This window comes from Podarcis muralis, chromosome 12, assembly GCF_964188315.1.
Source record: "Podarcis muralis chromosome 12, rPodMur119.hap1.1, whole genome shotgun sequence".
Taxonomy (NCBI): domain Eukaryota; kingdom Metazoa; phylum Chordata; class Lepidosauria; order Squamata; family Lacertidae; genus Podarcis; species Podarcis muralis.
Genome location: NC_135666.1, coordinates 57,865,564 through 58,153,921, shown reverse-complemented (window position 1 = coordinate 58,153,921; position 288,358 = coordinate 57,865,564). Strand labels below are relative to the sequence as shown.

General features: G+C 43.1%; 4 protein-coding genes across 9 annotated transcripts; 3 read left to right on the top strand and 1 right to left on the bottom strand.

The window, feature by feature from the left end:
- Positions 1 to 39,051: 39,051 nt before the first annotated feature.
- Positions 39,052 to 149,338, top strand: VPS41 (VPS41 subunit of HOPS complex). Its single transcript, XM_028750077.2, has 29 exons — positions 39,052 to 39,131; positions 47,027 to 47,065; positions 64,695 to 64,802; positions 71,030 to 71,107; positions 80,951 to 81,025; positions 84,243 to 84,305; positions 85,372 to 85,437; positions 99,458 to 99,577; positions 103,089 to 103,235; positions 104,665 to 104,731; positions 109,236 to 109,333; positions 114,361 to 114,490; positions 115,033 to 115,148; positions 117,131 to 117,187; positions 119,313 to 119,374; positions 119,906 to 119,987; positions 122,305 to 122,397; positions 123,949 to 124,076; positions 125,612 to 125,756; positions 127,428 to 127,469; positions 127,592 to 127,642; positions 129,618 to 129,755; positions 131,229 to 131,283; positions 132,841 to 132,981; positions 134,305 to 134,441; positions 141,623 to 141,722; positions 142,875 to 142,919; positions 144,700 to 144,779; positions 148,944 to 149,338. Exons 1-29 carry the CDS (start codon positions 39,111 to 39,113, stop codon positions 149,022 to 149,024), a joined length of 2,565 nt encoding a protein of 854 aa, XP_028605910.1. The 5' UTR covers positions 39,052 to 39,110; the 3' UTR covers positions 149,025 to 149,338.
- Positions 149,339 to 162,526: 13,188 nt separating this feature from the next.
- On the top strand, positions 162,527 to 250,082 carry LOC114606997 (amphiphysin). Of its 4 annotated transcripts, none has more exons than XM_028749680.2 (23): positions 162,527 to 162,831; positions 202,958 to 203,038; positions 206,069 to 206,123; positions 211,408 to 211,502; positions 218,402 to 218,497; positions 220,783 to 220,890; positions 220,995 to 221,018; positions 222,175 to 222,260; positions 223,094 to 223,169; positions 223,697 to 223,779; positions 226,335 to 226,476; positions 228,978 to 229,106; positions 229,953 to 230,060; positions 232,548 to 232,571; positions 234,265 to 234,288; positions 236,822 to 236,854; positions 238,951 to 239,001; positions 239,763 to 239,894; positions 244,495 to 244,551; positions 244,958 to 245,125; positions 246,318 to 246,566; positions 247,840 to 247,941; positions 248,616 to 250,082. In XM_028749680.2, exons 1-23 carry the CDS (start codon positions 162,760 to 162,762, stop codon positions 248,721 to 248,723), a joined length of 2,103 nt encoding a protein of 700 aa, XP_028605513.2. In that variant the 5' UTR covers positions 162,527 to 162,759; the 3' UTR covers positions 248,724 to 250,082. The 4 variants fall into 4 exon arrangements, with proteins under 4 accessions (XP_028605513.2, XP_028605515.2, XP_028605514.2 ...); XM_028749681.2 differs by having other exon boundaries at positions 162,530 to 162,831; positions 244,958 to 245,107; XM_028749682.2 differs by lacking the exon at positions 220,995 to 221,018 and having other exon boundaries at positions 162,529 to 162,831.
- LOC144324957 (uncharacterized) lies at positions 234,300 to 236,812 on the top strand. The gene has a single exon (XM_077916523.1). The coding sequence runs from the start codon at positions 234,569 to 234,571 to the stop codon at positions 236,318 to 236,320; it is 1,752 nt and encodes a 583-aa protein (XP_077772649.1). The 5' UTR covers positions 234,300 to 234,568; the 3' UTR covers positions 236,321 to 236,812.
- Positions 250,083 to 251,303: 1,221 nt separating the features above from the next.
- STARD3NL (STARD3 N-terminal like) lies at positions 251,304 to 273,549 on the bottom strand. 3 transcript variants are annotated; one of them, XM_028749684.2, is made up of 9 exons: positions 273,350 to 273,549; positions 267,509 to 267,805; positions 263,719 to 263,796; positions 262,776 to 262,853; positions 260,466 to 260,519; positions 260,244 to 260,361; positions 259,248 to 259,346; positions 252,109 to 252,184; positions 251,304 to 251,433 (listed from the first exon to the last, which is right to left on the bottom strand). In XM_028749684.2, the coding sequence occupies exons 2-8, from the start codon at positions 267,731 to 267,733 to the stop codon at positions 252,132 to 252,134; spliced, it is 705 nt and encodes a 234-aa protein (XP_028605517.1). In that variant the 5' UTR covers positions 267,734 to 267,805; positions 273,350 to 273,549; the 3' UTR covers positions 251,304 to 251,433; positions 252,109 to 252,131. The 3 variants fall into 3 exon arrangements, with proteins under 3 accessions (XP_028605517.1, XP_077772651.1, XP_077772650.1); XM_077916525.1 differs by lacking the exon at positions 273,350 to 273,549 and adding an exon at positions 268,442 to 268,577; XM_077916524.1 differs by lacking the exon at positions 273,350 to 273,549 and adding an exon at positions 268,403 to 268,426.
- Positions 273,550 to 288,358: the final 14,809 nt, after the last annotated feature.

The window sequence follows — 288,358 nt, the reverse complement described above, 5'->3', positions numbered from 1 at the left end:
GGGCCAAAATAAAAACCCCTGGAAGTTCAGTGTTTAAACATGATTACTTGGAATTGCTGATCATTGGTTACAGTTGCAAATTTGCATGCTCCAATATGCCAAGACTGTCATGGTCTGCGATTCTGCAGCGGTGCAACACTCTGCTACCTCAACACTCTGCTACCCTAAACTGTCTTTTATATAACCAACTTTTATTTTGTTCTGTGTATATCACAATGCTTTTTGTTGCGATGGCCGACGGCTGATGCAAATAAAGTTTCATTCATTCATTCATTCATTCACTCTGCTACCTCCTTCCCAACTTATTCTGCGGCATGTGAATACCAGAACCGTTTGACCGAATACTTCCATTCCACATTACAACCCAGAAATAAAATCCGTAGATATTCAAATGTGGAGGTGCTATAGGATTGCATCTGTTGGGTCTGCACAGAACATGCATGCAATTCCTCCCCTGTACAGTACAGATCTCATGGAGAGGGGCTATGCACATACAGATTATATGCTCACAGGGTCCATGCAGATGACCAAATCAACTCGTGATGGTAGGGAGGGGGCAACTGGACATTAGCCCCTTGCTGCTACCCATCATGCTTAATAGCTATGAATTTCATGGCATGAATTTCATGGCAAACCAGAGGGAATTTTAAAAATCACATTTCTTAAAATATCAAGACAAGCATCTCTGTATGTTTTAAACCACACACTCATTTTTTTTCTACAGAAAAATGATCATGACCTTTTGTCTTCTTTAGTGGGAATTTTTATTTTCATCCATTTGATATTCAGCAAATCAAAAAGGTTTTTTTTATAGTCTTGTTACAGCTACAGATCATTATAAGATAAGAAGCTCAACCATGTCTCTTCCATGTATAGTACACAGGAATAGTAGCCCTGGCTGGTATTTAGCTTATCATGAGAGAATCGAAGAACCACAGAAAAGGCACTTGAATGTAAATGTGTTGCCGGAAGATAAACATCTGCACTACTGAAAGACTGCAGCATGGCCAACAATTTAAAGGTCATATAACATTGTATGCTTTTTCCTCTAAGAGTTAAAATGATTATAATGTTTGAAACTGTGCTTTAAAAAACAGCCTGACCTCATAATTGGCTTCAATTATCACCAGTTATGCTGAATGCAAAATTAAAAGCCAGGCAGAATAAAAATAAACAAGTGTTCCTAAGACCAATTAGTGAGAAGCACGCTTGCAGAGGGCTACTGTCAGTTGTTGTAATGAGAGTAAAACTATTTACATAAGAAAGCAAATTAGGTTTAAGGAAGGAAATATATCCTCCTGTAAAACAAAAAGGCCCACATACTTTAGCTGGAATCTAGGACAAGGTCCAAAGAATTGCATGGAATAAATTAACTAGATAAAAAAATATATATTCTACTGCAAATATTTATATTGCAAAATATCGCTGCAACATTCCTGCATCTTCTTACAATAATAATTTTGGAGCGGGTGGGCGCTATGCTTAATAATGTAAAATAGTATGTTCCTCTAGAGATGCTTCATTTTCAAAGTACAAAGGTATTCATAAATATTAAAAGAGGTTTTTAGACATGACGCTTCTTACACTGGTATTTCCTGCACTCAAAACCTGTATTCAACATGTCCTTGTCCACAAAGATCCCACTAACTTTGGATTCAATGAATTCAAGTTACAAGAAGAGAGATTCTGGCCAAACAGCAGGAATAACTTTCTGACAGTGACATGGGCTTAGTCAGTATTTTTGTTAGGGGTGGCAGGCCTTTCGTTGGGGGGGGGGGCAGAACCTCAGTTTGCTATGTATTTTTATTGAATTTTTTTTTGGGGGGGGGGGAGCTGGCGCACCTTGCCCCTCCAGCCACACCCATAGACAGTGAAAGCTCTTCCACAGCAGAGAAGACTCCCACAAGGGGGGGGGGGGTTGGACTCTACAATTCTATGATTCTATGGCAGGGGTCGGCAAACTTTTTCAGCAGGGGGCCGGTCCACTGTCCCCCAGACCTTGTGGGGGGCCAGACTATATTTTGAAGAGAGAAAAAATGAACAAATTCCTATGCCCCACAAATAACCCAGAGATGCATTTTAAATAAAAGGGCACATTCTACTCATGTAAAAACATGCTGATTCCCGGACCGTCCGTGGGCCGGATTGAGAAGGCGATTGGGCCGGATCCGGCCCACGGGCCTTAGTTTGCCTACCCATGTTAACAACCAGGGTTTATCACAGTACCTCAGTGAGGTTCAGGACTAGCCTTTTCATTAGGCAGGGTGGAAAGGCTGTTTCAGGCAGGAGTCTTGGCCACAGGGGCAATGTTAGCGGACGGAAGGCTAAACCCTGGGGGTTTTTGTGTGAAGCCTTCCTGCCCCTCGCCTTTTTAAAAAACAGTATTTCTTTATTTGCTTTCATGGTAACTGAGTGTCCTGCAAAAGTGACCAGCTGCTCCTTGGGGGGGGGGGGGAGTTTATATTGTAAATGGCAGGGGAGTGGGTTGTTTCTGCTTGATATTCCTGGGTGAGTCTGGGCGATCTGGGGTGAGACCTTTTATAAGCCTCCCCCAAATTTCACCTGGCCCCAAATCTTGCAATGACCAGAAAATGAGGTGCTTATGTATCTAATTCCTGCAATCCTTCCATCTTTCAAAGAAAGAGCAGAAGGGTCTCAGGATTCTTTCATATTGTGCACACATGTTTTCCCCAGTGGTGGAGGAACCCTCTCTGGCACCCGGGGTGGGGCAGCCCGTATGGACTGCGCATGCGCAGCATCCTGTATGGAGTGCGCATGCGCAAGAGCCCATATGGTTGCTGTGCAAGAGGCAGCCTGTACAGACACCCATACGGACGGTGCGTGAGAGCAGCGGCCCATATGGATGCCGTGCAAGCGGCACCCATATGGACTGCGCGCGCTCTCAGCCGCTCTACAGCTGGGGGGAGACAGGGGCCATCTTGTCACACACACACACCCCAGAGTGGCACCCGGGGTGACCCGCCCCCTCCACCCCCCACTTTGTGCGCCCATGGTTTTCCCAATGCATTACTTGTATACAAGGAACATGGATATCAACATGGCGGCCTGTGGAACTCCATCTCAACCATGATTTTATAGGCCTATCTGCAAATAATGGCGTACATTGAGAGAATAAGTGAACCATGCCGTACAATACGTCTCACCACTGTGTTAAATTGGATTAAAATAAGAGTGCAAATTTTAATAAACTTTTTTTGGGGGGAGGGAGAGTATTAGAAATGCTAGGTTTGGTCTCTGAGAGAGCTCTTTTAGTTTTCGAGTTGTATTCCACGAGGTACTGCTTTTTCTATCATCTTTGTGCTTTGATGCTAAAAGCCCAAACTATGGGCCTTTCCCTTCGAAACCAAACATAATGATATTGGCTCTCTCAGGCCATTGGCACAGTGTGTATTGGGGTCTGTGACTCTTTATTCTGCTTGGTGTGAACAATATAAGCTAAACATCATATATTTATAGGAAATGCAATCTGTTATTAATTACCAGTTTCTTCTCAGTATATATCTTTTCTTCAAAGTTACTTTAAGTCGCAGATAAGTGAGGATCTTATCATAAAACACCTATTGTACATCAATACAGAACTACTTATGGCAATATCAACCTCAAATTATAGCAATATGCTGCTACAAATTTGGTTAGTGTTATCATCTGGTTAGTATTCTGCTATAAATTTCGTTAGTGTTACTCTTCTGGGTAGAATGCTGAACTATTGTAAAAGAGGCGTTTGAGATTAGGAAATAAAGCTGATATAAACCAAAAGGATGCCACTGATATATGCCAAATAAGCATAAATGGTTTCTTTGAAAATGTATATGTAGTTATGTAAATAACTACACAAAATGGGAATATTTACAAGCTGTTGCTTGCTTGATAGGGATCGCTCTACCTAATTAATGTCACCCTTTTCTTTCACCAGCTCATTTCATCTCTTCTGTTCTATTGTGTTTGCGAAACCCGGCAAACGTAGAAATGTACAGCTCGACTTGGGCCCTGAGGCCTGAGGATCACGATGGTAGGCTGGCTTTGGTTTCCCGAGGGAGCGCAGAGCCAGAAGGGTGATTGGACACAGTGACCTGTCTGCATGAGATGAGACAAAAACAGGAGGGCTGTACTACTGATGAACTAACCTGTCACTCACAAACTCAGGTCTTGGGGGAAGATGGAGGGGGAGGGGAAAGAAGTTCGAGCCAAGACTGGGACTGAGCAAAACAAAAAGACAGCATAATGGTTAGAGTAATTAGATGACGCAGTGGGCAACAATAAGAGAAAGGTACAGGAGGAAAATCACATCCTTTCTGAAAAGGTTTTTTTTTTTAAAAAAAAGAAACAATAAAGAGATAGTGGGTACTTTGAGGCAGAGGATGTTAGCAAGGTTGCTGCATCTGTCAAGGATCAGAGTTTGATTCCAAACACTCTGGATATGAATCAAAATCACAATGAGCAATGAGCTTCTAAATCTTGACATGCCGGGCAGGGAGGTTGTTCTATCAGAGTACTTGGCTGCTTAATTGCTTGCTTGGGGGGGGGGGGGAGGAAATAATCCAGAGGGAAGTTGCACTTGCAATTTTGCACACACACCCCTCCAGTTTGCCCTGTTGCTAGAAGCTGTCGTTCACATTGTAGCTGTCACGGTTACCTATTGGCACTCACCAGTGGGACCCAATTTGGAAAGTGATGCTTAGAGGCAGCTAAGTATCAGGATGAAAAGATCAGGAAATGCCTGTAATTAACTGAGGGAGCAGTCAGAGTTGATTATCCTTTTAACATTAGGCCTGCCACTTGTTCGAGTTTCTGTTTCAAACAATACAACTATTTAGGGTTTATGTTACGCGTCTACAGGCAATTTTATTTTTATGGAGTTCTGACAGTCCTACTTGTGTCTGTTCACACCTTGCAACGTGGTAGTTCTTCAAATGGCTGTTCATTAAATAGTAACCTAATTATTGTGCTCCCGGAAATATCGATCAGTAATGCACAGCTTTAAAGATAACACTATTTTTTAAAAGAAAAGTTTCTTAATCACAGTAGCATGTGCAAATTTTCTGAATGAACTTTTTTTTCTGCACAGATTTTCAGTATGTGAAAGAAGCAGGTTGTAAAAATAGATATGAAATGTGTCAGTTTCCCTGCTGATTTTTAGTAGTTAAACACGTGCCTATTTAATTTTGGGACATATCTTAGAAAATGAGCCATATTACTCAACTGTCGTTTACTGCTGACACTGCCCAAGTAATTATATTTTCCTATGAAATAAGCATTTTCATTAATTTGACAAAATAGGGAGGCTGCCTGTTATGTCTTTAAACACTACATAAGACCTGTGGGGAAACAATCCGAGTAATAAAAATGTTAGCTTTATTTACTGTTTATCTTTCATCACCATATGGGGTGGTACCATCGGCTCAGTCCAATTCAGCATAGGTTCATTAAAATCACTGGACTTTAGTTAGTCATGACGACTAACTTAAGTCTACTGATTTCAGCTATTTGACTTTGAATACGATTTAGTCTGATTCCATTCACTTATTCTTTTTTGAAGGAAAGACTAAAGTGCTACAAGGATACTTTTTTGCACATTTGAACAGCATGCGTTCTATGTTTCACAACATACACATGTGCATTGTGCACAGGTATAAATGGAAAAATAGTCTGAACTGGTATCTCACTTGCTACATATTAGGTTGCAGGCAAAGTAATAAGATGAGTCGCCGTTTTACATTTCGCCCAGGATTCACACCTGCTTTAAAATGTCATTGTTTTCTTTAAAGTGTTTGTTTTAATAGCTGAAATACACATATTTTTTCAAAGTAATTCAGTTAACTTTTTATTCATTAAAGCAAAAATATTGGAGTATCTAATGTTTTCTCAGCTATTTATAAGTGTTTAAAGCACACACATGTAACACAGCTATTGTGCTAAGGAGGGAGTTATATTAAAGATGACCTTACAAACACCACCAGTGTTTGACAAATTTCCCCTCACACTTTTTAGTAAAAGTTGCATATGTAACCAACAATGATGCAGCTGTTTTAATACTTACTGAATGTGCATATTCCTTGCTGAGAGCATTTTTGCAGATGACGTTAAAAATTTTAATATTTCCACATATTTTTATACTACCTAAGTTTGGGAATGGTTTCGATAAATATGTGTGTGTATTTTCACACACATATATTTACAGCAATGCAAAGCTGAGGTAAACATGATACTGCATATCTGACCTTTTCCATCTCAAATGCATTACTGAAGATGCTGATATTAATAAACCATGTGCTCTGTGAGACTTCTACATTTCACTGTAACTTAAGTTAAAAACACACACTGAAAGATGCCTATTTGCTTTCAGCTTCATATCTCTATTTAGGAAGCACAAATACAGAAGCATCACTTTTAGCAGACTAATCGCATTGCCTTCGAAAGATATTAAACACAAACTTTTAAGGATTCATAAATGCCTTTTCTCTTTCACTGACACACAGGTCAGTAGCTAATGAGCAGGTGTTGAGTACTTAAAATTTTGTTGGCAAATGTAAAGAACACCCCTAGCCCCTTTCCCTTCCGCTACTCCTATATTAAACTGTCCTCTCCCCCTCTCTATCAGGTCTCTCTTATCACTTTAGGTTATAATTTGGAGCCAGATGAAAAGACAATGATTCTCCTTTTTTATCCTCTGGTAAGTCAACATCAAGCTCGCAACACCAAGTACGCAAAATAATGATAACACAGACTATGCAGACTTCTCAGAAAATCACAAAACCAAATGAAACGTCAAGAGAAGGACTCACACTGACCCATTTGGAAGACAAAGACGGCAAAACGGAAAAGCTCTAAAAAGCCGCTTGTGAGGCCTCTGAGAGATGTCCTTCTGGCATTTCATCACAGCAGCCCCAGACCAGTTTCACCTCCCTGGATACAGCGAAGGGAGAACTAAAGAGAGCTGTTTATTAGAGCTGTTGTGCTGGGTTGCATTAGGAAACACGAGCAGACCACCTGGACCTTTCAGATTGTGGCAGTGTGTTTAATTTGCAAGCTGCCCCTCTGCAGCAGCAGCAGCAGCAGCAGCAGAAGCAAGGGCTCCTATATTTACCAGGCTGGATATCACACATTATCTGGGTTAGAAGGAAAGGAAAAGAAACACCCACATGCTACACAGTCAAAGAAGACAGTCGATCCACAAAGAACAGAGAAAACAGAAACCACAACTCCCTATGTAAACATTACAAGCACTTTTTTACACTTCACTTCTTCCTGCTTGCACATATTTGAGCCCCAAACACAAAGATAGATAGATGAAGCCGGGGCTAAAAATTCCAAATTGGATTCCTCAAAAGCAGAGTGTCATTTTTTAACCTGTTCTACCCCTGGCCAGATTAATGTGGCCTTTTGTTGCCTTCCCTCACTGCCTCATCCCCCCCTTACTTTCTGCTCCGCACTTGCTGGTCGCTGAAGCTACAGACAGAAAGATGGTACTGTAAATATGAAATATGTGAATCATATGGTTAGAGTCTTGTGGGGTGGGGGAATAAAAGGGGAGTTGAGAAATGGCTGACTCCATACCTGACCAATTACAGCTTGCATGGTCCCTGTGTCCTGCTGAGCTGCAAGATCGCAATCCATCATATGTACTCTTTGAAAAAGAGAATGGGGGTTTCTGGCATGCATCTGTCAATCAACTTCTGCACTCCCAACCATCACCAAATGCAACGGGGGGAGAGAAAAAAAGTCAAGCTGCTCCACCAAATAGGATGAAACAGTCATGTGACCTTCAGCACTCTCTCTCTCCTACATTCATATACTTCCATATAACGTATGAATTTTCTGCAGATATGAAATGACATTGACAAATACTCGATACCAAATAAATAAAGCGAAACAAACAGCTATTCATCCAAGGCAAAACACTTGCTGAAAATGCAGCCCCAACACAGAATAATCCTAACAAGTTTGTGGCTTTATTTAGAAAACCAAAACTTTCCTACGAAAGGGCTAGGATTTACATATGCCTGGTCAGAGAGAGGTAACCCTTTGCTTCCTGTTGCTCTCCTTTTTTCTGCACTGTCCTAGTTTGATTCCTGGTTCTCTTCTGTTAAGTTTCTTTGGTAATCAGAATACTCCCATTGCGCTCTTCTGAGTATGCACACACCTGTAATTACGAAAGCATGAGAAATAAATTTAGGGAAGTTGGGAATTTGTAGCGGACAGAAAGATTTTAAACTTTAAGTGTTAACTGAAAGTTTCACATGTGCATTGCATTACACCTACCAGTGGCAAGCATTTCCTGTCTGAACTGCGATGAGCACTCCAAGGATAAAATATTCAAACTATGTAAATCCTACTTGCGGCATGCTTTCCATTTTGAAGGCTCGTGGAGTTTTGGTTCATTCGCTGCTCCACTGAACTGACATAAACTGTTGTTACTTATGATGGCAAACATTACCATTTCCCCCTCCTCCTTAATGGAAGCAGTTTGTTTCATATTCTGTCCCCTTTTCAAGCTAAGACTTCCACAAATACACAATATTATTTTTCTTGTCAAAATGCACCACACATCTGTCTCCAAAACCGAAGTGTCACAATGAGCAACATTTCAGGGTATTGATTGCTGATAAATTATTGCCTGTGATTGCTGACGGGTGACATTAATGCAGCCCAGTGGTATTTTAAGCACATGAGGATGAATACAATAAACTGGTAATACGGCTGTTCAGCTAATGAACAGTACATCAGTTAATGCTTCAGACAGCAGATCACAATTGCTAATTGACACAAGTTGTTTCCCCTGGCCATATGAACATGATCAATGGAGGAAAATCAGCAAAAAGCACTGGAGGGAAATACTTCATGATCTGGACATGTCAGGGAATGAGTTGTTGTTATGAAAACAACAGAAAACGTAAGGTATATTAGAATTAAATAACAGGAGATTAGCCGATATCAAGGAAACTATACGATGGACTCCAATTGGTTCTTCTAGGGCTGTAGCTCAAGCAGAGAAATCCACTAGTAGTGGAAGAGGAACAGGGCATTTTGTTATAGAATTATAGAATCCTAGCATTGGAAGGGATCCGGGGTCATCTAGCCCAACCCGCTGCAATCCCAGCTCAACTAAAGCATCCATGAAAGATGGCCGCCCAACCTCTGCTTAGATACCTCCAAGGAAGGACAGTCCGCCACCTCTCGTGGGAGTCTGTCCACTGCCAAACAGCTCTCACTGTCAGAAAGCTTTTCCGAACGTTTAGTCGGAATCTCCTTTCTTGTAATTTGAAGCCATAGGTTCAATTCCTACCCTCCAGAGAAGGAGAAAACAAGCTTCCTCTATCTTCCATGTGACAGTCCTTTGGATACTTGAGGATGGCTATCACATCTCCTCTCAATCTCCTCTTTTCCAGGCTAAACATGAATGAAGCAACCCGGCTCCTTCACGCGCTCCTTGTAAGGCTTTGTTGTTGTTCTGGAGTTTTGGACAACCCACGAAAACAGATTGGAGGGACCTGCAAAGGAGAACCGGAATTAGATGAATGACCTCTCCTCCTCCTCTGTTACCATATTCCTTCCACTGGAACAAAAGCTTCTCCAAGGCCACTCACTGGATGCAGCCGAAGGGACTAGCACTCAGCAGGGCTTGGGACCTGTGTTTCTTAAGTGACAACTATCCCATGCCACATGGCAAACTGCTGCTGATCACAATTAATATAAGAGAGGCACACAGTAGCTTTTGTGCTATTTTGCTTAACACATTTCTTGCCCTGCCAATTGTAATAGACACTTGTTGAATGACATGGAAGTACAGTGGTGCCTCGGGGTAAGAACTTAATTCATTCTGGAGGTCCGTTCTTAACCTGAGGTACCACTGTAGCTAATGGGGCCTCCTGCTGCTGCCACACCACCGCCATGCGATTTCTGTACTCATCCTGAAGCAAAGTTCTTAATCCAAGGTACTATTTCTGGGTTAGCGGAGTCCGTAACCTGAAGTGTATGTAACCTGAAACGTATGTAACCTGAGGTACCACTGTACTGTGGATTTATTCTATTGTTTGCTGGTGATCAATGGTTGATCAAAATTCACTTTCTACTGAGAGACCTCTGAAACAAAGTCTGCTTCATGGTGTTGTGGTAGCAAAATGTGGTCACTTAGGGATGCTTCTGTGCAGCAACTTCCTGTTGTGGCTGTAATGTTTGAAAAGCGATGGTCGCCTGGATCATTTATGTCACGTGGAAAATAGCGTTACATGTGCTATGTGAAGCCATTCATTCCTACGTGGAAATATTTCTTGACGGCCATCCGCATGATTGCCTTCATGACTGAAGCAACAGAAGTGACTGAGTCAAAAAGCTGTGATGCAGAGATATGACCAATCCTCAAGTATGATCTGAATCCATTTTTTTCAGAAGCTGTGGAAGATCTTACTGGGGCTTGCTCTCATTACCATTATGTCCCATTATTTTTTCCAGAAAAATCTATAGTGACATAAATTAGCCCCACTATGTCAGATGTGTGACAAAGATTAATTGCCATGGTTAATACAATATTAGACATGTTTTGGTCGAATCATTTCATTATTTTAAGTTTTCTTTAATTTTGATGCTCACAGGTTCTTTATGTGTGGGTTAAACTTGCTCTGCAAGATAACTGTAGGATAGAAATCATAATAAATTTCAACTATCAAGCCTTTGTTGTGAAAATGTCCTTAGTTTCCTATTCACTTTAATAGATTGTTGAATAAATGAATAGATTATTAAAATGAGAGGGGAATTCGTTTTTTTAAAAAAAACCATGTAAACATTTTTGGATGCAATTTATGTTTTTCTTCTTCTTCTTCCGTGTGTCTTAATATATTGATATCAATATAATGAAAAGGAACCAGTCAGCCTTTAGACAAACAGATGGAGCTGTTGTCGAGTTTCCTTGAGCGTCTCTCAGCTCCCACTGAAGTGCTTACTTATAACTTCTTACAGAACCAGCCGGTGTACTCCTTGGTGAATCAAAACAGATGTGCTCTTGCTTCTTACAGCAACAGTACACTAGGGGGACTATTTTTCCTCTTTCTGAAGAGATGGAAATACAATGATGTCAGAACAAGCCATACTATCCTCAGAATGTCAGCCCTTTCCTCAGTGATGTTAGTAGGTTAAATGCATCTGGCAAGAGCTTTGCATTTTTAAAAGATAACGATATTTTGCTGCAAAATTAAACTGTGTGTGCCAAATCCTACACATTTGCTTCTGATATTCATCTTCTTTTTAAATAATTTTTAGAACTAGCTGGAACAATTTTATGCCAGAGACCAAAGATTTATACCTAGTAAATAAGGAACCAATAACTCAGTTTGCAATATAAATCCCCATTAGACTTACTCTTAATTCATTCTTGGATTTTCTTGGAGATATCATTTTTTTAAAAAGTAGAGGCTCCATGCCTTGGCTTTTGAAAAACAGGGGATCCACAGTTCTTAGCTAATTGGGAACCACTGCTCTAGACAATTTTCGCAGCCTCATCTGATTCAGATGGTCTGGAGAATTAGAACTGGGTATCATCTCCATATTGTTGAAGTGTGTATACTAGTGACCTCAGTAGAATCATAACTTCATAAACAACAGCAATACACAGCCTTGAACTTTCCGTACTGAACTGAAATCTGGTCAGTTGGCAGGGCTGGTTGTAGATGAGGAGCAATGCTACCTTATTAACTCTGGGTGACAAGAACTATTGGCCCACCCAAATGGTATCATTCAGCGTGATACCAGAAGTACCAGAAAGCTGCATTGGGGCTCAGCAATTCGAGAAGTCCATCCTTTCCAAAAGTTGTTAAATTAAGAGGATATTTCCATATTTTATTTATCTGGATGCTGTTGAAAGCAAAGTTAATAGGATGCAGATAATCAGGACAGCTACCTCCGTGAGACAAAAATGCAGAGAACTAATTTAATCCTATTACACAGAACATGTGATCTGCCACCTTCATAGCACAACTGCACTTATGCAAGTGGCTTTGTTGGGATATCTTTAGGTTTTAATTACTCTGTCAATTACAATTAGCAGTATTAATGTGGCAGTGAAATGCTACAAATTGCTTGTGGCTTTCCGTTTCTGCCCATTCGCCTTGATTGGTCTTGAGGGCTCTCTTGCCTTGGCCCTAGTGGTGAAAATGGTACATCAGCTGAAACAGAGTGACAGAAAGAAAAAGAAAAACAGAAATAGCATTGCAGTAGACAACTGCAGCCTCATTACCATCCCTTTTCAATTGGAATGCCTCTTTTGGCCAGCAACCATTATGCAATGCCACCCATAATATTGTCGATATTGATAATGGAGGCATGCAAGATAGGGAGAAGCAATAATGTTGGAGGCTGCACTATTTATTAACCCCTTTTGATACCTAACAAGGGTCCCCAAGGAACTACAGTAAAATCACATCACACTTAAAATAAGAGAGCATTAAAAGCTGGTGTCAAACATTTAAAACAGTCACGAGAGGGGGCAGGTTTCACCCTCAATGTAGTATTGTGCCCAAGTGCACCAGGCTGACCTGGGCCAAATGAAAAGATACCCCCCCCCCCGTTAAGTTGTGGGTGAACATATCAGACGACACAGCGATTCTTCAAACAGCTCTTGTATATTCACAGGCCAGAACAGAACTGAACTGAAGGGCTCAGCCAGCCTGTTCAGCCAGCCTCCAGTACAACGTAACTGTAACAACTTTCTGTAACTATCCAATCACTGAACGTCACTTTTGATCCCTTATTTGCATATGTGGACCTGAACTATCTACAGTATCCCCCTGCTGGCCCAGGGTGAGAACTTCAGTACATAACACCCCCCCCCCACACACACACCTCACCCAATTCTTTCTTTCTTTCTTTTATTTTAAATTAATTCACGTTATGTGTTAATTGTCATACACATTCAACATTGTACATAACATATAATATATTATTTCTACAAATTCCACACATCCAACCCTATGGCCACCTCCCCTTTTACCCAAATACCCATGTGGCTTCCTTCACCCACATGCCTGATATCCAACTTGTTACTTAAAAACCCCTCTAATATTGTGTTCATTTTTGTTCATTACAATGATCATTCATCTATTAAAAACATAGCTTCTTAACTTAATGGGTTCAATCCATACTTATCCAGAGATTTCTAACAGAATGATTTTGTACAATATATACTTCAACACATTTCCATTCCTTTCTTAATTTTTGTTTTGATTGCATTCTGATTGACGCTGTCATCTTGGCTAGTTCAATATATTCGCAAAATTTAGTTTGCCACTCTAACATTGAGGGAATCTCCTCACTCTTCCAATTTTTGGCCACCAGTATTCTGGCGGCTGCTGTGGCATACAAAAGCCCCTCTAACCTTATGCTTAGGAATGTCGCCCAATTCTATGTACAGAAATTTGACCAGACCGGAAGTTGACTCATTATTTTCAGCAGAACAGCATCCTCTGCAATTCCTGAGGAGGCAGGTTATATTAGGGGGGTTGGTGCAGCAATGAAACTGCTAGCACATTTGTAAAGCTAAGCAGGGAGCGGTACGGTTTCAAACTGGATGGGGGACCATGTGCTGAGATTTCTGCATTGCAGGGGGTTGAACTAGATGACCCTCGGGTTCTCTTCCAACTTTATGATTCTGTTTCTCTAATACCACTTTCTTACCCCTCTGCCTGGCACTCGATTGTTGCCTATTCAATATGTGCATGGGCAATGCCTGGCCTGGCCTGGCTGCTTTTTCTGCCTGCTCACTCGGTCAGGGGCCTTTCCAAAAAGTGCTGCCTTTGACACACAACCACCAAAACACTGTTGCTGTGTTTGTGTGCCTGCATGTTTTTCTGTGAGGAGGGAGAGAAACAATGTTTGTGTCGTGGGGAGGAAGTGAACAATTACATACTGATTGAGCATTACCAAAGCATCTGTGTCAGATTTACGTATAAGCTAAACAAGCTATAGCTTAGGGCCCCACTCTCTTGGGTGCCCCAAAAAATTGAAAGGAAAAAAACTGGATGTACATTTCCAAAATATAAGGTAAAAAACAAATAAAATAAAACCTACATACAGCAAGTGTTTTGTGTTGTGTACGCTCCTATGATGTAAGTAATGGGCCTGGCCTGCTAGCCTGCTCTTTAAAATATCACTGGTTTGCTCCTTTCTATATATAGGGTGCCTACATTCTGCATGTGCAAATGGTTTTAGATACCTATTAGGTCCATAAATTACCATATAGCATATATTCAACACAAAAAACAGTGACAGTTTGTTGTTGACAAAGGACAGCTGGACATATAAAGGGCCCCATTACCTTCAGTAGTTTAGGGCTTCATCAAACCTAAATCCAGCCCTGATCCAACCTACAGAGGGGTGAAAAGCCACGATGAAGTGTGGACACTTTGAGGCATAGCCTCCATCTGCACTATACATTTAAAACAGTATCATAACACTTTAAAAAGTCCAAAGAATCTTGGGAAGTATAGTTTGTAAAGGGTGCTGAGAATTGTTACCCTCACAGAGCGTTTTAACAACCATTCCATCTTCCCAGGGAACTCAGAGAGTTGTAGCTCTTCTAAGGAAATTGCGGTCTCTTAGCAACCTTAACAAAGTACTCTTCTCATGATTTTGAGAGAGATAATGCTGTTTTAAATATATAGTGCAGATGGGACCTAAATTGCAGGTGAAAGCAGCATGTGAGACTACATAGCATGTTTAATTTTTACATGGCACCGAAGTTAAGCCCAGCTGATTTCCATGTTTTAGGGCAGTGTTTCCCAACCGGTGTTCCGTGGCACACTAGTGTGCCGCGAGACGTTGCCTGGTGTGCCGTGGGAGGGAGGCGGGCGAGTCGGGCGGCGAGAGGCAGGGCGGCGGCGGCGAGGAGAGGCCGCCCAGCGTGGGGCTCTCACCGTCTGCCTGCCTGGCTGCCTGCCTGCGTGGCGCTGACGTCACGGGGCTGTAACGTGCCCCACATAGGCACACGCGGGGCGGCGAGCGAGCGAGCTCCCACATCCCATCGCCACTCGCTTCGGCCGGCCTACTGGGCTGTCGCAGGCGGAAGGCCTGCGCATGCGCGAGGTTTTCGCGCCTTCGGGATTCCCTTCACGCCTTCCTCCTCCCGGGTCCTTGAGAGCGCGGGAAGCGGCAGCGCGAGACCGGCGTTGAGCCTGGTAGGTATTGCGCTTGCCAAGGCAGTCATTTGGGAAATGAAAACTTGCAAAGCAAGCAACCAGTTCAATCTGAAGTACGTGTATGCTTAATATCCTGTATCTGAAACCTGTTCTGCCCCCTCCCCCACACTTGGTGCCATTTTCATCTACACATGCAGCAGAGTAAGTTGACCCAGAATAGTACCAATTCAGATGGCAGATGGGAGAATGACAGTGCTGAATGCTTTCCCATGTAGAACAGTCCCTGCAAATAAAAACCCAGCATATTTGGAAGAGGGCCTAACCATTACCCTCTATGCTGTTACTATTTATTTTTATTTATTTTTTACATAAGTAAAAGTTTATATATAGTCAATATAGGCACAGAGTTAATTTTTTAAACATTTTCTAATGGTGGTGTGCCTCGAGATTTTTTTCATGAAACAAGTGTGCCTTTGCCCAAAAAAGGTTGGGAAACACTGTTTTAGGGCATCAGCGAATTCGTAAGCACCTTAAGTCTTTTCTCTAACACAAGGGTTTCTTTTGAAGCCTAGACAATAGAGAGAGATGAGAAAAACATAACTGAAATGTGCACAATATTGCAGGAAATATGTGGCCGCTCCATGACTGCTTTCTTGTGTCATTTGCCTGGACCATAAGACCTGGTTTGATGGCCACCATATTGGGTGGCTTTAAAAGAGGAGTAGACGCGGGTGGTGCTGTGGGTTAAACCACAGAGCCTAGGACTTGCTGATCAGAAGGTCGGAGGTTCGAATCCTGCAACGGGGTGAGCTCCCGTTGCTCAGCCGCTGCTCCTGCCCACCTAGCAGTTCGAAAGCACGTCAAAGTGCAAGTAGATAAATAGGTACCACTCCAGCGGGAAGGTAAACGGCATTTCCATGCGCTGCTCTGGTTCACCAGAAGCGGCTTAGTCCTGCTGGCCACATGACCCGGAAGCTGTACACCGGCTCCCTCGGCCAATAAAGCGAGATGAGCGCCGCAACCCCAGAGTCGGTCACGACTGGACCTACTGGTCAGGGGTCCCTTTACCTTTACCTAGACAGATTCATGGAGGGAAAGGCTTCCAATGGCTGCTACCTCTACCGTCAGATGCAGTACTCCTCTGAACACCAGAGCGCTACTTGCCGGCTTCTGATAGGCATCTAGTTGGCCACTTTGAGAACAGGATGCTGAGCCAGATGAGTCACTGGCCTGATCCAGCAGGATCTTCTTATATTCTTACGCTATTTCTTCCCAATAAGCAGGATAATACATGGCAGCATCCCAGCAGCTCTTGGTCAGTCAATCATACCATTTGCTGGTTCTGTTGAGACATTTTTGCAATCACGGCTTCCATCCTGCCTTAGCAACTGTGGCTGTCTGGAAGGGAGAAATGAGAGAGATGTGCAGGAGTGTGAACTGATATTTGCTTGCTTCCTTGCTTTGGTCCACATTGAGTTGGTCCGAGCCTTTTTCTGACTAAGTTTGAGAAAACACACACACACACACACAAAGATGAGGCATCAGCAAAATGTTGCTGCTCCCCCCACACCTTTAAGGGTTAATTAGTAGATTAACAGCAGGTATTGTGATGTGGGAAAGGACTGTGTGCTTTTGAACCATTTGAACAGTCTACAAATTATGTTTGTATCTTTTTTATAGCACTTTTTCAGGCAAAAAAAGGCAGTTTACATTGAAAAAGGCATGCAAACATCAAAATATGCAACTTTATCAATGGCAAAACCCACTTATCCTCATTTTACTGTTGTTATATAGTTTTGCTACCATTTCCTCTCTTCTGTGAAATTGATACTGTGTATCACAGGACTTTCTATTTGATTATCCAATCTCATTCAGAGAGAGTCAGATCACAAACATCCAAAGGGCAGATATGTGTGAGAGTTCCTCAATCAAATCTGACAGAAATTAATTTGAGGCTAACATCTTCCTCTGAGATGTTTTTCCTCGTCTGCTTGTGAACAAAACAGCCGCCGTTCTTGCTTGAATATACTTTGGTATTTTAGGGAACAGAATTTTCCCTTGTGGAACAGTGAATAGGATCCATTCCATTCTCATTCCCATCTTTTCTTATTCTTAATTTTTGTGTTTTCAATTTTAAGCCAGCATGCAGGACCTTGTGCTGTATTTCCTCCTTGTGCTGCACTTAGTTTTTAGGGACTGGATAAATACTAAAATTTCTTTTATAAATAATCATGTCTGCACAACACATTTTAAAAAGGCAGGGAGAGGTTGTTTGTTCACAACATGTGGCAATGCCCTGCTTATGAACTTCCCACAGCATCTGTCTAGCAAGTGAGGGAGACAGAATGCTGGACTCGATGGCCCTTGGTCTGATCCATTCAGGCAGTTTGATGTTCTTAGGCAAGATTTTTGCATCTGAGAATGCACATTTCAGAGAGTTGGAAGGGATCCTGAGGGTCATCTAGTCCAACCCCCTGCTATGCAGGAATCTCAACTAAAGCATCCATGACAAATGGCCATTCAAATTCTGCTTTAAAACCTCAAATGAAGGAGACTTCAAATGAAGGAATAGATTTCCCAAGGGAGTCCATTCCACGTCAAACAGCTCTTACTGTCGGAAAGTTTCCCCCAATGTTTAGTTAGAATCTCCTTTCTTCTAACTTGGATCCATTTGTTTGAGTCCTACCCTCAAGAGCAGGAGAAAACAAGCTTGCTCCATCTCCCATGTGACAACTCTTAAGATATCTGAAGTTGGTTATCATATAATAATAATAATAATAATAATAATAATAATAATAATAATAATTTATTATTTATACCCCGCCCATCTGGCTGGGCTTCCCCAGCCACTCTGGGCGGCTTCCCAAAAAATATTAAAATACTAAAATACATCAAACATTAAAAGCTTCCCGAAACAGGGCTGCCTTCAGATGTCTTCTGAAAGCCTGGTAGTTGTTGTTCTCTTTGACATCTGGTGGGAGGGTGCTCCACAAGGGAACAGCCTCCTCTTTTCCAGGCCAAGCCATCTCCTTCAACCATTTCTCATAAGGCTTGGTTTCCAGACCCTTGATCTTCTTGGTCTGCCCTCTGCCCATGTTCCAGCTTATCAATAACTTTCTTAAATACAGTGGTGCCTCGCAAGACGAAAAGAATCCGTTCCGCGATTCTCTTCGTCTAGCGGTTTTTTCGTCTTGCGAAGCAACCCTATTAGTGGCTTAGCGGATTAGCGCTATTAGCGGTTTAGCGGCTTAGCGGCTATTAAAGGCTTAGCGGCTGAGCTGCTAAAAGGCTATTAGCGGCTTAGCGGCTTAGAAAAAAGGGGGGAAAGCGGGGAAAAAATTGCAAGACTAGCAAGACGTTTCGTCTTGCGAAGCAAGCCCATAGGGAAATTTGTCTTGCGAAGCAACTCAAAAACGGAAAACCCTTTCGTCTAGCGGGTTTTCCATCTTGCGAGGCATTCGTCTTGCGGGGCACCACTGTAATGGCACCCAGAACTAGATGCAGTATAGTGTGGTACTATTACTCCCCTTATAATTTCCTTGCTAGAAAGTTCCATTCAACTCAGAAGAATTATTTCTGGGTTGAGATGCTTAGGGCTGATGTGTTAAGGTCACCCCACTACAGAATACTTGCAGTCATATGGTTTTGAATGGCTCTTCATGAAGCAAACTGGCCAAACTGTGCTCTGTTTAGCAGTTTTATTTAAACAGGTAGCATAGTTTATTGAATTTGTGAATCACTTCCCACACGGTCAATTTGCAAGAATCAAATACAATGATATAGAAAACAAAACACACAAACATATGAAAAACATACCCTGTGAAATCTTTGATCCGTTTTTAAATTATTTCAGATGCATCCCATTTTTCCAGGTAGTGAGAAACAAATGAGCAGGCAGCTGAATTCAAAACTGACACATGAAACTTCATTCACAGATGCTAATGGTTGGATAACAAGGAAGGGAGAGAGATGGAGGAGAAAAACGCAGATGTTGTTCTAGAGCCAGTATACGTAATCAGTGTTGACATCACTGCTACTTCCAGTTACCTGACTGACAGGTTGTTAATGATTGGCTTTCCAGCATGACAGCCAGTAAACTCTGCTTTCTATGAAGTAAGGCCTGCTCTTCAGGAAAAAATTATCAATGAAAAGTGTTGGATGTGTCACTCAAGTATTCAGCTACTTTAAAAAGCAACCACGTATTTTTTAAAAGCACGCAAGGCTGAAATGTATATTACAAGCTAGTTGTTGTCTTAGAAACATTGTTTATCATTTATGCTCATGGCACATCAGGATCTGAAATTTGTGAGTTTATCTTTTTAGGCTGAACAGGAGCAGTTCTTCCACAACCCCACATAAGGAGAGGGAAGAAAAAATACTGTGCGCACACACATGCATTTGTGCATGGTTCACATCCACCCATATCTGCATGCACAGATGTTTTGAATTTGCACCCGATCTGGTGTGCCTGTCAAGATAGCAAATGACCTATCCATTAAGCCACTTACAGGTGTCCCCCATAAGTTGCCTTTGAGCCCTATCCTGCTATTTGACCTGTAGTCATATCTGACTCTTTGTGAAATACACATTAGTCACCCTTTGTATTTTTAGATTGCTCTCTGTCCTCTTGTTTGTGTGTCAGGGACTTGTACTAGGACAAAGTTTTCCTAAACTTTTCATGTTGGTGACACACTTTTTAGATGTGCATCATTTCACAACACAGTAATTCAGTTTTAGTAGCAAACCAGAGGTTAAACTAACCCCTTTCCAGCCCCGAGAGGAGCGTTCGCACAACACACCTACACAGTGCAGGGTGTGGCTTGGTTTCACCTGGGTCTGCCTAAACGCAGGAATAGGGTGCACAACATTGATCTCTGCAATTGGCAGCCTATATGAAACTTCTAGATTGGTCACAACTGGGTCACAGACCTTGGATGCTGGACTTCTGCCTTCCAGCAACTGAATTCAAGGATCCCAAGTTGGAGACAAATTCCTGCTCTGGATTCAGCTGCAGCCAGCCACCGTCACAGCTAGGGGTGCAAGGATCTGTCAGTTTTGGTTATCCCAGTTGGAACTTTCCCCCTTTTAAATTCAGTTCTCCACATTTTGCAATTTCGGTTTTATTTTATTTTTTTAATCCTCATGAAAATTCACCAGTATTTTTGTGTGAATTTTTCCTAAGAAACACATGTCCTCCCATCAGATGTCAAGGGGATAAAGAATTGCACAGCTTTTAGAAAACATCTGAAGGCAGCCCTTCAGGGAAGTTTTTAATGTCTGACATTTTATTATTTTTTATATTTTGCTGGAAGCCACCCAGAGTAGCTGGGGAAACCCAACCAGATGGGTGGGGTATAAACAATAAAATTATTATTATTTATTTTCATGTTCATTTGTACACATACTTCCCCCTAATATATGCATTTTTGTAAACACAGTTTGGTTGGAGAACTGGACTGAAAAATTTGGATGAGTGTAAGTTTCAAAGGATAGCTATGTTTCAGTTTGCATATCATTTTAGTGCAACAGCCCCCAAAAGTGCTGTGCAAAGGGAACAACAGACCATAAATCTGCCACTGGCTTAATGCAGTGGGAAGTTTTTTGGAGGGAGAGAAGAACCGTTAGCATAGTCAGTCTGCTTGTGAGGAGAGATCACGGGGTATATTTTTGTGATACCTATTTATTTACAAATACAGAACTTGTCTTTGAAGCAGAATCAGTTTCTTAAAAAGCAGACAACAAACTGCAAGATTCAAATTTGTGTCTCATTTGCTAGCTCCATTTGTCTTATGCAAAGCGCTTAGGGTTTTTTATTCAATTAAGTGGTATATGAATCTTTTAAAATAACAAAGAAATAAACACATTCCAGACTGTTTCTCTGCTGCTACATACATTTCACTGGCAGAAGAGTGGTCTCATCCTCTATCCAGCCCATCTTTATGTAGCTATTAACTACCACTGAGCTCATTTAAGCTAATATCTTCTAAATATCAGTGCCTGCTAACATCTTAATGATCAGCTGGACCAAAGATTAGAGTGGTCATCTCTTCACTTGATGGCAGTAACGACACTTAATAATGAGTAAATTCTAGTTTGCATGTGCTCAGACATACCACTGTTCCAGGATTCAATAATGTAAAGGAAAGGAATATATGATTATATGGAAATATCTAAAGTCACAGACCAGCAACTGCATGAATTTCCTTGCACTATTGAATGGACACACAGCTGTCAGAGAAGTCAGTTCACATTTATTTAGCTTTTTTAAAAAATAAAAATAAAATACAGAACCCATACTGGCAATTCTACATCCTTCTGTACACTAATCAAAATGGCATTTCTATAACACACACATGCACAACTGCAAACATTATGCAACTTTATCTCTATATCAGCTGTTTCAGTGCCCTGTGGTGAAAAGGAATATTTGCCTGGAGGGGGAGAAATATACAGAAGATGTCTAAAGCCAAGATGTAAATCTCTCCAAAATATTTGCCTAACTACTCCAAAAGAAGCATTGTTACTTTTTCAGCTGATTGGACAATAGCACTTATTCAGAACTAAAAGCATCCTGGTTTTGAATGCTTTTTGTAGCTGTGGCTATTATTTTCTTACCTATTTTTGCAAAGCGTTTTGGCTTTGCCTAGTTTACAGGGATTCAGAATTCTGTGCCGTTTCAAGGCCTACCATATTTTTCGCTCTATAAGACGCACCAGACCACAAGACGCACCTAGTTTTTGGAGGAGGAAAACAAGAAAAAAAATATTCTGAATCTCAGAAGCCAGAACAGCAAGAGGGATCGCTGCACAGTGAAAGCAGCAATCCCTCTTGCTGTTCTGGCTTCTGTGATAGCTGCGCAGCCTGCATTTACTCCATAAGACGCACACACATTTCCCCTTACTTTTTACGAGCGAAAAAGTGAGTCTTATAGAGCAAAAAATACGGTACTTTGCTAGATTTCAAAACGGAATGCAGGTTACATTTCCCTGCTGGGCTGAGGACTAAGAGTAGGATCACCTTCAGACTGTCAGTATTGTGTGGGAGGAATTAATTTACATGCTGAAAATGTAGGTTTGAGCAATTAAAGCACCCTTGTCACACACAAAAAGAATCCACTAAAAAAAAACACACCAAACATTTTGCAGTTAGGAAAGGGACAGAGAAAAACATTACAAATTGCAGGGAATAATGGGAAGGTGAATAACCACCACGCAAGCAAATAAAGATGAATGACTATTGTCAAATAACCTCTCCATAAACAATTTAGTACAAATGCTCAATAAATATCAGACATCATCTAAAATCAGTGTAAGCTTTGTGCAAGCAGATCAGGGTGATGCTCAATAAACAAGTTTTCTGGAGGAGCTCAAGTGATCTGCTTAGAAAGTGTGCACCAAGAGGTGAGAACGGGGAGCTTTTATTTGAATGAAGCTGCTGAAAGAGGGGAAAATCAGAGTTTTTGGAGCATGCTACAAAGAAACCACCTTGGGGCAGGGGGCTGATCCATCCTGTTGCTTTCATAATAATAATAATAATTTATTATTTGTACCCCGCCCATCTGGCTGGGTTTCCCCAGCCACTCTGGGCGGCTTCCATAGAAACCAAAAATACACTAAAATATCACAGATTAAAAACGTCCCTGAACAGGGCTGCCTTAAGATGTCTTCTGAATGTCAGGTAGTTATTTATCGCTTTGACATCTGATGGGAGGGCGTTCCACAGGGCGGGCGCCACTACCGAGAAGGCCCTCTGCCTGGTTCCCTGTAGCTTTGCTTCTCACAATGAGGGAACCGCCAGAAGGCCCTCGGCGCTGGACCTCAGCGTCTGGGCAGAACGACGGGGGTGGAGACGCTCCTTCAGGTATACTGGACCGAGGCCGTTTGGGGCTTTAAAGGTCAACACCAGCACTTTGAATTGTGCTCGGAAACGTACTGGGAGCAACTGTTTCTGCTTGCTAAGATGTCTGCCTAATCTCTGCATTAAGAACAGGAAGCTGGTGGTCCCCCAGAAGCTGTGGGGCTCCAGCTTCCATCAGCCTAGCCAGCTGACAGGAGCAAGCCAGCAGTAAATCACACAGTGCACATTGAAGTTAACTCTTTATTAGCAAGAACAGGATCTGCACAGACTTGGTGGAGGCCTAATGAGCAGAGGAACTCATCCTCATAAGGGAGCTGGTCCTGGAGGAAGAACTGTGAGGGGAGAGACACCATCAGGCAAGGCCTCTTTCCCCCTGCCTTACTCTACCCTCTAGTCTCTGCTTCTCAATGTGTATTGTATTGTTTTATGTACTGTGGCTTGCCGTTGTTTTATTGATTATATTTTAGATATTCTTTACTGTAACTGTTGAGTGGATTTCTGTTTAACTTTTATATATTGATATTATTATTTTATACTATTCTAATGATTGTTGAATGCTACTTTTTTGATGTAGGTTGCCTATTTTAAAGGTATGTTTTATTATCACACTTTTGTATTGCATTAGATAAGATGTGCATTTTTTGTTTCTTCAGCTTGTAAACCGCCTTGAGTATTGTAAGATAGAAAGACGGTATACAAATTTAAAATGATGATGATCCCGGGTAGGTCTTGTCCCCATGGATCAGTTGCCGAGACTAAAGGTCCCCACCTTCCCACAGCCCTCTATGTCCCCTCCTCTCCAGGGTTCCACCCCCTCCCCAGACAATCAGAGACTATGCCTGTGTGTCTGTCTTTGCTCCTTTTCATGCTTCTTCTGGTTCTGGGAGACCTGGAGGGAGGGGAGCTGGTCACAGGAGGAGCGGGAGACTCCCTGGCTTCTTCAGCAATGTGCCTCTTCTCGCCTCTTGGCCTCCCTCTTTTCCTGCTTCAGCTTCTCCCTCTGATTATGGGCTTCTCTCTGCCACAAGCCCTCCCAACTCACTAAGCCCTGTGACCTCTTCAGCTTCCAACGCCTCCTCTTCCCAGTCTTCTCCCTTTGACCACTCATTGTCATCTGAAATATACACCGAGTTGAGTGTGGATTTCATGCTCTTTATTCAGCTCATAGTAGTGAGGAATGAAGGTTCCCCCAAAATATCTGCTTTATATACGATATTTACACAATGGGTCGCACGTGATTGGCTAATTCTGGGATTCTCCTGTAGGCCAATCAGGTTGCAGATTCACTTCCACCTGGAGCTGGATTGGGTGGCTCCTGCGGACCAATCATACTGCTGCATTGTTCTAGGACCAATCAGACTGCTGCATTCTGAATCCTATTGTTCTAGGACCAATCAGACTGCTGCATTTTGGGTCCTATTGTTCTAGGACCAATCAGACTGCTGTTTTTTGGCTCCTATTCAACTCAGTACATAACATCATCCCACCACCAATCCCCGGGCTGTGAGTCTTCTTCCTTGGGGGGGGGGGGTCTCCCAGTTGGTGCCTCCCAACATTCCTCTGCGTCCAGCCAGTCCATGACACCAGCAGAGCCAACCATCAAGTATGACAGAACGGTGTCTGGAGGGACACAGGCTCCTCACCCCTGCTCTGCACCATCAGCTCCTGCATATTTGCAAGCAAGCAGATATTATAAAACACTACAAGTTTCTATCTCAATTTCCCTGAAACATCCAACTGCAGGTGGAAATGGAGAGCATGAAAGATATTTTAAATGATTTAAAAGCAAGACTATGAATAAACCCTTGGTTGTCACCCTTCATTTGAATGTGATAACTTGATGAAATCTCCTTTGCTTTGAGATACCTAGAATTATGAAACCAATTAACAGCAAGATCACTAATTGTTGGCAAAGACTGTTAATCTAGTTAAACGTAGTCAATACTTCACAGCTGAAAGACTGGCTTGTGAATATGGCGAAGAAAATATTTTTAGATGTACTGTAAGATATGAAAAGGTCGTTCAGTGGCTTTTCCACGTATATAAAAGAAATGATTGAATATGGCTATGATTTCAGTCAGCCTGGGCAATCATGTGGAATGTGATACTTCAGGAAAGTGGTTGCTTATTGTCCTTAACTGCTTAAATTTGGTTAAAAGCCAAGGAAACCATTTCTACTTGCAAAACACATGTGCTATCATGCTTTAAAAGCAAATAAACTGATGCAGTGCTCCAAATGCCTCGTGCACACCAGAATCCCAAACAAGTTCACTAGCTTCCTGCAGATCTATATTAATGCTTCAGGGAGAAAAGCTGCAGGTGCTAGTTCTTATTCTCCTGCCTGTGCCGCTTTTGGTTTTCTTATATACTTCTATCAGCTGGAGACTTCCTGCACTTGACCTTGACCTTGGGAAGTAGTTCACATGGTGCTTTGCTCAGAAGTAAGTTTCTAACAGAACATGTAGAGGGTTGTGCCAAAGCACATGTGGTCCCTAAAATGAGCCCAGGTCTGGCAGGCCAGGGGAACTGATGTCCTCCTTAATAATAAACCAAGGGTTAGATCCAAGAGGGAGTGGAAAGGCACCTTTGGACCCGGCTCCATATTCTATGTCAAGCGTAAGTGCCTAACTATTTACAGGTGGAAAAAGCTTCCTTCAGTCACCCTATGTTTGCCAGAATGCTGTCAGATTATAGAGGATATAAAATGCCTGAGCAGTATGAGCAGAAGGGACTAAGTACAATTAAGGCACAAGTATAGGACAATTCAACAAAGAAAGCAAATACGAAATCTAAGTGGGACTTGAGAGGCATCGTTAGAAATACTGTCTCCAGTTCCATGATGAGTGAATGGCACAGAGAGCGGCACAGTTGCACAGGGAGATAGTTATTCCAAAATGGGTCTCGGTTTAGCTGTTACAAGGTTTTAAAATTACTGGAGCAATTCCATGAAAATAGTGATTATGCAAGAATTCCACACACATAGACCTTTCTTCTCTTTCTTATGAGCTTTTTGTGTTGCACTGTCCAGGCAAACATAATCATATTCGCAGTCACAGAACTGCCAAAAAGGGCACCTGAAAGATCTGAAATTAGTGCGTTCACATTCAGGTAGATACAGTGTTGTCATCTGTGTACAGGGAACCTAGGAGGATGCCTTGTGCAGTCAGACCATTGGCCTCCCTACCTCAGTGTTGTCTACACTGTCTGGTAGCTTAATCAATGGCTGGTCTGTGCCTTTAAGTAAAAAGGGAGTGCATTTCCATGGTCCCTGGGAGAGCATCTAAGGGGCAGCAGGACGGAGGGAGCAGACTTCCTGCTTTGCCTGCAGAGACAGAAGTCTGCAGAGACCATCCAACTTCACTAGCCTCCCCATTGTGGACATGGAACTTTCCACCTCCCTTGCTTCTCCAGAGGAGATAATGCCAAAAAGCGGGGGGCGGGAGGGGAGGCAAATTTGGATCTGCTGGATCCCAAGTCCTCCCATTCCCTCAACACATTCCTAGAATGAATCATAGAATCATAGAGTTGGAAGAGACCACAAGGGCCATCGAGTCCAACCCCCTGCCAAGCATGGTGACGGAGTTTATTTTTTTATTCTGAAAGAATAAACTGCTCCACAACCTTGGATCTCTCTCTCTCGTGTGCTTGTAAGATTGACCTGTTTACTGACTCTCAGTAAACTGAATTATCCTGTTATCAATTTCTGTGGTTGCACAGCGCCAGCCAACAATATGAATATTATTAGATATTATAAATATATTTATTTGGGAATTTCATGACTAAAAGAATTGTGAGGGGGGCTGCAGTGTCACCTTTCTAAACGAGCTGGACAGAAACCCCACTTTTCTCGTCAGTACAGAAGTTTCCTACATGCCTCCTCTTTCTCTCCTATCAAGATAGGTGACAGACAATCCTAAGGAAGTGATCATGATTTGCAATTTATTAGGAAGGCTTGCTTTTAGCTTGGTAATCAAGTACAAGAGATGTTTTGTGGGATGAGGTTGTTTTTTCTCACAGCATCAGCGATTTCAAATCGTGTTCATCATTTTGTATTGGCCGGAGCGCAAGAAATAATAAAACATCAAAGGCTCTGTTTTGATGAACAGTTTCCAGCTGGTTGGAGGAGAGGCTGGCGGGACAGAATGACCAACAGGGGAGCGGAGATGGACTGCTCAGGAAGAGCCCTGAGGGGGCCGGGTTGCAACATGTTATAGCAGGCAAAGGCCGTTGCGGAAGCCAATGGAAGTTTTGCCTCCCTGTGGCTGAAATCTTCTGCATACAAGCCACTTTGCTTTTCCAGGTAGGGCACAGGAGGGGAGTCACTCACATCTCTTAATGTTGGGACTGGCAGGGGGTGGGGGCAGCAGGCAGAAATGCAATCTTAAAAGTACAAATTTCTCACACGGTAGATAAATCTAGCTTTTCTGTATGATAAATTCCGTGCGAATCTTTTCAGTTCCGTTCGCACATTTCCAAAACTAAATCAACCCAGCCCATAATACAGCAGCAGCAGTGTGCCTCCCTGTCCCATTCCCATGAATGAGATGTAAGGTCTAAGTGCATTCCTAGAGTCCTCTGGGCATATACCTAATGCAGTGGTACCTCAGGTTAAGAACTTAATTCATTCTGGAATTCCGTTCTTAACCTGAAACTGTTCTTAACCTGAGGTACCACTTTAGCTAATGGGGCCTCCCACTGCCACCGCACGATTTCTGTTCTCATCCTGAAGCAAAGTTCTTAACCCGAGGTACTATTTTTGGGTTAGTGGAGTCTGTAACCTGAAGTGTCTGTAACCTGAAGTGTATGTAACCCGAGGTACCCCTGTATAAGGCATACCCTTCCATCCCTGCCCCCAAAAGACTGCGTCGTTGGCTACATGCCCTGGGAATCTTTTAAAAAAGATATTTATTAGAATTTTAAAAAATAAAAATAGTTAAAAAACAATTCCATCTTTCCATCACTTATCTTTCATTTGCTTGTTTCCCGGACCTCCTCACACCTCCCTTTTTGTATTCCAATTCAATTTGTTGGTTCAGCAAATCCTTTCCCTCTTTGTTTATCCTAGTCTTTAATCTTAAAATATTGTAACATTAAATTTTTGCCTGTTAATAATCCATTTTTTCATATTCCTTATAGCGTTATAGCTAAAAACCACATAACTTTTCATCCAACATCACTCTAACATTCATTAATTTTACAATATTTCTGTAGATAGTCTTTAAATTTCTTCCAATCTTCTTCCACCGACTCTTCTCCCTGGTCTCGGATTCTGTCGGTCATTTCTGCCAGTTCCATGTAGTCCATCACCTTCAAATGCCATTCTTCCAAGGTGGGTAGGTCTTGTGTCTTCCAATACTTTGCAATCAGTATCCTTGCTGCTGTTGTGGCATACATAAAGAAAGTTCTATCCTTCTTTGGCACCAATTGGCCCACGATGCCCAGGAGAAAGGCCTCTGGTTTCTTCAAGAAGGTATATTTAAATACCTTTTTCAGTTCATTATATATCGTCTCCCAGAAAGCCTTAATCCTTGGGCACGTCCACCAAAGGTGAAAGAATGTACCTTCAGTTTCTTTACATTTCCAACATTTGTTATCGGGCAGATGATAGATTTTTGCAAGCTTGACTGGAGTCATGTACCACCTGTATATCATTTTCATAATATTCTCTCTTAAGGCATTACATGCCGTAAACTTCATACCTGTGGTCCATAACTGTTCCCAGTCAGCAAACATAATATTGTGTCCAACATCTTGTGCCCACTTAATCATAGCAGATTTCACCGTTTCATCCTGAGTATTCCATTTCAACATGCCCTGGGAATCTATGCTCACAGGAACAATGCAAACTTCCCATTCCACCCACAAAGGGGGTGGAATAGGAAGTCCATGGTTTCCACAGCCCCAATGCATGTTGAAGAGAGGCCTGCCACATTTGCAGCAGGCCAGATTTATTCGCCCATTTCAGTTTTGATCTCAACTTGATTGCTCGATTCCTTGGAACCGCTAGTGTGTGCCAGAGGTGATTTCTATATGCCCCCAGTTTGGATTCCCTCTTCCTTCACCTATAGGTAAACACCTATCTATTCCGGGAGTGCAGTGTGCATCTCTGTAAAGTGAGCCGCAGACGATTGTTGCTCCTACTACAGTAAACATGTGAAAGATTTAATGTAAGATTTGGCATACCCTGCCTTCTTCATAAAACTACAAAGGGCAATTTAACAGCAGGTGAAAAGGAGTATTGGGAGAGTATAGAGAGGGAACATGGGAGCCCTTGAGGAAGTAATAACCCAGAGGTTTAAAAAATATTGATCAGGGGGAAAACATCTTAATCAAAAAGTATGTCTTTTAGCAAAGGAACAAAAGGGGTGGGTGGAGGAAAAGAAAATGAAGTGTGTTATGAAGACGCACGTTTAATTTGTTGTGATGTTCCCTGAATATTGAGTTGAACTTTCTTCAGTCCCGTTGCAATCTCCAGTCAATCATATGGAAAGGCTTAGGAAGAAGGCAGAATTGCTCCATTTATTATAGAAGAAAAATATATTAATCAGTGTAATTTTAACGCCATTTAATCAACAGAACTATGTTTTTCTACACCATGTACAGTAGCGTTTTCTTAGGAGGCACAACCTGGTGTATTTACTATGACTTCCTTCTGACTGCATTTACTTCTAATGAGACATGATTCCCACCTGATCTTTTTCATCTATCTTCAGAGACAAAAAGATAAAACAAGTAGCCTGTTTCTGTCAGAATCTGCGCTTTGGTGTTAAGAAAACATGCTATAGTTTTAGTTCTCCCTCTTCTAAGTTTTTTGCCTTGATCTTATAAAACATTACAAATAATCAGACAAAGCAGGCCTGCATATAATTTATTACAGTTTCATACATTCAGATGCATTTTCTACTTTATAAGGTTTCAAATATCATTTTAATGCTAGCAGCAAATTCTGAACAGATTTTAGTACAGCTTGATGTAGTAAGTGAGCTGTTACTTTCTGAAGTAGCTCCTTTTTTTCCATTACCAAGGATGGATTGGTCCAGCTAAAGGTAACAAAATCCTCATAATAGTCCATTGGTAATAGACTAAACTGCTAATTGATACTAATGGCCTGCTTTGCTCATTCGTTTCTCTCTCCTGGACAAGCCACAATATGTAAACCATAAGACAAATATTGGCTACATCTCATGGGTAGATGGAATGACCAGATATCATGACCAGATATCATGAGAACAGAAGCCCACATTGAGACAACAAAGTATGGTCACATCTGCACTATACATTTAAACAGTGATGGCTTCCCTCAAAGAATTCTGGGAATTGTGGTTTGTTAAGGGTGTTGGGGACTGTTAGGAGACCCCTGTTTCTTTCACAGAGCTACAATTCGTAGAGTTCCCGTGGAAGAAGGTTGGTTGTTTAACCACTCCGGCACCAAACTTAGTATCTTCTAGGAACGAGGCAAACTTTATTTACCCGTGCCTTTTGATCTTAAGTGTCATAATTCGGCTCTCTTCAGATGGAATCTAAAGTTCAATTCCAACCCATGCTGATATGTGACAATATCATGGCTGTGGCCCAGGACTGATCATTCCAGAGTCCAATGAGTGCAAATATTTTGATAGCTTCTAATCCACCCTAACAAAATATGGAGGAAGATTTAATTGGAGGAGACCCTAAGTCTGCTAAGAGGAGGAAGCTGTGATCAGACTTCCAGAGTCCCTACATTTCTGGCCCTAACTACTAAAATGCACCAAGTAGCTAAATGCCTCCATCTCTGGACATCTGCAGCATTACCCCTGAGAATGGTGGTAAAATGAAGAATAATAACAGTACAGTACCTAAAATTCCTGAGTCACAATCTTCATCCTTGTGAAGGGTAGTATATCTTAAAAGAGGCAGGATGTCTGCTTGCTGTTTAAATATTTAAAAGTGAGGGGTACTCTTTTGTCATAGAATGAGAGTTGCAAGCAACTGTTATTTAAAATACGGGTATAAAAAAAATGGTGTGTGTGTGTGCTTGTGTGTGTCCCATTGGATGAGCAAAGAACAGTTAACTAATAAATGTTATTCCCAGATGGTCTACAAACAATGAAGTAACCAAAAAGAACCATATTAATTTCTATTCCATTTTCAAGCAAGGGAAGGAAATCAATATTTGCTTAATGGAAAAAAGGCAAGACCGGAGGCAGGGCAACAGGGAAGGAAGAAAAGAAAGAAAAATTGTGGTTGAAACCCTGACCCTTCAAAATCTGTAGTGTTAGGTTTTGCTCTTGCAGCCTTGCACAACTCAGGTAAGAGTGCCCCAGTGTCTCAACACCCTTAAATGGAAATAAAACTGAACAAAATTGTGTTTCGAAGTCATAAGGCTGTAATTTATGTCAAATGCTTCTTGGCCTTAATTCTGTAAGAAGTGAAGTAAAAAATCAAGTTTGCAGAAGCAGCAAATAAGAAGATAGCGCTGTTTCAGAATTGTATCACTTTGGAGTACAGTAGGTGGATAGTATAACTGCATGCCCTTCCATATAAAGTACTGTAATTCCCAAAAGACAGAGAAAACTAGGGAGAAGTGTTCTAGTTAGTATTGATTGTGAAAGGGGATTTATTTGTTGGGGATGCATTTAAGCAAGTGCCTGGGTGGCATTGACTAAGTTAAATACTACTTTTTGTCTATTTCTTCTTGTTTCTACTTTTTCCTAACACCTCAACAACACACAATCTAAATAGTGTAGAGGGTAACTGATAAAGCAGGGAAATATAAGCATTTTCACAAAGACACAGAGTTCCATCAGAAGAAAGAAACGCCAAAATGCTTGATCTTTTTGTTGAGTTTCCAGTTGAAACCGTTTTGCATCCCACAAACAGGACTAGAAACTTAAAGCCGCAAATTTCTTCGTTTGCCTACTTCGTTACAAACTAGCAGTCAAATAGTTACTATAGCCTTAGATATTTAGGCCATGTACACATAAAACTTTTATTACTCACAAAATACCTTCTTGGTCTAAAGAATGAGAAGAATGGAAACAAAATTGCTTTTACAGCTGCAGCTTCCTTTTATTTCAAAGACCCAACTATAGTCACATACCTCTCCTATATGAAGACAGTGGCCACCTCATTAACATTTTCATGTCCAGACCATATGCGTCTGGAATTAGGCATAATCTTTTTTAAACAAAACAAAAAAACCACATTGACGCACAACTATCCAGATTTCTGTCTTCAAATTCTTGGAGGTGAATATTTGACTCGGCAATCTCTGTTTACCTTTCATTAGTTTTGCTTCCAAGGGAGAAGACAGAAAAGCTGAACCTCATTCCTCAAAATCAGAAGATTTGGGGTCTTTATAACTCACAAAGTTATATATTTGCTTATTTGCATGCAGGCATTTTATGCTTACTTTCTGACCTCTAAAACCTTAACTTAGTCATTCCCCAAGATCAAAGAGAAAATTCATTAGAAATCCCTCCAGTTATTCTACTGGTAGACAGCAAAGGCTTAAACTGCCTGTGTATCACCTCAGGCACCACTGAAAGGCACTAACCTGCACACAAGGGATTTGGATGGGACTCTGACGTTGCTTCATAATCAAGGATTGTCCTGGGGTGACCTTCAGCAACGTGGTTTAGGGTCAGTTCCTGAGGGGGAGCATGCACTGGGAAGAGGAGGGGGCAAGATGGATAGAAAGCCATTTGCACAAGGAGAAAAGCAGTTGAAGATGTAGCGAAGCAGCTGTCTTATGGGAGTATTTTCTTTTTCTTCTTTGGCTAAGCCAGCTGCACTGGCTCCTGGTGGAGTACAGGGTCAGGGTTAAGGTGCTGGTTTTAACCTTTAAAGCCCTATACGGCCTAGGACCCTCGTACTTACGGGACCACCACTCCTGGTATGTCCCACGGAGGACCTTATGGTCTTCAAACAAAAACATCTTGGAGGTCCCGGGCCACAGGGACGTTAGGCTGGCCTCAACCAGAGCCAGAGCTTTTCCGGCTGTGGCCCCAACCTAGTGGACTGCTCTGTTATAGCTATAGCTATCTATAAGTATATGGCTGGGGGTGCAACTGAAAGGAAAGCAGTAGCATGCAAGAATAGGATTCTGAATGCCCCATCACCACTCATACGCCACCACCCCCAAGCCATTTCCCCCAGCCATTTAATTCCCAATGGGGATTGCTTCTGGTTTTGGAGTCCAGCTGTCACAAAAGCAGCTTGAGAGAGGCGGTTTCTGGAGGAAAAGCGTGGATGGAGAACCTGTTTAGCACCCCTTCCCTTTTATAAGAAGAAACAGGATGTGCTCGGGAGTTCCAGGCCTAATGAGCATAGCTTCTTCGGTAGGCCTTGCCCCTATGGGGCCGTTGCAGATCCCTACATTTCCACAGCTCCCTAAGTCTCTTTCTCTCGGTTTTCCCAAAGCAATCTGAGACTACTCTGGCATGCCTGCATTTGCTTCTCCCACTTCATGCCTCTCCTGGTCCTTGGAGATGGAGGTGGGGGTAGCTTGTTACAGCAGGAGGAGTAGACCTCCATGCTTCTCCACCTGCCTGACCTATCTCTGCCTCTTGGCCTCCTTCCTCTCCTTTTCAGCTTCTGATTCTGGTTCTGGACATCTCTCCGCCACAGATTCTCCCCACTCACTAAACCCTGTTGCCTCCTCCTCCCAGTCATCTTCCTTTTCTTCCTCTGACCACTCACTGTTATCCCACCAGCAATCCCTGGGCTCTGAGCCTTCTCCCCTGGGGGGTTCTCCAGTTGGTGCCCCCCCAATTCCTCTGCATCCAGCCAGTCCATGACATTTATCAAAGTAATATGTTAAAGGGCATATTCTATATAAAGTTTTAGTGCATATTCCCATTATGCCCTCCCAGAGTGTAGATTAATTTGCTGTGTTAGAGGTGGGAATATGTCTGTGCTGCATAGCTAAGCATATGCAAGGCCTATAAAATATGGGAATGACTTGGATCTGCAAATATTTTAAAATGCAAAGAACAACTCTAGGTTTTCATTTATATGTATCTCCCTAAACATGGTCCTTGCTTCTATTTACAGACATCTAAACAGAAACAAGAGTTTTCATCTGGAAGTAGACTTTGACAACCTCCATCAATCATTTCTCTATGCCAAAACACAAATTCTTTAGTAGGTGGAAGGCTAAGTACTTCTCCTTACATATATGTCAGAAGGAGAAATCAAACGTTTCTCAGAGTAAAATACAAATGAGTTTTGACTGTGATCTATTTAACATGAATAGCAACATCATCAAAGCTTGCTGTAGTGGGATCAGACAGGAAAAAGTGAAAACGAAATACATGTTAATATACAGGTGGCATATGAGCAGAGAAAATCACCAGATTCAGAATCCTTAAACATGGAAACAGGTGGCAGTAAGCAAAATTAATATCTATTTCTATGATGTTTAAAGGTGAAGGTAAAGGTACCCCTGCCCGTACGGGCCAGTCTTGACAGACTCTAGGGTTGTGCGCCCATCTCACTCTATAGGCCGGGGGCCAGCGCTGTCCGCAGACACTTCCGGGTCACGTGGCCAGCGTGACATCGCTGCTCTGGCGAGCCAGAGCCGCACACGGAAACGCCGTTTACCTTCCCGCCAGTAAGCGGTCCCTATTTATCTACTTGCACCCGGGGGTGCTTTCGAACTGCTAGGTTGGCAGGCGCTGGGACCGAACGACGGGAGCGCACCCCGCCGCGGGGATTCAAACCGCCGACCTTTCGATCGGCAAGTCCTAGGCGCTGAGGCTTTAACCCACAGCGCCACCCGCATCCCGTTCTGTGATGTTTACTTATACCTAAATCACTACAATGCCTACGAAAGTTGGCACCTTTTTCAGTCTAGCATGAAAGCTCTTGTGTCTTTAGCATCTGCCTGCCTGGTAGAAATCAAGCAGGTAAATTCTTACCCACCGTTGCAATGCCATTGCAATCAACACCTTTTGATTTTTTTTACTGCTTCTTGTGCACTTATTAAAAGCACAGAAACTCAGGCAGGAAAAAAGGACACATTTAGTGTGGCAGCACCTGCCCTTTGGAACTCCCTGCCTCTTGAGATGAAGCAAGAGTCTTCACTGCACTCTTCTTGGTGCCCACTAAAAACATCCTTGTTTTGACAAGCCGAGCCAGATGCTTAGAAATTTGAGGCAATGTTAATCTGTTTTAGTATTTTTATGTTTGCGTGTTTTAAAGCAGGGCTTGGTTTTCTTGTTTTATCTTTTTGTAAACCACTTTGAGGGTTTTTTAAACTCAAGCGGTGCATAAATGCTATGAAATGAATAAATGAACACCTTCCCATCAGATGTCAAGGAAATAAACAACTATCTGACTTTTAGAAGACATCTGAAGGCAACCTTGTATTGGGAATTTTTTAATGTCTAATGTTTTACAAATTTTTATATGCTGTAAGCTTCTCAGAGTGGCTGGGAAAACCCAGCCAGTTGGGCGGGGTATAAATAATAATAATAATAATAATAATAATAATAATAATAATTGCATGTGCCACTCTTGCACAGAACATTCCTGTTTGCATGAAAAGATGAAGCGGGTAGGGCTATGTCCTCCTTGAATACAGGAGGTGTCCCACTTTAAAAAAAGGTATTCAGAGGCTGCACTGTTTTTCCACACAAACACACAACTGCAAAGAGGTGACATGCTGCCTCTCTAATTAAGCTATATTCTGTGCACCAAAGCTACTGTTAACACCTTCTGTTACGTGGGGAAGGAGCGCAGGTGAACCAGTGTGAAATATTACTTTTTATTTCCTTTTTCCGGTTATTTATTTGCTTGTTTTAGCCCCATGGAACACCAGTATCACTGGGTCCTGTCCCCAGATAACAGAAGGGACCAGCAGATCTCAAAGTAATAATTTTTCAACAAACCTTTTTGATTTACGGTAATTGCTGCTGCAGCTTGAGGTGTGGAAGAGACTCTACCACAAGATGGGCATATAATTTCCTGGAAAGCAAGACCACCAGTTTGAAAAAGGCCATAATGAAGGACTGTCCTGCTTCAAAAGGAGGCATTAATCCATATTATGCAGGGCTTAGTTCCAAAGGGCTTAATAACACAAAAGTAAAAGCAATACTTACCCAATAATTCAATTACATATTTTTTCCGTTCTTTATTTATTAACTGGCAGAATAAGGCTGTGGTTCTAGGAACTCAGCGAGCAAGACCAATATCTGAGTAAACACACATTATTCTTGCTCTTACGGCTGTTTTTATTATTAATAATATTAGCTTGATGTTTTGTTTTTGTTTACTGTAATTTAAAATTTTAGAATGAGAGAGAGAGAGAACTGGGCTGCACAGGCAGTCCCTCTTTTATCTGGATTTTTAATAGAAACTTTACCTGCAAATCCTACATACAGTGAGATTAAGATCTAATTGGGCACTTATTAATGACAAGTACAAGTACCACAAAGTGTGGTATATCACATTCATGGAGAAGCTAACCCCCAAATTAAGTTACTTTTACAGACAACTTTGTTTCAGCTTGGAGCTCTTTTAGGAGTTATATTAATAAGGAAGAATCCTCATACGATGTAAGCATTTGGAATACATATTTATCTTGTTTGTCCTCCACTTGTATATTTTGTGTATGTGTGAAATATTTTTTATTGGTTTTACAAACACAAAACGTAAATAAACAAAGCAATACTTACACAACTAAATAAAGAGATTCTCCAAATCTTGGGACTCCCCCCCCCCCCCATGGAGTCTCAATTTAAACATCTACAACTGCATATTCATCTGTACTCCAGATTTTATATCAAACCATATTGCCCATTATAATTTTTACACTACAAATGAATCAAAATCCTGCTCTTGTTTCCATCTGCTTACAGTGGTCACTTTGTTGTTGTTTAGTCGTGTCCGACTCTTCGTGACCCCCTGGACCAGAGCACGCCTCCCGCAGTTTGGTCAAACTCATGCTGGTAGCTTTGAGAAACCATCTCGTCCTCTGTCGTCCCCTTCTCCTTGTGCCCTCCATCTTTCCCAACATCAGGGTCTTTTCCAGGGAGTCTTCTCTTCTCAAGAGGTGGCCAAAGTATTGGAGCCTCGGCTTCAGGATCTGTCCTTCCAGTGAGCACTCAGGGCTGATTTCCTTCAGAATGGAGAGGTTTGATCTTCTTGCAGTCCATGGGACTCTCAAGAGTCTCCTCTAACACCGTAATTCAAAAGCATCCATTCTTCGGCGACCAGCCTTCTTTATGGTCCAGCTCTTACTTCCATACATCACTGCTGGGAAAACCATAGCTTTAACTATACGGACCTTTGTCGGCAAGGTGATGTCTGTGCTTTTTAAGATGCTGTCTAGGTTTGTCATTGCTTTTCTCCCAAGAAGCAGGCGTCTTTTAATTTCGTGACTGCTGTCACCATCTGCAGTGATCACAGAGCCCTAGAAATTAAAATCTCTCACTGCCTCCATTTCTTCCCCTTCTATTTGCCAGGAGGTGATGGGACCAGTGGCCATGATCTTCGTTTTTTTGATGTTGAGCTTCAGACCATATTTTACGCTCTCCAGTTTCACCCTCATTAAAAGTTTCTTTAATTCCTCCTCACTTTCTGCCATCAAGGTTGTGTCACCTGCATATCTGAGGTTGTTGATATTTCTCCCGGCAATCTTAATTCCGGCTAGGGATTCATCCAGCCCAGCCTTTTGCATGATGAATTCTGAATATAAGATAAATAAGCAAGGAGACAATATACAGCCTTGTCGTACTCCTTTCCCAATTTTGAACCACTCAGTTGTTCCATATCCAGTTCTAACTGTAGCTTCTTGTCCCACATAGAGATTTATCAGGAGACAGATGAGGTGATCAGGCACTCCCATTTCTTTAAGAACTTGCCATAGTTTGCTGTGGTCGACACAGTCAAAGGCTTTTGCATTTAAGTGGTCACTTAAATAACTTCTAAAGGATGTTTTTCTCCCACTTATAACAGGGTTTTGCTGAAGGGCTATAAGGGAGGATGCACTTTTGTGTGGATTGCTAACCAAAGGATAATTTTATTTGGAGGGGGTGGGGTCATGCGTGTGTGATCGCAAAGAGTTTATTTGTTCTATTGTTCATATTGTTGCACTCAACCCACCTTTGCAGTTAACTGCTGCAGACTCAAAAATGACAAATACCTGTACTGCTGGACACCTTTTTATTTCTGCCCCTAGAGATCATCCTTGAAAATAAATCAAAATATATCCATAAAGTGCAACCTTAAACCCTATTGAATCCAGCGGCGACGCCTCTTGGGCAGCCCGGGATAGCTCAGCGCGCAGAGCACGGGACTTAAAACTCAGGGCCGTGGGTTCGAATCCCGCTCGGGCAAAAAAGGAGTGTTTCTTTAAGCGACAGCAGCAGCCAGAATGTTAATAGCAAAATAATGGAAAAATGAGTTAACACCAGCAAAAGATGAATGGCAAGTGAAGCTGTGCGAGTACCTTGAACTTGCTAAAATGATGGAATTAATAAGAATTAATAAATAATAAGATAATTAATTATTAATAATAATAAATAATAACAAATAAGATAATAAATAAGAATTAATTATCACTCAGGTGATAAGATTCAAAAAGAATGGGATTGCTTTAATAATTATCTAACAAAATATGGTTCCAACAACAACCCTTGGCTGTGCCTAGACTAACTTCTAGAAGGGAATTTAGCTTTTCAACAATGGTATACAGATAAGTTGAATGCCAAAGAAATATGGAAACCGCAAAGAGACAGAGGGAAGTCTAATAACATAGAAGGGACTTAAACCAGTTTAGGAGAATAGTAAGAATGTGACGGTAAAGAAGAGAGAAAGATAGAATATGAAGGTAACGTCACTCTAGGAATTTCGGTATGGAGTATATAAATTGTGGTTTGTAATCCTTAAAATAATTTTGTATATTTGATTAATAATTTGTGTGCTTCCCCCCTTTCAAATCTTTTTATTTTTAGTTCTTTTTAAATTCATATTTTATGTTTTGTTTTCTTTTTTGTTAATGTGAGTGTAAAGATTTTCTTTTTCTGTAAATTTTAAAGCGCAAGGCGGCCGGCAGAGACGGCAGAGACTACATCTCCCAGCGTGCCTTTCGCTCCCGGGCGCTCTCACGTGACCGTCGCCGGCGCCATGGCGGAAGCGGAGCCGCAGGTAGAGAGCTTTGCCCTGCAGGGGCCGAGAGGAGGGAAGCTGAGGGCCTCGGGGGCCGAGAGGGGATTGGGGGCTGGCCGTGAGGGGCTTGGGGGGGGGGGGCTCCGCCTCCGCTTCCCCCAGCTGGGGGCCTGGAGGGATGGAGCCCCTTTGCACGCAGCTCTTCATTTTAAAGGAACCCCCGAAGCCACAAATAACTGGAACAAGGGGGAGCAGACTGGGGGCACCCCAAGGCAGCCTGAGTCATGCAGAGTTAGAGGGAGGGGTGCTTGAGGGAGCAGGAAGGGGGGGAATTCAGGAAAGTGCCCCCCCATGATGTTGGGGGGCTGGGAGCAGCAGCTTGGACTGGGGGGGGAATTCCTTAGGGGTCCTATTGCTCTTGTCAGTACAGTGGTACCTCGGGTTACATACGCTTCAGGTTACATACGCTTCAGGTTACAGACTCCACTAACCCAGAAATAATTTGATTATTTGATTGATTATTATTATTATTATTATTATTATTATTAAATAGTGCTTCAGGTTAAGAACTTTGCTTCAGGATGAGAACACAAATCGTGCTCCAGCGGCGCGGCGGCAGCAGGAGGCCCCATTAGCTAAAGTGGTGCTTCAGGTTAAGAACAGTTTCAGGTTAAGAACGGACCTCCGGAACGAATTAAGTACTTAACCTGAGGTACCACTGTACAGTCATACCTCAGCTCACAGCCGCTTCAGGTTCCGTTTTTTCGGGCTATGCACACACCGAAACCTGGAAATAGCAGAACGGGTTACTTCTGGGTTTTGGCTGTCGCGCATGCGCAGAAGCGCTAAATCGCGCTTTGTGCATGCGCAGAAGCACCGAATCGCAACCCGTGTGTGCGCAGACGCGCTGCTGTGGGTTGTGAACGTGCCTCCTGCACAGATCACGTTCGCAACCCGAAATCAGTGGGAATGACTTCCAAATAAATTGGAATAAGCAGGGCTTTTTTTCTAAAGGAAATGTTTTTAGGGGTTCTCTCATTTTCCTACTCACATTGAAATATTGCCCCTCAATGAGACCAAACTTAGCTTCACAACATGTTTAAGGGGTATGCGTCTCCCCTGAAAAAAAGCACTGGGAATAAGATTGTGCAACACATGTGCTTAGTATCAGGGAAACAGATGGCTACATACAAAAATGTCACTTTGTTTGGTTTGTCTTTATTAACAAAATTTATATGTTTCCTGATTGCAAATAGCATGTCTAAGCAGTTAACAAAGTTTATATTAATATATTCATTTCCCTGGCAACTGTGATGTTTTAAAAACCTTTGGAATCTTTATTTTCCAAATATTAAAGTATACATAACAGCTAGCATTTTATTTACAGTTTTAATTTAATATTAATAATATATGATTAGGACTTGGACTACAGTCATATGAACATTTTGCTATGAGTAAACCCCAAAAAGCACAGTATGACTTAAAATGGTAAAGGACCCCTGACAGTTAAGTCCAGTCATGAACAACTCTGGGGTTGCAGCGCTCATTTCGCTTTACTGGCCAAGGGAGCCAACGTTTGTCCGCTGACAGTTTTTCCGGGCCATGTGGCCAGCATCACTAAGCCGTTTCTGGCAACACACGGAAACGCCATTTACCTTCCCGCCAGAGTGGTACCTATTTATCTACTTGCACTTTGACGTGCTTTCAAACTGCTAGGTGGGCAGGAGCTGGGACTGTACAACGGGAGCTCACCCCATCACGGGGATTTGAACCGCCGATCTTCCGATCAGCAAGCCCAAGGCTCAGTGGCTTAGACCAGTGTTTCCCAACCGGTGTTCCGCGGCACACTACTGTGCCGTGAGACATCGGGTGGTGTGCCGTGGGAGGGAGGCGGGCGAGAGGCGGCGGCGGCGAGGATCCGGCGGGGGTGGGGGGAGCGGGGGCCGTCGTGCGCAACCGAACTCACTTGGCGCGCTGCCGGCTTGTCCTCCTTCAACCCGGGTCGGGCCAGGCCTGCTCACGTCCCCGGATCCCCTAGCAGCAGCCGCACGCTCTCCAAAAGCGCAACGCTGCGCGCAACCGCTCGGCCAGCTGGTGCTCTGCGACTCCGCCCTTTCCCCTCCCAGCGCCGGAGGGTTCGCGCGACCGCAGCTGTTCCCTTTCGCAGCGCGCGGGAAACAATTCCAGGCCGATTGCCTTGTGCCGAAAAGCACCGCCTCTCCTTCCAGCTCAGGCCCGGGCCGCCGGCTCCCCGAATGACGTCACGGGGGCGGGGCTTTAATGGTGGTGTGCCGCGAGATTTTTTTCCGGTAAACAGGTGTGCCGTTGCCCAAAAACGTTTGGGAAACACTGGCTTAGACCACAGCGCCACCCTTACAGTATGACTTACGTTTGAGTAAATTGACTTCCACTGTTAGTCTTTAAAAGCTATAATGTGCACATTGGTTTCTGAAGCCATCTTTAAACAGTATATATCGTTCACAATGTGATTTGCAACCGATCCACACTGCGGTATAGGAAACAGTTAACTTGTTTAGTAGAGGTTCTCTATAGCATCACTAAGATTTATAAACCTTTGATCTGATTTCAGAAAGGCATTTTAAAGAAATTGCCTTGACAAGGTAAAATGGGAGGGCAAGTAAATTTCAAATGAGCAGCTACACTTCCTAGTTATACTAGTCCTAAATTCCTTGGTTAAATTTCCACTTTAGCCTTGAAACTCATTAGTTGACCTGGAGACAATCTTGTCAATTAATCCAGAGTTATATTTAAGCCTGGTAGTCACAGCCAAGAAGGATGCAGGCAGGTGAGTGAGTGGTCTGGTAGGCGAGTGCTCCATCCGTCCTCTGCAGCCAGCACAGAAATGCATCAAAATGCTCCAGGAGGACTGGAGCTTGCCATTCCTCTTCTGCCAGCCCACAGCAGGCTAGTAAATGTATTTGAAAGCTAGGAACTTTTGTGGACTCACTACTTTTACACATCAGATAGCTAAACAATGGAATTTGCTGTCATAAGACTTTTTGATGGCTACCCACTTAGATGGCTCCAGAAGGGGATTAGACAAATTCATGGACAATCAGGCTGTCAATATCTGCTAGTCACTACGCCACATATTATTTCCAGGATTAGAGGGAGCATGTATGTCAGCAACTGTTGCTGGGGAACAATAGAGCAAGGACTTATTGTCCTACCTTAAAACATGTATTCATGTTTCACTGTAAGCTACTACGTATGAAAGTTCTATTTCAGGGTGAAAAAGCAGGCTGTAAATGATTTTATAAGGAAACAAAAATTTGCTTATGTGCTGTTCTATCCTTAATAATGGGAATTAGAATATTAGCCTGCAGATTTACAGTTAAATTATTTTTTAAAAGATTCATGTAGATGATCATCTCTCATTTCATTTGATGAACATGCTTGCATGTGTGTGCACACATGTTTACAAGTAACAGGTATGGTACTGCTTCCGCAAGTGCTTGAGTGCTTGGCTTTAAGAGACAGCACCTAAATCTTGGTGGTTTCATTTTTTATTTTGCTTAAAAAGCAGATGTTTAATTTATATAACTATATGAAACCTGATGTGTGTAACCATATTGTTTGCTTTTTAAAATGCTGTCCTGCATATTTAATTGCTTGCAAGAACAACAATGGTGTGAGGAGGTTTATATCTACAGGAGTTCTTCTCTGGAGAATTGTTCTGTCTCTAGAGAATTCAGGTCCATCTAGATTCTTTTTTTGGTAGTCAGGAAAGAGAATCAATATATGCTAACGCTGACGGACTCTGTTTTTAGGCCAGTTTTTCAAAATCCCAGTAGGAAAGGTTTAAGGTAGGATTTTTGGAATCTGGGAGCTGGATGTAATATTGAGACAGAGTGACAGGTGTCACAGTTGACTGCTGCTTGCTGTCTGCCATGGTTCACAAGAGGATCAAAGGCAGAGCAGTGGGAGGAAAAGAAGTTTATCTTTGACTGGGAGAGGAATATTATACTGGAAGACAGACAAAGCAAGACGCTGGGCCATTTGGGGGGGAAAACCCCTCTGGATTATTTCTTTTGTTTTGTTCATTTGTTAATAATGTGACTTACTAGATTTATATGCGTACACACACAAATGTTTCAGGAAACTATATTATTGCTAGTTCTCAGTAGTATTTTACATTTGTAAATATCAGTCCCTGGAGCTGGCTTTCTGCAAAGCATGGGTTGCAAATCGGGATCCAGCCTCATGAATACATGACCACTCCCTTTCCAGAGTGATTTCTCATCTCTCCTTTGTTTCTTTCCTGGTGCTTAACCATGACATTATGATCACTTCTGAATAGATACAAACCATCATGGTTGCAAGGGACTTTGTTTTGCATAGGTACCTATCAATGGCTAGGAAATGTGTTATGAAGATCTGTAAACCATGGTGTTCAAGTAGCCAGCACTGCCTCTGAACCTAGTTCCAGTGTCAAAATTCGAGATAACTAGGTCCCCCTTGCCTCAGTCAGTACCAGTCTCTATATGTATGTTTTCTGGTGAGAAAACATACTACTTCTGTCTTCTCATATCAGCAGGCGCTTTTCATTTTCAGGTCACTCCTGGAATGACCTTACTCGCAAAAACAGTATGTCAGTCAAAAGACAAATAACAATTATCCCACCAAATAATCAAAATAATCAAAATGCCAACAAGAGAGAAGGAAGCCACACACACACTGAAAGAAACAACTTCACATATATTCTGATGGAGTCTGAACTGGTGGTTATTAACTAGGAAAGGGATCTTGAGATTGTGATGGATAGGGAGTAAGATAAATTCCTGGGGCTGGTCAAGATGGCTGCATTACTTCCAGTATCAGAGGTAGGATGACTAAATGCCGGTTGCTGTGTGTCAGGGGCTGGCTGGACGACGAGGAGTGGTGGGTGGGAGGCTCCAGCTGGAGAACCACCTAGGGATGCTCAGAAGAGGAGTGGTGGCAGGACCCAGAAGACAGGTCTGAGGAGGGGGTGGGCAGAATGGTTGGATGCTGAACAAGCAGCAGGCTTGAGTGAGAGAGAGGAAGAGGCAGAAAGCCCTGTAGACGTAGGACAGGCAGCTGAGAAGGAGGAGGTGGGGACGGAGGCTGCAACAGATTCATGGGAGTCTGCCAGTCCTACTGTATTCAGCTCCCATCCTCCCTTGTCTCCAAGGGCACAAGAGGGCTTTGCATATAGCACAGCAGGGAGCCCCACTCTGACAAAGTTTAAGACTGTTAGGAAAACAGTCTTAGGAGGCAGTCAGCTCTGGCAACTGCTTCACTGGGGCCAGTCTCGTCTTAGGTTTCTCTGTTTGTATTCTGTTTCCTTGGACAAAGAATAATCTTTACAGCTCATTGGAGTCTCCATGCTGTCATCCAGCTGAACCAGCCCTGACACGGGGGTCATGAGCTGAGTACTCTTTTTCCCCTGCTGTCTTGGGATTCCTATAGGCATGTCAAAGTCCGCTATGGAAGCAGAACGTTGGACAGTGGGGGCTTTGGGTCTAACCCGGCTGGGCTTGCCTTAGGTGTCTAGGAACTAGAAGTGCTTTCCAGCCCTATGCAGACCAGATGCTAGGACTTAAAAGAGTTTCAGAATAATTTTGCAATATTGGAAGTGTTACTGTATCACCACCATGTATCTGGCCGGTCTGAATTTTATAGAGCTCATAGTGGTAGAGCAGTCTTGATTTCAAAAAGTTGTTCTAACAAGAATCTATTTTGTGATGTTACTGCCCAAAATTCACCCTGTGGTGTAAACTCAGACAGGGGATTTTGCCATTTTGGGTCTCTCCCACCCCTTCTCCAGCAGCCACCCTCTTACAGTTATTCATCTTATTGTCAAAATGTTGCCTCATAAGGTTTGAACTGCCTTCTCTCTTGTATAGTCTTTCTTTCCATCATGCAGTTGTTAAAATGCTTACGTTCACTGTCAGCATATTAGTTGTAACCTTTTATTGCTATTGATAACTGTAAATGCGTTAAGTAAATCTTCATTTTGCTGACCTCTGTGGAGGCATGGCATCAGCAGAATTTACCACTGGACAGGTGAGAGATTAGCAAGAATAGACTCAATTTCTTGTGTGTGTGTTTGTGTGTATGCGGCAGAAAGATTCATTGCCTTGTGAAGAAGAGATTTTTAAGTCATACGTTCTCTGACGGCTTGAGAAATGTAACAACAAGAATAATGTTGGTTTTTAACATACGTGCCACCGAGAGTTCTTGAGTGAATTTAAATTGAGCAATCCTTTAAAGGGAATCCAGTGTAATCAAAATTCTCATGTAAAGAGAAACGGCTATCTCATGTGAGCCACAAAAGTGAAGAGAGGTCTTCAGAAATAGAAGTGTGTGGGATTAACAATCTACCCAACAATAATGGCATATATATGTTTGTTTGTGTGTGTGTGTGTTGCTGAACATCTCTGACATCCATGAAATTGTTACGCAAAAGGTTGGCCGTAATAAATACGTTAACAATTTCTCAAGGAAGAGCCCCAAATGCACTTGTAAGAGAGAATGTTTCACTGTTTGGTCCCTTGTTACATAAGTTTAGCTTGTTTATTTCTTAATATGGAGCAGCCTTGAGTGCCCTGTGGGATAAAAATAATACATTGACTTCACCACTGAAGAACATAAGAAGAACTTGCAGAATCAGGCCAATGGCCCACTGAGTCCAGCATCTTGTTCTTACAATGGCCAAGCAGATGTGAAACCTTTAAGGAGGTCCTGAGCACAAGAACAACTCTTCCCTTCTGTGGTTTCCAGCAGTTGGTAGTCAGGAGCCTTGCAGCCTCCAGTGCCTAACCATCATGGTTAGGAGAAGAAGAACCAGTTGGTTTGTCTAATACAAATTCAGTGAAGCGAGATACAGTGATACCTCTGGTTAAGAACTTCATTCGTTCCGGAGGTCCGTTCTTAATCTGAAACTGTTCTTAACCCGAGGTACCACTTTAGCTAATGGGGCCTCCTGCCGCCGCCGCCGCACAATATCTGTTCTCATCCTGAAGCAAAGTTCTTAGCCCGAGGTACTATTTCTGGGTTAGCGGAGTCTGTAATTTGAAGCATCTGTAACCTGAAGAGCCTGTAACCCGAGGTACCACTGTATTAGGCTAACGGACTAATAGTCCAAAACAGCATAATTCAGGTCCTCATAAAAGAAATGGAAAGCCTGTATCATCTTTGCTGATCAATCACTTGCCACTTAAGGGATTGTGAGATGGGACACGTACAGTGAAGAGACACCCCAACAGTGAACCATGAGGAGCCCTACCTGGGTGTAGGAGACACATGCTATGAGTGTATTTTTGTGTGACCAACACAGAGAAACCACAAAGTATACATTAGATAAACAAGAACAAGCCTGCGTGTAAAGTTCTGATGAAACATTTGTTTTTAAAGGATGCGCTATATCTGTGGGACTCCAGATTTAAATCTTACTATCACCTGGTGTACGAGATGAAGGGCTAGACTCAAGCAAATGTTCCATTTGTTATTAATCTCCACAGCGGCAGAAACAACTGTTTGTTCTGTGCTGGTGGTCGTGGGGTGCCTTCTTCATTCCTAGAAACAACTGAATAAGTATAGTGCTAATTGTGTGTGTTGTCTGCTTTAGGTATCTCACAACAACGTGACAATTATCTGCTATCAGTGTGTGATTTCACATAACATATCCTGGTACAAAGGATGCAGAAATCAACATCGCCGCTGATCTGGAATATAATCAGATTCTTTTAGAATATAACCAGAATCTTCTAAATCTTTGCTAGTTATTTGTCTTTTAACTTCCAGAAGCAAAAAAGACCATGGGGGAATACAGTACAGCCACAAATCCTATACCCATGTACTTCTGAACAAATCTTTGCATGTCTATTGCATATTATGTCTGCATTTGTAACCTCTTCCTTCCTTCCTTCCCTTTTTTGTATTGTCTTCAGGAGCCCAGGTGCAATGAAGAATCTACAGATGAGTCTGAGGTAAGGTTTCCTTCAAAAAGAATTCATACCTGAGCACTGCCAGGTGATGTTCCAGTTGTATTAAATGTCAGTCCTTTGTCAATAAGCAAGGAAAACACGCTCTTCTCCCCCACCTCCTCCAGCTTCTTTGATTCATTTCAAATTTGGAGGCTGCTTATTTACAGAGAAGTTATGGCAGGTGATTTTTAGGCTTCGATTACAATTAGGGGACTGTGTTGCTACTGAAAACACAAAATGGATGATATTTAAAAATAAATATGGATAGTCACACAGCTCTGGTAAAATAATGACTCTTGACAAAATAAATCTTGTTGAAAGTTGAAAGCTGAATGCTGCCAGTTTTGCTCCGTGTCAATCTCGTTTTCATTTACTCAAACAATGTTTGTATATTACATATTTTTTTAAAAGGAACTGATATTTAATGGTGCTCTGAACCAAGCTTAGATTTATGTCTGCTATCATTGCTTTGCAAAATAACATTGCAAGGCACGAGTAGCCATGTTATTTCTGTGCATGTTTATTCTAAAAAAAACTATTTTTTTTTAGGGGAGAAAGATGTAAAGACTGTCCAAAGGGCAAGGAAAAGATGTGACAAAATGCCTTAGGATCCTGGATAGAATGGATTAAAAAATGGCCAGGATCCTAAGGAACAATATGTAATTCTGCATAACTAAAGGAATTTGCGGCTGGATTTTATGGGTGGTAGTTGCTATACTTTGTTGTCGTTTAGTCGTTTAGTCGTGTCCGACTCTTCATGACCCCCTGGACCAGAGCACGCCAGGCACTCCTGTCTTCCACTGCCTCCCGCAGTTTGGTCAAACTCATGTTGGTAGCTTCAAGAACACTGTCCAACCATCTCATCCTCTGTCGTCCCCTTCTCCTTGTGCCCTCCATCTTGCCCAACATCAGGGTCTTTTCCAGGGAGTCTTCTCTTCTCATGTGGTGGCCAAAGTATTGGAGCCTCAGCTTCACGATCTGTCCTTCCAATGAGCACTCAGGGCTGATTTCCTTCAGAATGGATAGGTTTGATCTTCTTGCAGTCCATGGGACTCTCAAGAGTCTCCTCCAGCACCATAATTCAAAAGCATCAATTCTTCGGCGATCAGCCTTCTTTATGGTCCAGCTTTCACTTCCATACATCACTACTGGGAAAACCATAGCTTTTACTATACTATACTGCATAGCAAACCTTTTCAAAGAGGCATAATTTGCAAAAACTCTTTGTCGTAATGACAAGTAAAAAAAGCTGTTGGAGGTGCCCAGAGTAGCTCTGTCCCAGGGGTGGGGGACTTTTTTGGCTCTCTAAAGAAGTTGAAAAAGCAATAATTCTTCAGACCAATTCTAACAACAATAAGATTATTATTGATTTTTTGTGTAAAAAAGTGGAGCTGCGAGGGCAGCTGGTAGCCCAAACGGATGATTCTTGCATTGTAAATATCAACCTTTGCCAAAGGCTTTATGTCCTGCTCTGTGTAATGCCACATAATATTATATTCTGCATTGCTAATTCTGATGGTCCAGTTTTCGTTTCAGAATGGAGAGAATGAGAAACACAAAATAGGTGTATAATAGCAATATTTTTATGGTAGGATGCCTGCAAGCCTCTGAGTTATATGGAAATTTAATTTGGCAAAATGGAAGGAAAAGCAAAACTTGGGGGGGGGGTGTTATTAGGTTTATTGCATGCAAGGTTTGTTGCATGCCCTCTCTTAAGAACTTCTGCCTTGCAGGGGGTTGGACTAGATGACCCTCGGGATCCTTTCCAACTCTTTTGTTTGTTGTTTAGTCGTTTAGTCGTGTCCGACTCTTCGTGACCCCCTGGACCAGAGCACGCCAGGCACTCCTGTCTTCCACTGCCTCCCGCAGTTTGGTCAGACTCATGTTTGTAGCTTCGAGAACACTGTCCAACCATCTCATCCTCTGTCGTCCCCTTCTCCTTGCGCTCTCCATCTTTCCCAACATCAGGGTCTTTTCCAGGGAGTCTTCTCTTCTCATGAGGTGGCCAAAGTATTGGAGCCTCAGCTTCAGGATCTGTCCTTCCAGTGAGCACTCAGGGCTGATTTCCTTCAGAATGGATGATTCTAAGTATATTCTCTCTGGTCTAAACTTCTCTGTGTGCCCATTCAAGCTTGCTCCCTTTTTCTCTGTAACTTCTCACACTGTTAATTCCAGCATCTTAAAGCAGCCAAGGGTTTGAGTGGCCCCCTCCCAAAAATCCAGTTCTTTCTTAAAGTCTTTGGCTTAACAAGGACAAAATCTTAGCATGAGTTAATTGTATTTGCTTAAAGCGATCCCTTGTTACCCTCGCCTTTTCCTTTCCATCCTTTTGTTGTATTCTGAATGTCAGTAACTTACATGTTACTGGAGTAAGAAGTTACAGGTCCCAGCGCTTTTGTCTTCTTGCCCCCCCCCCTCTCTTTAGCACTGCATTGGAGCAAATGTCAACCTGGAGAAAACCTGACTGACTCCGGTGTAAACAGCAGGGTTTCCCCTGGAAATTTTTAGGGACCATCTGCACAAACTTCTTGATGGTTTGTGCCCCGTCTCAAAGTAACAAAAGATTACAGCTTGAGCAGATCCTGACTAAAATGTTATGTGAGACGTTTTATTACTAAGTTCATGTAGCGTTTAACTGTGGGATTTATATCTATCAGTCTGACAGACAATCATGCATGTTTACTCAAAAGTAAATCCTACTGTGCTCAGTTGTTCTTATCTTTATTTAAGCGGGCATAGAATTGCAATTCTAGAGCTATTTACTGTATAAGTGTCTGTCGTTTTCCAGGTGTTTAAACTAGTACATATAAAATATTTCACTTTAAGTTTGCATATTTATCACATTACTCCATGTGTCAAGCAAACATTTTAGTTGAGGTGATTTTTTTTCTAAATATTTCGTGTAATTGTACCAGATCATTTTTTGTAAGTGCTTGTCAGTTTACTATCTTACGTATGATTTGAGCAGTATGAACTCTTTCTTATGAAGTAGATGGACTACTCCTTATTCCTCCTTGATATGCTGAGCAAAAAAGTAATCTCAAATAGTATTTTAATTCTCAGGAGGAAAAACTGCTTTAGCTTGAAAAGTATATTTCCTGCAATCTTGGAGCACTAAAATCTTTTCTTTAACTTTGTATAAGGTGCTGAAATTGCATGTATGATGTACATTAATTTTATTTTTTCCTTTCCATTTCTCTTTCACCCTACCAATGATAAAGAGAATGATCAAAAGTGTTACTTTTGAGCAGGTTTCTGTTTCAGTGATTACTCCTAGATGCAATTTAGTTTTGTTTGCTTATTTGATGCTTTTGTGCATAATCTGGAGTTACACATTAAGGCAGATGAGGTTATTTGGGGTGGGAATATAGCAGGATAAACTGCTCATAAAGTAGAGAATAAAGTTTGAATACATTTGTGGCAGGGGGTCATGTAATAATAATAATAATATAATAATAAATTTTATTTATACCCCGCCCTCCCCGGCCAGAACCGGGCTCAGGGCGGCTTCCACCAGTAAAATGACAATAAAAACATAAGGGGGGGGGGGAACCAATTTAAAATACAAGTTAAAATACAGCCTCATTTTAAAAGTAGCCCATAGATCAAAACCATAAGGGGAGGGAAACATAAGGGTCAGACTGAGTCCAAACCAAAGGCCAGGCGGAACAGCTCTGTCTTGCAGGCCCTGCGGAAAGATGTCAAGTCCCGCAGGGCCCTAGTCTCTTGTGACAGAGCGTTCCACCAAGTCGGGGCCAGTACTGAAAAGGTCCTGGCCCTAGTTGAGACCAATCTAACCACCTTGTGACTTGGGACCTCCAAAGTGTTGTCATTTGTTGACTTTAAGGTCCTCCGTAGGGCATACCAGGAGAGGCGGTCCCGTAGGTACGTGGGTCCTAGGCCGTAAAGGAAGGACGAAGTAGAACACAAGGATTCTGCTAGAAATGCCGAAGAGCTGCTTTAGGCATGGTCAAGACCTTGGACGTACTCAGTGAATTTTTGATGCTTCCCGTTAAACCACATCCCTCTTCCATATCAAATAACTTTTGAAAATCTCTGTCTCAAAAGTGGCTTTCTATGTGGCACGGAAATTTCCTACTGGATAAATGTTTGCCAGATGTCCCATTGGACGCGCATGGAATTAATTGTGCAACAAACTACAAAAATAAACAAATCCCTTCTTGTTACTACTGCACACCAACATAACCGTGTTTAGGTGAGTTCAATTAAATATTCCGATAATGAATCATCAGCAGCATAGCTTTAATCAGCATTACCTTGGGGACTTTTCTGTTTTTACCTAAGGATTGTGTTATACAGGAACTTTCAAGAACTTACAAGAAGAAGCAGTAAGATAAGATAAGAAAAGAAGAAATGTATTAACATTGGACTTAGCCCCATAGGTTATACACCATACATATAAACTGTATATGTTGCACATACTGGACTAGACCTTTACGATAGGAAATAACCAGTAAAATTTTCACAGTTATTATCATTCAGCCTGTTGCGCTTTGTGTATTGTGACAACTGTATTTGCGTTTCAAAGTATTGAACTTGTTTTAATCAGCATTAAAGCATCATCACGGTAACCGGAGAGTCAGGGAACCAGAACTAAGGCTCAGGAAATGGCTGTGCAAACTGATGCATCTTTGATAGCTGTTGGAAGCATCCCCAGTTGGTGCCTGCCTGATCCCATTGGCGAGAGCATTCCACATGGGAGGTGCCACAGCAGAGAAGGCCCTTCTCAACGCTCCACCAGAGGAACTTCTGCAGGTTGTGGTGTGGACCAGAGGACGATGTATATGAGAGGAGACAACCCCTCAAATAACCTGGTCCTGAGCTGTTCAAGGTTTTAAAGCCCAAACTAACACCTTAAGCTTGGCTTGGTAGCTAATCACTTGGTTCTGGACAAGCATCTCAGCGCAGAAGATTTCACAATCACTGTGCTGTTATTGGCGCACAAATTATCCCTGCCCTGCAATGGAAAATTTCTCTTGATGAGCCTTAACGAGATATGAGAATTTAAAAATTGTTTAAAAGGGGCAAAAAAATTAATGAGACTATAGAAATAATCCATCATTTTGAGCCTATAGGATGAGTTTTAAATAATATATTGGCGCTTAAATGGAATCTTTTGCTGCATCAATTTTAAAAAACAAATTTCTGGTGATGTGTAACAAAGATAATTGTATACGTCATATTAGGATTGACTTGTAAACCAAGTGGATGACTCTCAGGATTTTCTAGTATCTCCTTTTCTTGGGTGAAAATTAGATGGCTAATTTAATGAGCTATTAATATTAACTAGAAGTTCCAATTCTCTTATTTGAGAATATCTAAAGTATAAAAATGCTGCAGTGCATACGACATGAATGAAACTCAGTTTGAAATATTACTATATCAACAGAATTGTAATGTCCTCACAATATTAATTCATTGATGTGGACAGAGCAGTGCTGGAAGTTTTCTTTCCTGCTTTGACCTTACATTTTAGCCTGAACTTAACACGGCCTACTATTTCTGGAGAAGGAAAAAAGATTCCGAGCTGTGCTGCGTATTCATGCACTACAGCTCTTTGCACCCAGCTGTCAATCTGTGGGTCAGATACTTGCCAAATGAGGAGTGGCCAGAGACAAAACGCCTTGGAAAGAGGGCGCCCACAAGGGACATCAGTGAACAGAAAGCAACAAAGTGTGATGTAATAAAGAGCAGTGGGATTTTGCTCAGGTTGGGGAACGTTTTAAAGAGACAGAACTTTGTCGGAGTGCTCTTTCATGGATCTTTATGAAGTTGACAACGTCTCTTGTACAGAGCTTGCATGTTCTGACATCAAGGAACATTTCTGAACAATGGCTCAGGTTTGAGGGAAGAATATGGTACCTTGAAGGTTTGTGGAGCTTGGTGAGAAACCAAGTGGTCCTTTTGAAGGGTGACAATTACTGAGTTTTGAGAGGAGTTGGCCGACTTTATCTTGAGAAAAGGAAGAGTTGCTTTGCCTCTCCCATTGTGTGCACCAGGCTGTGGATTTCATAGTCTCTTTGCTTCTCACTGTACTGTCCTGTTGTCCAGGTGAGGTATGAGTGGAGAAAGCCCTTTTGGCAAATACTCATTCCCTGTTTAGTTGGTACAGTGCACAGTCACAGGTAAGTGGTAATTTTTTGCAAGGGTAGTGAGGGACATCTTAAAAGCAGATTGATAAGAGGGATGTGAAATTCATTTTGCTTTTGATGGGCCAAAAGCATTGTGTTAATTAGCCAATCAGATATTTAACACATAGTTTGTTAAAGCAGTAATAGATCAGAGAGAATGATGCTAATTCTAAAAAAAAGGCCATCTTCTAGAAGTCCCCAGAGTCAGTTCCTCTCAGAAGCTTTCATCACACTATGTTAAACCCCACAGAGGCTCTTCCTTCTTCTCTTCTGACCCTGGTTTAAGACGAGTCTTCTGGGTTATTACATCAGTTTTCTGTGATGTCTGAACTGTGAAATTGTGGTTTAACCGTTGTTTACAAGCGGTTTGGAAGCCATGGGATTCAAGAAGTTCCTTCTTTAGTTGGGTGTGGAAGAAGAAAGTGTGCATGTGTATATGTGTGCTTGCTGCTTACTCCTATGGCAACAAATTTCCATTTGTGGCAACATGACAGCTGAAACACGCCTCTATATGCTGGGCTATGTGTTCCTTATTAGAGACATAGGAATATCACATAGCCAGGAGGCCAACTGACAGGGGAGAAGGAAGAAGCTTTTTGGAGTGTGTTGAAGCATGGGAGATGTCTCCTCTCAGAGCAGGATGCAAGCATTTGTACCCCTATTCCTGAACTGCTGGGGAGCAAAGAGCTCTCCCTTCTGCCATTGCTGTCAGACGTCAACTTGAAGCAGGAAAACGATATTATTCTGCCCATATTCAAGGTCATCCATGACTTCATAGTACTGTTGGCTATGCAAACCGATTTATTTGGACCTCTTGGCTGGCTTAGATTGTGACTGGACTTTTGGACATGCCATTGCAAGCCTTCAGAAAACGTGTTGAGCAGATTGTCAAGCCTCTATATGAACGCCGCATGAAGTTTCTTGCAGCTGCAAGACATTGACATCTTGTTATGATAGGGGAAAATCATACTTCAGAACAATCTTCCTTGCACATAGTCACATGCAATGGTAGCTCACATTAATGGGTTTTCTGAAGTAGTGTTTAAGTATCAATATGCTTTTCCTATAGCTTGTGAAAGCAGTGGGCCATAGCTCAGTGGTAGAGCGCATGCTTTGTGTGCAAAAGGTCTTTGGTTCACCATCTTCAGATAGGGCTGGGAAAGGCTGCCTGCCTGAAACCTTGGAGAGCTGCTGCCATCGGTGCAGACAATACTGGGCCAGATGGACCATTATTCTGACTCTATATAAGGCAACTTACTACGCTGAAGAAACCTTTTTTCCCTATCACAGTGGCTCAGGTGGCCTATAGGTTACTTCATATAACCTCTTGTCATGAAGGAAATGCATAGAAATTGAATTGGGTCATACGGGATTAACAAACAGCTTTCGCCAGTCTGAGCAAACACATTCAACTTTAAACGCCTCATACCACATGCACAGAGAGAATTGTTGCTGCTGTTTTGGGTTCATGTTGCAAACCACTTTGCGCATAATCGTTTGCAGGACAGCAGCATCTAAATTAAAATCTAATCTATTCGCTGTTGTGCAACCTTCTCAGAAGCTGTTGCCTAGGATTTGCCAGCGTAGACTTCCAATGGTGGCGTTGGGGCGAGTCAGGACAGCGCTGGGTTGTGGGTGGATTGTTCTGTACGGGATCTTGTGACACATTGCAGAATTCAGCAGAGCCTTTGCTTCTCATAACCTAACTCATCTTCATTGCTGGCAGACTTCTAAAAGTGAAACTGAAGTTGGCATTTCACGCTGATAGCATGACTGTAATTTAGTGGCAACTCGGAAGAGCAGAAAATGTTGTTTGCTTTCTTTTCACCTGTATATTGCATTCTGTGCTCTCAATACAACTATTTTAATATATATTCAGTGGTAGTAGCCATATCATCATAATTCTTTGCCCTACTGTGTGGTACGTTTCCTCAAGAAGGCGAAAAGCTTAAATAAATCCTCTGTAGAAAAGGAATAAAAAGAGGGAGAGGGAGATTGCTGAGAGAAAGCCAAACGTCATAATCCATCTTGACCAATTCAAGAATCATAAGCTTTCAGTGATTAGGCTTGTGGGAATCAAACTCCAGTAATGAAATGAAAGGTGTAATTCCAGGGGAGGTGGTGAGAGCAGGGCTGGTGCATTTAAATATCAAATCACTGCCAAAATAGAAAATAACTTAGTTCTTCCATTGGCTGGTTTAGCTTTACGTGGTCTCTACATGGGCTGCCAGTATGAATGGGGTTAATGGGCATTATTAGACATTTCATTTCTATACTGCTTTATATTTTTAAGAAACAAGCCTCAAAGCGGTTTAAAGGTAAAGGAACCCCTGACCATTAGGTCCAGTCGTGACCGACTCTGGGGTTGCGGTGCTCATCTCGCTTTATTGGCTGAGGGAGCCGGCGTACAACTTCCGGGCCATGTGGCCAGCATGACTAAGCCGCTTCTGACGAACCAGAGCAGTGCACGGAAATGCTGTTTACCTTCCCACCAGAGTGGTACCTAGTTATCTACTTGCACTTTGACGTGCTTTCGAACTGCTAGGTTGGCAGGAGCAGGGACCAAGCAACGGGAGCTCACCCCATCGCAGGGATTCAAACCACTGACATTCTGATCAGCAAGTCCTAGGCTCTGTGGTTTAACCCACAGCGCCACCCGTGTCCCAAAACCACCCTTGTCCCAAAGCGGTTTATAACACATTAAAACATCAAACAAAATAATCCTGAATAAAACATTAATGAAGAAAGTCAAAGTATACATTCAAAGCAATGTCATTAACTGGAAACTAAAATATTATCTTAAAGATTTCAAAATAAAACATTACAAAGAAGGTCAACCACAGAATGCACATTTAACCCAGCAAAGTTAACAATTTTATATCTTTCTATCTATATATATATCTTAAACATTTCAAGAGAAAGCTTTGCTAAGGGAAGTCAAATATAAAATGCACATTTAAAACAGCATAATTAGCGAGAGAATAAAATATTGTCATGAGCATGGAACATAAACGCTGCCAATGATGGTTCATAGTGAGCGGCAGCTCAGAATCCATGACATGGGTTGGCCAAGATGCTCTCTGGCCTCTCCTGCAGCCTCAGCTTTTGTAGCTGGAGTCAGTCCGCCAGGGCCTCGCTCTCCCAGGCCAGGTGGAAAAGGGCCTGCAAGGCTTAGAACAGGTCTTCCAGGATTCACAGCCAAGATGGGCAGCTTAATCAGCTGACGTTTTATTCACAGGTGCATATTTGTCTCCCTATTGATGGGTGCAGTTGAGATCTTCGAGGTTTCTGCTACTTTCTCCGTGGTCCATTTTGTACTACCAGGCAAAAGCCACAGGCACTGCAGCTGACAGCAATAATTCAGAATTAGTGTTAATAAGCCTTTTAAATCTGAATCTTCCGTGTTACCAATGGGATCAAACATGCTCATTTCTGAAGCCCTGTTGTAATACGGAGCTGTCTCTGCTGAAAGCCCGTGTGGCACAGTGGCTCGAATGTTGGTCTTCGACTGGAAACCAAGGCTCAAATTCCTGACCACAAAGCCCAGAGGATAGATAATCTGGTGCCATTTCCTACCTCTCAGTCTAACTTGCCCCACAGCCTTTCTGTGGGGATGAAAACGGGGAGCTGATGGGAGTTGTAGTCCCAAGCATTTGGAGGGCACCAAGTTGGGGAGGGCCAAGATAGACCAACCTGTAGTTTGATTACAAGAAGAGAAGCCTGCCATTGATTTGCTCAAAGGAGTTTGGTCTTAATGGACGATACAGCCCTAAGCAGTTTTCTGATCTCATTACTTAATTGCATTAGTGTTATGTGTGGAGCTTTTAGCAGAAACTGTCCACAGAAAACTGAGGTTCTTGCTGGGTAATAACTTGGCTGTTCCTGTGCTTTCAGACGCAAAGTGAGAAGGTAAATAGTGAACATCTGGAAAATGATTTTGAATTGATTACTATGTCAAATTGGCAATTAGTTATGCAATAGCTGAGTTTCATGCTTGTTTTCTTTAAAATCCCAACTATAGTCTGAACCTCACATTCTCTGTCAGTGCGATTTAAAGTTTTCTTTCAAGTTCTGAACTGCACACCTGCACATAGAAACACCGTTTATGTATAGGCCATAATCCAACAGTACGTTAATTTCAGTAAGCTCATTTATTTTATTGCTCATATTTCTTGACCAGGATTGAATTCTGTATTGGACTGTAGTTGTAGTTTCTTGGATCCAAAGAAAAGGCAACTTAAAAAGGGTGTGTGTGTGTGATTTTGAGAAGCATTTTGTTATACATTGTGGGTGGAACATGTTTGCTGTTTAACGTGAAAAATATCTCTTGATTATGTTGGAAGCTGTAGGGAGTGAAATAAGTCTGTGGTCCTGGTATTATGTGTGTATAAAATGTTAATCTTTTGACTTGGTAAAATACGACACCAATAGCTGAGGGATAGATCCAACTACTTCATACATCTTAAAATTGAGTGTATTTTCTCTGCAACAGAATTGTGAGGGGAAAACAAACAGAAATGTCAAAACAGTGCAAGCGACAGTGATATTATTATTTTTCCAAATGACTTGAGAATCCTTTAGGATAGTATACAGGACTTTGCCTTTAATTAAAAGTGCCATATACTTAGTAAAAATCCATGTTAGTTGAGAAATTGATTTTTTTATATTTTTTTTAAAGAAGAAAGCTGTGAGTTTTCCTGTATGGAGTAAATGTCACTCTGTTCATATCTTAAGCTTTGCTGCAAGTCAAGACTTGTACTGTTCAACCAGGTTGTCATAGAAACGCAGCTAACTGTCATCTCAACTCAGGCTGATGATGGTTTTATTTGTAGGTTTGCAGGATTATTAAAATTTAACAAAAATTATTGATTTGCTTTTTATTTACGCTGCCGCGTGTTTACCTTTAGAAGTTCATGCTGCATAAAAGCTTCTCCTAAGAGAGAGAGATGGGGATATATATATATATATATATATATATATATATATGTTAAACTGATTCATCAATTGCTGTTGATGCTTTCCGTCTCTTTATTTAGAAGGTGATATATAGTCTGCAGAAATGGAGTAATCTTGTATTTTACAAATAGTTTTTCATTTTGTTTGTTTACAGCAAAGAAAAAGCCTCTCAAATTCACCTTTAGCTTGACTTTTATTTAACATAAGAGATACCTGTCAGAAAATCATGAAGTGGGTACATCAGTGTGCGCAATATTTGAAGTTTCTCGCTTTATTCATGTTTTTTCTTGAAGCTTGGCAGAATGCTTCAGTGAGCTGAGTTTTTGAAAGTATATGTTTTTTGTATATGCATGCACAGGAGGAATTACTTAGTTTTCACTCATAAATAAGACAGGCAAAACTTATTTACAGTAACTTTATCTAATGGTCCGTGGATGAATGCTTTTATGCAAAATACTTGAGGGACTAGAATTAACTTTTCACTTTGGTTGCACATTTGATGTCCAGACTTCAGCAACATGTTGGATCTTATTATAATGACTTTGATGCCTAGAATTCACTTTTAACTCTGCATGTTTATGCCCAGAGTGTGCAGATCATTTGTACATTGCAAGTGTCTTATTCATAATAAAAATGTACGTAAATGCAATTATGTGCTAATTGTCACATAACGTAGAAGCTGCAGACTGCGCTAACTTTTTTTGATTTTAACTGTTTTGCATCTGTCAAGAATGAAGAAGCACAGGTAATTTGTCTGATTATGCCCTGCACTCTAATTTGACATTGAGTCTGTCTGACTGGTAACAACTTTGTTCAGTGTTGGATTTACTGAATAAAAATTGCATCTTGTTGGACATCTTGACACATTGTTTTCGACAACTGTGTCGTTGATTGTTGACATCCCTCTATTAATCCCTTTTTAAAAAAATTCTGTCTTCAGAACTTAACACCAAAGTCCCTGGCTGTTGTAGGTGAAGAAGAAAGTTGAAATTTAGGCCTTTCTACTGTAGCTTGTCCTTTGTGGTTTTGTGAGGATACTATTTCAATAGCTTAGTGAAATTGTGAGCTACCTCACTGGTTTGTAGACCAGCGTATGGCGGCACTTAAATCCTGCAAATGTGGTCATATTAAGAAGGTATCTGCTTCTTAGTTGCCTCCCAATATAAGGAATTGATATTATATAACCCTCAACCACTATTGTGGAAGGATTCCTGAGTTTTTTTAAAATTTTAGATATGAAAGAAAAACAGTGTTATGAACATACAGTAATTATTCAATGAAAGGGCTACTTCACACATTGGGTTGGATTCAAAGAAGCTGGCAGGAGGAAATCTAAAAGTGCAACATGGGAAGGGGGCAAAAAGGTGTTTAAAACATACTGGATTGCCGGCAGGTCTCTTGAGTGTGCATTCAGTGGCAAAGCTGGGTTGATTTCTGTGTAGGGGAACCCTGTGTAGGGTTCTTGCTCTTCTAGCAGAAAATTGAAATTTATTCAAGTACAGTGGTGCCTCGCAAGACGAAATTAATTCGTTCCGCAAGTTTTGTCGTCTTGCGAGTTTTTCGTCTTGCGAAGCACGGTTTCCCATAGGAATGCATTGAAAATCAATCAATGCGTTCCTATGGAAACCGCCTTCAGACCAGGTCCGGGGACAGTCTGTCCCCCGACCTCTTCTGAAGGCTGGGGGGGGGGGATAAGGGCTTTTCTTCCCACCCCCAGCATTTTAAAAAACCCCGGGACAGCGGGGGACTTCTCCGCTGTCCGGGGCGATTTTAAAATGCTGGCGGGCGGCAGCGAAGGCTTCGCTGCCGCCCGCCAGCATTTTAAAAAACCCCGGGAGGAAACCCTTCTCCCACCCCAAGTCTTCAGGACAGCCTTCCGAAGGCTGGCGGCGGGAGGAGGTCTCTCCGCCCCGCCGCCAGCCTTCGGAGGAGGTCCGAGGACAGTGGGGAAGACGCGCTGCGCTTCCCCGCTGTCCTGGAGATTTCCCTATGGGCTTTCGTCTTGCGAAGGAAGCCCATAGGGAAATTCGTTTTGCGAAGCGCCTCCAAAACGGAAAACCCTTTCGTCTAGCGGGGCACCACTGTACAGTGTTTAGTGGCATACTCTGTGTGTGCTTATATACACACAAAATGAAAAACCTTGTCCAAATGTAAACTGCATCACAGTTCTATCACATAGATTTCAGATTCAAACAGAGGTTGGATCCTCCACAGAGTATTTACCCCTTTTAAAGGCATTGAAGTGATTGGTTGCTGGTTTGTGAACCATAGGATAGTATTTCTCAGTTGTGGGAGTTCAGGAAGATATAGAAAAAGTTGGAATAAAGAGAGAGGGTTGCTGGTGGAGGGGAGGGGCGGTTAAACAAATTCTAAGTAAATGGGTATTTTTGTCATCACTTGGCAAATCGAAGCTCCCCTGATGCTACTCCACTGAATCTACTTCCAAAGCACAGCATGAAGTCTCTGAGATTACGCCATCCTTCTCCAACTTGGTTCCCTCTCTATGGTCTCAGTCCTGTCTTCCCTGAACATTGGCCATGCAGTCTAGGACTAATGGAAGTTAGAGTGCAAGACATACAGAGGGCACCAGATGCATTAGATCAGGGGTCAGCAGACTTTTCCAGCAGGGGGCCGGTTCACTGTCCCTTGTGGGGGGCCAGACTATATTTTGGGGGAAAGAATGAACGAATTCCTATGCCCTACAAATAACCCAGAGAGGCATTTTAAATACAGTGGTGCCCCGCAAGACGAATGCCTCGCAAGACGGAAAACCCGCTAGACGAAAGGGTTTTCCGTTTTTGAGTTGCTTTGCAAGACGAATTTCCCTATGGGCTTGCTTCGTAAGACGAAACGTCTTGCTAGTCTTGTGATTCCCCCCCCCCCGCTTCCCCCCCTTTTTCTAAGCCGCTAAGCCGCTAATAGCCTTTTAGCAGCTAAGCCGCTAAGCCTTTAATAAGCCTTTCTAAGCCGCTAAACCGCTAATAGCGCTAATCCGCTAAGCCGCTAATAGGGTTGCTTCGCAAGACGAAAAAACCACTAGACGAAGAGACTCGCGGAACGGATTCTTTTCGTCTTGCGAGGCACCACTGTAAAAGGACACATTCTACTTATGTAAAAGCACTCTGATTCCTGGACCGTCCATGGGCTGGATTTAGAAGGTGATTGGGCTGGATTCGGCCCCCGGGCCTTAGTTTACCTACCCATGCATTAAATCTACCCACTTCAGGGGGATCATTGGTGACTACAATGATGGCTGACCATCAAGCCAATCAAAATATGTGGATCCCTGGTCAAACAACTGATCAATCAGCAAAACAACTAGAGTTGGGCATGTATAAATGCACCCAACAGGACTTACAAGCTCTAAACCTGCCCATAATGATTTTCAAGACATTTTTTGGGGGGAGGGTGTTCATAGTGGTGTGAGCTTTGGGAGTCTTACGAAGCTCAAATATCCATGGGGCTGGCTGATATAAGCCTATACTTGAAGGATGGATGTGTTCAGAAGTTACCTACCTCAGAGGTAAGACACGTGGAAGTTTTGTTCTTAGAGTCATTCTTGAATTGCTTGGCTTTCTGACTAGTTCAACATTGGGATTTTATTGGTGGGTTAGTTGTCTTTCCTTAATCTTGAGTATTTCCACTTCTAGGAAGCCGATGCAGCCTAGGAAAACCTACATTCAAATCTTTCATTTACACCAGGGATGCCAACATTTTATGGCTCCGGAGGGCAGCATGCAAATAAGGCACACTCCCCCTTCCTTATAGACAAACACAGCCACAAGCACACCCCAGTCTCAATCACAGATACGTAGAGCCTTCTGCTCACTCACTCTCACGCAGCATTCAAAGTTTGCCAGGTGGGAGGAGAAATTTTGCACCTGGCTATTGGCCACTTGCGGCCAAGTGAAGATGCCTGGGCGGCAGGTTGGCGCCTGACGTCTCCACCACCTGGAGGTGCGTGCCTGAGGATCCTTTCATCTTGACTGTTTTCACACACGAGCAACACATCCTGAAGAATTCTGTCTGTTATATTTTGTCTGCACAATCAGAATGAATTTCAGGAACCAAGAAGTTGTAATGAATAATACGACTTTCGAGCCGTCTGGACCAAAAATGGCAACTAGGCATTCCGTTTTGGCGACTGTATCCCTGGTTTAAGGAGCCATTTGGCGTCTAGCTTATATATCTGAGTTTCTAACACTGTTCTCACGTGTACACACATGTACACACTCCCTCACCCCCAGTTTGGTGCAAGGTGATAGGGAGTTTTAAACCTCTCCTCCTGGTCTCATAGCACCTCCTTGCTCCCTAAAGGTAAAGGGACCCCTAACCATTAGGTCCAGTCGTGACCGACTCTGGGGTTGCGGCGCTCATCTCGCTTTATTGGCCAAGGGAGCCAGTGTACAGCTTCCTGGTCATGTGGCCAGCATGACTAAGCCACTTCTGACAAACCAGAGCAGCGCACGGAAACGCCGTTTACCTTCCTGCCAGAGTGGTACCTATTTATCTACTTGCACTTTGACGTGCTTTCGAACTGCTAGGTTGGCAGGAGCAGGGACTGAGCAACAGGAGCTCACCTCATTGCGGGGATTCGAACCGCCGACCTTCTGATTGGCAAGCCCTAGGCTCTGTAGCTTAGACCACAGCGCCACCCGCGTCCCCCCTTGCTCCCTACTACCCAGCTAATGGGCACTTGTGGGAACAACTGAGGAATGTGCACATCCATGGGCTCTTCGCATTGCCAGCTAGGTGGGTGAGGGAAAGCATGGGAAAGAATATTGACAGCTGCATTGTGCACCTGCCCTTGCTTCCCAAATGACAGACAATCCGCTGTTTGGTGGGTCGCAGGAATGCAGTTGTCAGCACAGGACACCGAGTGCAGGTGTGTGGTTGAACATCCTTTGAGGAACCCGCAAAGCTACCTGCACATTGTCCACGTGTGGTTAACACCATCAGTTAGCCAATGGCGGATACAAAGAATAGGCTCAAGTGACTGAAATAGTGTTTTGATTCTGCCCAAGATTTCAAGGTCAGAAACCCTCTTTCCTCTAGTGGTCTACTCTAACTGGGAATGTTGTGAGGCTTCCACTCTGTGGCTGGCTTTTCATGTCATTAAGTAATATGTAATTCCTACTTTTTTATATCTGTAATTCCTGTAAGCCTAAGTAGATGTAACGGCAATCATTGCACATTCTCCCCCTCTCTTCTCCAGCCTTCCTCTTCTTCTAGATTGCAAGCCCCTTGTGGTGGAGAGCCATCCTTTCATTCTTTGTAAAAGCACTATGCACACGGAAAAATAATGTGTTGGGAATACTCTTTTAAAGAAACTGTTGCTTCCTTTGGCAAGAGGGAGTGGGTAGGATACAAATGGAAAGAAACGACACTGAAAAATGTATGTTTCCTAAGCTTCAGAAACATCCTTTTTGATGTTGTCTAAAACCCATAGGGTTTCCATTTCGAGGTGCACAACAGATTGTTTCGACTCTGTTTTTATATTATTTATTTGCAATAATTTCTATACCACCAATATTTTTAAAATATCATGGTGTAAAAATCAACAATGAAAAGACATATAACATATACAGAATGTGTCATAAATCAGTGGATTAGATTGGTGCATCAACATAGCTGGATCACTCCACAGAGAAAACCTGGGTAAAAAGTTCTAGGTGGGCACCTAAGTGCCAAACAGGAGCTGCCTGCCTAATGTTCAGGATTTAGAGTAAAACTGCAAGTGACTTTTTTCGTCTGAGAGGTTCCTTGGAGTCTAGAGTGTGTGTTCTCCCCACCACCACCCAAAATAGGGTGGATATTTTTTATTTTTAGTCAACTTGTTTTTAACTTCTGACTTTTCATTGATAATTGTAATGTACACTATATGTTCTGGTCCGTGTAAGCCTCTTGGAAGTTTCAATAGTTAAAAAGTATACAAATTTTCAAAATAAGTAAATATGTGATGTACTTTGTGTAGTAATTAGAACATTGGGCTTTCTTTTATTTTGTCAAGTACACTTCTGGATTCTCCCCTCCTGGTTTTAAGAAATTATTAAGCATTTCCTGAGCTAGTATTGACTAACATGTTGAGGAAAAGAAAAAATGCTATCAGAATTCAGGTGCCAGGAATTTCAAAGTTGGAAGTTGGTACAGTGGTGCCTCGCAAGACGAAAATAATCCGTTCTGCGAGTCTCTTCGTCTAGCGGTTTTTTCGTCTTGCGAAGCAACCCTATTAGCGGATTAGTGCTATTAGCGGTTTAGCGGCTTAGCGGGAAAATCGTCTTGCGAAGCAACTCAAAAACGGAAAACCCTTTCGTCTAGCGGGTTTTTCGTCTTGTGAGGCATTCGTCTTGCGGGGCGCCACTGTATTTTGGCTTCCATTTCTTAGTGATTGTTAGAAAGAGTTTATGGGGGACCATCTATGGCTGTTGCTATGCAGTATTTTTATTTTGGGGTGGGAAGAGTAGGAGTGTGTAAACCTGAGGAAAACTAGTATCCCTCTTTTCTCTTAAAATTTATTAATCCAGGAAGACGACAGTGAAGAGGAGCCCAAGCTGAAGTATGAAAGGCTTTCTAATGGCGTTACAGAAATTCTTCAAAAGGACGTCGCCAGTTGCATGATGGTTCATGAGAAGGTAAGAGTTTGTTTGTTTTTAATGCACACACATATGTAATATTTTAAAAATGTAAATTTGTGCTGTCTTCACCAAAACAGTTGAGATTTGGGTATAGATGATACCAGAAGCTCTAAATTGTGGTAACAAACACTGTAGAGATGCTTCCAGTTGCTGAGAATTTGTTTCCCGGCAAGCATGAGGGTATAGGCAATTATTTGCTTAGCGATTCACTAAGTGAGTTCTGACTACTGTGAGCTCTTTGCACGCTGCCCAATTTGTCCCTGGAGTAGTTCTGTGTTAGCTGCCACTTCTGAAGAAGTGGAGGACAGGGGAGGTGGTTTTGATTTAAATTCTTTACTTGGCAAATCTCCTGCAGCCACCTATTATCCAATCACTTTTTTGACGTTTTTGTCAAGTGCTTGGTGAATAAACATGACCTCCACTCAGCCCCGTGCTGGGATAAATTATTTGCATTTACTGTTTTTCTTCAAGTCACCCACCACTCACCCATGCTTGAAAACCTTACATTATATTCCTGGGGTCAAGTGCACCCCAGTTAAGTTAGAGGTAATAGAAGGGGGAAGAGAGATGTAATGTAAGGAATCTAAGCGAAGGGTTGGTTTTTTTATATATGTACAAGGTTGTGACTATATATTAGTGTTAAGAGGCATCTGAAATTAGATTTCCATATCCTTGGACACGGGTGGCGCTGTGGTCTAAACCACAGAGCCTAGGGCTTGCCGATCGGAAGGTCGGTGGTTCGAATCCCCGCGAGGGGGTGAGCTCCCGTTGCTCGGTCCCTGCTCCTGCCAACCTAATAATAATAATAATAATAATAATAATAATAATAATAAATTTTATTTATATCCCACCCTCCCCAGCCGAAGCCGGGCTCAGGGCGGCTAAAATAGTGCAACATTCTAAAAACATTATAAAAATTAATTAAAATCAAAATTGATGACAACCATACTAAAGTTCTGTAGAGATTGCCAGAGGAGGGAGTGAGGCTGCGCCCTGACCAAAGGCCTGGTGGAACAGCTCTGTCTTGCAGGCCCTGCGGAAAGATGTCAAGTCCTGCAGGGCCCTTGTCTCTTGTGACAGAGCGTTCCACCAAGTTGGAGCCACAGCCGAAAAAGCCCTGGCTCTAGTTGAGGCCAGCCTAACCTCTCTGTGGCCTGGGACCTTCAAGATGTTTTTATTTGAAGACCGTAAGTTTCTCTGTGGGGCATACCAGGAGAGGCGGTCCCGTAGGTACGAGGGTCCTAGGCCATATAGGGCTTTGAAGGTTAAAACCAGCACCTTAAACCTGATCCTGTACTCCACCGGGAGCCAGTGCAGCTGGTATAGCACCGGATGAATGTGATCTCGCAGCGAAGACCCCATAATGAGTCTCGCCGCGGCATTCTGCACCCGCTGGAGTTTCTGGGTCAGTCTCAAGGGCAGCCCCACGTAGAGCGAGTTACAATAATCCAGTCTGGAGGTGACCGTCGCGTGGATCACAGTGGCTAGGTCAGGGCGAGAGAGGTAAGGAGCCAACTGCTTAGCTTGGCGGAGATGAAAAAATGCCGCCTTTGTTATAGCTGCAATCTGCGCCTCCAATAGTTTGAAAGCACACCAGTGCAAGTAGATAAACAGGTACCGCTCCGGCAGGAAGGTAAACGGCGCTTCCGTGCACTGCTCTGGTTCGCCAGAAGGGCTTAGTCATGCTGGCCACATGACCCGGAAGCCAGTAAAGCGAGATGAGTGCTGCAACCCCAGAGTCGTCCGCGATTGGACCTAAGGGTCAGGGGTCCCTTTACCTTTTACCTTGGACATGCAATGTTGACTTACGTCACATACCCCCTAAGTTGGTACAATGGTAATCTTCCGGGGTTTACCTCTGCAAATAACCGATGATTGGTCTACTTACCTGGACAGGATAAGTTTAGTTGAACAGTTTGATTTACACTTAGGGATATACGTTTTTCTCTTGTCTATAGTATCGTACATCTCCTTGTTCAATTTGGGCAAGCCTCAAATTCCTTTAAGGCACCCGCCTTACCTTGAGATTAGAATTATACACCCTTGGCTAATACATGTTGATCCTTCCTATATTAAGGTTTTGAATATGTTACATAAAACAGCGGTCTTGTGTAATTCTACGATTCTATGTGTGAAAAGATCTAAAGCCTACTGAGCTTTGACTAGTTCCCTTTCTGCTTGTAATAAGAAATAAACTGTTTTTCATCCCTTCACACAATAATGACATAAAGGGATACGATCCAAAAGCCCACATCTCTTTCTCCACCCCTTCCCACTTCTGTTTCCTTCCTTTTTTAAAAAGGGAAAAAATACCGGGGGTTGGACTAGATGACCCTTCGTGGTCCCTTCCCATTCTGATTTTATGTTATTTTGCAGAGATTCCTTGTTGCACAAACACAGCATGCCCCGGGTCATAAAAGGTTCCCCGTACCAGGAAATGCCCAGTGCTTAATGAGATTATGGATCACCAAAGGTTCAGCCAAACTGATCTTTGAAAGTTTCTGTGATCTGACAGCTGACAATTTTCATCTGGAACTATGACGCTTCCTTTAAAAAGAAAAAAAGAAGTAGTAAATTTATTGGGCAACACTATAAGTATTTTCTATATTTGGAGCTGTCCAAGCTCTACCCTAATTATAGTGTCACAGAGAACAACACAACAGCAGAGTTGTTTTAAGTAACTGAGCACTTTTGGTTTTCTAGCAAACTACACTATTTATGAGTAGGATCAATAATGTTAGAAGCTGAAGTCTAGGTGTCTTTTAGGAATTGGTCTCTTACAATGCTGAGGCTAAAAACTGAGGGTGGTGTGTGTGTGTATCCCTTAAAAAAAAGAAAGAAATCAAACCCTATGAAAGATAAATAAAACCGTAGCCTGTATGATAGATGTACGTTTTGATTAGAACAATTTGGCTTTGTTTGGAGTACCGAAGAGTGGCATATATTCAGACTAATTTCCCTCCAGAATTATTATTTTTTTCCTTGCAATGCTAAAACATATTTTCACTGGACTCGCTGTCTGCATCCGATGACTAATCGTCATGGCACCTGGTGCATTCAAGCAGCCCTGTGCAGTGGAATAGTCATACCTAGTTATGTCTGCACACCTGATGTTTTATTAACTAGTATTGATTTTTTTACCCGGGGGACTTTTTTCTTCCTGTAAAAAGGCAACCTTGCAGGAGTGAAAGGCATTGCAGGGGATGAATTTCTAATGAACCCCTTCTCTCCTCTCTCTCTCTCTCTCTCTCCCCCTCTCTTTTTTGACTTCTCTTTAATGTGGCTTCATATTTTAAGTGCCTGAACTGAAATTTCATTTTAAGCAATTCCATTTTGATAAATCCTCTTGAACCTTGACTTTCTGTAAGGTTATTTTAAAAAAAAAAAAAAGATTGTGCTGCTTGACTGACACACTTAGTAGTGCCTGTAAATTTGAGCATTTCATTATAGGCTGCAATGAAGCATGCTCACATGCAATGAAATACAGAGAATTTAGGAGTCTGACCACTTGAGTAATGCTAAAGAAAAGGTGCCGGGGGGGGGGGGGGAGAGATGCATCCTCATCTATATAAAGGAGCACCAAACATTTTGTTGGTTAATTTGTTTTTAGTCCTCAGAATTCGGTAGCATAAACTAGATCTCTGTTTAGAATCTAAATATATAAATAATAACCCTGCCTGGGTTTTTGTTATATTATGAAATAGCAAGTAGAGCACTTATTTTGTGGGGTTTTTTTTGGGGGGGGGGGGTATTCTATGTGCTCATGCAGCACATGTGCTCTATGCACACTGCACACACTTAATGCTGGTTTCCGACCTGTTTTTATGGCTGAAAGGTTTGACCGCAGGACGAGAGCAGGCTGGGTCATTTGCATTGCCATCTTCTTTGTAGATTAAACTGGGACTGACCTGTCAGAGAGAGAGAGAGAGAGAGAGAGAGAGAGAGAGAGAGACCGACCCACCTTTTCAAGGAATGCATGCCATGATTCTGTGCTAACTTGCTCATATGTGCAATTGGTCCCTTACCTCTCCCGCCCTGATCTCACCACTTTGCTTCATGCGACGGTCACCTCCAGGCTTGATTATTGTAACTCACTCTACGTGGGGCTGCCCTTGAAACAGACCCAGAAACTCCAGTGGGTGCAGAATGTCTTACGGAGTCTTCGCCACTGGATCACATTCACCCGGTGCTATACCAGCTGCACTGGCTCCTGGTGGAGTACAGGATCAGGTTTAAGGTGCTGCTTTTAACCTTTCCAGCCCTATATGGCCTAGGACCCTCGTACCTATGGGACCGCCTCTCCTGGTATGCCCCATGGAGGACCTTATGGTCTACAAATAATAACACCTTGGAGATCCCGGGCCTCAGAGAGATTAGGCTGGCCTCAACCATGGCCAGGGCCTTTTCAGCCTTGGCCCAGGCCTGGTGGAACACTCTGCCACAAGAGTTCAGGGCCCTGCAGGATTTGACATCTTTCTGCAGGGCTTGCAAGATGGAGTTGTTCCACCTGCAAGATGGAGTTGTTCCGCCAGGCCTTTGGCCATGGCTCACCCTGACTCCCCTTTTCTTTTTGTATAAGAACTAATATGAAAAAGGCCTCCCAGCATTCTCACAGGCCCATATAAAATCAGCGTAAACAGCTGGGCCGATGAGCACTTGCTGTTCCCAACCCTAACCCTGTGGAAAGCCATCTAATTAGACTTTAATTTGATTTTGACCTGTTTTTAGGAGGTAATTTAATTATTGCTTGATTTTATACTAATGCTATATATTTGATGTTAGCCACCCTGAGCCCGACTTCGGCCGGGGAGGGTGGGATATAAATAAAAGTTTTTATTATTACTATTATTATTATTATTATTATTCTATCTCCCCATGTGGTTAAGAACTGGATGCAGGAAAAATAGTTGAGATAACCTCAGTGCTAGTTGGGACTTTTGGGGTGGTTTAAAATGGTGGGGCAGTTTTAAAAGCAAGCAATTCCGTTTATACGTTGTTGTTTTTTTAAGTGACTTGTTTTTGTGCCACAAAGCTTTATATGTACTAACCCCGTGCTTTGGACAGGTGGTGGCAGTGCCACAGAAAACCCCCACTTCATTCTCCCTCCTCCAGTGTCCCGGCTTCTTCACTCCACTATTCCCTTTCTTCTTTCACTCCCACTTCTCAGGTGCAAAGTTACCTCCTCTTCTGAACTTTCTTGTGACATGTTGTCTTGGGTATCCACCCCTCCTCTGTAGGTTAGCAGCAGTACCACTTTTACACGCTTAATAAATACAACCCCGGTAGTTAAGAAAGCCCAACAGGGACTCCATCTCCTCAGAGTATTGCGAAAGAACGATGTCAACCAACATTTGATGATCTCCTTCTACTGGTCCACAATAGAAAGTATCCTTTCACACTGCATCACGGTGTGGTACGCTGGTTTGACATCAACTGATGGGAAGTGCCTACAGAGGGTGGTGAATACAGCACAAGGTATTATGGGCTGTCCTGTGAATCCGCCGGATGAAATAGCGGAAGAACGTTGCCTCAGGAGAGTGAGGAAAATTCTCAGGGATGATTCACACCCTGGCCGGCACTTTCTTGATCTCCTGCCCTTGGGCAGAAGATACAGAAGCAGGATTAGTCGCACCAACAGGGTAAAGAACAGCTTCTATCCATGGGCTCTTAGGCTGCTGAATGAAAAGATAACAACAGGGCAACTGACTTCCGGTTTTGGTGGGTGTGCGTCAGTAAACGAGGGGAATTAAGACTAAGAGAGCTGAGTGAGGGGTTCTCGTGCAATCTCACTGTATACAAGCTGTACAAGTGACAATAAAGTATTTCAATTTCTATTTCAATTAACACGCACCAGCTTGATGCTTCCGTCATGATGAAGGTGCAACAAAGAGGCAGAAGTCAGGAACTGGCTTTAAAAATATCTGTGGTGGCCTTATTCATGGAATATTTTGTTTCAACTCCTCGGTCTAGCTAAGCCGATACGGAAAGTGATAGTTCATCAAACGCTATCATTTTATTCTTCAGCATATGTCAGGATGAGCCCCTGTCTTCACACTGCCTTTGTGATTTGCCACAATAGACTAGGAGGCAGCAGGAGGAGACTGCCGGCCAACATTTGTCATCAGTAGATGACTTTTGACAGCTAGCATGCACCAGCACAATAATGTACGTAAATCATGGAAAGTCTTAATTTTCACTGAGTATCTTCTTTTTCCTCTCTTCAGTTTTTGGCGCTTGGAACGCATTATGGCAAAGTTTATTTACTCGATGTCCAGGGGAATATCACCCAGAAGTTTGACATTGTAAGTACAACTACTTCTTTGCAGCCTCGTGCTATATTTGGAACAACCCACCACATCCAGAATTTTGTTGATCTCCTCTGAGCCCCTTTTTTGACAAGTGTACTACTGCCAGCTGTGTGACCTGGACTGAAGTAGCACAACACAACAGGCTTCAGATTCACTGGCGCATACAAGGAGAGTCTCCTGCACGGCAAAATGGCAGCCATTGAAAAACGAATAGCAGCCAGCAGTTCCCCCAACCGTCTCAACTAGTTCATGTGTTACCAAAGCATTGTGGTCAGTGCTCTTGGCTTGGTCCCACATTGTCTTTGGAATATGGCTATTTTCAGGGCCACACTTGGTGCCGTAGCCCCGGTCACAATTAACACAACTCATCTGCATGCCTTGGGTCCTTGTGGCATCTATAGGCACGGAGCAGTTCGTTAGCTTCCCTATTGTTGATAGTTAGTATGTGTCCTATCATATTGAGATGCCAAAAGTAATTGAAAATTGATTGATTGCCTTGCTACTTCAGTTTATCTACTGCAAATATATAAAGCTAATATTTTATGTGAATGTCCTGAAGCTTGGTCTCTTAAGGGATTGTATTGATTGAAGGAGAAGAGGAAGATTTTTTCCCCTCTCCATGTGATTTCCTGGAATCTTAAGAGAACAAACACAATGCAGAATTTATGTAAAGTCATATTCTGGGGCATAAAATATACCTCTTGTAGGCCGTATGCAGTTGCTGCTCAAGAAAAATATTTATAGTATTTGTCTTAAATTGTCACATGTTCCGGTAGGCTTTCTTTTCTTTTTTTCAAAGACCATTGTCAGCACTTAGCAAAGTGTCCATCACAAGGTGTCAACATGCTTGCAAAACATAATGCGTGTTCTGATGCTGACATAGCAGTCTTTTATGAGAAAGGTGAAAGGTTACTTTTTAATTTTTTTAAAAAACCTAATTATACAATTGTTCCCCCAAACCCACTGCTAGGAGCAACTTTTTGAAGGGTTGTTGTTGTGTGTGTATGTATAGACAGACAGGCAGACAGACAGACAGACAGACAGACAGACAGATGCTATGGGCCACCCTGCTGTGCTGGCTGCCCTTGGATCTGGTGCCTGTTAACCTGGGAGTAAGCTCTGTAGAACTCAGTGGGACTTCCTTCTGAGTAGACAGGGGTGGGATTATGCTAGAACTGGTGTGTCCAACAGCCTTGATAAGAAAAAGGGGTTGGAAGAAGAAAGGAGACCTTTCCAGCTGCCTTGTAAAAGCAAGAGGGTTGGGTTGCTTGTGGTAAGGAACAAATCCTGTGTTCTTTTGGTTTTGGGGTGAAAACAAAGAAAAGGAGACACTCCTTTTCCGCTGCCCTGGTGGGGTAAAAATGGGAATGAGGGGAGAGGGAAACAGAAGAAGCAGTTGGCGAGTGGGGAATGGGGCACACAGGGCATGTGCCTGGACTCCCCTCAAACATGGCGTCAGCACCACTATGTGCCCTCAGGTGCCTCTGGAGTTCTAGATCAATCTGTAGGTGACGGAAAATGAGGTATCTATTGCCATCTTAGTTCCGAGTAGCTCATGACCATTGCCCAAATATAACTGTTTATCCAACTTTTGTTTCAAGCCCTCTTTGAAAGGTGAAAGTAGTGGGAGATACGGAAGGGCAAAAGGCTATTTTTGTTCAACAAAAGAGCTCCCATTCTCCCAAGCTTCAGCCTGAAATACAGTGGGGAGGCAACTTAACTTAAACGGAGGGCGGGTCTTCTGAAAACGTTGCAGAATCCCTAACGACTCCTGACCGCACGCTGATTATTTTGATATGTTTCTCTCCCGCCCGCCTTCCCTCTCACAAACATGGCTGCATCTTCGTCGGTGACACCTGCTTAAGATTAACCGATATGTGTTCTTGGATCCTGAGCATTTGACATACTGGTGTTCTCTTGTATTAGGGTTCAGTGCTTTGAGTGAGATGAAATGTGTCAAATGAGTTGAAAATTATGACTTAAAGGCAATGGAGAAGAAAAGCCTTGCTAACTCCACTGACAAAGGAAGGTGCGGAAGCGATTTACAGCATATTAATTCCAAATGCCTCTTCATCTTTTCTTAAGATGGTCTACAATTTATTAATATAATTATTGCCGCGACTGACATCCTTGTAGATTAAAGCGTTGTAGATGTGAGAGCTGTACAAACACATTTAGCTAAGTAACAAATCAAAAAAATGCTTTCAGAAGGGGCGGGTAGAGAGAATTCATGCCCTGTTGCCTGGTGTTTTTAATAAATACATATTTAGAGCAAGTACAGTAACAAGAAATGGCTTGTGCCAACAAAAGTGTTGCACTTCCCTTGGAGAGGAGAAAATGCAGACTGCTTTATAAGCAGGGTTGGTTTTTTAATATTTAATGGTTTAGTGGTGATGCATGAGTGTGGAAAACAAATTTAAATATATAATGTTTTGAAGCGTTCTTTGGGTGGAAGGAAATTGAAATCTTTTCAGCATGTTGTTCTTCTAAGGCCTTTCTCAAATGGGGGAATTAAGAAAATAGCATGAAATATTTAAGAACCACCCCCTTGCTGTGGAATTTTTTAACATGTGTTTGCACACTCCTTCAAGGCCTATTTTTAAATATTTGATGGCTTTGAGAATTCGAAATTTTTTTGTTTAATCAGAATGGCAGAAAAAGTTAAAAGTAGTCAGGTTGCCTCTTTGCAACCTTGAAAACCCAGAGGTTTTTGTAGCACTTAGAGCCATATTAAAGTTTCAGTGTTTAAGAACATCGAAAGACCCCTGCAGGATCACACCAAAGGTCCGCTTAAGCCCAGCATGCTGTGTCTCAAAGTGGGCAGCTTGGTGCTTCTGTGAGCAAGACGGAAAAGCTGCGGCCCTGCCAGAAAGCATCTCCTGCCAGAAGTGTCCTGTCTCTAGCTGTGGAGGTTTCATTTTTGGGTCATGGCAGACATAGCCTCCACAAATTTTTCCAATCCCATTCTGGGAAGGAGGACCATCGCTGGCCGGTAGAGTGTCTGCTTCAGCACAGGAGGTTCCAGGGTCAATCTCTGGTATCTTCAGGTAGGCCTGGGAGTGTCCTCCTCTTGAAGCCTTGGAGACCCTCTCCCAGTGAGCATAGGCAGTGCTAAGCTAGATGGCTCCCCTCACTAGAAGGCAACTTCTGGTACACTGCCTTGGTTTGTCTACAGGTAAGCGGGTGGCGCTGTGGTGTAAACCACTGAGCCTTGGGCTTGCCGATCGGAAGGTCGGCGTTTCGAATCCCTGTGACAGGGTGAGCTCCCGTTGCTCAGTCCCTGCTCCTGCCAACCTAGCAGTTCGAAAGCACGTCAAAGTGCAAGTAGATAAATAGGTACAGCTCCGGCAGAAAGGTAAACGGGGTTTCCGTGTGCTGCACTGGTTTACCAGAAGTGGCTTAGTCATGCTGGCCACATGACCCGGAAGCTGTACGCCGGCTCCCTTGGCCAGTAAAGCGAGATGAGCGCCGCAACCCCAGAGTCATTCACGATTGGACTTAACTGTCAGGGGTCCTTTACCTTTTTAAGGATTTCATGCTACAGGAACTATTGAGGTTGATCTGAGGCTTCTTATTACCTTGATGGGATTATCCACAAAGCGTGTCATGCTTCGAAAGTCCTTTTAAACCACCCCTCCACCCACTGCCACACTTTGCCCTGCTTCAACCCATATTCAGTCTCTCCTTTCTCACAATTTCCTCTTCCTCAATCCCATGCACATTTGATGGGTGACGCATTTTGTAAACAGCCCTGATACCGTTTTACATCTGACAGGGAAGCAAGCCTTATAATGACTCTGTTGGTGTTATTACGGTGGATGATAAAGAATCCAGTTAATTGCTTTCAGAAAAATAATGCTTTGCTCCCCCCCACATAGCAAGGAAGTTTACTTCTATTGATTTAAGATGGAGAAATATTTTACTTCGGGTTGCACTTTCATATGCGTTAGTCTTTATCACTTCACATGTTTTGACAGGCCGTGTAAATGTTTCTGTTTATTACTCTAACGGTATCATTTCAGTTGTCTTTGTCAGTAGCACAGAAGACAAAGCAGCGAAACGCCAACTAGACCTCAGAATTGAATGTTTACGTGCTTTTGAAAATAATCTGCCAGGGTACTCTGCTTATTAACTCTGTGGGTGCAATTCAAGAAACGTTAGTTGCATTGAAGTCTCGTTGAAATCAATAGGACAAATCCCCTCGCTTTGAAACGGGTTGTTCACATTCGCAGATGCGAAGTACAGTGGCACCGCAACTCACGTAGATTTTGCTTGCGCAATCGCAGCTTTATGCAGATTGCCAGGGAAGAAGGAGTGAGTGAAGACCTGCCTCAGAAACAGCGGAGGAATAAAAGATATGCATCAGGAACGGCGGGAGGAGGGGGAGGGATGTGGTGGCGGCAGCAGCAATCTTCGGAGGCCTGATCCACCGCAGCTGTGCATCCTGCCGCTTGAGGCAGTCGCCTCACCTTGCCGAATGGGTGGGCCGGCCTTGTCTGGTGACACCAGCAAGATCTTGCAGGGCAGTCCATCATGTTGTGATAAGCAAACTGGTTGCTGAACCCCTGAACTACTTGCCTGAAGTCACCTGCTTGCTTTGGCATATTACCTTTGGTATGTTCCCTGTTGTAGGAGCTCAGCAGAGTTAAAAGACTACGCTGTGCCAAACTCTTTAAGAGACAGGAAGCTTATTAGATAGATGTGCGTTTGCTAAATCCCAACAACCTTTTAAAAGTATTGGGGGATTTGGAAAGGATTGGCTCCTAAGAAGCTAGCACACTGCTGATTCCCTTGGCTTTCCCCCTTTCCCCTAAGCTTCATTTTCTGCTTGCGCCCACCATTTTTCCTGTGAGAAAGAGACAGGGAAGTGGGCAGTTGTTTAAAAGTTGCAAGTTCTCAAACCTTATGAGGAGTAAAGATAAAAGTATATCCATTTTAATTCCAAGTTTTTATAATTCATCCTCGAACAGTCAACTGCTCTCTAACATACGATACCCTAAGGAATCTCTGTTTGGTGATCCAATATATCTTTGCCTTCAAGATCTCTTCATCTAAACAAAGAGGGCCATAGGAAACATAATGTTTTGAGGGGTCTCGCAGCTGTCAATAACTCAGCAGTGTCCTTTTGCTTTGCCTATTAGCTCTTTAGGTTTCCCATTGGCAAAGCATTATTTTGGGAGTAGCTGGTATGGTGCCCCTCAGATGTTGTTGGGCTCCAACTCCCATCATACCCAGAAAGTCAGGTTTGATGAGAGTTGTAGTCCACAATATTTGAGAAGCACCATGTTGCCCAACATGGGATTTTGCCATTGGCTGTACGTAGGAGTTGGCACTCCCAGGAATGGGAATGGGAAAGAGCTCTTTTGTCTTGGCCTACATTTTTTGATGTTTCTGGAGAGATGGTGAGGGCCACTCTGCAGCAACTCCCAGTCCACTCAGAAATGTCTTATGATACACCCAAGTGCTCCGAGAACAAAAGAAACAGCAGATTGTAATGTTTTTTGTTACTGTGCTGCTGGCCTATACAGGGGGAAATAGCTTTGAATTCAGATTTGGAGCTTTTCAGAATTGGTGGCAAAAATAATAAGGCATGTGGGTGACTCCAGTTCCATTCAAGATCTCATAAATCACTTGAGGGAAAGGTTAGAGAGAGAAAAGGCTTGTGTGCTCATATGCCAAACACAACCACTTAGAATTATTCAGAGTTCTTTCATTAATAGAATGCTGTTTACATTGAGATGTTTTTCTTGTACGAAAGTCAAAAGCAATGAAATTAAAATAGGACAGCACATGTTAAATAAGGTGACATTAATGGTGGACTTGCAGCCCTTTGTTGCTATTTAAAAAGAAAGCCAGACATGAATTTTTAAGAATAAAAAATGACATGTCAGGGAAATAACATGGTGAACAAAGCACACGAGTATGACAATCCTTTATTCCCAATGGGTGTTAAGATATTGTTGATAATGAACTTTGTACAGCTAACAGCTTTACCTCTACCAGGAAGTTGAACCTTATTCGTTTTAAAAGCCATGACAGGGTATATGATTGCTCATTATTGCATTCCTGATAGAATGCTAAATAATTCAAAGAAAATTTGTGGTGGCAATTCCTTTTTTAAAAAAAAAGGAAAGAAAAAGACATCAAATGTAGAAATAGTCTGTGTATGATTTTCTTGCTCTACCATCTAAGAACTGGCCTTTAATTACAGCCCTGGGGACGGCATGTCCCTCATTGCACTGAAAAGTATAAGTGGGCTTGGAAGCTTCTGCGTGGTCCCATTCCAACTTTAAGAAATAAAGAAATGAAGACTAGAGCTATCTTATGCATCAGAAATTAAAACGAAGCAGCTGGTGCAAAATTTCTACTGCATATAAAAATGACACCTGTTGATTGAACCTTAAAACTTCATCTGCCTGATGAGGTCTATAAATGTGCCAAATTTCAAACAAACCCAATTTTACTAGAGCAAGCTAAAAAGTGTTGCAAACGGGCACTTTGCCTCTTTTTACTCCCAATTTTTACATAAACATCTCCTATTACTCATTTATTGCATTTATCCCACATTTTCTCCAAGGAGCTCAAGGTTTGGTTCTCCTCTTTATCATTTAATCTCCACAACAACCCTGTCAGGTAGGTAAGACTGAGAGGCTCTGAATGACCCAAGGTCTCAAAGCATCTTCATGACCCAGTGGGGATTTAAACCCTGGTCTCTCAGGTCCTGACATTTTTAAGGACTAGACTATACTGACTCTTTATCCCCCCCCCCCAATGGTTGAAATCTAGTGATGTACTTTATTCAGACTTCTTTAAAGAAGGCATACTTTCTGAACAGTTGTTACAGTTTATTTACAGTCATCATACCCCATGGTTTATCAGTAGTGGCGCCCTCCCTGTGGAATGCCCTCCTGTGAAATGTCAAGGAAATAAACAACTATCTGGCTTTTAGAAGACACCTGAAGGCAGCCCTGTTTAGGGAAGTTTTTTACGTTTGGTGTTATATTGTGCTTTTAATTCTGCTGGGAGCCGCCCAGAGTGGCTGGGGAAACCCAGCCAGCAGATTGGTGGAGTATTATTATTATTATTATTATTATTATTATTATTATTATTATTATTATTATTATTATTATTATTATTTAATGTGACATCCAATCTATTGCAGATTAAACATGCCGGTCCCCGTCCCCCCCCCCCCCCGGGCCGGTGATATATCCAAAGTCATGGACTGTGCCCCCATGGTAGATGAATGATCAAAGCTGTTGACTTTCCGATCATCACATTGATCACTTTGTTTTGAGGAAAACCTTTGGGATCAATTACTGTTTTTAGATACATTTGCATATATGATAAAATGTTGTGCATAGGCTGTGATGGGATTATCTGAGATTTTTTTCTAGTGGGTAAGTCAGCAGGTCCCTCCTGTAATGAAATGTGGTTTGCCATAATTGCAATTGAGCACCAGTCTGCTTTTCACACCCCTAATCTGTGTGCTGCATGCTTGTTAACCATGGCTAAAAGGCATGAAGTCACACAGTCAACTTTTTAAAACGTTTTTAGAATTCTAGCTCACAAATATTGCCTCTCTCCCAGAAATGGAGTCAAATCCAGCCCTAATGTTTGTTATTCATTCTGCCTCCCATCCACGGGGATGCAGCATTTGTGAAAGAATCAATTATCCATTTGTTAGTCAGAGGAGCTTTACAAATTATACATTAGCAGATTGATTTCTCAGGTTCACCGTTGAGGGACTGACACTATGAGGTGGGATGATGATGAGCATCTAGGGAAAAGAAGTTGCCACACAGTTAAAAGAGGCTCTTTGAATGGCCATGAATTTATTCCTAATTGAAGAGCTGACATAATCCATACTAAGTGTATTTATTTCAAGCATTTTACATTAGGTAATTGATTATCACACAGGCTGTATTTTGCAAGTGGAAGCTTTTCTTCAAATTTAGGGTTTTGTAGAAAGCTTTTCTTATCAGATACTTACTGGCCTCCTCCCCTGCCAAACGCACAGACCATTTCTCCTGAACTTTCCCCCTCCTATTAAAGTTACATTTTTGTTCTAATAGTGTCAGCCTGACGATATTGATTTCTTTTGAACAGTCAAACTTATATTGTCCAGAATCCCAAACAGGTCTCCCTCAGAAATAAAACTGCAGCTAATGGGAATTCAGTGAGGGACGTTTATTCCTCACTGACACAACTTTCAAGACTTTCTTCATGAAAACCTGATTTTTGTCCTCAAGTTAATCATCTAACTCCTAAAGTTCTTTAGAGAGGGAACTTGCTCAGCTAATTTCCAGTCTTATTGTTCATTGCTTTTATACTTTGTCCTTGCTATAATGTAATATTCACATTGCTGCAGCGCAAAATCTGAATCCTTTGAACACTACTGTGAGTAATCTCACTTTGGGACCTGCCTTCTCATGTAAGTGGGAGCTGCTTTGGCTAGAGTGACGTTCAGCCATCCACAAATCTGCTCATGTGAGCAGTTGTAATGGAGGCACAAACTGGCAAGATTTCCCCAACCATTTTCTGAATTCAAATGAGCTCCTGATTAATTGTTAGACCTGACTCACTGCGATGCAATGATGGCGGTAATTGCTGTTCACTTGCCAGGAACAGCTAGACATCTCTGCAGGGCAGCAAGGTGTAATGGGAGAGTCATAACCCTTCGCAGCTCTTCAGTGTAGTGATGGCTGCCACCAGCAGAAAATATTCCATATTATCAATCTCCCTTGGAATTTAGGCTATAGTCTGTGACATATTAGCACCATAAAGACTTTGGGCAGGCTTGCAAATAACTACTCTTCTGGTCACCAGCTTCTTTGTGACTAGGCATAGCAAGCTTATGGAAGTCTGTTCTTCCCACTCCAGTTTATGTCACAGGTTAGTAACCTGTTTGATGAGTAGACCTGTTTGCACACCTGACTTCTGGGACACTGCTCTCCTTGCTTTCTTGGGCTGTTTGAAAATTGGCATTCCATGGAATCCTTAGAAGCATATCAGGGATACTTCTGTGAGAAAACAAGAAATGGCAGACAAACTTGCCCACTACTGCCAATTTTCTATTGTAACGTGCAGTGCCAAAGGCATTCTAGGTGAAATAATAATAATAATAATAATAATAATAATAATAATAATAATAATTGATGTGTTTGCCACGGTTGGCTCCATCGGGTGAAACAGTTGGATCTAAATTGTCTTGAGTAGATAATCTATTATAATATGCCCCAGAATTCTTTGTAATGTGCAGTGGACAAATGAATAGGAATGATGTACCCAAAACTACTGAGATTATTTCGCGATATTTAGCGAAGATTTTAAAAGTCAAATTTAAAACTACTTAATTTTACTTAATGGTGGCTACCGAGTCTGTTATATGTTTTATGTGTTTGAAATATGTCTGGATTACCAATGTTTTATGGATGTTTTCTCTCTCTCGCTCTTTTATGATTTTATTGTCTAAATTATGCCAATAGGGAAAACATTCTGGGAGGATAGTAAGTCTGAACACTACTGCCAAACAGCAGCAATACTAGTTATCTGTTGCAGCCTGCCCAGGAGCTGCACCCACCCACCTTGTTCTTCCTTTTGTTAGCAGTCCCAGGCAGGCAGCAAAACCAGGTTTTGCTTCTGATGAGCCACTACATATGACTAGTGGGCAGCATTTAATTTGGTGGGTTGTTGGTACTGCACACCTGGTTTTTGTATTGGGTGTGAGATGGAAGAAACTTGCTTCTTCTGCATTGTGCATTCTAAAATGTTCTCTCTCTCTCTCTCTCTCTCTCTCTCTCTCTCTTTCTCTCTCTCTCTCCAAACTTTTAACAGAGTCCAGTTAAGATAAATCAAATTAGCCTGGATGAAAGTGGAGAGCACATGGGTGTTTGCTCTGAAGATGGCAAGGTATGGCTTTTCCACATTTAGCATGAATCGGTGATGTGCCACTTTCCAAGTCCTCAGGAGATCTCTGTACGGCAAAATCCTATAACAACAGCACCTGGATCTTGTGTTTTAGTACCTGACTCACTTACAAAAAACCCCTCATAATTAAAGTCAAATATATTTGGCCCAAATGTGCCTAAGGAAAAGTAATTACAAGAAATGTCAATAATGTTACTGGTATTAAACTGATTAACAGCCGTGGCACAGGGACTTGTCACTGTAATCATTACTACTGTGCCAGTTATACTTCACTGACTAGTCTGATGTTCCTGCAAGACAGTAGCTTAATGCTTCTCTGCTATAAATCCACAAAATTGGATTTTTGTGGGCAAGATTTCTTTGGGCTGGTGGTTTTGGTTCTGGTTGTTTTTTTAAAAAGCACCTTATGATTGTTTCCTCAGAAATCTTTTGATAAGCAGTCATAGTTTATCAGAGGAATATAGTGCCTTGCAGTTGCTCCTTTAAACAAATGTGAAATCAATACACATAATACATGTACAGTTTCCTTAAAAATGTGGCACCTTCTTCCTCGACTGGAGACATACATCATTTTGTGTACCGCACAGCTAACAATTAGCATTGTTTTCCTGGAATGTTAAGAGCTGTGACATTTTAGTGATTTTGATGATAGATTTCCCCACTTATTAGAATGTCTTTGTTCATTTGTTTGCTTTTAAGACCATGGCAGTCTTTGCTAATATTGGTTGTGATAATAAAATTCCAAATCGTAACCTATTCAGGATGCTTTTTCTGGGAATAATGCTGCTAGCAGCCACAGTGTATTAACGCCATTTCCCAAGATCCATCTCACTTAACTGGATAGAACACTATTTGTTACTAATCACATTCTTAGGCAGGATTTTTAGGAACAGTAAACTAAAATAAATACTGAAGTATATATATATTTCTTCCCACAGGAGCAAAGAGTAGTAAACTCGTTTAATCTGTGCTTTTAGTGAGCGAATAAATGCCATAAATAAGTTTACGGTTCCCAGTGTGTTGTCCTCCGAAGAAATCTTGATGTTACAATAATTGGCACAATAATTGAGATACTATTGCTGGTAAAAGAGGTGGTAGAATTTTATAACCAGTGCGAGAGGCTCTTAAGAGTAATGCAATTGTCTTGGCAAGATAAGACAGAAGCCAATAATTGTGTACGATAATCAAAAGTGATGTGCTTATATATTCAAGAAGTAAAGTTTTGGTGTGATTTGATGTATTTAAATTACAAAAAAATATTTATTTTTTTTGCAGTTGAGACTGGCTGTGCATTTGCACACTGAAGACTCAACACATGCTTAGAAGGACAGGCAGCATACATTTTAGTTCTCCAAGTTTATTCATTTAGTTTTGGTAGTTATAGCTCACCTTTCCAACCACACTGAGACACTCAAGTTGACTAGCAGCTGTGTATTATTATGAACAATCAGACAAGGAGCTAAGAACAAAAGGTATGAAAGAACACAGGAGATTTAGGAGCCAGCCATACCACAAGCCTGCAGAAATAAAAGTGTTTTGGTGTAGCATCCAAAGGCCATAGCTGAAAGGGTCAGGCTGAACTCAGCAGGAGGTTTCACAGCCTGGACTCCCCTGGAGCCTTGCCTGTTGTGCCTCTCATGGTGGCAGGACATGGAGCAAAATGACCCCAAAGTCCAGAAGACCTGAGTGAACAGGCAGGCACTTGTGGGAGGAGATAATTTGGCACCAAGCTGCTGGCAGTGTTAAAGGTAACGTGCTTGGAAATAAATGGAAAGCCAGTGCAGATGGAATAGCAGTGGAATAATATACTCCACAGGGACCCAGGTGGCGCTGTGGGTTAAACCACAGAGCCTAGGACTTGCCGATCAGAAGGTTGGCGGTTCAAATCCCCGCGACGGGGTGAGCTCCCGTTGCTCGGTCCCTGCTCCTGCCAACCTAGCAGTTCGAAAGCACGTCAAAGTGCAAGTAGATAAATAGGTACCACTCTGGCGGGAGGGTAAATGGCGTTTCTGTGTGCTGCTCTGGTTCACCAGAAGCAGCTTAGTCATGCTGGCCACATGACCCGGAAGCTGTACGCCGGCTCCCTCGGCCAGTAAAGCGAGATGAGCGCTGCAACCCCAGAGTTGATCACGACTGGACCTAACGGTCAGGGGTCCCTTTACCTTTTAATATACTCCACAAAATTGCCTATAGTGTAGTTGCAGCATTTTGGACCAACTGAGGTTTCAGAACTTGGATATGATTGTGGGTATTTTTGCACAAAGACCCACGAGTCTTTCTGCGCTGTATTATTGCTGCTATGCATACAGGAACATATGAATGCCTTTTCACATTTTCCAGTTTCCACACTGTTCTAAACCCTTTGGCAGAATGGTAGGGTGTTTGTTTCCCTCCTTTTATTCTTTCAGCCATCCTGTGAAATAGATTAGGCTAAGGGATAGTGATTTGCCCAAGACTGAGCGCCCTTGGATTGAGATGGGATTGCAACTGCCCCGCCAATCCTAATTCAACCTTTTATCCTGCTGAATTAGTAACTGGGAAAACAGGAGGTGTTGCAAAAAGTGGTAGTTTCTTTTACAGCACATTTCGTGCTATGCATTTGGGGGCCTGTCATTCAGATATTCACCACTGTATTATCTCAACATTTAAAAGCTTTGCTTGGCAGTTATTAGGGACAAATATATGATATGATGATATGACTGAAATGTAACTGGGAGTATTCCACAAGGTAAATCTGTTAGCATTTAGTACCCTTGAAGGTGCATTTTAAAACATAATGAAAATATGTATAATGGTAGAAAAGCAGAGCCTCTGAGATAATAGAAGGTTTCCATTTATGTTCTGTTTATTGTAGAAATGGAAATTATTTTCTGTTTTAGTCAGGTGGTTATCAATTCAATAAAAGTGTTTGGCATAAAGCACGGAGAGTCCTTTGTCCTTCTGGTGGTTCTAGCAGCTTAATTGCGTAGAAGCACTTTCGTGTTTCCATTAAATACTTTAATGGAATCAAGGAAAGCTTGGGATAATTTTAAACTATTACAGTGTGCTGCAAATGTATTTGTTTTTGTTTTGGGTTTTTTAAAAAAAAACAAACTATGATGTATTTGCTGTTGCCATTTTCACTCACCTTTTGACTTCTGAAGTGGGATAAATCATAGACAATTTAATATGGTTTTAAAAGCATATCCTTTAATTTCAGGTGCAGGTGTTTGGATTGTACACAGGGGAAGAATTCCACGAAACATTTGATTGCCCTATTAAAGTAAGAGCTTAGTTAAGTCTTAACAAATGTACTATTGTTGCATTCAGCAAATTGCCATGACCATTTCTTTTCTCCAAAAAAAGAAAAAGAACATGAATATATCATAGATTTCATTCAAAAGTTTTGGTATGGACAGAGATGGTGTTCCTTCATGATTCCTCTGCAAAGCAGAGGAATTTGTCCTCTTTGTGCTTGCTTTTTAGGTCCATGGGCACATTTGGAATTTAGAGTGAGTGCTGTGGGTGACATCCTCCTTTGCTCACCTATCCCCACCGCCCCCCAGATCAACCTGCCCCACAGAAAAGTAGAAGGGCAGAGCACAAATGCACACAAATGTGGGTCCAAGGGATGTGGGTCAAACTCAAAACCAACAGAATAATCTGCGCCTTGAAAAGGTGCATCAAAGGCAGTTCTTCACCCGCAGGCACCCTGCTGGCGACTCCTGCTGCAAGGGCTTTCCTCGCCAGTTACTTCTTCTTCCCGCCCCAAAATAATGTGGAATGTTTCAGAAACATGCTCGGTTGACAAGCCAGAGAAAGCAACAATGAGAAGCAGATCACAAGCCAACAATATGTGATAGTTCTGCAAAAGCAAACTAGCTGATGGGTGTAGAATTTGTTTTAAGATAGTATGTGGGGTTATAGTAAGTAGGATCATGGACTCTGTACCAGAATAATTGTAGGGTCTTTTCTGTGGTGGCTACTTGCTTGTGGGGCGTTCTCCCCAGGGTGGCTCACCTGGCACCTTCATTACATATCTTTGGGCGCCGGCCAAAAATGTTTTTCTATAACCAGGCCTTCGATTTATTAAACAATCTATGTTAAAATGTGCGTTGGGGAATATTGTTTTTCTTTGTATGTTATGATATATATCTTTGTTTTTTTAGATTGTAAACTGCCCTGTGATCCTTGGATGAAGGGCAGTATAGAAATTTAATGAATTTTAATAATAATAATAATAATAATAATAATAATAATAATAATAATACCTAAATAATTCTACAGCTCATAAAACCACACAAGAACAATATCAATAATAACGCATAGTTTTCCTTCTTTATGTTCAGATTGTCGCTGTTCACCCTCAATTTGTGAGATCACACTGCAAGCAGTTTGTAACTGGAGGGAACAAAGTAAGTTTCTCATTTCATAATACTGTGTCAGTTCTCAACAGGCAAAGTTAAAGTTCCAAAGGAACATGTGCACGTATTTCCCTGGGGTTTGTCCCCCACCCCCAATCAGGTAATTCAGGGGTGCTTTCAAAGGAAAATTATGGGGAGATAAAACACAGGTACCAGCATCTATTTCCCCTCTTGGCAAAACTACTACTGTTTGCCTAACTGCCAAACATGGAAGAGTCGGAAGCAGAGTCGACGCAAGAGGTGGCCTTGCACACTTCTCTGATCTATTCTTTTCTCACTTTTACGGTTTTGCTGTTCCTCATGCTGCTCCCCCATCTCTCTGCCTTGCTCTAAGAAAGGGAATGGGATCTGCCTCAGAGCACCACAGTCTGGGAGAGGTGGCATGGAAGGATGTCCACCCTGCTCTGCCAATTTCTGAAGCATTTGACCCAAGCTCATAGGGGACGCGGGTGGCGCTGTGGGTAAAAGCCTCAGCGCCTAGGGCTTGCCGATCGAAAGGTCGGCGGTTCGAATCCCCGCGGCGCTCCCGTTACTCGGTCCCAGCGCCTGCCAACCTAGCAGTTCGAAAGCACCCCCGGGTGCAAGTAGATAAATAGGGACCACTTTCTAGCGGGAAGGTAAACGGCGTTTCCGTGTGCGGCTCTGGCTCGCCAGAGCAGCGATGTCACGCTGGCCACGTGACCCGGAAGTGTCTCCGGACAGCGCTGGCCCTCGGCCTCTTGAGTGAGATGGGCGCACAACCCTAGAGTCTGGCAAGACTGGCCCGTACGGGCAGGGGTACCTTTACCTTTACCTTTTACATAGTTTGTTTTGCTCCAGACAAACCGGGAACTGCAAAGTTAGTTCCTAGTTTACACGAGCCATGCGCATGGGGTTGGACCTAACACAGAGCCATAGGATGGCTTAGCTCTGATAGCATAGTGGCAGCCGGAATGGGAGAGGTTTAGTGGCTGTGAGTCTACACCTTTGTTTATTTGCTCTAAGTCATGGTTTGGATGAGTGTTATGTGTTATGTGTCATTTAAACAGGTTTTTGTATTTTCCAAAACCTGAGAATAGCATGTACTTTTGGAAATGTGTTATTTGAATTGATTTTTAACAGAATTCACATTAAAGAATGCAGGCTTTTTTAGTTTTCCAAAAGCTGGTGTCATTTTCCCATCAAAAGTTCCCAAATTTTAAAAATCCCTCCGAATTAAGGAAGCATAGCCCTAAATATTTAAGGCGATAATAGGGCTGTGATCTATTTTCTCAGAATGAAGCCCCCCAGAATTGACTGAGGCTTGTTTTCTGGAGGTTGTGTTGCTTAGGATGGCATCCCATGATTTATTAAAAATTAACTGAACTTAAAACTTTAATTTGTGCTATAACACTATGAGTGCAAATATATTGTTGGGCTGCAGAAAATTGTGACCATGATTACTTTTTACTGGTCCTTGGCCTTTTAAATGTATAAACGGCATAATGGGTTCAGAGTTCATTGAACAGGGTGTGTGAGATTTAACGCCATAAGAAGATTTTAGAAAAGTCTGATCAGTAACAAGATGTATACAGTTTTCCTGTAATTACGCGATGCGTTATTTCTGGGTTTCAGAAATAATGGTTAGTTCACTTATTAGAGGAATGCTACACTAAAAAAAGTACAAGAGTGTGCCTTGTGAAAGCATGGTGAAAGTGTTTTGAGTGTTGCTGATGTGATCGAGAGGGCTTGGACTTGGAACCAAGCAGCCTTTAGCTCTTAGCCTTTGACTCTCAGACCAACAGGGTTGTCTCAATGATAAATTGAGATAAGCCTACCTGTGCTAACCTGAGCTTCATGGAAAGAAGGGTGGGACCAAAAAATGACAAACAATTCTCATCCTTGCCACTGTATGGTTTTAACATTCTACTATTTTGCTGCAAGCTAGTATCCGCTTTCATTGTCTGGTTAGAGCTTGCTGTGATGTTTCAGTGATACTCTGCCACACTGTACGCAAAGCACTTTTGAGCACTCGAAAGTGCCAGTCAAATTATTAGTTTTGTTAGTGTGTCAGCTGCAGTGTGCAGGTGTGGCTCGCAAATGTTCCCCACACTCCTCCCAGGGCTGGAAAAGGGTTAGTTTAACCTCCGGTTTGCTAGTAAAACTGAATTACTGTGTCGCGAAATGATGCACGTCTAAAAAGTGTGTCACCAACATGAAAAGTTCGGACAGCTCTGTGTTACAGTATTCAACTGAAACAGGAATATTGTTAATCATCAGATGTTGAACTCAAGGCTTGCTCTTTGACCAAAACGACTGTTTCCTGATATTGGTTGCTTTTGTGGCACCGAACAATATATGCTCTTGAAAGGCTCTTGAAAGGTGTAGCAGAAACAGTGATCTTCTTTGACCGATGGGTATGTTACTAACTAACAGAACCCTTCTTGCCCATTTCACACTGCAATTAAGTTCAGCAAGTTTTGAATGGAGCACTTGGCAGATGATGACAACCCTGCAATAATAATACATTGTAAATAACAGGGCATCCCCAGCCCAGGAGGGCGGTGGAGCTTCGAGGCAAGAAGAAAAGACAAATAGTGCTATTGTAGGCCATAACCTTCTCCCTTTAAAAGAGGGTCTAATCTTAAAAAATAACAGGGTGAAAGCTTGCTAAATGAAGGTGGGAAAGCTGAAATAAAGGTGTTCTTTGGTTAACCCTCAAAGAGCTACCACATTTTTCAACCTGCGAGCTTAAATGAATCCGGAACTTAGAGAGTGCAAACGCACCAATATTATCTAGAGGTTTAAAAATTCCAGAAGAAAATGAAAGGCTATATAACTTTCCAGATAAACTGTTGATCACTACCCATACTTCTAAATAGTTTAAACTTACGGGGTTAAACCCAAATATAGTGTCATAAAGAATTACAGAACAAAGGTGAAGTCAGAATAATATTATGTCAAGCTTAAACAAAATGAAAAAATGGGGAAAAATTGGAGGCATAATAGTTGAAATGTATAATATGAAATAAGATTTGAAAGAAGGTGAGGTATTGCTGAATAAAATTCTGTAAAAGGGAACACAGAAAAGGGAGATGCGAGGGAGTCTGGAAAGAGGATTATGAGAACAATATCTAAGAAACTGGCTTTTTCTTTTTTATGTCTTTTTTATGTCTTTTTTCTTTTTCTTTTTATGATGGGCGTTTTACTGTGTTCTTCTGTTTTTTGAATGGTGTTTTTTCTTTTTTCTTATTCTGTTTTGTGAAGTTTGTTTCATTGTTTGAAACTTTAATAAATATCTTTTTAAAAAAAATAGTGTCATAAAGAAATATTGGTAAAACTTGACAGAAGAAAATGATTAGTGAAGATGATACATCTATGGGTTGTTGCTAGGAAAATGAAATTTTGTTGATGACTTTGCATTGTCATTTTTCAATTAATATACTACTCATTGCCCGTGTTAATTATAATGCTGAAGATAATACATTAATTGGAGAGGTGTTCTGTTGATAATTGGAGTCGATGTCTCTCATCCCTTCACTGGTTTGGAATCTTTGTTTTTGAAGAACATGCCATGTATTTGCTGCTGATCTTGATCTCTCAAGTTGTGGAGGCTGAAATAAGTAATTGCCAGAGTGTGGTGGTCCTTGGCATTTTCTGACTAAATATTGGAATTTATAAAGGGGCAAGAAAGAGCTGAAGTTCTTTCTGATCCAACTCAACCAGATAGATAGACTCCCCCTCAGTGGCTGAAATTCCTGCATTTTTAATGCATCACAAGACTCACATCTATATTTATCGGCCTCTTTGGCCAAAAGAAGTAGAAATCTTGGGTAGCAAGTAAGCTGGGTCAAGACAAAAATATTCTGACAATTCAGCTGCTGCAATTTCAAGTATAATGATAGAATTTGTATGTTTGCTGTAAAATCTGCCAAGTACTGTCTTGGATTATTATTTTTTTAATTGCCTTGATTTTTAGTGTCAGCAAATCCAGCTTATCTTTGCTTTGTGAGTAAGTAGGTGACCTTTACCTCTGAACTCCACAATATGTGCTTCATAATAACTGGTTGGATCACTCTGACAAATTATTAAATTGTCAGGATGCTGTTTGCAGCACAGTCCATTTTTAGAAACAGGGTAGTCAGCTGTTTGGCGTTGCGTTGGTAGATGAAGAGTACCAGACAAGAAAGGCAGATTGCTTTGTAAGCTGTAAAATGTCAGTCAGTAAATACTGAGAGGTCCCATTTAAGTGAAGTAAGAGTAAATACCAAGGCAATCTCTGTCCAGGTATTGGTCGATTTGCCTTAAACCGTTGTACGCCTTTATTGCCTCAGTAGCTTCTAGCTTGAAATTGCTGTCTAAAATGGGTGACCATTAGAATGTTTACATGACTCAATATCCGTGTATATTTACAACACAAAAGCCAGTGGTGCAAAAAAACCCTTGTTGCCCCACCAATATAAAAACTGAGCCTAGCGAGTGGTGCCAAAGCCGAACAGGAAACTGGTATGTCCTCCTTCCATACGCCCTGCTGCGTCTTATACCTCGTTTGCTCCCTCCCTCTTGGTACCTCTGTCTTATAATTTGAACCAGAGACCAGAGCATCTTTCCTTGCCAGGAGCTCTGGACGATATGAAGTGGGTGGGATAATAGGCATTGAGAATTAGATCCCTCCTCTCAATAGTACACCTGTCTCTCCCTCCAAGCAGGATCCTAACATTTTTGCAAGAAGAGAATGATGTGATAGGTCAGGGAAGGCTAGAGCAAGGGCGGGGGTCCTTAATTAACCATAGCTCCCCATTGCATTTGAACTGGAAAACGATGCTTATGCTTCCTATCCTGATTTGCTTGGGAACCATTAACGATAATTTCCTGATTCAGCTGTAACAGGGAGCTGTGCTTCAATGCAGCTTCCTGGCTTGTCTCTCCGTTCTCACCAAAAGATGCTCGTGATCTACTTCAGTTTATTTACCGTATTTTTCGCTCTATAGCACGCACCCGACCATAACACGCACGTAGTTTTTAGAGGAGGAAAATCCGTAGGCATGCCACCCGTAGGCATTTCCTCCATAACACGCACAGACATTTCCCCTTACTTTCTAGGAGGAAAAAAGTGAGTGTTATGGTGCAAAAAATACGGTAATAGGGACTTGATAGCTTAAATGCAGCCATTTGGTATGTACCTATTTGCCACCTTGGAATGAACTGTGCTTTTAAAGCGTTTTCTAAAATGTAACAATTCTGCTAATTTTAGTTCCGAGAGAGGGAAACGATCAATTTAAATTTCATCCCGTTGATGTTGTTTCCAAAATTGAACTTCTAATTTAGATGACTGAAGGATTCCTCTAAGCACTCTGGAGACAGGGATTACATGTAATTAGCACTAGTGTTAATTGTTTGACAAGCTCCATTAGATTGAAACACTACCCGCACTCTGATTCACCGCTGCTCTGTACAAAAGAGACTGTCAGCCTGATCCTCAACATAATGCTGGTGTTCAGCTGTCCAAGTCTCTCTGAATGTAACTGAAATTTGCTTTGCAATCTCTGCCTTTCAGTGGTCATTCTTGGACTAAGCAGCAAGCAGATCTAAGGGGAAGAGCGTATTCTTAGTGATGAAGCATTAATAAAAGAGGTGACACCACAGTCAGCATACCTACGTGCCCCCTCTTTTTCCATCCCTGAAATGAGAAATACTTTCCCTGTTAATACTGTCCCCTGAAACTTCCTCCTGAGTATGAAAGAGTAATTGTGGGGATGGGGGAGATCATCCTTTTTTTTAAAAAAAGAAGAAGATATTTATTAGAATTTTACAAAATGAAAAAAGAAAAAAGAAAAATACAAAATAAAAATAAATAAAAAACAATTCCATCTTTCCATCACTTTCTTTCATTTGCTTATTTCCCGGATATCATCCTAGACCTAGTGCCCTCCGTCGTCTTCAAGCTCATTCTGGAGCAAACCTAACTTTCTTCTATACACAATTTAAGAGACAATTAGCGCTAATAGTGACAAGCTTGTATTGTTTTATCTCATTGCAAAATCCATCTAATTGGCTTCTAAGGAACACCAGAGTTCCCTGTAGATAGACAAACAGACAGATAGGAACTTTATTTGCATTAGCCAATAGCCGTAGCAATAAGATAAAATATACTGGGGATACAGCTAAATAGTTAGCTGTACAAAATACGTTTAGGTAAAGGTAAAGGGACCCCTGACCATTAGGTCCAGTTGTGACCGACTCTGGGGTTGCAGTGCTCATCTCGCTTTATTGGCCAAGGGAGCCGGCGTACAGCTTCTGGGTCATGCGGCTAGCATGACTAAGCCGCTTCTGGCGAACCAGAGCAGCACACAGAAACACCGTTTACCTTCCCACCAGAGCGGTACCTATTTATCTACTTGCACTTTGACGTGTTTTCGAACTGCTAGGTTGGCAGGAGCAGGGACCGAGCGACAGGAGCTCACCCCTTTGCGGGGATTCAAACCACCGACCTTCTGATCGGCAAGCCCTAGGCACTGTGGTTTAACCCACAGCGCCACCCACATCCCTAAAAGACGTTTACATCAATACAAATGACAGAATTCATACATGATCCCTGTAGGCTGTGCAAGACTCTGTGGCATAGTAGGTCAGTGCATCTGGCTGTTAACCAGAAGGATGCTGGTTGGAGCCCACCCAGGGATGGCTGTGGGCTGGATTCATGCATTTCAGGGGGTTGGACTACAACTCTACAAGTCTGTGGTTTTATGATTCTAAGTCCTCTCGTGCAATGGAACTCGCTCCCTCTCCTCCCTACGGATGCCCCCCGTGGCCCCCTAAACCTCTTCTGGGAATTCCACTTAATCCTGCCCACTGTTGGTAAACCATTGCTTTATGAAGCCCCAAATTAAGATGCTCCAAGGATAACAGTAGGAGGAAAGTGTCCACACTTCCCGGTGCGAGCGATGAAAAAGGTGATAAAACATAGCATTGCCTGTGCTGCTGTCCGGATTTACTTGTTTCACATTATTCTGGCTATGTAATGATCTGCTATACATACGGCAGCGGACGGGACGCACAGCTTAAGTGCAGCTGTATTGTAACAAAGCATTAGAGAGATTTACCAGCAGAAAACAGATAGGCGAATGAAGCGTATTGCCGAGGAAGTGATTTTGCAACAGCTGCTATTGAAATATAAGTACTGAGAATGCTGACTGCTGGGATGTGGATTTATGGGAAATAAAGCCCTAAAATACTTTCTCCAGCCAAGAAGAGGGGGAAGCAACCCTTTCTTGAAAACAGCTTTTCCTCCCTCCGTACTTAGCTCTCATTGAGTTTAAATTGCTCTCGGTATAGTGGTAATGACAATTCGATACTGTAGGTGAGTTGAAGATTAGCTAAATAAATTAACCAACTTCTACTTCTTGTTCTTGCTGTTAATTACCCACTCTTCACCCTAAGGTCTCGGGCTGGGTTACAACAATTAGAACAACATGTTAAAAAGGGTTTAAATAATTCACAACCACAGAAATAAGGGTTGCCCCCTCCCCTAAAAATACACATTTCAGGTGCAAAATGCCAGGGTCTTCAGCATTCACCAAAGGCTCTGTAATGAAAATGATACCCAGCTCTGTCTCTCTGTTCTGTCTGAATCAAGAGTGGTAGCTGAGGTGTCAGAGCAGTGCTTGGAGGTGGTAATGAACTGGAAGTGGGCCAATAAACAGAAGCTCAATCCTAAAGAGACAGAGTCCCAAGTTCTCATGTCCAGGAGGTGGAGAGACAGCCTGTCCTGTATGGTCTTGCCCTCCCCTGGAAGGAACAGTTTGGCGATTCTCCTGGATTCAGTGCTGCCATTGGAGGCTCAGGTGACGTCTGCGGAGATGAGTGCTTTTTCCAGCTACTGCTGGATTCACCAGCTACAACCCCTTTTGGACAGAAACGACTTGGCCACTGTACTCCATGCTCTGGTAGCTTCCAGACTGGACTACTGAAATGTGCCCTTAAAGATGACTTGTTGTTGTTGTTTAGTCGTGTCCGACTCTTTGTGACCCCATGGACCAGAGCACGCCAGGCACCTCTGTCCTCCACTACCTCCTGCAGTTTGGTCAAACTCATGCTGGTAACCTCGAAAACACTATCCAACCATCTCGTCCTCTGTCGTCCCCTTCTCCTTGTGCCCTCCATCTTTCCCAGCATCAGTGTCTTCTCCAGGGAGTCTTCTCTTCTCATGAGGTGGCCAAAGAACTGGAGCCTCAGCTTCAGGATCTGTCCCTCCAGTGAGCTCTCAGGGCTGATTTCCTTAAGAATGGATGCGTTTGATCTTCTTGCAGTCCATGGGACTCTCAAGAGTCTTCTCCAGCAAAAGATGACTTAGAAACTTAGAAATGCAGCAGCCAGGTTACTAGCTGGTGTTCTGTTTAGATCTCATCTAACCCCTCTTTTAGAAAGCTGCACTGGCTGCTGGTTTAATTCCAGGCCCAGTTCAAGGTGCTCGTGTTAAAGTGTTTAAAGCCCAGAATGGCTCCAAATAGAAGACCATCTCCTTCTCTACAAAGCCCATTGGGTGTTAAGATTGGCAGAGGAGGGCGGGTCCTCTTACTTCTTCCATCATGCTAAGATGTTTGAGAAGGTGGCCTGGGAAAAGGCATTCTCTGTGGCAGCCATTAAGTCAGGGGTCAGCAGTTTTTTTCAGCAGGGTGTCGGTCCACTGTCCCTCAGACCTTGTGGGGGGGGGCGGACTATATTTTGAAGAAAAAAAAAATGAATGAATTCCTATGCCCCACAAATAACCCAGAGATGCATTTTAAATAAAAGGACACATTCTACTCCTGTAAAAACACGCTGATTCCTGGACCATCAGTGGGCCGGATTTAGAAGGCAATTGGGCCAGATCCTGCCCACAGGCCTTAGTTTGCCTACCCATGCCTTAAGTTGTGGAACACCATGGAGCTGCGTCTGGCATCTTCAGTAGTTGCTGTGTGACCAGTTGCTCTGTAGAGTCTCCCCTCCCATCCCAAAATTCTTGATTTACAGCATGCAGCCCATAGGCTTCAGGTGTCCGTGATGCACTGATGCTGTTGCGTCAGTGGTGGGCAATCCTTGGCCTGTTGCCAGACTCCCAAGTCACACCATCTCTGTCCATTGGTTGTGCCAGCTGGGGCAGCATCTAGAGGGTCACAAGTTGACCTGAGATCCAGACATTCTGGCACAGAAGGGGGGCAGATTCTGCTGTGAAGCTACTTCCCCCTGCCAGCGCATTGTTGGTTGAAGAACCCATGGCCATATGATGCATCCGGAGCATACACTCTTAACAACTACATATGCATGTTAGTTGCTGAATGGAGAGGTCACCGCCATCTTTTCTTCCAAGTACCCACCAGCCAACCTCAATTTGGTAGCTTAATTTCAGTTTGTTAGGGGTAACAGTTTGTTTTGTCCCTTCCAATTCTTCAATTTTATGAATCTCTGAAATTGTTGCCTGATGTGCATGCTGATGGCAGCTGCCCTGAGATAAAACTAATTTCCTAATTAAAACAAATGTCTAAGTAAATTGTATACAAGCTCTTACAATGCAAGTCAGTGTTTTAATTTCCACTGTCTTCGAAGAGAATCAAACTGTGTTAATACTACTACAGAGTAAGGAAAACTGTTCCTGTTGACATGTGTGCTTTAATAATGAAGAAAGTATAAACAAACAGAACTTTACAAATATTAATATTTGTGGTTTTGGATGACTACTTGCCCCTTTGGCAGAACTTTGAATTTAAATTAGTTTGAAGTAACTCAAGTACAAACATTGGATCTATTTTCATTTAGTATTTTATTTTGGATGTTTGTCATTATTATGTTATGCAAAATAGGGGCATTTGATATTCTGAAACTGGGTCCATGTCTGGAATTTGTTTTGAATTTCACAAGGCATTTGAATTTGTATAGGTTATGGTTTATAGAGTGAAATGTAACTTTCAGATCTGCCCATCAGAATGTGTTAAAATTATTGAGAAGTTAAAATGATTAAAATCCTCTATTTATTCCACAATAAATATGTGGTTCTCTAGTAATTTTACTAGAAGTAAATAATTGTCTCTGATGAGTGAGTTGACCAGACATCCCAGGAAGGATTAATATACCTATTTATTTTTATTTACTAAATTTGAGTACCGACTTTCATCCAGATATCTCATGGCAGCTCAGAACATAAAGATACAAAATAAAACACTCAAAATACGTTATAATATAGGTGAATCTAAAACTCCGAAACAAGTCCACTTTTTCCTCCACATTGCTTATTGGCTCCATTAGATGGAAGTGAAAAGCGTAAGTGTATAGTGCCGACTACAAATCTTGTTGACTTAAATAGCACTTTGCTTATTCCATTCCATTTTAAAATAAAATTGAAATTGGGCATAGTGTTGCTGAAAAGTTTAATAAATTCTTCATAATACTAGTCCTTCTCTTAGAAAGGTTAAACGTATTGAGATAAAGACCTCTTTTTTAAGAAAACAAAAAAACTTCATTCTATTTCCATGCTACTGCACTAGAGAAGACCCCGGATACAGCTGTAGAAAGTTTGATGGAGGCAGTGCCAGCCCCAGGGTAAAGGTAAAGGACCCCTGACCATTAGGTCCAGTCGTGGCCGACTCTGGGGTTGCGGTGCTCATCTTGCTTTACTGGCCGAGGGAGCCGCTGTTTGTCCACAGACAGCTTCTGGCCAGCATGACTAAACCGCTTCTGGAGAACCAGAGCAACGCAGGAAACGCCGTTTGCTTTCCCATCAGAGCGGTACCTTTTTATCTACTTGCACTCTGACGTTCTTTCAAACTGCTAGGTTGGCAGGAGCAGGGACTGAGCAACAGGAGCTCACCCCGTCGCGGGGATTCGAACCGCTGACCTTCTGATCGGCAAGTCCTGGGCTCTGTGGTTTAACCCACAGCGCCACCTGCATCCCTAACCCCAGGGTAGCCAGTCCCAAAGTGGGACATGGGGGTTGGAACTGGGTTAGCTATGGATCTGACCTGTTGAATTCTAAGTAGGGCCAGCTCCAAGGGAGGGGGGCTGTTTTGGGTCCTTCTGCATGTTGATGGCACAGCAAAATAAGACTGCCTTTCATTCAGGCCGGGCAAATCTGCAACCAGTTAGGGTTGCACTTCCCAATCACAAGAGATAATTAATAATTTCTCAGCATATGGATTATCAGTGACTGATCTAAGACTACACACAGTCTCTCAAGGAAGTTCAAGACTGCTTATAGATAATATTTAAACACACACACACACACTCATTGATATTAGACATCCCCATTAGAAGGATTTGAGATATTACAAAGAAAAATGGAAACGTTGTATACCTTGGCTTCCGCTACTATGGAAATACCACATCACGCGAAAGAAATCATCAGTTCTGCTGGTGCATAAATGATTTGCTTTCCTAATTCACTGCCCTATCCAGTCCACAATCCATTTAATCAAATGCATTGATTTAAGCTGAAATCCTATTATCAGAGGCCAGCTGTGGGGTCATTTGGTTGTTGCCGGTGGGTTAGCGCTTGCACTATTGGAGTTCTCCTCCCCACCCATGGGTGCCTGTGATAAGCTTCATGGGTTTAGGCATGACGCCACCAGTAGTTTGCTGTAGGCGGGGGAAAGTGTGTTTGGGGTTGTATCGGTATAGGATCCTTGGTCCCCCTCATTCCTCTGCCATTGCTCCCCAGAAGGACCCCTTAGATACCCTAGTCCCAGAGGAATGAGAAGGGAAAGTAAAATATATAATTGGCAACAAAAAAGTAAGGAAGGAAAAGACGTCTCCTGCCCTCCCTGGAGCAAAGCAGAAGGGCTTAGGAAGCTGAGGTCTATCTGCCGCAGAATTTCTCCACCACCACCGTACATTTTCTGGGTTAGTTTCAGTGGAGTGAATTTAGCTCTGCTGAAGTCAATGGGATTCAGCTAGTTTTAATTACTGGTGTCCCAAAACTGTAGTGTAATTTGGAATGCGAGCTTCTGTTTCCCGTGGCAGGTGGTTGGTGCCGTTTCCACCACGTTCCCTCAGTTTTATTTGCAGTGACCAATTCTGAAGTTTGTTTCTGAACTGTTTCAGCTGGAATATCTGTCCTTTGGTACCATCTTGTGGCTGCATATATAATAGGCACGTTGTATTCATCTCGGCCAAAAAGCCCTTTTAAGCAGTGGAGTAATAGCTGTTTTATATAAAATTTCTTTATGTCTCCCCCCGCAAAAGGGCCAACGTCCAGCGGAAGGGGGTTACACAAACAAGGTGTAATAGATATCCCAGGAATCTTGCTTTTCCCTACTGTTTCCTTTCTTGTAGCCTGACAACCACTTTTTTAAGTTTTGAGGATAAAAAGAAGTCTGTTTTTTTTGTAGAGTAGTGATCGTCATATTTACGAGTATGAGGACCCTTTTTTAACACCCCCCTTTTTTTGCAAACTCCTCCAAGCTGACTGTTGTAGTTTTAGGCTCTGTTAATAGCTTTTTTTGTCTTCTCCCTCTGACTACTCATCTTTGTCCCACCACCACTGCCCAGGCACTGAGCCTTCTTCCTTTGTGGTTTCCAGCTCTTTCCTCCCACCATTCCTGTTTCCAACCAGTTTGTGACAGTAAGTGTGCATTGCTAGACGAGGAGCGTGACTTTCAAAGCTCGGCAGACCCCAGCCAAGGACCTGTGCTCCACAGCTTGTAAACCGCTGCTGTAGAGAAAAGCCTTTTGTATGAAGCAGGGACTTGATATAAATAACCAATTGCTAGGGCGCCCAATTTGCACATTTCTCTCCCATAAAAAGGAAAGGGAAAGAAGACCATGTGAGCTGGAAACCTGCACAATCAGGTATCAGTAGTGGAACGCAAGCATTATATGTGAGGCTTATACAGTGGTGCCCCGCAAGACGAATGCCTCGCAAGACGGAAAACCCGCTAGACGAAAGGGTTTTCCGTTTTGGAGGTGCTTCGCAAAACGAATTTCCTATGGGCTTGCTTCGCAAGACGAAAATGTCTTGCGAGTTCCTGCAGGGTTCCCCCCCCCCTTTTCCCCAAGCCGCTAAGCCGCTTATCAGCTGATCCGCTAAGCCGCTTATCAGCTGATCGCTAAGCCGCTAATACCGCTAATCCGCTAATCCGCTAATGGGCTTGCTTCGCAAGACGAAAAAACCGCAAGACGAAGAGACTCGCGGAACGGATTCTTTTCGTCTTGCGAGGCACCACTGTAATGTGTTGAGGAGAGAGGGTGCATTTGTTGTCTACTCTACTCTATGAAGAGGTGAGAATAACCAGGACTCTTTGGGTTGTATCCAGTGGGGGCTTTAGACCAGCAGAAAGCAGTTCTGCTCACGCACGGTGAGACACCTGATTTTTGGTGAGTTCCCACTGCCTTTTGCAGATGGTTGCCGATACCCAACAGCAAGCTGCTTCTGATGTACCTGTAAGTTAGGAGGGGCTAAGCTGTGGCCCTCCTTAGGTTTCTGGACCTAACTGCCATCCATCCCTGACCATTTGGCTGAGGCTGAAGCGTTGTGTGTCTCTTCCCCTTTCCTTCATGCTTGCAAGGAAGTTATTGGAAGCTTCCATTCAACCAACTGTGGTTTCTGGGTAAACAATGCTAAGTGTTAACACTGGTTTTTGAAACAAGTCAACTTCAAATCGTGATTAATAATCCTGGATGGTTCGTACTAACTACAGTTTCTAGTTCATTGTAACGGGAAACCGTAGCTGCTTGAAAATTGAAGTGAATGGTTCCAATCTCCTCGTAGCCATAGTGAAGGAAGATTTGGTACAAAATACTAAAGGAGGGCTCCACATTATATGAGAAGCATGCCTGTGGTTTTAAATCTGTTATTCTACCACTTACTGTACACTGGAAAACGTTTTGTTTGTTCTTCATACCAATTTTTGAGTTGGAACTAACTTGGTTGTAAATTTGAAGCTTTTCTCTCTTTTTTGCTGTGTCCATTTTGTATTAAATCTCATATGAACGAATCAGTAAAATGACAAAAGTAAAAAAAGATTCCTTTTGTACCTGTCTTTTATCAAAAGCACTGTAAATTCTTGTGATTCCTTTTTCCTAGTTGTTTTTATATGAAAAGTCATGGATGAACAGATGGAAACCTTCAGTTTTACATGAAGGAGAGGGAAATATCAGAAATGTTAAATGGAGAGGAAACCTGATTGCTTGGGCCAATAATATGGTAGGTATTTCAGAGTTAGCTGTTTTCATTATGTGAATGGGTAAATTTCTAAATTGGCATTGCACTGGATGTCTTGAAATGTTTAATTTTTCTTGATGTACAGTGTTTCAAAATCTCTCTTATATTCCCATCTCTTTTCCAATGCCCAAGTGGCCACAAGTATGTTTAATTACATTAAAAAACAGGAGTCAGAAAATAGCAACCTAAAATGTAGCAAGACACAAAGGTCACAAGGGGAGCGCCTACTTCAAATTGTTGCCCTCCATTATCTACCCTGAGCCCACAAGAATAGGTTTGGTCATAATCTTTAATCCGTATGTAAATAATGATCTTGACAGAGGACATTCAAGAGATTAAATCACAAAGAACAGCAGAATGAGCCCTGATTGAAGCCCTGTTCAGGCATTCAAAGAATACATGTGGGGACATAGAGGGAAAGCAGGGGTGTTCACACCAACCACTTCCCCAACATCTCCATCCCCGCCATGTCCGCTCATGGCGTTCCCCCTTTGGCAAGGGGGTTCTTTGGGATTCCAGCTGAACACACTCGGAATCCTCCCCACAATTACAAACCTAACAAAAGTAGTCCTAAACAATAAATGCAACGCATCGAAAAGCACACAGCCATAACGGAACAATTTCCATACAAATCATTATAATACCTAAAAATAAAGACACAGAAATTGAATACCAACAGCAGCAGCAGCAACAAACCCCCCCTAAACAATACCCAATGCCCAACAACACCTTCTCCCTCAATGCTCAACATTTGGGGGTGGAGACAGAGGAGATGGGAAAGTTTGGGGTGAAGTTGAGATGAATATACCTTCATGCCACTGATGCTGCCAACACGTCCTTCTCACTCATGTTGATTGTATGCCTGAAGATTGCAACAGCTACAACTACTACTATATTGCATTTTCTACACATTTGTACTCATAGCAGTTTAGTGCTTTTATTATTATTATTATTATTATTATTATTATTATTATTATTATTATTATTATTTCCCGGTTCAAAAACTGGGCTTAGGGCGGCTAACAACAAATTTAAAACACTTTAAGACGCTTAATTATATATATATATTTAAATGATATTTATTAAAGGTTTAACAGTTACAGAAAAAAGAAAAAAGACAATAAAAAGTTACAATATTTCAAAAATAAAAAACACAAAAAACAGTACAACAAAACAATAAGAAAAACAAAAACTTTTAAAAACAAAAACATTTAAAAACACATCCAGTATTTCCATATCTTTATCTTTCATTTACTTGGTTCATCAACCTCCTCACACCTCCCTTTTTTGTAGTCTAATTCAAATAGCTATTTCAGCAAATCCTTTCCATCTTTCTCAGTTTTTGTTCTAAAATTTATCTTAACACAATTCAGCCTTAAATTTTACACTTTGACCCATTAACAATCCATTTTTACTTAGTTCTTTATAACCTTTCTACTAAAACCATGTAACTTCATTCCAGCATCCTTCTAGCATTCATTAATTTTACAATGTTTCTGTAAATATACTTTAATTTTTTTCCAATCTTCTTCCACCGACTCTTCTCCCTGGTCTCGGATTCTGCCAGTCATTTCCGCCAATTCCATGTAGTCCATCAGCTTCATCTGCCATTCTTCCCGAGTGGGTAGATCTTGTGTCTTCCTAAGACGCTTAATTATAAAAGCAGCATAAAATACGGTATAAAAACATGAATAACAATAAAATTCAAAAATCAATTAGATAACCACCAGGGCTAGCTGGCTGAATTAGTCCTACTTGGGCCAGCGAGGGGGCCAGGGGAGAATTAGCTTTGGGGTCTCAGAGCGGGTGATCTTCATAAAGGGGGAGGGGGAGGGAAGAGAAGGGAAATAAAAGATCAGGCTGAACTCAAATTTTAGACTTCTTCCGTAACTGGCATTCTATAAAAAAACATTTTAGCTGGGTCCATTTCCCTGCAGGGATCCCTTAGCTTCCAAGGAGTGCCAAGAGGCCTGTGAGTGAGAGAGGAGGACCAGACTCAGAACGCAAGAAGCTGCTTCTGCAAAACAACTCTCCCCCCCAAATTTCTTAAACAAAATGTGCCACTTCCAAGCATGGTTCCCCCTTAACTCTGTCCTCTAGGTGGAAGATAGCACCTCTTTCTTTTTTAAGCAACACTGGAATGTAGTACACAAAAGCCTAGAAATTTAAAAGACAAATACGCAAATCAGGTTGTTGTTAACCACATTTGTTTTATTAAATCACAGGCCGTTCTTGAGTAAATGAGTTAGTATCAGATTAAAGTGCTACTTAGAATCATAGAATCATAGAGTTGGAAGAGACCACAAGGGCCATCGAGTCCAACCCCCTGCCAAGCAGGAAACACCATCAGAGCACTCCTGACATATGGTTGTCAAGCCTCTGCTTAAAGACCTCCAAAGACGGAGACTCCACCACACTCCTTGGCAGCAAATTCCACTGTCGAACAGCTCTTACTGTCAGGAAGTTCTTCCTAATGTTCAGGTGGAATCTTCTTTCTTGTAGTTTGGATCCATTGCTCCGTGTCCGCTTCTCTGGAGCAGCAGAAAACAACCTTTCTCCCTCCTCTATGTGACATCCTTTTATATATTTGAACATGGCTATCATATCACCCCTTAACCTCCTCTTCTCCAGGCTAAACATGCCCAGCTCCCTTAGCCGTTCCTCATAAGGCATCGTTTCCAGGCCTTTGACCATTTTGGTTGCCCTCCTCTGGACACGTTCCAGTTTGTCAGTGTCCTTCTTGAACTGTGGTGCCCAGAACTGGACACAGTACTCCAGGTGATACTTCATTTCATAAATATATAGATATGTTGGGCCTTGTGGCTTCTGTGTGATGTGGTATTCTGCGTTCGTCTCGAGGGAGGCTGCTGTTCAGCTGTCACATCTAAACCCAGTAGATCCTTGAAGAATATAGGCTTTAGTTGTGTCATTTTGAAGAGAAGGTGCCACTGGCAGAGACGGTGGTAAGAACCAGAATAAGATTTCACCACTGTATTTCCATAGCATAGCCAAAGATAGTCGAGGGGAAAGTTGCCTTCTAGAACAGCCACATGTATGAGATGCAAACAACTAATTTGTCATAATTTGTAGAATAAAAATAAATAAAAATTGAAGTGGTAGCGCATAAATAATCCTCTAAATTTTATAAAGAAGTGTTACAGCACATTTGGCTCTTGGACGAAGATGTTTCTATGCATATGCAACTCCTGATAGCACACTGCGCCTGCAGAGATTTAAGTTGTCACTGCCTGCCTGCCTTGCTCATTCATGTCCTTTCAAGAAAAATGATAGTTTGCTGTGGCAGAGACAGACCAGTGTGGGCAGTTTCCTTCATCTGGCTCTCGCTCTTTGTACACAGTTGCCAGGATCCTTTCCTCGCCTGCCAGTAGGCCTGTGCTGCCACCTTAGCATAACCTGTAATATGATATTTCTGGACCGCGGTTTGCGTATGTGGTGCCACACTGAATTCTCTTGCTGTGTGTTAAACTTCCAGGGCGTGAAGATACTCGACGTGATTGCTAAGCAAAGAATCACCAACGTGCCCCGAGACGATATAAACCTCCGTCCTGATATGTATCCCTGCAGCCTTTGCTGGAAAGATAATTTAACACTGATTATTGGCTGGGGAAATTCAGTAAAGGTACAATTACCTGTCTTTGTAATAAATGCTTGCTGCTATCACAGACAAACAGAGGATTATTTCTGAAAAGCGAAGGCGATAGGGGTGGGGGAGAAGAGAATTTGATTTGACTACTGTGTGGCGAACTCCTGCTGCCATAGAAATGTCATTGGGCTGACCTTCATAAGAAGGAATAATGACAAATGCCCAGTGGTCAGACGGATTTCTCTGAGCGTGTGCAGTAGGCAAGGCTGTGGGCCGATCCTCCTTTCTTTGTCTTCAAGAGATGCATTCAGAGAGCTGTTAAAAGAGAGTCCTGAAATTCATTCGCTCTGCTTAGTCCGGGCAGGAAGTACTTAACATGGGCATTTGGGCAACAGTTTGTCATTAGTGGGGAGTGAAACCTGAAACTGGGGTGCTGAGTGCATGATTTATCAGAGACGTCATAAAACAGCAGTCAGAATTCAGCTGTTGCCCTCCAAAAGAAGCTTTCTGTAAAGAAGTGTCAGCTGTTAATTTCTTATCCATAACACAGAATGGAAAGCCAAAAGGAAGATAATTAACTTTCTAGGACTGCTATCCTATACACACGTAGGTTGAAGTAAGTCTAATTTAAGTCATTGGGACTTACATCTATTTAGACACGTGCACTGTAAGAAGAATACAAATTAAAGCTTACAAAATAATAATCTTACACATTGTAAAGTTCTGGAAGTGTTTTTATAACTCATTTGTAAAAGTAGACATTTTCCAAGTTAGTAAAGAGTTTATTAATATAAATGGGGTTGACATTTTGTTATTCATAATGTTAATGTGCAATTAGCAGCATGGAATTTGGGGGGGGGGGGCGTCTTAAAGGCTACCAAATTTTTGATGGCATCAGATTTCCTAGACAAGAATCTTGTCACATGCATCTGATGAAGGGGAGACTGGAGAAAGTTGGTAGCCATCAGAGTGATGTAAAAGTTTGATTTGCTACAGCAGCTTAATGTAGCTGCTCATCTGGAATATGTGAAAGCACTAGTAAAATTATTGCTATGTAAGCAGTTCGAAGAAGCTCAAACTTTTCTAGAATTCTATTCTTTCCTGAGATGCTTTCTTGCTTTATTTGTAGCACTTTCCTGCATCTGTTTATTAAAATGCTATCTTGTAATCATCATGATTGCAAGTTCTTGGGAGGCTTTGCCTATATAAAGTCTGAATTAATTGTCTGAATTAATTTTAAGATGTATTGTAATTAATTGGTATCTGTTTTTATACATATTGTGTTGTTTTTATTATGTTAGCTGCTCTGAGCACAGCCTCGTCCGGGGAGGGTGGAATATAAATAAAATTATTATTATTATTATTATTATTATTATTATTATTATTATTATTATTATTAATGAACTTTCTCTATTTCCTAAGGTAACTAATCACAATTAACTAACATAATGTTTTTATTTTACAGATATGCTCAGTCAAAGAGCGACATGCCAGTGAAATGCGAGATCTGCCAAGTCGTTACGTGGAAATAGGTATGAGTATGACATGTTTGCCATTAATTTGCAGAAAAGTTTTTTTGCAAATAGCTGCTTAAAAATAATGTCATTTTTGTTTTTTTTTGTTTTAAATGTGAGCCTCATTTGCAGAAGCATAATTCAGTGCATGCAACATTTCACTTGGGAATACTTTGTAGGGCTGTGGTATTGCAAAGTATGGCAAATCGCTTTATTGAAAAAAAATAACACCCCCCCCCCCACCAAAAAAATTAGAGTAGCCTGAGGACAAAAGGAATATGGCACTTTGGAATCTGTTTGGTCTTCTTTTGTTTGCTTCCTAAACAATGCCCTTCATTTCCTTTTACTGCCATCAGTGTTTACCCAGCTATGGTGATTTTTTGCTTTCATAGGAATAGTTTTGCAGTCACTTCAGCCAGGAAACAATACAATATTAAGATAGCAAGTAATCCGCTAATGTAACTCTGTCATACTTACCTCCTTTTTTGTATATCTGTCCTTGGCTTTTGGGATTTATTTGTTCCTAAGGTGTCTGCTCTGGGTTGCGGGGGCGTGTTTTCTTTGTGTTCATATGACCCGGAAAAACTGTCTGTGGACAAACACCGGCTCCCTCGGCCCGTAAAGCGAGATGAGTGCCGCAACCCCAGAGTCGTTTGCGACTGGACTTAGCTGTCCGGGGTCCTTTACCTTTTTAAATAAAAAGTAATGTTCTCAGGTATCTTCTTGGTAAAAGGTAAAGGTATCTTCTTGGTAGCAACCCTCTAATAGGCAAAAAATAAAACCAAACCCCAGTAATCCTTCATGTAGTTGGTGTGGCCTGTATTCTGCAGTGTCTGGAAGACTGACTCTGGATGACCATGTTTGTGCTTCTCTGACCGCATGTGTGGAAAGACATTGCTGTGCCTGACATGTGGTCATCTGATTCCCACCACTGTTTCAACTGCTGTCAGGAAGTGGTTCCACACACGTGGTCTTCCTGATGAGTGAACAACTGCAGTTGACTCAAGCATATGAATATGCCGTTTAAGCATATTCTTTAGATTTGCCAAGAGAACGAGGGTGGGAAGAGCGCCGAAGAAGAGCAATGCTGTCATAAATCTGCCCAGACACATATTGTAAGGGTGGAGTATTTGTGGAGACAGCTTCTTTATCTTCCGTCTTCCAGCACAGAGTCTTCCTTACATATTTGAGGATCAGTGCTTTATCTCACTTAGCTTCTAACAATCCGTTTGAGATTTCCCATTCTGGTTTCAGTTCACAGCACTTCAGCTCCGTTGAATGCTCTGAACATCACTCCTTTAAACAGGGGCTGGATGAGGCTGAGGGGAAGGTTGTCATTTATCCACGTTGTAACAGAGACTACAATGCCTTTTTGATATCATTTAGGGGCATCTTTGCTTAACATTCTCGTGTCGTACCAGAACATCTCCTCCTGATTCATAGTCGTCTAAGCTTTTACTTGAGGCAGTTCATGATATATGATAATCTTCTTCAATGATACCAGATACCCCCAGTGACCAGTTGCGATTTTGTTATTGTTGACAAAATGTAGCCAATCAAGTGCATTGTGGACTGGCTCATATATGGCATTTGCCTCCCAGGGGAGGGGTGTCTTTGTTGCGCACCCCTCCCCACTCCCGTTTATTCAACTTTTTCATACCTTGTTTCGTATCACAACTGTAGCACTTCCTCTCCTCTCCTCTCCTCTCTGTAAGGATGCACACAAAGGTGCAAAATGTGTTTATGTCGGAACATGGGAAGTTGCCTTATAGTGAGTCAGTCCAACTATCCATCTAGCTCAGGATTAGTGTTTTCTTCCACTCCATAAGACGCACCTGACCATAAGACACACCTAGTTTTTAGAGGAGGAAAGGGGGAAAGCCCTGTTTTTGGAGGGGATCAGCTCAAAGTTGTGCAGCTTCTTTTGCAAAGGGGAAAAATCCTGTTTTTATGGGGTTCAACTCACAGTTCTGCAGATTCTTTAGGAAAGGAAAGGGAGCCGTTTCTACAGTTTCCAGACAGATAATCTAATCAGCCAGTCACATGTCGCTGGGGAAACAAACGGCCTCCATCTGCAGAACATTCAAAAATGGAGGCCTGGGCAAGGGGCCAGAAAGGGAGCCAGCGATTGACCACACACTCACTCCATAAGACGCACAGACATTTCCCCTTACTTTTTAGGAGGAAAAAAGTGCGTCTTACGGAGCGAAAAATACGGCAACTGGCAGAAGCCCTCCAGGGTTTCAGAAAAGGGGTTTTTCCCCAGCCTTCCAGAAGATTCCTGTGGCTGAATCCAGGACCTTCTGCATGCAAAAGCAGCTACTGCGCTATAGAGCCATGTCCCTTCCCTAGTTTTGTAGAGAGGCTACAAAAGTTGACAAATCATTTGGTGCAGAGCAGCCAAAGGGATAGTTCAAGGGATTTGCTATTCTAGAGTAAAGACCATCTTACTATTTTCAGGACCGATGGGTTCTTTTGCGCCGTTCACCTGTCCTCTTGGCATTGGGTATCTTGGCCCCTTAATGATAGGAGGAGGGGCGCTGTGAGGGCCTTGCCCACCACCTTCCCCCTCTGTTGCTGGTAGCGACTGCAGTGTTCGGAAGCCAGGCAAGCGGAGCCACCTTACCCAGCTCCACCAATTGCTCCCATTCACTTCTGCCCACTGTGTTTCCAAACACAGGGTAAGCATGCACCGGAATACTTTAAACGTTTAAATTGTTTGCTAGTGAAGAAGATCCTGAGAACACAGTTGTGATGTCTTCCAACCATGGCCAGGAGACGCAGACATGTGTGCATTCAAACCACGTAGCTGCCCTGTGGTAGTTTGTTAGGCTATAGGCTCTATAAGACTAGGGTTGTGATTGCATTCACCATCTGCATGGGCTCTCTAGTATAGAGGTCAAGAAATTAGGCTCTTCCAGAGGTAGCTACCAGGGCAGAGCTGCCTCTCTTTCCCTCTTTCTGGACAGACTGTTGGAAACCTGACTATCCCGTCTTTACAGGGCAATGCTTCTGTTACAGTCTTTCTGTGTGACAGAGGGAGACTGATGCCCTAAGTCCTTCCTGCTACATCCCACAGCATCTGACAGTAGCTAATAATTCCCACTTAAAGTTAACCGTGGCACTTGAATTGTGTGTCTGATGCAGCACAAGTCTTATGGTGATAACAGTATATTCTGGTTTGGCATTATATAAATGTATTTTACACTGGCTCGCCGCTTTGTTCCGCAGGGGGTGGGGGAGATAGAAACCCTGAACGCTTGCCTTTTAAGTTTTGCTATCTCTAGAGCACAGTATTGGGAAGTACTGTTTCCTTACCTTCTCATTCTGTCGTGGTGCTGCAGTAGTTCTCATGGGACAAAAAGGAAAACATTTTCCTGCCTAAACTTTGTTAAGCATCTTTTGATTGGTGCTGCAAGATAATGCTGGGTTTATGTCTAAGAAGATAAAACCTGGTCAGGTTTGACACTCTTAAAAGGTGGCATTAGGTGCAAAACTTGCTTGCCTTGCCTTTCTACATTTAGGGGGAAATGTCATAATTTCCACCTTTTATCTCTCCTTTTTCATTTTTCAATTCATTGATTGCCTTCTTCTTGATGCCTCCTATAAAAACTCTAGCAAAACTGCATCTGACTAGCCAAGATTTGTGCTAGATGAGTGGATTTTATAGGTTCCGTTGATTATAGCAAACTGTATTTTGGTTGGGAAATACAGATACAGGATTTAGAAAGAACACTTAACTACCATATTATTCGCTCTATAGGGCGCACCGGACCATGGGGTGCACCTAGGTTTTTGGGGGGGGGAAATAAAGGGGGGAAATTTAGGGCACCGGCCCCTCTCGCTCTCCAGGCTTCAGTGAAAGCCTGCATTCGCTCCATAGGACGCACACACATTTCCCCTTCATTTTTGGAGGGGGAAAAATGCATCCTATAGGGCGAAAAATACGGTATTTTTTAAAAATTGAGAATCTGTATGTTATTAATGGCAGTTGTGGATATCCCAGTCCAGCCTGTCTCCTGGAGCTTCATCCACAGTGCACCTCTACCTTGTCCTTTGTATTCATGCAAGTAGTATGTAAATTAGTCCGAACAATGGAATGTATGAGTGGACTGCTACAGCTTCAACTCATGGTCCACAGTGGTCCCTCATTATTAATCATTGGACCAGTCCAAAAAATGGATGCTTCCTTTGCTTTCCAGTGAACTGTAGTTCCCTTACTGGGAAGACACTGGATTCCACTGTGCACACCCAGGACTTAAAAAGACTTGTGTGGTCCCAGCCATGACTCAAACGTGCACACCTTGTACCATCATAGAATTTGTAACAGACAAAACAACATGTAAAATGTTTAAAAGACAAATACTGATCTATTTCTCTGCGACTTTATTACCGTAACTGTTAGAATTACAAAATTCATTTGCCTGCTTCAGGGACCATGTATCTGAATGGTGCTTTATGATGATAACACAACTCTTAGTTAAGGTCAATATTAAAGCCAGTTTCCTTTTTTGTTACTTAGTGTCCCAGTTCAACACTGAATTTTACATCAGTGGAATTGCGCCTCTCTGTGACCAGCTTGTCATACTTTCATATGTAAAGGAGATTTCAGAGAAAACTGTAAGTATTTTTCTGCACGTAAACTTCCAAGTAGACACACAAAAAAGTTGTGAGCCAGGCATCAGGTTTGTTAGGTGGCCAAACGGTTCTTAAGCACTCAGACGGCAGTGTTCCACACCTGTTTGTTAGTTGGCCCCAATGTGCCCAGTGGGACTCGCCCTTGAGGGAAGTTGACAGAAAATTCCAGACTTATAGCTCTCACCACTAGGAAATATGGGGGCCAAGGCTAATGGAAACGAGTCCAAAATACCATGACGATACCATGTTGGGGTAAAATGGGCTAGTAGTAACCGAAGGGATTTAAGTTGGGTGACAGACTGTTGCAGCTATACTTCATTTTCCAGACAAAATAAAAAAATTCCTTCCAGTAGCACCTTAGAGACCAACTAAGTTTGTTGTTGGTATGAGCTTTCGTGTGCATGCACACTTCTTCAGATACACTGAAACAGAAGTCACCAGACCTTTATATATAGTGAGAGGGTGGGGAGGGGTATTACTCAGAAGGGTGGTGGGAATGGGTGATTGGCTGATAGGTGTGGTAAACCTGTTGACGACTGTTAACGACCACAATTGGTCTTGCAGGAAAAAGCAAGGGGTGAGATGGCTAAAAATAGCTTTATCATGTTTGATGCATTACTGTATTTTAATATTTGGTTGGAAGCCAGCCAGAGTGGCTGGGGAAGCCCAGCCAGATGGGCGGGGTATAAACAATAAATTATTATTATTATTATTATTATTATTATTATTATTATTATTATTATTATTATTATTAAATCCAATGTCTCTATTCAGACCAGGTCTCTCCATGGTTTTAAGTTTGGTAATAAGTTGCAATTCAGCAACTTCTCTTTCCAGTCTATTTCTGAAATTCTTTTGTAATAAGACAGCTACTTTGAGATCTTGTACAGAATGTCCATTTTCCAGGTTAGGCTGCAGTTTTAGCTTTTGCAGTACATAAACTCTTCACACTTAAAACAGCTAAAGCCATATTTTTTTTGGGGGGGGGGGGTGTTTTGCCCATCTCATAGCAAACAATGGATAGAATGCTGAAGAGCCAGAAGTTGCTCATTCCTCGGTGTTTGTTTTAAATCTTTAATCTTTTGGCACGTGTATGAACAGGAATTAAGGCTAAATTGCAGAGTGGCGCCTTGACATTGCCCATGCTCTTAAATAAAGCCTGTAAAGATGATTGGCTGCAGGTCACTCGTGTCGCTGTGAGCGATGTGAGGAGAGCAGCTGTTTGGTGCCGTTGCCTCCGTTATATGTGTCCGGCTAGACAAAGGATATATTGGATCACCAGCTCTTCTCGAGAGTGAATCTCCAGAGTCTTCGCGACGCATTAGTTTAACAATACAAAATGAAAGAGAGGACGGGAAGGAAGAGGAGAAACCCTTGAAGTTACAGCATTAAGAGGGGCAGGTGCTCTTGATCATCCCTTTGATAGCAAGCTGGCATTAGACAGCCATTGCTATAGTAACCTTGAGCAATGGGGTGCACACTGTTGCTAGGCAATGAAATGCCGTTGGCTCATGGTAACGCTCAAGTCTATTGAAATCAATAGGGTCAGCGTCTAGCCCTCTTGCAGGACAGCCAGATTATTATTATTTATTATTTTAAAGGAAAGGAACAAAGGTGGTTGTGCAGCTTCTCCCGAGAGAGCTAATACTGTAGTTCCTCTCTATGAGTGAGTCAAAGAAAACCGAGAGACCTTATGAAGGAGGAGGTGATGCTGGGAAATGAGAGGATGCTGTTGAAATGGAATATGCAGGATGAAACAGTTAAATCAGCTATGATAAAATGGGCACAGGACATTGGATATAACATTATGTTTGCTGACTGGGAAAGGTTATGGACCACCGGTGTGAAGTTTACGGCACGTAATGCTTTGAAAGAAAATATTATGAAAATGATATACAGGTGGTACATGACCCCAGTCAAGCTTGCAAAAATATATCATTTGCATGACAATAAATGTTGGAAGTGTAAGGAGACTGAAGGAACATTCTTTCACCTATGGTGGACCTGCCCGAGAGTGAAGGCCTTCTGGGAAATGATCTATAATGAACTAAAAAAGGTATTTAAGTATACCTTCCCTAAGAAACCAGAGGCCTTCCTTCTGGGTATTGTCGACCAGAAGGTGTTAAAGAAGGATAGAACCTTTTTTATGTATGCAACAACAGCAGCAAGAATACTCATCGCAAAGCATTGGAAGACACAAGATTTGCCCACACTGGAAGAATGGCAAACGCAACTGATAGACTATATGGAGTTGGCCAAGATGACTGGCAGAATTCGAGACCTGGGAAAAGAGGAGGTGGAAGAGGACTGGAAGAAGTTTAAAGATTACCTACAAAGACTTTATAAATTGTTTGAATGTTAAGAAAGTGCATGAAAGGAAGGAACTTGGCATCAGTAGCCTAGATGAGAAATCTATGAGAATAAGTTGAATCATAAAGATGAGATTCGAAGTAAGGTTATGCCTAAATTAAGTAGTTAAATATTTGATGGAAATATTTAAAGCTAGAAGCATAACACATTAGATTTAGAACATAAGATCTGAAATAAGGTAATAAATTGCGGAACATAATTTTTGTTCGGAGAACGCAGGAAAGGGAGACGTGAGGAAGTCCAGAAGATTTTGAAAAAATGTATGAAAGGTTGTGATTTGTTATTTCTTTTTCTTTCTTATAATATCTGTGTTTGTTATATACTTGGTGATTTTCACTTCTTAAAAAATTGCAATAAAATATTTATATTTTAAAAAAAAGAGAGGATGGTAGGAGGCAATTAGTAATACTAATGACTCAGGATAAAGAAGTCTGGCCGTTCAAAGTTTACCCCTGCTTTGTCAAAAAGCTGACAGGGTAGAGGTTCATTTTTCAAAGCGCTGATATGCCCTAGATAGCAACTTAGGAGATCTCTATGAGCTTGTAACGGCAGGTGTTTGGCAACACCATGGGAAGAATGAAACCGTGTTGGGGATCATTTGAGAATTCACAAGGGAAAATTATCATGAGCACATACCACCTATCACCTGCTTGCTGCTCCTTCACGGATGTTAGATTTTTTTAAAAAAAACTTTTTAACCTTGAACATGCACAGCTGAAACTTTTTATGTATAAACTGAAAAAACCAGTACCACAGTTTTTCAACCATAGGAGATATATTTGCTAGCAAGCCAGTGTTGCTCATCACATTTGCGCAAGATGGGAAAAGGCAATATTTGTGTAATGTGTGAAGCAGCTGCTATTTGTGGTGTTTAAAGAGACAGATTCTGGGAATTCTCAGTCTTTAACATAGTTTTAAGTAAAGGGAAATGGCTTATATAAAGATCTTCATGATTTAGTGCAGTTCTTTGAAAATTTCAAGTTTAATAGGCATTCTGCTCACATTCCAATGATATTATGAATCCAACTGCAGAATGGAGACATTTGTGATCATTTGTAGCCAACATTGCACTTTGTATATCGTAGACTTATGTGTAAAGAAATCCTACCAATTAAAGTTTGGCTTTCCATTCTGCCTGATTTAAGGTTTTTTGTGTGTAAGCCAGCTTATATCATCAGAATCTGGCCCAATAAATTTGTTCTGGTTACGATAATGTATTTTAACAACAAGTACATTATTGTAACCAGATTCTGCCATGTATTACAATATAGGCAGTCAACGGAGTAAAAATTCACTCATTCCATCACAAGGATGAGAAGATTTTGTTGTTTGAATATATGTGCAGGTGGCGGTATTGATGTCGTTACAAAAAGGACTTTCTTGAGATTTATAAAGTTCAGAGGATTGTTACAGAGTCCATTTCCTTATCATGAGAGAGTGCTAGAGACATGTTTTTGAACAACCAGATGTGCAAATATGCGAGCAGAACATTTGGGGAGCAGGCAGACTCTTGTAAGCAGAGAGAGCACAACAGCAAATCCTGGATCACATTGCCATAGAATGACATTTATGAGCCCCTGTAGCTCTGCTATTTAGGGACGCGGGTAGCGCTGTGGGTAAAAACCTCAGCGCCTAGGGCTTGCCGATCGAAAGGTCGGCGGTTCGAATCCCCGTGGCGGTGTGCGCTCCCGTTGTTCGGTCCCAGCGCCTGCCAACCTAGCAGTTCAAAAGCACCTTCGGGTGCAAGTAGATAAATAGGGACCGCTTACTGGCGGGAAGGTAAACGGCGTTTCCGTGTGCTGCGCTGGTTCGCCAGATGCAGCTTTGTCACGCTGGCCACGTGACCCGGAAGGGTCTCCGGACAGCGCTGGCCCCCGGCCTCTTGAGTGTGATGGGCGCACAACCCTAGAGTCTGTCAAGACTGGCCCGTACGGGCAGGGGTACCTTTACCTTTACCTTTTAGCTCTGCTATGGCTGTTTCCAGTTTAGCCAACTCCTATTTAGTTCCCAGCTCAGTCTGATAATCTCTCTACCCAACTAGCACCAAATTGTTCCTCTGTCTTTTCCTCTATCTGGAAGTTGTGACGTCACAAAGGCATGAGATGGATTTCCATTTACTAAGGACCATTATTTTCTCTTGTTTTTCACCAGATGCCGGGTTATTCAAAACAATATAGCAATAGGTCCGCTGACAATAATCAAGACAGCCAACCTTGTTACAACACAAGTGATATTTCTGTGGCTATATTAAGTGTTGGCAATAGGGAATCCAAATGAGCAGTTGGAAACCCCTGGGGCTTCTCATCTGACTCCTAGCATAAACTTTCATCCCAATGAATTGCTCCCCCTGCGCCATTATTGCACACATCAGGCAAAAGGCTTTTTAGGGAGCAGCGCAAGACATCTTCTTGAGACCCTGGGAAAATGCTGCCAGTCAAAGTGAAGGCAGCACTTGGCTAAATGGGAGCTATTTGGCTGACATCGTAGAAGGCAATTCTAATTGGGGGGTTTCCATTGGCTGCTTATGCAGGAAAGAACTTGGTTGCAAAAGGATACAATTCAGACGATCTTTTCAGGTATATTAGAAAACATCAACAGGTTGTGTGCTTCAGTGCTGTGTGTGGTTTTCTTTCCCCCAGGAAAAGGAGTGTTGTTCCAGACCTAGGCTGGATATAATCCAGCCATTTCCTGAATCTTGTGAAGAAATCTCCTCCGATGCCCTAACTGTGAGGCGCTTCCAAGAAAATGAATGCCGTGATTATTGTTTGGGTGAGAAATTTGCAGTAGTCTGGCCATTATTTTATATGTTATTTTGATTGTCAATTTGCGTTCGGCTCCAGGATTCCATTATGGTTAAGCCATTGTTCTGTGAAGCACAAGAGGCTAAGAGTGGAATTAGAGCATTGCTCCGGTTGTCAGGGTCGGCACGTCTAAATGTTACAGTGTTTATCGTGGATGATTTCAGCAAGAGCCTTGGAACTGGTTGCGTGGCAGTACTCTGAAACTGATCCCATGTATTCTTAGTTCTTCTAATGGACCAGTACATTTGTTCCTGATCTCTTAACCAGTCCCTTAAGAGAGAGCAGCAAGTGTTTGCAGAGGTCCATTGTCAACGAGTGCTTTCTCTGTTGGTTTCATTTAGGGGTTGTTGCTGGGTTTATTTTGGGTAATGCACATGGGTGAATTTAAGAAATACTGAGATGCAACATTAATTTGCTCAGGCAAAAGGCATCCAGAATACCTGCTTTCAAAGAGGTCAAAGCTTTTACTAAGTGGTGAAATGGGTAAAATTGTTCCTGTGTCTCTTGCAGAATATTCAGAGGGTGAATCACTGTTTTATATCATCAGTCCAAGAGATGTTGTTGTGGCCAAAGAACGTGACCAGGATGACCATATTGAATGGCTCTTGGAAAAGAAGAAATATGAAGTAACTTTTGCACTTTTCTCTTTAAATTATTGTCAGTGTCAATGAGTAGGCCTCGCTGAATGTCTTGTTTTCTGTTTTATGACTTCTTAAATATAGTTCAAGTTTTTTACAGGAATTATTCCTGTGTTAATTAGAAAAACCCAACAGGTTTAGGTGACAGGATGGTGCCTTATCCATCCACAGCTCATTGCTGTGCATTTGCCATAGTCTTGTAGGCTAGGAGTTTGTCCCATTGAATTCAGTAGGACGTATTTATAAGCAGACATGTATATGATTGCACCATAAGCAACATATATGAGAGCAGCATCTGTTTATTCCTGAATTGTACTATTTGTGTCCTCTTTATTTTTTTCTGCCCTTTAAAGTGTTCCCCCTCTCTCTGTGGTGTTTCACAACAATTAGAATTAGTAGCATTTCCTTATAAATATATAGGTTGATTGCCTTAAAAGAATGAAACTGTCCACCAGATGTATGACTGGAGAATTTCTCTCTCTCTCTCTCTCTCTCTCTCTCTGTGTGTGTGTGTGTGAGAGAGAGAGAGAGAGAGAGAGAGAGAGAGAGAGAGTAAAATCAGAGTGGAGTTATTTGGGAATTACTTTCACTTGCTTATCAGAACAGACCAATAGTCTGTTGTCCTAGAGAAATCCTCTATATACATGAGAGTGACCCCATTAAACGCAGTGCGACTTACTTCTAAATAGACCTGCATTGGATTAGGAGTTCTAATTTGAGATAACCATGGTGAAAATGGAGGCAGGGTGATCTCTGTTCCAGTTTAGTTCATCCAGAACACTTTTGCTTCTGGCTCCACTCATCAGGCCCCAGCAGAAAAAAGATTGCATACCCTGGTCTAAGGCTTAACAGTTGTCCGAAAGTGCTGATGCAGTGGTTGCAAGCAGTCAAAATGAAGTATGAAAATTAAAGTTAATTTCCTGATTTTGCATACTTTTTTTCAGTTTCTAATCCTCTTAAGTTTATTTGGCTGCATAATACAGCATTTTTAGCTCAGAATTCCAGCTTGTTCATTAGGAGTTGTTGGGGCTCATCAAGCTATCTGTTAGGCTTTACATTTATCAAACAAAAGGAACCTGAAAAATATATGTGATAAACACTTTATGCAACATTTAAGTATTCAGTTGCTTTTAAGACTGGGTTCCCCAGGAAAACGTGGTAGTTTCTAACACAGGTTTTTGTTATGAAGTCTGTGAACTCTCTTATGCTGTGAATAACTACAGTACAAGTAAATAAAGGGATCAGACACATGCTTCTGTTCCCGGTTTCTTATAGTCTCATTTGCGTTTCACTCTGAAAACGTTCAAGTGGGTTAATTCTTCCCAAGGCGTATATGCAAGTTGGTCCACGTTGAACGTCATTATGCACGAAGCACTGTTTCATTGGATTGGAAAGGCTTTCAGGCATATTCCACAGAAAGCCCTTTGTTTAATAGTCAGGGAATAGCTTGTGTTGTAACCCACATTAAGCTTTCACTTTTCATTTTGGGTAGCAAGAAGGTAGCTCTATTTCTGCACACAGGAGATGCCAGCTCAGTGGATAAGCCACAAATTAAACTTAATGAAAAATCATTCTCTTACTGTTGGTGGATTTATTCTTTGTCTTTTAGTTGAGCACTCAGAAAACAAATCAAGGTACTTTTTTTGACAGGTGTCTTTACAGCAGAGGCTTTTTTGCTGGGAAATGAACTTCTGTGATTGTACCTCATACGGTGCCATCCTCCCGAAATTTGATCTTGATGCACTAATGTGGAGTGAACCCAGATGGGACCCAAGATTTTTTTCTCCCCTTTCTTTTTAACAATTGCTTCTGTTTGAGTATGAATTCAAAGCTGTTCATTCGACCATGACATTAAACGTTCTAGTGCTTTCAAACACAAGGCACAAGAAACAAAGCCACACTTTTCCAGATTTCTCTGCAGAAGTTTTGAATACTTGACTCGGGTGTCATCTTTGCTTGTATTTATATAGGAGGCTTTGATGGCAGCTGAGATCAGCCAGAAGACCATGAAAAAACACAAGATTCAGGTAAGTCTGCAAACTGGATTTGAATTCTTTAAAGAAAAAGGAGGAACACAAAAGGCTCCTGACCTTTCAGAAATAAATTAATGGTTTCTCTCTGCGCTAAGCGAGGCCTAAGGTTGCACATATGGGTGTTTTGTGTCCAGTCTCCCCCCCCCCCCCGCCCCATTCCATTTGTAACATCTAGTAGCACTTAACTTGCCCCCTGATGTCAAAGTGCCCCACGTTTCTCTTCCCTCTGGGGTGTGGGGCTGTGGTAGGGAAATACCAGTATCGGGATGCAGATAAATTGCATATGTCACGGTGGGAGAGGGTGAATCTAGACACATTATTGCTGTTTGTCATAACACCTGGTTTGGCCCAGGAACAGATCATAGTCACTGCCCAGTTAACCTTATTACATACAGTGGTACCTCGGGTTACATACGCTTCAGGTTACATACGCTTCAGGTTACAGACTCCGCTAACCCAGAAATAGTACCTCGGGTTAAGAACTTTGCTTCAAGATGAGAACAGAAATTGTGCAGCAGTGGCACGGCAGCAGCAGGAGGCTCCATTAGCTAAAGTGGTACTTCAGGTTAAGAACGGACCTCAAGAACGAATTAAGTACTTAACCCGAGGTACCACTGTTTATCCTAGTGACACACTCAGCCACTTTAATTTGCCACTCTAAACCTAAGGGCATCCCAAGCAGAGTTTGGCTATGGAGTGCATGACTCAGTCCCAGGGTCATAAAGAAGAACATGCTTCTAAACCTATGCAAACGCAACAGAAACGAAAACTTCGCCACTTGGCCAATGTGTCTGTTCTGTGTGTGAAATTAGTTTCTAGGTCAGGATTTTGCTTTGAGCCTTGTAACTCTTTTACCCTTTCCTCTGGGATTGAGAGAGAGAATGAGAGAGAGTTTTGGCTGCTGTTCGCCACCTTTTGCCCGCCTCAACTCTGGGCATTCAGGGTCCCACGCATTCCATATTCACAAGGCTACCGTAATTTCTGTGCTTATATTTGTATTTGATGTTTTTCCCCATTACAAATTAAAGTTAAATGTTTCTCAGACTTTCAGTAAAGCAAGTACTGGAACAGAGTTTGCACTACTTTTAACTACCTGGATGTTTGTTCCCGCCACCCACCCTTTCCCTGTGTAAACGTATCATGCTGCAGAAATGAGAAGTAATGTGTTAAGAACAAAAACATTTTTCTAAGCATACTAGAAAGTTGCAAACTAGTAAAATGGAAAATGATATTGGTATAGAAATTTAATAAATAGTAATGATTATCCAAAGGAAGAATAGTGGTATTTAGTCCAATATGATCAGATGTTGGACAGGGATTGCTCTCCAGATGTTATGGTTTCCTCCAGACATTACTAGATTACATCGGCTTCTCCTGATTTAAGACGGTTCAGAAAGCAGAATGGAATGTTATCTTAGTAACCAAGAGTAAGGAACCTGTGGCCCTGCAGATGTCGTTGCACCAACTTCCTTCATCCCTGGTCATGGAGACTGGGGATCATGCCATGTGGAGCTCAGTTACACCTGGGGACCACAGTTTTCACATCCCTGTTATATAAGCATTCATGAACAATAACACTTCATGGTTTAGACCAGCCTTTCTCAACCTTGAGTCCCCACCATCCCTGACCACTGGTCCTAGGAATGATGGGAGTTGTAGTCCAGCAACTTTGTGAAAGGCTGGTGTGGACTGATCCTCTCTATTAATGCCCTACACCTCGGCAAGTCTTTCTTTCTTTCTTTCTTTCTTTCTTTCTTTCTTTCTTTCTTTCTTTCTTTCTTTCTGCTGCTGAGTCACTTTCCCAACACAGAAGAATTTTTACCCAAGAGCTGGGAGGGACAGGAAGATAATAGAAACAAGACAAAGAAGAATATCATCTGATTTGCGCCTATATTTAAAACCTGTAAATTCAATTTTTTAAAAAATGCTCTTTATAGTAAGCCATTTGATCATTCACAAACAAGCATATTTGTTACCAAGGAATTAGAAACCCTGAAAAAATACATGCTGGTATTTGATCTAAAGTCACTTGAATACAAATGCCAGACACTTGGCTGTGGAAGGATGTGTGCAATTCTTAGATGTACTTTTAGCTAATTGGATTTTATTTTCACCCCAGGATATAGGTTTGGCCTACATAAACCATCTGATGGAAATTGGAGAGTATGACCTGGCAGCACGGTAATATGTTTAGCTTGAATGCATTGGGGAACAATTGTGTGCACCTCTGTGATTGTGTACACTGTTTGTGTGTGCAAGCTGTACACATGGCTGGTAATATTATCTGGATTATTCTGAAACGTTGCATGTTTGCTTACCCAGATGAATGTTAGTATGCTTTTGATGTAGGTGACAATGACTGAGGTTTAATGCACATAACCTCCTACTTAGGTGGGCTCCCCCATTTTGTTTTGTTTTTGCTCTTTGGGCTCCCTCCTTGTGCTGAATGGTTCCGAGGTTAAGTGTCCAAGAATTGTTGAAGCTCCATGTACTTTCAGCAGGCTGCAGGAGCCCTTTTGCATGTTGGGCTCTGGATTATGGTCACCGACTTTATGTTCTGAACAGTGACCTAAGCCAGAATTAGAAGCAATACAATAAAGGATCCCAAATAACTTGGAGGTTGTTACACAAATGCTGCTGCTGTGCATAGATGGAAGATGCTTTAGAAGTGGCAACCTGATTTATGAGCCTCTTCTCCCTTCTGTATACCAGAAAATGCCAGAAAATACTTGGCAAGAACACAGATCTCTGGGAATTTGAGGTGCACAGGTTTAAAGAAATTGGACAACTTAAGGTATGTAGAGTCATATATTTTCTGTGGAATTTCTCTGGCTGGTTATGTCAGTTCATAGAGTCGCCTGCCAGGATTATATGCATGTGGCGAAGTGGGACTGAACGCACTTCTTCACCATGTGCATAAGCTAATGTCTGGATAGTGTGAGCATTATACCCTTTTACAGCATCGGAATATAGGCTTTTCCACATTTTCCCCCACCCCGTTTTCCATGAAAGAACATTCACATTCCTAGTACATGTGCCACATGTTACCTTGCCCACATGGGAGGTTTGTCTGCATAGTCCTCCATCATGTATACAAAATCCCTTCCTAGGTGAGTGTGTGAGCAGAGTTAAGAAATTGCATCATGTATCTTTGGATTCCAAAACATAACAGATTGGTATTCGTTGCCACACGGAAAGCTTGGCACAATATGCTGCAAAACTGTTCCTGAAGTTTAAAATGCAGCAAGATGCACAGTTTTCCGGATCTTGTACAATATGTTATGTGTTAGTAGTAGTGACTAACAGCCAAACCGCACCCCCTCCCAGGTTGACGTTTACCCCTTTTCCTTCCTCGCAGAGTTGTATTTGTTCACAAAAGCCCCTGCTTGGAAGAAGAGAGCAGAGACGGTCTCTGTGACCTTACGACTCACTTCTTTTGCGCATCCTTTGACTCATTAGTAACAGCACCAAGAAATAATTACGTTTCAGGCAAACAGATGGCTGTTCTGTTGTGCACTACCAAAGATAGGAGGGAGAGGGAAGAATTCTGCCACTTTCTGTGCCTTGCTAGCATAGCAAACCAAGTAATCTAATGGAGCATGTTTGTTAGCAAGCTTTTAAGTTAATAAATTGCCCGTGGCATACAGCTAAAGGACTGTCACTTCCAGAGCAGTAGAAAGCATTTATGCACATGCCCTTTAATAACATATACACATTTTCTTTCCGAGTTTTATGCTTTCCTATTCAAAGTCGATGAGCCAAAAGGGGCATATTATTAAGATCTCGCAGCAGGTGGCCCCTTGCTGCTTTTTGAGCTGTTAAATTCTGTTCAGGAGTGTGGAGGTGTTGCAACATTGCGGCTTGTCTTGTAGCATCTGCCTTCCTATGGAATTAAAGAGACAACAGCACGACTTGCGGGTTTTTAGAGGTTTGGTGTGTACTTTGCCACATTGGAAGATAACCTCTCAAGTCCGTTTGCCTCTATTTCGCTTCAATAAGGGTCTTCAGAATGTGTATAGGTAAAATTGTGATGTGCTGTTTTCACCATCACCACTCCCTTCTGAATTTATTTCCTGCCTGGATGTGAATGTCTTGAGCAGATGTCTCCACTTATGCCATCCAGCAGACTGTAAAATTTAGAAAATATTCGCAGGCTTTCCAAAAAGCCTCTCTGTTAAATTACTGCCTTTCTAAACAGGTGGTTGTTTTCACCTTTCTGAAAGCAGATCACAGAAAGACAGGAGATGCTGTGCAATAAAGCTCCTCTCTTGTAAGCTGCAATGTTAACATCTGCTGCTCTTATCCCTCTTGCAGTGATTCTAATCTACCTTGAGCCACAATGGTTCCGTGGTGACGTAGTCAACAAGTGCTAGGATCTGTCATGTGCATCCAGCTTAATCACATAACAGGGTCCTCAAAATGTGTCTGGGCTGCAAGTTAGTTTGCTCCTGCTGCTAATTTTTTTCTTTTTTTTTTCTTTTACTTGGATCACTTAAAAGCCCCTGAAAAAAAGAGTTATATCTGGTTATTGACCCCTTCCATGCTGCTTTGGAAATGCATTCTGCGTCAGAATATAGTTGGGCTCAGATTTGGACAAAAGATACTATTTGCTTTCTTTTACCCTCTTAAACATCACCTTTTTTTCCTGGCCAAAATCCCTCCCCAGAAACTGTACAAGGGCCCATTCATAGGCATGGAAACAAGGAGTCATGTGCCCTTTTCTAGGTTTGTTCTCCGGTATAATCGCTTCCCTTACTAGAGATGAGCTCAGTTTCCTTAAGGAAAAAACCCAAAACGCCTTAGGACTTCAATCAAGCCTACCCTCTCCCCCCCCCCCCCCCACATTTAAATGCAACCCCATTTACCTGAATGTGTTAGGTGTTCTTTGGACCAATTGGGATAAATTTTATTGCACAGCTCTTTCAAAATTGCCACCGGTATAATTTTTCACTACTTCTGTTGAGAACGCTCTCAGAATGTCTTGATGCTGGTAGCATTTTACCGCATTCTAGTTTTCCATAGCAATTTGAGGAGTCACACATGCACTCACAAAATTTTGTTCTCCCTCAAATGCAAGGCTTGAGCCTCTTTTGTTCCGTTTCCTCTCATAGGCGATTAGCCGCTATTTGCCAAGACGGGATTCAGTCCTGAAGCCTTTTATCTATGAAATGGTCCTGCATGAATTTCTGGAGAGCGACTATGAGGTACCACATTATCTCTCTTGAATGCCATTGACAGGGAAGAGCAGCTAGCAGCGCAGTGGTGAAGCAGAGATTGGGGTGAGGCATAGCAGCTGTCACAAAGATACATGGCTGTCACACAACCAACAGTGTGAGCCAGGCAAGGATCTTGTAAGGACACAGCAGACAGTATAATTTCATGTGGCCAGCAGCTGCCACTCTGCTTCCTGGTATAGCACAATGGTGCGGTTCACAGCTGCTGCTCTCGTTACATTCACCCAGAGTCCTTGATGCCGTCACAGCTATGTATATCCTACGTAGAGTACCCTTAAAGCAGTGTAAGATCAGCGGGCTGCATTCAGCCAATGAAGAATTTCTCCCTTGAAAAACTGACAGTGACCCATCCCACATGAAAAAACCTTTGCAGTCTGGATGCTGGCAAGAGCTCTTGCATGGTCCGTCCTTCCCATTTCATGCAGTACCACTTGCACTCTAAGGCAATATACAAATGCAAGAACGCCGTTTATTGGTTCATTCATATGCAACCATGTAAAAATCCCAGAGCAGTTTATGTCATAAAATCTCGAAATGCGAAAGAATCCACTCAACATATTCAATTTGAAATCTGCACCAGTCTTCAGCAACCTCGTTCCCTCCAGATATTGTTGGCCTACAACTCCCATCAGCCTTTGCTGGCTAGTGCTGATGGGAGTTGTAGGCCAACAGTTTGTGCAGGGAGGGCACCACGTTGCCAAAGGCTGCCGTACGGTATTATCCGGTATACAGAAGAATACTGCAAAACATAGGAGTGTTCAGGAAGCTGTTTGACTGCAGGCTGGAATAGGCAACAGTTTATATAAATTTGTTGAGTTATCTGTTTTACTAAATGAAAAACTGCTGTGTTGCAAACAGCACAATAGTCTCTAAAGTACTTGCAGGTTAACTTCAGCAGTGATAAGTGAAAACAAAGGGAACTGTAAAATGAGCAAATAAATGCATGAATAATCAATGACCTGCTCTTCCATGGTCTTGGGAGTGTATTATCTTATAACTATTCTGGGAGAATTGAAATAAGCAGAATATTACTTTCTTCCTCTGTTCAATTATTCTAAAGTGTGACAATTTAGTTCCACTTCGTTATTCATAATAGTAAAGGTAACATCTCCATACTCTCTGGATTCTATATTTGAAAAATGTCAAATGTCTCAGTAATTTAAGCGCCCCAGAATGGGGGGGGGGGGGGAAACCACTTCCATTTGTTCAATAGCAGGTTCTCCTTTATATATTCCCGCAGATAAATCACCTTGGGTCAATACAGCCAAACACTTACTAAAGGTAGCTTACCAGAGGGTAAAGGGAACCACTTCATGATCCAGATAGATAGATATCGCCCAACTTGTGTGGTGAACAGAGTTTTATAGCACTTCAGCACTTGAAATCCCGGGAAACAGGGAGTGGTGTGGCTATTCTCACCACTTGGGAAGATCTTCAACTTTTTAGGCAATGGCTTTGCTTTTTTAAAAGTTTGCATGCATGGGTTGATGAATGATGACTGATTTTTTTTTACATTTCAAGGGTTTTGCAACATTAATTAAGGAGTGGCCTGGGAACCTTTATAACAACGCAATCATTGTCCAAGCAGTGGTGGACCATCTGAAGAAAGATCCACAGAACAGGACTTTGCTGAAAACGCTTGCAGAGTTGTAAGTCTATAATGAGTTTGAACGGCTGCTCTGAGAGATTGTTTCACTGTTTCTGTTCTTTAAAGAACTGAGCATGTTTAACTACAGTTCCCTTCCTTGGATCGCCAGGCTTTAGCACCTTTATCTCTACAGAGAATTAGTTTGTGCTTCTCCCACCCCTTATTTCACAGTAACCGGGCATGTTTGCATCCTTCTCTCTCTCTCTCTCTCTCTCTCTCTCTCTCTCTCTCTCTCTGTGTGTGTGTGTGTGTGATCTGTTGCACTAGGGAAAGCAAAATAGAATGTGTCATAAGGAAGCCATTTTTAAAATTGAAATTAGCCTTGGTGTGTATTACTTAAGGGGTATTTTGCAAGGTACGGGAGGGACAGAGTCTCAGACTGGGGCACCCAGAAATCAGAACCTTCTGCACCTTCCTTCCTTCCTTCCTTGTGTCGCTGGTGTTCTGCACCCCTTGCAAACGAGGGTAGGTGCTGCCATATGGGGCACCCCATGGGCATGAACACTGGCATGTATCCTGCCAATCAGCTCATACCAGAACCATTGAAGCCCAACGTTCATGCCAGCTCTTTGCTGAGCACCTTCTCATTGGCAGAACCTGCCTCATCCATCCTTCCTTCCTTGCCAACCTTCTTCACAACCTAAGCACCACTCTCTCTGAGATCGCATCCTCAGCCCTTTGCGTCTTCGCCTATTTTCAATGGAGCCGGACACTGAGCGATGGAAGCAGTGGGAGAACCCTCTTGCTTTATCTTGTTTTTACACATGGAAGCGTGGTTTCCTTCTCTCCCCTTTCTGAGTATCTCTGCCAGTCCTCAGGCCAAGTGCAGTCACTTGACAGTCGCCCCTCCTGTTGGCCTGGCTCACACATTTTGGTAAGCCAAACTGTGGCTTACTGGGACCACATGAACATTTGGGCTCTCAGAGAGAAGCTTGCTGCCATTTTGCTCTTGGCCAGCCTTTTTCACTCCTGTACTGTACTGAGCTAAGCCCAAGGTTTGACTCTGCATGTCATCCCAACCCAGTCTTGCAGCTAAGTTTTCTCCTTGCTGACCATGAGCTGCAGCCCAGATTTATTTGCATGGTTCCAGGAAGCCATAGTTTGGTTTACTGTGACGTATGAACCAGGTCATCGTGTTCCCACCGCACCCGTACCCAAAAGAAAGCCTAAGGATGTCTAGGTGAAAGGAAATACACCCCTGCAAATTCTTCACCGTTTGTGTGAAGCTTGTGGCAACCTCTGAAATGTTTCTTAATGAGAAGATGGGCCCTGGGTTATGGGTCATTGGTGTCCAGTACACAAGAACAATGAAGAACCGAGAATTGCATCCAGTTACTTTTCTAATACATACATATATATATATATATATATATATATATATGGAAGAAAAGTATTTTCCATTATTCTAAATGATGGCCCAATGTTTAAGCAATTTGTGTCAAGCTTTTAGCAAAACTGTGATTTCCGTGCTGGTGGATGACTTTTTCAAAAGGCCCACATCTAGGTCTATTCATAACGTATGATCCTCTTTTTCAGGTACACCTATGACCAACGCTACGGAAAGGCCCTTGAAATTTATCTCACACTGAGACATAAAGATGTTTTCCAGCTGATCCACAAACACAATCTTTTCAGCTCCATCAGGGACAAAATTGTTCTGCTAATGGAGTTTGATTCAGAGGTATGATGGCTTTAAAGTGGTGGGGGTTTTTTTATATACTCTTGGCTGTAAGAATTTTAGCAGATAGGAAAAAATATTATTTAACCAAGTGAACTTCATATTTTGGATAAACTGATGTGTGAGAATGTCGACACCAAATGGCTGAATTGGTTATATTTTCACAAAAAACTTTTTACAGTGAGTTTGTTTTTACCCTAATGCTTTTGGGGGGGAAACCTTTATTGTTTGACATTAAGGAAAAGAAAATAGTCATATAACCTTGGGGAAATCATATTTTGTGTTATTTGCATCCATAAATCTAGGTGGAAGAGCCAAATATAAACAGCAGGAATCCAGACATTGTGAAATTTGAAATAGGTCCTTTTTGAAGATCCCTATAACCTTTCCCCCAAAATATGTCACTTAATGAACCAAAGTGCTAATTGTTTGAAGAAACAGTTTTAATTTAGCACACATCACACATGCAGTGTAGATATTCTCGCCATTTCCCCAATTTTCCGTTGGCTAATCTACTTGTGAAAGCTCTCCATTCTTTAACCTGTGTTCAAAAAATAAAGTTGTGTGCCTGGAAAAAATCCTCTTTGCTTTCGATCAGTTGACCAAAAACTCTCAAGTGTTGGAAAAGCTTTGGACAGGGAGCGTCAGAGGCATTGAGCATTGGAACCTGCTTTGATTTATGTGACAGCAGCTGTTTCTCAAGTCTTAAGGCAGATGTAAGCATTTAAACTTCAGCGCCTAGGACTTGCCGATCGTCAGGTCAGCGGTTCGAATCCCCGCGGCGGGGTGCGCTCCCGTTGCTCGGTCCCAGCGCCTGCCAACCTAGCAGTTCGAAAGCACTCCCGGGTGCAAGTAGATAAATAGGGACCGCTTACTAGCGGGAAGGTAAACGGCGTTTCCGTGTGCGGCTCTGGCTCGCCAGAGCAGCTTTGTCACGCTGGCCACATGACCCGGAAGTGTCTGTGGACAGCGCTGGCTCCTGGCCTCTAGAGTGAGATGAGCGCACAACCCTAGAGTCTGGCAAGACTGGCCCGTATGGGCAGGGGTACCTTTACCTTTACCTTTAAGCATTTAAAATAGGACCAACTCTGGCAGTATCTAGATGTTGTAGACTACAACTCCCATCACTGTTTCCCGGTTGACCCATTCACTTCTAACTGCAGTGAAAAGAGCACTGCAATAATGAGTTGTGCAGATCTTCAGCCTCCCTTCCTAAGGGTGAACATAGCCTTGAGGAGGCCTTGGGATGAAAGCCACTAAATATTGCGTTTAGTTTAATAGGAGTTTACGCAGAGAATTTGCATTGTTATGGCTTTCACCTTTAATACATGTTCTGTATGCCTATATAGATCCAACACATGTGACACTCTTCCACTGCCAGCCAAATTCCGGAAAGCATTTTGCATTCTCATCAAGCACCATCTGTCTTCGCTGGCTGTGGAAGCCCCAAATATGCCGGGGCTTGTAGCCATATTGTAATACAACCAGCAAGCATCTTGTTCTTCCACCGACAGTCCTGCTGTCTCCTTCCCAACACACACTATAAACTGCATAGCATTTTTTTCTTTTTCATAAGACAGAGGGAGTTCGTTCAAAATCTGTATGTACATATAACTGTGTTAAATTGTGATTTTACATATCTCTTATCTGCCATGGGCATTTTGTTTCTTTTAGAAAGCAGTTGACATGCTTTTGGATAATGAAGACAAGATCTCTGTGAGTACAACCATTTCGTTATGTTTTGGCTGGCTACTTCCTATCCCTCTCTGTGAGCAAGAGATTTGGCCCAGAAGCCAACTTTTCTTATCTTTTCGTATCTTATCTCTTTTTCGTTTTAGATTGATAAAGTGGTGGAAGAATTAAAAAACAGGCCTGAATTGCAGCATGTGGTAAGTGGCGGTTTAAAGTTTCCATGCAGATTTCAACAGGTGTGTTCCTGGTGCAATCAGAGGCATGAACTGATAAATATTTCTACTCAATGGCAACTGAACAGGTCTCCAACTTCCAACAGAAGGGCGTGGGGGAGAATACTTTCATAACTGACACTCAAAAGACGCTGGTTGCGGGGAGACATTTCACTAGTCACATCAGTAAGGAACTGCACTGAATAAAATAAATGGTTTGCCCACTAAATTTGTGCTCGCTAGGCCCTCTATAGCAGGGCAGCCCAACTTTTCATACCAAGTGGGCTGCGAGAGTACTTCGATGTGGAACCCACAGGACACCCTTGTCAGGAAGGTGGGGAAGCACAAGGTCATTTGATTCATGCTGCCTTCCCAAAACAGGATAAGTGAGGCACTGGGCTTTGGGAAGGAGGCGTGAGGCTCTGGCAGGGTCCTAGAGCCCTTCCTCCCTCTTCTCAAAGCTGGGAAAGTGCTAACTAGGCTTTGGAGGTTGAAGGACTCTAGGACCCTGTCAGAGCCTCTCTCCTACTTCCCAAATCCCAGCACCTCTCTTACCTGGCTTACCTGGGAAGGCAGCACAAGAGCTGTGGGGGCCTGGGGGTCAAATGTTGCCGAGGGCAGCCAAAAAAAAAGGCCTTGAGGGCCGAATGCGGCTCCTGGGCCGCGTGTTGGACCACCCTGCTCTGTAGTAAAACAGCTGTCCATGCTCCCAAGAGAAGTAAGATTTATCACTGTATGAATCCAAAACACTTCAGGACTAGCCTAGCAAAAAGCCTCCCTCCTTCCCTGTGTGTGTTCTGTTATAGCCCCCAATATATACCAAGGACAGTCCTGTGCATCAGCAACAGATGTTAAGGCATCACTGTTTCAAAGTGAAATATTTTCGGAGGCTGCTCCTTCCCAGTCTCTGGATATAGTCAGCCACATCCTAGCCTGAGCGCCTTTCAAGAGTATTATAAGACCTTCCACTTCAAGCTGTCTTTTGTGGCTTAGGACCAGGGGGCAGACAAGATGAGCTTTGCGTGGTTCCAGGGTACAGATCAGGGTACGGATCCTTTCCTGGACCAGGAGTGGAGGGTGAGAGGCATGTTTAACTATCCTCCACTAATTCTCCCTTTCAAATGCCAACCGCTCCCATCTCCTCTGGCCATTGGCTGTGCTGGCTGGGGGCTGATGGGAGTTGGAGACCAGCAACCTCTTGAGTCCAGTGTGCAAGCTGCATTTGCAGCTAGATTTGCTCCTGGTTTCAGAGGAATAAAGTAGTGCCTGGAGTGAGGTTATTTGTGAAAAGAATTGCTAAAAGGTAAAGGTACCCCTGCCCGTACAGGCCAGTCTTGACAGACTCTAGGGTTGTGCGCCCATCTCACTCTATAGGCCGGGGGCCAGCGCTGTCCGCAGACACTTCCGGGTCACGTGGCCAGCGTGACAAGCTGCATCTGGCGAGCCAGCGCAGCACACGGAACGCCGTTTACCTTCCCGCCAGTAAGCGGTCCCTATTTATCTACTTTCACCCGGGGGTGCTTTCGAACTGCTAGGTTGGCAGGCGCTGCGACCGAGCAACGGGAGCACACCCCGCCACGGGGATTCGAACCGCCGACCTTTCGATCGGCAAGTCCTAGGCGCTGAGGCTTTAACCCACAGCGCCACCCGCGTCCCTTGAAAAGAATTGCTAGGGCTGGGGAAAGTTGAGCAGCTCTTTCTCACTATGGATGATTTGCTGCAATCTCCCCCCACCACAAACACACCATCACTTCATTCCCCATGTTGGTATCGGTCAGCAGTGCTAGAGGGGTCTGTAACACCTGGACGCAGTAGTATTTTATTCCGTTTCCTTGGGGAATTGCACTTCTGGAGCTGCAGGTCTTGGGTCAGGTGTTAAGATTAGCCTGGAGCGCCTGTTTGGTATTATGGCCATATCATGGATGTTTCTGTTTTTTCGTTCTTTGGGTTGATTTTGTAGTACCTGCACAAGCTGTTCAAGAGAGACCATCACAAAGGACAAAAGTATCATGAGAAACAGATCAGTCTGTATGCTGAATATGACCGGCCAAATTTACTTCCGTTTCTCAGAGACAGCACTCATTGCCCTTTAGAAAAGGTGAGGAAAAATCCTTTAAATGTATCTTTCCCCCCTCTCTATTTTCTTTGATAAATATTAAAGCTGTTGGTTATTTAGCAGTGGGTTTGGGGGAGTTCTTTTTCTCATTTTCTTTTCCTTCTTCTTTTTCCAGTTGCAAGGTTCCCCCATCCCACCCACCCATGTCTTTGTCACATTTTAGTTGATCTCAACAAAACTGTTACCAACTGTGGCTTTTCAGTTTGCAATTGTGACCCGACTTATTGTGGCCACTCTGTGTGTTATGCTGCCATCTGCTGGACAGCATGAAAACCACATTGGTTTAGATCTTGACTTTAAGTACCATGATGGCTCAGACACGTTTTTCATCCTGTTCTTAATTTAAATATTATTTGAGTTTTTAATATTTAACCCACCCACCCACCCCCCGATTTTTGTTCACTCCGCCAGATGTTTTTGTTACAATTATGACTGAGGTGTTTGATGGGTGAGCATAGAATGAAATGTTGATGAAATGCAGGAATTTATCTGTCTGAGGAAGGGACATGTTTATTATTGTAGGGACAACGGGACAACCTAGGAGCCTCACCCCAAGTCAGACCATTGGTCTTTCCAGTTCAGTATTGTCTACATGCGCTGTTTCTCAAACCCTGGGTCGCCAGCTGCTGTTGGACTACAACTCCCATCATCCTTAGCTATCAGGACCAGTGGTCAGGGATTATGGGAACTGTAGTCCAAAAGCAGCTGGGGACCAAAGTTTGAGAAACACAATGCATGACAGCTGTTCTGCAGGCCTTCAGTCGCAGACCTACCTGGAGATACCAGGGACGGAACCTGCGGCCTATCAGCATGCAGAACGAAAGCTCTGCCACTGACTGAGCTATAGCCCCGGTAATTAATCACGTAGGCATGCAGCCCCTTTGCCCAAGGAGCTCATACATGGTGGCCATCCTATTCCATTTCCACAGCAGCCTCCTTGAGGCATACAAGGGATAGAGAACGTCTGGCTCAATTATGCTTCACAGACTGGCATTAAACTGTGGGGTGTCAGATTTCCTTTCCACATTTAGGAAGGCAAGCATTAGGTTCTGTACATGGAGCTGGATAAAAAAAATTCAGGAGCTTCTGTAGTTACGAAATATACTTTAGAAAACCTTTATTTGGGGAACAATGCATGACTTATAGGTTTGTTTCATTCTTTGGTAGTGTTGTTCTTTAAGAAACTCAAGCAGGTGTTGGCTGTAATTACTTTTCTTTTATTCTTAGTCCAGATTTTTATAAATATTTACCGTTTCTGTTACATGAATTATGTGCCTTTATAGAAAAGTACTTTGGGAGCCCTGGTGATATTTTCCGGCTGTTATTCCACTGGACTCGGTGCGACTTATTTCTGAGTAAACGGGTACAGGGGCTGTGCTGCTAATTTACGGCAGAGGCAGGCTGGTTGATAACTTAAGTTGTGGTCATATTAATTTTCTCCTTTTGAAATCCCAGGCTCTTGAAATCTGTCAGCAAAGGAACTTTGTAGAAGAGACAGTTTATCTTTTGAGTAAGTAGCTGCAAAATCATAGAATCATAGAGTTGGAATAGACCACAAGGGCCATCGAGTCCAACCCCCTGCCAAGCAGGAAACACCATCAGAGCACTCCTGACATATGGTTGTAGCATTTTGATTAATAGCAATGACCTGGTGGTTTTGTTTTTATTAAAAGGTGACATCCTCAATTCAGTATTTCCAGGACCAAGTTCTGACATTGTATCCCTGCTGATCCTAAAAGCTCATGACCAGGCAAGGTGTCTTAAGCTGTCCCAGAAACTCCAGCGGGTGCAGAATGCTGCAGCGAGGCTCCTCACAGGGTCCCTGCCATGGGAGCATATTCACCCAGTGCTTTTCCAGCTGCAATGGCTCCCAGTAGAGTACAGGGTCAGGTTCAAGGTGCTGGTTTTGACCTTTAAAGCCCTTCACGGCCTAGGACCCTCGTACCTACGGGACCGCCTCTCCTGGTATGCCCCACGGAGAGCCACAAGGTCCATAAATAGCAACACCCTAGTGGTCCAGGGCCCTAAGGAAGTTAGATTGGCTTCAACCAGAGCCAGGGCCTTTTCAACTCTGGCCCCGGTCTGGTGGAACGCTCTGCCTCATGAGACCAGGGCCCTGCAGGATCTGATTTCTTTCCATAGGGCCTGTAAGACAGAGTTGTTCCGCCTGGCCTTTGGCTTGGAGCCAATTTGATTCCCTCCCTCCCTCTCTTTCTTTTTTCTTTTCCTTCTCCTCCTGCGATGAGGCTACATTTTAATATTTTAATGTTCCATGTTGTATTTTATTTTTGTTTTTAAGTTGCAATCATTCTTCTTGTTTTTATTATTGCTTGTAAGCCGCTCTGAGCCCGGCCTTGGCTGGGGAGGGTGGAGTATAAATAAATTATTATTATTATTATTATTATTATTATTATTATTATTATTATTATTCCCCCCAACCCCAGAGATATTAAAGCCAATATTATGATCCCATACTGGTGTAAGCTCTAGGTACATAAAAGTCCTGGTTTTGAAAAATGCAGATTCTTAAGCCTGTGGCAGATCTCTGCATGGAAGGATGTTGAGATTCCTGCATTGCAGGGGGTTGGACTAGATGATGATGGTGATGATTACTAGATTATTATTATTATTTTATTTATACCCTGGCCAGAGCCGGACTCAGGGCAGCTAACACCAGTAAAATTACAATCAAAACATAATAGGGGAGGGGAAAAAACAATTTAAAATACGGGTTAAAAATACAATTTAAAATGCAGCCTCATTTTAAAAGTAGCCCTTAGATCAAGACCATAAGGGGAGGGAAACATAAGGGTCAGACTGAGTCCAAACCAAAGGCCTGGTGGAACAGCTCTGTCTTGCAGGCCCTGCGGAAAGATGTCAAGTCCCGCAGGGCCCTAGTCTCTTGTGACAGAGCGTTCCACCAAGTCGGGGCCAGTACTGAAAAGGCCCTGGCCGTAGTTGAGATTACCCTTGGGGATCCTTTCTCACCCTTCAGTTCCATGATTTCTTTCTAGCTTGGTGGCGGTAGGCTGTTCTTTCAAATTCCTGGTTTCCTTTGTCATTTTAGGCAGAATGGGCAATAGTCGAAGTGCTCTGAAGATGATCATGGAGGAATTATATGATGTGGATAAGGCTATTGAATTTGCTAAGGAGCAAGATGATGCAGAACTGTGGGAAGATCTCATCTTGTACTCCATTGACAAACCACGTAAGCAAAGTAGTCCTTGCTCAGTTAATTTACTGTGTGTGTGTGTGTGTGTGTGTGTGTGAGAGAGAGAGAGAGATAGAGATATTTTAATTAAGTGTGAGGCAGTGAAAGAATATAATTCATCCCTCTACAGAAGAAAAACAGTGTAGTCAGATTGATTTGGGATTAATGCCAGCTCGCATGGGGCAGAAGTCTAAATTGCAACGTAATAATTGGAATATTACAACGTACTGAGGGGGGAAATGTCCTGGCATCCTGCAGCATCTGGCACTGATAAGCATAAGTAATTACATTATTCCACAGCTGCTGGCACATGTGCTGTTGGCCGACAAATTGGATGAAATGTTAGCATGTTTTTCTATCTCTGCATCTTCGCTGCAAAGGTCTTCAAAAGTTGTACTTTATGTGATTATTGCACATCTTTATATTTCTTAAAATAAGATTTGTTTTAAATGAAAAGGAATAAAAGATAGAATAGGCCAACCATGGGCACCTGTCCACGGGTGTGATACCTTGGCTAAGCTGCTGTGATGGAATGGCACTGTAATCAGCAAGAGTGTTCACAAACAGTCCAGCTACTGTGAGGAACATGAAAGGCCATTGCGGCTGGGGGAGAGGCAGGGAATTCACCCCACAGCGTGTAGGAACAGAAGGACCTGTGTGAAGGCAGATGGAAGCTGAGAAGAAAGAGGTGTTTTATGAAAAAGTGGATGAGGTAGGAAAGCTAAGCGACAGGATCGCTGAAGGTGGAAGCAGAGGAGCCGTGGACTGAGAAATAGTGATCTGGAGGAATCAAAGATGATGTAGAAGAAAGTGGATACTTATAAAAAAGGAGATGGGGGGAAGCATCACAAGGAAAGAGGCAATGGCAGTGCTGGAAAGTGTGAAGATCAGATCGTGTGTGAAATGCAGAGCCCTGTGTGAATTTAGGGATGTAGCATGGAAAGCTCTGATGGAAGGAGGAGGCAGGAAGGTTGTCAACATCATTGTCTGCCACAAAGATAATACACAAGTAAAATGAGGCCCTGTTACTGATGTTTGTAGACCCAAGGAATAGTTCAGTAGAATATCTCAAGATTATTGTAGCTTGTTTATATGGTATGCAACCTTTATTTCTATGTGTAGCTTTATAAAATGTAAATTTGAAAACTAGGCCTCTTGCTAGTGAGATCTCTCCAACTTTAGATGTGCCAGCATACTGTTTTCTTCATATTTTCTTTTTTTAGAGAGCAGTACATGCAGTTAAGAGGCTAGGCCTGTCTCAAAAAAGCAGTTCAACATTATGCTTAAGTTTCAGATTAACTCCCCCTTGTGTTTCTACAGCTTTTATTACCGGCTTGTTAAATAACATTGGGACCCACGTTGACCCCATCCTCCTGATCCACCGCATTAAGGAAGGCATGGAGATTCCAAACCTGAGAGATTCACTGGTAAAAATTCTTCAGGATTATAACTTACAGGTAACTGTTACTGCTTTTCGGTGTCCATTCTTCTCATTCCACCATCAGGCATGAAGAATAGAGGGAGATCAGTAATTTTAAAGGAATAGAATACTGGTAAAAGAATAATCATGCTATAAAGGCTTCTTGTGCAGTAATGCTCAACAGTTACTACCATTTTTTAAATAATAATAATAATAATAATAATAATAATAATAATAATAATAATAATAATTTATTTGTACCCTGCCCACCTGGCTGGGTTTCCGCAGCCACTCTGGGCGGCTTCCAATAAAGATGAAAAATACCTTAAAATGTCACACATTAAAAACTTCCCTGAACAGGGCTGCCTTCAGATGTCTTCTAAATGTTAGATAGTTGTTTATCACTTTGATATCTGATGGGAGGGCATTCCAAAGGGCGGGTGCCACTACCGAGAAGGCCCTCTGCCTGGTTCCCTGTAGCTTTGCTTCTGCAATGAGGGAACCGCCAGAAGGCCCTCAGCGCTGGATCTCAGCGTCCAAGCAGAATGATGAGGGTGGAGACGCTCCTTCAGGTATACTGGATGCTGATGATGTTATTACTTTTGTGACGTAACCATTCTCATAACACAACCTCACAAAAACTTTCTGTGGCCTCCCAGTTTAGAGGTCCGGTACTGTGGCTGAGGTAGCGACTTTGTGAATTCAAGGCAGAGCTATTTTCCCCACCTAAGTCAAAGGTCAGCACCATTACTAAAGGATATCCCCATCTCTTCTCAACCACTTGACAGCAGAATGGGGACAAAGTCTGTGCAGCTTCTATTTTGTAGTTGATGGCAGCACAAGTGGATTATGTCCCATGCTTGGGTGGGGCATCAATGATCTCAGCACTGCCCCCCTCCCCCCGCTTCTTAATCTTTAATTCCAGGGCATTGGGGAATTTCCTTCCTCGCCACAATCCTCCTGAAAATGGTCTATTTTATTTAGAATGCTCATCCTGCTCTGTAAATCCACAAGTCTCTCAAAGTGGCTTTGAGCAACACAGTCGCATTCAAAAAGACTTGCACCTACAGTGGTGCCTCGCAAGACGAAAAGAATCCGTTCCGCGAGTCTCTTTGTCTTGCGGTTTTTTCGTCTTGCGAAGCAAGCCCATTAGCGGCTTAGCGGATTAGCGCTATTAGCGGCTTAGCGGATCAGCTGATAAGCGGCTTAGCGATCAGCTGTTAAGCGGCTTAGCGGATCAGCTGTTTAGCGGCTTAGCGGATCAGCTGATAAGCGGCTTAGCGGCTTGGGAAAAAGGGTGAAGAAAGGGGAAAAAACCTGCAGGAACTCGCAAGACATTTTCGTCTTGCGAAGCAAGCCTATAGGAAATTCGTTTTGCGAAGCACCTCCAAAACGGAAAACCCTTTTGTCTAGCGGGTTTTCCGTCTTGCGAGGCATTCGTCTTGCGGGGCACCACTGTATATTCAAAGGAACACGGCACTGGGTTTTTTCAGGATCCCCCCCCCAGTCATTCTTGATATTCCCTTGTGATGGAAGGTAGCAGGCCTTCTGAGGATTTCTGAGGTGAGTGGGACAGAGCAGCTGAAACTCACACAGGTCTCCCCTTACAATACACCTGTGCTACCCCTGATGTATGGTCACATGCCAGGTTTCTTCCACACTCTTTAGGGGCTGTTACTTCCATTGTTGTTGTTTAGTCGTTTAGTCGTGTCCGACTCTTCGTGACCCCATGGGCCAGAGCACGCCAGGCACTTCTGTCTTCCACTGCCTCCCGCAGTTTGGTCAAACTCATGCTGGTAGCTTCGAGAACACCGTCCAACCATTTCGTCCTCTGTCATCCCCTTCTCCTTGTGCCCTCCATCTTTCCCAACATCAGGGTCTTTTCCAGGGAGTCTTCTCTTCTCATGAGGTGGCCAAAGTATTGCAGCCTCAGCTTCACGATCTGTCCTTCCAGTGAGCACTCAGGGCTGATTTCCTTAAGAATGGATAGGTTTGATCTTCTTGCAGTCCATGGGACTCTCAAGAGTCTCCTCCAGCACCATAATTCAAAAGCATCAATTCTTCGGCGATCAGCCTTCTTTATGGTCCAGCTCTCACTTCCATACATCACTACTGGGAAAACCATAGCTTTTACTATACGGACCTTTGTTGGCAAGGTGATGTCTCTACTTTTTTTTTTTTTACTTTTTTTCTTCTTCTACTTTTTAAGATGCTGTCTAGGTTACTTGCATTAAGCACCAGCAAATACATTGCCACATGTCCAGGAAGCTTCCTTTTACCAGGTCCATCTAGCCCAGCGTTTTCTACACTGACTGCCAGCAACTTCCCAGAATCTCTGGCTGCCCCTGATTCCTTTTAACTGGCGACGCCAGGGATTGAACCTGGGAGGTTTTCTGCAGCGAGGAGCCAAGGCTAGTTAGGGCTCCCAGTTTGTGTACAGTGGTACCTCGGGTTAAGTACTTAATTCATTCCGGAGGTCCGTTCTTAACCTGAAACTGTTCGTAACCTGAAGCACCACTTCAGCTAATGGGGCCTCCTGCACACGATTTCTGTTCTCATCCTGAAGCAAAGTTCTTAACCTGAGGTACTATTTCTGGGTTAGCAGAGTCTGTAACCTGAAGCGTCTGTACCCCAAGGTACCACTGTATCTGTATAGTATACTAATTTGTAAGCTTGTTTTTCCTCATATGCGGCATTTTTACATGTACGCATTGCACTGTTTGTAAAAAAAAATACAGTGTGAAAAGGAGTCCTGATAAACACTCAGATGTCTCCCCAACCTCTGCTTAAAAACCTCCACCACCTCCTGAGGGAGTCAGTTCCACTGTCAAACAGCGCTTACCATCAGAAAGTTCCTCCTGGTGTTTAGCTGGAATCTCCTTTTTTGTAACCATCTTATACTTGTGCATCTGGTTCTTCCTGCCTAAGCGCGGAGCCTTACATTTCTCCCTATTAAAGCTCATTTTGTTATTTTGGGCCCAATCTGTTACTGTCATCTTGAATCCCGATTCTGTCTTCTGCAGCATTGGCCACCCCTCCCAGTTTGCTGTCACCTGCAAATTTGATGAGCATCCCCTCAATTCCTTCATCCAAGTCATTTATAAAGACATGGAACAACGGCGGGCCCAAATGCACAGATGATTAATGCAATTCCAAATCATGGCCCAGGTGATATTGTTACCCAGTCTTGTTTTCCTTTAAGCCCCGTGCCCCAGGGGCTAGCCACTGTGTTTGGAAAAGTAGCATGAAGATCTCAGAATTTAGCAATGCCGTTGTCATCTTTGGTGGGAATGATTTAAGCCTGCCTAATAATGATGGCAGTGCTATGAGTTGAAGGCGTTCCAGTATTCATGGCAGGGCAAGACAGAGTTGTCTGTCTGGAATTAAATAGAAAGTAAGTTAAAGCTGCATTCTAAAAGTGCTTGTAGTTTATATCTCGCTCTTCAATGAGATGAATATTAAATCATAAATAAAGTACACTACTGACAGCTGCAGTTTAATTTATATAGCCATAAAATTGTGCATTCTCTTAAAGTGGAGGCACTCGTGCATCAAAAGTGACACATGCCTGGGAGCAGTGTTTAGCTGGAAGAGAATAAATTGCTGTTCCACTGGCAGTGTTTTCTTATTATAATTAAATCACAATCGGAACTCTGACAAGCCTGCCAGAATGAGCAAGATTACATTGAAATTTAGGCAATAAAACAGTAATTTCCTAATTTCGACTCCTGACATATATATATATATGAAGTATCCTGTATTTTCAGCAGCTGTGCTTTGGAAAGCTTATGGGCAAAATCAATATTTTGCTTTCACATATAGATTAAAAGCAAAAACAAAAAAATGGCCATTTACCCGGGGTCAGTTGTAGGATTTTTCAGCACCAGGGCAAGTTAAGTTTTGCATCTCTCTCCATCCCGGCTCTGCTTCCCAAATCAACCATCCACACAGCCTCCAAGCCCCTACCTTCTTCTCTAGCCCTGGCTCTCCTGCCTAGTTCTGCCCTTTCTGTTGCTGAATTCCAAGCTGGCGGTTTTGCTGACAGAAGGGAAGGGTGTGTGTGCGTGTGTGTTTTATCTTGTGGTTACCACCCAATTTCAGGATGCTTATTCTACCACCACACACACGTGAACACATGCAAACACATACCATAGCTATTTATTTAATAACAAATACTTGTATGTCATTATTCATAATTTAAAAAAAATCAGAGCGGTTTGCAACAGTTATACATAAAGCCATAAATAAAAATGTTAAAATCAGAAATCAGTCAGTCAGTCAGTTTTATTGCACATGGCCAAAGGCTGCCGCAATGTACACAGAATCATTCAACAATTAAAAGAAAATATACTGGATTGATACAAAAAACTTAAAACATTTATGTTATCAAGGCATTACCTACTCTAAACAGAGCTATAAAAGTACCTTAATATACAAATTAAGACATTAAACAATAAAATTTATAAGCTAAAATTATCACATGGCCACATATATTTAAAAAATAATATTAATTAATTAATTAATTAATTAATTAATTAAATCAGAAATCAGATAATTCTTATTATGGACTTCCCCAGCTGCAAAGACAGAGAAGGCCTTTATTTAACATGTTGGCACCCCACCTTTCTTCCAAGTTGGGATTCAAAGCATTTGAAAAGCATCCTTTTGAAATATGAAGTAATAAGAACAAACTAGTGGTGAAAGTACAACAAAACACATTTAGAACCAGCATTAAAATTCTGTTGTGGGTGACATCATCACTATTCTGCCTTGCTCAGACCCCACCTGGAATACTGTGTTCAGTTCTGGGCGCCACAATTTAAGAAGGATGTGGACAAGCTGGAACGTTTGCAGAGGACGGAGACCAAGATGATCCAGGGTCTGGAAACTAAGCCGTATGAGGAGTGGTTGAAGGAGCTGGGTGTGTTTAGCTTCAATCCTGGCTAGGCCCTACACTAGAGAATGGGCAAGAACCAGGTCTGGATTTAGGTTTGGCCAGTCACAGCTTCATATTGGCCCCAACATGTCAGTAGGGGACCAGCCATTAGCAGAGGTGCCCCATGTGTCTGGATTTTGGAAATCAAAATGCACCGAAGTAATATCCAGAATTAAAGCTGTCCAGTCGCTTAAGATCCAATTAGAGAAATGTAACAATTTAATAGATGACACTCTTGTAAAAGATGGGTCCTTTTCAGGCTACACCTCATAGATCAGCTTGAATAAGTGATTTCTGGTCATTCCCAGAAATCACTTTTTATGTTTTCAGCTCAGATCATTTTGGTTGAGGGTGGCAAACTGGCAGGCTGCATACAGCCCCCAAGACATTCTTTCCCAGGGGCTCTTTACCTCCTGTTGGCCTCACAATCTTGCCTGGGTGCTTAATTATTGTGCCACATCTTTGCCACATGAGGCGACAGGGTGAGATCTGCAATGGTGCTTCCTTTAGCTTTGTACCAATGAAATATTTAGTAACTGGTCTCTAATGTGTTCTCAAGAGCAGCTGAAACACAAAGCTACATGATGTGCACAAAGTGTTTTGCCTATGGGGAGTGCCATAGCATATCCCCCCCTTTGCATTTATTGTTCTCCACTCCTCCTCATGTGGCATAAAGGGACACTCCTTGCTGACACTTTGAAGTTTAGCTTTCATGTCTGTGTGTCTGTGTCCGTGTGTCTCCCCATCACAGCTGAGTGTGTGCTTTCGTTTTGCAGTGACTTCCGAGCCGATGCATTGCATTATTCGCCGCAGAGAGGGGGCCAGTCCTTTCCCAGTCAATATTTCTGAGCATTTTAAAGGGACACAAGGCAGAGCATGGATCTGCCTTTTGCAAAAGAGGCTATGTTTGTTACCCTCCGGTCAATATGAAGATAGCAACCTGGAACATTTTACGCTTCCCCCTCTCTGGGGCCAGCTAACACAGCAAGGGCAAATTGCATCCTAATGGGTTTCCGTTTTTAAAATCAGTTTGCAAAAGTTGGCCAAGTGGCCGCTAGGAGGCGTGTCGTCACCTGCTTAGCACATGATTGCAGCTCTGCCTAAAGGCAATGTTAGTTCAGTGAAGTGGGTCTTTTTCGCTGGAGAGGGGCTGTGACTGCACCCTGTGAGAGGCTGCTTTATTTAGCTCATCCAGATGGTTGGTATCTTTTGGGAACTGACGAAGCAAAGCATTTGTAGCATCCAAAACAACACCTCTGCTGTGCTCATCCTTTTAGACCTTGTGCACTCCAAGTCAGTCCAAGGGGGTGCTATGGGGTGCGAGAGAGAAAGCGACCAGGGCAGTTCAAAAAGGAGGGGAGAGGAATTGTGTCCATGACGGCTGATCTGCTTGCACAACAGACTTCCACTGGCACAATGGAACAATTTCTCCTTCCTTTCCCCACCCCACAACCCCCACCCACAGAATCCACCCCAGAGGATGGGGGGGGGGGCTTCTTATCAGATTTATGGGGTGCATGGGGAGATGAGATGTTGCGTGAGTGGAACTCCAGGCAGCGTTGAGGACAGTCCTGTGTAGAAAACAAATACAAGACCTGCAACACAAGCTGAATAATATTAATAAACGGCTCATCAATTTCTGGCACATCTAACCCTGTCCACTTGTACCTGCCTTTTGCAATTAGTCTGGAACGTTGGTCACACTGACAGTGTAAATAGCTTGGTTCCTGCGATTCATGAGATGAAGAGCTCCGTGTGTGTTTTTTCTCTTTTACTGGCTTAATTTTTCATTTTTCATTTTCATACTTCATATTATTCTCTGGAACAGCTTGTGGTATATCTGTTAGGGTGGAACAATCCCACTCACGTTGTCCCCCTGCTGTGCTATTCAAAGCTCTGTGTTAGGTCCTCTAAGAAGTAGCTCTGACGATGAACTGTTGTGATTACCAAATCAGTTTTGTTAATGCCCAAAGTCCAGAAGGGTTGCTGTCAAATATTGTGATCAAGCATGTGAAAATTTACCAGGAAAGGACTATTTTAAGGAAATTATCCCATCCAATAGCTGCAGGTGCCCACTGCAGGGCACTTAGAATAACTAATGTATAATTTTGATTACTACATTTTGAGGCTCCGAGTGAGTCATTACCAAAAAGCTTTACTAGTAGGAGAATGGACCTTGGCAGCAAAGAATAATGTAAAATATGTAATTTCAACTTCTGTATAACTTGAGAGTGAAAACCAGCTGAAGCATTATCACAGCGTTGCATCCATTTGTGTCTTAGATTTTGCTGCGGGAGGGGTGCAAGAAGATTCTTGTTGCTGACTCGCTTTCCTTGCTGAAAAAGATGCACCGAACACAAATGAGGGGAGTCCTTGTGGATGGTATGTTCAGCGCATCTCTGGAAATTTCTGAAGCATAATAGTTCCCATTGCTCACATCCAAACCTACCTAAAATGTAGGTTGCAGTATGTGGTTCTTAAATCTTTATTGGACTTTGAACTTTTTACCGTGGGATTACCTTTATTAGTAACAAAACACACGACAGAAAACATCTAAATACGTGTGCAATTTTCTATTCCCTTATTTAGCCTGAAAAATAGATTTTAGGGGATATTAAAGGTATCAAGTTCCTATCCTCATGGAGTAGCAGTTAATGGGCATTGTGGAGAGTCTCTTTATTGAATATTACCTATACAGTGGGCCACTTTTGCATGTAATGCTAAGCCAAACTATGGTTTGGCATTAATATGTTGGTTCCTGCAAAAGAGGTTGTAGCTGCTTTGCTCCTCTATTCCTGCTGCTGTGAGCTGAGCCATGGTTTGGCTTGGTTTGTCATCTGAACCTGGACTCAGTGATTTATCTCACTCCAGACCGACCACAATCCACAGTTTGTTTTTAGGTAAACAGTTTGTGGTTGGTTTGCTTGAGACAAGCCATAAGCCCAGGGCTTAGCTCACTGCAGTGGGAGGTCTGGGGGAGCAGTACAGCAACTACAGTCTTCTCTCTGGGAACTCATGTTCATTCATGCTAAGCCATAGTTTTGAGATGTGGGTGGCGCTGTGATCTAAACCACTGAGCCTAGGGCTTGCCAATCGGAAGGTCAGTGGTTCGCATCCCAGCGACGGGAGCTCCCGTTGCTCGGTCCCTGCTCCTGCCCATCTAGCAGTTTGAAAACATGTCAAAGTGCAAGTAGATAAATAGGTACCACTCTGGCGGGAAGGTAAACGGCATTTCCGTGCGCTGCTCTGGTTTCGCCAAAAGTGGCTTAGTCATGCTGGCCACATGACCCGGAAAAACTGTCTGCGGACAAATGCCAGCTCCCTTGGCCAGTAAAGCGAGATGAGTGGTGCAACCCCAGAGTCATTCGCGACTGGACTTAACTGTCAGGGGTCCCTTTACCTTTACTTTTTTAAGCCATAGTTTGGCTTACATTGTGTGCAAACCATCTCATTGCGTGCAAACCTGCCTGAGGTAGGTGGTATAACATTATTCAGATAAATTGTGTTGACTTGTACCTGTTCTTTTTCTTACAGAGGAGAATATATGTGAAACGTGCCTTTCCCCTATACTGCCTACAGGTAGGATATTTTATGCCCAAAATACAAAGCCCAGCAGAGAGAAGATCTCTGGCTGTTAGGGTGCTCTGAATGGGTGGTGGTTGTGGAAGATAGTGAGCAGCCCTCAGGGGCCTGTCCTCAAACTCCGTTCCTGCTCCTTTCCCCTTTGCACTACTGTATGTTCCAGTGTACAAGACAACTTTTTATCCATGGGAAATCACCCCAAAAGTCGGGGGTCGTCTTATACGCTGGGTATACGCTTTGGGAAGGTGGAGAGGGAGCCGGTGAGCAGAGGCATCGCTCCTCCTCCCTCCCCACAGAAGGGGACGTGGAAAGTCCTTCCGAGTGCGACACTCACCTGCCTGCCTGCCAAATGCCTCACCTCGGGCTACTGCGGCTGTGACGGCAGAGGCAGTGGAGGGGTATGTGCTCTGCCCCTGGCGGCACTCAAACTCTATAACTCTAAAACTCTAAAATTGAACAGCAAAAGTTGGAGGTCGTCTTATATGCCCAGTCACCTAATACGCCGGAATCTACGGTACAGTGGTACCTCGGGTTACATACGCTTCAGGTTACACACTCCACTAACCCAGAAATAGTGCTTCAGATTAAGAACTTTGCTTCAGGGTGAGAACAGAAATCGGGCTCCGGCAGCACAGCGGCAGCAGGGGGCCCATTAGCTAAAGTGGTGCTTCAGGTTAAGACCAGTTTTAGGTTAAGTACAGACCTCCGGAACAAATTAAGTACTTAACCCGAGGTACCACTGTACTCCAAAAAATGGTGGTGTTGGTAAGAAACCATTTCAGTTTTGATTTCCTGCGACCCTGTACAAGCAATCTAATTTACCTGTGTATCAGGGGTGGTGTGTCCTGTTTAGCTACCCAAGGTGAAATTGGAAGGTGGCACTCTGCATAGCATCCCTTACCTGGGTCATGTGGCAGCGGTGGCAGGTTCAGGTGAGGTTCCTTGCAGAGATTTGGGGAGATCTTCCCAGAAGCCACTGTTGTTACCGCCTCTGCTTCACCACCAGCAGCAGGGCACCCATGAAGCCTGAGGTGGCTTCTTCAGCCTGCCTCATGGGTAAGCTGGCCCTGCTTGGCATGTACTACAATATGCCACATACAGTAGCCACGTCTGTGTTTTTCTTCCTATGCAGCTTCCCTGGAAGGGACAAGCTAGGTTGCTCCAGGGTATAGAGGAATCAGCCTCTATATCCTTTGCTGCTAGGCTTTCTTCTGATTCACTTAAACCAGGGGTGGTGGGATCCAATAATTGAAGGTTTATTTCACAAGAACAGGTTTTCTAATGTAATACGATTCATGCCCTGCATCAGTTTATGTATGTGCAGCAGAATGTTGCGGATATGCTTAGAATGCAAATGACCATCTCCAGAAATGCAGCTGTTTTATTTGAAGGACGTGTTGGGTGCTCATGTAAAGCTAGCGTTGCTCTTGAATTGTGAAGCCCTGGGTTCAAATCTCCACTTGGACATCAGTCTCTTTACTGGAGCATAGCCAGTCAAGCACTGTGTTTCTAAGAGCATGGAAACATTAAAAAAAAAACATTTTAACATGCTCAGTGTAAGGTCATGTGATGTTACCATAAAAAGGTAGGGAACACAAAATTAATTTGCCTGCCTCCCCACACACACACACACACACACACACTTCAAAATGTCCTTGGATATTGCTGCTTAATAAGCTGCTATATATTGAGGTAGCATCTATCTTGGTGCTTTTTATAGCCTTCAGCTCATGTATTTTGCTAATACATCATGTATTTTTCTCTCTTCTCTTGCCAGATGCATCTAAATCTTTCAGTGTAACAGTGTTTCACTGCAGGCATATGTTCCACAAAGAGTGTTTTCCTGAACTTAGCACAGTAAGTAACCAGCTTAATCTCTGTGGATTCTGGAAATTGCTATAGTCAAAGACAAAAGGACAAATAAGTTATTTTTGCCGTCTGCTGAGCAGGGCAAGCATTTATCACGGATTATAAAATAATTATAGTAATTGTTCTTAGCTGGATCTCAGTAGGTGTTTAATACCAAAATATTGAGCCCATCCAAATAACCTCTTCCGCCCCTTCGCCTTACAGCACCACAGGTTTTAAAAACTGCTTCCATTAGCAAGAAACTGTGGTCTCCACTCAGCCAGATATTAAATGTAACTTTGATATCAAAGGGGAAACATTCAACTTGATTCTGGCAAAAAGGAAGTATTACTTTCTTTTTATTGCGAAGATAAAGAATAATGTACGTATTTCGATGTGATATTGGTGAGAGCCCCAAATATAGCTTGGTGGCTGCAAAGTTAAGGAGACACCTTAATCCAGGGGTCAGCAAACTTTTTCAGCAGGGGGCTGGTCCACTGTCCCTCAGACCTTGTGGGGGGCCAGACTATATTTTGAAAAAAAGAGAAAAAAGAAGAACGAATTCCTATGCCCCAGAAATAACCAACCCAGAGATGCATTTTAAATAAAAGCACACATTCTACTCATGTAAAAACACACTGATTCCCCGACCGTCCACGGGCTGGATTTAGAAGGCGATTGGGCCAGATCCGGCCCCTGGGCCTTAGTTTGCCTTAACCTGTAGAACAAACTCTTATGCTACCTATCAAGGTCAAAATACTTGGCAAGTGATTGAAGACATGGTATTTGGGTTGCAGTCCTAGACACACAATGACAAGCAAACTGCAATTAGTTTAAGGAATTCACCACCTTGCTGAGAAACCATCCATTGGAGAGAGAGAGAGAGAGAGAGATTACTGTTTCTTGAAAGAATTCTATCTCGTGACACATCTTGTTTTACCAATTTTGTTGTAAAATTAAATCTTTTTCCTGTTTAACTTCCATAAGTCTCCAAAGTGCTAGAGTTTTCTTTTCTTTTTTTGGTGCACTGTCCCTGGAGGTGCTGCAATACAAGGTTGGTGCATGGAATGGCCGGACCATCTCTTATTTCAGTTTACTAAACTGAGATTATATTGAGTGAACACAGCCAATGCTCATTTTTTTGTTTAAGTATGTATGTTGCCTTTCCAGGCTATGCATGTCAGGAGTTCAGCCTACTCTCGAGTATGTTCTCCCGACTGGCATGTTCCCTCCCTCCTGGTCGATCGGGAGCTTCAAAAGCTTTCTTCTGCCTAAACATCACAGCGACCGATGCCAACCGACACCGGCACACTTAGGGATCTGCAGAGTTTGCGCATCAAGTGTAACAGACCTCAGCAACTCAGCATTTTGGCTAATCTACTTTATTTACATAGAAACACACACGGAGCACTGCAACATGGCTCCCTCTCTCTCTCTAGCATCAGACAGCAAAGAGAAAAAGGACAAAGGACAATACAGTAGTCCCACTTCACGGAACACAGTAACACAAACATCTTGTCTTTGTCACTTCCCACTCTGTGGAGTCAAAACATATACCGTCATGTGAAATACAACAATCCCATGACTGCAATCATAGATCAGGAATTCTAACAATGGAGCCCTCTCAAGACAGCTCACATCATATAGCAAAAGAATAAAATGCAGTTTTAACAATAGCAATTTAATCTAAAAGCCAGCAATAAAATAGTAAAATATTAAAACAAGAAAATGGAGCAAAACAGAATGTGTGAAACTTAACTGCGTTTTCTATAAGGCAGCAGCAGTATCATCATATATCTGTTTTAAAATTATATTTACTTACCGTATTTTTCGCTCTATAACACGCAGTTTTTTCCTCCTGGAAAGTAAGGGGAAATGTCTGTGCGTGTTATGGAGCGAATGCCTACAGATGGCAGGGGAATCCGCTGCAGTTGTGAGCAGTCCGTGGCTCTCTTTGAAACTGCAAAGCGGGTGTAAGCGGCTCCTGTCAGCGAGCCGAGCCGGGCAGGAGGGAGAGAAGCAGAGCGGGGTTGGTTGCTTTAAAACAACCCCGTGCTCTATGTCCCTCTCTCTTCTCCACTGAGCTGCTAAGTAGCAGCAAAGCTTTTCAGCCAGCCTAGCCGGGAGGAGGGAGAGAAGCAGATCGGGGCTGGTTGCTTTAAAACAACCCTGTGTCCCTGCCTGCAGTTTTTTGCTGTCCGATTTTGGATCAGCCACTGTAGGGGCTGTGTGTGTGTGTGTGTGTGTGTGTGTGTGTGTGCTTGAGCTATCGTTCTCCTCCTCCTCCTTCCTGTTCACTCTCACAGTGCCCCAGCGCTCTCCTGCGACTTTAGGAGTGATACTCTGTGTGTCTCTCTGTGTGTGAGGCATCGTTCTCCTTCTCTTGCTTCCCCTTCACTCTCCCAGCGCCCCTGCTACTTCCAGCGCCCCTGCGACTTTAGGATTGATACTGTGTGTGTGTGTGTGTGTGTGTGTGTGTGTGTGTGTCTGTGTGTGTGTGAGGCATCGTTCTCCTCTTGCTTCCCCTTCACTCTCCCAGCGCCCCTGCGCTCTCCTGTGACTTTAGGATTGATACTGTGTGTGTGTGTGTGTGTGTGTGTCTCTGTGTGTGTGTGAGGCATCGTTCTCCTCTTGCTTCCCCTTCACTCTCCCAGCGCCCCTGCGCTCTCCTGCGACTTTAGGATTGATACTGTGTGTGTGTGTGTGTGTGTGTGTGTCTGTGTGTGTGTGAGGCATCGTTCTCCTCTTGCTTCCCCTTCACTCTCCCAGCGCCCCTGCCTCTCCTGCGACTTTAGGATTGATACTGTGTGTGTGTGTGTGTGTGTGTGTCTGTGTGTGTGTGAGGCATCGTTCTCCTCTTGCTTCCCCTTCACTCTCCCAGCGCCCCTGCGCTCTCCTGCGACTTTAGGATTGATACTGTGTGTGTGTGTGAGAGAGAGAGGGGGGATCGTTCTCCTTCTCTTGCTTCCCACTCCCAGCGCCCCTGCGCTCTCCTGCGACTTTAGGATTGATACTCTGTGTGTGTGTGTGTCTGTGTGTGAGAAGGATTGTTCTCCTCCTCCTGCTTCCTGTTCACTCCCCCAGCGCCCCTGCGACTTTAGGGCGACTTTAGCATGGATCCACATGGATCCTCAGGATTTTTGCATTGGGCTACCCCAAACTCACCGTCAGATCACATGTCTGTGGCCACAGCATGAACCACAAAAATCATACATCCACTGTTTTGTTTAGAATATTTTTTTCTTGTTTTCCTCCTCTAAAAACTACGTGCGTGTTATGGTCTGGTGCGTGTTATAGAGCGAAAAATACGGTAACTGCCATAATCTTCTTTTTATGTGGCATGTAAGCATTATATAAATCCCTAAAAACTAAGACGTTCCATAGGCCTATTGCACAGATAGGTTAGCATCCAAATAACCATGTACTGTATATACTCGAGTATAAGCCGACCCGAATATAAGCCAAGGCACCTAATTTTAGCACACAAAACTGGGAAAACTTATTGACTTGAGTATAAGCCGGTTCACCACACCACAAACCTGGTGGTGGCAGCCGCGGCGGAGGAAGAACAAGCAGAAAAAGTCGACTTATACTCGAGTATATACGGTATTATGTCTGTATGCCTAAGGGATCATTGGACTTAACAGTTCTCAAACAGAAGGCACCATAGAAGCCAACTCCCAATAATACATTTGAGGGGGCAAGGCCCCTGAAAGTTAATGGGCATTGCCATTCAAATGGGGTGTGGGTGTTGTGATCAATTACGCAGGGCGGAGCTTACCTGGGACATCATCCCCCCCCCCCAATATTTTATTCAAGTTGGTACCACTGGAAGCCACTATGCCGCACAGCAAACCACTTCCAAAACTACGGTGTTATATGGCATGGGAGGCTGATGTTCAACGAATATTAATATAATACAGTATTGCTTTTTACCGCTACCAACTTGGATGGCTTTGAAAGAGGATCAGACAAATCCATGGAGAATAAGGCTGTCCGTGGGGGAAATGCTCAAAATCGCACTACTTGCACACAAGCTCTTAGGCATAGCTCTTTGGATCTTAGCCATAGTCTATTTGTTTTCGGCCATGTTCATGTGTTTTGGCACAAATGTGCCTAGTAATAATAGGCAATCGATTTACAAACCCAATACTGTTTTGTTTTTGTTTTCAGGATTCGTCGGTACACTTCTGTAACATCTGCAGTGCTAAACACAGAGGTCCAGGCAGTGCCATCTTGGAGATGAAAAAATAATAATCTTTGGCATGTTGAGAGCTTATATTCTTCTATGTGTGACTACTTTAATGTGGCTCAGTGGAGCAGTGCTTCATTGTCAATATGCTACACACTGTGTGCATATGTGTATGTAACTTTGGCTGTGGATGTAGTAAGAGGGACTCTTTAAATCATCCAGCTCACTGATATTTCCTATGTGGCTTTAAAGTGCTGGCAGCCAGGAAGTAATCAATGTGTTCCCTAATACACCATTGTGCAGTTCAGATGCGGTCACCTGTATGCTTGCTTAATCTCTACTAATTAATGAAAAGTAAACCTAAGTGGGAAAGTCATTGAGTTGATACGGTCTGTTTACAAAGTTAAAGCCTGTTAACAGGCTTGAAGTCGTAGCTGAAATTGCAGTTTGATCTTTGTACACGAGTGCATGAACTCTTTGGGTCTCCACATTCAGGAACATGTACATGCATTGCCTCTCCAAGGTCAACTTTTATTCAGGGGACCTCAAAACAGTTGTAATTTCTAAGATGTGAAGATGATAAAACAAAAACAAAAAAACCTGCCAATTGAGACCAGGCCTCTACCTACTTTGAGCATCCTATTTACAACACAAGCCAACCAAATGCCCCCAGGAAGCTGACAAACACAGTGTGAAGGCACAGCCCTCCCCTGTAGTGTGTTTCCAACACCTGTTATTCATAGGTATACTGCCTCTGGTCTTGGAGGTTCCATGTCAATCTGTCCATCTATTTGCCATGACAGCTCATACCTTTCCTGAGTTTTTCTAGGCTGCCAGCGCTAAGCAGTCACCAAGCGCTTCCATCTCTGCACCAGAGGTACTACCCCATCCCCTAAACACCCAGTACACCCCATTGGATAAAGTTGTTGTTTAGTTGTTTAGTGGTGTCCGACTCTTCGTGACCCCATGGACGGGAGCACGCAAGGCACTCCTGTCTTCCACTGCCTCCCGCAGTTTGGTCAAACTCATGCTGGTAGCTTCGAGAACACTGTCCAACCATCTTGTCCTCTGTCGTCCCCTTCTTGTGCCCTCCATCTTTCCCAACATCAGGGTCTTTTCCTCTTCTCATGAGGTGGCCAAAGTGTTGGAGCCTCAGCTTCAGGATCTGTCCTTCCAATGAGCACTCAGGGCTGATTTCCTTCAGAATGGTGAGGTTTGAGCTTTTTGCAGTCCACGGGACTCTCAAGAGTCTCCTCCAGCACCAGAATTCAAAAGCATTAATTCTTCGGCGATCAGCCTTCTTTATGGTCCAGTTCTCACTTCCATACATCACTGCTGGGAAAACCATAGTTGGTGGGTGGAAAATATATGATGTGTATAATGTCTATAGCAGGAGATCTTTGTAAACACATTGGGAAGGCTCATACAGCTCCAAGGATCCCTTTCATGCCACCCCACATTTAGTGAGTTCTGTGCGCGCGCCAGTTCTTGGCCCTTGCATGCATTCGCATGAACCAGATAGCTGCCACAAGCAGAAGGCAAACAGCATCTGCTTCAAAGTGGGATGGTTGTGCAGTGGCTCACTTCTTTGTCATGATGCCACAATGAAGCAAAAAGCCAGCGCCCTTTTCTCCAGAGGCTCTAGGTTTGCAGTAACTACATGAATGTGCTACGAAATGTTCTCTGCTCGTCCCTCACCCCCTGGCTGCTAAACAGGTTTCGTAGACCATGGCATCCTGTTAGTAAAATAAACTAAATGAAATGGGGAGAATGAAACTGTCTTTAAGTACATGTAACCATATTATTTTCCTGTGCCTCTTGCTGTTTAAACCTAAGTCTTCCTGACCCATATATTAGTACCATCATCTGGATTACATAATCCCAGATGTTTGCATATTGTTTCGTGAGCTCATCTGTCCTCTCTGAACTATATTGTGATATATGATGGAGTCACAGCTTTTTTTTAAAAAAAAATGGAGGAAGATTAAATCCTAGTAAAAGCTTACTTTAGCCTCGTTTTGTGGATCTGTATGATTGCAATAATATCTGTTTCCATAGCATCTACATGGATCCTATACAAAAATCCGTAGTGAAAAGAAAAATTTACGTCAATTCTTGGCATGACTAATGTTTTTGTCTGGCTTTTGTCCATTGTAATGGTTCTCTTTATAACTGAGCATGATGTGTGAACGATCTTGTCTGCTGCAAATAGGACCTGGTTTTTGGCATATTACATTGTTTCACTACGGTTTCTGTAATTGCCTTTTTCAGTGAATAGACAGTAGCTTGCAGCTTTATATACCATATTTTTCCATGTGTAAGGCTGTGCTTTTTGCTAAAAAAAAAAAAATTGGCAAAAATTGGGTGTCCTCTTACACACGGATAGTGAATGCAGGGGAGGGGGGGTGCGATTAATTGCAGTAGCAAGCAGGCAATTGGCTGCGGCAATTGGGCAGGTGATTGGCAGCGAGTGGCTGTTGATGGCGGTGAGCAGGCAGATAATTGGTGGCTGCGGCGAGGTGTGCAATCGGCAGTGACCTTCCCCACCCCACCCCAAAAAGCTAAACAACTTAATTTCTTAATTTCGGGTTAAAAAAATTAGGGGTCGTCTTATACATGGGGGCGTCTTATACACAGAAAAATATGGTATGTTAGGGCAGTGGTTTTCAAACAGTGAATCCTGGGTTTCCTCTCAAGTCACAGGTTTCCCATGCCTGTTGTAAGGAAAGCTCTTTACCTTCCTCAGACTTCACCTTTTCTGTCCTTATTTAGTCCTATGGACAGCTCAGTTGGTAGAGCATGAGACTCTTAATCTCAGGGCTGTGGGTTCTGTTGGGAAAATGCCCCCGGGAAGGGTGCCAACTTCCCAAGACACCGAGGCGTCTCTCCGGTGGTCACTCTCTGGCTGGAAACTGCCCTCAGTCCAGAGAGACCGGTAATAAGCGACCCCTCCATCCTGAGAGGAGCACACTCGTCTTCTGGTATCCCATCACAGAAGAAAGAGACAGTCAGTAGTCTACTCACTACTTTATTTACAGACTGTACACAGAGCTCTCATCCGACATGTCTGCTCTCCTGAGCAGCAAGCACAGAAGTCATACTCGACACACACTTCAACTCAGAAGCGAAATTAACTCTCTCCAGTTACTGAGAACAAGCAGAGACTTCCTGTCTCACGCTCACAGACATCACATGGTGTCAACAACCATTGTGCTGCTCCTCACAGCTGGTGAGAAATAAAAATCCCAACAGGTTCGAGCCCCATGTTGGGTGAAAGATTCCTGCATTTCAGAGGGTTGGACTAGATGACCCCCATGGTCCCTTCCGTTCCAACTCTATGATTCTAAGTCCTGCAGTCCTGTGCATATGTAGCTGGGTGTAAGTTTGTTGAACTTAGTGGGATTTATTTCTGAGTAGTCTTGCATAGTGTTTGGTTAAAGGTACCCCTGCCCGTACGGGCCAGTCTTGACAGACTCCAGGGTTGTGCGCCCATCTCACTCAAGAGGCCGGGGGCCAGCGCTGTCCGGAGACACTTCCGGGTCACGTGGCCAGCGTGACATCGCTGCTCTGGCGAGCCAGAGCCGCACACGGAAACGCTGTTTACCTTCCCGCTAGTAAGCGGTCCCTATTTATCTACTTGCACCCGGGGGTGCTTTCGAACTGCTAGGTTGGCAGGCGCTGGGACCGAGCAGCGGGAGCGCACCCCGCCGCGGGGATTCAAACTGCCGACCTTTCGATCGGCAAGCCCTAGGCGCTGAGGCTTTTACCCACAGTGCCACCCGCGTCCGTGTTTGGTTGTACAGTGCTAAATCCTCTTGCCACGTTCAATTTTGCAAACTTTTCCCCTAGAGGTAAATTCAATTCAAATTAAGTAAGAGACAGAAATAATTCTCCCCCACCCCATAAAGCCAGTGTACTTGGAATGAAAATTTAAAGGCATGTCAATTATGTAGACTTTAATCTATTTCCCATGGTTATTGGCAGGAGATAAACCCTAAGATGGAGCTGCATCTGCTGCTAAAGCCAAATCTGACTTCAGTTGACGGATTTAAAAATAAAACCCTGAACTAACATGTACTAAGAAGAAATGTTTTTAAAGATGTCCGCCCACCCGCTTCCCCCATCTCCCCAGGAAAATATTAACTGGTAAAAGTGGTTCCCAGGAGTTTGTGTGGTGATTCTTAGATGGGAAAATGAGAAGAAGAAGAAGAGTTTTGGATTTGATATCCCGCTTTATCACTACCCGAAGGAGTCTCAAAGCGGCTAACATTCTCCTTTCCCTTCCTCCCCCACAACAAACACTCTGTGAGGTGAGTGGGGCTGAGAGACTTCAGAGAAGTGTGACTGGCCCAAGGTCACCCAGCAGCTGCATGTGGAGGAGCAGGGAATTGAACCCGGTTCACCAGATTACGAGTCCATCGCTCTTAACCACTACACCACACTGGCTCTCACAAAGATGATATATTTTCCCTACCGAGAGAGAAACTTGAACCAAAAAAACCATTGTTCCTTTTTTAATTCAAACAACTTGAAAGAATAGCTTGAGACAATCTTTGAAAGTTTAACGATCACGTGAGCAGCAGAGAACCATGTCGTGTGTTATGCTGGAGACACCTCAGTTTGCCAACAAATCAACCAGCCTTGATGCACATGCCTGTATGATATTGCAAGTGTGTGTGTGTGTCGCAGTCACACTTTACATTTTTAGGTCAATCCAAGGATACCCCCAATATTATGTGAAGCTGGTGAAATCAGGAAGATTCTGCTTTGTACAAAACTGCTAATTTTAAGTGCTGGGGATTGTACGTAACTAGAATCCTTATGCAGTGAGACATTGAGGTTCTGCTTCAATCCAGAAGCTGCCTTGACAGATTGTAGAAGGTCTGTTTTGTCTTTTATTTGCTTCTTGTTTTGTGTTGTTGAAGTCCTGCTCCCCAGTGCACCGAGAAGGATTAATGCCATGAAATACGCTTCTAGGCACGGGTCCTTCTTTGGATTGGGTTTCCATGAACAGAAATGTGTTCTGCTTCAAAAGCCCAAGGCTATGAAGTAAGTATGGGCTCTGGGCTGGGTGGACATCTGTTAGATAGTTCTTTTTGGGGAGGAGCTCCTTCAGGCAGCACTGTGGATTCTCCAGTATGAATGAGGGAGAGTGGGACAGCTGGAAAATATTGGTAACTTGGAAGTAGTTTTCAATTTAAAGCTAATGGGGATTATAATGGGGATTCAATCACAAGTACATTTTCTACAGAATTTCATTTAAAGTAAACATTCGGAAATAATATGTGCTAGACTCTTTTTTTAATTAAACCTGCCATTCTGCTCCAAACCGTGAATTGCTGCCAAATGCTGGTATAAATCCTTCAGAAATTACAGCATCTCCATTGCTCATTGATCCTGGCCAAGCAGCCGAGAACTGGAATTTCTGCTGTTGAAATTATCTGTGTGACCAGAAACTTTCTGGGGCTCATATGGGCATGGTTGTCCATGTATTCTGGACCCTGCTATTATCAGATAAAGTTAACTCTCATGTTTACTTTACATTACGCAGATGGACTCATAGTCTAGCCAATCTGGCAGACATTGCAGTTGGGGAGAAGGCATGCCAAATGGGAAGGACAAAAATGGGGGTGAGCTGCAATTGGATTGATGTACTTGAGTCAGAACAGTTAAATATTTTAATTAAAACATGCAGTATCTGGCTGGCTGATCTGCCCCCTTTTGGATATAGCATCATCTCTGCCTCCCCACCCAGTATTTTCAAAGCCAAATATTTATGGCTCCAAGGTTTAATTGGTAGATAAATGAACTAAAATTTCAGTTGAGTAATAAACTAGGCACCCCTTTTAATAGGCGAAGTTGTGAATCAAAGGACACATTAATCTCTGAGGCATTTATTTATTTGGAAGATTTATAAGCCACTAAACATTATCAAAGACAACTGTGCTGTACAACAGATGAAAACAGTTCTGCAAAAAGTAATATAATACAGTGGTACCTCTGGATGCAAACGGGATCCGTTCCAGAGCCCCGTTCGCATCCTGAGTAAAACGTAACACACGACTGCGCGTCTGCCTATGCGCGGGTCGCGTTTCGCTGCGCAATGCACGTGACGTCATTTTTAGTGTCTGCGCATGCGCCAGCGGCGAAACCCAGACGTAACACGCTCCGTTACTTCTGGGTCGCCGCGGAGCGTAACCTGAAAACACTCAACCTGAAGCATATTTAACCCGAGGTATGACTGTATTGCACTTCAAGTATATTACTGTAATAGAAAATGAGGAAAACTATTAGGATACCCTGTACCATGCACCCTTATTACATTCTTGTGCATTCTCTTTTCTCTCACACACAACTGATAGAGGAGAGGCTGATATAGGGAGAGGCTCTCCTGCAGGTTTTTGGGTCTCATGCCATTTAGGTTTTAAAAGTGAGCATCAGCACCCAGAATTGGGCGTTTAAGCAAATGGGAGCAAATTCCATTGCAGGTATAATGTGATCCCTCTAGGTTGTTCTGCTCAAAATTCTGGCAGCCACATTCTGCACTAATTGAAGTTCCATGTAACCTTAAAAGGCAACCCCACATACAACATTACAATCCTAGGTTACCAGAAAATGGGCAACATTTGCCAGGCTATTCCTATCCAGGAATGGATGTAGTTGGTGAACTAACAGAAGCTGGGAAAAGGCTGTCGTCGTCACCAAGGCCACCTGGGCCTTGAGGAACAATGCTGGATCCAGGATTACTTCCAAACTACATATTTGTTCCTTCAAGGGGAGTGCAAACCACCCGGAACAGGCTTCACACCTGATTCCCAGACACACGAACCACAGTATCCCCATCTTGTCAGGATTCAGATTTAGTTGCTCACTAGGTGGTCATAGGTGAGCCATTGTCTCCCAGAATCAGTCCCTGCCTGCTTACATGAGCTTGTGTGTGCGTTCATGGCTAGCTATACATCCCTGCTCATCTATATATGCTGGGCATTATGATGATTGGGGAAGGCAGGGAGCATTGATTAACTTTACATAGTTTAAAAGACTTTGCTTCTTCGCAAATGGCTAAGTAGAAAGCTAACAAAGAAGCATTTAAAAGAAATCTTCAAGGAACAGATTTTTTTTTGAATTTCTTATTGAGTCAGACAATATAGAGGCTAATTTTATTCTATTCCATCTTACATTTTTGCCATGTTGTCACTGGAATTATGCCAACGATAAATTGTTTTGCTCCATTCAGCGTTATGTAGAACATCCCTGAGGACTAATAACGGATTGCAGCATCAGATTCCATCCATGATGAATGTTCCAGAAGAGCTATAAAAATCTATAATCTAATATCCTCACATATTATGATAAAATATCAAGCTACTCAAAGCGCTGAGTCACCCCAAGAGGAATACTTATCTGGATGTATGAGCCTAAGGGATGAACAACTTTCATCTGGTGTTAGGGCTGCAATGGCTGCAACTGTTATGGTTAACAAAAAAAAGTATCATAACCTCACTAGACAAATTATACCATCAGCCTAATTATAAAACATAAAAATAACAGTTCTCAAACGATCATCATTCGTGATCCTTTGGGAATGGGAAGCACCAGCCTTAACAGTGTTATGGCCTCTGTACCAACTGTTTAAAAATTCATCTTAGTCCTCTATTCATACTGCACCACTTCAACTGGATCACTTTGCAGCATTTGATACTCATGTTAACCTCTTTCCCTTCCCCCACTGCCTAGTCACTGACTTGCATTCCTGGGTAAAAAACCAACAAAAAACATTAAACATTGGCTATTTGTGTGTTGTAAGCAGACACTGTAAGCCAGGGGTCAGCAAACTTTTTCAGCAGGGGGCCGGTCCACCGTCCCGCAGACCTTGTGGGGGGCCGGACTATATTATTTTTTTTTGGGGGGGGGGGAAATGAATGAATTCCTATGCCCTCAAAATAATCCAGAGATGCATTTTAAATAAAAGCACACATTTTACTCATGTAAAAACACCAGGCAGGCCCCACAAATAACCCAGAGATGCACTTTAAATAAAAGGACACATGCTACTCATGTAAAAACACGACTGTCTGCGGGCCAGATTGAGAAGGCGATTCGGCTGGATCCGGGCCCCGGGCCTTAGTTTGCCTGCCCATGCTGTAAGCAGTCCATATCAGCACCCTGGACAGCTCCTTTACCATTTCTCCAAGGATCCAATGTGCTTCTGTTTAGCAACGTCTGCCACTTGTTAAGCATCAATTGAGTTTTGCTTTTTAATAGTAAAAAAGCACAAATGTAGTTGGCACCCTTGCTGGCTGTAAAATAAACCTACCATGACAGGAAAAAGAAAATGATGATAGACGTGCCTTCTAAAAATAGAGAAAGCAAACTTGTACTGCAAAGTCTTGGTGAGTCTTACTGAGCTTTCCAGCTGTGAAGGAGTTGCTTTAAAACTATCCCAATTATAGCTAACTTGACTGTACACCAAGCAACTACTACAACTGCACCAACAAATTAATGAATTGATGAATGGCTTCCTCCTGTTCCACACCTTAACACTCTTAGCCAATTCACCTCCCAGGCCTGGATTTCCTATTTCAATGTGGGTTAAATTTTATTTTTTTTCCCCTTTTTGTGAGGGAAACATTCTGCAATGGGTCATAACTCAAGTCATAGCTTTTGCATGTACAAGATCTAAGGTTCATTCTCTGATAACTCTAGATGGGGCTAGGAAAGACTCCTCCCTGGGACCCTGGAGAGACATACCAGACAGTATTGACAATACTGAGCTAGATGGAGCAACTAGCTGACTCGATATGAGGCAGCTTTGCATGTGCACATTAGGGAAGATGCTCCCAGTGGTCTTACCCACATACATAGACAAGCCTTCTCTCTCCCCACTGTCACAATGGAGACTGTAAACTCCTTGAAGGAGTAGCCTATCCTTTTGGTTTGTGATGCTCTGTCATGTTCTACCCCGGTAGCATTTTATGAATGATAACACTGGCTGTTAAGAGGACTTGTCAACAGCTCGACAACCGTGGTGCTTTGACTGTGGGCAGCTTGGCTCTTCTGTGCTCTTGATTGTATCTGCCACACACCTGCCATTGACCGTTATTTTCTGATAAAATTTGACAGTGTCACTTAGCAACTTGAGAGTTTGATTATTATTATAATAATTTATTATATTTATGTCCCACTCTTTATCCCAATAAATTCAGGGCAGTGTACACAGTACTCTCCTCCTCCCCTGATCCTCACAACAACCCTAGTCAGTGGGCTAGGATGAGTAAGTCTTACATGCACAGAGTTATTACCGAGTGAACTTCATGGCTGAGTGGGGATTCAAACTTCAGTCTCTCAGGTCCGAACATGTCACCATCCTGGAGTTAATACACAATTTTTCTCTCAAAGTTGCACAGGGCTTCAATGACACTCAGCAGTGGTTAAAAATAAAATGTTTGCCATTTTGTTGTTGTTTAATTGCTTGAGCTCTTCAGTTGCTCAAAAGATTCCATCAACTGTGTCTCCGAAAAATTTTACACATCACTTGGGAAGACAGGCGAACTAACGCTAGTGTACTGGAAGAAGCAAAGATCACCAGTGTGATTCTTCAACATCAACTTCATGTTGATGTTGGTCATGTGCGGATGCCTGATTATCGTCTTCCAAAGCAACTACTCTACTCCAAACTTAAAAATGGAAACTGTAATGCTGGTGGTCAACAAAAGAGGTTTAAAGACTGTCTCAAGGCAAATCTTTAAAAATGTAGTATAAACACCAACAATTGGGAAACACTTGCCTGCAAGCGCTTCAATTGGAGTACAGCCTTTACCAAAGGTGTCATGGGCTTTGAAGATGCTCAAACTCGGGGCACAAAGGAGAAACGTGCTAAGAGGAAGGCACACTTGGCAAATCCACACCGTGATCAACTCCTGCCCGGAAACCAATGTCCCCACTGTGGAAGGATGTGTGGATCCAGAATTGGCCTCCACAGTCACTTACGGACTCATTCTTAAAACCGTGTTTATGGAAGACAATCTTACTCGGCTATGGGAGATCACCAAAGAAGAAGAAGCTTCAGCTCTTCAGTTGCTGGTCATGTACAGACAGGAAGACAGTATGCCCATATTTCTGTTTCTTGATGTAACTTTGCAAATGACACCCATGCTTAACCTGCTCAGAAAACAAACTTTGCAAAAAAAGAGATAACAATACACTGTTCAGCTCATGTTCACTTTTATGTTTAACCACATTTGCAAGATGTTTGCAGGTTAATTTTTTATAAATTTTTTATAATTTTTTATAATTTTTTTATAAATTGAATTTATATACCGCTCTATACCTGCAGGTCTCAGGGTGGTTCACAGAATAAAATAAAAATAAAAAACTACAAAATGCGTATTCAAAATAAAAACAACAAGAACCCACTCCCCCCCAAAAACACCCCACATTTTAAAAGGGCACAAGATGTCAATCAAATCAACCAAAGGGCTGGTTAAAAAGGAACGTTTAGAAGGTTGCCTTCTAAAAAATACTAAAGCAAATCTATTAAACTAAACAGATTTTTTGGAGAAGGAGTGTGAGGAAAAAAATTCTTATAAGAGATAGTTGAAGAATTGTGTTTCTATAGTGATGTTTACAAGGATGGAAATTTAGTTAGAAGGAACATCTTAATATTTTGAGGAACTGCTGTTATTATTACTCCTGCTTCTGCTTGGGATTCAGGCTTTGAGTACGTCAGTAAATATAATTTCTTAATTTGCAGTCCCTGGACTATATCATTTATAAGCTCTGCTTCCTCAAGTGTTAAAGACAGCAAATACCTGGCAAAACTCCAGAGAAATGGGAAGTCAAGCTATTTTAGGAAATGCCTGCGAAGAAACGGGAGAGAGAGAAGCAATCTCAATCCATGCAAATCGTCCACAGGATGCAGCCCAGTCCGATACCTTCACATTTGAAGCATCATTATGGCAATAAATCTCTTGGGTGTGTTTGGATTAGGAGAACGGATTGTGGAGAGGATGCCTGGACTACAGGCTACATGAGAGAGATGTTCAAATCCACACTTTCAATATTGGCGGTGTATCCAGTTAGAAGAAGTGTGACCAGCTTGTGCTTTCTGTGTTCATGCAGTGCCTAAGTCACTCCTTGCTTTTGATAAGATAGAAAGTGAACTTCATGTAAACCGTTTGAGCTGTCTAGGGATGAGCTTATTCCTTGCGAATGCCTCCTTCAATAACCCACACAGGACATGGTCCTGTCGAAGTTAAGCATTTCAAAGCCCATTAGTTTCAATGGGAGAGTTAAGTAATTCCTTTGGGACTTTAAAGTGCTTAACTAGGAATGGATGTATCCATATTATTGTTTGGTTTTTAGCCAAGAATGAATAAGGATATGTCTTTTTCTTGGAATTACTTCTACATACCTCTAAATCAGGGGTGTCTAACTTTGGCAGCCTTTGGATGAGATCTGTCCCAAAGCCTTTTCTTTTCGGTCCAACCCAATTTGATTCAGGAAACTTATATATATAATCTTGCCTCGCAAGATGAAATTAATTCGTTCCGCGAGTTTTGTCGTCTTGCAATTTTTTTCGTCTTGCAAAGCACGGTGTCGGAAAAGTTTTGGAAAAGCTTCAAAAATCACCAAAGTCTTCAAAAACCTCAAAAAAGGCTACCACACCGCGTGCTATGAGTTGCTCCTCGAAGTCAAGTCGCAACTGTATTAACGGTGTTAAGAAAAAGGAAACAAACTTGCAAGACGTTTCCGTCTTGCGAAGCAAGCCCATAGGGAAAATCGTCTTGTGAAGCAACTCAAAAAACCCTTTCGTCTTGCGAGTTTTCCGTCTTGCGAGGCATTCGTCTTGCGAGGTACCACTGCATATAAAGTTCCCTGAATCAAATTGGGTTGGATATATATATATCAATCAGCTGGGTTCCACATTTTTTCATTCACGTGTGAGTCTGGAATGCTTTGGTGTGGGACACTCCAACTAACAGTTATTTAGAGACTCGGTGTAGTAAGAGTCTGTTGCTCCAAGGCCATTTGTGTGGCAAAATCCACTTCCTTGACCACTGTCTGGAGCAATGGCCTTCAGCCCTAGCTCTTCCATGTGCAAAACAGTGAAATCCTTGTGCCTCAAACAAGATCCTAGGCCTGAAGGCAGGGGTAGCCAACATGGTGCTCTCCCAGTGTTGCTGGACTGCTCCTCCCATCAGCTCTAGCCAGCATGGCCAATGGGCAAGGATGATGGGAGCTGGAGTCCGTCAATATGGGGAGGGCCTTGTGTTGGCTTCTGCTGCCCTATGGCATTGTCAAAGGTGCTTCCCAGCCAAAGGAAAACACACAACAGTTATTTGTCGAAGATAACACAGTTGCTTCTACTGCTCTGCACCCCAATCTAGTGTAGAGGCTGCACACATGCAACCGGAGACTGCGCCTGCGTGGCAACTTCCTCTGCCCATCCCTTTTCAGTCCCCTGCTGGTTCTGGAAGACAGTGGGGCAGGAGAGGGTGAGGAAGCACCTGGACCTTCACTTGCCTAATCTGCCTCTTCCTCATCTTCTGACCCTCCTGTGCTCCACCCTCCAACTCTAAAGTTTCCCTTGCCTCTAAATCTTGTCTCCTGGCTGGTACAGGTCTTCACAAAGCGCTGACCCACCCCCTCTCCCAAATCAGACTCCGGCCTCACTCCCCCCCACACACTCCAGCACCTTGCCAGTCCCTGACAGGCATGTTGTAGGAATAAAGGTAAAGGGACCCCTGACCATTAGGTCCAGTCGTGACCGATTCTGGGGTTGCGGCGCTCGTCTCGCTTTATTGGCCGAGGGAGTCGGCGTACAGCTTCTGGGTCATGTGGCCAGCATGACTAAGCCGCTTCTGGCAAACCAGAGCAGTGCACGGAAACGCCGTTTACCTTCCTGCTGGAGTGGTACCTATTTATCTACTTGCACTTTGACGTGCTTTCGAACTGCTAGGTTGGCAGGAGCAGGGACCGAGCAGCGGGAGCTCACCCCGTTGCGGGGATTCGAACCGCCGACCTTCTGATCGGCAAGTCCTAGGCTTTGTGGTTTAACCCACAGCGCCACCCGTATCCCGGAATAGTAGGAATAGTAAGTAGTAAATTCAGGAGATCCACTGGCTAGGATGGATTGCTTTTAATCCCTCTAGATTTGACCAGCGCATAAATTGCTGATCTAAAAACCAAGCTTTCCACCTTTTAATACATCACTTTTGTGAATAAGCATGCACAGTAATTGGTTCCTATAAACAATTGAAGCCATATTGACTCAGAGGCTTTTTGCTACGTAGCAGCATTATCGGACACATTATCTAAGATTAAGATGGACTGGAAAGCAGAAAGGGACAACTGCTGCTCATTTTGCGAGTACATGTTTCCCACTAGATTGGCAAACAGCCTTAATCCTGGCCGTGGGTACCCGAAAGTAATCCCCGCATCTTATTTACTTTCAAGAAAATATGGGTAGGATTGGAGCGGCCCCCTCCCCAGCATCCTACGCACGTCTGTTCAGAATTAACGAGGAGGGCTGCACGGGATTGCAATCTGGGCGTCACGTGTGAACACGCTTGACAAGCCCTCCTCGCCTCCTCCGCTCGCCGCCCAATCTCTCTCCGGCTTGGCCACTGATGCGCCAGCTCCTCCGTCGCTGCAGCTTTAAGACACCTCCCTCCTGCTTCCCTTTGTCCCTCCTCTTTCTCTCTGGGATCCGACCTCCATCTCTCATCTCCCTCGCTCTCTGCAGCCGGGCTCCGTGTGATTTCCCTCCTCGGCAGGATCCCTGCACCAGCCACCATGGCCGACATGAAAACGAGCGGCGTCTTTGCCAAAAATGTCCAGAAGAGACTCAGTAGAGCGCAGGAAAAGGTAAGCCGGTGGAAGGACCGGAGGGGATGCAGGTGGCGAGGAAAGAAGGCGACTGCCCGCCTGGGGGACCTTCTGCATCCACGGGGCTGCGGAGATAACTGGAAGGCTGTGGGGGCAACGGGGGGCGGGTGGGGAGAAGGTCCCTGCGGCAGTTTCTGTGGGGGTGCAGAGAAACCTCCTCCGGGGAGGGGAAAGCGCCCCGCGGCGCCCGCTTGGAGCAGAGGCTCAGGACGCGCCTTTGCGCGCAGCTGCTTTGCATCCTGTGCAAAGGGCCTACGAGAGGCAAACCCCCTCCTCCCCCCGGGTCCACGATTAGGTTTCTCGATGGATCTTGGACACAGCGATCTGGCGGAGTGCTGGCATGTGGGCAGTGATGCTGAATTACACACACACACACCTGAGGCCCCCGCCCCGCCGCCGCCTTAAAGGTGCGCTGAAAAAAATATCTCTGGAGCAGCTCCTCGCTGCTGTTCCATATCTGCCTGGGCTGCTAACGGCACGTCCTTCCCCCGGAAGGTCAGGGGAATCCGAGGGCATCGGCTGCAAGGCAAGAAACAAGGGCTTTCTGAAAAGAGAGATGGAGAGAACTGCGCTATTCTGGTGACACGGGGAGAGGCGAGCAGCAGCTCCCAGCGTTTGGCTTTCTGGCTAGTCTCGTGTGCCGTTTGCGGGTTTGGGCCTGTTTGAAATGCGCCCTTTGAGGCACGTCCGCAACTGGCGAGTCGTTTGTTGATCGGGGCTCTCCAGTGCGCGTTTGGCTAATAAATACCCAATAATGTTGGTGGTGGATTTCCTCCCCCCCTTCTCCGCTGGCAAGCTGCCAGTATCAGTGATGTTATGCAATATCCCTTGTCCCCTTTAGTCATTATTCTCTTGAATGAAGTGATCCGAGATGGACTGGTGCAATGGCACAACTTGTTTTCAGCCCAGTCAGTGCTGTTCTGTCGCTAAAGGGTGCACCATGTATTGTTGGCACCCAGGCTGGGACCCCACACAATGGCTGAGGCTGCACTGATCTGCCTGGGACATTACTGGAGAGGGTCCTGAGTTTCCTACTTGGGCCAGTCCTTAGTTTGGCACAGGTGCTTGCATCGTGCATGTGTGCCAAGCTGCTCTGATAGGTGGTGCCGGCTTGAGAAATTTGGGGTCCCTTGGGCAAAGTGCCTTCAGTGGACCCCCAGAAGGAAGGAGATGTGGACTGGGTGCTCCCCCACTCTGCCTCTGAGCTTCTGGTGGGATCCATGCCAAGCACAGATGTCTGTGCCGTAGGAGCAGTCGTGCCTTTGGCACTCTTGAGACCTCGAGCAGATGCCCAACTTGGCCGCTCTCTGGAGACAGACCTGCTGATGATGGCTGGTGCAGAGGACAATATCACCTTGCACATTTTCATAAAGGTGCCGCCTGGGTGAAGCTGGTTTGCAGTTACTGAGAGGGTTTTGTGGTCCTTCCTTTACTCCCTTCCCATCTCTGCGAGAACATTCAGAGCATCAAGCAAGATTTTCTGAGCCCCTGTAAAATTTTTGGTTAGGAGAAGAAAATTCTTAGGGCACATTGATGGGAGCCTCTACAGTGGGTTTGTTTGTACCACCTCCTTGTTGGTGGCCTTGATAAAACCAAAGGGAGAAGAAGTCCCTTGGTAGCCTGCAGTGTAGAAGGAGGATTGCATCTGCAGAGCGGATCTATTCACAGACCGAAAGATTTGGCTGTTCCTCGGCCCCACCTCCATGCTTGCACACTTTCCATACTGTAAGAGGATTGTGTTTCTTTTAATAACCACCCAAGCTCATCGTGAACTAATGTGATCTTCCTTGCCGCGCTCACTTGGAGAGCGGGGCAATCAATTGCTAAGAAGGCTGTCTCTAAATCACCTCTGTGGGTATTGCCAAAGGCCACCTTGCCCGTGTCACTGGACTTTATCAGAGTCTCCTGCCAGCTCTTCGGTGAGCAACAGCTAAGCATTCAGAGACACACCTGCATTTCCAACTGATTGGAGATATTCCTCTGGGCACTGATGGTCTGTATTGTCCTGTTTCCTGATGGTCTAGACATAAGGCTTCTTAATGTTCAAGTAAATGCTGGCAGGGACAAGCAAGAGATGGTTTGACTCAAAATGGAAGGATCTAGGCTTCCATTTTGGATCTAGAAGACCATCTTCTAGCCAAGTGGTGAGCAAACACTTAGTTACATGTAGTTTCATGTGCAGAGTAAGTATCAACCAACCTACCTGCAATATCTTCCTGTGCAAGTCTCAGTAGAACAAATGGGTCTTGGATAAGAGTGCAGAGAAGGAAGATATCACAGTAGGTTTTGTCTTAAACGCCATTTAATAAATGGCACATGTATAGCATGTGTTAGTTTGAATTTGTTGCATTTCCCCTCTAGGAGTGAGCAACACTCACCTAAGTATAGAAGACAAGTGAGACTTGTAACAAAATATTAATGTGTGGTGTACTCTTGTCCTGTGTTCTGGCCAGCCAGTCATGCCCTTTCCCAGGATACTCTATTGAATTCCCTCCCACATTGTCCTCTCCACTCCACAACAGAGCCAACATTCCACGGCCACTGAGCATGCTCAGTTGTGATCAGGCGGCTTTGGTTTTCTCCCTCCTTAGAATTTCCTGGCCTGGCCTACATGTGTAGCAGAGAAAGAGATGGTGGAATGAACTGGGCACTTGAGGTGGTATTTTGGGAAGTCACATTTTGAATGCTCTCTTGTGTTTATTAGCTCCCTGAAAATGGAAAGCCTTCTCGAACAGGGTGGGGAACTTCAAGCCCATGGGCTAAATGTGTCCAAACCTCTCTGTCTAGCCCTCAGGACACTTCTCAGATCATGCAGCCTTTGTCAGCCCTGCTCTGTGCAATCCTAATGTTTTTGCCTGGCTGAAACGCCTCCTTGACTTGTGATAATGCCTCTTGCTTGCCTTAATGGAGGGGGGAGAGGGGGAGGGAGAGAGAGAGAGAGAGAGAGAGAGAGAGAGAGAGAGAGAGAGAGTAGAAACCTCTGACTGTTGCATGGCTGAACTGTAGCCTATAGTACAATGGTAATAGTCAGGGCCGGCGTATCCATGAGGCCGGGTGAGAAGACCACCTCAGGCAGAAGGATCCACAGGAACAGCAGATCTGGCCTCCAAGGAGTACATTGCCTGCTGCTGCTGCTGTTGTGGTGGCAGTGACAGCTGTGGCACTCTCCTTGGAGGCCAGATCTGCCATCTCCTCGGCAACACCACCCCCCTGCTGCCTCTACAGTGGCCTCTTGGCCAATAGGAGGCACTGCTGGTCTCTTCCCACCCTTGTTCCTGATGTCAATCTTCACTCACCCCTTCTTCCTTGGTGGGGTGGGCGGGACACCATTTTGTGGTTCGCCTCAGGTGCTAAAAAAGCTTAGTCCGGCCCTGGTAACAGTTTTCCACCTCTGATACAGAACCTCTCCCTGTCTGCTTATTTCCTGTTTCCTGGGGTTTTGCCTTTTAAACAATGCAGGGCAGGGGTGAGGGATCTTTGCACCCCAGCAGGCCAGCTGTTGTCCCTCACCCCTTGCAGGCCACATTTGACAGAAGGGTGGGTGCCCACTTCAGCCGACCATCTTTGCCCCACGGCAGAGCCCCTTTCAAAGCACTATTTTGTGCAGTGCCTTGAGAGGGGGTGTTGAAGATCTGGCCGTCGGCTGGTGTCAGATATGATGTCAGATATGATGCCAGGTGGCTGTGGCTTAGCTGAAACGGACTTGTGGGCCCAATTAGGCTGGTGAGCTGAAAGTTCCCCACCCCTCCATTGTAGAAGTTGTAATCTCACACCGGCAGTCTGAATTCAGTCTATTCTACTTCCTCATTCTGCTGTATGTGTAGACCTGTGGGCTAGGACAGAGAAATTGGGGAAGGCCCATAGCTCAGTTGGAGAACACCTGCACAAGGTCCCAGCTTCAATCCCCGAAATCTTTGAACAAGGGCTGATGAAGACCTTGGCCTGAGAACCTGCAGAGTCAGATGGACCAATGGTCTGACTTGGAAGAAGTTTGCTTGCTATGTTCCTGAAAGTCTGAATTAAAATTCCCAGGTACCTTGTAGCTTAGAAATTGCAGACCAGGCCTTGGTAATATGGACTTTTCATTTGGCTTTGTGCTTGGCCTGTGCCTAAAATCTAGTGCTGGATCCTAAACAAATGAAAGCTGGAAATTTTGAAATCCTTTCCAAGCCCCATTGACCACTCAGAGAGGTTGAGGTTATTCCCCAGTTGAGCGCTTTGAGTCACCAATAGTGGGTTACACAGGTTACCCCCCCCTCCGGCTATTAGTAAATCTCTTAAGGCAGCCCATCCCATTCTGTATCTAGCATTCCTTGGACTGAAGTGCTGCAAGACTGTGGTTCAGAGTAATCATTGAAAGCCCAATAATCATCTGTGCTTCATCATGCGGATGAATGGGTTGCTTTGCACACAGAAGGTCCCATATTCAGTCCCTGGCATCTCCAAGACTGAAACCCAGAAGAGCTCCGGCCAGTGATGAGCCAAATAGGCAGGTGGCCTGACAGGACCCAGAAACCTCTCAGGCAGACACTCAGGCATTCTTCACCTGTGACATTTTGTGCGTCTTATGTGTTTATATTTTGTTTACAAGATGGCTTTTCCATCAGCAGAAGTCTTCGAAGTAGCACACAGCATGTAAAACAATAAAACCCAAACAACCACAACAATAAAGAAAGGTTTTAAAAAACATCCTAGTCCACAAACCAGCAGAATATTTCAAGAACTACAGTATAGCCATGAATTGAGATCCAGGGTGGGAGAAAATCACTGTGAGATAGCTTTTTCCAATGCTTATTTTTAGGGGGGGATGCAGGGGTACGCATACCCCTAAAAATTTTGTGAATCTAAGTTTGGCCTCATTGAGGGACAGTATTTCAATATGAATAGGAAAATGAGAGCATCCCTAAACATGTTTTAAGAAGAAAAAAAAGCACTGGCTTTTTCTCCACAAGAGAATACAGTGGCACCTCTAGTTGCAGACATGATCCGTTCTGGGGTGCTGTTTGCACCCTGAAAAGTCCGCAACTAGAGCGGCGCTTCTGCACATGTGTGAAGTGCGCAGAACGCTTCAAAACCCAGAAGTATACACTTCTGGGTTTGCCACATTTGCAAGCCGAAAAGACGCAGCATGAACCTAACACAACACAAGGTATGACTCTATGTAATAAAATCATGCACAAAGAGTCCTTTAAGTGTTTCCCTTGTCTGCCATTGTTCTTTGGAACATTTATTAACGTCTTCCTCCTTTGCACCATTAATGCAGTACTTCAACTTATCCTTATGGCTGTTTCACAAGTGTCAAATGCCAAGGGCAATGTTTTGGGGAGGGGGGGCCTTTCATATTTCCACAGACTTGCAAATGATTAATACTGTGTGAATCCAAATAGGCCCTAGGTAGAAGGTACACCCCCTTGGGGTTGTAGCGGGAAAGCTCAGTGAAGATGGCGACCCAGGATGTGGCAGCTGTGAAAAAGGGGGATGCCACGCTATGGAATATCGGGAATTGGATTGAAGCTAAAACAGCCAGTGCCATATTGCCACTATACAAATCTATGGTGTGACTACATGTGGAATACTTTGTGCAGTTCTGTTACTTCACCTCAGAAAGGATATTATAGTGTTGAAGAAGAAAAGGGCAACCAAAATTATCAGAGAGATGGAGCAACTTGCTATGAGGAAAGGTTGGAACATTTGGGGCTTTTTAATACAGAAAAATGGCAAGTAAGGAGACACACGATTAAGATGTATAAAATAACGCATGGTGTTGAGAACACAACCAAAATGATGAATCATTCTTTGAGGACTGGAAACCTTTGTAGAGTAGCTAAAGAACTATTATAGTTATATGAAAACACAAGCAGGATTTGAAATACAAGAAGCAGCAGGAAGACATTAAGCCTAATAACTCAGGACGTACATGTTATGTTAAAATATGCAGCATTAAAGGAAAAACAGAACATCATGGGGTGGGGGGAGTCAATGGATAAATTAAAGTGTGGATGGTAAAGTATTGTGGATGGTATGTATGTAAACTTTTGAAAACTAAATAAAATTTAAAAGAGAAAGTGGACACAAGAGAGACAATTCTTCCTCTTTTCATGATATTAGAATATTTAATGAAGTGGAATATCGAAAGATTTAGGACAGGCAGAAGAAAGTGCATCACATAGTTAAACTATGGAATTCACTCACAGAAGATGCAGTTATGGCTTTAAAAGATATTTGACGAATCAAGCTATCAGTGATGACAGGCCGCGATGGGTATGGTCTACCTCCACTGCTGGAGACAGCGGCCTCTGATGACCAGTTCCTGGGAACTGCAAGCAGCAAGAATGATGTTGTCTTCAAGTCCTGCTTGCAGACTTCCTTCCTGTACACCTCTGGCTGGCCAGGATGAGGACAGGATTCTAGACTAGGTAGGCCTTTGATCTGATCCAGGAGGACTCTTTTTATGCAGGTGCTCTACAAGTGGGGTGCCACCACAGAGAAGGCCATCTCTCGTGCCACCACAGAACACTGCCCCCAACAGTGGGATGCAGAAAAGAGCCGCCTCTGAAGATCTTGGGGCCATCTGTTTGAATTTAAGGCCATATGTTCATTACTTACTTAATGAGGCACTGTAATGAACTGCTGTTCATTATCCACTTAATTTCTCCATTTCCACATCACGTTTATATGTGGACATACATGGATCGAACGACATCTAAATATCAGTTAATTGACTTTGATAGCAGGTATTAAGATATTTGTAGTGCAATTCTGTACATGCCTACTCAATAGTAAGCCTGGTTGTTTTCAGTGGGGCTTAATCCCAGCTAAGTATGTATAGGATTACAGCTTTAACTTCTTGTTTTGTGAGTTTATGTAAGGGGGAGTGCTTTGTGTTTCTCCGTTTTGGTTATTAATTATTATTTGTGGGCCACTTTTCCATAAACTTGTACCTAAAGCAGCTAACAATGCTCAGAAAGTAAAACACAACAACACTCATCAAAACATGGGTTGGAGGTGATGCCAACTGAATTAGTTACCATCACCTCCAACAGCCAGATGACTGGGTCTTGCCTGGGAATGGGTCTTCCTAACCTGCCTGAAATTTTCACTTGGCCCATTTGCTCTCTCTGCTGTCCAGGCACTCATCGCAGCAAAGGGATAACTAGAGCACAAGAGCTATCAAGCTCAGTTGGCATGCTGTTTATTAGATGAGAATCCAATATCCTCATTGGACCACCTGCCACCCTGCCTGCTGCTCTCCTGCAGCAATGAAGAGGGCTCCTGTTCCTTCATCCATCTCCAGACGTGACTCCCCAGAGCACCTTTGGCTGCCACCCTTGACTGCACATCTGCAGTGTGTGCCAAAAGGACCATCTATGGCTGTGCTATTATAGGTGCAGGGTGGTATCTTCACTGAACAGGGCCAGTAGAATGGTCCACATGAGGAGTTTCCCTGCAATATTAGAGAACAATGTGAGAGTCGGTCTATATTTTGTGCATGGTACTGGTGAGTTTTCCTCCCCAGCCTCCAGCTGTGTTGTTGAGTACAACTTGTGAGTTTTGGTATCCTTGATGATTGGCAACTGTGGGAGGGAACTTTGCAGGGTAAAGTATAGGGAAAGGTTCAGGTGGGGTCTGGGAAACTTGCCACAGGGACAGTGGCGCCATCTTCTGAAGAACGTTGAGGGGGCCTGACGCCACGTCCTGATGTTACATGTACAATGTCGCATGATGTCCTGACATTGCTCTGCACCCAGCTCCATGTTTTGCCTCAACAATGGGGGTCCCTGGCCCCCCAAACAAACACTGAGGGGGCCCAAAGTGCCTCAGCCCCCAGAAGCCAGCACCTATGTGCAGGGATGTTAGTCTCCATGCTGGAAGTATTGTGCAGACTAGCTCTCAAGATAAAACAGGGTCTACCTCAAGCTATACAGAGAATCTAGGATGGTTAGATTCCAAAAATGTAAAATACTGTACTGAAATTTAAGGAAGAAGAGGAGGAGTCATATGTGTGTGTGTTTGTGGGGGGTTATTAATGATTGGAAATGTTGCTTTGTTTCAATTTAATGCTGTTGACTGTTCAATGCCCAGTTCATTGCTGGAGCCATGTTTCAGAAATGGCTGGCTCATGGGACAGTAAGTCATTTACTTAATTACAAGTACTGATTTTTTAATAGTAAAATTTTCTCTAAAGATCTCTCATCCTTTTTAAAATATATATATATATATTTGCATTTTCAAAAACAAGAACAGAAAGCATATTTAACCCCCCCTCCCCTCCCCCGTCCCACTTACAACTTCGTACCAAAAACAGCATGTATACACACACCCTATGACTTCCCTTCCACCCTTTTCCTGGTTCCTTTGCTTTCCTGCTACTCCGCGTAATGCACATCTTTTTAATCATCAGATTTGTTATCTATTAAATACTCTTATCTATTTCAACTGCTGGATTTACACGAGACCTGTTAAGCCATGTATTTCTCCATACTGGTTCTTGAAATAGTCAATAAACATTATCAGTTCCTCCTTATATTCCTTATCTTCGTTTTCTCTTATCCTGTTTGTCAGACCAGCCAGTTCAACATATTCAAACATTTTACACTGTCCTTCTTCCTTAGTGGGTGCTAGACTTGTTCTCCACCTTTTTGCCAATAAGGTTCTTAAAGATCTGTTACGCTGATGTTGTCTGGGCTCACACTTGTCTAAAGCAGCACCTTTGTTTTTAGCCAGAGCAAAGGCGGATTCCTTTGGGCAGGAGTTGATGTGGTTGCACACTTGAAATCAATAGGTGTGCTTGGGGTTGTTGTTGTTCATTGGTGACAGGTGTTTGGTATTTCTCAAAGAAAGAAATTATTCTGTCTTTTTGTGACTTGCCCTGATTATTCTTTTAACTTCTCTATGCTATATGTTTCTCAGGGGAAGCTGTGTGCTAGAGTGGGAAAGATGAGGTGATTCTTTTGTTGTTTATCGAATAAGCGCTTGTGGAAACGAAACAGACAAAAGCACTACAGAATTCGCAATGAGAATTGAACCACGGAAGCAACTTTTAAATGTTACAAAATTAGGATGAGCAAGGTCACTTCTAGGTTAGAAGATTAGAAGGTTAGAAGATTCGATGCCATAACTTAAAACAGCTACTGCAAACCAGTGTCCTTTGACAAGGACCCGGGACTGACAGGCTGCTTTGAAAACACCTTCCACCCCCTATAGGCATGCACCAGTTGCTGGGGCTGTCCTCAGCAAGGCCACCACCAAAAGGGGGGGGGGGGGACCAATGGAAATAGTCCCTCTGGTGCTCTACTTCAGGGGTGGAACGAGGGCGTGGGCCAGCCCACTTGTGCTAAAATTATTGTTTTAATGAGGATGGGGTTTTAACTGCAGTGGCTGTTGTCTATTTGGGGGTGAGGTTGTTTTAAATGGCCCTTAAGTGCCATATTGGGGACACGGGTGGTGCTGTGGTCTAAACTACAGAGCCTAGGGCGGTGGTTCGAAGGTCGTTGGTTCGAATCCCCACGCCGGGGTGAGCTCCCGTTGCTCGGTCCCTGCTCCTGCCAACCTAGCAGTCTGAAAGCACATCAAAAGTGCAAGTAGATAAATAGGTATCGCTCTGGCGGGAAGGTAAACGGCGTTTCCGTGCGCTGCTCTGGTTCGCCAGAAGCAGCTTAGTCATGCTGGCCTCATGACCCGGAAAAATTGTCTGCGGACAAATATCAGCTCCCTCGGCCCGTAAAGCGAGATGAGCGCTGCAACCCCAGAGTCGTCTGCGACTGGACTTAACTGTCAGGGGTCCTTTTCCTTTAAGTGTTATATGTTTATTTGTATTTTGTATTTGTGTTTTTTTGCTTTTATAAGGCTGTTTAATATTTTACAGCCTTTTAAATATGTTAATGCTTCATTGTTTTTGTTTAAACTATTTACCTTGTATTTTTATCCTGTGAAACAACAACAGGAGGCCTTTCTTTGTGTGCCCCCTCCATGAGATGTCTGGAGGGCAGCAACACAAAAACAGGGCTTTTTCTGCAGTGGCTCCCCACTTGTGGCATGCTTTCCCCAGGGAAGCTCGCCTGGTGCCTTTGTTACATATCTTTAGGCACCAGGTGAATCTGTTCCTCTTCTGCCAGGCCTTTAGCTAATTAAACAATCTATGGCCTTTCAAATTGTATGTGTCACCTACTGTATGTATATTGCTACTGCTTTATTTGTTATTATGGTATGTAACTTTGTGTTTTTAAATGGTAAAACTCCCTGTGATCCTCAGATGAAGGGTGGTATATAAAGTAAAGGTCTTTTTTAAGGGGAAGGGGGAAGAAGAGCCCCAGTGCTGCCATGGTAAGAGACTTTCTCTTTCATGTTAGGTTACCCACAGCTTTGCATGTTGCCAAATTTGATGGATTGCAGCTAATCTTAACAATCGTTTGTTGAAACAAGCCAAATTCAAACTGTAGTTTATGAAGCTGGTTTGTTTCAACAAACCATTGTTAAGATTAGCCCTGGGTTAGGATTGTTTAATCTCACAAAAACTGGAGTGAATGGAAATTGGAAGAGAAAGCTTTTTAATCCCTTGGAGTTGTGCAGGCAGAGCTAAGGTTCACTCCAGCTCATCTTCACAAGGCCAAACCATGGTTCAGCTCTGCGTGTGAAGTGGCTCACAAAAAGATCTCACAATATGGAATAGTTCCATGTGTTTACCTTGATTAAACTTCCTTCTAAATCATGTTTGGAGCCCCATAGAGCCTTATTTACCCCGTCTTTTTATTTGCTCATTAACATTATTGTGAGAAACTTCACTTTTCTTCAGTAGTAACCAGTTGCGTTCCCAAAGAGCATAATGCTCGTTTTTTAAACGATATTGTGCAATTATCCCCGAGAAGCAGTAGTTACAGATTCTTTACTTTTGTGTTAAACTACATGAGTCTTGGAGAGATTAATGATCCCTTCTGTGCTTGGTATAAAGAGAGACTCTTATAATTACCTGCCTCCCAAATACAAAAACCATGTTAATTTTGACAAAAATGAAGGAGTGTGTTTTACAAGCAGTTGGATATGTCAGTTGGATATTTAGTAAGCACTATAAGATTCCAAGTGAAAATTCTATGGTATGTCAATCTGATTTTTCAGAGTGTGTTGTCTAGCTTGCTTTACATGGTTCTCTAGTATTATTATTTTACCCGTATTTATCACATTTGTATCCTGTCACTTCCACCAAGAAGATCTCAGGGTAGTGTATATTGGCGCATCTTACTCTTTTCCTCAGTATGATCCCGTGGATTAGGTGAGGCAGCGTAAGGGTGTCTTGCATAAAGCAACTTAATAAGATTTCTGGATAAGGGGAGGCAGAGATCCAGGTCTGTGTCAGCATAGATCACACCTCAGCGTCAACACAGAGGACTGGTTTACATGTCCCACTAAGCCAAACCATTGCTTATTGTGAAAGTGTGAGCATGCAGCCTCCCTGAAGGGGATCGCGGTTGCTTCTCTCCTCCCTGATTGTTTTACTACTGCACCATGCTGAGCTAAGCCCTAGTTTGGTTTAACACAATTTCTAAAACTGTAGGATGCTATAGGATGTTAATCAGTCAAAGGCCTGGTTGAAGAGGAACGTATTTGCCTGGCACCTAAAAATATATAATGAAGGCACCAGGCCAACTTCCCTGGGGAGACCATTCCACAAACAGGGAGCCACTACAGAAAAGGCCCCATCCTTGTGTTGCCACCCTCCAAACCTCACGTGGAGGAGGCACCCGAAGAAAGGCCTCATGTGATGAACACAGAGTCTTGAGGTATTGCAGCCCTGAGCTGTTAAAGGCTTTATAGGTCAAAACCAGCGCTTTGAGCTGGGCCTGGAAGCTAATTGGCAGCCTGTGTAGTTGGGCTAAGTAAAGGTAAAGGTACCCCTGCCTGTACGGGCCAGTCTTGCCAGACTCTAGGGTTGTGCGCTCATCTCACTCTATAGGCCGGGAGCCAGCGCTGTCTGCAGACACTTCCGGGTCACGTGGCCAGCGTGACAAAGCTGCATCTGGCGAGCCAGAGCCACACACGGAAACGCCGTTTACCTTCCCGCTGGTAAGCGGCCCCTATTTATCTACTTGCACCCGGAAGTGCTTTCGAACTGCTAGGTTGGCAGGCACTGGGACCGAACGATGGGAGCGCACCCCGCCGCGGGGATTTGAACCGCCGACCATGCGATCGGCAAGTCCTAGGCACTGAGGTTTTACCCACAGCACCACCCGCGTCCCTGTAGTTGGGCTAGGATCAATGTAATATGCTCAGTCTGCCTGGCCCCAGTGAGGAATGATTCAGCAGCTACTAAGCTGTAATAGAGCTTCCTTTTCTGTATCAACATCAACTGTGAGCCTGTGACTTATAGCCCTGCAGGGTGCAGTGACTCAGCCTGTGCTAAGGGCAGTACTTCTTTTGCATATGAATATGTGTAGCAAAAAACCCTTCAACATAGCTTATAAACATTTATGTGCTGCACAGTGCCAAAAACTTTCATTAGTTGATCCCAAAAATGAGGCCAATGGGGACAGGACTGGTATTTGGCATGAGTAAATCAATGTTGACTATTAGGGTTGGGGGAAGCTTCTATCTATTAGACAGCAGCTGCCAATCACTGTTGACAGTATTGGATTGGACTAATGGTACCCATATTTCTGAATGGCTTTCAGATGTGTTAACAAGATGGTGAACCATTCTGACATTTCCTGCTTCTCACTAATGCACCAGAAGCTGGGCCATGCAAACCCCTTTTCTTCTACATAAATGACCTTCCAAAAGTGACCTGGTCCAAAAAGTCTAGCAACCCCTGTTGTAACTGTCCAAATATTATGGAAATAATTTCTTAGCAGAGATTATCAGAGTTAGTATTATGAATGAAGTTGATAAGGATTCTGTAAAATGTGATTAATAAAATGTCAATGTGTTTACATCTTTTCTGGATGAATACTTCATAGTAAAGGGGGATAAAACTGGAGAGTGCCACAAAGATCAAAGTCTCCTCCCTTTTGTTGTTGATTAGTCATTTAGTCATGTCTGACTCTTCGTGACCCCATGGACCAGAGCACGCCAGGCACTCCTGTCTTCCACTGCCTCCCGCAGTTTGGTCAGACTCATGTTCATACCTTTGAGAACACTGTCCAACCATCTCGTCCTCTGTCTTCTCCTTGTGCCCTCCATCTTTCCCAACATCAGGGTCTTTTCCAGGGAGTCTTCTCTTCTCACGAGGTGGCCAAAGTATTGGAGCCTCAGCTTCCAGTGAAGAATGGAGAGGTTTGATCTTCTTGCAGTCCATGGGACTCTCAAGAGTCTCCTCCATCACCATAATTCAAAAGCATAAATTCTTCGGTGATCAGCCTTCTTTATGGTCCAGCTCTCACTTCCATACATCACTACTGGGAAAACCATAGCTTTAACTGTACGGACCTTTGTTGGCAAGGTGATGTCTCTGCTTTTTTGATGTGTGGCAATCAAACGGCTAAACAGTCATCTGACCTAGCGAGACGTTAATGACGTATGTGCTGGAGATTATTGTTTACAAACATCCAGTTTTTCATTGTATAGAATATAGAATGGTTGGACAGAATGGTTTTCTTGAAGCAGAAAACCATTATAGATAAAGATTGGGCAAGGCTTTTTGGAACCCACTTTGTTGAAGGCCATGACAGGGAGGGCTTGTGCTCTCTAATGTTCGCCTGCACACAGAAAATGTAAGGACCTTGGATAACTAAAAATCTTTCCCTGCCATGGCTGAAGATTTAAAAAATAATAATAATACTATGGTGGGGCATTTTAGCTATGAGTATTATCTGGGGTGTTTCCTGCCCAATTTATATCCTGTTATGCTTTCTCTAAATAAACTTTTGTTCTTCAAGATCACTCATCGCACTGGGTTATTGTAAGTCTCTAATCCCCCCGTGAGCTGTATCCTTGCTTGGTACTACGCCACTTGACTATTGTATTCAGAAAGAGGGAATCTGGTTTACCTCGCCCCCAAATGGTCATTGCCATCCCTCTCCTTCCTCTCTAGGCAATCTCCACTGTTGCTACCACCAACCCAAGGCTTGGGAAAAAGTAAAGGAGGGTACCAATTCTACTGAGTTCTGTGTGAGACCCATCCTGGATTCTGTTTCTTGGTCACACACAAGTGTGACAGAAAGTTATGAAATGGTTTTTCAACATCAAATAAAATTATTCAACATTTAAGCTTCAGATATGATATATGCACAATCCTCTGCTCTAATGGGGAACATAGAAAGCTGTCTTATACCAGATCAAACCCAGTATTGTCTATTCTGACATAGTTTTCTAGGGCCTCAGGTAGAGATTGCTTCCATCTCCTGGGTATTTTTAACTGGTGATGCCACACTGAGCCACACTGAGCCAGGAAGCAAAGCATGTGACCTAACACTAATTTGGGGTCTGTCTCAATGTTTTGCACATTGAGATCACACGAGGTGTCGATTTAACGACAAAACGTCATTTGAACTTTGAGGCTTAGTTTATGCGTTGAATGCTTGTGGTGGAAGTCCTCCCTTTGCTGAAAAGAGATGAAATCAAAAGAAGAAAAGGAGCAGTCGAACACCATGCGTACTGCAGGCAGCAAGTGGGGGGAGGGGAGGCGAATGAGCCAGATTAAATGCAGCATCAGCAGGCAGCCTGAAACGGATGTATTAAGTCCTCTGGATGTGTGCGTGGGTGTCTGCTTGGGGAAGAGCAAGCCGCGGGATGAGGCGAGTGGATCTGCATGCAGTCCTTGTAAATATTATAGCAGAAAGCCTGGCATGGGCATTTCCCCGCAATGGTTTTGCAGTGAAGGGACAGCTATTTTGGCACAGAGGCAGTCCGTTGAGTACCTTGTGGCCTCAGCAAAATGTACGTCTGTTGATGAGCGAAATGTGCAGCATGAGCCATTACCATTCCTATATTAATGGGAAAAGCAAAGGTCGCAGAGGATCTTTTTAGCCAAGGGGTGTTTCCCTACAGCTGCTATAAATCAGAGAGCACCATACAGGGCCACAGGCACTTCTTACAAACCCACTTTGAACAACTGGCTTTTTATTGTTGTCAGTAGCCAGGAAAGCCTGATGTTCATTTGAGGGAACAAAGCCTCTAGTCTTTATGGACACAGAGGTTCAATTAGAAAGTATGGTAGCAAGAACTTGGGAAAGGAGAAGGAAAATTAAAAGTGGCCAAAGCCCGTATTATTGTCCCAATATGTTTTGAGGAGGACGCTTGAGGATTTGCGTATGAAGGATTACTAAGAACATACTTATCAGCTATGGCCTGGCATCTCCTATGTAAATCATGAAGTTACTAGAATTCAAAAGTTATCAAGGACCCTTTACTCTGAGCTGGTGTTTATCATTTGGAAAACACTTGACCATTCTCCAGTCCAGACACAGTTCCTTTGCTGTGTTGGCAAACATCCAACATTCCTCTTGGATGTTGACGGGTTGACCCTAGTCTCTTATTAGACATTCTTGGTCCTCTTATTTTGGCTCAATTCTTCAATAGCTCTTTGTGTCTTCCTTTGGATATTTACCGTCTCAAGTTTGATGGCTGTTACTTAAGTTAGATTCAGTAGCTCCTTAGTGGTCTGGATGATGCCTGATGAAGAGATTTGGTCCTACATTCTTCTTCATAGGGAACAGATGTCTTTACTGTGCCTGCTTGTTTAGTCTCTTTGGCAGACATTTTCTTCCTCTAAGTCCTGGAAACATCATCATGACCCCACCAAGATCAAGTAGCTGTACTCTGGGGCATGAAACAGAGACAGGCTGCAGCAACTACTCCCAGAAATCCCAGTCGAGTGTCCTTCTGCATCAGGGATGGGGCTGAGACTACCAGTTCCAGAATCCCTGGACAGAAAACTTTGCTATTTGCATTATTCCCACCAGGGAGAATATTATCAAAGGGCCTCCCTGCACCCATGCAGGAATAATGCAAATAGATTTCTTTTTCCACTGGGGATTCTGGGACAGGTAGTCCCAGTCCCATCCCAGTCAGGGAAAGATATCCTGCTGAGACGACCTGTCTCTGTGTTACCCAGCTTTGAGGGTTGAAGAAGGGACAATGTTATTTCGTTGGCAAAATCTGCCTTCCGTCTCTGACACTCTGTAGTCTGGTCCTCATTGACTGGAAATTTGCTGAGCTCATTACTCTGCAAGTCGTATGCAAGCAGCTCCTCCACACATAACTTGCCTCTGTTGGGCATTTGGCTACTCAGAAAATTAATGGCACTTTTGCCTCTTGGTTAGTGCATCCTCTAGGCAGGACTGGCTAATCCGTGGTCCTTCAGGTGTTGTTGGGCTACAACTCACCACATCCCTGGCCATTGATTTTGTTGGCTGGGGCTGCTGGAATTGGAGTCTAATAATATCTGAAGGGCTGTATATTAACCACCCCTGCTGTAGCCCTAGGAAGTTATTCCCTCCAGCTTCTTTGCTGTCTGAAGGAATGCTTCTCTGCCTTGGCTAAACCCAGAGCAGAAGGAGAGGGAGGGAGGCTGTTTCTTAGCAGACTGTACATTTACCATGGAAAAACATCAACTTCCTCACCACTATTGCTCCACTCAAAGTAGTCATCTGGGCTGGGCATGGCTGGTGACAAGAGACTATGACCCACCAGGCTGGTGTGATAGGTTCTTTCTTGAGAGTGCAATGTGTAAGCTAGGGGAGAAGGGGAAGCAAGTTCTGAACATTATCACACAGCTTGTATTCAGAATTGTAGTCCTGTTTGGGACACTGACTAGGATGCTTTTGCCGTAGCTGGTTCCCTTCAGCAAAGCTCCAGAATCATCCTCCTATTCAGTTTCCAGTCCAAACGCTTGTTTCCTTGGGGAGCTTTTCAACATAGAAGCAGCATGGCCTTGTTCTCCAAGCCAACGGAGGGCAATGGTAGCAACTGCGGCCACTGGGGCATGGAGCACCATCAGTGACACTAGGCTTGCCATACATCAGGAAAATTCCTGACATGTCCTGGTTTCTGGGTGTAAAAATGGCGTTGGGGGGATTTTTGCAGAATTGGTGAAATGTCAGGGATGTATGGCAATACGACGGAAGAAGCAGCGGAAACAGCCCAAAAAGCTTCAAAGTACTCTTTTGGGGGTAGGTTTTCCCAAAAAAATTACTTTTTGAAATATGGCAACCCTGCTCACCCAATCCTTCACTCCCCTGCAACGTCTTCACTGGCCAGTCTTTATGTAAGGTCTTATATAATAGGAGATCATTGCTGCAAAAAAGGTGAAGGAAAGTGTCATGGTATCAGGGGGTTGTTCGAGAGCAATCAGGCAAATGCCTCCCTGGTCGGCTGTAAAGCCTTGTTATTGGTGCCAAATAAAACCTTCACCATGCAGAGTGCCACTATTCCGTGTCGTGCTCATTCACTGGCAGAATCTGAGAGTGGGCGGTCCTTAAACCTTCCCCAGCAGAGTAGTTTCTTGACGCCCAGTCTGCATTTCCCCTCTCTGCGCGGAAGCCTACTGCGCAAGGAGGGCGTGGGTAACGGTGGACCTCTCTCCTCCCCGCTTTGCTCAGGCAAGGTGTCCTGGCACCGCCTCGCCTCCCCCGAGCCCTGCAGCTCCTCTCCGCTGGAGGCGTGGTTACTCTCCTCCGCTGAGGAGGTTCTGCTTCCCACGATCTTTGGGGGCTCTCTGTAATCCATCCGGCTTTTCCCCTCTCGCCCCTGAGCCGATGCCAGTTCCCTGACAGAAAGGAAAACCCCCTGTATTGAAAACTGCATTGCCATATTTTTAAAGCAAATATTTGATTTACAGTGGATTAACGTACTCAGATGGACTGTCTAATCCAGAAAGATCAGGTTGGACCAGAAAAAATGACCTACGTCACCCCACATTGTACTCTTCTTGACAGTGGACTAAAATATTTTAGCTATACTGTATTTTCTTTTAATCAGGAGGCCAGCTAAGGAGCAAACATCTTAACACAGCTATTTGTGCATGATAGTAGTGTATATATAGCAACAATCAGCGTGAATTATCTACTCCAGTTAATGGTCTTTGAAACATTCCAGTTCTTGCTTGCAGCTGACTTCCTTTCCGAGTTCTTTGTTCCAAAATCTTCCTCAAAGAAATGATGATCTCTGCTTCTTGGAGGATTAAATGCTGGCACCATTTCCTGTGGTTTATGATATTAGGGATGCTTTTCTTAAACCACTGTATTTCAGTTTAATCAAAATCAGGTAATTCAAATCAAAATACCCAAAGATTACAAAATAAGATCTGCTACTGGTTTATGGGACTTCAGATAAACTAAATGAAAATTTCTTAGCCTTCACCCAGTTTTCTGGGGTGAAAAAAGTGCTTCATGTGCACTTTTCATTGTGCTATTTACACATAAGTGTACATGGTAGTCCTTCTATGACATTGTAATCTGTACAGTGTCTCCAAATTTCAGACAGTAGTGACTTACCATTTTCCTTCAGGAAACACAAAACCATCTGGGGCATAAAATACGCCAGAAATGCATTGATTTTTGCCATTAGGGTGTGTTTATTACTGTAGAGTATGCTAGAAGATTGGGACGCGGGTGGCGCTGTGGGTAAAAGCCTCAGCGCCTAGGACTTGCCGATCGAAAGGTCGGCGGTTCGAATCCCCGCGGCGGGGTGAGCTCCCATTGCTCGGTCCCAGCGCCTGCCCACCTAGCAGTTCGAAAGCACCCCCGGGTGCAAGTAGATAAATAGGGACCGCTTACTAGCGGGAAGGTAAACGGCGTTTCCGTGTGCGGCTCTGGCTTGCCAGAGCAGCGATGTCATGCTGGCCACGTGACCCGGAAGTGTCTCCGGACAGCGCTGGCCCCCGGCCTCTTGAGTGAGATGGGCGCACAACCCGAGAGTCTGGCAAGACTGGCCCGTACGGGCAGGGGTACCTTTACCTTTACCTTTTTTATGCTAGAAGATTAGGATAACCCATCATTTTTCCATAGGAAAATGGTCTGAGAAACGTCAGGAAACCATGGGGGTGTGTCAGAAGGTTGGCACAAAGCACATGATGTTGTCTGGGGACCAAGGATAGTTGTCTTGCAGGTTTCTGAATGGGGTGACAAACGTACCTCAAAAAACTGTTATTGTTAGTTTTCAGCTGAAAGGCATTTCTTTTCTTAAGATTTTATGATATTTTCAATATTTTCAATATTTTCACCTTCAAAGATAGTTTTCGCTGCTTGTTAAAAGGGCAAATTGTGTTGCTTATTCCATGTGCGGGGGATACTGATTGCTGCACAGAACAGTTCTACCATCTCTGAGTGTTTTCTGGTTCTGGGTGCTTTGGTTTTGTCCAGGACGCTTATTATTATTACAATTTATTAAATGTGCACTTCCTCTCACACCACAGACATGAGCTATTTTCTGGGGTCTAAAATCTCCAACATCCATTGGAAATCTCATTGCAGTAGCAAAAACATCCTCAAAACCTTTAGTCTGATTTTCTTTTTGTCTTTTTTAATATATTGCAAAGAGGAAATGAAACCATCAAATTGAGGATAAGGGACTGAGCTGTTCCCTTTTCGTACTTCTGTGCAGCCAGCACTACAAGGTCGTTAGTTCTCCTCTAGGGAGGAAGACACTGTAGAAAGCAGTCATCCAGCATCAATCCAAATAAGCGAATTGTACTACCAGAAGTAATGTCACTGCCCTGGAATGCCTATGGGAAATTATCTTCTAGTTCTGTTTCAGCAGGCTTGTGATTTTTAAAACACAGCAGTCCTCTAGATCTGTGGTCTTCAGATTGAAGGTGCTGGGAATATGAAAGCTGCACCTGGAAATGTACCCTTAAGAGTTGTGTCAAAGAGGAAATTCCAGCAGGTATTATTTGTCATGCAAGTCAGCATCCAGTACAAAATAATAATAGCTTTTATGCTGGGAATATTTCTGGAAGTTGAAGGAAAGAAGATACTGGGAGTGGGTTGGAAAATTTTGTTGGATTTAGGGTAGATCCCAAGGGATATGATTCAGGAGAGCAGTACCAGTAGCTAACTGGGAGGTCTCCCACCACTGGAGAGCTCAGCTTCAGTTCACAGCAAACTAGAGAACGTGCACTTTTCAGTTAATAGAATTGGCTGCCAAAGAGGAAGCAGCTTACCAGAGCTTGGCTATAGAGGAAATTGGATATTACTGACATATGTGGGGAGCATTTGGAAATCATCATGCCAGAAGAAAGTGCTTTTGCCAAGGTTGGCGCTAAGGGCTGGCACAAATGGGCATATGCTAAGGGCCCACATCTCAGCAGGAAGCCCCCTGACAAGAGGCCCTGGTCATGGTCTTCTACCATTTGCAACCTGCTTGTTCACAGACCTTTCTCTTCTAGCCCAGACAGAGCAGTAGACCGGGGGGGGGGGGGTAGTGGATGTTACTGTCTGCTTCCTCATCGGCTCTTTGGTACTACCTGTTATGTACTGAAGTTCTCACCCTGGGCCAGCAGGGGGATACTGTAGATAGTTTTCACTCAGGTCCACATATGCAAATAAGGAATTAAAAGTGACGTTCAGTGATTGGATAGTTACAGAAAGTGGTTAATGTTGCTTTGTAGTTGAGCTCTATATAAGCAGGTTGGCTGAACCCTTCAGTTCAGTTCTGTTCTGGTCTGTGAATAAACAGGAGCTGTTTGAAGAATCACTGTGTTTTCTGATATATTCACCCACAACTTAACACTACCGGCTCACCAGACAGTAATGAAGAAGAGAAAAATGGCAGTGAGGAACATGATTTGTTGCAAGAGGGGGAGCTGTGAAGGGTGCCTTGCCCAAGGACCCTCCAAAATCTGGACATGGCACTGGCACCTGAAGGTGTTTCAGGTGTTACAGAAGGTGTTACAGTCCCTATAACCCTGGGACTGAAGACTGGCTGCACCTCACTTTCAAGGTCTTGAAAAAGGACTCCTTTGGCAACTGACACCTTCTGCATCAATGGCTGCCTTGTGCTCTTCTTAGTAAATTATATGGTTATCACAAAATTGTGGCCTTTTGCAAAGTGATGCTGTGGAAGATAGGGTTGCCATATGTCCGGGAAAACCTGGACATGTCCTCTTTTGGGAGGCCAACATTCATTTTTTTTTTTGTTTAATAATTTTTATTAATTTTCCATTAAAAATATCCAGTCAATAACAAATCAAATCAAATCATAATCCAATTCAAAAAGAAGAAGAAGAAGAAGACCAAATTACAATCCAAATTATTAATTAATAAATTTCAAACAGACTTCCCATATTCTGGACCTCTGAAGAATCATCTCACACAATTATATATTTCTGCTTTCTTCTTGTTGTGCTCATATTTTCCACATTCTGATCTTAAACTCAAAAGTCCTCAGTCCCTTGTTGATCGATTCTCCTCATGTTGAACAGCCGTGCGTCCTTTCATCTTCCAAGTACAGTTTGGTGTGTGTGTGTGTGTGTGTGTGTGTGTGTGTGTACGGTATACTGTATTCTCTTTTTATTCATCTGTCAATGTTTTTTGGGAGGCCAACATTCCAATCCAGACAGATTTTTACATTTTAAAGGAAATGTATGGATTTTTTTGGACTTGGGCGGCTCAGGCTTGGGCTGTTCTGCACACCACAGCCGCTGCCAACCCAAGCCAGAGACAGAGGCATGTGGGCATGGCAGCTCCGCATGCCTCTTTCACCAGCTCGGGTTGCCCTCTTTTTTGCTCTTCATGATATGGCAACCCTAGTGGAAGATGTATTTTGGTTCTTCATGCTTCGCTGTGGACCACTATGAATGTAGCGTATATTGAATGACTGAAATCACTAAAGAAGGGAGTTCGTCCCTCTATACCCGTGGTTCTCCAAGGGTGTGGTGTCCCACACTAGTGTGAGAGGTGAGGATGGCAAGTGTGGCAGAAAGATTCAAGGACAATCAAAGAAACATTTACACATTTCAGTGTAGTGTAGTATCAAAATGTGTGGTCCTCCTTTTGTAGAATACGGACAGATATATTTTCCAAATGAGAGCAAGAACATCAAGTGATACTGAGGACAATCCTAGATGTGATCCAGAATCACTGTTCAAACACTTATAATTATATTTTGGGGACTATTCATGTTCTTATGTAGCTGCATTGTTTTATACTGTCTGGAGGTCCTATGATCATAAAATAAAGTAGTTGTGTTCTAGGTTTTAAATCAAGAACTGCTAGGCGCAGTTTCCTTTTGTTTTCCTTTTTTCATAATATTTTATTGAGCTTTCCAAATTAATAATCCAATAAGAACCACATTATATTCTGAATTACAATACATTAAAAAGGGCAGAGTATATTGCCAAATTATATATCTTTGGGTGACTTCCCATGCTCTGAATTTTGCGGAGTGCTAATCTGTTTCCGTTTGTTTTCCAATGTATTTCTTAATTTAACAAATGGTATGGTGCGAACAAATCTTCCTTCTGAAAGTATGACCCAAACTGGCTGTATAGACCAGCAGAGCCAACATCGTACTGTCTGGATATAGTTGGGCTCCCAGCTTCCATCACCCCCAGCCAGAATGGCCCAGGGTCAAGGATGCTATGTTTTGCTGGAACATGGCTGTTACTATTAAATAGCCTCTTAAGTACATCAGAACCATGCAAGATTTCTTTTTTTAAATTAATAATAATACTCCATCTGCTGGGAAGCATTCTAAGGACTGTACTGCAAAGGGTGAACATGAGATGTGTGTGATATTGATAGACTTTCTTCCAAGGTTGAACCTTAGTATAATGAGAATCTGATCTGCTGATAAGATAGGAGCATGAGCTAGATTCCTGCACAGGTAGGGATATCATTTTATTCCTGCGAAGCTTCTAGTGACCAAGATAGACAGGTGATACCAGAAACATTTGCTGTTTATAGATCCTGTCCTTTTGTGACTCTTGATAAGTTTATCTATCCAAAATGCATACCTGAGTGTTGTTGAATTCAAAGCTGACACGGCATGAAATTGCTTTTAGTACATTGCCCAACCCAAGCTTGGCAGCGCAGGATCTTGCAGAATCCTCATCCTTGTGAAACTCTTTCTACATTTTTCTCAAGTCCAAAGTTCCTTGAAAGCCATCATGGTAGGTAGAAAAGTGAGTTTTCAGGGCGAAGGGTGGGCTGAAAAGACTAGGAGGATTATGTTGGAACCAGGCTTACTGACCCATGTAGTATGCTTCCTGAATTGCTCAAACACTACACTCCCTCATGTGTGTCTATATTATGTGAGAGCCTTTTCCAGAGGAAGGCACACATGAAACTTGAATGTGAGGTCTGCATGCCAGATTTGAGCTGCCGCATAGATTTGGCCCAGGGTTCCTTACGCAGATTTGGTCAACGTCTTTGACTGGGTCTGTGGGCTATTATCTGATGAATGCCATCTCCAATGGCTGGCTGGGCATGTAGGAAGCCACTCTGTGGAGTATGTAATGTAGTTTTGGATTTTGGCAACTTTCTGTGCTTTGGGCATGACGGTCCCTGACTAGGCATTCCAAAAATGAGCGAAGCCTTGTTCCTGTCATGGCCTGTGGTGTTGTTGTTTAGTCATTTAGTTGTGTCCAACTCTTCGTGACCCCCTGGTCCAGAGCATGCCAGGCACTCCTGTCTTCCACTGCCTCCCGCAGTTTGGTCAAACTCATGCTGGTAGCTTCGAGAACACTGTCCAACCATCTCGTCCTCTGTTGTCCCCTTCTCCTTGTACTCTCCATCTTTCCCAACATCAGGGTCTTTTCCAGGGAGTCTTCTCTTCTCATGAGGTGGCCAAAGTATTGGAGCCTCAGCTTCAGGATCTGTCCTTCCAGTGAGCACTCAGGGCTGATTTCCTTAAGAATGGATCGATTTGATCTTCTTGCAGTCCATGGGACTCTCAAGAGTCTCCTCCAGCACCATAATTCAAAAGCATCAATTCTTTGGCAACCATCTTTCTTTATGGTCCAGCTCTCTTTATGGTCCAGCTCTCTCCCAGTCATGGCCTGTAGTGGGATTTAAACTGGCCTTCTTCCTACACACCTGTTACACAGCGAAGTAATAGAAAGTGCTCTTGTAAGAGATGGCATTGTGGCTTCTTCCTTTGTCGGCTCTCCCTGTTCTTCCCTTTCCATACCTGGAAAAAGCCTCCTTTGATCTAGGTAAGTTCATGGCTGCGGTACCTTTATTTAGGTACCTTCAACTGGCAATACCGGGTCATAGTCACATCAAAAATGGATCGCAATAACAGAACACTCAAATAGATGGTGAAAATTTAAGAAAGGTGCTCCCAAATGCATGTTAGGGTTAAAGCTGGATCCGAGGTTGGAAATGGGTGACATAAAGGGAATCAAACTATGTTTGTGTGGTTTCTGGAGAATTGTGTTTGTGGGCTCCTTCTCCTTGTAGCTCACACAGTTGGGCCTCACTGAAGATAGTGGCCTTGCTTCTGTGTAAATAGGCATAGGATTGTGCTGCTTGCCAGTACATATTGGACTGTTTAAATAATCCTTCACCAGCCACCAAGGGGAACAGTTCCTACAGCATTCCCATGTGGTTGTTATTGATGTATTTGACTATAAATTAAAATTCAGGGGTGGGTGGGGGAAAATGTATTTCAGTATAAAGGATAGACTTGAGTTATTATTTTTTTAAGGCTAAGGCTCTAGAGTGCCTTTACGACAAATAACTAGAATATTTTTTTAATAACTCTCAAATAGTGCAACCATTTATATTGGTATATAATTGCATTATGCTCAGACTCAAACTCAACAGAGTTTTAAACTAATGAGCTGGGAATAGTTTCTGCTGCTGATGTTGCTTCCAGCTAAATAGAAAACTGTCTATTACATATAATGAAAATAGGCTTGAACCTCTTCTAATGTGTAAACTATGAGTGCAAAGTGTCAAACTAGTACCTGCATTTGGGAGGGGAACAAAGATATTTCCGAGAATCGCTTGCCTCTAATTCATGTAATATGAACTATTTTGGCAAAGATGGAAAATATTTAATTTTTTTCCTTTAGAAGTGTTGGATTTTCTATGTTATGGGTGGAATTCAGTGCTGCGCTACAATGAACGATTCTTCTGCACAAACACTGCAGCTTGCCAGGGGAACAATTGCCTCCTCTCCTCCCATGTGATGTTTTTGGGGGTTCTCCAGTGCTGCTTTGTAAGATGGCTGCATTGACCCTGGACTTAATGAAGAACAGTGGACCAACACCAGCTGATGACATGGCTCCCCAAATCAACACAGACTGTGGAAACTTCACATTGGACTTCAAGCATCTGGCATTGTGTGCCTCCCCATTCTTCCTCCAGACTCTGGGTCCTTGGTTTCCAAATGAGATGCAAAAGCTGCTCTCATCAGAAAAGAGATTTGGGGAGCCATGTCATCAGCTGGTGTTGGTCCACTGTTCTTCATTAATTCCAGGGTCAACGTAGCCATCTACCAGGAGATTTTGGAGCACTTTATGCTTCCTTCCACAGACGAGCTTTATGGGGATGCTGACTTCATTTTCCAGTAGGACTTTGGCACCTGCCCACACTGCCAAAAGTACCAAAACCTGGTTCAATGCCCATGGGATTACTGTGCTTGATTGGCCAGCAAACCCGCCTGACCTGAACTCCATAGAGAATGTATGGGGCATTGCCAAGAGAAAGATGAGAGACATGAGACCAAGCAATGCAGAAGAGCTGAAGGCTGCTATTGAAGCTTCCTGGTCTTCCATAACACCTCAGCAGTGCCACAGGCTGATAGCATCCATGCCACGCCGCATTGAGGCAATAATTGATGCAAAAGGGGCCCAAACCAACTACTGAGTACATGTACATGCTTCTACTCATCAGAGATTCAATATTGCTCTATTTGCAGTCCTCGTTTTGCTGATTTCATTTAATATTCTAATTTTCTGAGATTGTTAATTTGGGGTTTTCATCAGCTGTACGCCATAAACATCACAATTATAGCAAATAAAGGCTTGACATATCTCGCTTTGCATGTCATGAGTCTACCTCATATATTAGTTTTACCTTTTAAGTTAAATTACTGAAATAAATGAACTTTTCCACAATATTCTAATTTTTTGAGTTTCACCTGTGTAACATCAAAAACAAAGTGGGAAGCTTGCATTTTTAAAGAAACTGTGCAACATGTACTGAAACATAGATTGCAAGACTGCACATTTATACTAATATTAAAACACTGAGAAAGTTGCTCATTAGGATATAGTTGATGGGCCCTTAACACAAGTCAGCTCTGCACAAAAGGCTAACTCATGTGTCTTCAGAACAAAGGCAAAGGCCGGCGCTCTGTGAATCTTCGTGCTGTATCATTAGTAGTGATTAATAATCACAGGCTATGGAAGGAATGGATGCAGTCTTACCTGTGTTTCATGGAAGCCTGTGAAAGCATATATTTGCCTGTGTGCTATAAAAAGATTCGGAGGCTTTGAAACTTATCTCTACTTCCAGGCACATAAGGTAAAGGTAAAGGTACCCCTGCCCGTACGGGCCAGTCTTGCCAGACTCTAGGGTTGTGCGCCCATCTCACTCTATAGGCCGGGAGCCAGTGCTGTCCGCAGACACTTCCGGGTCACGTGGCCAGCGTGACATCGCTGCTCTGGCAAGCCAGCGCAGCACACGGAACACCGTTTACCTTCCCGCTAGTAAGCGGTCCCTATTTATCTACTTGCACCCGAAGGTGCTTTCGAACTGCTAGGTTGGCAGGCGTCCAGGCACATACCCAGCTTCAAAAGTAAAAAGATCATCAAAATGTTATGGATCAGATTCCACCTTTCAAAGCCAAACATCAAAGGCATACAGCCAGCCATGTAGAAGGCAAAAGGAACTCTTTGACCAGAGAAAAGAAAATATCTAGTTTTTACCCGCGAAGAAAACAGTGTTTTGGGTGTTAAGCTGGGTGCCAGACCCCCGTAATCCTTGGATCCAGCAAATGTTAGGATTTTATCGAGGCTTCTAATTCTTGGAATAACCAGGCTAGCCTCCTGGTGAGGTGGTAGAAGGTGATGAGCCATTAAGGGGGGGGGGGTTAAGGGGCTCAGTGTGAGACAGCAAATGGGTGGAGCCCCCTCCCTCAATAGAAAAAACAATGTCTGAGAGCAATGTTTGATTTCTGTTTGATTCCCAAGCTGTGGCTATGGGTGAAACCCCTTTTGGGGTGTGAATGCTGTGAACCTCTCCATTGTAGGCTCAGGTTGCATATAAAGACTTCACAGTCTCTACTGTTCCTCATGCCCAAACATGAACCCTGAGTAAGTACAGTGGTGCCCCACAAGACGAATGCCTCGCAAGACGAAAAACCCGCTAGACGAAAGGGTTTTCCGTTTTTGAGTTGCTTCACAAGACGATTTTCCCTATGGGCTTGCTTCGCAAGACGAAAACGTCTTGTAAGTCTTGCGATTTTTTTCCACCCCCCCTTTTTCTAAGCCGCTAATAGCCTTTTAGCCGCTAAGCCGCTAAGCCTTTAATAGCCGCTAAGCCGCTAATAGTGCTAAGCCGCTAATAGGGTTGCTTCGCAAGACGAAAAAACCGCTAGACGAAGAGACTCGCGGAACGGATTATTTTCGTCTTGCGAGGCACCACTGTACATGGAACCCCTCGCAGCGCTCCGAGATTGGGGTGGCCTGCAACTGGGTCTCTTTTCCCCCGCAGCCAGAGCTCACCAGAGCTCAGCTCCGGCACCTCTCAAGTGGGCGCCTTTGCCATTCCAAGAGAACAAGGGAGAAGTTCATGGTGAGCCCTGGCACCCCTTTTTTTCTAAAAAAATAGCACTGCGCCCAACAATATGTATGGTGCCAAGTCTTCTTGCTTTCATGAGACACACACTTTGCAATGTTTCTGAGAGCAGCGGTTCAGATGATGGTCTGGGGTGGTGTTGCTTGCAATGGAGTATTTTTGTTATTTAGGCATTTTAATCTTTTCTTTACCTCATTCAGACAACACTATCTTTCACCTCACTTTTCCTTTGCTACTGCTACTGGCATGTTAATTGTATCATGCTTGAGGATCTGGAAGCAAAGTCACTGAGTGCGTGCTCTAATTCCTGGGACTTCCAGAGCCTTGTTATTTTATTTTTTGAACAGCAGACATGTTATCTCACAATCCCTTTTTGATAATCCACTCAGTTTCAAATGAGAGATACAGTTCCAAAGCTAGCTACACAGTACATCCCAGACAATACATTAAAAACCTGTCCACTTTATTATTTGATACACAGTGCATACACAGACACTGATGTAGCTACCAGGTGTTACATTGCTGAGTTTTGCAAATGCTGAGTTAAATATTTAAAAATCCATGAAGCAGCGTGGTAGTTTTATTTTGAACACAGTTGCTGTTGAATGCTTGGAACCTAAAGTGCATGTAGTAAAACCAGTCAGTAAATGTTCTTAGGATTGTGGCACGAGCTTTAGAGCTGTTAGAACAGAGATGGCAACTCTTTGGTCATTGACATGTTGGACTTGAGCTCTCATCAGCTCTAGTCCGCATGGCCACAGGTTGGCCCCCACCTCTCAAGTTGGAATATAAGAAGTTGCCCTGTTCTGAGTCACACTCTTGGTCCATGTAGCTCAGTACAGTGGGACCTTGGTTTACGAACAGCCCTGTTAACAAACTATTCCGTTTACGAACTCCGCAAAACCGGAAGTAGTGTCTTGGTTTGCAAACTTTACCTCGGTCTAAGAATGGAAGCCGAACGGTGGAAGGGCACCGGCGGCGGGAGGCCTCATTAGGGAAAGCGCGCCTCAGTTTAAGAATGGACTTCTGGAACGGATTAAGTTCATAAACCGAGGTACTACTATACTGTCAACAAAGCAGCTCTGAAGAGTTTTAGACAGGTATCCTTCCCAGCCATACCTGGACTTGCCCAGCTCATCAGCTAGAGAGACAGAGGTGGATGTTGACCCAGGTAGAATGAACAACTGAAGTTGCTTTTTTAAAAAAAAAACCCATTGGAAATAAATAAAGATACAATTAGCATGATTTATTTGGATTAGTCAAGGTCTGGAGTATTAATAGGTTTGAAACTGAGTGGAAATGTTTGAAATGTCCAGTAATATTATGCACCTGCTCTTTTGTGTGCTTCTCTTTTGTGTTTGGATTGCATAGTTTATTTATATCGATATTTTATAAAAATCTGAAGTGTATTTTAAAAATCAGCTCAATAATAAAACAACAACAACTGCAGCCGTTTGGCACAGATGGAACGTGACACTTGCTCGTGGAATTTAATGCACATTATCTTCTGCTTGTGTGTGTGGTTAAATAATCAATTTCTGCTTGACCTGGATAAGGTTTGGAGAGGAAATCCATAAGCAAATATTGCCTTGTGGGCTAACGGAGCTAACAGCATGTAAATGCTTTCCCAGAGCTTCGACAGCAATGATAAATCACCAGTCCCTTAATTTTTCTTTAAAAAGCAACAACATGTTCTGTACTTAACAAACTCACAGAATAAAACAGACATATACTTTAATTTCCCTATCTTCATATGAGAAATGTTGGAGGGTATTTTAATGTCAGGATTCAAACTGTGGGCTCAGGTGTTGCTTTGCTATAGTGGAGGCTGACAACTGCTTCCCATCCCTCAGTGTTTGAGGCAGTAGTAGTAGTAGTAGTAGTAGTAGTAGTAGTAGTAAGCATGCTGTTAGCTTTTGAAGGTGCTCATTATTAGTAGGGTGTTGATATTGTGCATCAGCCTTCACTAATTTGGTGCCCTCCATATTGGTGATACGAAGGGCACCATATTGGAAAAGGCTGGTGTACAGCAGCAAATGTTTGTTTTATCTAAGCTACTTTATTGGATCACCTATCAACTGTTGAAGCCTTTATTAAATGCAGTAACATCCAGCTTACACCTGACTGTGAGTTCTTTACAGCACTATTATCTCAAGAGCTGCTAGAGCTGCGATAGCATGCAAAGAGCTATTGGTTCTCATTGACTCAAACACCGTAAGCAGAGCTACTGATTCACACATGCATGTTCTCTTTCGATTACTGCAGTAACAAGTGGCAGCTTTGTGTGTTTGTCTGTGTGTATGAACGAGCCATCAGAGGGAAAATGCCGCAGGCAGAATTTTGGAATGAGATGCTTTCCCGTGGAGTCAGATTACACATTCAGCTGCAAGGCAGCAAAATGTAGCTGTGTATTAGAAATGGCTTCCAATCTGTCATGTTACCAAAAAGAGTGTTATGGAGAAGAACTGGAAGGAGGAAAATTGTGCAAATTGATGGTGATTTGGCTGTTTGCTTATTTTGGGTGGCATCTAATGCTCTTCTTGGGAAGCCAGTAAGTTCAGTGCAACCTCTCCCCTCGCGTAAACCTGCTTGATCACCACAAATTAAAAGATTTAACCTGTGCTTAATAGGATTTCACACCCTCAGATTGCTGAGTTTCCCTGTCTTTGACTGCAGAATAATTCCTGCTTCATTTTCTATATTATTCAAGCAGGCCATTTTTGAAGGAATATAGGTAGAAACGTTCCCTCAGGCTTTTGGCAGTGTGCATTTGAATTTCATGAAGTAGTATTGCAGCAGCATCTTGGCAGACCTCCCAGCCTTTGGTTCAGGCGTGACTGCAGTAACAATTAAAGGCAGAGGTGTGACGAGGGGCAGAACCAGAATCCTGATTCCAAGGGGCTGTTTCTTCTATGCAGCTAGGAAAGGAGTGGAAACTGCAGGTCACAGCTAAAATCCTACCCCCAAACAAACAAAACTTCAAACAGCTGAAATCTCCCCATACAATATTGGGGATTGCTTCACTTCAGTGGGAAGAGAATTGGATATAGTTGTGCAAGAGGAGCCAGTAGATATTTGGGAGTAAAAATAACAAGTAAATTAGGAGACCTGAACAAAAATAATTGCAGAGTCTCTCTGCCATGAATTTAGTAATCTGCTCCTGTAATGGGAAAACTACTTTTGTCTTTGCTAAACAGGGTGTCCACAGGAGAAATAGCATTGTACATCTTTCCCTGGTCACTTATATCTGTGGATAAAGATCTGCTGATGGTGACACATCTCTCTGCAGTGCAACATGCTGTGGCTCATACATATACTAGAGTAACCAGCTCTGGTACCTTGTGGCCTGTGTTGTTGTTTAGTCGTGTCCAACTCTTCGTGACCCCCTGGACCAGAGCACGCCAGGCATTCCTGTCTTCCACTGCTTCCCGCAGTTTGGTCAAACTCATGCTGGTAGCTTCGAGAACACTGTCCAACCATCTTGTCCTCTGTCGTCCCCTTCTCCTTGTGCCCTCCATCTTTCCCAACATCAGGGTCTTTTCCAGGGAGTCTTCTCTTCTCATGAGGTGGCCAAAGTATTGGAGCCTCAGCTTCAGGATCTGTCCTTCCAGTGAGCACTCAGGGCTGATTTCCTTAAGAATGGAAGTCCATGGGACTCTCAAGAGTCTCCTCCAGCACCTTAATTCAAAAGCATCAATTCTTAAGCCATCAGCCTTCTTTATGGTCCAGCTCTCACTTCCATACATCACTACTGGGAAAACCATAGCTTTAACTATACAGACCTCTGTCAGCTAGGTGATGTCTGCTTTTTAAGATGCTGTCTAGGTTTGTCATTGCCTTTCTCCCAAGAAGCAGGCGTCTTTTAATTTCGTGACTGCTGTCACCATCTGCAGTGATCATGGAGCACAAGAAAGTAAAATCTCTCACTGCCTCCATTTCTTCCCCTTCTATTTGCCAGGAGGTGATGGGACCAGTGGCCATGATCTTTGTCTTTTTGATGTTGAGCTTCAGACCATATTTTGCGCTCTCCTCTTTTACCCTCATTAAAAGGTTCTTTAATTCCTCATCACTTTCTGCCATCAATGTTGTGTCATCTGCATATCTGAGGTTGTTGATATTTCTTCCGGCAATCTTAATTCCCGTTTGGGAATTAAGTTTGGGAAAGCCCAGCCTTTTGCATGATGAATTCTGCATATAAGTTGGCACTAGTTCTCTGCAATTTTATCATTTTTCCTGATGTTTTCCCTCTTACTCACCTTTATCCAGCTAATAGACTCTGTTGTTATTAATTCCACTTCAGGTAGGAGCTACACTGGTTATTTAGCATCTGGACAATGCCACCCATATACAAGCTTATGTTTTCAATATTTTTACAGATGTTTTGCCCCATTTTCTCATATTCATTTTCCTTTTTCCTTTTGAATTTCATTTTCGCTTTTCTGCTTTTCTTTTAATTTGCCGTGCATTCTAAATCTAAAATAAATAACAAAACTAACAAACCAACTTCATCTACCTTTTGATTGGTCAATAATTTTTAAGAAATTATTGCTTTTGTTTGAGGACCATTAAGAAATTAAAAGGTTCAAGTGTTTCAAAATAGAAAAGAAAAGAAAGGCCATTCAAAAATGTCAAAAGCTTTTTCTTTATCAATAATGTCAGCAAGATGTCCTTTAAAGTTTTGGACTTATAATCTCTGATGGTATGTTATATTTTCCTATTGTTGCTCATTTTTCTCTTCCATTAAAACCCTGTTTGATCTTAATGTGTATATTTATATCCAATACTATTTAACATCCTTGCTAAGATACTGATAAATATTTTTAGTCATCCTTTAAAAGTGATAGACTTGTATAAAAAGATAGTAATACCAGATCTTTACCTTTTTTTAAAGGAAACACTGCAGTTATGCTTCTTGCCTTGATTATGCCAACCTATTTTTCATCAGGATATTGCTTTTCAATGGGGGGTTTGAATAGGTTTTATTTATAGTAAGTTTGAAAGGGTTTTATCATACTATTATATTTAACACTCAGGACCTGGGGCTTTGTTCTCCTCTTAAAGACTTAATGGATTCCAATATGTATTTATTTCAAATGGGTTTATCCAGTAATTACAATCTGAAGAAGCTAACAAATTATACCAACCAATTTACTTCAGTAAACACAAGATCTTTCAATGAGGGAATAAGCAGAGGAATTGCAGATCATTTGAAGAAAAAACAACAGATGGAACAAATTCTACCAATAACGAGGGGAAATGATACAGCTAAATCTCTTTATATCAGCACATTTAAAAAATATAGTATTCTAAGTTATATAAGTCAAACAACCCAGATAAAGAAGAAATAGCGAAGTTCATATGTGAAATAAATAACAGAAATATTTCAATTCTTGCAATGCTGAAAAATGGATTTGCCAAGTCTCTTTTGGACTATCAAATGTTTTTTAGAAAGGTATTGGAAAGTGTGATAGCATTGGCACCCTGAAGTTTTTTAATACTTACACACACACACACACACACACACACACACACACACACCCTTTCCTGATGATCAATGTGAACTGGAATCTCTGATAGCTATCATTAGAGCGGATTCATTGGCAATTAGTTTGTTAATGAGCTGCTAAAAACATACATATTAATGTGGACAGCCCAACTGAACATATGGTTTCACTAAAGCAGTATTCTATTTTACTATTTTCCCAAAGATATGAAAAGAGGTGAGTTTTGTTAGTGGCCCTGTTCTCTTCCCCCCCCCCCTCCCCCAAATATAGGACAGGATGGACTTGGATTGGATTGTTTGATATTTTGCTGTGGCTTTTTCATTTACATCAAACTCTGGATTTTCTAATTTCAAGTGTTAACTATGGATATTTCCCCTCTGGTACAAAGAAAAAAACCATGTTTGGGTCCATCAAATTTATATTCTAAACAGACTTGTTTAGACCCTTTCTCCTGAAAGGGAAGGATTGCTTGGAGGGAAAAAAATGCAATTAAATTTAGTACATCTCCAAACAACATTTGCAGTGATTTGGATTAAGACTGGCAGAACTTTTAGAAGGCCCAGAGAGCAAAATAATAAATTTAGAGAGAATCTGATTGCATCCAGTGTGAGCAGCCTAATTCGGAGTAACTAGTAGGGCTCTCAAGTCTGTGAGAGGGTATAATATTGTCCAGCAACACAGTGCTATTAACAAGCCAACTTTTGTGCTGAGTGGGTTTCATGCACAACAGCTCTAAGCTTATAGAACAATGGTAGTCAGGAGGGATTCTAAAGGTAAAGGGACCCCTGACCATTAGGTCCAGTCTTGGCCGACTCTGGGGTTGCGGTGCTCATCTCGCTTTATTGGCCGAGGGAGCCGGCGTACAGCTTCCGGGTCATGTGGCCAGCATGACTAAGCCGCTTCTGGCGAACCAGAGCAGCGCACGGAAACACAGTTTATCTTCCCACTGGAGTGGTACCTATTTATCTACTTGCACTTTGTGCTTTCGAACTGCTAGGTTGGCAGGAGCAGGGACCGAGCAACGGGGGCTCACCCCGTTGTGGGGATTCAAACTGCCAACCTTCTGATCGGCAAGTCCTAGGCTCTGTGGTTTAACCCACAGTGCCACCCGCGTCCCAGGAGGTATTCTAGTAGGTGCTTAAAGGTTAAAACAGAAGGCACCTGCCTGAATCTCTATTGGCAGAGCATTCTATAGGAACCTTCAGACTGGGATAGGATTACGTTCATACTCTTTAACGAAAGCACTTCAAACCTAAAAGGGTGACTTGTTTGCCACCAATTGTCCATTGTTTAGAAACCCTATCCTTTCCAAAATAGTCAGCCTAAGAAAGCTGGCTCTTAGGGAGCTCTTTTTACTGTCTTGCCTGATATGTCTTCTCCTATCCTTTAGCCTTTCAGACTCCTCCCTCCGAGTGAATGTTGCCTCTGCTTCCATTTTTTTTTTTTTTTGCTTTTATATTGCTTTATTGAACTTAAAAACAACAACACAAAATCAAAGTTATCCATAATAAAAAATGAACAACAAACAAATTCTCAATATCTCTTACACTTTATCACAGTCTTCTTTTGATTCCAATGACTTCCCGCCAATTCCATGTAGCTTTAAATATGTATTTATCTAGGACACTATTCATCCCTATTTTTAATAATTATCAAAGATAATGTACTTTCTTAAACTTATTCAGTGGATTACAGAAGCCATTCAAAGGCTGCCACAGACTCCATACTGTTGCAATCTTTAATGTAACTTTTAAATAGACCCCATTTATTTAAAAATATTTGATCTGCATGGTCTCTTATTTTTCCTGATAACTTAGCCAGCTCTGCGTATTCCATTAATTTTTGTTGCCACTCTGACATTGATGGTATTTTCCCTCCTTTCCAGTTTGAGGCTATTAAAATTCTTGCAGCCACTGTCACGTAGAATAATAGTTCCCTTGCATTGTTTGAAATGCCAGGACCTAATATTCTGAGAAGGAAAGCCTCTGGGGTTTTTATATATATATAAACACAACCTTAAGCATTTTTTAAAGTTCCATATATATTTCATCCCAGAATTCCTTAATTTTTTTTGCATGTCCACCACATATGCAGCATAGATCCCACTGCTTCTCCACATCTCCAACTTTTATTTGATACGTTTTTGTACATTTTGGATAATTTTAAAGGGGTCCTGTACCAACGATACTGCATTTTTTTAAAAAAAAACTCTCAGTGTGTAGCAAGCAGTGACTTTCATATTCATGTTCCAGAGGTTTCCCCAATCCTTCATTAAGATATTATAACCAAAGACAGATTTTACCTCCTCTTCCTTGACTTCCCATTCAAGGAGGAGTTGGTACATTTTAGAAAGTGTCTTTACTTTTGAGTTAATCAGGTCATTCTCTAGTCTAGATGGTTCTGTTGCGAATCCTTTTCTTTTGTCTAATTTGAATGTCTCATACAATTGATGATATTGGAGCCATTGCCTCTGCTTCCACTTACCGTATTTTTCGCACCATGGGACGCAGTTTTTCCGTCTTAAAAACGAAGGGGGAAAGTCTGTGCGTCCTATGGAGCGAATGCAGGGGGGGAGGCAAGCAGGAAAAGCCCCCAAGAGCCACACACAAGCTTCGCGCGGCTCTTGCGGGCTTCTCCCTCCTCTAGAAAAGCCTTGCGCAATCTCTCCAGTCATGGAAGGCTACGCAAGGCAAAAGGAAGCCTGGGCAGCGAGCGCGATCCATCCCGCTCGCTGCCCGGGCTTCCTCTTTAGCCGTGTGTAGCCTCCCACGACTGGAGAGATTGTGCAAGGCTAAAGAAGCCAACTTTTTAAAAATCTCTCTATCTCTACCTCTTTTTCTTTTTTCGTCCTTTCTCCACCCCCTTATTTTCCTCTGGATCAGTGTTTTTATCTAGATTAACGTTTTAGTTTGGAGGGGGGGAATATTATAAAAAAGGAAACTGCAGCTTTTATTTTAGTATACAATAAAAACAGATTAAACAAAACACAAGAGAAGGAACTAGCATAGAAGAAGAAGAGAAAAGGGAAAGAGGGAGGATACAAAGCCATTTACCAGAGGTAGATCTTAACCCTTGCCTCACCTGGGAGCTTCTCTGGGCAGGAATTCCCTCGGCTTAAGTGGGGTGAGGGAAGAGTGGCAGGTAGGGGGGTACCTACCTAGACAGTGAAGCCACATGTCTCTCCAATGAAAATTGGGAGTGGGCATTGTGTGAAGTGGCTGTGGATCTCCTGCCGCAGAAGTGTAGGACTGTATAGCGTTGGGAGGGCCACCCGAGGGTCATCTAGCCCAGCCCCTTCACAATGTAGGAATCACAGCTAAAGAACGCCAGGCAGATGGTCCCCCAACCACTGCTTAAAAGCCTCCAGTGGTGGAGACCCCCAACAACTTTTGAGGGCACAGAATTGCAGGGTTGGAAGGGAACCCCAGGAGTCATCTAGTCCAGCCCCGGTGGACAGCGGGCACGATCCATCCCGTTGTGCAAGGCTAAAGATGCTGCTCAAGGCTAAAGAGGAAGCACGCAGCCTGTCCGTTGCTCTTTGGGGCTGGGGGGGGGAATAATATTTCCCCCCTTGATTTCCCCCTCTAAAAACTAGGTGCATCCTGTGGTCCGGTGCGTCCAATAGAGCGAAAAATACGGTATAACCTGAGCCAGTGCTTCCTGGGAATAATAGAGGGAGCTGCCTCAGACTGAGTCAGACCACTGGGTCCATCTAGCTCAGCAGTGTCAACATGGACTAGCAGTGGCTTTTCAGGATTTCAAACAGGGAATCTCTCCAGCCCTACCTGATATGCTGGGATTGAACAGGGAATCTTCTGCCATGCAAGGCAGCAGGTGCTCTACTAGTGAGCAGAAAGTGTTTGAATCAGTGCTCCACAAAAGTAAATTGTGCATAGGATTGGAAAAGCAGTTCGGTCACCTTTGAAGGTTGGTTTCCTTTAGTGTTGTGTCCCAACGTGTTCTTTCCTCCAGACCAATATAACGTTCTCACCTATATTCATGTTTGCTGCACCCTACTGATTTCTTTTCAGTAACCGCCTGACATTGATGGAATAGCTCAGTCGGTAGAGCATGAGATACTTCAACTCAGGGTCGTCGGTTTGAGCCTTGCATTGGGCAAAAAGCTTCCTCCATTGACAGTCCAACGCTACAATGCTATGAGTCTCTGGCTACCTAGGGAAGGAGCTTGTGCTCTGCTGCATTTATTATTTTGAGTCCTGTTTCTGTCCAGTGAGTAAGAATCAAAGCATCAGGGGTGCTATCTATGGGGGGCTAAGGGCCCAAAAAAATTCAAGGAGGGGGCCACCCCCAGTATTCTGTGGCCTGCCCACTGGGACTTCCCACAGACACGCAGGTCCTGCTGGCCAGACAAGTCCTGTCTGGCCTCCTTGCTGCTGCAGAGCTACTGCTGGATTTATACAGATTTGAAACTGAAACTCCATTGTTGTTCTTTTAAAAAAAAAAAAACCACCCTTAACAAAGGGCAAGATCACATGGCTTGGTTGCCATGGGGATCAGTGCTCAGCATTCTGCTTGAACCATGTAGATAGTAACCCAAATCCACTTTGCCGAGTTTCTGCTGACGCAGGAATTTGGAGGCTGGAGAGCAAAGGGAATGGAATGCTCTCCAAGTCCATCTGACCTGGTTTATTTCCAGAGCCATCTTGGGGAAACTTCTGCTTGGTTGCAAACTGGGAAAACGAAAAGGCTACTGTATAGGAACATGGTATTTTTAGATTTACCCTTAATGAGGAAAGGCAAAAGCCTGTAATTGGAGACTCACTTGCGTGTGGTGTTTCTGAAGGAAGAACATGTCACATCCCGATTCTGAGTTTATTCCAGATGCGCAAAAAAAGAGGATTCAGTTTATTCAGCCTGCCCAGTAGTACGTCAAACCATTCAAAATCAAATAATAATGCTTTTATGTTGCTTCTCCGAGTGAGGCAAAGCCAGATGTTGTAACAGATGCATGGCTGCTACCAAGAGCAGCACCCCATGCCCACCCCAAGTCTGCTTTTTCTCTCCTCTGTAATGCCTAGTAATACAGAAAGCATAACATGACATTGATGGTCTGACTTTTCCCATCTCCGCTCCCACCTTATTGGCAGCTGCTTGTATATGGAGGAGTTAGCTGTGGAAATACATCGCCATTTGCACCCAGCTGCCTTCTCCTTTATTCCTGCTCTTGCATCTGTTGCCAAAAGAACGAAGCTTTGCTCCCAGACTGCTTGTGATCACATTAGCGGGTTGCTGCCACCCTACCCTTAATCCCATTAGACTTCACAAGGGCATCTGTTTGGCCCATGTAGCTTGACTAGGGATAACCCAGAGTTTGCTGTGGCAAGACTTAAGTGCACTTAGCCCAAACACTGAGAACACATAGAGCCTTCAAGAGCATTCATATTTTACATTGATTTAATGCAGAAATACTGTTAAATGGCATACGTTCTCCTCAAATGCTGAATGGCCTTCAGCCACATGTCTAAGGCCACTTAGATGTTTAATCTGTAGTCTTCCCCATTTTCAAATTGTGACCTTTTAGGGAGCCACTTTTTAAATGTTCATATATACCTGGCTATCTCCTTTCTCCCTCCCCCCCACCCTCTTCTCCTTCTCTTGAAGACATAAGCAACCCTAAACCAAGAAACAGAAAATAGTGGTAGCACCATTGATGAGGCCTACCATTGGTTGGGGCAAAATGAAGTTGTGAGTCATGACCCACCAGTTGGGGACCAATGATCAAGGGTAGAGAATCTGCAGTGCTCCAAAAGTTCATCGAATCATAGAACTGTAGAGTTAGAAGGGACAACGAGAGTCCACTCTCCTGCAATGCAGGAATCTTTTGCCCAGTGTGAGGCTCCAACCCACAACCCAGAAATTGAGTCTTGTGCTCTTACTGGCTGAGCTCTTGAACTCCAACTCTCATCTGCCGGCTGGGGATCAAGAATGCTGGGAACTGAAGTCAAGCAAAACCTGGAGGGAGAGGTATCTCCAGCCCTGGCTTAAATGGTCCTCTGTTCTGATGGAAACATGGAGTAGATAATTCTGTACCCAAATGAATCCATCATGTAGGAAACTCATGCTTTAATTTTGTGCTGCTTGTGTCTATACATATGTAATGCATCTCCTCAGTGCATTCTCATGAGACCTACAGAATAATCCATAACCGCATCTCTTAACTTTCACAAAAGGTTATCTTATTCATTAGTCTCTTCCTAGGGCAAGATCTGAGTATTTTGTTAAAAGTCCCTCTTGTTCCTTCCTACCTTATTTTTTATTAATAAAGCTTTTTCATAACACTGTTTTATGTCCACACACCAATGTTATGTACTGCTAGCTCTAAACTAAGCTGAAGATGATTTCATGCCTCATTAGAAGTCAGACCATTTCAAACATTTCACTTTCTCCATTACTGTGTGTTTAAAATTCCATACAAATTAGAATAATGCTGATCACTGCCGTGTATAATGAACTTTAACATGTAGGGGGAGGCCTAATCAAGTCTGGGTTTTAAGACCATGCACTGAGACAGAGGTTATTGTTCTGAATCTCTTCCACACTTTGCTGCAATGGAACCTCTGGGATTGTTCATCGACAGGAAGATCTATCGCTTCATAAAAGCAGGACAAGACCCTGGCTGGCTCTGAAAGTGTTTCTAGCCGCCCACACAGAGACACAGAAAACGGCTCTGTGATTTGGAACCTCTACTCTCCCCACTTGGGGTTTAGCTTTTCAAACAGCAGACTCAAGGACGTGCATTTGGGATCAGTGTTGCATTGTGGAGTGCAGCAGGCATAAAATATGAGAATAATAAATGTTACGAGCAAATAATGAATGGAGGGGGTTAAAGTAATGTCATTGTTCTGCCAAGATTTTGAGTGCTCTGCTCGAGGTAAGACTTTGCTATTTCCTTCTCTCTCGTAGGTGCTTCAGAAGCTGGGGAAAGCTGATGAAACAAAAGATGAACAGTTTGAAGAGTATGTTCTGAACTTCAAAAGGCAAGAGGTCAGATTCTTTGATCTTTGCTGATGGTTGGATTTTATAAGCTTTTTATGTTTGTTTGCATGTAAAGTTGTAAGGCAGGAGTGGGGAGTCTGTGGCCCTTTGGATAGTTGCTGGGCTGTAACACCCATTGCCCTTGACTGTTGGCCATGCTAGCTGGAGCTGATAAGATTTGAGATCCAGCAACATCTGGAGAGCCAGAGGTTCCCCCATCCCTGTTGTAAGGCAACATAGGAAACCAATGCTGGGGGGCATTGTAGGAGCTAAAGTTTTCAGACTTTGCTCTGTCAGTTTGTCTGTCATGGATGAAGAGGAGTTTGGATTTGATATCCCACTTTATCTCAAAGCGGCTCACATTCTCCTTTCCCTTCCTCCCCCACAACAAACACTCTGTGAGGTGAGTGGGGCTGAGAGACTTCAAAGAACTGTGACTAGCCCAAGGTCACCCAGCAGCTTCATGTGGAGGAGTGGGGAATCGAACCCGATTCACCAGATTACGAGTCTACTGCTCTTAACCACTACACCACACTAGATCCTTTACCTATTTACTATGGAATGCCTACATGTCACCCACAATGCCCTCTAAGCTTCATGGGAGATACACGCCAAGCCTCTTTGACTTCCTTGTGACCCCACATGGACTGTACCCTAAAATACAACACTCCCCTGTAAGGGCTGTTAGGAGTAGTCCTGTGTTTCAAGGAAGCTTATCCACCCCAGACTCTCAGGGCAAAATTTCCACCACCACCCAGAGACAGGCAGAGGACTGTCGGTTGGTTGCTTTTCCTTGCAGTTGCTGCTTGATCACTTAGAGAATTAAGTGCATGGTAGCAGTACTGCTAGACGCAGCAGCTGCTCTCTGTCCTTCGACTCTGAACAGGAACGTGGAAGAGAATATGCCACCATAGGCATCGGTGTGGTGCTGAGGTTCAATATGTAAACCAAAACACAGCTCTCTATGGACAATTGCACTTCTCTGATTTAGCAGTGCAGTTCTGCAAGCTGAATGTGTACAAAAATGTGTGCTTTTTTAGTGAAAATAGCAAAAATGCATTGTATTGGGGCACATATTAGGAAAAATGCCCACAAAGATATGTACAATTTTTGAAAAGAACAAGTTGAGGTGGATAGCGCTCAGGTTCTTTAAGAAATTAGTCTTACCCTCGCATAAAACGCTCCCAAATCAGCAGTTCTTAAGACTGACAAGAGAAGCAATGGTAATAAATCAGGACTGTGTAGCTCAGACTGTCCCCAAGGTTTTCTCTTTTACTAGGAGGCATCAAATTAAAAAATCTGACAGTTCCACTGTTTGTGTTGGATCCACTTGGGGAACATCCATTTGGGGTCATGGAAGGGAATGGCCCATTGCCCCATAGATATAAAAGCAAGAGTTAGGTCCTATCTTGGTAAATTGCAAACTAAATTGTGAATTTTTATTCTTTTATGGTGTGTTGCTGTATGCTAATGTGCCCCATTTATGTGGAATACAAACCTGTTCATCCTTCCTTACAGCCATCTTAATGAACATGTGTCTGATTTCCCAGCTTACAGATGGACATCCCTCAGTGTGTGTGTGTGTGTGTGTGTGTGTGTGTGTGTGTGTGTGTGTTTGTGTTTTCTTGTGCTAATGAAGTTTTTTCTTTTCATGCTGATTAAAGAGTATGCCTTTGTAGTGTAGGTAAGCTCCCCAGGCAAAATTCTGACTACAATCTGACACCTTTACAGTAGCTTCAAAGGAATAATTTAAAGGTTATCAGGCAGGCAGCAATGGGTCTGTAGGCCTTTCATAATTACACAGTATATTCAGCGTATCATGAAGAAGAGCTTTCTGACTCTAAAGGTCTCCTTAAGGACTTTTGACAAGAGCCCCTTTCTTTTGTTAATACTCCTTTGATATAGGCAGATGGAATTCATAATGGAGGTAGCTTGCAGCACACAAGGAGTTTCAGTGGATTCCCATCCCTTTCTCTGCTTTTTGCAGAAGTTGCAATATGCACTCCCACATTTTTTCTGGGTTGCTTTTTGTCAGGGCTGAGCTGGGAGCAGCTGCCGGAGTGGAGCTGGGAGCCAGGAACCAGGCGTTGTGTCAGGAGATCAAGGCAGGCATACCAGAGCCAGGGAGACCGTCGCTCCCCAGGCAAAGAACCAGTGCAGACAGTGGGCCTTTTGTAGCTATACCTGCCCAGGAAGCCCTAGTGGCCAGGATGACACACAGATTGCATCCCTTGTGGCTTGTCACGTGGAGCAGGCACGTTCTGAGCTGAAATGTAATATTTCTGGCTCTGTGGCTCTGGACACTTCTTCAGATTCCAGTTCCTCAAAGCTTCTAGTGAGCCAGTGAGAGCCAGTGTGGTGTAGTGGTTAAGAGCGGTGGACTCGTAATCTGGTGAACCGGGTTCGTGTCTCTGCTCCTCCACATGCAGCTGCTGGGTGCCCTTGGGCCAGTCACACTTCTCTGAAGTCTCTCAGCCCCACTCACCTCACAGAGTGTTTGTTGTGGGGGAGGAAGGGAAAGGAGAATGTTAGCCGCTTTGAGACTCCTTCGGGTAGTGATAAAGCGGGATATCAAATCCAAACTCCTCCTCTTCTTCTTCTTCTTCTTCCCTGAAAATTCAACTCAGTAAGATATGGATTGGTGCAATAGAGTCATGGAGCTGTGAGGCTGGTAGGAGATCAGAAGTTCATCTAGTCCTACAGTGTGTGCTGAAGCAGGATCTTTTGAGACAGCTTTCCTTTCAGGCAACAACCATGTTATCTGCTGTTTGTTTCAACCATCTAGAATTCTTTCTTTGCTGTAGACACCAGCTATACTACTCTTTTGCTCAGTAGATACCTTCTGAAATTTTGTTTGTACTTAAAGTGGAAGAACAGCATTGGTGTTTCTTTCTTAGTGTTCTTATTTAAAGAAAATGCTGCATGTGGATAGCTAATTATTTAGAGATATGGGAATGCACTTCATCTCTCCGATAGATCCACGTTTGTTCCACTGTGTTGCATATGTGATATGACATTGCGTCTTTAATTGCTTTTCAGGCAGAAGGTACCAGACTCCAGAAAGAGCTCCGGGGATATTTAGCTGCAATTAAAGGTAATTGCAGTTAAAATGCATCTTTTAAATTTAATTTTATTTTTCTCTGCAAATTTTAAAAGTTCAAATGAATCGTTTATTTTGTAGATCTTATAATGTACAATTAGGTTGCTTCTGGACTAACTAAGGCCCGGGGGCCAGATCTGGCCCAATCGCCTTTTCAATCCGGCCCGCGGACGGTCCGGGAATCAGTGTGTTTTTACATGAGTAGAATGTGTCCTTTTTATTTAAAATGCATCTCTGGGTTATTTGTGGGGCCTGCATGGTGTTTTTACATGAGTAGAATGTGTGCTTTTATTTAAAATGCCTTTCTGGATTATTTTGGGGGCATAGGAATTCATTCATCCCCCCCCAAAATAGTCTGGCCCCCCCACAAGGTCTGACACAAGGTCTGAGGGACAGTGGACTGTCCCCTGCTGGAAAAGTTTGCGGACCCCTGTTCTGGACAGTTGCTTTTTCCAGGTGCCACAGTGTCATGGCAGATGACTAAATGCCAGGGGTTACTCTTCCCATCCTGTTTCACCGCCTGAGGCGAAGTGAAGAGGTGCTGCCCCTCCACTGAAGCCTCACTTACTGGTGTTTCACAGCAGCAGTGCCTTCTTCCAGCGAGATTATCATGAGAGCTTGTGAAATTTTGGCAAGGTCTCGCTGGAAGAAGCCACTGCAGCTGCCACGGCCACACAACCCTGGTAGCAGGGTCAGGTGGGTGGCATTGCCCCATGGGATTCTACCTCCCAAGGCAGCTGCTTCAGCCAACCTAATGGGTGGGCCGGCCCTGCTAAACTCATTCACTAGCCTACATGGGCTGCCATGATCAGCATAATGAGAAACGCCAATCTTGTTACTAAACAGCTGAACATCCATAACTCTTTAGTGCGGTGCTCCCTCCCCGAACATCAGTTGTGTCTGTGCTATCTGACCAAATAAAAACTGGAATCTACTCTAGGTTTAGGATAAGAAGAAATGCACTTTAATCAACCAGAATTCTACTTTAGACTAGAGTGTGTGCACATGGCGGTCAGATTCTTTTTCAACAAGTAGGTCAAGTATGAACAGCCAAAGTTTCAGGAAGACTTTTTTGATAGGGTAGTGGGGAGAATTAGGGAGTTGTCATCCATACCTTTGCAGGGTACCATGTTGGCTTCCCCCAAACTACAGTTTGAGGAGCTGGAAGAAGGTTTGCAGTGTCAGCGTCACAAGTGTCCTAGTTTGTTAACTTGCATAAGTTTTATGTTTGCTTTTGAATGCTAGATGAAGGACAGGTTTATAAAGGGATGAAATAAACAGCTCCAATATTTTTAAGGGCAAATATAAGGGCAAAGCTCTCCAAAGTACGGCCTTCTTTAGATCCCATCTTTGATGAGATGATTCCATCCTCTTGTTCACACCTTTTCCCTGTGCAGTTTTGTCAAGAGGAACTAAATGAGGTGTAGAAACTGTTGCAGCCACTAGTTTTGATTTGGGAGAGGTGTGAATATGTAAATATATAATTGGATGTGCCCAAATAACTATTTGTTGGTTGCCTGGCTTTTAATATAGGTTTTGTTTTGTTTGATCTGCTTTTGGAGCAACAGCAATGCATCCTGGATAATTGCTGCCAGTCTGAGTAATAATTCTGGGCTTAATGAGTCAATGGTCTGACTTGGAGTGAAACAGCTTTATATTTTTTCTTGCTGCCTTGAGATCTGGCCATAAATATTTCTAGTCTCTGCTTATTAAATGGAATGATTCAGCTAACTAGCAGCAAATGATACTGTTTCAGAAATTGATTCCACATATTAATTGCTTATTCTTTCATGTCTGCTTCTGACTTATCTCTGAACTTGTTTCATTTAATTTATCTACCACTGTGGCAGTAATGGAAAAAAAACAACCTCAGAGCAAAGAACCTAATTTAACTAATCTGCTCAAGATTTGATAATGTGCCCCTTTGTCCCAGTGTTGTTCTATATAATACGAGGGCATGCTCTCTGTAAGTTCATTTGCAATATGAGACATATAATTTAATGAGCTCACATTTGATATGTATCATCTCCGGTTTCTATTTTATTACGAATGCTCTATAATTATATTAATTAACTTGTTGATTTGTATCTTTTCTTCTTGACTGTAAGCTGCTGTGATGGCCATTGAGCACTAGAAGAGTGGTATCTCTGTGTGTTGTTGTTGATGCTGATACCAATAAGGCAGTTTCATACCCACTTAAATTAATGACACTTTTAAAAACACTTGACCTCATCCTGCACTCTTGTTTATACATACACACAAAGCATGGTGGTTTTCTTGACTTGCCTCAAAGTGTCATATGACTGTCTTTAGCCTTAGACCAATAGATGCAGTTCCCCATTCTCTGTAAAAAAATTCCTGTAATCCACTGATAATTCTCAGATACGCCATTTACCGGTATGTCCTCCTTCCCCCTTTAGTATTCCCCTTCTAGTATTCATCCACTGTTCCAAGACTTTATGGTAGTGATCCAGGAAATGAGTTTCGTAATAAAATGTAGTGGATTTACAAGGTCTGGTGGTACAGCTGGGGGCCCTGATGCAGTTAGCTCCAGGATTGTGTAGGGCCAACAGTCAAGAGACGACAAATTGTCTGGGTGTTCTGCACAGCAGCCTGCGTAGGCTTTTCCGTACAGCTGACAGGCTCTGTGCAATGCCCTTTGGGAGTGTGTGGGAACTCCAGCCTGGATGAATCATGCCTTCATATTGAGGATTGCAACAAGGCTCTCAATACATGGTCATCATAGCTTGAAAAAGGCTGCCATACCTACACAAATCTTAGCAATGATTTGTGCATTCTCCACATTAAAAGCTCCATCCCATCCCAGAGACAGAGGCAGATTTAGGGGGTGTTGTGATAAGCTGCATGGGACGCTGCAACAGCGAGTTGCCAACAAATTTTAGCGTCACAGAGGGCGCTACTGACATTTTCAAGCCCAAAGTCCACCACTGCTAGAGACCATTGCATGAGGACCGCCCATATTGTAAACCTATAAAAGTCAATACATTTTCGATTTCATTGTTGTAGGTTCATTCTCCTCAGGGTTGAAGAGTACTTGCTCAGAATAGGTCAGGATGAACATTGCTTTTGTCATGCGTGTGTGTGTGTGTGTGTGTGTTTGCTTGTGTGTGTGTTTTAAGCAACTGAAGAGCTCTACTATAGTTCATGTATGCTCAGTCATGCTTTCTCATTTCTGTTTGTGCTACCTGCACTGATTGCGGCAATGTGGAAAATGGAGAAAAGCATTCTCCTTCCTGGGGAGAAAAGCATTGTGAAAACCCCCCTAGTTTGGTGTACTCAGCTGCATTCATTATGGAAGGGGAGAAAGCTCTCTATGTAATTCTGCAATAAATTATCTTTAACAAATTATAACTTCTCTGTGACAATGCACAGATAGTTATTCGTAGACTTGAAAGCAAAATGGTGGAGACATCATTTTTCAGTTTAGTTCTCATTTCTGTCATTTACAAATGGATTTTTTTTTTCTGGAAGCAAATAACACAGACACTAAATTCGCAGAAATCAACAGTTAGGGAAATGTCGGGGAAATGGAACCAAACTGCCATGTGAACACAGGTCTGATGTCTGTCACATAAGTTTAATTCCCAGGATCCCTAGGAAACAGGAGCCAATAGTTAGTGCCAGTTTATGTTGTGCTTATTCTGTGTGCCCCCAGTCTGTGATGGAGGGGCAGGTGAGGGCAAACTGAATAAAAAAGAGACTCTGATTGGTGGCATTCTAGCCCTGTGCTAAAGTAGTGAAATGCTGTAACTAGTGGGGGCAATTGGGGCATATGCCAAACTTCCTCCTTAAACCTTCTTTGAAGTGTACCGTGTGAGGATGGAACTATGCATTACCTCAGCAACCACATGTTCCCAAATTCTTGTATGGGAAAGAATCCTGTGCTTGCCAGTTTTCCCATGCAAATGACTCTGTTAAAGGCCTTTTCTCCCCCAGCTACCTTCTTACTTTTTTAGAACCTGGATGGGGAACAAACCTATTTTGACATAGCCTCAAGGAGTCTGTGCAAGACCCAGTAAAAAGAAGACAAGGCTTTCTGCACCTTTAGGAGTTGTGTAGGAGAGCAAATATCAGCAGGTGCAGCAGGTCATGCAAGCTATAGCTGCTGACGTTCCCTCTTCTGTTGAACTATGAGAGGTGCCTCTTTTGCATCTCGGCACCAGGGAAGAGTAAAGCAGCCCTTTCAAGCTGCTGGTTCCCCCCAGCATGTGCCACCACCTCCTCAAATTAGCACTAAAAGAGAAACAGTGTTCCCACCTCTGATTCCCAAGCCCAAACCTATATCCCAGGCATAGGCAAACTCAGCCCTCCAGATGTTTTGGGACTACAACTGCCATCATCCCTGACCACTGGTCCTGTTATGTCGAGTTTCAGCTCGGCATCCAAAGAAAAATCAGTCTCACACCTTAATAGGTTTTTTCCCACACTGTTAGCTAGGGATGATGGGAGTTGTAGTCCCAAAACATCTGGAGGGCCGAGTTTGCCTATGCCTGCTATATCCCTTGTAAGATGTAGCTCCACCCTAAGTTCTGTTCTGTGCCAGCCATTATCCCTACAATACCTTATGGCATCTTTTTCCAACCGAGTGCCTTGCGGGTGTTTTGGACTACAGCTCCCATCTGCCAATGCCTAGAGCTGAGGGAAGCTGTCAACCTCTGGAAGACACAAGTTTGGCAAAGGATGCCCTATGGGGTGAAGTGGGTTGGTTTTGAGATACTTTCTCCAACTATTCCTTTCTAGTTCTCTGTTAAAAGGAGGGCTATTGATGTTACCCTGGTTCCCTATTTCTGCTCCCTGATTATAACCAGGTCTTGAGATCATCTGAAGTCTCCGCACTCGTGGCACACAAAACATCAAATTCAGTAAAGTTTCCTGTAAAAATGGGGGAGGGGGATTGTTTAAAAGAAGTGAAATTTTTATCAAAGCTGACTCATTTTTTCTTGAGATATTTTTAAGGCAAAACAGATACACTAGAAATGTTAAAGATTAGGCAGGGAACAAACAAAAAAACCCACATCAGTTTATTTTTACTAAGCTATTGCTAATTTTAGTAGAAATTTATGTTCAACTGTGATAATGATGATGATTTAAATAAATGAATGATAATCAGAGGTTGATCTTTAACCTTATTCCATATATACAAAATTCACATACTTATTGACTTCAGCAATGGCAGTTGCTAAGCTAGATGAAATCATAGTCCATTTGTGACATCAGCAGTTGTCAACAATGGGTTCTCTGTGCTCATAAATTTCAGGCATGCAAGAAGCTTCAAAGAAACTTACAGAGTCTCTACATGAAGTATACGAGCCTGACTGGTATGGCCGAGAAGATGTAAAAGTGGTTGGAGAGGTAAGAATTTATTTATTTAACCTTATAGCTCCACCGTTCTGTGTAAGGAAAAGCCCCAAGGTGGCTAACAACATAATAAAATACCAGGGAAAATATCCCTAATGATGAATGAAATCAAGATGATGGTTGGTGATCCCATCCATTTCCAAAATAACTGTTTTAACCCAACATCTAGCTAGTTGCAGTAGGACAAAATCATTTTCATAGAATCATAGAATTGGAAGGGACCCTGGGGGTCATCTAGTCCAATGCCCTATAATGCAGGAATCTCAACTAAAGCATCCATGACAGATGGTCATTCAACTTCTGCTTAAAAACCTCAAATGAGGGAGAGTCCATCACCACCTGAAGGAGTCCATCCCACAGTGAAACAGCTCTTATCATCAGAAAGTCCTTCCTGATGTTTAGTGAGATGATGAGAAACCATTAGCATGCACTCTTTGGATTTGGTCAGTCAACCAGGTACAAATCCATTTAACAGTAACCTTGTCCATGGGGGACTTCGTCAAAAACCTTACTGAAATCAAGATACACTATGTCCACAGCATTCCCCTGATCCACCAAGTTTGTAGCACCATCAAAAGGAGAATAAGAAAGAGATTTATTTGGTGTGACTTGTTTTTGAGAGACCTATGCTGGGTCTTAGTAATCACAGCATCCTTTTCTAAGTGCTCACAGGCCAACTGTTTAATTAACTCTTCTAGGACCTTTCCTTGTATCGACATCAAGCTGACTGGTTGGTAGTTACCCAGGTTTTCTTTTCCTTCCTTTTTGAAGATGGGGACAACATTTGCCCACCTTCAGTCTGCAGGGACCTCACCTGTTGTTTAGGAATTCTCAAAGATTATAGAGGCTCCATTAGTACCATTGGATACAACTTATCAGGCCTTGGAGATTTGAATTCATTTAAAGTAGCTAAATTTTCCCTTACCACCTCTTTTCCTATCTTGGACTGCAGCTCCCTCCTTGCATCATTTATTCTGTTATCACCAGGTTGAGCACTGCTTTCCTTGGTGTGAAGACAGAGGCCCTTTTTATGAAGATTACCCGCTCTGGGGTCCCACAGCTAATTCTCCCCTGGTCTCCTTGCTGGCCCAAATAGGGCTAATTTAGCCAGCAAGCCCTGGTGATCATCTAAAGTGGATGGATTTTCCCCCTAAATTGTTTTTTGAATTCTGAATTTATTGTTATTCACGTTTTATACTGTATTTTATGCTGTTTTTTGTTGCATCAAACAAGTGTTTTAAATTTGTTGTTAACCACCCTGAGCCCAGTTTTCTGAACCGGGAAGGGCAGGGTATAAATAAAATATTATTATTATTATTATTATTATTATTATTATTATTCCCATATTGTAGACATGAGGCTGGAGGGATAGATTAGCTTGGGCCTATGGGCGGCCAAGAAGTTCAAAGTAGAGGCCTGTTTGTGTAATGGTTAAACTATCAGACTAAGCCTGGGGTTGTTAGGAGGATAAAACCAGTCAGGGAGAACCATGAATGGCAGAGCTGCTTGTAGTAAAGACAGAATCAAATTGCTATTTATAAAAGAATAAAGTGTGAATAAGGGATTTCCCAACATTCATTCATTCATTTATTTAATTTATTACATTTATACTCCTACACCTTCCTTTCCTCCAAGGAGCTCAATGTGCCATTCACAGTTCTCACCATTCCCCCATTTTATCCTCCCAACAACCCTGTGAGGTGGGCTAGGCTGAGAGATAGTGACTGTCCCAAGTTCACCCAGTGTGCTTCCTGGCTGAGCAGGATTTGATCCTGGGTCTCCCCTGTCCTAGCCCAACACAAACCACTGGACCACACTGGCTCTCATGTTTTTGGCCACTACAGTACACTCACACTAAGGTCTGCAACAAATCTTAATTTCCAAACCAGCCTATGCAGACAGGGAGGAGGGAAAAAACACCTCACTGTGTAAAAGATTAAGAGCCCCTGCAGTACAGCAACGCTGATTTCCCCTCTTCCCCTCTCTGCATTCCTGATGCAAACAGTAACCTTGACAGGGGCGCCGACTTATAAAAAATATTGGGGGGGCCCATACCGGGGAGGGTGGAGCCAACTAGGCTGGCGGGGGGCAGGCGCGGCTGGTGCAGAAAAAGCCGGAGCGGCGACTGCATTTTGAACCCGCTGTCAGTCAGCCGGGGCTGAAAAGCAGACTTTCTCCCTCGGCTCGTCGTTTGCCCGGCCGCCCGTGCGGGATCCCACCGGGGAGGCGGAGTGCTGAATGCCGTTACAGTTTTATTTTGGGCGCCTCCGGTCTCCTCCTCCTGCTTTTCCCGTGCTCCATCCCCTCGGCGACTTCGCGCTTCCAGCAGAGAAGCTGCGCGCAGCTCCGGGCGGCGGATGGGAAGACCCCCTCGTGGGTTTTTCACGCCTGGAGAGCGCCGGTTCGGAGCGGGTCGCAGTCTCCGCTGTTGCCGGCCGAGCAGGAGCGCCGAAGAACCAAGAGTGGGCGGGGACGAAGGGAGATGAAGCCGGGAAGTGACGGAGGCGACAGAAGGTAGCGGCGCACGTCACCTTCTATCCGAGGCGCGTGGAAGCGGAATGAAGCGGCTGGCAGAGAATCGCCGGGGGGGGGCGTAATGAGGCCGAACTAATAATTTTCTTAAATTTGGGGGGGGGCAGAGCCCCCCCAAACGAATTTTTGAGGGGGCTCGGGCCCCCTCAGGCCCCATGGAGTCGGCGCCTATGAACCTTGAAGTCTATTTTCTAGCAACTCTGAGGTGTGGTTTATACTATAGGCAAAGACCATGGTGGATGGTGGATGCCACAGAGTTCAGCTCATTTGGAGCTTGCCTCCTGCTTTAATTGTCAGCCGTGAGTTATTACTACAATCTATTAATCGTTGCTGAGGAAATAAATTCCACTACAGTACAATGTTTAATCACAGCGGTGCTCAGAGTGGCACCGATTACTAGATCAGAGCACATTAACACCAATCTCTGTGGTTTTCCATCATTTTACAGAGACAAGTTCTACATAAATCAAAATCTTGGAAGTTCCCTGTAAATTAACAGGCCTGAATGCCTTTCCCTGAATAAACAAGCAGTCTTCCCTGCAACAAATATCAAGGTCACTTGGAAGGAATCACATAAACACCCTACAGAGTCTCCTGGACAATCCTTATATTTTACTTAATCGTATTTATCACCATCCATCCCATAGAACGGGCACAGAGTCTTGGCTTTATCACCCCCTGCTTTTCTCCCCTTTGCTCCCCATATTCAGCCTGCTGCCAGATCACTTTGTGCTCAAATAGTGAAGGTGAAAATGGGGCTGCAAAGGGGGTTGCAAGAAGGGAGGAGTCTGGGTGGAGTCTGAAGATGAATGAATGAAAGCACAGGTATGAAAGGATCTGGACAGAGATGGTGGCTTCATAATCGGGCAGAAAATGAAAAGGGTGCTTAAAAGTTGCAATGTGTGGCAGGGGAAAGACACTAGCAAGGGGTGGGAAGGGGGTCGTGTGGGTAGAATGGCAGGGGTTGGCAAGCAGAGCAAGCGGCGGCACACCACTAATGAATGCTAAATATTATTATTATACTCTGATGATGCTTGATTGTGAATCCGAGATCTGAGACTCTATACCCAAAGGCAATAATAATAATAATAATAATAATAATAATAATAATAATAATAATAATAATTTATTATTTGTACCCCGCCCATCTGGCTGGGCTTCCCCAGCCACTCTGGGCGGCTTCCAAAAAAATATATTAAAATACTCTAATACATCAAACATTAAAAGCTTCCCTGAACAGGGCTGCCTTCAGATGTCTTCTAAAAGTCTGGTAGTTGTTGTTCTCTTTGACATCTGGTGGGAGGGCGTTCCACAGGGCGGGCGCCACTACCGAGAAGGCCCTCTGCCTGGCTCCCTGTAACTTGGCTTCTCGCAGTGAGGGAACCGCCAGAAGGAAAGAGCCTGAAAGAGTCTCCTGCTGCTGTTTTCCGCAGATGCAATAGAGGCGGTGACGAAAGTCTTCTTCGCCGTCGCTATTGCCACATGGTAGGCTCAACATTGAGCTCTAACCCGTGTCCGGTCAGATTCAGAATGGGTTATCCGCCACCGGTGCTCTAGCCGTCTCAACGATTGTTTCATTGCCCTCAGATCCGTGGAAAACCATGGGGCTGTCCGGGCTCCGTGCAATCGGAGAGGGCGCTTCGGAGCCAAACAGTCAATAGCCCTGGTTAACTCCACATTCCAGCGGGCCACCAGGGAATCAACTGAAAGGCCATCAACATGGGATAAAACATCCCCTACCACTCTCTGGAAACCATTTGGATCCATTAAGTGGCAGGGGCGGACCATCTGAATCGGCTACTGTTCCCAAACACAATTTTCCCTTGCCCACCTTCCGTGCTACAGAGCCCTTTCGGTTCTACCTCAAAAACTATCCATTTCTACTTCTAAATTTACATTGCAATCTAAAAAAGGTAAAGAGTAAAGGGACCCCTGGCAGTTAAGTCCAGTCGCGAATGACTCTGAGGTTGTGGTGCTCATCTCGCTTTACAGGCCGAGGGAGCCGACGTTTGTCTGCTTCCGCAGAGAGTTTTTCTAGGTCATGTGGCCAGCATGACTAAGCCACTTCTGGCAAACCAGAGCAGCGCACGGAAACACCATTTACCTTCCCACCGGAGCGGTACCTATTTATCTACTTGCACTTTGACGTGCTTCCTAACTGCTAGGCTGGCAGGAGCAGGGACTGAGCAACGGGAGCTCACCCCATCGCGGGGATTTGAACCACCGACCTTCCGATCGGCAAGCCCAAGGCTCAGTGGTTTAGACCACAGCGCCACTCGTGTCCCTTCAGGGCTCCCCTGGACAATGCTAACACCTCTCTTGTTCTCAGTGGCCCTGTTTTAGCCACAATCCTGCTAGCGCTCACCACCTGAGTTCACTATTAGAAGCAGGATCGTAAAACATAAGGGGTAGAAGGATTGCAGAACAGCAATTGCAGTATTTCTTTCTTTTTATGGGCAAAAGTATTATCTAATTCTGAAGAAGAATTTATTTATCTACTTCACTTTGACGTGCTTTCAGACTGCTAGGTTGGCAGGAGCTGGGACAGAGCAACGGGAGCTCACCCCGTCACAGGGATTCAAACTGCCGACCTTTCGATCGGTTTAAACTACAGCTCCACCCGCGTCCCCACATTGCAATCCAGCCAACAACAAAACCTATTCTCTTCCTTTCCTACTGGTGCTACGCTTTCATATAAACTGTCCACCCTTCACGATCTCAATTCCATTACCCATTCGTTCCTTTGTCTTTCCTCAGTTGCAATCCAGGAGGGTCAGAGGCTGAATTTTAGACAGCATTTTGAAAAGGACCTTTTATTTGAGCAGCATCTGCAAATTTTAAATTTAATTGAAAATGCTATTTTTATCTGCCATGTCACAGCCCTGTTGTCTCTGGTGCATCACATCAGTGCTAACAGGCTTGTGGACATGAGAGCACCAATGAGTGTTTCCCCTGAGGGTTTCACAAAGGACTAAGCTGCAGAGTTTATGCAAAAGAATTGTCTTGTTTATCTGCTGATGTGACAGCAGAGAATGTCTACATCCTTATGAAAAAATAGATAAAGAGAATGTTCTGTAGTGCAATTTTAATCTTGCATTTGATTTTTTTTTTTTAAGGTAAGTGTTGAAAATTAACGGTCTGCCATACTTTATATCATATAGTTTCTAATTAAATTGCATCCTAGAAGTGGGAAAGAAAGACAGATGCATGTACACATCCATGTGTGCGAACACACAATTTGTTGCACTAAGGATGAACTATTTGGTTCTCCAGATATTTGACGACAGCTAATATTGTGAATAGTGATGTATGGAAGTGAGAGCTGGACCATAAAGAAGGCTGATTGCCAAAGAATTGATGCTTTTGAATTATGGTGCTGGAGGAGACTCTTGAGAGTCCCATGGACTGCAAGAAGATCAAACGTATCCATTCTGAAGGAAATCAGCCCTGAGTGCTCACTGGAAGGACAGATCCTGAAGCTGAGGCTCCAAGACTTTGGCCACCTCATGACAAGAGAAGACTCCCTGGAAAAGACCCTGACGTTGGGAAAGATGGAGGGCACAAGGAGAAGGGGACGACAGAGGACGAGATGGTGGGACAGTGTTCTCAAAGCTACAAACATGAGTCTGACCAAACTGCGGGAGGCAGTGGAAGACAGGAGTGCCTGGCGTGCTCTGGTCCAGGGGGTCACAAAGAGTCGGACACGACTAAATGACTAAACAACAACAACAATATTGTGAAAGTCAGAATACAATGCAGCTTGGACATGCACAGTAAGGTCTAGTGGTTCTACATGTTGAGAGACTGGTGACCTAGCATGGCTCTGGATTCAGGAAGGCTAAAATCTTCACAAGCATGGAGATATCTGGGCTAGCCATTGCATGCAGGCAAAGCATAATGACTTTGCAGCCTGTCTGGGGGTGGCCTCAGACTTCACCTTGCCTGCTGTTTCTGGAACAGAACCAGAACCTGCTGGGATGTGGTGGGTCCTGGGCTCATCCAACTGGAACCTTGGTTTCCAGTCTGAATTCTGGTTGGGGCAGAATTCCTCCAGTCAAGATAAATACGAAGTTTGAACATTTGTTCCATACACGGCAAAGGGGATAGGTAGGAAAGGTTGCAGTACAATATTTGCCTTCTCTGTGACCATGTTGTCATCAAGTACAGTGTGTGAAGCATACTGTATAGTTTAAGCATCTTAAATACACTGACATAGAAGTACATTCCATGAAATCCAAAGTGACTAAGGATGTATTTGATTTTTTAATGTCCTTTCCCCCCAATATTAACATTCTTTATTTGGGTTACTAGTGTCAATTGCTTTCTGTTGTTTTCTCACCCTGTTTCTTTCCTCTCTACAGAAATGTGATGTACTTTGGGAAGATTTCCACCAAAAGCTCGTCGACGGGTCGTTGTTGACCTTGGACACATATCTGGGACAGTTTCCTGATATAAAGGTACTGTAAGGTCTCAAGGTGGGCTAGTTCACATGGTTGACAATAGCAGTATTGTAGTTGAGGAAGGAATGTCTGCAGCTCTGTGCATATCCACCACAACATAACCTGAGCATCGGTCAGATCCCCATATATCTGCAACCACGCACATATTTCATTCCTGTGAGCCTTCCATGTCAAAAAGGGGTGGAAGAAAACACTGTGTATCCAACACATGTAACAGTATCCCTACCTTTCTGCCCCGTGAGCCAGTTCTAAGTAGCTCACGGTTGTTATTCAAGCCATAAAAACTAAAAATTGATCTGGGTCAAAGCTATAGATACCTGGGGTAGTTTTGCTATATATGTGGTATGCTGTAATCTGGATTACATACAGGCTCATCTTTGGAAGGCTGTTGTGAAAGGTGGATGCTTCTTTCATGTAGTGGGGTGCACTAAACACGATTAGCTCCCCCCCCCCATATCTCTTCAGTTATCTAGGTCTATCAAGCAATGCTTGTTCATTATTTTTATATTATTTAAGGTATTTTATGCAGAGCTTTTTTAAAGCGTCAAAGCTCACAAGGCAGCGTGATACAACAAATGCTCATTCTTTATCCAACAAATACTCTTTAAAAAACAACAACAGGGGCTGTTCTAAACAAATGGGTCTTTTAATCCTATTTAAAGGCCATTTGTTATTCATTTGGAGGAATTTCCACTTGCGAAAGTGTGAGGCATCTGCTGAGAGACCTAGGCCTGCCAACCTAAGTGATCTCACTAGTGGGCCCACGGATAGGGGCTTGGAAATTGATATCAAAGTATGGTGACAGCTTACATATCACTAAAAAAGGACAACCTTTTTCATTAAATTTGAAACTAATTGCTGTAATTTACATGGAAATACAATACACTCACTGTAGTAGGGAAGACAGTGTGTGACCAGGTGAGCTATGGGCACGCTCCGTCTGCTCTCCAGGTGCTATTGAGAGGAAAGTCAAGGCCTCTGATCTCCTCCCTTCCTTATTTTTAACCAGACTTGGACCAGACATAGCACTGCCCTATGTAGAGTAGTACTCTTGGACACTTCATCTTATAGTGCTGGCAGGGCTGGTGTGAAAGGCCCATCTGGATTAGCAAAATTTTTAGTTCATTTTCAAAGTTTTCCTGAAGGACTTTCATGGAACTAGCTTTGGTACAGTGGTACCTCTGGTTGTGAACGCTTCAGGTTGCGACCTCCGCTAACTTGGAAGGAGCTGCTCCTGGTTGCAAACTTTGCCCCCAGATGCGAACGGAAATCGTGCGCCAGAGGTGCGTACGCAGTGGGAGGCCCCATTAGTGAAAGCTCGTCTCAGGATAAGAATGGTTTCAGCTTAAGAACGGAAATGAAATACATTTCTCATGTGTTTGACATCTGTGTGACATCAATGTTAGCATTTGCTGTATGGATTGGTGTACGTGGAGTTTTGTTTCACTTGTTGTGTGCCTTGTCTTTTCTGTGAAGTCTCCAGGCTGCAAGTTTAGAGAATGTGGAAAACGCTGCAAATTAAAGACCTTTTACTCTCTGTTTGCTGACAGTTGAAAACCTGCCTTCCCCCCCTGCTCCCAACATGGTGCCGGGGCTTATTTTTTTGGAATTGTTTTCTAATCTCTTCTTCTGCTTATTTCTGTTTTATACTTTTCTGTATTTCTCTCTGTATTTGCTGTATTGATTTTTCTCTCTCTCTGTAGAAAGGGTCCTACTGATAATACCTTATTGTAGCAGGTAATGGCCTATTTGTGGAAAACAGATTCCAGGCAGAATCCTGATCTCTTTAATGAGAGGCCCAACTGGGGCTGATGTCAGGCTACAGTATTAATTAACTAAGCCACAAACATATGTCAAAATGGGATTTGGTTGTTATTGCTTAGTGCAGAGGAGCCATCTAAATCTATTGACTTTGACAGAATATTCACTTTGCTGATTAATATACATAGCGCAAGATTAGGCTCAGGGTAGCTCTTTGAAGTTTTAAATAAGTTTTGTGGCAGTATGTTCTAGAATGCCTTTGAGTGAATCTGATGTGGGAATTTAGAAATTCACCTTTAAAATGTTGACGAAAGAAAGCTATGCATTTTATTTTACCAGCGGTATCTGAGTTTAAAAACAAGAAGAATGTAGGTGAAGCTTAGTTCTTAAGGGATAGGAGAAAAAGATATAAATGTTTTTTTGAAAAAGACTGAACGTTTCAAAATCGCAAAAGCTGCATCTTAAACTACGCGGGTGCATAAGGAGAACTGCGAGTTTTGATTGGGTATCACTGTTTGTAGAATCGTATTGCAAAGCGGAGCAGAAAGCTAGTGGACTATGACAGTGCAAGACATCATTTGGAAGCCTTGCAGAGTTCAAAGAGAAAAGACGAAGGCAGGATTTCCAAGGTAAGACGTGCCTTTAAATTCTAACCACCAGCAGAATTTCTGTATGAAGTTGCTCCTTGAGAAGTGCTTGCTAAATCTTCTTTCTTTCTCTTTTAATGCCCAAGCTACAAACTCCACAGAACAAAAGGGTAGGCATAAACAAACAAACATGGGCTTTATCTAGAATGTGCTAGACTGCTGTGGATGGTTGGCATACCATGTCATGACCTAGAGCTAAGACTTTTACATAGAGCTTTTACCAGCCTAGAGAGACACGGTTGGCCTTCCCTAGGGCCAGATTGGTGTTCCCAGTGTTGGCTTATGTGCTTTCCCCTTCTCCAGTGCAGTGCAAATGGTTTTATGTACCATGTGGCCCAGAGGGGTAGAAGGGGTTGGGGGATTCTCCTGACCCTTTGCTGGCTATGGGCATAATCTCCTGGAGTGACGCTGGCAACCCTTTCTCGCCATTGAGGTGTCATACTTCTTGATATGTGCCATGTGTGATAAATCCTGCCATCACTTCATTATACGAGTGTGTGAAATTGCCATATATATATATAGGCTTGTGGATATATATATATATATATATATATATATATATATATATATATATTAGGCTTGTGGACAAAGGCAATAAGGTTTAAACTAGTTAACATCCTTGAAGCAGAAACTCATAATTAGTCAGAGTAGACCCATTGGAAGTAATTGGTCCATTAATTTCAGTGAGTCTGCTTTGAGTAGAACCTAGTTGGATACAGCCCATAGGCAGGAGGTGTCTTATGCTGGGGACTTGGCAGCAGTCAGGATCAAGTTTGTAGCTGGTGGGGCCCAGCAACATTAGGACTGTGAGGAGGTGGAGTTCAGTCATCTTCCACCACCCCCGCAGGTGCCCTAAAGCTGGTCTATGCATTGGGAGAGAAGGTCTCAGTGGTAACAATTAATGTCTCCTATAGTTCGACCATTACTCTCTGTATCTGTATGGCACCTTTGCAATAGAGGCAACTATTGCCTCCTTTCTGCAGCACTTCACTAGATGGCTATACCATAAGGCAGTACTGCAGCTGCCATATAAAGGTCAAACGATACAATGGACCAAGAAAGTTCCACCTCATCTGTCAAGCTGCTGATTCTGACCTGATTCCTCAGTTGAAGGCACTTCTTGCCTGCCTGCCAACTTCCCAGCTGTCCTTAAAAGATTACCAGCCCAGAGGAGAACCCACCCAGAAATTGACTTGTTTGCTTTTTCATCCAGTGCCCTTTTGTTTTTGCACCAATTTGTGCCAATCTGTTTGATTTTCTTTCTAGGCAGAGGAAGAGTTTCAGAAAGCACAGAAAGTGTTTGAAGATTTCAACATTGATTTGCAAGAAGAGCTGCCATCTTTATGGTCAAGGTAGCTATAGCAGATGGTGCTTTGTGTCCTTCAACTTTTCATGGAAGCCCAGAGAACTAAGGCTGTCCTCTCTTTGTAATGCTTTAATGCAGGCATCCCCAACCTTCGGCCTTCCAGATGTTTTGAGACTGCAATTCCCATCATCCCTGACCACTGGTCCTGTTCGCTAGGGATCATGGGAGTTGTCGGCCAAAACATCTGGAGGGCTGCAGGTGGGGTGTGTGTGTCTGATTTAATGAGACTTGTGTAGCTTCAGTAAACACAACCAGTTATTTCAGCAGTGGGTTTTTTTCCAGTTAGTAGACATGCAGCATGTCTAGTCCAAAAATGAAACTCGTAGACAAAATTGAATGTTTATATGCTCCTCACTTGAACCTAGAGGAAATCCACCAAAGATGCAAATCCACAGCATAGTCAGTGCGTAATAGACCTGATTTCCCTCTTTGATCCAGCATACATCTGTTACAAATGGTGCACCTATGGGCAACTTTGGGCTTGCATTTTTCCATCACTGACATTCAGTCCATGGTGCATCATCACTCTGGTGTGGGGTTCACCATTGATAAGTGGTGCTGGGGTTGTATTTAAAGGAGGTTTACCTTAAGTCACATCACACTGGAAATTTGGGGATGGGGAAGATCTGTTGCCATGTATATGTTATATCTAGATGGTCCCTTTTTACATTTCCAAATTGGATACTGTACATACTTTTGCAAAGGCGTAGGAAACTTTCAAAGCCATAGGAGGAAACAGCATTGGACAAAAAATACATTTCATTATTTTTTCTTTCTCTTTACAACCTTTTCATTTTTTACCTTGTCATCTCCTTTTAGACGAGTTGGCTTTTATGTGAACACATTCAAAAATATCTCCAGCCTTGAAGCCAAATTTCACAAAGAAATAGCTTTGGTGAGTAATAATGAATGCGCTGTGGAAGAAAAGCAACAGACACCTTTGAAGTAGGTTAAAAATGCAGGTGCCAAGATGCACACATGTAATCTTTTCCCTGCTTCCTCTTTCCTTTCTGTTACAAAAAAGATTGCTTTTTACTATGATTAACATTAGTGAATGAAACTAGCAGAATGCAGTAATTATTTTGAATGGCTTCCCACTGTCTACTGCTTAAGTTTGCTGTGTTAAGTTGAGAGCCCCCTGATGAACTTGTGGTAATGAAATGACAGAGCTTTTAGAAGCGAGGGTTTAGGATAATTGGCCCCGGGGTAACCCCAAGACTATTTGCAACACACATCTTCACTATTAAGTGTGAAGCTTTGCACTCTGCGTGTGTTGTGTGTCACTGTGATAATATCCTATTTTTTTAAAAAAGGGTGACTAAGCTTAGTCCCATAGTGGAACAAATATCTGGTTTTTAGTTTATTCTCCCCACCCTACCTAAAGTAGCTGTTATAAAACGACAACTGTTTTTGTCGCTTCAGCTATGCCACAAACTCTATGAGGTGATGTCAAAGTTGGGAGAGCAACATGCTGACAAGGCCTTCACCATTCTCGGAGCACCCAGGTAAAATATTGTCTATCAAACTGCATTGCGCATGACCTGAGCCACATTCATCCAATAATACAACTGGTAACTTTTGGCAGTACAAAATTAATCAAAGTTTGTGAATAGATAACTTCTTTTTTTCCCCAGTTGAACACGAATGTTTCCCCTGGTTTTGCCTCAATCCCTATTTTATGTTGGAAGCAGACTTTAGTTGCTGGCAGAGCTATGGCTGCAGTCAATTACGTAGTGTTACGTCAGAAACAGATCAGGTGTTCATCTATAGTAATGCAACCTTTTTCACCCACCATGTTCCTTGGCTGAAGAGAGTCCTTAGTCCTAGTGAGGTATTCGAAGAATGTGTGGGTAACAAACAGCTGTGGCCCTCCAGCTGCTGATAGATGACAACTCCCACCATCCCTGGCCATTGCCCATGCTGGATGGGGTTGGCTGAAGCTGTAGTCGGAGCTTGGCACAACTCCTTGCACTTTATCAGATGAGGGGGGGACGACCTTTTGGTCTCCTCTGTGTCTGCAAGTTTTGTTCCAATGCTCAGTTCTTTTCACATCCCCATATAGTTTCATGCAACCTCTGAACTATGGCTGTACAAACTTGATAAGCACTTTCTGTATCTACACAGTGCTTGCAAGTTTACCATGATAGTATTAACTGTGGCACAGGCAGCTGCAGACTATTAGAAAATGTTCAAGTTGAGCCAAAATGAGGAGAGGGCATTTCGTAAATATTTTTCACACCGTGAAGAGCATCTCTCCTCTGATTTTTTTCAAGGTGTGAAAGGGCGCCTTAGTATTTACAGTGCAGCTGCCTTTGAAGGCTTTCTGCCCTCATTCTGAACTGGCTTTGTGAAATGGATGTGATATCATGGCACCAGCTTCATGAGTCCTGATTGGATGGGATCAAATAGCCAGGAAGAAGGTTGATTAAACAAGATAGATTGTGCCTGGGGCAGAGGAAGGGGGCGGAGGGGGCGGTCCACCTTGGGTGCCACTCAGGGGGGTGACAATATAGCCCCTGCCTCCACCCAGCTGTAGAGCAGCCGAGGGCACACGCACTCCATAAGGGCTGCCCCACCCCGGGTGCCGGAGAGGGTTCCTCCGCCACTGTGTGTAGCGATGTTGAATCATAGCAATAAGGCATGAATAAATGTAAATTGGAGGGTGGATGAGTAGATTCAGGCAGCTGTCGCACCTGCCTCCAAAAGCCAGCTTTTGCACCAACAGTGTTCTCTGGAGAACATTCAGCATAGCCCTACAGAATTGTAGCTTCGTTGAAAAACTTGTAGAGAAATAGAATAGAAAGGAAAGAATGTTTTAATATCTCATCCTTTCTTTTTGAAAAAAAATATATTTCCACAGAAAGAGGTGGTGAGTGAACACTTAAGGTGTCTCGTAGCTTATGAATAATCTTACTTTGATTTAGTATAGAGAACATGATTGAGGCCTGGTCAATCATGTGTTCTTTTAGTTTTCCACAGAAGTGCTGAAGCCCATGTGTCAGCTTACTGAATAGGATGCTTATAGAATGCACTAGCCGTATGCTTCTTCAAAATACAACATTATTAGTTTTCACAGATCATAGATCTTTGATGTTAGATTGCACAATGTTTCTTAGATGTTGGGCTCCATAATTTCTGTTCTTTAGCCGCATCAATTTAGACAACAGAACTGTAGTCACAGAGGATCTGGCTCAACGGTTTAAATAGCTTTTATATTGAAAGATGTCCCTTGTTGAGACATGATGGCATCTGCAGAAGTGACATGAGATCCTGTCCCTCCCTCAACCTTCCCATGCTTCCTAGAAGATTGAAGGGAGAGGCATGATCTTCTCTGCAAAAGGCCCTGTCAGTGAGAAAAGACCCCAACTCCATACAGCCCTGGGTTTGAAGGAGACAAGGCCTTGCCAGACTTGCGTGAAGCTTTGATGAAGGGCAGATACAGTGGAAGAAACACCTGTGTGTTTCCTGTTTCCATTGTCAGTGCTTCCTGCAAAGGAGACAAGGCGGCCACCTCTCCATTCAGTCCTCTCGGAAGCACAGAGGGTCTGGGAAAGATGTGAGGATTTTTTGTCTCTCACTTGTGAAAGGAAAGACCAGTTTCTCCCTCTGTCTCCTCTCTTAGTTAGCACACCTCTGCACAAGGCTCTCAGGCCACACCCTTCCATTCCCAAACCCTTCGCTTGCTAGATGAGTGTGGATGGAATTAGTAGTGAGCTTGGTGATAGTTGAAGACATTCAGAAATAACTTTAGTTCTCATTTTCAGATACAGTGTTGGGTCCTAAAGAGATAACAAATGAGCTGGGAGAACACACACAAAATTCTAACAAATGAGAGAATTTTCAGAGTTCTAGAAAACAGAGATCTTAGACATCTAGACAATTTAGGATTGGTACCCCAGGATTTAATCCATCGTACTATCACATAAGGAACCAAATGTACACATTGTAGACGGAAACATGCAGACTTCATGGGTGTGTCTTGTGGGAGCCAAAAAGCAGTTCAATATGTTGAAACGACAGTATTGTATGTTTTATAAAATATTGGTTTGCATTCTCTTAGCGATTCAGGTCCTCTCCGCATTGCAAAAACTCCATCACCGCCTGAAGAGGAGTCCCCTCTGCATAGCCCTGAAGCAAGTCCCAATCATACATTGGCTGCTCCTCCTTCTCCAGCACCAGCACGGCCTAAATCTCCCTCACAGGTAGCAGGAACAGAATTAAGATGAAAATACCAAAAGGGGGCAGGGGATAACCCAGCCAAAAGCAATGAAATTAGCCAGTTCTTCTAAAAGCTTGGCGTTAACAACCAGCTAATTTCCACCAGAATTACTAGAACCTAAATATTGGTGGTCCAGCTGGACCATAAAGAAGGCTGATCGCCGAAGAATTGATGCTTTTGAATTATGGTGCTGGAGAAGACTCTTGAGAGTCCCATGGACGGCAAGAAGATCAAATGCATCCATTCTTAAGGAAATCAGACCTGAGTGCTCACTGGAAGGACAGATCGTGAAGCTGAGGCTCCAGTACTTTGGCCACCTCATGAGAAGAGAAGACTCCCTGGAGAAGACACTGATGCTGGGAAAGATGGAGGGCACAAGGAGAAGGGGGCGACAGAGGACGAGATGGTTGGATAGTGTTTTCGAGGTTACCAGCATGAGGTTGACCAAACTGCGGGAGGTAGTGGAGGACAGAGGTGCCTGGCGTGCTCTGGTCCATGGGGTCACGAAGAGTCGGACACGACTAAACGACTAAACAACAACAACAAAATATTGGTGGGACGCAGGTGGCGCTGTGGGTTAAAGCCTCAGCACCTAGGACTTGCCGATCAAAAGGTCGGCGGTTCGAATCCCTGTGGCGGGGTGCGCTCCTGTCGTTCGGTCCCAGCGCCTGCCAACCTAGCAGTTCGAAAGCACCTTCGGGTGCAAGTAGATAAATAGGGACCGCTTACTAGCGGGAAGGTAAACGGTGTTCCGTGTGCGGCGCTGGCTTGCCAGAGCAGCGATGTCACGCTGGCCACGTGACCCGGAAGTGTCTGCGGACAGCACTGGCTCCCGGCCTATAGAGTGAGATGAGCGCACAACCCTAGAGTCTGGCAAGACTGGCCCGTACGGGCAGGGGTACCTTTACCTTTACCTTTAAATATTGGTGTGGAGAAGAGGGTCCAGAGGGAGCCCTTGTCTTATCACTTCCTGAAATGAGAGTTAGAAATCTGACTCCCATCACTTATCCGCCTTTGTTCTCCATTTGTCCCCCATCCTCAGCCCCCAACTGGTGTGATAGCTATGTTTGTTGAACCTTTGCTCTTCCACTTCCTTTGCTAGTCAGGGAAGAACCTTTATGATGAGACCAGAGTTCCTAGAGAACCTGATAAGGTTTCTCAAGGACAGCGCCATCTTGAGCAAGGTGCTGGTGTTGCTGCTCCAGAGAAGCCTCATGATGACACCGGCACCATTTTGGGAAAAATTGCCCTGCCCAAACAGGAAGAAAAGGAAGTTGGCATGGTTGCGCTGGCAGCAGGGATGGATGGTCAAAAGGAGAGGAGATAGTGAGATCTGCCCACCTCTTTCTTACCCCTCCATACTGCAATGTGCCAACTGACATCTGGTTACTTTGGGGGGTATTTATTCATTTTTTAAAATCAAAGGAAATCTAAAACGTTTCAATCACATTACAAAGAAAAGGACTGTTACCCCATTACAATTACTATGGTGAAGGCTGCCAACTGCATCTGGCTTCAATCCAAACAGTGGATTTACTTTGGCTATTTTTATCCGCCTGGTATAAAAGGAATATAATTTCCTTTCCTGCAGGGTAAATGTGATTTGATTTCTTTTGTCAGTGGCTCTCCGCTACTTTGGAAGAAATGTGTCAGCACAGCATGCTCATTGCAGCTGGAGAGATTCTGGCTTGAGCACGGACAACCAGCTGGAATTTATAATAATGTTCTGACCTGCGCAGATCTAGAGAGTATGCAAAATATGCTAGCATTGTTTTCCTCTCCTAGCGTCAAACATTGCCACTGACTTTGATTGGTCATTATTTTACAGTCTAGAGTCTGTCACTCTCAAGCATTAATATTTTTACAGGATTTTGATGCCTTTAGATATGCTTTAAAGAAGTAAATTGCCATGTCATGCGTTCAGTTACTTAGAGATTAGTGTATTTTTTCTACACTGAATGATCATACTGGGTGGCGTGTAGAACAGCGATGAGAATTGGTCCTCCAGATGTTGCTGGACTGCAACTCATCATTTCTGACCACTGACCACCTTGGTTAGGGATTCCAACGGCATTTGGAGGGGCCATGGGCAATTCATTCCTGATGAAGAAAATCAGGAAGCGGGATCCAACGGTGGCTTCTTATCTGTGCAAGGGCCCATTCCATGAATGCAAGGGCCTTCAATTTTGCAGGGCCTTCTGCAAATGGAACGTGGGAGGTGATTTTCATTGATTCTGCCTACGGTTCTACTTCCCAGTGGTGGGCTTGGAGCTCTCAAGTTTCAGCAGTGCCCTGTGCAATTCAAAAATTTGGTGCCCCCTTTCCCACTTGGTTTTAGGATATTTGGTGGTGTCTTAAAGTCAAAATGATGCAGGGCTGATCAGTCCCAGCCTTGAAACGTTGACAGATTTGTGTTTATTTTATCCCTGACACAAATTATCTGAATCTTTGCCATAAAGATAATGTGATTGTTTTTTTGTTTAGCTGAGGAAAGGACCTCCAGTTCCACCGCTACCTAAACTCACACCAACAAAAGAACTGCAGCAGGAGAATATCATCAGCTTATTTGATGACAATTTTGTTCCAGAAATAAATGTGACAACTCCTTCACAGGTGAGTCAGGGCCTCAAAAGCTGTTCCTTAACAGCTTCAGGACACCTCTCCCAGTTATAGTCTCTGGGATAGTCCCTGTTTATACCTACAACAATCCTGAGACTGTGAGTTAAGGAGCTAATCTGTGTATTTCTTGGCTGATGGAGAACCTGTGGCCCTCTAGATGTGATTGGGAGTGGTTGCAGAGTTGATTCCATAGCAGCTGTGTAACAGGAAAGAGAAGAGCCTCTCCAGGTGCTCAGAAAAAGTATTTGGCCTCAGGACTTAGCCACACTTACTTTTTACTCTGCTCTTTCCAGGCACAAGTCCACGCTTCAAAGCTCTGAGCATGTTATTTGTTGCTCCAGAGCTTTCCCCAGAAAAAATCTGCTCTTTAGTGCTCAACCGGAGCAAACATCAATTCTGTTTTTCCACAGACTGCTGTTTGCTCCAGTAGAGCACTAAAGAGCAGGTTTTCACAGAGAAAGCTCTGGGGCGAAAATATGGGCCACTTGGACACGGAGCTTTAAAGTGTGAAAAGATCAGGGGAAAGGCAAGTGTGGATCAGCCCACAGTCTAACGTGCTAAGTTCCTTATACTGTCAATTTTGTTTTACATAATCTTCATTATTGTGGATACTTTTCATACAAAAGCAGTTTGTAAATGCAAGCAATAAACTTGCATTTGAGGGAGAGGTGGCAATAAAGCATAGTTTGTAAAGAGGTGGTTGAGGGATTGAGGATTGGGTAATCGCTCTGTGGTATTATGGCAGTGGACAAAGCTGAATTGTAACTTTTGAATAAATGTGTTTTAATTTTAAAAAATTGTAAAGATGTGGTTGTTCAGTGTTTTCCCCTGCCCTAACAGAATGAAGTTCCTGAAGCTAAAAAAGAAGAGTCTTTGTTAGACCTAGACTTCGATCCGTTTAAACCCGATGCAGCAGCTACCGTGGTAACCCATTCACCAATGTCTCAGGTAGGCTTTCCGTATGAAATATTTGTAAAAATATGTACAGTTATGAAGCCATCCACCCCATAATCAGGGTTGTGGATGCACCACAGCTCCATGAAGGCACCAAGAAAATGTGGAATTCGGGAAATATGCGACCATGCAATCTGGCCCAAACTTATTGGCAGAGACCGGGTATGGCATGGGAGCAAGAATGATGAGGGAGCAATTGTGCTCCTCTGGATCGCATATAAACTGCGTCTTAGAATGATCTCTAAAGGAATGTGCAAACTGCATGTTCGCAGATCTTGCTGACTGTACTTCAGGACAACGTCAATTTGCCATAGCTACTTTGCAGATCTCACTATGAAGAATACCGTGTTTTTCGCTCTATAAGACGCACCAGACCATAAGACGCACCTAGTTTTTGGAGGAGGAAAACAAGGAAGAAAAAAATTCTGAATCCCAGAAGCCAGAACAGCAAGAGGGATCGCTGCGCAGCGAAAGCAGCAATCCCTCTTGCTGTTCTGGCTTCTGGGATAGCTGCGCAGCCTGCATTCGCTCCATAAGATGCACACACATTTCCCCTTACTTTTTAGGAGGCAAAAGTGAGTCTTATAGAGCATAATTGAAATGAGTGTTACTACTGTATTTTTCTCTGTCCATGTAGATGGGTCTATATTATTCCTAGTAAAAATGATCCATCTGATTTTCTACAAAATTCTTCTGTATTTAATACTCTTCTGTATTTAAACAGCTTTACCATACCAGAACTTCACATTCCTGAGACAGAATTCTCTCTCCTTTTCTTTTTTTGCTATATCCTGCTTGTTCTTTTGCCTCTGCTCCCTCCTCCTGACAAAAAAAAATTCTCCTGTTTTCCAGTATATGTCTTTAGTCTTTGACAGAGAGTTTGAAGTAAACTCCAGTGCTGATATTCCAGTTCCCCTAATAATCTTGTCTGTTATTAGAGCATTAGAACTCCTCCTCACACAGTTAGACATTCACAGGAGTTGACAGACAGATATTGATTAAAGTGCATTTGACAGCTGAGTGTTTCGTATTTTTCAAACACATTTTCATCCTTATGAAGTGCAGAGGATGGACATGATGGATGATATTTTAATATTTAAAACTCTGCACATGGAGATGGCTTTGGAAAACAGTTATCGAAATTCCTGAAGAACAAATCTGTTATCTGTAGTTTAGACAAAGTCACTAAGGCCCGCTCTCCTACATGACAATCACCGGCTCCTCCACTTCCATTGAGAAGAACCTGCCCTGAAGATCTTAAGGAGCAGACAGGCTGAGACAGGAAGAGACTGTCCTTAAGAGATCCTGGGCTCAGGCCATATAGAGGAGCTATTTACATAAGATGCATGAGCAGAGGAGTAGAAATCGAGGGCCTTGAACTTGAGAAGCCTGAACAAGTCAAAATTTATTGTACTGTATTGCCCTTTTTTGCACATCAGAAAATTGTTTGACATGATCCAAGTTGCCGTTTTGCTTGTGAGTCAGTGAAGGACTATTTTAAGAAACTGAAAATCAACTTGGGATGCTTTGTAACAAACTGCAAAGAGAAGCTTCTGTCTGATAGTACAGGTTTTTAGTACATAAAGAAAATGGAGTAGACTATTTCATAATTTATTTGTTTCATAAAGTTTTATACATCTCTTGATTGGGAAAAAAAGTGCCTCAAAGCAGTTTACAAAAAGATAAAAACAGTAAAATTGGAACAAGAATACAAAAGTTGAAATACTACTAAAAACAGATTAAAATTGCCCCAACTTTTGAAGCAGGCTTGTCTAAACAGGAATGTTTTTAGCAGTCACCAAAAAGAATACAGTGATGTATTGATCTCAGTAGCCAAAGAGGTCCCAAAGTGTAGGAGCTGCCACACTAAACAATTGATGTCTTACAAATGCAGAACGGGTCTTGCGTGGCACCTCTAGTAGTTGGCAATTCTGCCAATCAGTTACAGGATTTGCTTGTGCTTCCCTTGTGCGTCTCAACATACCTATGCAGTCCTGCAAATTTGGAAATAATCAATCAGGCCTAAATAATTTGCTGTGGCAATATATATTGATTGTAGCTCCTGGGGTGTGTCTGTGTGTTCCAGCATGTGGCAGTGGGTGCTAATTGTATTACTTTTTAGGTCAATGCTTGAAATATTTTGGCATACATCTTAAAATATAATGTTATGAACTGGCACTAAGTTCTGCAGTTGTCCTCTTGAGCGGTGACTATTCCCGTAGGGCTTCACTTCCCGCAGAATTATGCCTTTAAAAAGTAGAGTCTGAATCTGTTTTTCCTGGTGCTCTGAACTCAGTGAACCAAGCAAACAGAAATTTGTGAATTGCCTTATAAACACACTGCCCCCTCCCATAAGAGAATGCTATGCTGAACTCTATAGAGCACATGAATAACCATGCTACTGTCTAATTATGCTTTGCAGCACATAACAGGGTGTACAAATGAGGTTTTCAACACTGTCCTTCTTTCCCCTGTTCTCAGACGCTTCCCTGGGATTTATGGACGGTAAGTTGGTTTCTATATCTTTGCACGTTGTGCTTTTATTGTTGTTTATTTCTACGGCGCCATTAGTATGCAAGGTGTTTTATGTATCGGCATGAGAAGAAAGGATGGGTTTCAGCCCTGAGGAGTTTGTAGTCTAAATTTTGACAGCAGAGGGAGACAGAGGAGGGGAAATAAACGAGTAACAGGATGACTGGGTGAAAATGCAGTTATGTAAAATAAGAATGTTGTTAGATTTGGAGGTGGAAAGACCAAGGGTGACATCCTGCTCTGGTGTCCTGTTTGAACAATGGACTTTTGCTTGCACAAATAGGACTTTCCTTTTCCCCTCCATCCTGCCGCCTCCTCTGCCCGCTTGTTTGCACCCCAAATCTGCTCCAGAGGACTTGGGGGGGGGGGCTTTGGAGACGACTGAAGGGCAGGAGGAGGGGAGGGAGGAAGGAAGGGTTCTAATAAACCTGCTGATATGATGTTGGATCTTCCTGAGAGGTTTTCTGTGCCTGCATTTCTATATACCCAGAAGCTTTGAAATTGTCTTCACATAGTGGGATGAGATATCTGTAATTGGCCTATGGTAGCAAACGTGTAGTATTATTTACTAGGGAAAGGAAAGCATCCCTGCTTTAAATAAGAAACAATTTCTCCAGAATTGGTTTGGAAAGGTTAATAACTTGCACATTAATAATCTTTCCAGAAATGTGAAGGCCGGGGGGTGGGGTGGACCAAGAGAAAATCCTGTTTTTTTCTCAAACCCCCCCCCCCCCCATTTCCCCCTCTCCCCAATTTTTCAGGAACAAATAGGGGGGAACCCAGAAAAACTGAGTGGTGGGTAGAAACTGGGGCTCCCCACCATGTTGTGTGTCTTCCTCCCCTTCAACCCAGACTTTCTCTTCAGTTGCAGTAAATGCAGCGATTACTTCAACCATATTAGTGCTGTAGAATCTGAAACTCAGTCTGATTATTTTCTTGGACTTATTAAGTCTTGGCTTTGAACAATTCTGAATGAACCTTCTTTACCAAGAACACAAGGGAAATTTGTCTTAGTTCGTCTAGTGTTACAAATCACAACCATGTGGACCCATTCAAATTTAGTTGTAGTGCATGGATTTGGCTGTATAAAACTGGTCTCTTTATATGGTTAGGATGGTAATTACTGGCATGGAAAGTGGCATGAAATGTGGTGTACATTGTGGGAAGCGAAATTTCTCTCTTGAAGCTTCTCGTGAGAAAATCCTTACAACCATTTCATTTTATCCTCCAAAAAAGTCCTGGGAGGCTGAAAGATAAAGATTGGTTTGGGTTACCCAGTGAGATTTGGGATGGAATGGGGCTTGACTCAAACCAGGTGTGCTATGCTATATTAGGGTTGCCATATTTCAAAAAGTAAAAAACTAGGACACCCCAAAAGGGAACCCCCAAGATTGTTGAGGACCCTGATCACCTACAAATAGGAGCACTGGGTGCGTGGAAGCAGTTCCTATCATTGCTATGCCATATGGCAGGGGCTGGCAACCTTTTTGGATTAGTGGGCACATTTTGAATTTTGAGAGAGTGCTGGGGGTGTCACTCATAAAATGGCTACCATGCAGTGGGCATGGCATAACACAGAATGGCTGCCATGGGGAGTGTGGCATAACACAAAATCAGAAAGACTAGCTCAATCCTAGTTTTATTGATTTGGTTTTCTTCTGTACAGACAAGCAATGAACTGGTGCAGCCGGTAAGCCGAACTTCTCTCTTTCACCCGCCAAAGCTTCTCTTTAGATAGATAGCTACTGTCTCCAAATATATGTTTCTCCCACAAACATTGCAAGCTGTGCTTAAATTCCTTAATTTAGCAGTCGCATTTCATTTCTAAGCTAAAGTTGCCGTAGTAAAATACTGAATTTTGTGTTTTCTCATCAAGACCACCTTTATCTTTTTCATCTTGTTTTTTTCTTTGCTTTTCTGTCTGCCTAAAGCCTGATTCTTCAAAAAGTCTTTCCTTGTGTAACCTGGTCATGGAGGAAAACCCAAACAGTTGGTCAACAGAAGATGTTAACAAACCCCAAACTGATCTAGGCTCGCTCAACTTGGGCCTAGATGGTAGTGCAGCCAGTGAGAGCCAGGAAAGAGCTGCAGGTCTTCCTTTGCCTTTCCCTGAGGCAGAGCAAACCTCAACAGCATCATCTGTTGCACTGGCTACTACTACTTGGCCTGCTGTAGGCGAGCAAGAAGATGGTGCATCTTGGACAGCTTCCGTAGATGAAAACCAAACCACTTTCCCGGAACCCTACTTGGACACTAGTCACGTTGCAGACAGTGGAACAGATTTGGTGGAGACTAACAAGCCTTTAGTGAGCGAAACTTTGGCTGAGAGGCCTACAGTGGGAACTGATAGCTTTTTGGATGGAGACCCGTTTAATGTGGCAAAGTCAGAAGAAGAGAAGCAGGAAACAGAAGAGTCTTTGTGGGCAAATGTGGAGCCATGTGAAAAGGTAGAAACTGGAGATGTTAGCCTCAAGAAACTAGACTACACAGAGGAGTTTGAAGAGAGAGATAAAGGCTACACTGAAATAAGACATCTTGAGGCCTTAGGAGACCATGAAACCCTAAAAAGCACTGAGATAGAGTCTATCGGGGATTCAGAACATAACAATGGGCAAGGAGAGATAACTGCTGGCAGTTACCTTCAGGAATTTGGCATAGAATTTAATGGGGATGCTCTGCTTTCAGGGACAAGAGAAAGAGATGCTGAGGATGTAGTGAACTTAGGGTTGGGGTGTGAGGTGAGTGACGGTAAATCTGTAGAATATAGTGGGTCTGAACCTGAAAATGGTTTCGGTCCCTGGAATCGGGATCAAGGAAGAGAGTGTGTGGGTGGCTTGCCACTTTCTGGGAATACAGCCACCAAATGCACACAGGAAAGAGAAATGGCAGGTATTACGGGACTGGCTGACCTAGATGTCAGAGACAAATCTACTGCAGAGGTTGGAAATCTTGTGTGTGATGATGAGATATGTGGTGCAGAAGAGATTGAAGACCATAGCAGCAGCAGCCGCCCTCAAAAGAGTAATATGACGGGTGAATGTCAAGCTACCTTGATGCCCTTTGAGAAGGAGATGGTTCTGCCGCCTGGTTCTGCTGATGCAGCTGGTGCAAACCTTGATAATTCTTGGCTAGGTGATGTGGAAGATAAATTTGTAAACAGGGAAGCATTTTGTGTGGCCGAAGAACTTAATAGTCATGTTAGTTGCCCTGAAGCGTTGGAAACAGATCCCTGGCAAGCCAATTGGGATCCAACAGTTAATACTGATTCCTGGGGGTTTTCTAGCGAGACAAATGGGTTTGATGACTGGCCCTTTCCTCCCAAACAAGACACCGTGGATGGAAACGTGGAGATTTCCTGGCCAAGTTTTAATGATAAGTGGTCTACGCAAGATTTGGGAGGTATAGATAACTCCTGGGGAGCTGTGGGTGTGACACCAAGTCATCAGAATCAGGAGGCACCTTTAAAGCAAGGAACATCTGGGGAACAGGCAAATGTTAGCAGCTGTGGAACAAGCAAGGAGATAGGTAGGCCTATGTTCCTGTTCCAAATGGGAAATTCCAGAAATGCTAGCACCGAGAGCTCAACTAGTCCCAAAGACAATGAGACCAACAGCTCAGATTTATCTGAAGATGAAATTGCTAACCGGAGATATGGATTGTTGTACCAGGAAATAGAGGCTGATAAAGAAGAGGTACCTACCCCAGTGTGTAGCATAGTCTAGAAATGAGAGTTCCTTAGGTCATATATACATATATATAACCTTGTGTTTTATGGACAGTCCTTCTTTTATGTTTTCCCCCTTTGCCCTCTTTTGCTAACTTAATGGTCATACGAACATGCCAAATTTGGCAGAGTTCAACCACATAGTTCTACTGGCTGACCAGAAAGAGGTTGGCTGTTGAACACACCATCTGATTTTACCATGTCTCGTTATTTTTGAATTTTGTGTTTTCTAATATGATACATGAACCTCCAGTCTTTTCAAACTCTTTAATGTGAATCACTATTCTTTTCTTTTTCTTATTTTTTTAGCCATTTAACATAGCTTCATACTGCTTGTCAGAAGTGTCACTCTTTCCCTTCACTTTTTATATTTTTGATTTTTTTTAATTGTGCTTTTTGTAATGTGCAAGCAAGAGTTTGAAAAAACATTATTTACTCCTTTTTTTTATCTGAATGCAAGACTAACAACCATTTTGTTCTGATTTCCAATTCTGCTCAGGCATCCAGCAGCGCCTTTAATGGATTCACACAGGTAAGAAGTCACATTGTTTAAAAGAGAGCATGTCCTCTTGAGACCAGAAAGAGGACTGGAATTTGGGAGCAATGGGATGAAAGATGTATAATGTACTATTTTCAGGTTAGCAATATCATGCTCAATGGCATAAAGCTAATGCAAATGTAGATTGTAAATAGGTTGGTCATGGACCAGCTGGATGCTGAGGGGTGGTGGGAGGCACCAGTTGGGGAGCCCCCGAGGAAAGAAGGCTCAGAGCCAGGGATTGATGGTGGGACAATGAGGAGTGGTCAAAGGGAGAAGAGAGAGCAGACTGGGAGGAGATGGTGTCAGAAGCTGAAGAGGCAACAGGGTTGAGTGAGCAGGAAGAGGCTGGGACAGAGAGCAGTGCAGAAGCAGAGACTGGAGAGGAGGGGAGGCAAGAGGCAGAGTTGAGACAGGCTGCTGAAGAAGCCAGGGAGTCTCCCCCTCCTGCTGTGACCAGCTCCCTTCCCCATTGGTCTCCCAGGGCCAGGAGAAATAGGAAGAGGGTGGAGCAGAGACAGACAAGGTGATGATGTCTCAGATTGCTTGGGAAGGACCTGGTGGAGGAGGAGACATGGGGAAATGTGGGAAGACCTTTGGTCCCCACAACTGCTTCATTAGGGAATATCTACCAGGAAGAGCTGCTGTGCTCACTAGGCCTGGCCTCCTGAGCTGTTTCCTTTCTTGAATAAAGAGTTAACTTCACTGATACCATCTGAGTTATTATTGACCTGCTGTTGGCCCTCACTTCTGGCAGTTGGCTTGGGTATTTGTTTGAAAATGTGTTTGGCTAGTAGCTTCCTTTCAAACTTGCTTCCGCCTGGCATGTGGCCTGTTTTATAGTTTCAGAGCTTTGTTGGTTCTGTGCTGTTTGTATGGAGCTTGTTGTTTAACTGTATTGCATTCAGCATGAATAATTTTTATTTATGCCTCTAATTCAATGCCCTGGAATCCATTTTTCTGAACGGCAATCTAGAAATATAGTAATTACTTGATTAAATCACATTCAAATTCAGGTATTTAACATTTTCATCAGTTTTCCCACACCTTCTTTGCCTGTATGAATGTTAATTAGCATGGCTATGGTCATAAAACTGCTCGCAAAAGAAAAGCGGTTTGAAGTTTGCCATCTCGCATCAAATCCACTAAACTACCGGGTCTCATTTTTTACCAGCTAGTTAAGTTTTATAACCTACCTTTCGATCACACCATCTTCAAAGAGGCTTGCAACAGATGAAACATAAGGCCAGGCTAGCTTTCTTCTTGCTATGATGTCGTTGTGTCTTTTCATATCAGAACTTGTCTGTGAATGAAGCTGAACTTACAAATATGCATCAAAGATGAGTGCAATAATGGAAGTGAAATATACTCCTTGCATTCATATAAGGAAGTAGCTATTGAAGAAAACCCTGATACCCAGAAGAAATATAAAATCTTCAGCAGCATTTAGTATTGTCTCAGTATTAATTGAAGTTGATAACAAACAAAACTTGATTAAATCCAGCCATGGCTCTATTGAAATCAATAGCAAATGTCACGTGGGATCCTATAATGGTGGGTTTTTGACAGGGAAATAGTTTCACAAACACCCTGCAAAATGAAAAAGCAACTTGCAAATGAATAAAGTGCTCAAGGGTTGCTATGCTAATAAACAAAATATGTTTTATATGGCATCCATATTCATATCCAACATACAAAAGGAATTGAATGAAACCCATCAGGTTAATAATATAAACGTTCTGGATAGAAACAATTTTTAATGGAGTCTAATAATTTGCAAGTCCAAGAATGATACATTTGATCATAGAAACCCACTTGATTTTATATAGACTGATGAAGCAAAGGTTTTGCAGATTACAGTCCCAATTCAATCTTAGAAAGGTGGAAAGTGGAAAAATTAAAAAAAACAAATAGGCAAAACTGTGTGCTGCTTTGGGGACCTTTGGATAGAAGAGTGGCATATTAAGCAGGTATAAACCAACAAATTAATGTAAGATGATCATTTTGTCATACATAATTGGATTCTGGGACAATTTACAAGCTTATCCTTAATTTTTCTGTGTACCCTTTTCCTAACCCTATATCCTTAGGATACTTCCCTATTCTCAATGCAAGCAAGCCAGAATGTGATGGACAACTTGGTAAGTTGCTGTTTTTGTGTCGTTTGTTAAAATGGGCGTTTCAGTCCTTTTTGTTCTCCTCTGTTATTTGCGAGGCCTTCTGCTCCATTGACTTGCATTCTCTGGTTGTATGGAGTATGGAACATGAAGAACATGGGCTAACCAAGCAGACTTGGTTGCATGACTTGTGGAAAGAGTCTGGGCAGGTCCTGCTTTCGGAAGAAGCACATGGTGTGCTGGACTCTATGTGCCCAAACCAATATACTTAAAATGTGCAACAGCAGGGTTAGTAGCCATGAATAGCCTTTCCCTCCACGAACTTGTCAAATCCTCTTTTAAAGCTTGTCTCTCTGCTCAACCAATGTGGGGAGAGAACAGGTGAACAGTTAGTGTGCGTCTCCTCCTGCCTTTGGAAGAGAGCCAGACTCATGGGGAAATGAAGCGCAAGTTATTCCTTCCCGTTCTTTCTCAGACTTTTGGGGACATCTTACCGTAACGGAGGATTTCTAGTACTGTACAGTGGACGCTCGGGTTGCGAGAGTCATGATTTGGCGCTTCTGCGCATGCGCAAAGCACCGAAATCTGGAAATAACCCGTTCCGGTACTTCTGGGTTCGTTGCGATGCACAACCCAAAAACACGCAACCCAAAGCGTCTGTAACCCGAGGTATGACTGTACTGATCCTGGTCCCACAATGCCCGGCATTCTTTAATGTGTGTCATTTGTTATCTACCTTTCAAAAAACAAAACTCCCCATCACATCCTGAATTCAATAACTGAAGGCTGAGACGGAAGAAACTCCACCGTTAGCGCCCCAAGCAGAGGAAGCCCCAAGTGCCCCAGAGGTGGCTGACGCTGCTCCCGAGGCAGAAACCCAGCCTGCAGAGGCTGCTGAGCCAGCGGCTGACGCTGTGGTGAGTGACTGGTGCTTCAGGTGCCCTCACACTCGCCCAAAGAGCCTTGCCATGTGTGTACGCATCACATTTCATCCCGCCTCCTCCATTTTCACCTTTCTTGGGCTTTAGAGCTGGTTAATGCAAGAGTCCAGGTTCAACAGAAGGGGCAGTTTCCACCGGGGCCCTGGACTCGGGGAGACCAAAGTTCAAATTCCATCCTCAGTTTGGGCTCTCAGTGGATCTCCTTTTGGACAAATGACTTATAAAATGGGTGACTTGAATCCGAGAAGGTTGTGTGTGGCTAGGGGTCCCAGAGAAAGGATGCACTTTCATATCTGGGGCGTAAGATAGATAGGTGTTGTATATATTGTTTGCATTTTACATTTAAAACAATGCTCAAGGCGGCTTACAATATGGAAAGATTGACATACCGTATTTTTCGTCCCATAGGGCGCACCGGCCCATAGGACGCACCTAGTTTTTTTTTGGGGGGGGGGGAATTAAAAAAAATTATTTCCCCCCCACCAGCCACGGGGCTGGGGCGGGGGAAGCCCAAGCTTCCCCCGACCCCAGCCCCCAGAACAGGCTGCCACCCGCAAGCCTTGCGAGCCCGCGGGACCTCCCGCCGGGCGCGCAAGGCTTGCGGACATCTGCCCGAAGCACGGGGCGTGCTCCGCAGTGCGCCCCGTGCTTCGGGCTGCAGGCTGCTGCCCGCAAGCCTTGGGAGCCCGGCGGGCACTCCCGTGGGCTCCCAAGGCTTGTGGATAGCTTCCTGAAGCCTGGAGAGCGAGAGGGGTCGGTGCGCACCGACGCCTCTCGCTCTCCAGGCTTCAGCGAAAGCCTGCATTCGCCCCATAGGACGCACACACATTTCCCCTTCATTTTTGGAGGGGGAAAAGTGCGTCCTATAGGGCGAAAAATACGGTAGTTACAAACATAGCAAAGTATTCATTAAAATAAATAAAACACAACAAAGACTACATAACCAAACTGAACAATTTCCACATAAAAATAAAGTTACAAAAAATTATTATCGACAAAAATTCCCAACAAACCTTCCCCCCAAATACCCTAGTCCTTGCTGGGCAGCAGCAGCATCCGGCCCTGCCCTGGGCCAGGTGGAGAGAGGCAGGAACGGGGCCCTCAGATGTCAGGATTGATGGTGTTGGATGCCTTTGGGTTCAGATCCAGATGCTTGTCTGCATCCCCATCTGTACATCTTAAAGGTACCCCTGCCCGTACGGGCCAGTCTTGCCAGACTCTAGGGTTGTGCGCTCATCTCACTCTATAGGCCGGGAGCCAGTGCTGTCCGCAGACACTTCCGGGTCACGTGGCCAGCGTGACATCGCTGCTCTGGCAGGCCAGCGCAGCACACGGAACACCGTTTACCTTCCCGCTAGTAAGCGGTCCCTATTTATCTACTTGCACCCGAAGGTGCTTTCGAACTGCTAGGTTGGCAGGCGCTGGGACCGAACGACAGGAGCGCACCCCGCCACAGGGATTCGAACCGCCGACCTTTCGATCGGCAAGTCCTAGGTGCTGAGGCTTTAACCCACAGCGCCACCTGCATCCCTCTGTACATCTTAGGCAGTGGCTAATATGGAAGACCATACATATGATTTGAACCATTGCATGTCATGAGATTTCAGGTGTTGCATCAACCATCTGAGCACTGCAGCATGGACAACTGTGGACATTTCATATGGTGGCTGCAATGCCTCCACTTGACCTTGCTGCAAGAGGAAACCCCTGCTGTGAGGATGAATTTATGCTAGAAAGCCCCATGCGATTGTTTTTCTTGGCATTCTCTCATGACACAAGTTTCGTATGGGTGCTGCTCACACAGGGCTGGTGCACGCATAAATGTTCACGATGTAATCATTGCATCATCAGAGATGGCACACTCCCACACATAGAACAGAAAGAAAATGCATAATCAGCTGATAAAATTTTGCGGTTTTGACAGCTTCTGTGTTCACTTGTGGATCACACAGTGACTGAAATATAAGTGATATATATTTATTTAGCACCATCTAAATGTTCTAAACCACTGAGCCTAGGGCTTGCTGATCAGAATGTCAGCGGTTCGAATCCCCGCGACGGTCCCTGCTCCTGCCAACCTGGCAGTTTCAAAGCACGAAGTGCAAGTAGATAAATAGGTACCACTCCAGCAGGAAGGTAAACAGCATTTCATTGCGCTGCTCTGGTTCGTCAGAAGCAGCTTAGGCATGCTAGCCACATGACCTGGAAAAACTGTCTGCGGACAAACGTTGGCTCCCTTGACCTATAGAGCGAGATGAGCGCCGCAACCCCAGAGTCGTTTGTGACTGGACTTAACGGTCAGGGGTCCCTTTACCTTTACCTTTTTTTTTTTGTGCATAGCACTTTTCAGAAAACAGAGATACCCAGTGCTTACTCCAAGGTAGACAAAATCTAAGATAAACAGCGGAGAAAGGGGAGAAATAGAGACATGGGCAGGCAGGGGAAGAATATGTGATTATTTCAATCCCACAAACTTTTATACCCTCTAAATGTAAGTTTTCGTGTGTGCACCCCCCCCTGAAATGTGAACAGTCTAAACCTCTGGGTCAGTGGAAGCTTTTTAGGGCACCTCTGGACCAGAACTCCATAGTGTCCATCTGGTGTGTTTCATTATATCCCCAGTTGCCCCTATGGTGCTCTTTGTGTTTCCAGGAAACTAGCGCTTTCTCTCTCTGGAAAACAAAATCCAGCCTAAACCTGCCAGCCTTAAAGTGCTCGTTTGGTATAACGATTAATATCAGGGAGTAGTTTTAGTAGGTTAGAAAATAAGTACACCGTTGAAATACAGCAGTTGTACTTGTTGCTAAGTCTTAAGGCTATTCAAGTGTCTCCAGAAGTTTTAAATAGAGAACCTGAAAGGTCTCTTTGCGGGGATAGTTCAGGCTTTGATAAAATTTGGTATGTACAGAGACCACATGGTGTCCTTCAAAAGCAGCATCCCTGTGCCCTCTCCTTTCTCCTCCAGTAATATTAGTACGGCCGATGGTGTTGCTGTACTGCTTAATTTCCCACCCTGCACAAGCAGCGTGAAACGCAGTACGACTTGGATGGGGAAGCTCCCTGCATGGCGATGCATCCTATTTTGTATGGGTTAATTTCGAAGAGGAAGATGAGTTGGTGCTTTCTGTGGCAGCCACGTGCGGGTTAATGGGAAGTTGCCTTTGTTCCAAGCCAGACTAGTGGTCCATCTACCTCAGTATTGTCTACACTGCCCACCAGCAGCTTTCCAGGAACCAGTGCAATTTTTCTAGAAAAAGAGGAGCTTGAACTCACTGTGAACACCTCCCTTGTTCTCTTAGAATGGCAATGGTACCCACCTGAGAGGTGCCGGAATGGAGTTATATCCATTTCTCTCGGTTGCTGCTATGACACCTAATTCCAGTCTTAGAAAGATGCTTTTCTGTTATTCATAGGAAATAAGGGCTTCCTTGACCTGCTTACTGTAGACCATTATTCAAACATATGTGCTCATACATGCATGCGATGTTGCCACTTGTACAATAAAGCTTTTCACAGATACATTTGTGCAACTAACTCACACTTGGAAAGCAAATAAGGATAGTCTAACCTCAGCTGTGAGAGCTCCAAAAGATTTAATTATATGAAAAAGGTTATATAACACTAAAATTTTAACAGGATAATGCTGTGAGAGGTTCCCATAGCAACGAATGCAGCTTTCAGCCGCTGATTCGTCCGGCATCTGGACATGCTTGGAGTTTGTGAAGCAACTACAAGCAATGCTAGAAAATTTTTTGTTTTTTGAAATGATAAAGACTGGATAGAATATTCTGGATAGAATATGAAATCCTTTATGAGAAAATTAGCTTGTTAGCTTTTGCTGAAGTCTACAAAGCCTCATTTCCAACATGTAGTTAGAGATTTGGAATAACACGATCCAGGTTTAGATTTTGATAAGCGCTACAATTCATAAGCCATGAAATATATTTGCCATTCACACACAAGACTTTTACAGGCTCTTGTACAGCTGTACTTCAAGAGCACTGTAAATGTTGCTGACCAGCTATTTTAAGAGCTCTTCTAAAAATCCACCAAAATACAGTCTATTTTAAGTCTCATTATTTCAGTGGGGAAGTTAAAATATATACCTGACACACTCTAGTTCAATAAATAAGCAAATGACTCACTCCATTGATTACGGGATTTAATGATCATCTTCAAAGAAGCCAAGGGCTTTTCTCAGGGCTAGAAAAATAATTTGGATTCTGAATGGCTTTGCCATTCCACTGGAGTCCAGGGGGAAGCCCTAACAGTTCTCAGCATGTTAATATATTGATAACAACTCTGAGAATATTGTGAAGTGCCTTGGATCTTCCTTGCATCATCATTCTCATAATTACAAGGCTGAAATCCATGCTTCTCCTTCATCACCTGCCCCCAACCTCCATTCCTCTACTTGCCGCCTGATCTTCCAAACATGCTTGCATAACATCCTATCACTCGGTGCCATTGCCTAATACTATAAATGCTTCGGATGCACCCCACTCCATTTTCATGCAGTGCTCCGTGCTAATATTTCTGACATTGGTGCTATAAACATGTCTCTGGTTTTATGAAGGCTGCTGTGGAGGAAGGGACAAAGGAGGCACCAGAACTTGCTGAGAAAGAGTGTGAGGTATGTATGAGCAGCAGAAAGAATGGGTGGTTGTTTCTGGATAAAGGCTAGATGTTGTCCATTTACAGCACTCTCCAGCCAAAGGGAAGCGCTTTTAAGACTCGGACAGTTGATCACATGCTTTTCCTTTCTCTTGAGAAGAGGGCTTCACTTTGCCTAGCTGCACCCTTTGGTTATATCTAATCACGTTGCTTTGTGTTGGTGTCTAAGCATTTTGTATCCATATGTGATTTTATGGCCAGTGGGTGTTTGGGCTGTCATCAGTCCGAACCAGAAGAATTGTCAGGTCTGGATTGACGTCCTGTCGCTTGCTGCAGGGACCTACTGCAACTTTACAAACCATATTGTGTAGGTGCTACAGGAGATCTGTAGGAATAATCTTTGGATTTCTTTGCTCCTGTTGTAGTTACAGATGGATTCTGTAATACAAGGTCCTGATGAAGCGGAGGGTGTTGCTGTTGCTCCTGGAACCGAGGCAGGCGAAGTTGCTGCTGCTGCTGAAGGAGTTGGGGAAAGTGACATCGCTGGCACTGAAGGAAAAGCAGGGGAATCTCAGGTAGTCACCAACATACAGGTGCTTCTCTCCTCAGCTTCTTTTTGTGTGGTTTTAGGAATTCCATCATCCTGCCTACATTCCAAAACTCTAACCAATTTCATACTACTTCAATGGACACAGGTTGCTTCAAATAATTCTGACAATCGTAACTGTGATGGAGAGAATTCTTTTCAAGATCCCTCACCACCCTTCATAATGCCCAGGGTTTCCTGGGAAGGCGTGTCAATTACATAGATTTAAATCTGGAATGTGTTTCTTTGCACTGTAATTATACAGTTGCTTTGAGAGCAGTTCTAAAACTATTCTTGTAACCATTCTTGTAGTTTTAGATAACAGATTTTTAAAAATATATTATTTTTAATTTGTCTAATTTCTAAATTGTGTATTTTGATTATATAAGCCTTTGGCAAGCCTGCTAAAGCTTTTTTTTTTTTTTTTGCAATATGGGTTATATGTTGAACTGAAATTATAAAGGGGGAGATTTTTGCAACATTAGATGTCTAATTGCACAAGCATTTAGTTCTCATAATTGTGGAAGAAATATCATGCAACAAGGGCAGGTTTGTTAAGATTCAGAAATAAGAGGTGGTGCCTATTTTTCTACAGTCATGAACCAGAAAGCTTTAATGTTACTGTCATGCTTCTATAATTTTTTATATCACCTTTTTAAATAAAGTCCAATGCAGCAAACAAAAAGAAATGCAGAATATGAAAATATGAGCAAATATTGTCTGTTCACATGTCCTGTATATAGCTCATTTCCCTGGTACCTCATTCCTCTCTTACTTTCAGCCTTATAGACTATGTCAAAGGCCTTCCTCATTTACTCATCAAAAATAAACATTGCCAATTATGGGCACAATCCAGCCCAAGCGAAAGCTTTGCTTAAGTGGAAAAGAGAAAGCCATGTTACCTTTCATCGGATTTTGCTGGAGTTTTCCAGGTGCAGTTCTTTAGCAAGCTACCCAAGCCCTCTGAAAGTGGCATGAGCCGTTGGTTTTTGCCATCTTTAGTATGCTAAGTGTTACATCTCCTTGAAAGCACAGGATTTGCAAATGAATTATTGTGTTTTGTTTTTAATCATTCTAGCAGTTTTGTAAAAGAAAGGAAAAGAAAAAAACCATTTGCCCCCCACCCTATAGGGCTGGACTAATTTTTAGTGCAGATGATGTTGTTCAAACTGTTCTCCCTGGCACCTTTCCCCTCTAAGGAAAACCTCAGCAGCATCCCCTCAGTAGTAATAGAACCCGCATCAAACAACGAAGCCGATGGAGAAGATCACGAGGTTCTAGTGAACGAAGCTAAAGATGCTGCGGAAGATGTTGGCGCTCAGAGTGCTGAAGGCCCAGCTGGTGAAACTGCAGAGGCTGCAAGTGAGCCCAAAACCACCCAGTCCACATCTTCTGAGGAACAGCCTGTATCAGCAGATGACAGCATGCCCCCGGGCTTCCGCTTTAAGGTTTAATTGAGCGCTTATTTATTCCAGTTTCCTTTGACACTGCATGATGACTCAATTGTGGACCAAGATATGCAGAGGCCATTTGAACCTTCCTTATATGCAGAGGACATTAAAAAATAGAGTTATATCCAGACCCCTTTGTGGAAGTTTGACTTTCACATTCTACTAATAGGTGAGCAGGCCTGTGCCAAGTAGTTATGTTCCCAAGAGCATGTGGACCAGCTAGCCCTAACCGTTGCACAATCAGGTTTCCCAATCATGTGAAAACCTGTGTCCCTGCTGACATTCAGGGGCTGCAGCTAATTCACATGCAACTTTGGAGGAATGGCTACTTATGCAGACAATGTGCAAAATATTTGAATAGGGCTCAGGGCTTGTGAATATGGCATAAAAAGGTAAAGGTACCCCTGCCCGTACGGGCCAGTCTTGACAGACTCTAGGGTTGTGCGCCCATCTCACTCAAGAGGCCGGGGGCCAGCGCTGTCCAGAGACACTTCCGGGTCACATGGCCAGCGTGACAAGCTGCATCTGGCGAGCCAGCGCAGCACACGGAACACCGTTTACCTTCCCGCTAGTAAGCGGTCCCTATTTATCTACTTGCACCCGGGGGTGCTTTCGAACTGCTAGGTTGGCAGGCGCTGGGACCGAGCGACGGGAGCGCACCCCGCCGCAGGGATTCGAACCACCGACCTTTCGATCGGCAAGCCCTAGGTGCTGAGGCTTTAACCCACAGCGCCACCCGCGTCCCTGAATATGGCATAGTTCCCATCAAAAAAAGTTCCAACTTGTGACACAGGTTGCAGCCTTTGACTTGCTCAACTTTCATTCACCAAAATAATACAAAGAGTTTCTAGGTCCTTTAGCTGGATATACACTTGTTCATTTGTGGGCAACACCTGATGAAATGTCAAAAACCAGAGGGGTAGCTGAAGATATGCAATAGCTAGGCCTGCAGCTTCAGCACCCTTTGTAACTCCTTGTCTCTCATTATACCTAGCAAAATAAATATAAATAATGGGTATGGCTAGTATATCACATACCCTCTTCCTGTAGTTTTCAGTGGCAGGCCAAATTATGTGTCATAGCTTCCATGCAGTTTGTGATTAAGAGGCTATGATACTGATTTTCCCATGTATAAGGTGGCCCTAAACCTAGTCTTATCCAGGGGGCAGTACTAGAAATATCTAACAAACTTTACCACTTGCTTTCAGAAGAAAATATTTTCAGAATATGCCCTAACCTCCAGCATATCTCTCCTTTTTCTGCTCTACAGGTTGAAACCCTGCATGATTTTGAGGCAGCCAATAGTGATGAGCTGAACTTGCTCCGGGGAGATATTGTATTAGTAATTCAATCTGTGGCAGAAGCTGATCAGGTAACAGCAAAGGGACTTTGATTCTCTGCATTTTAAAATATCATTTTTTAAAAAATAAATCTTTATGGCTAAATATTTTGAACAAATTTTCAGCTATAAAAATGTGCCTGCCACTAGAAGTGTGCATTGTTTGGAAATGGAAATGCTGTAAGAAATAAAATCAAAGGGGGTCACGTAGGTTGCTTCCAGATTGCCTGTTTATTGAGCATACATCTTGGTGTACGTTTATTTAATTTGTTTGTGGGCATGTTTTATGATGTTGTGTCAAGTGTTATCCCACACTTATCAGTGCATGTTCCCATCACTTGCCCTATAACAAAAAAATCAATTGGGGGGGGGGGCTTGTTTTGTTCTGCAACAGCACCAAATCAACTTTAATTCCACTTTCTGAATTTGCTGGTATATGATTGAGCCCCACCTGAAAAGAGCGGTTGTCTGGAAGCGCCTTTACAGTGAATGATAGCTGCTTAAATTGATTGGAGATCTACCATAAATAATTTGCTTATTTTGGCTCAGAAATAATGTGACTAGACTGAAAAAAACACTGCCTTTCAAATGGAGGACTTTTCTCTGCCAGGCAAAACCTTTTGACGTGTTTAAGCAATACACATAAATGTGACTTTTATAATAGAGGCATTTGAAAACTGGAAATGTTTCTCTCTCTCTCCTTACAGGAAGCAGGATGGTTAACAGGGATTAAGGAATCTGACTGGCTTCAATACAAGGATGTAGCTACTTATAAAGGACTCTTCCCTGAAAACTTCACCCGTTGTTTGGAGTAGTTCTCAGCTCAGGCATAATATACGTGGTAGGAAGCTCGGTCCTTGCATTCTGAATTTCTCCAATACACAGGAGCCCACCTTTATAGTCGAGCTGTCATGGTTTACAGACTGGTGCCAGACAAAAACTTGGTGACACATATCAAATGAGCATGACTGCAAGAAGTTAAAGCTAGCATATTCTGAAACAGTATGTGGAAAAAAATGTCCTTATTTGTTCACTTTTACGTGGCAACAGGTTTGTTTGTACTTTGTCAGAGCTATGGTGATCCTGTAACTTGATCCTTTCCCATGCAAATCTTGATTAGCCTCCTCAATACCAGAACCTTAACTTCTCTGCACTAATTGTATTGTATTGAGTTGCTGCACTGCAGAAGACTTGATTAGTAAGTAATCCTGTAGTACTGAGGTCAAGCTATTTTAATTTGAGTGTGTTTTTAAAAAAAACCTGCAAAGTTTTTCAATGTTATTTTCAAACGTACATACATACATACATACAGACACATGAAGATGCATTGTATGTGTATATAGAGCATAAGAATCATAGGTGGCCAACTAGAAGCATATGTGCCAGAGTGACATTGACAGCAGGAAGGAATTGAGGTAAAGATGGACAGGAATTGGAGGATGCACACATCTGGTTATGACAGTAAGGCTACGCACACCTGCTTGCTGCCTAGGTTAGACTAGAAGGAAATGCCACAATGGGTATGAGTTGCTTATGTACTATAATGTGCCCTAAAGCAATACTGTCGTACTTTGGCCTTGATTTATGGCATGTTCCCCAAAGGGTTGACCACCACTGATTATATGCATTTGCACATATCTTACCCAGCATTGTAGTTCCTTGATGTAGTATTTGTTCATACAGGCATTTGCTCCGATTGTCTGGCATTACAGTAAAAAAATATATGTTCCAACTGGAAACTAGCTGCTCCATTGCCAAAATATTAAGACAGTAATAAGTGCATTTGTAATGCAAAATCATCATTCCAAAATGACAAAAATGTTATCAAACTCAAACCTGCTAAAACACCAGGGAAGGCATGGCTCAATCGCCTATATATTACCACCTGCTATACCTAGGGATAAGATAATTATGATAAAGGGTGTTATAATGCTAATTTTCTTACTTTAAAAATTGAATGGGTTGTATGACTAAATAAGATGCTAATCTAAGGAAAAGATAAACACAATATTTTTCACTATATGTATTTATGCAGCACACCTTCAACAATCCCTTGAAAGTTTAAAAAAATGTATTCTGTATCAATAAGTCATATGTAACTATTATGTTTTCCAGTGTTGTGTCATTCAAAATAAACCTTTGATCAGCTCCAGAAGCAGCTCAGTTGCTTCTCATCACTTGTACTTTTTCATTTGCTTGTGTGTATTAACTATCCTCCCAGTGCCGCCATTATGCATCTTGACGAAAACAAAGGAAGTGGCTACACAACTAGTACTTGCTCTGCAGACAAAAATCTATAATCAGAGGCACAGGGAATGTGGCATGAAGCCTTTGAATGTGAGGTTTAGTAAGCAGGAATGACCAAGTCACTGTCCCATTATTCATTTGGCACAACCATGACTGTCTTTGCAGCCTTGTGATTTATCTACCTTGCTTGTTTATCAAGTCTCACTTCTGCAAGAGTTCTGCATCATGGCATCTACACACTTAATATGTAATGGCTACCTTATCTGAATGCCATGGGTGTTGCTCTGCTATAGTTGTATTCTGGGCTACTTCCAGAACATGGGGTAAGAAAATCACAAGAGCAGCTCCTACTGAAAATTAAACAGACTTTGGCAATACATCCCCCCCCCCCTTTAGCTTCTTTAATCTACAAGCTCTAGGCAAGATGCTGAATCCCACACCAACCCAGCAGAGACACTATATCCCATTGTCTGCTCTAACTAGAAAGTATTTTTGTACTGAACAATGTACACAGCCATTCATGTGACCCACTGTTTCAAATAACCAGCCCTACTTAGAAAACATATTGATAAAGTTTTACCACGTCTCTAATTTTCAGAATGTTAACTGCATCAGCTGGCATTTACATTTTTAAAAACAAGGCCAAAGCAATCCATATGGCTTAGAAACTGGCAGCACTAAGCCTGCTGTTTCCATTTTATCATCAGGCACAAGAGATCAAAACCTTACATTAACATAAGAGTTTATAGTTCTGTTTAAGAGGAGGCAAGGCTTTCTCATGTTGAGAATGTACACCACACAAACACATCTTATTAATGTGTTCCTTTAATTTACAAGGAGCACTTATCTCCATCTTTTTTAAAAAAGAGTTAAAAAATAAAAAGTAAAATGGACGACATTAACAATTTTGTGAATCCAATTCTTCATTAGACGAGACTTTCATCATAAAGTATTACTTCATATACTATTACATCTATAGGTTAGATTCACAAGTACGCCATTCTCCAGTGGCTTCCTGGTCATTAGAAAATGGGCATCATCAAACATCATTGATACATTACACACAAGCACTTTTTCCTATTAGGCATGATTCAGTCATTCTCTCATATGAGATACAGAATTGGTGAGGTATTAACAGAGCCCAGGGATAGTTTCCCTTGATAAATAAATAAATAAATGTTTCTGCTATGAGTTCCAATAATAAGTGAAACATAGTCGTCATTCATTACAGTTCCAAGAGTAGCAAATTCTGAGTAATTCCACATTCTGGTTTTCACTCTGAAATAGAAAGCCAAATATTCAAATGCAAGACAGCCAGCAAAACTGAAACACCACCACACTTTGAAACTGGAGTTAAGGAGCAGGGAACCTTTTCCCAGCCACACCTGTTTTCTCTGCACAGGGGCTTGCTGGATAGAGGAACATTCAACCACTGGCTGGAACTGTACAGCCAAGAGCAGGTTTATCTGCTGCTTAATTATGTAGTTACACGATACCCAGCTGTATCTTGTACCTAACCTCACAACCTGTATCTATGTCTTCAATATAAGACAAATTTATTTTCTTACTCAACAGCGCAAGTAAAGCGCACAGAAACAAAATGCTATGGTGAAAATTTGTTCTGTACAGTGGTACCTCTGGTTACATACTTAATTTGTTCCGGAGGTCCGTTCTTAACCTGAAACTGTTCTTAACCTGAAGCACCATTTTAGCTAATTATCCTGAAGCAAAGTTCTTAACCCGAGGTACTATTTCTGTAACCTGAAGCGTCTGTAACCTGAAGCGTATGTAACCCGAGGTACCACTGTAGTAGTATTTGGGGTTTAGCAATCTATAGTCTAATCTTCAAGCCAATTGTATAAATAATACACATTGGGGCAGGAGAACATGCAGGTTACAGCTGCTAAATTGTGGACAAACTGTTGACCCAGTACTTCAAATGTAAGAACTTACCTATTTTTTTTTTGTCATATTTGCTATACAACAGGCTTTTCACTGTCCTGTTTTTCTTCAGATTCTTCATCAGATCCTTAAAAACCCAAATAAAAATGCAAAATGCAAAATGCAAAATGAAGCTCATAATGATAATTTTTTACATTATATATCAATGAACATGGGAAAATACCGTATTGGCCCGAATATAAACCGCACCTTTAAAATTCAAGAGGAAAAAAGAAAAAAAAGACTGCAGGCACTCACACGCGTACATGGCAAATGTAGAAGACAATCCTACGGGTACCATTCCCTCGTGCTCCCAGGCTACTCTCTGGGGAGGAGGAGCCGCGCCGCTTTGCTGGCGGCCTCCCCACCCTTCCCCCTTCCTTACGGAATGTGCACAACAAAGAAAAAGAACATATTAGTGAGATACTGCAGAAGCCCACTCCAGCAAAAACCCTGGTATTGTGTTAAGGATTCTTTCCTTATCCCTACCAGACAGTGAAAGTGCTCACCACTATGATTGGTTTGAAAGCAAATCTCTGGTTCTTTGAAAAACCCATCTGAATGCATAAACAGCAGCTCTCTGAAAACATCACTGGCACAAACTTTATGAAGCCTCAAAAATATATCCTGGCACCAGCCTCTCATTTGAAACGAAGACACAATTCTCATGAAATATATGGTGAAATAAAAAAGCAAGAGAGTTGGACTGATATATATTGTACCTGCAGCACCCTAGATCAAAAGCTGGCCTTGCAGTAGCATAACTAATTTACAAATGCAAAAGTTTAGATTTTTATAAGGCAGGTCATGTGAGTATTCGGGTTTTCTGGAATTATGAACATATAAATTAAGATGGACATGGTAAAGGCATTCTAGTTTCTGGAATAGGGCAAACATGGTTTTTTAAAAAATATCCCTAATATACTGAATGATTTTTCTATAGTGGATGAGGAAAGGACATAGCTCAGCAGTATAATAAATGTTTTACATGCTGACTACTGACATCTACAGTAAAAGAGTAACAGGAACTCAGCTTGAGACCTTGCAGAGTCACTGACATTCATGAGATAGATGGACCGATGGCTAAACTCAGTACAAGGCAGAATACTGAACTGACTATATGTTCAGAATGATAATAGGGGTCCACTTCCAGCCCCCCAAAATGGAACAATGATCTCTCTTGCGGGAGAGTGGTTAAGTAATTTCCTTAAAATCTACGGAAGCATCAAGTTATGGTATCTGCAATAATTTTATTGTCTTACAGAGAAAATCAGCTTCAGTCCTTCTGTACACCAAATAGCGTTTAGAAAAAGTATTGTTTCTTCAAAGTCAGTATCACAGCTACAAAATAATGATCTTTGATTTGTTTCAGCATAACTGCGTCCCCTACTCCTGCAGTAACTGAAGCTCCCAAGATCCTAATGCTCATCACTGTCTTTGCTTACCACTAGATGGAGCTAAAAGAAAATTAATTCCAATTCTATTTCCTCACAATTCCTCAAAGCAATCCAAACTTCACTGTATTACTGACACTCACTACTGGCAGTCATACAGCCAATATTGCTCATTTAACAAACATACATATGAATAAGGCAGAACACAGAGGTAGCAGACTGCTTTGCAAACCTTTTAAAACTTGTTTAGACCTGCACCCTGTTAACTTCCTTCTCACTTTTCTCTCAGACATAAAGATGGGAGATCATCTTTAACCTATCCTCTAAGACAGGAGTGTCCAACTTCCAAGAGACTGCAATCTACTCCCAATATAAATAAACTGGCAGTGATCTACCCATTGGATTGATCAGAGTTATTGAGCTTTTTGGGGGGAGGCTTCAACAAACTTTGTTTTTGTTTGGTTGATTGCTGAAGATCATGCGATCAACCAGGATTGATCAGGAGCAGCCTGCAATTGACCAGTAGATCACGATCGGCCAGTTGGACAGGCCTGCTCTAAGAGAACAAAGGAGCAAGCATGGCTGCCTCGTTCTTCCCTAGACTAGTTAGACTAGAACCAGAAACTGTTTGATGCAACAATAAACAACTGTATTATTTTCTTACCTACATCTCTATGTGTGCGTGCGCGCGCAAGCTCCCAACAAGTAAAATCTACTCTCTAACCAAGATGCACTAGCTAAATGCTGCTCATTCTGCATACTAAAGGATTTGAAAACATAACTGACAGTGTTTTTCCAAAACCTATCCAGTCCGCGTCCTGTTTCCCATAGCAACAAATCAGGTGGCTATAGGAAACCCACGAGCAAGGCATGATTCTTTCCTGCTCTTGTTCAGAGGCATGCTGCTCTTAATACTGAAAGTAAAATATACAGTCCTACCTTGGTTTACAACCATAATCCACTCCGGAGGTCCGTTTGTAAACCAAAACAGGTTGTAACCCAAGAAAAAAAATTTGTTCGTAATCCAACAAAAAGGGGTTGTAATACAAAAAAAGGTTGCAAACCGGGACACGCACTTCTGGGTTTGATGTGTTTGTAATCCAAAACGTATGCAAACCAAAGTACCACTATATAGCCTTCATGACTTTGAACAAGCAGCCCTGCCTGCTGCCCACGTCACCACTGGCTGCTGACGCTCGCTGCTCCTGCCTGGGCACACGATGGCCTAACCCCTGGCTCAAAAGAAGGGAGACGAGGGGCTGGGGCAAGACGGGCCTGCTCCCCCCACCCCAGTCCTGTTTCACTCAGGTTGGCGCCACAACCTCCTGGCACATGAGGGGAATGGATTCCCCATGGAATTAACATACCACAACTTCCAAAATACCATTTTTACATGTGGCGTCCTCCCCTTCTTTCATTTCGCGGAGCCACAGGAGCCTTTGCGGCCTACCTGTCTTAGGAGCTATGAGACAGAAAGGAAAATAAAAGCAGAGGAAGAGGAGACAGATAGGAAATGTTCGGGAATCCCAAAGTCTAAACTCAGAGACCCTGGCTTATGTCTCGCAGCAGGACGCAGGATACACCCTGGGCCTCAACCTTCCTCTGTTCCCTCCCTGTGTCAAATTAAAGATTGTAAGCCCCCTCGGGGCAGGAACCTCTTTCTCAAGGGTCACACGCAGCGATGGTGCAAAGAAATAACACAAAATAAATCTTGCTACGCTCCTGCCCTGTGAAAGCTGAAGTCCGCAAGAGGCCTTTCCCTTAAAGCCAAAGCTGTGTACACAACATCCATAGGGGCTAAGTCCACAGAGCTGCATTGCTGACAGGCAGGGACTTGGACCTTAGAAATGCAATTGGCAGAGAGGGCTCTGTGTGAAGTCCTTTCCCCTGCTCTCCTGGAGAGAAAGGAGCATGGTGCCCTCTTCCTTGGACCCATGTTGGATGCAGACATGCCTCTTCCGCGTGTGCCTGGCATTGGTTATGTAAATGTCAGTTTTGTTACAAAAGTTGGGTGCCGCCAAAGAAAACTGACATTTACATAACCAACGCCAGGGGGGTCCAGGCACTCACCCAGGGTCCATGTTCCTTGGGAGACTGGAGACACAGAGACGGTCGGTGCTCCAAGAAATATGCTTTATTCTCCTATTGCCACTTTCCGTCTGGATGGAGGGAATCCGCATCTGACAGCAGGGTCTTGTCAAGAGGGGCTTGTTCTCCACAGCAGGGCAGCCCTGGAGTCCAAGGCCTCTCTCCCTGGCTCTCCGATGGGCCATCAACCCCCTTTGGCATGTTTCTGTCTCTATCCCAGGTGAGGCCCTGGCTTGGAAAGAAATTGGAGCCTGCACTTTCCCACTGACCTCCAATCTTCCCTTCAATACTTCAAATCCTCAAAATCCTACCATTTATTAATCTCCAGGTTTAGGGGTGTCCCCTGCAAATCCAGAACAGTATTTTGCCTGCAGTTTTTATCGCTACTGTTGCTGTGAATCAATGTATGATAATAAAATAAGGCGTATTTTTAAAGTTCTCAGCTTGCTGCCTGATTCTTTCTGAAGTGGTCTTTCTGAAGTGAACTTGCTCCAAACAAGGTTTCGCAGCCTAACTCCTTGGTTTTGCTGCTAAAGAGGGGATTTTAAAACTCTGTTCATCTCACATTTGTGGGTGTCTGGAGGAATAAATTTCAATTAATGTATACTCTCCTTCCTGTTAAAACCCATTCCACACAGGGGCAAGATCCTGAAACTTTGGGAAATTCTCTTTAAAAAGATCTAGAACGTGTTTAGGATCAATGAGTGTGTATGTTGCCATTTTACTGGAACGACCCTGTGATTTAAAGGTGGGATGTGAAAGCAACCTTAAAGAGAATAGAGGCATGGAAAGGCCATATGGTTCAACCTTGTAAGCAACCAGATATTCACAACAGAAAATATAATCTGGGGACCACAGCTGAGGACCTGCCAAGCTTTCAACATCTGTGGACAAGTCAAGTCAGGAAGCCAAGCCACACGCACCAGTGACGGGTGACAATAACAATAATAATAATGTTTCTATGCCACTCATCATCTCTGGGCCTCAGAGCTGCTCCTACCTTCAGAGTTCCTTCTCGTGATCACTGATGGGCACACTTGATCCTACTACTGATCCTGAAGAGCTGCCCAGCCCAGCTTCATGTCTCCCACCAAGTGCCCTCCTTCTAGAACCCACCGCTCTCAACCGACTCTCAACAACCTCCCCCCCGCCCAACATTCCTCTCCCTTTCTAAGCCTCCTCCAACCTTCCATCTCCACCAGAATTCCACTCTCTCTCTTCCCCCCTCCCTCCCTGCTTGACATTCACTTGGGAATTCTAATAGAATCACCTTACTTACCCTATTGCAAAAAGGGAGGAAGAGGTTACAGATGGGAAATGTCCGGGAATCCCAAAGTCTAAACTCACAGACCCTGGCTTATGTCTCGCAGCAGGACTCAGGATACATCCTAGACCTCAACCTTCCTCTGTTCCCTCCCTGTGCCAAATTAAAGATTGTAAGCCCTTCAGGGCAGGAATAGCGATAGGAAGGCCTGGGAAAAAACCCAGAAAAAAATTGAGGGTGGGACCAGGTTTTCCCCCTTTTTCCAAAGCCGTTTTTTCCCAGAAAAAAATACAAAAAATAGTTTGATATACAGTGGTGCCTCGCAAGACGAAATTAATTCGTCCCGCGAGTTTTTTCGTCTTGCGATTTTTTCATCTTGCGAAGCACGGTTTCGGAAAAGTTTTGGAAAAGCTTCAAAAATCACCAAAGTCTTCAAAAACCTCAAAAAAGGCTACCACACCGCGTGCTATGAGTTGCTCCTCGAAGTCAAGTTGCAACTGTATTAACGGTGTTAAGAAAAAGGAAACAAACTTGCAAGACGTTTCCGTCTTGCGAAGCAAGCCCATAGGGAAATTCGTCTTGCGAAGCAACTCAAAAAACCAAAAACCCTTTCGTCTTGCGAGTTTTTCGTCTTGCGAGGCATTCGTCTTGCGAGGTACCACTGTACTTTGAATATTCCACACACTATTTCCCCCCTAATTTTTCCTTTAAAAATGGTTTTGGGGGGAAATGGGGAAAAACCTCCCCCCCCCCATTTTTCTGGTGTGTTTTTTTCAGGCCTTCCAGCGCCCACACTTTGGAGCTCCCTGCCAACTGACACCAGGCAGGTGATCTTACTGTACTCTTCCCAGTAACTGCTCAAAACGTTTTCGTTAGGGCCAGCCCATCTGAACACGTAGAAGCTGCATGCAATTTACTTCCTTTTAACCACTGTTAACTTTAATCATCTTTTGAATACTCTTAAATACTTGCTTTTAACTGTGTTTTATCAATCATTTTAATGTTGTGTTGTATATTTTTGTAAACTGTTTAGAAAGCTCTCTTACCATCATGTGGTTTATAACATATAATAACAAATTCAATTTTAAAAACACACACACTCCTTTTCCTTTCAAACGGAGTTGGAGCCTTAGTGCAACATACTATTCAGTAACTGGATGTTGGTTCCTTCTGGGCCTGGCATGCAAAAAATTTGCCTTATGCTGTGCCCCGGCTGTCCTCAAGTAGAGATGGGAAGGCCTAGAAAACCCCCCAGAAAAAACAGGTTTTTCCTGTTTTTCCCCAAAGCTGTTTTGTTTTTTTTAAGAAGTCCATGAGAAAAATAACAAAGAGGAAGAGGAAGAAGAAATGGAAAATGATAGTAGTTCAGAAAATGAGAGAGAATAAACTGCATGTATATGTTTTGTCTTCTGTTTTGTTTTTTTAAAGCACTACTCAAAAGGTAGATCTTCTATGGAGCTTAAATACTGATAATCTGATTATTATTTATGTTGATGATTTCTTGCTTTGTTGTTTCTTTTGAGGGAAAGGAGGGTGGTTACCTGTTTTAATGCAAGCATAGTACTTTTATATACACTGCGTTTCACGCAATTTGTAAAACTACTCCACCCTGAACTTTTTTTCATTTTTTCCAAAATTTCAATTTTTTTCTGCAGGAAAAGGGGGGGACATCTTTTTCTCATGGCTTCAAAATTTCCGGAAATTTTACATCTCTACTTGGAGCCATATTTTCCCTCAGTAAATCTGTCTTTAATTCTCTTTTAAATCCATCATTACATTCTGTACCTGCAAATAGACACAAAAGTGCAAAAGTACTTGAAGCCAGTATTAGCACTTGATTCCAGTAGATGTCAGATAATTTTTCTAGACCTTATAGATTTTGCTTTCAGTATTTTATTATGGTTGTGGATTTTTGGATATTTTATTGAACTAGTATTGTAATGGCTGGTTGAAATGCAGGATACTGTACAAATATCATAAATAAATGCAGGTGCCAACTTTTAAATTAATTTATTCTGACTGCAGGCCTTCAAGCTTTTTTGACTACAATATTTAATATTTATACAGTGGAACCTTGGTTTAAGAACAGCTTAGTTTATGAATAACTTGGATTAAGAACGCTGCAAACCTGGAAGTAGGTGTTTTGGTTTGTGAACTTTGCCTTGGAATAAGAACATGGTTCGCTTCCTGCTGAGTGTGTTCTATTTGTAAATTGAGTCCCCCGCTGCTATAGGAAAGCACGCCTTGGTTTAAGAACGTTTGGTTTAAAAACGGACTTCCGGAACAGATTAAGTTTGTAAACCAAGGTACCACTGTAGTCAAAAAGAATGAGACAATTGAAATCTGAATAAAATCAATCCCTAAAGTGCCGTGCATTATCTTGATCTGATGAAAAACCTCAGTACCTGCTTCAGATTCAGGTGGGGAATAGAACTGTCCATCAGAGGGGAGTCCCGAGTGAATAAGAGCAGCTCGTTCAGAGGCATCCTGCACCAACAGTAGTCCTGAAAGGAAATGAAAGCATTCCATGACTACAGTATCTTTCAAAGGAAGTGTCCAGCTTTTAAAATCTAGGGCTGTGCACAGTCCCCCAATTTCTCCATGGCTCCAATGGAGGGGGGGAATCAGGCCAACCCACCCTGAAATACGGGTCCCAAATTAGTTTGGGGGCATGGCAATGTTTAATTGGGGCTTTGGGTATTTTAATGGGGGATGAATTCTAGAGGGTGGCCCTTTGCAAGCAGCTTCTGATTCCAAAGGAGCACACAGGAAAGATGCGAGGTGAGGTGCAGTTTGCAAGTTAGTTATCTGCAGGGAAGCCACCCTACAAAGGAACACCTTGCACTGCACAAGATTGTTGCTGCCGCACAAAAGCAGTTAAGTGGAGGCACCAATCCCTTCAGAGAAGGGTGTACGGCAGGAAGGAGAGTCAGGTGGCATCAGGCTCCTACCTTCTCCTGCGAAGACACAATTGGAGGTCAGGTAGATCTCAGCCTTTTCATGGAAAATGCCATGGCTTGTCTCTTCTTTATGCCTGATACCCTGACAGTGCTGGATCCCTAAGTCATCTAATCTGACTCACAGTGATATGTGGCTATCTCAACCCAACTCATCCAAAGCCTGAATCCCTTTGGATAGGTACAATTTGGTTTGGGATCTGGGTCTCACCTGAATTCAGTGCACAGCCCTTAAAAAGAGCAGTAACAGCAGAAATCTTTAAATGTCCTTCTTGTATGAATGTATTTCAGGGAAAGTCATTATAACAATTTTATTCTGTGGATACCACAGCATCACTCTCCCTCAAGCCCTATGTAAGAATATTGTGTACTTGAAGTTCCTTCTGTTTATACAGTAAATACGCTTCCTGGGGCAACTGCTAACTGCACGGCAAAGAAACTTACTGTTTCCTTCTTCTGCTTCTTGTGGTAAAACTTTGAAGTCTAGGAACCAGGTTTCAATCCAGGCAAGAATGAAAGAGATGATGGGCAATACATAGCCAAAAGCCCCTTGAGTTAATAGCTTAAAGGGGATACATGAAGAGGAGAGAGAACAAGTTATGTCAAAACATCTCACAACAAAACAGTTACATGATATAAATTAGAATTCACTGTTATAATCCATACCTTGGACAGAATTACTTTTGCTAATAAAAAGGCACTGGTTACTGCTGTTGTAAACTGAAAGAAATATTAAGAGTTATGAAGGCAACAAATTACTTTTGCAATCCATAGCACGACACCGTAACAGTTAACCACATAACTACAATTGTCCTCATTAAGCTCTAAGCAATACTTAGCAATCTCACTGTTTGCTAATGTTATGGCCACAGGGTGTTTAATAAATGGGCAGAGCAATCCTACTAAGTATAGGAAGCTGGTAGAATTTACTCTGACTTAAATTCAGACGGTTTACCGTATTTTTCTCTCTATAACACACAGATTTTTTCTCCTAAAAAGGAAGGGGAAATGTCTGTGCGTGTTATTGAGCGAATGTGTGGTCCCTGGAGCCGAAAAATCAGGCAAAAATCAAATCACGCAGTCACGGAGAAGGGAAACCTGAAAAGAGGAAGTTGCAGCTTTCCTGCATTCTGCCTCAGGGTCTTACTGCCCACCCACTTGTGTTTCGTTGCTGTGTTTGCTCAAACGGAACGGCAAATCCCCTCCCCTCCAGGCAAGCAGAGGGGAAAGCAGAGCGTCCTTCCTTCTAATTCCTCTCCATGCTCCGCTGCTGCTGCTACTGCTTCTAGGGACTCGCAGGCAGCCAGGTGGGAGAGGGGGGGGGCTGGCTTGGGGGGGGACTTTTGCCTTTCTTCCTTTCCTCCCTCCCGTTAAATCCCTCTCCTGCATTCTTAGCCAGCTGCTTCTCTGCACACCCCTCTCATGCTCCTTGTCCCTTCTGTGTTTTTCCTTCCCTCCCCACTTAAAATGTAGTTACAAAGCATGGATCCACATGGATCCTCAGGATCTTTGCATTGGGTCACCCCAAATTCACCATCAGATCACATAGCATGTCCATAGCTACAGCCTGCCCCCCAAAAATCACGCACCCACTGTTGCCTGGGGCGGCAATAGTGCAAAAACGTGGTTACAAAGCATGGATCCACATGGATCCTCAGGATCTTTGCATTGGGTCACCCCAAATTCACCATCAGATCACATAGCATGTCCATAGCTACAGCCTGCCCCCCAAAAATCACGCACCCACTGTTGCCTGGGGCGGCAATGGTGCAAAAACGTGGTTACAAAGCATGGATCCACATGGATCCTCAGGATCTTTGCATTGGGTCACCCCAAATTCATCATCAGATCACATAGCATGTCCATGGCTACAGCCTGCACCAAAAAAATCATGCACCCACTGTTGCCTGGGGCTGCAATGGTGCAAAAACGTGGTTACAAAGCATGGATCCACATGGATCCTCAGGATCTTTGCATTGGGTCACCCCAAATTCACCATCAGATCACATGTCTGTGGCCACAGCATGAAGCACAAAAATGATACACCCACTGTTTCATTCAGAATTCCCCCCCCCCCCTTGTTTTCCTCCTCTAAAAACGATGTGCGTGTTATGGTCAGGTGCATGTTATAGAGCGAAAAATACGGTAAATTATCCCTATTACAAGCTCCATTCAGGGGCAGGACTACTGCCAGCTGAGCCAGCCTAAGCCTGGCAGAAGAGAAACAGGCCTTTAAAATAGTTTGAATTACAACATCATTTTTGCCAGTGTTTAGTTCCACCAGGTTGATATGTCAAATGACTAAGCTGAAAGTTTTAGAAAAGTCTCTCCTCATTGCACCCAGTCACGTTTTTGCAGCTTCCTCCAGCTTAAGTTCTAACAGCTGAGCCCCAGCTGAGTTGGGATGCAGGAATTTAAGTAAGCATAGCCCCAACTGAGTCCCAGCTCAGCACAAGAGCTTCCTACTCTAAACTTGATCATTCTGGAAGATCTTGTGTTTGGACTGTGTTGTAAATGGTATTGGCCAAAGATTAAAAAATACTTTCCATACTTCCAAGTTTCCCAACAGAGGAATTTGCATCCACAGGACACCCACAGAACTTTGCTCACCATTTGATAGCATGTGTAATCTGCAATATACTATATGCATTCCCACCTTGTGAAAGTAAATCCAACCAATCCAAACAACACAAGCATACAATTCCTCTTCAAATTCCTCAGAAAACAAATCTTTAACACAAAGAGTTGGGCAAAGTTGATGCCTATCTTGCACATAACTGGTATTCGTGGCTAACTAAGTCCCTTCGCCACTGACATGAATTTGCACATTGTAAGAGTTATGCAAGAGGAAATCTTTTTGTTAGCTAGTGCAAATGAAAGTAGAACACAAGAGCTACAACTCACACACCGTATCTTCTAAATACCATTTTTCAAAATCTTCCAACTTTTAAACTTAATTTGAAGTCCACTACTTACAGCTATTGCCCACCAGTGTTGAAGTCTACACAATGCATATGCAAGTATCAAAATCATAAACCGAAAGACTGCCAGGAGCTATAGAGGAAGGAGGAGGGAGAGAAAAAGGCATTAAGGTCATTTTTTTAAAGGAACAAAATAATAATAATCAGAAACTAAAATTATATACAGTGGTACCTCGGGTTACATACCCTTCAGGTTATAGATGCTTCAGGTTACAGACTCCACTAACCCAGAAATAGTACCTCGGGTTAAGAACTTTGCTTCAGGATGAGAACAGAAATTGTGCTCCGGCGGCGCAGCAACAACAGGAGGCCCCATTAGCTAAAGTGGTGCTTCAGGTTAAGAACGGACCTCCGGAACGAATTAAGTACTTAACCTGAGGTACTACTGTAAGTGATTTCTTCACAATCTAGACAACAACAAACATTTTCTGTGTGACACACTGATTTTACAGTTCTCCTTTCATTTTCATGAAGTAACTGGAACTGCATTTGAGCAATACTGCTGAGCAGAGTTTCTTCTTCAAGCGGATAGAAACTTAATTAAGAATAAGAAAATTCTGAGAGTGTAATTGACCAATATCCTGTCCACTCTTAGAAACAATTTTAGGTATCCAATTCAGGCAAGTTTCACAAGACTACTTTACATTATAATTACTAATACAGTGGTATCTCAGGTTAAGAACTTAATTCGTTCCGGAGGTCTGTTCTTAACCTGAAACTGTTCTTAACCTGAAGCACCACTTTAGCTAATGGGGCCTCTCGCTGCCGCCGCACTGCTGGAGTATGATTTCTGTTCTCATCCTGAAGCAAAGTTCTTAACCCGAGGTACTATTTCTGGGTTAGCGGAGTCTGTAACCTGAAGCATATGTAACCTGAAGCATATGTAACCCGAGGTACCACTGCAAAACAGAATTAAGATACAGGAAGCAAATACTTACGAAGATATCAAAGTACGAAGAATGGTAGTCATACTGGAGGACTTCTTTTTCTAATGTTTTCTCAATGCCTCCATTTACCTACAGAAAACAGAATTGATCAAGCTATTAACATAATTAATTTTCAGTTTTTGAAAGCACTTCAGCAGAGTTTTGTGGTTCTCCTTTTCAAAACCAAAACCACATGGTACAAAGGTTCTGTCCTGGGCCCGGTCTTATTCAACATCTTTATCAACGACTTGGATGATGGACTCAAGGGCATCCTGATCAAATTTGCAGATGACACCAAACTGGGAGGGGTGGCTAACACCCCAGAGGACAGGATCACACTTCAAAACGACCTTGACAGATTAGAGAACTGGGCCAAAACAAACAAGATGAATTTTAACAGGGAGAAATGTAAAGTATTGCACTTGGGCAAAAAAAATGAGAGGCACAAATACAAGATGGGTGACACCTGGCTTGAGAGCAGTACATGTGAAAAGGATCTAGGAGTCTTGGTTGACCACAAACTTGACATGAGCCAACAGTGTGACGCGGCAGCTAAAAAAGCCAATGCAATTCTGGGCCTCATCAATAGGAGTATAGCATCTAGATCAAGGGAAGTAATAGTGCCACTGTATTCTGCTCTGGTCAGACCTCACCTGGAGTACTGTGTCCAGTTCTGGGCACCACAGTTCAAGAAGGACACTGACAAACTGGAACGTGTCCAGAGGAGGGCAACCAAAATGGTCAAAGGCCTGGAAATGATGCCTTATGAGGAACGGCTAAGGGAGCTGGGCATGTTTAGCCTGGAGAAGAGGAGGTTAAGGGGTGATATGATAGCCATGTTCAAATATATAAAAGGATGTCACATAGAGGAGGGAGAAAGGCTGTTTTCTGCTGCTCCAGAGAAGCGGACACGGAGCAATGGATCCAAACTACAAGAAAGAAGATTCCACCTAAACATTAGGAAGAACTTCCTGACAGTAAGAGCTGTTCGACAGTGGAATTTGCTGCCAAGGAGTGTGGTGGAGTCTCCTTCTTTGGAGGTCTTTAAGCAGAGGCTTGACAACCATATGTCAGGAGTGCTCTGATGGTGTTTCCTGCTTGGCAGGGGGTTGGACTCGATGGCCCTTGTGGTCTCTTCCAACTCTATGATTCTATGATTCTATGATTCTAAAGCAATTCAAAACATACATACAATAAATCACTTGGGTCCTAACGATATAGCAGAACTGAGTTGAGAATAAAACCAAAAGAGACTTGTGCAAGAAGTCTACTCACAGGAGCAATGTAAGATGGGAGCCACAAACACATAAGTCACAGCTCCATTTCCATGCAAAGGAAAACTGCAACAAGATTTTTACTTCCATGGAATAAGAGCTTCAAATGTGAATACAAGTTCACTGTTCCATTACCCTTTTTGATCAAGCAGACTACTGTATGAGCAGCACAAATCACCCCCGGAATACGCCCACCCTGGCATTTTAACTTCAATCATACTAGAGATCCAAGGCTGAATCTCATATGCAAGGGTCACAAAATTAGTGCTTTGCTTATCAGAAAGAAGGAAAGGCCTGCCATGTATACACAGAATTCACCACTTCCACCACCATTCTCTTGATTATGGCAATTTACAGCCATGCAAGTGAACACAGACTTGTTGTGTAACCAGATGCATTAACAAAGCAGTTCAAGACTTACACCAAAAATCAACTACTGTGAACAGAAACTTATCATAATATAAAGATCACTTGCCAGCTACCACTGGAACATGCAATTAGAAGTCATGAATTGGCTTAATTGCTGCTGGTTACAGATTATACAAACTATGTAGAAAGATTCGATGCTCCCTTAGCATATTTGCTTTAATACATGTACAGGTATAACAAGCTAACCGGCTGAAAGTTCTCATATAAAAAAACCCTAGTGTTGTTCACAGACAAAATCAAACTTCTTCCACACCTCTTTCTTACCTAGGTAAATAAATAAAGAGCCTTTTACAATACTCCTTGCATATTTTTATCAAATAAGTAGGCTGGTTATGGGATGCGGGTGGCGCTGTGGGTTAAACCACAGAGTCTAGGACTTTCCGATCAGAAGGTCGGCGGTTCAAATCCCCGCGACAAGGTGAGCTCCCGTTGCTCGGTCCCTGCTCCTGCCAACCTAGCAGTTCAAAAGCACGTCAGATAAATAGGTACCACTCCGGCGGGAAGGTAAACGGCGTTTCCGTGCGCTGCTCTGGTTCGCCAGAAGCGGCTTAGTCATGCTGGCCACATGACTCAGAAGCTGTACGCCGGCTCCCTCAGTCAGTAAAGCGAGATGAGCGCCGCAACCCCAGAGTTGGGCATGACTGGACCTAATGGTCAGAGGTCCCTTTACCTTTACATTTAGGGTGGTTATGAAGCCAAATTTTCAATTATTCACAAACACACCATGCTCTTGTATGAGCAGTTGGCCTACTGCATACCCAACATTTAAATTACTAGGCTCTTACAAAGCAGCACTGGTTATAAAGGCTACATATTTATAGCACACTAATCCAAGAGAAATAAATAAATAAAAATTAAAAATTGGCCAGTAGCACCTTAGAGACCAACTAAGCTTGTTCTGGGTATAAGCTTTCATGTGCATGTTCAGATGCACATGAAAGCTTATACCCAGAACAAACTTAGTTGGTCTCTAAGGTGCTGCTGGCCAATTTTTTAATTTTTAAAATTTATTTTGACTGTGTCAGAACTACACAGCTACCTACCTGAATCTATAATCCAAGGGAGTTTACAGAACAGAAATTCATAAAATTCTGGCATCATGGTGGCTCCTTGATGAAAACTCTGATATGTAGGAACATGGGTGGATTGCAGTACCAGCCTACTTGAGCACTTAATACAGAAGGTAGTAATGCAGGTTGTACCCAAACAGAACCTAGCACAAACTGAAGCCATCTCTGCTTACACAGGTAATCTGTAGCTGCAATTCATGCCAACCTCCTCCTCCGTATCTAATCTGTTCACTCTTTTCCCACGAGTCCCTCCAACCTTCCAGCCTCACTTTTCAGGGGCAGGGTGCAAAAGCCTTTTTCCTCTCACAATTTATTGGATCCAGGCCATTCTGTCAACATCAAAGGCTGCTGAAAAATGTTTCTTCTACAGTTTAGACAAGCTTTCCCCAACCTGTTACCCCCAGCTGTTTGGGACTACAATTCCCATCAGTCCTAGTCACCACACAAATCCCCAGCTTTACCCCACAGTACAGATGAAGGAAGCCCTTCAATTGGCTAGAATAGAATACTTTGTTCAAGCATAATTTCAGCGGAGGGACCCTGTGGTTGCCAGGGAAGACCTCTTTGGGCACAACCAGCGCTTTTTTGGGGGGAGGGGGTGCTGGGGTACGCATAGCACTAAACATTTTGTGAATCTAAGTTTGGCCTTATTGAGGGGCAGTATTTCAATATGGGTAAAAAATGAGAGTACCCCTAAACATTTTTTTAGAAAAAAAGCACTGGGCACAACACTGGTAAGCCATGATGTAATTTGCATCTTAACATTACTGTTTCAATTATTTCATAGTCGAATGCAAAATGTTCTTATTTATTATTCTGGACATTCTTATTCATCTGAACTGAGAGTGAAATACCATACAGAAATGGTTGAAAAATTCAGTGCAATCTTACACTGCTGAACTGGTTCATTTTGTTTGTTACAACTCATAAATAAAATTGAGTTTCAAGATACTAATTTAGCAAAGACTAGAGAAGCTCACTATTCTGGATCCAACCTTTTGTCAGAAGTAGAGTTTGAAAGACACTCACATTTAACTCTATTATCCACAGCAAGGTTATAAACAAGAGGTCAAAGGTGACAAACAAACAGAAAGTCCTTCGGACATCAGATATGCCTTTTTTCTCTCTGCTTTCATAAGACTCAATTCTTGCCATTAGCTGTGCTGGGTTGATGGAATGAACATCCCGTAAAGAAGGATGAGAGCTCAGACTGCTGCCATGGGCATTTTCTTGATCGTCTAACAGCCGACTCATCCTGTCTTTGGTTACAGCAGCTTTTTTCCAGTTTCAACATCACTATCAGGCTTATCCATATACGAGATTTCTCTAGAAAAGAAAATTCCACAATTAGTCATGTCAACATGACCATTATTAATACAGAAGCCCTACCTGATCATGTAAACACATCACAACTTAATAAAAGTGAACTCAAATGAGTGACATGTTGCCAGGCAAATATAAGGTAGGGAGGAAGTTCTGCATTCTTGGGGGGACAACCTAAATATGAAGAAGCCTGTAAGACTGCAGATTAGAAAAAAAAAATAATGCTGGAAAAATGGCACCATGAACTTCTACAACCTACAGAACACTGGAGAGCACAAAAGAAAATGCTAAAGTAATTTATTATCCGGAGAAGTAACTTCTTGATCCAAACTGAGCAGTTTTGCCTCCTCCAGGATAGAATTATCGCTGCCTAGAGAAATCAAGGATTCTAGAGTATTTTGAAGTGCTGTGCATGGAGAAAGGCAGGTAAAGGACGGGCCTCAGGTATACAATTTCCTATTCAAGGAAGAACTATTCAATATTTTGCACTAACTTCCTCATTCATTTGGACATACCAATATAGTGCAGGTGATAAGTATTAAAGGACAGCAGAGTTACCAAGGGGGTAGCTAAGCCTCATTGCCTAGATTCATGACGTACCATAGTTACTGGGATGTGTCTTGATACTCAGCTGCATACCTTTCCTGGTGTCTCACTTGCAGCTAGGTGAGATATGAGAATTTTCCAGTTCATTATGTATTTTCACATTTGAAAATGAGTGGAGATTAATTCATTCTTGAAGTTCAATATTAATTCATGTTTATTGTATTAATGCAACCATCATATATAAACAGACCTGAGGGAACCAAAAATTAATTAATTCCTTCTTATTCAAAGAGACTCAAACACCACTAATAAAAAGACTACAGAGGAAGCACTACTTTCCACATTTATCAAGTTACATATTAACTGATTGGAAAAAATGCAGCCATGTGGGTCTTCTCACTAATTTATATTTTAAAAATTCAGTTAGCATTGGGAAATTTTCAGATGCACTAGAGAGTGATCTAATTTAGCATGTATTTATAAACAGAGCTAAAACCTTGCCTATTATTGTATTTGCAGTTACCATCCATTCATTGGTATTAAATAACTAGCAAAAAGAAAACTTTCCACACAAAAATAAAGCACTGGAAAATTAATTGCCCAAAGCTTGATACCTAAGCATAATACCTAAATAAGGTATTTTAATTTCTTATTGCTTATTATGAAAATGGAAGCATAGAGAAGGAAGAAAATCATACCAGTAGTTGCTGTCAAGTCACTAGATAGATTTTACTATATACCAGACTAGATAAAATGCAGGTGCCTTATTCTCTAGATATCTAAGGGTTTTCTTCAATTTAAAAATAAAACAGAGTGAAGCCAGAGAGGGGTTGTAATAGGCTAGAGTGTTAATGAATTAAAGAAAATGCATCTAATGCTGGTGGGAAGTAAATGGAGAGAGAAGTAAGCTATAGGTCAGCATGTGGAATCAGAAACATTTTTATACACAAGCATTTTTACTAAACAGGCAACTATTTAGCTGCAGATCTCATTATGTAAGTAAAAACAACAAAAATACATACCATTATTAAAGATATACCCCTCTCCAAATTGGTATACATTGGAAACGATGGAAGATACAACTAATCTCTATTATCAATAATGCTTACAGCATCATCAAGTCAAATGTGTAATAAAGTATGCCGTTTACATTATAAGCAGAGAGTACATTTGCACTGTCAACTCATCACTAATCCCAAATGTAAAGAAAAGAACTTCAAGTATTTAGGAATCTTCTAACATACTGAAATGTTGTGCCTATATTTTGCTTGCTGACATGAATTATTTATTTTAAGCCTTAATATCCAAACTCACTCATAATCTTACTGGGCATGCCATTTATCTCAGTCTGTTTTCCACATATATAATGGAAACTAGTGGCCTATCTTTGTTTCTACCAAGTATGACAAAGCTGCAGGAGTGATTTGCATGTCTACTCGAATTCAAAGTAAATCCTGACACTTAACCCTCAGGAAAATATGTATAGGATTGTCGCTGTAACTTTTCTACCACCTTCTGCCAATTCTCTATTCAGCCCTTAAGCTGGAATTCAGTAGCTGAATACCTACATGGCACCACCTCTCTTCCTTCAAATCCCTTTTCAAAACCTGCTTTGGCATAAATGACAGCTTTCCAACTACAGTGGTACCTTGGTTCTCAAACTTAATCCGTTCCATGAGTCCGTTCGACTCCTGAAACTGTTAGAAAACCAAGGGACAGCTTCCGATTGGCTGCAGGAGCTTCTTGCACTCAAAAGACACGTCAGATGTTTGGTTTTTGAAAAACGTTTGCAAACCAAAACATTTACTTCTGGGTTTGTGGCATTCAGGAGCCGATCTGTTCGACAAAGAAGCCGTTCAGGAACCAAGGTACCATCGTAGTACTCATAATAAAATGTCCCTATTTCCTCCTTCTGTTTTAAAAGAAATTAAAAATCTATTTGTGATAATCAAAAAGGTTTACAAGTTGAGTAAGATAATATACTATGTATAAAACACCACATTCAACCAAATAAAAGAGCAGCACATTAATACACACACACAACAGGGTTTTTGAAAAACAATTTTCTCCTGAAGTTTCCCATATAAAACTTACCGTATTTTTTGCTCTATAAGATGCACTTTTTCCCTCCTAAAAAGTAAGGGTAAATGTGTGTGCGTCTTATGGAGCGAATGCAGGCTGAACAGCTATCCCAGAAGCCAGAACAGCAAGATGGATCGCTGCGCAGCGCTCCCTCTTGCTGTTCTGGCTTCTGGGATAGCCCCTCAGTCCCTTCCCCCACCTCCCGGAAAAGCCCCCAAGAGCCGCGCGGAGTGTGTGTGCGGCTCATGGGTGCTTTTCGCTGAGAAGGGAGAAGGGCAGCCCGACAGTGACGCAGAGCCTGGGATGCATACAGGCTCTGCTCAGCGCTCCCTTTAAAGAATCCCCCCCCCCCCGCATTCCCTCTCTAAAAACTAGGTGTGTCTTATGGTCAGGTGCGTCTTATGGAGCGAAAAGTATGGTATCATGTTCTGAGGTCAACATTTATGACCCTGCACTCTGTTCTGCAACCATTAAATGTTCCGCGATCAGTACAAAATGTTTGGCAAGTGTTCTTCTTCAGCAGTCTAAAGAACAACCTCTTGGGAAGAACAGTCTAGCATTATAACTGGCTCATTTCCACAGGGCCATCAAGAGTCATCTATTTAGAGTGTCTGTTTAGACAAACTACAAACAGTAGAAAATGTTTGTCCTTGGCTTACCCACATCATTTGTTTGCCGGGGGCAGGGGAAGTAAGTCACAAGTCCAGGTTTGCACAAAAATGACAAACCAAGCGCTTCAGTTTGCTGCTCTCAGTACACAAAAGGGAAGGAGCAAAGTGGGGACTTTCAGTGGGTAGTGCTAATTCATGTTAAACTATAGTTAACCATTAAATATGGGTTAACATTATGCAGACCAGGCTACTGAGGATGTGCTAGAAAATTCAGTCATATGTAATTTGGTACATAGTTTTACAATGAAGAATGTTAAAAGCCTGTACTTTTTCAGCATCAGATTCTGCTCCACTCTCCTCCCAACTTTAGCTAGGTATTGGTCTCCTCCCAATTTAACTAGTCTCAGAAAACACCTGCTGCCCCATCACCATATTGCATAAGTATCACACGCTACTGCAACAATTCTTCCATTCAAAGAAATAACAGTCCATCACCATGAAGTAATTGCGCATCTCTCAAATACAAGTCTGACGGACAGACTGCAACCTCAGAACACCATACTTTAGACATGATCTTATCTATTTATAAATATGTGGAAATTTTTCAGATTCATTGACCTACATATTTCACTAAGCAGATATACATGTTTACATACACTACTGAGGGCAGATGAGTCATGGACTATTAGGGTTGGGAGTGCCTTGAAAGATAAAAGCATTGTCTAATACATCTTTCATGCCCTTAAGCAACAGAATAATTTACTGTGCAATTTTACTTTTGACACTACTTGGAAGCAACTCTTATCCTTACTCCTCTGGGGATCAAAAAAAGATAAAATTAGGCAGACTGACAGAACAGTTCTAAACCCTAATTCTTGCTATTGGTGGGGGTTCTTATGATGGAGGTGACATCATAATTGACCTCTGTCAATTTCTGCTGTCCTCTGCCCTAGCAGGGGGGGTAAAGGACACCACTGCAGAAGCCCCCAGTGTGCAGGAAGCTACTACCAGTGGTTCTCCCACTGATGGTAGCCTGAGGAAAGCCTCAAAATGTGGTATTTCGGTGTGGGGCACCAGTGGCATTGGATCCTTGGGGGCCTTCAACTGCAGCAGCCTGGAGCTAGCATAGCACAATGTAAAATAAATCCAGTCCCCACTTTCTGCCATGGTTGGTGCAGGTGATGAATGGGCTTCAGGTGCACAGGTCAATCTCCTACTTCACCACACACCTTCCTAGCTGGGGATCAGGACTGCTCTGTAAAGCGTGAAGTGGAACCTCATTTGTAAGACTTCATGCAGTTATATTTTAAGATGTACAGTGGTACCTCAGGTTACATACGCTTCAGGTTACAGACTCCACTAACCCAGAAATGGTACCTCGGGTTAGGAACTTTGCTTCAGGATGAGAACAGAAATCACACGGCGGCAGCGGGAGGCCCCATTAGCTAAAGGTTAAGAACAGTTTCAGGTTAAGAACGGACCTCCAGAACGAATTAAGTTCTTAACCCGAGGTACCACTGTAATCCAAAAACACAAAGTATGAGCCCATCAAACTCATGTTTCATACAGGAATCCTCATCAGTGATCTGCATTAGATTGGTGGTTTCTACACTCCATTCAGTGTGTCAAACAGCCCTTAGAAAAGATCCAAATCATCAAGATAATTGCGTTCGGATGATACAAAGTTTTAAAATAGGCAGTTAAAAACCATCATTCTCTTCAAGCCAAGTTACGAATGACTAATTTCCGCAGAGTCTGCTGGCTGAATTCAAGACACAGAGGCAATTCCGCTATTATTCCCTCAACCCCATTAATTGCGACAAGTCACAAAACCCAGATTCTTAAAGCAGTGGGATGCTGGGAATTTAACGACACATTCTGCATTTTGTGTGCTTGCATTTCCAGTGCTCTGTTATTTCGAAAGATTCCTGTTATCTGCTTTGGGCACAAGACAAGTCAAGCCAATCGGTCCATCCAAGCCCCTTCCCACGCGGGGGAAGGGGAGACGAGGGGGGAAGGGGGGCTGTGGTGGGAAGGGGGGGCGGCGGGAGGCAAGAGGCCGAGCGACACCGGGGGAGGTTAAACATGGGGCGGGGTCGTTGGGTCCACAGGCGACAGGAAAGAGGAAGGGAAACCGAAACAGGGAGAAGGGACGTGACCCGTTAAATCGAACTTTTGGTATCGCGGGGGCGTGAGGAAAGGTCACTCAAGCGACCGCGAAGGCCGGGCGGGGCGAAGGGGCCTTCTCGCCTGGGGGCGGTGAGGGGGCTCCGGCGTCGCGCAGGACGCGGGGCTGAGGGCTCCTTACCGGGACGCGCCGCTCTCGCTGCTGGCCGTGGTGGGGAGGGAGGGTCCGGCTGGCGGAGGAAGCCCCGCCTCGGGCGGCTCCTCCCGCCCCGCCCCGGCCGCTCCAGAGGGCGGGCAGAGGCGAGGCGACGAGCGGCCGCCTCACTTAGCAACGGCAAAGCGGGCCTGGATTCGGAGGCGGAGAGGGGCAGGTGCGCGCGCAGCGGCGAATTTACCTCAGCCCCAGCAGCCGAGGGAAGTGGGCGGGGCTCGCGCCTCTGTTCCGCCCTGCGTTGCGGGGGGCGGGGCCTTCGCGGAGCAGGTGCGGCCAACGGTCGCTCTCAGCGGATAGGTGGGAGCCGGTTGGTTGGTAGCAGCCGAGGGTGGGCGGGGCCTACAAGGGCTTCTGTGACGCAGGCGGCGCCTGTCTTCGGAAAAACGCAGCCTCGGGGCGGGGCCGCCTGAGGGCTCCGAATGTTGACAGACTCCCAGCATGCCCTCCGCGTGGACTTTGCCGGCGGGGGCTGATGGGAGTTGGAGTCCCTACAGCATCTGGAGGAAGGCCGCAGGCTTTCTCCACCAGCACTTTTGGCATCATAGACCGTGTCTATAGATGGTCAAGTGGTTGCCTTGTCATCTATTTTTGAATTTGTATACCGCCCTTCATAGGAAGATCTCAGGGCTCACGGCATAATAAAAAATGCAGAACAGGAACAGAAACGAGACCCCTAACTGGTAGCCAATGCTGCAGAAGAAAAAAAATCAGGATTCAACCTTAACAGATTAGAGAACTTGGCCCAAACTAATACAGTAGAATTAAATTCATTTTCCCCATTTTTTAATTAATTTTCCAACATTTTTTAGACAAACAAACATATATCTTAACTGTACTTAATTCAATCTTAGTAACATTGTTAAGTGACTTCCTCAGATCCCCCCGGCTGAGTTTCAGTGTATATCATTGTAACAGTTTTCCAAAGCCAATTTTCTCATAAAATTAACTTAATCACTTAACACCTTTCTTTCTTTCCATTTTAACTTTAAACATATTATTCTCTAACATTACATATTTAAATCCTAAGCCTACCTGGTATTTGCAAGTTTAACCAATTAGGTTATCTTAACATATTTAACTAAATAGTCATTGAATTTTATCCATTCCTCCTAGTACTCCTCCTTCTGGTAGCGAACTCTTCCAGTCAGGTTGGCTAGCTCCGAAAAGTCCATCATCTTCATCTGCCATTCCTCAGTAGAATGAAATTCAGTGGGGACAAGGTTCTGCGCTTAGGCAAGGGGAACCACCTGCACAAATATAAGATGGTTTGCCAATAGCACATGTGAAAAGAATCTGGGGGTCTTTTAACATGTGGTCAGACCACACCTGGAATACTTTGGACACCACAATTTAAGGATATTGACAAGCTGGAAGGTGCGCAGAGGAAGGCAGGGAGGAGTTCTGAGCACCCTTCTAACGAGCTAGTTTTCATAATTTCATAATTATAATCAGTCAAAAAATACAGCACGTAAAGCTGTGTGAACTAGGTCTATTAAACACTGATGAATGACCCTTTTGGTTAATTTTCATTGTTCCAATTATGCATTGGGTGTAAGGGATATCCATTTTTCCTCTTGTAGGTGGGCACGATTGTTATTTTCTAATCATATTTTTTATCATGATTACAGGCACCAAAAGGTTCATATGTATACACAATACAATATTTACATGTAAGTTTGTTTTAAGGAAAAACTACAATTAAAAAGCATCAAGCATTGGGGAACATCTTTTTTCTGGGTTTTAAGGAGTTTATGGTAAAGTAGGCATAGGCTATAGGGAAGAATTTTTTTAATCCAAACAGAATATATTTGGGCAGTAAGGAAATTTGTTTTGTTAAGCATGACTATTAGGGAAAAAACCTATAAAATTATGAGGAGGTCATATATTGATATCTATATAGTTTTAACTATTTTAAGTTAAAGAACTTGAGATTTCTGTCATCTGTAGTGGACTTGCCTTCTCACAAAAGAAAGGAAGAAAATAAGCAGATAATGAAAATATGGAATATCTAATAATAACTCAGTATTTTTTTCATTAACATTCACAACAGATGCAATTAAGAAAGAACACGCAGAACTGGCACACTATATGTGGTAAGAGCTGCCCATTTATCGAATTTCAAATACTAGAAACAGGGACGCGGGTGGCGCTGTGGGTAAAACCTCAGCGCCTAGGACTTGCCGATCGCATGGTCGGCGGTTCGAATCCCCGCGGCGGGGTGTACTCCCGTCGTTCGGTCCCAGCGCCTGCCAACCTAGCAGTTCGAAAGCACCCCCGGGTGCAAGTAGATAAATAGGGACCGCTTACCAGCGGGAAGGTAAACGGCATTTCCGTGTGCGGCTCTGGCTCGCCAGATGCAGCTTGTCACGCTGGTCACGTGACCCAGAAGTGTCTGCGGACAGCGCTGGCCCCCGGCCTCTTGAGTGAGATGAGCGCACAACCCTAGAGTCTGTCAAGACTGGCCCGTACGGGCAGGGGTACCTTTACCTTTACCTTTAAATACTACAAACAATAACAAGTACCAACGTTAATGAATTGGTTATTATAGGATTGTGTGGTAGTGGCAAAATTTACAAAAAGTGACTAAGGTAAATGTTAGAAATTAGGCCTCTTTGTCTAATTAATATTGGGAAAAACAAGTACCTCAGGTAGAGGACATTTACCGGTAATTTATTCCTTAAAAAGAAGTCATTTGGGTGGCAGGAAGACTGGGATACTCTTTCTGTAAAAGACACTGTTTTATATATATATAAATGTTGCCTAAGAACACACACTTTCTCAGAAACATTGCATTTTGGAATTTTCAAATGTGGATATATTGAAATTTAAATACTTTATTGTCACTTGTACAGCTTGTATACAGTGAGATTACATGAGCACCCCTCACTCATCTCTCTTAGTCTTAATTCCCCTCTTTTACTGACGCACACCCACCAAACCGGAAAGTCAGTTGCCCTGTTGTTATCTTTTCATTCAGCAGCCTAACAGCCCATGGATAGAAGCTGTTATTTACCCTGTGGGTGCAGCTAATCCTGCTTCTGTATCTTCTGCCCGAGGGCAGGAGATCAAGGAAGTGCCGGACAGGGTGTGAATCATCCCTGAGAATTTTCCTTACTTTCCTGAGGCAACGTTCTTCCGCAATTTCATCCAGGAGATTCACGGGACAGCCCATAATACCTTGTGCTGTATTCGCCACCCTCTGTAGGCACTTCCTATCCATTGATGTCAAACCAGCATACCACACCGTGATGCAGTGTGAAAGGACACTTTCTATTGTGGACTGGTAGAAGGAGATAAGAGGGACACGGGTGGCGCTGTGGGTAAAAGCCTCAGCGCCTAGGGCTTGCCGATTGAAAGGTCGGCGGTTCAAATCCCCGCGGCGGGGTGCGCTCCCGTTGTTCGGTCCCAGCGCCTGCCAACCTAGCAGTTCGAAAGCACTCTCGGGTGCAAGTAGATAAATAGGGACCGCTTACTAGCGGGAAGGTAAACGGCGTTTCCGTGTGCGGCTCTGGCTCGCCAGAGCAGCGATGTCACGCTGGCCACGTGACCCGGAAGTGTCTCCGGACAGCGCTGGCCCCCGGCCTCTTGAGTGAGATGGGCGCACAACCCTAGAGTCTGTCAAGACTGGCCCGTATGGGCAAGGGTACCTTTACCTTTACCTTTAGAAGGAGATAATCAAATGTTGATTGACATCGTTCTTTCTCAATACTCTGAGGAGATGGAGTCCCTGTTGGGCTTTTTTAACCACCTGGGTTGTATTTATTTTCCAAGTAAATATATAAATATATATATATAATATTTATATTATATAATACACACACAAACACACACTTCTATCAGTTTTATACCAGTTTAACTGCCATGACTTTCCAATTCTGAAAGTTTTGTCAGGGGTGCAAAGAAACATCCAAAGGAAATTTGCCAGGCTTCCATAGGCAGAGTAAATTACATGTCAGCCCTGTTTAGGTTAGTCCACAGCATAGATATTTAATTTCCTTCTCTATATACACTCATTTCAGTTCACCAAATGACAACTACCTCTTTCTGACTTGTTTAAATTTAGCCCTTTCACTTTTCTGTGAACCTTGAACATAAAGCGTCCCACTTCCTCTTTCCTCCTCTTTGGCCGCATAGTCATGAAATGAGGAACCAGACCTGTGTGCAGCAACACCCCAGCTGGACAGTCCTACCGGGAGTTTCATCTTCAGCACCAGCCTGTCCTGACCTCACATATGATTTCATAGTGATAGTTTGTGATGTCACAATGCAAAGCTGTGACAAGAGACTGCTTTGTCCTAGTCATGTCTGTATTACAAGATGAAATACGGCCTGCTTCTGGTACAAATCCTATGTCCTGGCACTGATGGTGATACAGGACAGACAAGCTGTTTTGTGTTTTGTTTTTGAACTGAGCAGTGGCTTATCTCTTCAACAGCACTGCATTGAAAACAAAGGTCCAATTGCGCTTCCTGTTCCTTCTCAAATGTACATATTCCTCTCTGGCCATAGACAACTTTTAGCTCAGTCCATATAATTGTGTATGTGAAGTCTGATTCTCTCTGTACAGACTTACTCTCAAATAGGTGTGTTTAGGATTGTGAATCAATGGGAGCACCTTACATAATGTGAGAGAGTCATGATTAGAATCTCTCATATGTTAAGATGCATCTGAATTAATGTCGGCAGGCAAATGGAAATTGCTTGCTTTGAATGCTAATTGACATTTTCACTGGTGCCCAGAGGTTATAAAATATCTAGGGATTTTGTTTCCTACAGATATTTCTCAGATGATTAAATTAAATTTAGATAGGTTAATAACAGAAATCTTCATTGATGTGGAAAGGTTGACACTACTTAAACTTAGTGCTTGGGGTAAGGTTTACAAACTTCAGGGGAATGTACTGCCACAAATAATGTGGGCGGCACTGGGATCTAGGTATGTAAAACAGAAAGAAAGAAAGGATCAATGCCACCTTCAGTTACAGCAACTAGAGGGACATGTTACTCAGCTATATAGCTGCAAATAAAATGTTTTTAATGTGTTGTAAAGTCCAATATACGAATGTGAAACTAGCTGGCGACAGTGAGCTATGCAAAATTCAATGTATTTTTCAAAACGTTTTAAAAAGCATTTTCACACCTTTTGTATATGTGTGTAGATTCCACCTAGGTGTATATTGGCTTGTCAGCTGTAATTTGATCCATATGCTCATGATAAATTGACTTTTGGGGTAACCCTGATTTGAAGATAGTGAGGCAATCCTTTTTATGGAAGAAGTGGGCAAACTGCAGAGTTTATATATCAGATTAGCTGATTTATATGAACAAATGGATAATTTTTACAGTTTTTTAATTGAGGGCAATATATCATTTACCAATGAATTCTGAATGGCAGTATTTTTCAAATACAACACCTGCTGGTGTGCATTTATAGTCCATATACTTTGTGTGCTTCAGCATCTGCAAAATTTCTGGAAGGAATAATTGGGCCTTCACAAAACATCAAAGTGATCACTGTTGTTTATAAATGTTTACTGGAAACTTGTAAAGTATATGGTCAGCAACTTAGGTTAGAATGGAAAAGGGAATTAGAAAGTACTATACAACCTAAACCATGGAAAATTGCTTTAAAATATATATAGAACGTTGTTTTAGATTTAAAATTGAAATTGATTCATCAGAAATTGATGTTTCACGCGTATTGGACTCCACAATGTTTCAACAGGAAAGTGTTGTCTATCTCATTGAGGCATATGACGGATCCAGAGATATCTCCTTTTTGATCTGAAGTTGCTTTCCATATTAACTTTATACTGGCAAAATCCTTTATATTTGTGGGTGTTTATGTACTTTTAAATTATTTATCCGTAATATGGGAACTATCAGCAACACAACAATAATGGATTTTATGAGCCCTTATGATCACTAAGCAACTTATAATTTGAGTCTAGAAGCATAAATACTCAGCAACTATTAGGCCATGGGTTGAAACAGGGGGCCAGTTTGGGATCCACCAAAGAGGCACATTTTAATGGATTTGCAGCCTATATTTCCATGCTTTTCTTTGACATGTTTTGTGATGTTAAATGTCTGCTTGGGTTCTCTCACCAAAGAATACTTGCCAAAAACTTGGGTCTTAGCTTCCAGGAATTCCAGCACACTGTCATCTAAGCAGTGGCATGAGGGTTAGCCTCTGGCCGTATCTCCAGGATCAAGTTGTGGAGGGCAGGGTCAGCTCCTGGATCCCTGCTGGCACTGCAACCATGTTGTGGCAGATCTGGTGGACGATCTGGTGGACTGGCCAAAGACAGAAGCCATGTCTCTATCAAAAGCGCCCTGGACACAGTGCATGGTTGCCTCCACTGCTCACAACAGTCTCAACACCTCCCCAAAACAACAATGTAGGGTATGCATTCTGCCAGAAACATACAGCTTCCACGCAACCCCAACCCCACCACCACATGAGGGTGGGTCTGAATAGGACGTGGTCCTTAGGCGCTCAGACGGATGAGTTCCTCAGCTCCATACTCATCCATCTGGTCCTCTCCCTGCTGACCCTGGGTGAATAGGTCTGGCACTTTCTGCAGGAGTGGCTGGGTGGCATTGGCTGGGTTGCCCCCTAAACATGTGAACTATAAACGGACACAATGTCAGAGATCTGGCAAAGGTATATCTTACTCTAGGAGTTGTTGCAGCAATATTATTTTATGAGCTCTCGGTACACAGGTTAAATTACTAATGGGAACAAAGTCCAAGCAGCTTGTGTGAGCTGGCAAATAGGCAAAACTAACATTTTGTTGTAACAAGTGAACCTAGCCTTGGGGGAAGCCAAGCTCTGGCACTGTTTCAAGTTGGAGTTGCTTGTTAAGATTTCCTGCAATAGCACAGGAAAAGAGAAGAAAATGGGAGCGGAGGAGAAAATGTGATTCTATGCCAGCCCAAGTCGCAGTGCAGCTGGAGACGCATCAGCACCACCCAAACAATTTTATGTGGTAATACAGGGTGGGGTTTCTGTGATGTGAAGTTACAGAAACAAAAAACCAACTATAGGGTTGTTTCGGGAGGAAGTACAGGTAAAAGGAAACCATTTCCCTTTCCCACAGTGCAGTGCGTACATGCACAGACAGCAATAAAATACTTAATCTGGGGCTGGCATTTAGCTCCTAAACCTTGGGCACAGGAGAGGAAGACCTTGGGAGAGGAAAGGGGAGGGGATGCGTTTACTTCCTGCGCCCCCTCCTGACCCCTCCCCAAGGGCCTGAACAGCACTGCAAGATCTCTGCCTAAGGAGGGATAGATGTCAGGGCTGGCCCAAGACATTTTGGCGCCTGAGGCGAACCACAAAATGGTGCTCCCCTCCCCATTAAGGAAGAAGGGTTGAGTGAAAATCTATATCAGGAACAAAGGATCTACATTGGGCTCTGCTGCCCATGTGGATCCTGCTGCCTGAGGCAGTCGCTTCACCTTGACTCATAGATGGGCTGGCCCTGAGGAGTGTGCTGTGTGTGTACTCAGGCACAATCCCTCTGGATATCAGCTGTTGATGGACCACAGTGAGGGATGGCCATGGCTCATGGTTTTCTATCTTGGGGGCGATGTGCCAATCAGAACTTTTTCTGTGGTTTATTACTGTAGATCATGGCATGAGTGGGCCTAACTTAACATGAAAAGAGATCCCCATTATGAACTTTTCTTGACCCTGGTACCAGTCTTATGTCAAATGTGCCCTGGAAGGCATTGGGGAGATATCCTGCGCTTGTGATGCTTTGTGTAAAGATCAGCACATGTAATTGCCAGTAGAATCTAATCAACACCTGTGAAAGAATGGTTGCCACACAGACAAATAGTAAGATAACTTTAAAACAGGAAACAAGGACAACCAGTTTAGTCATTGCTCATTAGGGTTATGTTCTTTCAATGTCCAGTTAAGCAGAGTAATCAAAATGGGGAATAGGCAGGAAATTCTAGGGAGAGAGAATAGAACAATAGAAATATTGGAATTATAAGAACTGCTCATCCACCTCTATTCATTGGAATGTAGTGGCTCAAAACAGGATGAAATATACTCAGAGTCGCAAAGTGATTTCATGCTCTTTATTCAGCTCATACTGGTGAGGAGGAATGAATGAAAGTTCCCTCAAAGTATCTGCTTTATATACATTGTTTACACAATGGACTGCACATGATTGGCTAAGTCCGGAATTCTACTGTAAGCCAATCAGGTTGTGGATTCACTCCTATCGGGAGCATGATTGGGTGGTTCCTGCTAACCAATCATACTGCTGCATTGTTCTAGGACCAATCAGACTGCTGCCTTTTGGAGCCTATTGTTCTAGGACCAATCAGACTGTTGCAGTTTTGGATCCTATTCAATTCAGTACATAACACAGGACAAACCATGGATTTTGAATGGTTGGTTAGTTCTCAAAGCTCCAACATGGACCCCTTTTCACTCTATGCTCTCAAGGACCAATTTGACACCATGCTTCACTTCAGGACAAGTAAACCTTTCTGCTTCCATTTCTGGCATTGCTATTAGTGTGGGTTCGGTGGCAAAATTGCCGTGCTCACTTTCTGTAGGCTTTTGAGAATAGTTAGAGATTCTTTCACTTTTTAGGTCTAGATGCATATGTACTGTAGGGTTTGCTGCCTGATTAAATTTGTAATTTTGAAGCAGAATTTTTATATTCTGTCACATTTCATTTTGTCTGAGAACTTCTTGCAGACATAAGGTTAAGGGTAAAGACATATTCATAATGAACACACATCGTAACTCTAGCAAAATATCACAAGCCTGATAGCGTGTTTACGAATACATGTGAATGCTGGACACACATGTGGGTTCAAACACATCCCCTAATGAGTGTAAACAAAAATGCAGAGATTTAAGAATGCTTTAAGGATTCATGCAATACTCTTGTAATGTACCTATGACAAAATCCTGAAAATTCTATTTTGATTTTTGTATCTGAAACAAGCACAGGGATATGCAAGCATGCATGAACCAACTACAAAAAAATATAGGATTAATGTTCTTGTCAAAGCCCTGGAGAAGCCTGTAGTAAAAATAAAAGAAAAATAGTATCTGTATCTTGCACCACCTAATGGAAGTAATTGAGGGGGGAAGAAGAAAAATGAGTAGAACATAATATATGTAGCAGTTCCTCATTCTAAAACAAGCAAACTGAATATCTTGAGACATTTTAGAAACCTATTTAATTGGTTTAAGGGAGCAGGAGTATTTTCAGCTGTACGCTTAAATTATTTTAAGCATACATTTAAAAATGTAGTATGAGAATCAGCCGATGGTTTCAATCACAGCTCAGAGAAACATTCTATTGCCAAGAGGGGTAAGGAGAAGGGAAAAACTCCTTGACCACTGTACATAAATGTCTTGTCAGCAACACTCAGAGCATTTCACCACACTGGAAGACACCCAAGGAACATCTCTGGCATCAAAATAGCAGAACAAGTTCACCCAAAGTACAGTACATATGAAGCTGCTGCTAAACATCTTCCCTTGTGTAGCATATTCAGACTAGACCAAATCTCACAAGGCACTGAGCATTATATACACCCTACTCTGTCTTCATGAAATTGTGTTTTTATTTTGTTAGTACACTGCTCTGCTCCAAGGAACTCTAGGTATCTCATGAGGCAAAACCTACCTAGCTTCAGCAGTAAAACTCAAGTCTCAAGACTGTTTTATGGCTGATTCCATGGCCAGAGGCAAGACAGTCACCAGAACTGGCGGTGCCCAGTTTCAAGATAAAATAAATGTCACATCTTAGATCTGTGTGGGAACACAGCTGTCTGATCTGGAAGCTCTTTCCCCATATGTGTCAACTCACTGTTCAGCCTTGAGAACTGGCCAGGGTTAAGGACACTGTGGCTAACAGCCAGAATTGGTTCATAGGTTACCGAAGGTAGTCAAGGCAACAAAGCAGGTCACAAACAGACAAGGCTTATGGTTGTCTAATACCGAAACACTAAAAGATGGCGAATGCAAATTGGTCATGGTCTTCTTTCTGTTCTTCAGAACATGTATCTGCTTTGTAGAAGATGTGTGGCAAGATGTGTGTATCACTCTTGCAGCCTCTATTTTTGTGCCACATGCTGAGCATAGCTCTCAGATCATCAGGAGTCAAACATCAGCAGTGGACTAACACTAGCCAGTGCCTTAAAGAATAGTGAGCCTGGGCAAGTCTTGTTGGCACCACCGCTTCCTCTGTGCTGTTGTTGAGCGTCCAAGTCCTGAGCAGCTACTTACTGAGCTGTCATCTTGGAAGCATATCTGGTCAGTTGGCAGTGGGAAAGCCCTGGTTCTGGATGGCTGAGGTTATAGTGCATGGAGAATTGAGTGAACCCTTTACTCTTATCGAGGAGAAGGAGTTCTCTTCTTTGAGGAGGAAAAAGGTGGTGTATTTGAGACTACCAGGTAGTGAAAATCGTGTTGGGTGCTAACCTTGCCAAATGGATAGAAAAAGTGCACATCTTGGCCTAGCCAAGCATGTTGCATTTACATTGAGTATTCGAGGAGTGATGGACACAGATGCCCCTTTCAGCTCCCTCCCCCAATAAATGTTAGGTGAATGGACAGCTTTTTCTTGGACATATTCCTGGACCTCCTCAAAATCACTGAGTTACACAGCTGAAGCCATTTCAGAATCCATTCCCAGGCACCAGATTTTCTTTTTATTTCAAGAGCCTGACCACCCTTTTAAATGGTATTAGAGATTCTCCTGCCAGGAAATCTTTGGATCTCTGCAGTCGGCTTCCGATGACAAAGAGCACTCAGGATGCTTGTGATCCGATACTGTAATGACGAGCTTCTGTTGCCAGAGGGGTCTTTGCCTTGTGCCAATCAAGAATGTGGAGCCAACGATTGGCTCCTAATAATATTATCAACATAACTGCTAGGAGGATCTTTTAAAAAATGTACACAGTGCCAGCTGCTTTCCTTATTAGGAAAAGGTCGGTGCAATCAGGAGGCTCCCCCAGTTGGGAAAGCCGGGGGGGGGGGCATTATCGGAACAACAAAATAGCCTGCCAGGAAAAAAGCTTAAGCTCCGCTCCTGTTCTAAACACCTTAAGGAAGCTACCCAGCACCTTCCACCCTTACAAGACTGCATTTGCCTTTTGTATTAAAACACACACACACACCAACATTGGGAATGCTGGATGATGACAGTGGACTACACCGCAGGGCTCCTGTAGGCCACACGTGCTCTCAAGCACAGTCCACACAAACCTGCCTCCACCCTGTGTGATTGGGGAGCAATAATAATGGATGACATTGACCCTGCCTGGTTAATTTCTATGTGCTTAAAAATTCAAAAAAAACCTATCATAATGATGTCCCATGGCAAAATAAAGACTGAACTACCCACAGCAGGGACACTTATCGTTCCTGCTTCCTGGTGGGCTTCGTGGGGTACACACACTGCTGTTGCCGAGTCCCAGCTGTGCTACAACCTTTCCATTCCTCCTTCTTATGGAGGTGCTACCAGACCGTCCTTGCTCCTTTGCCTCTTCCCCGCCAGTGAGTCCCCTGCCATGGTGTCACTGCTCAGCATCCTCCCCCTTCTTCTCTGGCAACTCTGCTCTCCTTGCTCTCTCCCCAAAATTGCCTAGGATCACCAGGAATGGATATTGCTGGCATCCATCCATAGGCGCCAGGTCCCAGGGGCCTTGAGTGCCGTGGCAACCACAACATCACAACTGGGTGTGTGTGTGTGTGATAACGTCACATGCACCATAGTGATGTTGAATGGCCCCAGGCACCCGCAGTTGCAGGGACAAGCCAGAGCTGCTGCTATCCTTCTGTCACTGGAGACAAGAGAAGTGTGTACCTTTGCTGGTGAAGTCAAACTGTTGGAGAGTTACAGCGTCTGCTGTGGCTGTAGAGACCAATACGGGAGAGACATGCTTTGTTGTAGCTGGGACAGATGAAGGCGCCTGGTTTCACTGCTGCATGTGCACAATAGTGTTTCTTCTCTCTGTGCTCCTGTGTCCTGCAGAATTAGAACCTGTTCCCTTCCTGGTGCCATCCAGGAGCTGGGGAGGGAGAGAGGGAGGCAAATGCTTAAACTAGTTGCATGTTGCTGCTCAGCAAACCCCTTGCAACTGTTGTTTTATTTTTCAATAAGAAAAATGAACCCTGGTCAACCACTCATGATGCGACTTGACAAGTAGGGAAAGATGGAGACAAAAGAGTGGAAAGTTCTGGGGCAGCTCTGCTGTGTCCTGCTGACCACTTAACCAGGCAACCTCCAGAAGGTACGTGCTTCATCCCTCTTCTTCTACCCAGGTCCATGGCAGCAGGCCTGTCACAGCGAAGCACTTTAACAAAAGCAGAATGGATGCTGCTACCTGTCTCACACAATTGTTTGAGTTGCCCCTAGACTTCTGCTCAGAAGTCCGTTGGTAATGGTGCCGCTGGGTGGCTTGTGGGCAGCATGCTCCCAGTTGAAAACAGGGGAACTTTGAGGAAGTCACCCACCTCAAATTGTATTTAGTTTGATCATAGGGCCAATCAACTCCAAAATGGCATGATGAAATAAGGCAAACTCATCCATTTTTCTCTAAAGAATCCGCACAGTACATTCCTGCAGTGAAAGCAATGCTTAGGTGCCAGGCAAAAACTTTCTTCTATAGCCAAGCTTTTGGCCTTTTAAGTATTTGTGGCCTTTTAGAAGTGCATAAGATCTTTTTAATATATTAACACCCCCCTTGCAGTGTTTAATGTATCTATGGGGTTTTTTTGATTTGGTTGGTTGGTTGTAAGTTGCTTTGGGTTGCCTTGGGCAAGAGAAAGCAAGTAACACATTTAATAAGTAATAAATAATAATAGTTAACATTTCATGCAGATGGCACCAAAAACATGGACACAAAGATCCCACCTGAGTGGATTTGCTATAAATTTGAGCTACAGTTTAAGGAAAACTATAGTCCATTCATTATCATCACAGCAGTTATTAATACTGATGCACCTAGCGAAGTACTGTGTTTGGCTAACCCACCTCCAAGCTTTGACCTGTGAGTCCTGATTCTCACAAGCTGCAGTAGAGGAATCGAAGACACCAGATTGCTGCTGACTCTGCTGTGTTGAGAAAGATGGGAATAGTTTGCTCATCTGCTTTTTTCTTCTTTTCTTTTCTTTTTTTAAAAAGCCTGCTCTGCTAATTGGTATCACCACAGACTAAGGAAGTGAAAAGTGGTCAAAGAAGTCAAAGGCAGTCATATGCGATTCTGGCCACATCACTCCCTTGTGGTGGTGTAGCACTGGGCTACAAAAAGGCTTTCAGTTCTGCTTGTGGTCAGGACAGTTCTTCAGTGCATTTTGCTTCAGTCGCTCCAGCTTAAAAACAGAAGGTAGTGAAAAGCAGCACATGATTCCCATGTCAGCTCAAAACCTCTATAAACAGACTTTTGGCCTCAGAAGTACACACATCATATCATTTGCATCTCAGAGTCAGTAAATGTACCAACCGTTTTGATAGGCAGTTGCACATATTTAGGACAGCCAAGTTTCCAATAGTCTTGCTTATCTAGCCACCAATAGGTGATAATTTGATAGCAGAGTTTTCACACTTGCAACGGAAACCGTGTAAGAAGCACAGCACTGGAAATTTTTGTAGCAACAGATAGTAGATTTATATTACAAACGTATAGCAGTTTTCTACCAGTGTGATTGTTGTGTCTGCCGCTGGAAAATCCTTGTGACTGTAGACTGCTGACAGGGTTGAGACTTCTGGTAGAAAGTGCAGCAAAATGTTGCAGTGCACAGCATTCCTGTTCTTTTGTCTGCCAGCTAGCCACCATTCCTACCAAAGAACAGGATATTCTGTTCTGCTTCATTCCACCAACACCCACTTTCCCATTTCCCCCCTTTTAATAGTTAGTTAGTTAATCAACATTCCATGGGGCTGTTTTTGGAACACCATTCAGTTTCCCCCACAAACTGCTGAAAAAATCAAACTTCTGCAAACATTGGGATTCCATTGAACCTGCTGATACCTCCCTCTTGTAGGTGATGCTATTTTGTTTTTGTTTTTAATAATATTTTTTTATTAATTTTACATTTTTACAATTCCAAATAAACATTTTACAAACTTTAAAATATCCAATGATTTCCCTTCTCTTTCCATGGTCCATTTTACATATCATATATCCCTGGATATTTTACTATAACTGTTCAAATCAATTCCCCACTTTTACATCCATTAAAAATTATTTACTCTGTTGAATTTGTCTCAATGCTGTGCCAGCGTTTTCAGGTGTATACAGTTATTTTCCATGGAAGATCCCCAAACAGGCAGTGTACAACCAGTGATAATATCAACATAAAAATAAAATAAAGCTGAACATTTTGTATGAAAAGCATAAACTGAGGTTGAGACACTAACAGGCTTCTGAAGTCATGCTGCAATGAATAACCTGTTTGCACATTACCTCAGCTATCTAGAGACACATGCAAGTCCTTTCCGTATTGACCCTTGAGACAGATAGCATTGTAAAGCATTTTATAATGAATTTAGACCTAATGACCATGAATTCGTTTCCCTCTGGGTACCAAACAACTTTGTAATTGCATGAGGTCACCTGATTAGAAATTCAAATTAAGAAAATCAAATAAAACAGTTGATTTGCACTCTGCTCTCATGCCTCCCCGTCTTCCTCCAGTTCATCTGTGTTACGTTGCAGCAGTTCTATTTTCCGAGAAAAAGAGGTGCCAGAATTCACCATGAACTCCTCCCTTGTTCTCTTATAATGGCAATGGAACCCACCCGAAAGGTGCCAAACTGAGTTCCGGAGAGTTCCGGCTGGGAAAAAAGCCCCAATCAGCAGGTTTACAAACAATTTGAACTATTTTTTTTAAATCTAAAATGTAGTAAACAAGTGTGTTCTGCTGATCCGATTCCTGTTTAGGCATTATGTCTGAACAGGGAGCCTCCTTCTGGGGCTGCTCACACC

Coding starts and splice junctions, on each gene's coding strand:
- STARD3NL (XM_028749684.2), bottom strand. CDS start 267,733: ATGAGTCGGCTGTTAGACGATCAAGAAAATGCCCATGGCAGCAGTCTG. Junction 260,520..262,775: donor AACACTGGTGGGCAATAGCT/GTAAGTAGTGGA, acceptor TATTTCTTTCAG/TTTACAACAGCAGTAACCAG. Junction 259,347..260,243: donor AGAAGCAGAAGAAGGAAACA/GTAAGTTTCTTT, acceptor ATTTCCTTTCAG/GACTACTGTTGGTGCAGGAT.
- LOC144324957 (XM_077916523.1), top strand. CDS start 234,569: ATGGAGGAAAACCCAAACAGTTGGTCAACAGAAGATGTTAACAAACCC.
- LOC114606997 (XM_028749680.2), top strand. CDS start 162,760: ATGGCCGACATGAAAACGAGCGGCGTCTTTGCCAAAAATGTCCAGAAG. Junction 203,039..206,068: donor TGAACTTCAAAAGGCAAGAG/GTCAGATTCTTT, acceptor ATTGCTTTTCAG/GCAGAAGGTACCAGACTCCA. Junction 211,503..218,401: donor ATGTAAAAGTGGTTGGAGAG/GTAAGAATTTAT, acceptor TCCTCTCTACAG/AAATGTGATGTACTTTGGGA.
- VPS41 (XM_028750077.2), top strand. CDS start 39,111: ATGGCGGAAGCGGAGCCGCAG. Junction 81,026..84,242: donor TTTGCTCTGAAGATGGCAAG/GTATGGCTTTTC, acceptor CTTTAATTTCAG/GTGCAGGTGTTTGGATTGTA. Junction 115,149..117,130: donor TGGAAAAGAAGAAATATGAA/GTAACTTTTGCA, acceptor GTATTTATATAG/GAGGCTTTGATGGCAGCTGA.